This window comes from Homo sapiens, chromosome 21 (assembly GCF_000001405.40).
Source record: "Homo sapiens chromosome 21, GRCh38.p14 Primary Assembly".
NCBI lineage: Eukaryota > Metazoa > Chordata > Mammalia > Primates > Hominidae > Homo > Homo sapiens.
In genome coordinates, this window is record NC_000021.9 from 22193451 (window position 1) to 22481808 (window position 288358).

The 288358-nt window shown below is 34.6% G+C and overlaps 1 long non-coding RNA gene and 2 pseudogenes across 1 annotated transcript; 2 read left to right on the plus strand and 1 right to left on the minus strand.

Moving 5' to 3' along the window:
- On the plus strand, positions 11742 to 11882 carry RNU4-45P (RNA, U4 small nuclear 45, pseudogene; annotated as a pseudogene).
- Positions 16470 to 209646, plus strand: LOC107985508 (uncharacterized). Its single transcript, XR_007067937.1, has 4 exons — positions 16470 to 16794; positions 19285 to 19363; positions 206444 to 206508; positions 209485 to 209646. It is a non-coding gene; the product is annotated as an uncharacterized LOC107985508 (long non-coding RNA).
- Positions 241582 to 245617, minus strand: MAPK6P2 (mitogen-activated protein kinase 6 pseudogene 2; annotated as a pseudogene).

Genomic DNA, 288358 nt, shown 5'->3' on the forward strand with positions numbered 1-288358 from the left:
GAAGAAAATATATTTTTATGCCAGAGTGTTTCTATCCCTAATGTGGTCCCCAGGTTTCATTTACCTTCGACTCCACTTGATTTTACTCTGTACTTTCTTACACTATGCTCTGTGCTCTGGAACCCTGGATTTCATATTCTATATGGGTTATTGTATCCTCTGGCTTCTGGTTAGATACAGCTGTGGGAGTGAAAATTAGGGCATTAGCAGAAGAAGCCATGGAGGGTGGGTATTCGGTGCTGGCTACATTTAAGACAGGCAAGAGGTAGAGTGTCTGGATTTCTCCATGGAAGCCACAGTGCCTTTGGGGAAGTTATCTTTTACTATCATTTTCTCTTCTCAAGTTCAGGCTGAGAAGGACTTTCCCTATATGAGACTGCAGCGCTATCTGAACTGTTAGTATTTCTAGGCTGGAAAGAGCCAAGGAAGCAAAAAAATGCAGAAAGGTATATTAGTCTGTTCTCACACTGCTATAAAGAACTACCTAAGACTGGGTCATTTATAAAGAAAAGAAGTTTAATTGATTCATAGTTCCACAGGCTGTACAGGAGGCATGGCTGGAGAGGCCTCAGGAAACTTACAATCATGGCAGAAGGGTAAAGGAGAAACAAGCATGTCTTCACATGGTGGCAGGAGAGAGAGTGAAGGGCGGAAGTGACATACACTTTTTATGATCAGAATTATAATTCAACATAAGATTTGGGTGGGGACAAAGAGCCAAACAATATCAAAGGGAGATGATTATCTCTCGCCAGTCTCTCTCAGCTCCAGCAAAGAAGCACTTTGACTCCTCAGTTAGAGGGTGCTTTGGAAAAATTATTGAATCTCTTGCACTGTGGGATGCCCTAAAACTCTGGTTCCAGCACCAACGACACACGCAACAGAAAGAGAAAGACCAGAATTTCAATTGCCTTGTAGAGCAAGGTACAATTTTTGAAAAATAAAATAGAAAAAAGTCTGAAAACATTAGTTAAATTATTTTCACTTAACATTTTCACAATATTTATGTTTCTAGAAGATAAGCCTAATGAAAACTTTATTTTGTTTTCATTGTATTTATTAGTTATATTTTATTGTGGTAAGGCCACACATGATATCTATCTTCTTAACAAATTTTGAATTGTACAGTACAGTATGGTTTACTGTAAGCACTATGCTGTAGAGAAGATCTCCAGAATTTTTTCATCTTCCTTAACTGAAACTTTATACCATTTGAAGAGCAACTAGTCATTTCTTTCTCCTCCCATACAGTGTAAATTGCCATTCTATTTTCTGCTTCTATGAATTTGACTATTTACATCATCTCGTAAAAGGTATCATGCATAAAATACATATCTTCATAAAAGGTATCATGCAGTTGCCGAGACCAGCTCGGTTGGGGAGACCCTAACCCAGTGGTGCCAGAGGAATTAAAGACACACACACAGAAATATAGAGGTGTGAAGTGGGAAATCTGGGGTCTCACAGCCTTCAGAGCTGATAGCCCCTAACAGAGATTTACCCACATATTTATTAACAGCAAACCAGTCATTAGCATTGTTTCTATAGATATTAAATTAACTAAAAGTATCCCTTATGGGAAACGAAGGGATGGGCCAAATTAAAGGAATAGGTTGAGCTAGTTAACTGCAGCAGGAGCATGTCCTTAAGGCACAGATTGCTCAACCTATTGTTTGTGGCTTAAGAATGCCTGTAAGTGGTTTTCCACCCTGGGCGGTGCAGGTGTTCTTTGCCCACATTGCGGTAAACCCACAACCTTCCAGCGTGGGCGTTAGGGCCATTATGAACATGCTACAGTGCTGCCGAGATTTTGTTCATGGCCAGTTTTGGGGCCAGTTTATGGCCAGATTTTGGGTGGCTTGCTCCCAACATACATATCTGCATAAAAGATATCATGCAGTATTTGTCCTTCTGTTGCTGGCTTATTTCTCTTACCATAATGTCCCTGATGTACATTCATGTTGTCACAGATCACAGAATTTCTTTCTTTTAAGGCTGAATAGTATTCTATTTGATGTATACACCATAATTTCTTTATGCAATTATCAGTCCATAGGCATTTTAATCTTTTCCACAGCTTGACTATTGTAATTAATGCTGAAATGAATATGGAAATGAAAATATATCTTCAAGATCCTGGTATCAATCTCTTTGAATGTATACCCAGATGTAGGATTGCTGGGTTATAAGGTTATTCTATTATTAATGTTTTAAGAGAATTTCATACTACTTTTTGTAGTATCCATACCGTTTTACATTTCAACGACAAAAAAAAAACATTTAATTGCTCCACAAACCCACCAATATTTATTTATTTAGATAATTATTTTAACAATATGAGATGACGTCTCATTGTGAATTGGATTTTTATTTCCCTAGTTATCAGTGATGTTGATCAATATTCATATAACTGGTGGCCATATGTCTGTCTTATTTGGAGAAATGGTGATTTAAGTCTTTGGCCCATTATTTAATTGGGTTACTTAAGTGGATTTGGTGGTTATTCTTTGCTTTTATTATGTTTTGCTGTTGAATTATAGGGGTCCCTTATATATTTTGGATAATAACCTCTTATCAGATAAATGTTAAGCAATTAGTTTTTCTCATTTTATTGATTGTTTTCTTTGCCATGCAGAAGATTTTTAGTTTGGTGTTATACCACCAGTCTACTTTTACTTTTCTTGCTTATGTTTTTACTCTCATAGCCAGTAAGTCCTTGCTAAGACCAATGCCTGGAAGCTTTTTCCTATGTATTCTTCTAGGAATTTTGCAGTTCAGATCTTAAGTTGACATCTTTAATCCACTTTGACTTGATTTTTAGGTAATATGTAAGATAAATGTCCACTTTCATTTTTTTCCATGTTGATATCTGCTTTTTCATATGTTATATATTGAAAATACTATTATTTTCCTATTGTGCATTTATGGCATCATTTTCAAAAGTCAGTTGACTGTACATGTATGGATTAATTTCTAGCCTCTTCACTCTGTCCCATTGGTCAATATGTTTGTCTGCATGCTAGTATCATACTGTTTTAGTTCCTGCAACTTTGAAGAATGCTTTGAAATAAAAAAAAGTGTTTGCTTTAGTTTTGTTCTTTATCAAGATTGTTTTCTCCACTCAGCATTTTTGTTGTTCCATACTAATTTAAAGTCTCTTTATTCTATTTTTTAAGTAGAGATTTTGAAAGAAACTGCATTAAATCTGTAGGTCACTTTGGGTAGTATGAACATTTTTAAAAATATAATACTTCCAATCTATGAATATGGGATACTTTTTCAATTATTTGTGTATCCTACAATTTCTTTCAGCAGTACATTATAGTTTTCCAATTACACATTTTTTATTCCTTGGTTAAATGTATTTCTAAGTATTTTAATTTTTGATGCTATGGTAAATGGGATTATCTTTTAAAATTTCTTTAAAAACAGTTTGTTGTTAGTGTGTAGAAACAAAATTGATTTTTGTATATTGATTTCTACCCTGTAAATTTACTGAACACATTTATTAAACTGGCAAGTTTTGTTGGTGGAATCTTCAGAATTTTCTACATACAAGATTATGTCATCTGTGAGCAGAGTTAATTTCACTTATTTCTTCTCAAATTGGGATGTGCTTTGTTTCTTTTTCTTGTCTAATAGCACTAGCTTGGACTTTTTGTACTATATTTAATAGAAGTACAAGAGTAGACATTCTTGTTTCTGATTTTAGAGGAAAAGCTTTCAGGGTTTTCATCTTTGAATATAATATTATCCAGAAGCTTTTGAAGGTGGCCTTTATTATTTTGAGGCAATTTCTTTTTATACAACATTTGTTAGAAATTTTTTTTAATCATAAAAGGGCATTAAATTTTGTCATTTTTTTCTTTCTGCATCTTTAAAATGACCATGTGATTTTTAGCATTCATTCTGTTAATGTAATGTATCAAATTAACTAATGTTTATATGTTAACACATATTTGCATCTTGGGGATAAATTCTACTTGGTCATGCTTTATGATTCTTTAAGTGTTCTCTCTCTGGAATTCTGTTGGCTAGTATTTTGACGAATTTTACATCTATACTGATAAGGTTAAGGGAGGAGACCACCCCTCATATTGTCTTATGCTCAATTTCTGCCTCCAAAGAAAAAAGAAGTGAAAACTAAAAGGCAGAAATCAAATCCACAGGCTGTCAGCTCAGTGCCACACCCTGGGCCTGGCAGTTAAAGATCGACCCCTGACATAATCGGTTATGTTATCTATAGATTACAGACGTTGTATGGAAAATCACTGTGAAAATCCCTGTCCTGTTCTGTTCCGTTCTAATTACCAGTGCAGGTGCATGCAGCCCCCAGTCATGTACCCCCTGCTTGCCCAATCGATCACGACCCTCTCACACTGACCCCCTTAGAGTTGTAAGCGCTTAAAAGGGACAGGAATTGCTAATTTGGGGAGCTCGGTTTTTGAAGATGTGAGTCTGCCGATGCTCCCAGCTGAGTAAAGCCCTTTCCTTCTACAATTCGGTGGGTTCTTGTCTGCAGCTCATCCTGCTACGAGGTGTTTTGACCTACGTTTTCTGATAGTGTCTTTTTCTGGCTTTGATATCAGAGTAATATTGGCCTCATAGAATGAGTTTGGAGAAGTTCTTTCCTCTTTAATACTTTGGAAGAGTTTGAGAATGATTGTCATTAATACTTCTCTAAATATTTTATAGAATTCACCATTGAAGTAATCTAGTCCTGAAGTAATTTACCTTTTTTGTTGGGAGGTTTTTGATTAGTAATTCGGTATTCTTAATAGTTAGTATTATCTTCAAATTTTCTATTTCTTCATGATTCATTGTTGGTAGGTTACATCTTTCATGGAATTTATCTATTTCTTCTAGGTTATGCCATTGTTGACATATAATTGTTCTTAGTAGTTTCTTATAATCAGTTTTACATCTGTGGCACTGGTTGCAATGTCTCTTTCATTTACATTTCCATTTACTCAAATCTTCTCTTTTTTTCTTAGTATAGCTAAAGATTTGGCAACTTTGCTTGTCTTTAAAAAGACAACTCAATTTGTTACCTCTTTTTATTGTTTTTCCGTCCTTTTTTTATATTTCTGCTCTAATCTTTGCATTTTTTTTCTTCTACTAATTTGAGCTTAGTTTTCTCTTCCTTTTTTAGTCTCTTGGGATGTAAAGTTAGATAGTTCATTTGAAAACTTGTTTTTTTAAATGTAGGTACTTACCGCTGTAAACTTTTCTCTTAGTGCTGCTTTGATGCATGTTATAAATATTGGTATGTTGTGTTTTCATTATTGTTTCTGCAAGATATTATATTAGATTGTGTTAGATTTTTCTAATGTTGATAAGATATTTTCTAATTTTTAAAAACTTCGTGTTTGAACTATTGGTTACAAGTGTGTTGTATAGTTTTCACAGATTTGTGAATTGTTCAGTTTTCTTCTGCTCTTGATTTCTAATTTTATTCCACTGTGGTCATAAAGACACTTGGCATGATTTCAGTCTTCTCAAATTTGTTAAGGCTTGTTTTGAGACCTAACGTGATCAATACTGGAGAATATTCTGTGTGTGCTTGAAAATAATGTTCATTCTGCTGCTGTTTTGTAAAATGTCTTCATGTTTCTATAAGTTCAATTTTCTATTTAGTATTGTTCAAATACTTGGTTTTCTCATTAACTTTCTATCCAGATATTTTATCCATTTTGAAAACGAAGTAATGAAATCTTTTACTTTTATTGTTTTGCTGTCTACTTCTCACTTCAGTTCTGTCAATGTTTGTAACACATATTTAGGTGTTCTGATATTGGGTAAATATTATTTAAGAATTTTTTATTTTTATGGTGAATTCACTCTTTAATCATTACATAATATTTTTCTTTATTTCTTATGATATTGGTTGACTTAAAGTCTGTTTTGTCTAATATAAATATGGCTGCCTCTGTTCTCTTTAGATTACCATTTGCATGGACTAGTTTTTCCATTCCTTCACTTTTAGCCTATGACTGTCCTTAAATCTAAACTGAGCTCCTTGTACACAGCATATATTTGGTTCTTGTTTTTTGCTTGTTTGTGTGTTTTTAAAATGCATTTAACTATTCTATGCCTTTGAGTTGAGGAGTTTAAAACATTTACATGTGAAGTAAACATTGATAGAAAAGTACTTAATGTTGCTATTAAATTGTTAATTTTTTTCTGTTTGCCTTGTACTTCTGTCCCCTTTCCCTCTCTTGCTATCTTTCTTTGTTTTTAGTTAATTTTCTGCAATAATATAATTTGATTCCTTTCTCGTTTTCTTTTGTGTTTCTTAAGTTTTTTAAATGATTATCATAGGTTTACACAAAATGTTGTATAGTTATAACAGTATATTTAAGCAGATAATAACAACTTTAATGGCATACAAAACCTTTATACTTTTACACTTCCTGCTCTTCATTTTATTGCATTTATGTCACATGTTACATATTCTTATATGTTTTATCCCTTAGCATTTTTTATTTTTATTTTTATACATTAATCATTTAATTTGTATACTAGGATTAAAAGTAATTCACGTACTACCTTTACAGTATAACATTTTGTACTGTCTATATATTTTCCTTTATCAGCTTGTTTATGCTTTCATGTGCTTTTATGTTGATGCTTAGCATCCTTTTGTTTCACCTTGAGTAACTCATTTGTTCCTTTGTGTGGATTATGTTTCCTTATTACTTTATTTTTATTTACTACTTGTTTTGGTATCGACAGATGATAAGAACAACGGCTTCCTCTCCAAGTCCTCCCAGTGTGGCCTCATATGGGAGAAGGCATTCATCATTAGCCTAGCCAGAGATTCATGGGGTCTTTAAGACCTCTCTGTGTATGCATCCTCTCTGGACTTGTGCATGTACATTTCGAACGTGATTTTCTGCTTTCTTTTTTTAGAAATGTATAATTTCTTGCTTCCTCTGTCATCTATCGGCTGTACCATGTGCCTTCTGGAGTAGCAGCATGCACAAACTCATTTTCCTGTTATCAGTACCCCCCAGGCATCTACAGTGTGTCAGAATCCACCTATGCTCTGAGACAGGTGAGACTGAGTTCATTCCCTCAGGCAACCACCTAAAAAGTTTTAAATTTGACAAATGTGTTAGTCATATCTTTCTCTTCCCAGAGATAAGCCAGTCACTGGGAGTCTTCTTGACTGTGTTATGCTGAGCTGGGAGTAGGCCTCTGATGGATGAGTTTGTACTAGCCTAAACTTTTGCCCTGTTCTTAGCGTTCAGGCATCTAGAGTATGCTAGTTCCTACCAGTGTTCCCAGGGAGTTGAGACAGAAGCCAGTCCTTGGTGCGGCCCGCTGAAAAATTGGAATGTTGCATGCCAGGTCCAATGCTTTTCCTCCCCTAGGATAAGCTGTGAAAAGAGGTTTCTTCCCAATCATGTGGCACTGTACTGAGGGACAGGCTGTGAGAGGTAAGTGCACACTTCAAGCTATTGCTGTCTTCAGTGTTCCCCAGTCATGCAGAGTGTACCTGATCTCATCAGCACTCTGAGACTGGAAAAACAGAAGCCAATTCCTGGGTCAACCCCACAAAATTTGGAATGTTGGCTACATCATCCAAACTCTTTCCCTCTCCAGGGAGAAACTGGAATATGGAGGTTTCTGCAAGCTCGATCTGTGCAGAGCGAGAGAAAGGGGCTATGATAAATGAATATATGCTATTAAAAATCACCATCTTTGTTCTCGGCAGCCCCCAACCTGAGATCATCTTCTGTCAGTATCACTTGGTCAGCCTCCAGAAAGTGAGAACGTTGGACATATGCTCCACTCTTTTCCTTTTCTTTTTTTTTTTCTCCAGGGAGAAACTTTGATCTAGGGTTTATCTTCACATGGTGAGGTTGTGCAATGGAGAAACATAACAGTGTGACGGTGCTTCAAATTTTCCTACCAGCTTCTATGCAGCTGGTTTTGTGTGCTAAAGTGCAGGAGCCTCTCAACTGGTTCTTGGATTTCTCATAAGGAATAGTTTTTCCTTATGTTGTGAAATTGATGTGCCGTCTGGGAAAGCATGGCTTTGTATTTTACCTTCTTGCTGACAGCCTTCTGCAAACTTATTTTTAATTCCTGTTTGCTCTTCACAAAAATTTGCTAATTTTTAACATATTTTAATTGACTAAATTTTAATTTAAAAATTTGCTAATTTTTAACATATTTAATTTACTAAAATTTATGTGACTCTTTTATGACTTAATTTATCTTTTTAATAAAAAGGACAAAAGTAAGTAAATAAATAATGATGATAAAATAATTACTCTGTGATTATTATAGTAATGTGTTACCTTACTGAGATTTATCTTCAAATATTAGCTGAAGGGACAAAGAAGTGGATGATTAGTCCAGATGTAGTATAAAGCTGCAGGTTAAAAAGAAAGTGAAAATGGTAGGAAGAGGTAGCAGTGAGGGTAGAACTGAGATGAAGTATCCTGAGTGCAGTGCTTTCGGTAACACATATTTTCTTTGTTTATTTGTTATTATTCCCATACAGTCCAACTAGTTCAGTTGTATTTTTTTTTAAAGATAGATAGCTGTGCTTCAGTATCTGGACCAGATAGAATCTTTAAGTTTCAAATTATTTTAATGGTGATTTATGCATGAAAAGACTAAATGTTCTATACTCCATATATGATAAAATATATACTTAATATAAATACATTTCATAAAAATATGTAACTGAATATCCATGTGACAAAATTTACAAAAGAAAAAACTGTATTCATATTTTAACATGTATTGAAGTGATTATAATTTACTTAGGGGTTTGCGGATTAACAAAGGAGTACACAAGTAAACTTTCTTTACATTACTATATTTTAGTGTAGGTACAAATAAGCACAGTTTATTTTTATTTTTTAGAAAATGCTTATTCTTTTAGAAATGCTCATTATTTATCTGAGAATTTTTAAAAAATGCTCTGGAAGGCGCATAGGTTTCAGAAAGCACTGGCTTCTCATGCTTTAGTTATCCAAGTTTCTAAGGGGAAGTAATTTTTCTGTTGTTAAGTCTTTATACTTATTCATTTTAGTTCACCTTTTGGTTAAAATCTCTTGGATTAAACAAAACAGAAAGAAATGTCTTATCTAATGCCTTTCTCTGAGTTACATTGCAATAATATGCACACAATAAAGTAGTTTACTTACCAAGACATGAAAACTGCTTTTCAGCTAGAAATACAAATGTTCTCCTTGATTGAGTTTTAATGAAGACAGATATATACATCTGCAAATGTATATAGAGAAAGAGAGAACGCAGAGTGCTAGTACATGCATTTATGAGCCAGCAAGATGTGCAGGCTTTCTTTGTCTGATATTATTGTAACCCATGAGTTTGGATGTAAGTGAAGCATTAGTCTTACAGAGCAGCTTTTCCTACCACTCTATTTCTCTTCTTTTCAGCCTAGTGTCAAGCTTTCAAACCAAGCCCTCTTTTTCAGATTATCTGAGCTATCTATATCAGCCTTTTCTCAGCAATGAATATAAATGTTACATTATTTTCTGAAGTGTAATATTTACCACCCATATTCACTTTCTCTTTTTTTTTAGCCAAATATAGCTGTCTTTTGGTCTTTATAGACCTATACATCCATCCCCCTGACCATGAATGAATAGGCTTGGATTCAATTTCTTCAACCTAGCAACTTTGCCTGCTCTTCTGTAAATTTAAATTTGACTCCTGGCTTTGAGATTATTGCACAAGCCTGACAATCAAATAAAACATAGTCCTTCTTCTATAAAGTGCTATTTTCTTACACATGTCCAAACACAAACACCCACAAACCCTTAAACATGCATGTATTCCACCAAATTATATCATATTAGAGTTATCTTTCTTTAGCAAAAAGTCTCTTCCAAAATATGACTACCAAAATTATTAAGTCTTTTATAAGATGAATAAAATCAGACAGTTTAATATTTAGAGCTGATGCCTTTAATCTTTAGCATTTTGTATTTTTTTTCCCTTGACAATCTAATTTCTTCCCCACAGTTCGCCAAGGCTGTAAACTATAAGTGAAGTAGAAAGGTATGACAATCATATTACAAAATATTGAAAAGGTTAAAGTAGTAAAGCACCTTTCCCAGGATATATGAGACATTAAGATTTTGGTATTTTATATTAGTGAAGAGATTACATTGAAAAAGGTAAATGGCACAACAAAAAGTCATTATTTTTAAACAGAAAGTTCATGAGGATTCTATATGATAATCTTTCTTTTGGTCTTGAATCTTAAATAATATTTTTATAGTAATTTTAACTTAATTTAATTTAAGCACAGCTAGAATTTATGTATGCATACATGTTTATAAGTTAAATATATATGTATTTATCTCACACTTTAATGTACTGTCTAGACTCACTGTAATATTGTCAATTGTCAATACAATATTCTTTATATTAAAATAAGATTTTTGATATATTTGGGGGTTACATTCTGTATGATAGAACCCTAACTGGTTTTATTGTTAAGAGTTCAAAGGGCTTTTTAGCTGTGACAGTCCTTCCTGGATATTTGTGTTGAAGTTTGATCTCACTTACATTTCGCCTTAGCCATGTTCTCTTGCCCTAAGATCCAGATTATTACAGCAGAGGTTAGTCAATGCTCTCAAGACTTCCAACCCTGAGGACTTAATGAACGTGGCAATCTAAACACAGGAACTTGTCTAATTGATTATTTCCCAGGATGACAGTGAATGCAATTTAAGAACAAACTTTTATGGCAAGTTGTAACTGAGATTTACATTCATTCACTCAAAAGCATTACTTTAACATCTACTGTCTGCTGGGGCATTGTTCCAGACAAGCAATTCTCAAAGTGTGAACCATGTTACAATACAAGGGTCTTAGAGATTAAAAAAAATCATAATAATATTATGATATCTGCTTTTTTCACTTTCCATATCTCAAGAGAATAAAGTCTTCCAGTGAAGTCTTCCAGGAGCTAAAAGATATATCACAAAAGATTGTATATAAAAACAGTTATGAGAATCTAGCTGCCTTCTAGTAAGTCAGACATTAAAGAGATGCACAAAAATATAATATAAAGCCACTATTTCTCAATAAACATTTTTGTTTGGGAAAGTGTAATCTTTAATCTTTTAAGTGTGATCTTTTAAGTAAGTTAATAAGTGTATAATTTAATTTAAGTAAGTTAATAATCTTTTAAATAAGTAAGTGTAATCTTTTAAGTAAGTTATTTTTGCTATCATGTGTAATTATAGTTAATAACTGGAATAGAATAAGTTTAAATATTGCTAAGTTTGAATTCCTAATACCATAAATTTTGACAGCTATACACAAAAATGACATGTGGATTCATTAATAATATTTAAGGGTATAAAGGGGTCCTGACACCAAAAGATTTGTGAGCTGCTGTTCTAGGTTCTAGAATCTTAATCAGTTTTCTTCTCCTGTTCTCATGAATCCATTATGGAAGTAGTATAGACTATTTTAGAATGATCCTTAGCTATATTACTGTTATTTCCTATTTTAAGCTTTGAGAAAAACTTGTTTTCAACTCTCAAGCAGTTCATGCCAGTTCCTGGAATAAAAAGAACATCTGGGAAAAATCCCAATTAGTGTTGTTTTGTCCTAGTTCTCTTATTTCCAGTTTTTCCTTAGAGATACAAACGAAAGACCCCTAATTATAGATTTTAAAGTTTTCCTTATCCTCTTCCATTTGGCTACTAGGTGATTCTACTGTGTAAAAACTTAGCTCCACCTTTGCACAGTGGAAGTATGCTAGCTGATGAGGTTTATCTGAGGTGCAAGTATTGCTAATTCAAAACTTTTCCCAATACCCGGCCATGATGACTTGAAATATGGTCGACATTGGCAATTTTCGACAGTCTCTGCAGAGAATGAACCATCTTTGTTTAAAAAAACGAAAACAAACAAAAAAACAAAAAAAAACTTAGCTCCATGTAAAGGACTTTACATCTAACTTTGTGTTGAATGTACGGTCACATAATTTTACAAACCTCTTCCGTTTAACTTGCCCAGCTGTGTAATTAACGATGGTACAATATGCAGTTCTAAGACCCTTGCAAGCCAAATTACAAGTCTTCAGACCCTTACAAGTCTAAGACCCTTACACTTCTAAGACCCTTACAAGTCTAATTATTTTGCGTTTTTTGTTTCATATTTACTGCCCCACAAGACAATATATATCCACATTGTAATATACAAATTATATAAATTCCAGGCCGCCCACGGTTTTTTTTTTTTTTTTCTTTTGCCATTGTGTTTTCTGGCTCTACCACTGATTTGTACACATGCCTTTCTCCTCACAAATATTTTCTCATTCGGGCATCAAGAGAAACCATTTTCCACAGGCTTTGGAGAGAGACCTTGGTTGGAAGCCCAGCTCCGCCATGAACTACTTATTTGATCTCTGGCATGTTATCAGCATTTCTAGATCACTAGTTTTTCATCAATGGAATGAAAATAATTACAGTACCTGTCTTATAAATTTGTTATTAGAACAATATGGATTAAAGCATGAAACTATTTTGTAAACATTCTAGCACAATGAAAATTTTCAAGAAATGCTTGTTGTTATGATTTTTTTGTTTATTGTTAAGCCACCAAACCTGATGACTTTCATTTCTGCCCATGAATGTCTCTGTATTCTGAAATCTTTCAGTCTAAAATATGCATTAATATTTTCTTTGCAAACTTGTATGCAAGTTACTTATGAAACAGAGCAGGCTAAGGCCGATTGGTGTTGGAATTTTTTAAATGAATACTATCATTTGTTATATGGATTTTTAAATTTCAGATATTAGTTGTGCTCTTTAAGCTGATAGGAAAATAATATTTTGGTATTTTTTTAAGATGAAAGCTGAAATTTGGAATCAGGATGTTTTTAAGTAAAGATAAAAAGGACATGCAGCCAATCAAATCAAATCAAACTTGAGATTATAATTATGAAATAATTTCATGTGAAAATCCTAATTCCAATTTTGTCATGGACGAAGGTATCTATTGCTAACATGAAATTTGATTAAAATGTAAATTATTGTTTGAGCTAACTAATCCAAACCTAGAAAAAGTACAAAAGCATCAAAATGAAAACAGGTTTGAATGTTTGCTTTATTGATAATTATCCCATTAATCACTACCAAACTTCAATATTTTAAAAATAAAAATCAGCCTCATGTATTTAGTTTTTTGTTTGCTTGTTTGTTTAAAAGTAAGCTCAGCTGGACAAGAAAGTAATTTTAGCAAGAAGAACCTTTGGCTAAGACCTAGTCTACCTGTCCTTGAACTTTAGACATCATATGTTCCAAAGTTATTTCAATCAATTTTAAAATCTATGCAACAGGAAAGTAACAGTATGTTCTATTGTATGGGTTAAGTCTCACAAATAATGCACTTGCATGTATATGAGTTCTTTCACTTATTCAGTTCTTTTCTTAAAATATGATCTCCTCAGAGAAGACTTAATGACCACCTGTCATTAATAGCTGCTTTCACTCTCTTCATCTTACTCTGATTTATTTTTTCCACAACAATTTTAACTCCTGAAAAATTGTATTTCTTAATTTGTTTATTGTTTATTATATATCTCCACTAGATTGTAAGCCAGTGAAAGCAAGGGTTTGTTTCTGTACTCTGCTATACATATTTCCAGCTTCTAAAAGTAGTCCTGGTATATAATAGGTTCCTAATAAATATTTGTCCAATGAATAGATCAATGAGTGTATTTAGAAGTAGAATTTCATTAAACATTTTTAGAAGCATTTAACATGTTTTACATATCTTAAGATATAATTTTATTATTATATTAATTCAACTTTGCAAGAGTGCACAAATAAATGACCGTAATGAATACATGTACATGTTTTTAAAAACTGGGTAGTCTGATTTAATGGATGTGAGCATAAACTTATTTCAGAGTTTATTCATATTTAAGTGTCTTCCTTATAAAATACAATGAAGTTGTGAAAAGTACAGGTCTATCATTTTAAAATATTTAAGAAAAATTTAAAAAGTTGTCTAATTCATCCATTTTTTTGAAATATATGTTTTAAAATCTCAAAATAAGCACCCATTTAACTAAGTAAATATGAGTGCTAGTCATTACTGGTCAGTTACATTTTTTCCACCTTGAAAATTGTACTTGAAGTTTGAAAATAGACTAAATAACTGCAAAACTTTAAGTAAAATATATGCATATTTGCTACAAGTCTACCAAGTGAAATTAACAAATACAACTGCTTTTAAATAATCATCTACCATTTATAATGTCATATTTTCATTTATTTAAATTCTAGGATTTATTTTTCTTGAGTTATAACAACACCCCCATTTATTATTTCACAGTTTCTATCGATCAGAAGACAGGCAGAGTGTAGCTGCTTCTCTGTTCAGGGTATTACAAGGCTAAAACCAAGGATTAAGCCAGATTGCATTCTCATCTGGAGTATAGGAGCCATTTTTAAAGTTGAAAATGTATTGATACCTAAATAATCTTTCTGTACTACTTGTTATTTGATGCTTTTTTAGTACCAAATATTTGATACACCTTACACCTTTAAGGCGTAAGGTGATATTTTAGTGACTTATCTAACCCTCCTGAAATTTATTCAACTTTTTTCTCTATTCTGTGTCCTATAACTTTCCATCACTTGATTTTTCATCCTATTGCCAAATACTACACTCAACTTAAAAAGTCTTGACTGCAAATGTTTCTGTGTTTTTAATTTCTAGAATTATAATAGGTATCTTATTTCTCACAATATATTTAATATTTGAAAAAATGATTTTTGAGTTATAAAGTACTTTTAAAACTTTGAAGTATTTGACATTTTAAAATAGAAAGATGTTTATGATGAGAATCATTAACTTTGGGTTTTAATAATCCTCTAAGCACTATTTACACAAAAAATTCTTTTTTAAAAAAATTCAACAGGATTTTTGGGAAGAGGTGGTGTATGGTTACATAAATAAGTTATCTAGTGGTGATTTCTGAGATTTTGGTGCACCCATCACCCGAGAAATGCACACTGTCTCCAATTAGTAGTCTTTTATCCCTCACCTCCCTCCCACCCTTTCCCCCGAATCCACAAAGTCCAATGTATCATTCTTATGCTTTTGCATCCTCATAGCTCAGCTCCCACTTATGAATGAGAATATACAATCTTTGGTTTTCCATTCCTGAATTACTTCACTTAGAATAATGGTCTCCAATTCCAGCCAGATTGCTGTGAATGCCATTATTTTATTCCTTTTTATAGCTGAGTAGTATTCCGTTATATATAAATATAATTATATATAAATATAATATAAATATATATTATAATATGTAAAATATATATTTACATTATATATATAATTATATATAATATAAAAATAAATTATATACATTTATATATAAATATATACTTATATATACTTATATGTTATATATAATTATATATGTTATATATAAGTGTATATAGTATATACACATATATATTTTTATATATGTATAAGTATATATATACTTACACTATATATACTTATACTATATATAAGTATATACTTATATATATACGTATATATACATAAGTATATATGTATATATATAAGCTTATATATAATTATATATACTTATATATATTTATATTATATATAAATTTTTATAGCTGAGTAGTATTTATATATATAGATATTTATATTTTTATAGCTTAGTAGTATTCCATTATATATATTATATATTATATATATCATTATATATAATATATATGAAATATATATTCCATTATATATAATATATAATATATATTCCATCATATATAATATATATAATATATATTCCATCATATATTATATATAATATATTCCATTGTGTATTATATATAATAGATATACCATTATATAATATATAATATATTTTCCATTATCTATTATATATAATATATATTCCATTATATATATTATATATATAATGGAATACTACTCAGTATAAAAATTTTATTTATATATATAAAATTCCATTTTATATAACACTTGTTGATTGATGGGCATTTGGCTTACTTCCATACTTTTGCAATTATGAATTGTGCTGCTATAAATGTGTGTGCAAGTATCTTTTTTGTATAATGACTTCTTTTCCTGTGGGTAGGTACCCAGGAGGAGGATTGCTGAATCAAATGGTAGTTCTACTTTTAGTTCTTTAAGAAATCTACACAGTTTTTCATAGCGTTTGTACTACTTTACATTCCCACCAGCAGTGTAAAACTGCTCCCTTTTCGCCACATCCCCACCAACATCTATTATTTTTAATTTTTTTTAATTATGGCCATTCTTTCAGGCATAAGGTGATATTGCACTGGTTGGGTTTTTTTCCTTTTTCTTTTTCTTTCTTTTTTTTTTTTTAAGACGGAGTATCGCTCTGTTGCCCGGGCTGGTGTGCAGTGGCGCGATCTCGGCTCACTGCAAGCTCCGCCTCCTGGGTTCCCGCCATTCTTCCGCCTCAGCCTTCCAAGTAGCTGGGACTACCGGCGCCCGCCATCGCGCCCAGCTCATTTTTTTGTATTTTTAGTAGAGAGGGGGTTTCACCGTTTTAGCCAGGATGGTCTCGATATCCTGACCTTGTGATCCGCCCGCCTCGGCCTCTCAAAGTGCTGGGATTACAGGCGTGAGCCACCGCGCCCGACCTATTGGTTTCTTTTTTTGACACGGAGTCTCACTCTGCCACCCAGGGTGGAGTGCAGTGATGCAACGTCTCCCTCTTGGGTTCAAGCAATTCTCCTGCCTCAGGCTCCCAAGTAGCTGGGATTACAGGTATGGGCCGCCACACCCAGACAATTTTTGTATTTTATTAGAGAAGAGGTTTACCATGTTTGCCAGTCTGGTCTCGAACTCCTGACCTCAAAAAATCTACCCGTCTTGGGCTTCCAGAGTGCTGGGGTTACAAGTGTGAGCCACTGCACCCGGCTTGCATTGTGGTTTTGATTTGCATTTCCTTGATCATTAATGATGTTGAGCAGTTTTTCATATGTTTGTTTGCCATTTGTGTATCTTCTTTTGAGAATTGTCTATTCGTGTCCTTTGCCCACTTTATGATGAGATTGTTTTTATCTTGCTGATTCGTTTGAGTGACTTGTACATTCTGGATATTAGTTCTTTATCAGATGTATAGATTGCCAAGATTTTCTCCCAATATGTGGATTGTCTGTTTACTCTGCTGATTGTTTCTTTTGCTGTGCAGAAGCTTTTTATTTTAATGAAGCCTCATCTATTTATTTTTAGTTTTGTTGCATTTGCTTTTGGGTTCTTGGTCATGAGGTCTTTGACTAAGCCAACGTCTAGAAGGATTTTTCCAATGTTATCTTCTAGAATTTTTATGTTTTCAGATCTTAGATTTAAGTCCTTGATCCATCTTGAGTAGATTTTTGCATAAGGTGAGAAATGAGGATCCAGTTTTGTCCTTCTACATGCGGCTTTCCAATTATCCCAGCACCATTTGTTGAATAGGGTGTTGTTTCTCCACTTTATGTCTTTGCCTTGTCGAAGATCAGTTAGCTATAAGTATTTGGGTTTATTTCTGGGTTCTCTATTCTGTTCCGTTGATCTATGTCTATGTGCCTATTTTTATACCAGTACCATGCTGTTTTGGTGACTATGGCCTCCCTGGTGTGAAACCCACTTGATAATGGTGGATTATCTTTTCGATATGCTGTTGGATTCAGTTAGCTAGTATTTTCTTAAAGATTTTTCCATCTGTATTCATCAAGGATATTGGTATTCTTTTTTTTTGTTTTGTCTTTTCCTGGTTTTGGTATTAGGGTAATACCAACTTCATAGAATGATAGCAGAAAGATTTCGTCTTTCTCTGTCTTGTAGAATAGTGTCAACAAGATTAGTACCAATTATTTTTCAAATGTCTAATAGAATTCAGCTGTGAATTCATCTTGTCTGTACTTTTTGTTGGCAATTTTACTGTTTTATATACTTAAGCAGATAGGCCCCATTACGTACATTTTCTCAAGATAAGCAGTAACTAGTTCTCAAGTAAGAGGACTTAATGGCATCTTTTATTACACATCCTAAATTTATATGGAAATTGGGGTAACCATCTATGTTAGCACAATTGAGCAACCAGTTAACAATAATTTATTGTATATTTCATAATATCTAAGAGAGGATTTGAGATGTTTCCCCCCAAAAAGATAAATATTTAAAGTGACAGATATCCCAATTACCCTGATTTGATCATTACACTTTTTATACTTCCACCAAAATATCATATGTATTTTATAAATATATACAACTATTATGTATCCATAAATTAAAAAACAAACTTCTTAATCTCAAATAGAGTAAAATGATAAACTAAGGAACAGAGGCAAAAATAGTATATGTGTCTTCGGGCAAAATATTAGTTTTGAAAATAAACAAATAAAAACACAAATATAGCAGACATTGGATTAGACCTCTAAAGGAGGCAGGATGTTTGAATTGAAGAATTACTCCCTTTACTTTTACTTGTTTCTTTCTCTGCCCTTCTTATTGTGATCTCAGTTGCCACAATTATATCTGCAACCCAGAACTCTGTGAAGGCATATTGGTGAAGGCTCAAAGTCATTAAATTTTGAACAGATGTTTATCATTTGACGCAGCACCAATGTTGACAACACTAGTCACTGTCACAATGACACTGGCTTGTCGAAGGGCACTGGTGGAAATGGAGAAAAATTAATGACATAACATTTGCAGAGAACTTACTATACTTACTGTGTATCTGTCACTGTGTTCAATACTTTGCCAGAATCTCCTAACAACAGCTCTGAGATACAGGTTCTATCAATAATTTATCATCACTGTATAGTTAAAAAAATTTGGGCTTATTCAAGATCATACTGATAATAAGTGGTAGATCCAGGATGTGGGTCCAATTGATATGTGGCCAGAGCCTGTGTACTGTGCAAATTTCTAAGGTGTTATACTTGTCTAGTCTCCCCATCACTGTATGTATGTATGTCTTGAAAATTGATGAAGCCACCATTGCCACTGCTGACACTTCACGTTAGCTGTGCATTCCTCTTAGGAACAGCTCACCTCAATCATGCAAATTTCAATAGATTAAAACCTTAACAACCTCCTAATCTAATAACCTTTGTTATATGTCATTAATAAAACATCTCCTTTGGTTTGACTTTTATTTGCAGTGTTTGTCCTTAAAACTTAGGCATAATGAAAGAATCCAAACTGGCAAGAGGCAGCCATTATGGTCTCTTCAAAATTTCTTCACTCTATTTTCCTTTGTCCTAGAAAACTCTTGAGTTCTCCCTGAAAGGAGACTAAAGAACAATCCTCTGCAGATGTGTCTGAATCCTAAAATGAACTTAAGGTATGTCTAAGAAGGTTCCACAAGAATTCCTAGACTTCTAAGATATTTTTGTATTCCAATATTTAATGTAGTATTTATATTAGATTGTGTATAAGTTGCTACTTGTTGGGAAATTTTGACTTATTGCCTTATTCTCTTCATTTTTAGATTTTTAGTTCATAGAAAAATAAATTGTTTAATTCTCAATGCCAAATATTTGATGAGAATCCAAAGAGGAATTAAAACTATATTTGTTACTGTCATTCTAAAACTTAGCTACATGCTTTAGCTTTTCAGATACAATTGTGACAGATATAGTACACATTGCTCTTTTGAAAAGTTTGAGTAAAATAAAATAATGAAAATGCAAATATTTAAACTTATAAGCTGATTTTTCTGTTTGGTGAACTTGTAGCAGAACTCTGCTTCTGCACATAATATTCTTTTAGAAACCATGTATTATTTCTCAATGTTGATTTATATTATCATATTCTTATAAACTGTACTATGTTTCTGTTGTATGAATGCATTTGTACAACTCTGTGCATATGCCAAGCTTGAATAGGAAGTATTGAAAATAGAGCAAAGAGGATTTTTATTTAATCTGAAGGAAAGATTATATAAAATATATATTTACTTTTGATAAGTAAGATTATATGTTAAATCTCACCTGAGGTATTTTAAATAGCCCAGAGTTTGAGAAATGCCTTACTGATGATTGTCCTTTTTGGGGTCATCAGAATTGACTACATTTCTTTGGGTAAATGTGGGTTGTTTCCCTGAAGGTATGGATTCCCCAGCAGATAGTCTTTTGTGGAATATGAAAATTTATTACCTAAAATCCTGCTGTGGGAAGGAGACCATAGGCTGGAGAGAGGAAAAAAAAAAAAAAGACCTTCTTCCTTCTGCTGGTGTGCAGTTAGTTTGGCCCACATTCTAAGGGATGGACAGAAAGACCTGAGACTCTTAGTGATGGTGGCATGAGGGGTAGGTGAGTTCTCCTTTGCCAAGTGGAGAAATGCTAAAAGCCTGCCAAGAGGTGGCCTGCAAAGGGACTTGTGACGTGTTTCAGACTGTGCAGTACTTGAATATTATTTTTCACGGTAAGTTCTTTCATCTAAGGGAAAGTTTTGAATACCGGCTTATTAAATGAAGTAATTTTAGTATTTGTGAAAGCAATTAGGGATTTTTTTTGTCTATTGTTGGGGTGAAGTATAAATGTATATAAAAGTGCATATTCACTACAGCACTCTTTGGGCATTGCAACCTATCAGTCTCACAAGGGCCAGAGACAGGAAGCAGGGAGAAGAAGAAGAAGGGCTCTGAATTAAAGGATGCCTAAGACTTGTTTTCAGTATGCATAAACTGGAATATTGGTACCTTCCAGAAGTAGTTGGCAGGTAAAACTAAGGGAAACTAATTTCCTTAGGTAAAAATAGGGTGGGTGCAGTAGGACCATGAATACAGAATTTGTAGCATATACATCTAAATTTCAATTTAGCAAAGAATCCCAAGAAGAAAATTACATGCAATCACTTTCTACAGTAATTTTCCTCTAAGTTCCCTGTCCTTAAAAGAAGCTAATATGATGAAGTGGCTGAATAGACCTAGTAGGAAGAGATGCTAAAGAATGGGATTATAGTAATTTATTATTCAATCATCTATAAGATAGTTTTACCTATATGTAACATAAATTAGGTAGCAAAATTACCTGGGGAAAAATAACATCAGTCTAGTGGCCGAGAATGAAGAAATATCTACAGGGAAAACTCATCTCTGGCAAGCAGAAAAGATGAGATTTCATAAAATGAGGTTTAAGGGGAATAGTTCACTTTCATTGGTTTTTTCCATGTAGCAGCTCAAGATATTAGAAAGCAAAAAAACAAGATTACCAAAGGATAAAGAATGGGAAATTAAATAAAAGAACACTATCAAGTTTGAATTAAATTCAACACCTATTTAGGTGAGTTACCAGAGAGCTCAGTTTTAAGAATCAAGCAAATCTTGAATGTATACCTAGTAGATACATCATGATGCGTTTTTTCTTTTAGAACTATTCTTTTATGTTTTTTTCTTTCCATTTCCACGTGATTTGTTTGAGACAGTCAGTGAGGACACCACACCCTTCACCCAACCCCAATACACACATAGTAACAGAAGAGGCGTATTTGCCAGTTTTCCATAATGTCCATGATGGGCCAATGGGAATTTTTTACTTGAGAATGAGAATTTTTAGAAAAGATACATGGAATTTTAGATGGCTATTTTTAAGTGACCTGATCAGTGAATGTGTTTCAAAAAAAGCTTTGATAAGCCCTTATGCTTTATGTTATTAGTTGTATATTTGCAATATATATACAGTCATCTGCCACATAACATTTCAGTCAGCAGTGGACCTTGTATACAATAACGGTTTTATAAGATTATAATACTCTATTTTTACTGTGCATTCTCTATGTTTATATATGTTTAGATACACAAATACTTATCATTGTGTTACAACTGCCTATAGTATTTAGTAGAATCACATGCCATACAAATTTGTAACCTAGGAGAAAAAGAGTATAACACATAGCTTGGATTGTTGTAGACCCTACCATCTAAGTTTGTGTAAGGATACTCTGTGATATTAGCGCAATGATAAAAGTCACCTAATGACGCACTTCTCAGAGTCTATTCTGTTTTTAAGTGACACATCACTGTACATATATTCTTTTTAATGATTATTAATTTCTCAATTTGGACCCATGAAAAACTATTATATTCTTTTAATAACTGCTCACTCTTTCACTAGAGCTTCCTGAAAGCTGGTTCCATTTTCCAAAGTCAGATAACATTATCTAATAGAGGATATGATATAAATGTTGCCAGAAATTTGTCCAGAAGGACAAATTTAAGAATGTTAAATATTTCATGCAGTTCTTGTGAGTAAGTTACTATGGACAATATACTACCATATAGATACTCACAAAAATTATAGGTTAAGATCAAACATGAGATGACAGTCAATTGCATTCAAATGATTACACACACACACAGACACACACACACACACACACATATATATATAATACTGATTCATGAAAATAAATATCTCACTTTATTGTAAGAATGAGAATATAGCCATGTGGCAAAATAGGAATTGAAAAGGAATTTGTCAGTGGAGACCTTTGCTGTAATATGAACATTTAGATAAATTGGCAAAGATTTACAAAATCTTCTACTACTGTCAACTTGCTCATGCTAGATGACTCTTTCCTAGGTAGCATATCTCATCTAAACAAATTCAAACATTTGTAGTTGAGTTAAACAAAATATATTTGAGCACATTTTCTGTTGAAATGTTAATTCATAGAGTAAAACATTAATTTACAATTTGGAAGAATTGCAAGTAGAAAATCATGTTATAAATGTATTGAATCATTATGTTCTCCAATGCCTAGTCCATATGTATTATTTTTCCAAATTTAAAGAGGTCAGATTTTTAAAAAATACAATGTTTTTTGAATCTTCCCATGTTTAGCTCCCCTCTAATTATTTTAAGAGCTAATGTCATTATTAAAGAAGACATTTTGAAGATCCTCTTCCAAGACTCTTCCAGGCATTTACTAATTTTGTGACATATTTTTGTTAGAAAGCATCTGGAAATTGGATCTCAGTGACTTACCAAAAGAAATTAAATATATACATACATATATGTGTGTATATATGTATGCATATATGTATATATACGTATATGTGTATATATATGGTTTTACATTTAAGTACAAGGAATAACATTTAAATACCTTTGCACTGTCTTCTTTAATATAACATTGTATTTCAAAAAAGAAATAAAATATTAGATCCAATTTTTATTATGCTACATAAGAAAACATGGAAAATTAAATAATGGCATCTATATTGTTTTCCTGTTACTGCTGTTAATAAATGATTACAAACTTAATGGCTTAAAACAACAAAAAATTATTATCTTATGGTTCTAGAAGACAGAAATCTGAAATGTATCTTATGGGTTCAAATCAGGGTGTCCTCAGAACTGCATTTTCTCTGGAGACTCTAGAGAAGATTCCATTTTCTTACATTTTTCAGCTTCTAAAAGCTACCTGCATTCTTTGTTCTGTGACTCCTTGTTTTATCTTCAAAGCACATCACTCATAACTCCACTCTTTATCTTTATATCACCTCTCCTCTTTGACACTCTGATAGTTTTGTCTACTTTTGTCAAGAACACTTGTGCCTGTATTGGGCCCATTGGGATAATCCAGGGTAAACTCCCCATTCAAGGTCCTTAATATAATGACAGGCACAGAGTTCCTTTTGCTAAGTAAGATAATGCAGTCTCACGCTGTATGGTTTAAGACCAACCTGGGGGAGGCATTTTTTAGCCTACTATACTGTTTCTAGCCTTAGAAAAAGGCACAATTTTTTAATGGCCAAGAAGTAAAACAGAATTAAAACCATAATCTCAGTGTTAGGATGCTGTCTCTCAATTCCATTTAAATATTCTTGTTCTTAAAGCTATGTAACAGATCAAATTATTTAGAAAATAGTGCTATTAAGTGCAAAGTGAGTTGTTGGAGAGGTCAACAACATGACGGTTGTAGGTACCTTAATAAGAAACAAACAAGACAGAAAAATAGTTTGAACTAATAATCGAACTAATTGCGGAAATTTGAAGAGGGACTTAAAAATAATAAATTAAGCAAGTTTACCAATACTGCTAAAAGAATGAGCTAAAAATACACAAATGATTGGATTGATAACTGGTAGAATAGGGAAAAATAAATTTAAAATGTAAGAAATATTTTAAAATATTGACTCAAAATATCCTTGAAGGATCTCAGGATGGAATATAGACAATTATATAAAAATTTAAAATATTAAAAAGTATTACTAGTAGTGCAGGGAAAGAGGACATGGGAAGATGTTGGTCAAAGGGTACAAAATTACAGTTACACAAGATGAATTTCAAGAAATGTACTTACATACGCCACCCTTAAATATGTGGACCATAATTTTCTACCCCATAATTGTGTCCCAGTCTCTTTCAAGGAGTACTGTAGAAAAGTGGAGCTTCAAGAAAATAACTACACAGTGAAGAAGCCTGACAAACACCATTTCAGCCAGTTGACCAAGGTTAACATCATCAGTGATGTCATCCTGATAGCATGCACCTTATTATGGTGTAATCAGAATGGCATTTTACCTGTGTGGTCTTCCACCCAAGAACTCCTAATCCCAATCTAATATTGAGAAAAATATCAGAGGAACCTTAATTGATGAACAGTCTACAAAATATCTAACCAGTGTTCGTCAAAACTCTCAAGTCACATAAAACAAGGAAAATATGAGAAATTGCCACGGTCTAGAAATGTCTAAGGAAACATGATGACTTAAATGTAATTTGATATCCTTGAAAGAATACTGGGCAGAGAATTACCATTAGGTAAAACTGAGGAAATTTAAGAAAAGCATGTACTTTGGTTCATCACAATGTATCAACAGCATAGTGAATGTATCGTGCTAATATAAAACGTTAATAAGAGGGGAAACCGGAATGGGGTATATGAGACCTCATTGAACTAGCTTTGCAAGAATTTCTACAAATGTGAAACTGTTCTAGAATACAAATTAATTAAGGTAAATCAATTACCCTGGAAAACTCGGTAGTCTTCTCCATCATCACTTTTTCATTGAGAAATATCTTGTCCAGGATATCAGTTATTTAATAATAAATAATTATTTTACTGTGATAAAATGTATGAAACTTAAAATTTGCCGTTTTAATCATGTTTAAGAGTACAGTTTTGTAGCATTACATACACTTACATTGTTGTGCAACTATTATCATTATCCATCTCCAGAACATTTTTATCTTTCCAATTGAAACTCTATTCTCATTAAACAAAAATGTCCCATATCCCCATCTCTGCAAGTTCTTTCTCTACGAATTTGACTACTCTAGGTTGCTTATATAAATGGAATCATAATAATATTTGTCATTTTGTGTCTGACTTATTTTACTAAACACAATTTCTTCAAGATTCATTCATGTTGTGACATAGCAGAATTTTCTTTGTTTTAAAGGCAGAATAATATTTCATTTTATGTGTGTACCAGGTTTTGTTTCCATTTATCTTTCAACTAACATTATGGTTGTTTCTACCTTTTGGCTAGTGTGAATAATGCTGCTATGAATATTTCTGTACAAATATCTCTTTGATTTTCTGCTTTCAATCCTTTTGAGTATATACCCAGAAGAGGAATTGATGGATTATACATAATTCTGTGTTTACATTCTTGAGGAATCATCATAAAATAATAACTTATTATTAACAAGAATTAGACCACCTGAGAAACATACACTATAATATTAAAAGAGGTTAAAAGAAAGATAACATTTTAAAAAACTCTTCACTTAATGTTCTTTTGGCAAAAGAGAATTGTAACTAAATATTATAGAAGAAATTTAAAAGGAAGAATAAAGCACTTTAATAAAGGAAGATTATAAAGTAGACATGCAAGAACACAGAGTAGATAAGGCACAAGAAAGATGAAAATAAAATATGAGTTTATAAATTGAAAGATAGCATCTTATATCAAAAATAATTGATCCATAATTGTAAAAACAGAAACAAATCTTATTACTTTTTATGGAACTTTGAAAATAATGAAAAAATATTTGCACCTCTTCTTAGGTAAAACAAATCTAAGTAATTTATAAGTAGCATGATAACAATATATCAAAATTTCATGGAAAAGTTTTAGTACATAAATGTCTAAAATTAATATAAATTATGTTTTTTAAATTCCGTATGTCCTCATCTTGATAACAAACCCATTGTTCATCCAAGCAATTGAAAAAAAAATCAGATTGGCCTTGGATTTCTCTAGAGTCATTTGCAGTACCAGTAGACTGTAAAGATCTTAGATAGTTTCACGCGAACTTCTGCAAAATATAAAATAAAAAAAAAATTTGCACCTCTGCTACTCTGATGAATACACAGCCAAAATATAGCCTAGGGCACGTGCATTGACCTAATTCCCTCCTGAATAAATATACAGCCAAAAGTCCCTCAAACAAAAAATGAATGCTAAATAATCCTACTTGTATCTCTGTATACTCTTTAAATGGAAATTTAATGGAGACAAAACATCCCCATACAAATTGAAAATTGAGAATACGTGTTTAATTTTTTTCCTGTATGTAATGTATATAATATGTTGCTAAGAAACAGGGAAATGATTTCATTTCTCTTACTACCTATCCGTATTTGGTATAATTTATAAGTAGTTAAAAATAGTTAATGTGAATTAACAGTGGAAATATTATGTCTTGCCAAAATAAGATGAGAGAAAATACAAGGTACCACCTCTATCCACCCATTACACTTAATATTTGACAGTAAGTTTGTTTGCAAGAAGATAGCAAGTCTACTAAATCCTGAAATGTCTTGTGTAGCATGAAAAATGCCATTCACTTTTCTAATATTTTGTCTCAAATTTGAAACAGCAAATATGATAAACATTTTAATCAGAGGTGAGAAATAAACATTTTAATCAGCGGTAAGAAATTTAATAGACTTTGAGCCCAGCCCTATAAATAATAACTGTGAGGTCACTATTAGTACTGACATCACAGGGTTTTGACTCATATGGTATAAGCCTATATATAATATTATTAAATTATACATGGAAAATAATAAACACCATATTAATATTAGCTGTTATTATTATATGAGCCATATTCAATGAATGTTTGTCAGAGTTCTTCAGTGGCAGGCAAAATTCTGAGTACTATATACCAGTGACCAAAGCAAAGAGTCTTCCCGTTGTGAAATTTTTCTCCTAGGGATATGTTGGGGAAAGAGAATACAGGCAATACAATTTTTTATAATCATACTATCGTATTTATTATGTGATAAGTGCTAAGAAAAATAAATTAAAATTGAACAAGATATACCTAGAGCTCAATAAAATACTTTTAATTTCTTCTGATACAATAATTATTAAAATATAGAAAAAGTTATAATAACATAGTACAATAAAATGTAGAGCAAGTTATAAGGGGTTCACAGGACATAGTTGAGAATGGTTCCACTTTTAATTAATCAGAGTAAACCTCACTGAGTAAATAAATACACAAGCTGTGCACAAATAGAGCAATAGAAAGTTGGTGGGTTAATGAACAAGAAAGACCATCTTTATTTTGGAATATTCAATTTTGTAGCGGTATGCAAACCAAACAAAACAACTGCAGGCTGTGTTCTGTTTATCTGCTACTGTGTTTGACCTCTACTTTAAAACAGAAAATAACTCAGAGCGACTGCATTCTAAATTTAGTCTACTAGCTTTCAAAACATTTGTTTTGTCAGTGCTACACACAAGATTTTTCAAGTTAATATAAATGTGGTTGAAATGTATACTAGCTCATCCTTGAGCTATTGCATAGCCTCTTAACTAGTTGCCTCTCGTTGTCTTGTTTCTCTTTCCATCTTTCTTACCCAGATAAACTTTTTTAGATGAAATAAATGAATGCTTTACTCACTTGATCACAAGTAGTCAACTCTGCAGTCTACTAAGTCAAATCTAAACAGGTTAATCTCTACCATCCTGTGTCTTTTTCCCCAACTACACTTTCAAATGGCATATCATTTCTTGCACATCACTTATACTGTTGCATTATTCAGCCTTTCCTCACTTTTGTTACTGTGCCAGGACATTAATCAACTGCATACATTTCCACTGAAATAATATCCCATCTTTCAGTCTTATACAGCCAATTCTTCTGATTTTTACCAACAGAAATAAACTCTTCTGAAGTCCTACGTTTCTTTGTTGGTACTCTTTTTATAATATACTTCGGTTGTAATATAATTCCTCATATTGGTTTACATTCCTTGTGAGTTTGAACATTTTTTTGCAAATGAAACCTACATAGTTTTGTTTTCTACTCAGAACCAATCTCAAATAGATGATACTAAAGAAAAAAAATATGAGAGTATGAGAGTTGCCATTCTTGTATCCATCACCTTGTGCTCCGAATTAAACAGATAAATTAAATAGATGAAATTACTTTTTATGGAGATACTTTATTTTTACATGGACAAATATGCATGAGAAAACTAGCTATGCTTTATGCTGTTAATAAAGGAAAGGGTGAAAATAGAGTAGATATTACTACATAAGTAACTACTGCCTTTTATAGCTGAAAAAATTCATGTAGCCTATTAGAGAGAAAAAAAAGAGAGAGAAAAGAACAAGACAGAGAGAGAGAACAAGCAAAAGGGCAAGCACAAGAACAAGAGCATATCCAATATCAAATTCAACATAAATAAAACTGATAGACTCAATACCAATATAAGAATAATTTACATACTATACATTATATCAAAATATCAGTTATTTAATAGAAATTAACTCGATTGTTCAAGTTTGAATTACCATTTTTACATTTTAATTTTAATAAAGTCCAGTTTATCAAGTTTTTTTTCATGTATTCCATCTTTAGTATTGTTTCTACAAAGTCATCATTATACCCAAGATCATTTAGGTTTTTTCCTGGGTTATCTTCTAGAAGTTTTGTAGTTTTGCATTTTCGTTAGGTCTGTAATCCAGTTTTATGTAACTTTTCTGAGGGGTGTAAGATCTATCTACGTTTATATTTTTGTATGTAGATGTCCAGTTGTTCCAGCACCACTCGTTGAAAAAATTATTGTTGCTTCTTTCTATTGCCTTTGCTCTTTTTTCAAAGACAAGTGGACTATATTTATGTGGACCTATTTCTGAGCTCTCTATTCTGATCTATTGATCTGTTTTTTTTAATTCTTTGCCAATGGCACACTATATTACTGTAGCTTTATAGCAAGACTTGAGATTGAGCAGTGTCAGTCCTCTGACTTTGTTATTCTCCTTCAACATTTTGCTGTTTTGGATCTTTTGCCTCTCCGTATAAACTTTAGAATCTTTAGAAACTTTAATGATATCCATAAAATAACTTGCTAGAATTTTAAATGGGATTTCATTGAGTCCATAGATCAATTGCAAAGAACTGATATGTTGACAATATTATCTTTCTATCCATAAACATGGATAATTTAGTTATTTGATTTTTTTAATCTGAATCTTGTGGTTTTTCTTCATATAGAGTCTGTAAAAATTTTGTTAGATTTATATCTAATATTTCATTTTTGGGGTGCCAATTTTAAATATTATGTTTTTATCTTCTACATGTTTGTTACTGGTAATTATTATATTTTAAAGTTATATTGAGGAGATAATTGATATTAAACCTTTATAAATTAGACATACTCTCAATTTCATATAAATTTTCATGCTTTACATGTTGTTCAGAGTATTTAGCACAAATAATCTACTAAAAATAGAAACAGTAGCAGTAATATTAACAATTAAAGTGAATAAAGTTAAAGTAGAATAAGGAGAAATAAAAAACTTGACCTATAACCAATAACAAGGTTATAGAATTAGTTCTCAAAATTCTTCCCAGAAGGAAAAGCCTAGTTCCAGATGGCTTCATCAAGAAAGGAAAATGTTAAGAACTGAAATGTAATCTCTAATTCTCCCTCAGTGTGGAATACATAAGATTGTACTAGATATAGACTAATGTTCTTGATGAGATTGTTTAGTGAATGCTGTTCAAAGGATGTATCTGTCAAACATCTTGTCTGTGCTGTTGAAATGTTTTTTTACTTATCTATACTTGTTAAAATGCAGCAAAGGAATGAAACTAGTCTGACACTTCAAAGAGTGTTACATGCTTATCGAAGAGTGAAAGTGGAAAGAATGCAGAAATGAAAGTTTCTTTCTGAGTTGAGGTGGTTCCCAGTCAGCACTGATTACTGTAAAAAAGCACATTCCTGTGAAGTGTGATTAAAGATATCACTATTTATGCTTGGGAGTCGCAAAAGCCTCACTATATTCTTTCTTAAAACTAATGTACCGTGCTTCTCAGCATGATTTATAGTTTCTCATGGCTTAGGCTATCAAGCAGAGCTAACTAATTAATTTGTTGATGACACATATGCCAAAGATTTATATTAAACCGAAAAAATTGTTTGAACTAAATTTTTATGGGTAACTTAAATAAAGAAGAAATACCCTACAAATTAAAATGAAGCCAGTATAACTGTTATAATAAAACCTAACAGAGGCACAGTAGTAATTGAAAACTTAAAAACAATTTCCCTGAAGACCATAAATAAAAATATTTTATATAAAACGTTAGCAAATCAAGTAGATATAAGTATGTGTGTGTGTGTGAAAATACAAACAAAAAAGTTAGATTTATTACAGGAATGTGAGGTTGATTTAATATTAGAAATATCGATTAATTTACCACATTATTTCTGCAAAGAGAAACATTTGATCGTCTCAATTGAAATGGAAATAATAATAATATATGAAACTTTTAAGCTACGTTAATAGTAGTTTAATTCATTTGGATTGATTGTTCTGCTGAAGGAAAAACAGAAAGATCAAAACAATATTTTAAAAAATCAAAGTGAGGAATAATCTAGAAAAACTGAGGAAACAACAGAAGGCAGGTGACTCTGAATTGTTTCCACCGTGATGTATTTGGTGATCTGGTGTAGGTATCTGAGAGACTGAACTAAGCTGTAATGGACTAATTTGGAGATGGTAAAACAGGAACTGAAATTCGGTGTCAGCCATACTTGGAAACCCTGGCTAATCATCTCTCTTCTGGGCTAGACCCACATGAGCTAAATCTCTTTAAATAATTTTATTCTTATAAACGTAAATAAAGAGCTCCACATGCAGCGAACTTGAAGAGCTTAATGAATTAAGGTTGAATTCCAGTGATTGCCAGCCATTCAGTCCCTGATGAAACCCACCCAGCTCCAGATGCAGAACACAACAGCACTAGACATAATAGTGTTGACTTTTTCTCAGCACGTCCTCTAGAGCACCTAGAAACAATGGCCCTTGATTCTGGACTGCTAACATCCACAGTGTCTAGTAGGAGAAAAGGAAAATCTGTGGAGTAAGAAAATGACATCTTAGGTATCAAATTACTTACATAAGTAATTATTTTAATACAACATGGTGAGCATAATCTAAGACAAACAGCAAATAAGAAGATAAAACTATGTAAGTCATAATGAGCAGAACAAGTTAAAGACAGAAATATACCCTCAAAATTTTAGTTAAAAAATTATCAGGTGCTGTCTGTATGATACATTATTATAGTTTATCAGCTATTGCTTGGAAAACCTAAACTTTTCTCTTTTTTATCGGTACATTTGTTTTGGAGAGAATTTTATTTTCTCCTACCAAGTCTTGGGATAATCAACCAATTTAAGAAGAGCTCAAATTTTATGAATAAAAGTAAATGATACCCAAATCATTTATAATAACACTGCAGAAAATCAAAGACAGATACATCGTTTTAAAAGTCTGGGTTAGGGTAGGAGGAAAGCTAGATCAGCTCCAATGAGGTAATATTCTGATAACTGAGTTTTCAGTAGAAGCAGAAAAAAAAAGCTCTATGTCAGTTAGTTCCATGTATGGAAAGACAAGACAGTAACTTGTATTCCAAGACAAGTTTAGCCCAAAGCTGCCTCTTTACATATTTAAGTTCAGCCTGAAGGTTTTTCTGTACATTGTGAAATATAACAAGTGGAAGTGTAAACTGACCCTAGCCTGCACCTGTGCCAATCACTGAGTTTTGGCCAGTGAAATGTAGCCAACTGTTTGAACTGTGTTCAAATAAGGCACACACTGAGCTGTAACCAATCCAGTTGTTTCTATATCTCACTTCTGATTTCTGTACTCGCTTCTCTCTCTCTCTTTTTTTTCTTTGTCTAGAAGTCTTCCACCACATGGCTTTGCTGGAGTCTCTCTGAATCTGCTGTGATTCTGGGGGCTGCACAATTCGTAAATCGTTCATTGCTTAATTAAACTTTAAATTTAATTAGGCTGAAGTTTTTCTTTAAACATCTCCATCTAGTAATAAAAAATTTCTTTCAAGAATTAGAACTTATAAAGATTTTTTAGATGAACCACCAAATTATAATCACTACCAAAAGATAAATAATGCAAGAAATGTCAAGCCTGTTACACTAATAAAAGTAAAGTAATTCTAGATAGGACCTTGAATTGCAACAAGTTATGAAGATTGAATAAATACATGAGCAGGTTTGAAAATCAAGTAAATATGTAGGTTAATATAAATGAATATTCATGGTGTCAAACAGAAACGTTTTAGGGGATTTAAAATACAAATATATTGAATTAAAACATCTGACATGACTATAAATTGGAAGGGTAGAAATGGAGTTAAAGTCTTTTAAATTACTTGCTCTTTTGAAAAGGAAGGTCAAGATAAGACAAAAAAACTTTATTAAGTCAGAGGTTCATGTTTTAATTTCTTGAGTGAAGAAGGTTCAAAAAAAATGTAAACATCTTAGTTGATGGAACAAGGAAAGCTTCACTTGAGATTTTTTAAAAAGAAAATGGTGTCTTCCCTCCTTACTTCTATTCAACCTGACACCAGATGACCTAATCAGATCAGGACAGTGAGAATATGAAATACACTACAATAATGAACTGGGAAAACAAAAAAGAAATACACTGCTACTAGTGCTGATACCAAGTTTGCTGCTTAAATTTTCCAATCTTAGTAATCAGACTGTGTTCAATAGTGTACATGTTCTTAGCAGTTTTTTTTTAAATATCTGGATGTTGCAGGCTAGTAGTTATGGGGATAGCTAGGGTGAGGGCTGATGTCTGTGTCCACTGGAGGGTTAAATTTTAGAATTTGGCTTATTTCCATTGGTTTCTGTCTTAAATAGGATGGATATTCTTTTGTGAAGTTTTTTCCTAGGAGATTTTGTTGCTATCTCAGTGTCAAAGATTGTTAAACTATGACCAGCTGCCTGAAATACCCTTACAGGAATTTTACAAGGCTTGAAATAAAGAAAACTGAAGCCAAATTTTCAATAAGTCTTTTACACTTAATTATTGAGACAACTGACATAGTTAAAGAGGACAAAAGAAATATTAAGCACTCAGAAACCTTAATGTTGAAATAATTTATTTTTATAAGACCTACATGTCTGTAGAATAGATAAACTGTGGACAAAACCTTCTCAAGCAAAGTACATTGAAACAGAGAGCATTACTGTTTTGATGAAATATTCCTTATCAGAAAAATGTCACAGTTCCTTGAATAAGGCTGTATTGTTAAAGTGAAAGGAAGTCCTTTCTATTGAAAACACCCACACTCTCTGGTTTAATGGCTACTTGACCACTATACATAATGCAAAAACATCAGTATGGATCTATTAAGAATAGGGCCCTTTATAATTCAGTCATATTAAATAGAGAAATTAGAACTGAAATAATGCTGGAAGGAAGTAAGAAGACATAGGTTGAGTCCTAATTCTCCTGTTTAGGATTTACGTACTTTCAATTCCTTACTCTAAGTTTAGGGATAACAATTCTTCAGTTGCCTTCATGTGTAATAATTATACCAATAAAAACTAATACAGGTCAATTTTTAAAGTTTATTGAATCCCTGCATAAAAAACTCTTGTCACCTGGAATTACAGAACTTTTTTATTTTTTTTTGTTTTTATTCAGTCCAAAGCATATATTAGGGGAACTTAGATAGACAGGGGTCTTTAGCCTCCTTGTGATGAAGAGTGAGAAAAGAGATGTTCCATCCAGGTATGTCCCTAATGGGCTAGCTAGGTTATATGAGGGTTGCAGGAATTTGGCTCAGGGGTCATGGATAATTTCTATGAGCTTCAAGCAACAATCTCAAAAGCTTTATCAGTGCCTGGAAATGTTTAAGACCCCATCTTGGGTTCAAGTCTGCAGGGGGAAATATGCTGCTGTCCAGGTTACAGAGTGGTCAGGGCACTCTGTTTCTTGGTCAGGTTTTACAATAAAACTTAAATGACACAAAATAATATAATTGGTCAAATTGAGAATTTTATTTCAAATTCATTTTCTTTCCTGCAATAACGTAGCAATAGTCTTACCATGGTTGTAACAATAAATTAATATATTTTAATAATGTTAGGCAGCATTATTTTGGCAGCAAAATTGTGATTATCAATGAATAACTCTAATACCTGATGTCATAATATAAATACACATATATGCCATATATAACTACACATATAATATACATTAAACTTATAGTATATATAATTTTATATTTAACATAATGGACATACAGTTAACATTATATACAATTAAATTATTTTATTCAGAGAAAGTTATCTGATGAGCAATATATGATCCATCTATCGATCCATCATCCATCCGTCCATCCATCCATCCATCCATCCATGCATTATTCCAAACTGATGATTAATTTTTAAAAAGTCATTTATTGGGAATTTAGACAGGGGAAAGTAATTAAAGGAAAAAGAAGTTCTGCTTTGGCATTACAGTAATTTATAAATTCTAAAAGAACATTTTTCTTAAAAACATTTAACGTGCTGAACAAAATGCAACACATAATGTATTAAATGTATTGCTAATCTAAGCTTACAAAAATGAATTTTCAAAGACAAAAACAAGGAAAGAACAAAATGAAGGTCATATGCATGAGCTAAAACTGGTCATTACCAGAAGGGGATTGACAATACTAGAGTTTACAGCAGCCTAAAGTATGAGAAACAAGATTGTGTTCCCATAAGTTAGGAGAAACTAAAGACATATTATGAAGGGGCAGTGCAGGGGGCTTAAAGAGATACACTCACAGTAAAATGATAGGAAATATACCTGTCAGAGTCTTAGCTCAAAGTTGAAAACTGTCTTCGGTAAGAATTTGTAATGTTAACTGTACACTTATGGACACTTGGTTTAGATTCACACTGCCTATTGACTGGGGACAATCTCAAACCAATTACTTAAGTTAAATTGATTTCCAGTGGGAAACATCCTGGAAGTACGTGGAAGAAGCAAGTTACAAATTAAGGCCAAACAAATGTAAGTTCAACATTTAAAAATGGTTAAATATAAGAAATAAAGATAAATGAGTAATTTCATAAATTAGGCCTCTCAGAAATTCAGATATGGAATTTATCCAACATAATACAATGTGACTATTATTAAATGACTATTAAAGTTGAAATACAGAATTGAAAATAAGAGCCATAAGCATTATACTGTGAAACATTGTTAGGAAAAAAGAAATGAGCCTGGCTGCCTATTATGATACTTCAAAAAATGTAAGATAGATAGATAATAGTGATAAATAGGTAGAATTATATATATAGAATGATATAGGTATAGAGAGATTACATAGTGATATGAGAAAGAGAGATAAATTAAAATCTCAAATGATAGTTTGAACCACAAAGTAGCCAACAAAGAATTAATACAGAGGGAAAATAAGTAATAACTACAAAAATTAGAATATAATAGTTTATATTAGTAGTAGATTTATATTATATAGCACAAAAAATATAGCACAAAATATAGCACAAAAAAAATGACAGAAAAGAGATTGAAGAAAAATAGGACAAATTAAGAGGCATTGAGGACACAATAAAATTGTCTTCATAACATACACCAAATTGGCAGTCAGAAAATAGAAAACAGGAAAAACAGTGAAGCTTTAATACTGAAAGAAGAAAAGAGACAGGAGAAAAAGGGAAACCTTGTCTTTTCAAAGATTCTGAATGAAGTTTAAAAACAATTAATTAAATGAAATTTGCTCTGAGACACATCGTAATTAAATTTTTGGGGGGAGGGCTTGTGTGAAAAGAGAGAAAAGAAAGATGACTTACCATTTCAAAAATTAAAAAGTATAAAAATGATTCTATATATATTACTTACGGATATCAATAGATAGGTATAGTGCTTTGGCTTCACACTAACCCAGTGAAGGACTAAATGTTATTTTCCCAGTTACCAGTGAGTAAATTTATACCAAAAGAGTTTCTAAAATGTATCCTTAGTTATGTTAATTACTGTCCCAGCTGAGCTTTGAACTCATGCATTGAAATCTGAGAGCAAAAAGCTAGCATTAGAAGGCTTTTCTGTTGGCACTACTCTAGCTCATCCCTCATGAACTTTTCTGTAGGAGGACAGGCAATTTGACAGTCCTAGTGCATTAGGTGGTACAATCTAGTATGATTCTGAATGAAGTAAGCATCACAAGGATGCTAAAGTCCTTCCTCTATGTAACTTCCCCTAATAAATGCTTTGAACTAATACCAACAAACCAACAAAACAAAACACACCTCTGTAATTCCAGATTACAACAGTTCATACTTTTTACATATTTTTATACAGGGATTCAATGAATCCCTTTTAAGGCATGCCAAAGGAAAATGCTTACTAAGATTTACTTATTCTTGTATAAGTAGAGGTTGGGGAAAGGAACATAATAAAATACAGTAAGGTGATAATAGAACATCACAAAGTATTTAATTGCATCACGTACATTAATGATATCACATTATTACTGAATTTATTTTAATTCTAAATGTTTTAAAAATTTGAGACAAAAAATTGCCTCTTGCTCTACAGTAGAGAGATTGTATCTCATTTTTTTTGTACCCCATCTAAAAATTTAAATTGTTATAATCTTTACACTACACATAAAAAATTTTATATCACTGAGTATTACTTAACGTAGCAAGTCTAGTCCTAAATTTTTACACCAAACAAGGCAAAACACCAAATCATTAATGAAAAATAGGAAATATTTAAAGGTTATTTTGTATATTATTTTAAAATAAGTGTATTGTATGCAGTAACCCAACATCAGAAAATTTGAAGAAAATGTGCATAGATTTGGCTAAAATATATGTGAGTAATTTAATAAACCATGCATATTTCAAAAAAGGACATTGATTAAAAGGCAATATAGTGCCAGAAAACAAAAATCTGAAAATTTATATGCCACAGCAGCATTAATAACCATAACATAAATAAGGAAAATATTTAAAAAATTCTAATAAAATTAGACAAAAAATATGATTAAAAATGCCAAATTTTCAATATCTTAAAATGTCTAATAATAGTCGTTATTGTTTATATTTAATAATTCCAAAAATATTATTTTTCAATGATAGTCTTTTACATAGAAAACAGATTACAAAATGGCAACTCTATTATGATACTTAAAAAAAATTATCTTATGTGTGTATTTGTGGCTCTATGTGGCGGCAGAACCAAATATGCATGTACATTACCTGTCTGTCCTTAAGAAAACATTCAGAAGGATAAACCTCAAATACTAGTTATGTCATCTGTGTGTGGTTTCATGTCTATTTACTGCTAGTTAAGAAATGCTTCAGAGAGGGAACAAAAGGCAAACAGATGTATAACTTGCCCAAAGATACAGCATAAGTTATTAGCATGGAGCTGGAATTAAAAGCCAGATTTTCTTGATGTAGTTCCAAAGCCTATTTACCATTATGTTTAGCAATAACAGGAAGTAAAATGACTATAAAACTGGTCTGCAACGTAAGCATATGAAATAATTAATATCACAAAATTCCTAAAATAAGACAGAAACATTTTGCTATTTCAGAATAGTGGCATCAACTTGAAGCATTTTGATACTTCAGAATAGTGGCATCGGCTTACAAAAGATATAGAAAAATAAAATTTACAGAAAGCAAACCAAAAACAAAATTGTCTTGAGATTTATAGTTACCAACTTTTACAATTAGTCTTCATCAGCTATTCACTATATTTGTGATGCAAATTTTCCTATATGCCATATGTGTATTGGCCAGATGAATAGTGATTAAGATTTAGAAAAGAATTTAACAATATTTATGCTAATCTCTCAACAATGTAATTGGAAAAGACTTGTTTAATTATAAAACTTATGGAAGTAAAACATCCATCTGTGCAATCATATTTGTAGTTTTTGAAGTAAATCAGATACTTTTCAACTATAACCACAAAGGGTCAGGTAAGTAAGAAGAAATAATACAAGGCAATTTTTAAAATGAAATGCATAGAAATATTTATATAAAAAATGATCACTTATATCAGGTGCTATATTAACATTTTAAAGATCTAAATTCATATTATACCAATAAAAAAGAAGACATAAAATCAATTTATGTCTCCTATGAAAATACTGTAGTCATTAACATTATAATGGCTTACTTTATCAACACTCTTATTACCAAAATAAGTGCATTGAGTAACCTCTGATTTTTAAAATCAATAAAATAGTTAAATTATTTAGTGGTTATTTATATTTAAAAGTGACTTAGAGAAAAAACAATTATGTCAAGTCCTCACAGGGCAATGTGTAATAGTAGAAATGTGTTTCACTTTATGAAACAGTCATGTTCATAATAGACTATGTGGATATAAACCTCCTGAAAACATTACATCACATTAGGGAATTTACACTATAAATGAGTCTGAATTATTTTCCAAAGTGAAGAATTATTTCATTATGAATATCAAAATATGCACCTCATTGATTAACTCATATTTTATTATTTCAGATTTCTCAATGTCCTGAGACTATTTCTTTGAATGATTGTTGCCTTATTAACATAATTCCCTGATCTTAAACACATAACATAACTTTGTGTGTATTGCCAATTGCACCAGCAGATGTTTATGTTCTAACAATTTATTGTAATGCTATCGTGAAATCTAAAATTTTTTGTGGAATTTTTAAACAATGACAAAATATCATGACCAACTAATTTAAATGGTGATGCTTACTACATAGTTATTATGTCAACACGAACCTGCTGGCATTAGATACTCACTCTCTCCATTGAGGTAAAAATCTCAATAATAGTCCATAATTAAAGAAAAATGTTATTAGTCCTATACAAGTTTGAGCATTTACCATAGGGAGAACTGCAGCAAAGAGGGAAGGAAGGGAGGAAGGAAGGAAGGAAAAGAAGGAAGGAAGAAAGGAAGGAAAAAAGGAAGGAGGGAGGGAGGGAAGGAAAGAAAGAAAAGCTTAAACTCTAATTCTTCAACTTATACTGACTTCAATTAATCCTACTGATATGATCTGAGTTTGTCCCCCTACATTTATGTGTTGGAAACTTAATCCCCAAAGGAACAGTGTTAGAGGATGGGGGCTAATGGGATGAACTTAGGTTATGAGGGTTCTGACCTCCTGCATGGATTCATGCTGCTATGAACAGGGTTGGTGAGAGTGCCTTCTCTCTCTTTTGCTTTTCTGTCATGTGGGGACTCAGTACTTGTCCTCTTTTGTCCTTCGCCTTCTGCCACGTGAGGACACAGTAAGAAGGCCCACAACAGATGCTGGTGTCTTGATCTTGCCAGCCTCCAGAACTGCGAGAGAATAAATCTTAATAAATTACCCAGTATTTAATATTCTGTTATGGCAGCACAAACAGACTAAGGAACCTGGCAAGTGAAGAGAGTTGACAAATTATCTGGTTCAAGCCTCTAATTTTGCAATTGAGGACATTGATATGAAGTATGGAAAGTATCTAAGATCATTCAGCCACCTAGTAGAAAATGTTTTAGAATTGACTTCACTACTGTACTCTCCACTGTAACCTATCAATACAAACTACATTGTCTTCCTCCAAAATGTATACGTTGAAGTCATAACCCCTAATATGACTATATTTGGAGACAGAGTCTTTAAGAAATAAAGTTAAATGAGATTTGAAGCATGGGGCCTAATTAAATGTGACTGATGTCTTTATAAGAAGGGAAAGAGACATCAGGGATTTTGAGCACAGAAAAAAAATGTTATGTGAGGACACAGTGAGAAAACAGCCATCAGCAAGCTAGGGAGAGAAACCTCAGGAGAAACCAAATCTGCTGACATCTGAATCTTGGACTTTGAGTCTCCAAAACTTTGAGAAGTAATTTTTGTTTGTTTGTTTTAAAACACCCAGTCTGTGATATTTTGTTACCATAAACCTAGTGATATATTTGCTCTATTTATTGGATGTAACTTATTTCTTGATTTTGTCTATTTCATCACTCTGGTATTCATCTGACCTGACACCATGCTTCTGTCAGGACACCATCTTTGTGTAAATTCTGTTCTGTGCCTTTCGATACTGAATCTATATTCTGATGCTTTTAGTATATAATTGTAATACAGGTCTTTTGGATTGTGAAACAGGGCTCTACCATCATCCACAGGTAACTACTTTATTTTTGGGAACAGCTCTTGGTTTGTTACTAGGTTTCAGTAGAACCTGAATGCTTCGCAATAGGCCGCCAAGTTACTTTGTGACCTGAACTGTCCATTGTGAACTGGGTGTTATCTCACCCACCAAATGATGAAGTTGGGCATACACAGCAATACTCTACTGGAAAATTGAATGACATATACATGATTAGGCCTATGGAAAATTATCCAGATGGTCTTGGACCAATCTAGTTCTTCCTACATTCTTGCTCTTAGTTCTTAAGAATAAGTATAGAACGTATTGAGAATGCAGTATCCTGAGATAGGAAGGAACTGCCTAAAACATCCTGGGCCTTGTTTTTGTCCCTTCTGGGAGTGAGACATCTTGAGTTATGGAGGAACTGTCCAAGACAGCACAGTCTTTGTTCCTGTCTCACCTGGAAAGAAGGATGTCCTTCTAAGCTTTTCCCAGTGATCCACATGGCCCCTGGAGTTTATAACCTAGGGTGGCTGCCTTTCAGGGCCCTTCAGCTGTGGTACAGGTGGCTCAGTGCAGTAAAGACTCCATCTGTCCCAGGCAGCTTTCTTACTCAAAATGGATCCTAGATTTCTTTCATCCCTTGCTGCCAATCTGTACACAATTAATCTTCCTGTCTCACTGGACTCTAACAGTTTGGTAGCCAGTGCACAGAGAACCTGCTCCACAGGGCCCACACAGACCCTGAAGACACAAGGCAGATGAAAAAGGTGCCCAAATGCCCACAGTCTCCATTCCTGCTAAACTGCCTTTTCTCCCTAGCCTACACCTGTGGCCTCATGGGGAACTCTCTAAAATCAGTTAACAGAGGAAGAGAAGACTCAGGCCTGGTTTATGGATGGTGTTGCATGACATGTGAGCAGTATCTGAAAGTGGACAGCTGCAGCAGCCACAGCCCCTCTCTGGGACATCTTTGCAGAACATTGTTGAAGAGAAATCCTCTCGGTGTAGTAGTACATCAGGTTGTGCAGCTGATTGTGCAGGTTGCTTTAAAGAAGAAATGGCCAGAGATATGACTACATACCAATTCATGGGCTATACAAATTGTTTGCCTGTATAGTCAAGGACTTGGAAGGAAAAGGATCAGAAAACTTGGGACAAAGAAATCTGGGGATGGGGTATATGGACAGATTATTTTTGAATGGGGAAGATATTTGTGTCCCATGTGAATTCTCACCAATTACCTCAAGAGGAAAAATTTAATAATCAAGTGGTAAGAATGATATGTTCTGGAGATCCCACTCAACCTCTTTCCATACCACCCTATTGTCACCCTATGGGCCCATGAACAAAGTAGCCATGATGGCAAGGGTATCAGTTATGCATGGGCTCACTCAGGATCATGCACTTCCCCTCAGGGAAGGCATGGTAATTCTAACAGACACTGTGAGACTTCTACTCACCAATGGCAACCTGTATTGACTCCTCTCCATTCCCAATCTATCAGCAGCCAAAACCAGCACTGAACCCCCAATATGGCATCATTCCCTGGGATTGGCAGCCAGCTGCTTGATGGCAGGTCAAATATACAGAACAGCTTTCAACATGGAAGGGACAGTGTTTTGTTTTTAATGGAGTAGATGCTCTGGATATGGATTTGCCCTCTCTACGTACAACGCTTCTGCCAAAATTACCTTTCATGGACTTACAGAATACCTTATCCACCATCATGGTATTCTGTATCTCATTGCATCCTATCAAGGAACTCACTTCATGGCCAAAGAAGTGTAGAAATGGGCTCATGATCATGAAGTTCACTGGTTTTACCATGCTCCCTACCATCCTTAAGCAGTTGGCTTGATTGGATCGTGATATGGCGTTTTTAAGACTACGTTATTGTGTTCATTAGGTGATAACTGGGGCACTTGCAAGTATGGGATAAAATTCTGCAGAGGATCATATATGCTCTGAATCAGCATCTGATGAAACAGGAAACATGGTGCTGTTTCACTGATAGCCAGGATTCAACAGTCTAGGAATCAAGAGGTGGAAATGAGAGTGGCCCTACTCCCTATTACTCCTGTTAACCCACTAGCAAAATGTTTGCATTCTGTTTCTGTGACTTTATGCTCTGCTAGCCTAGAGGTCTTTATTCCAGAGGAAAAATGCCTCCACCAAGAGACACAACAATGATTCCATTGAAGTGAAGGTTAAATGGCAACAAGGATGCTTTGGGCTCTTCCTGCCTCTGAGTCAACAGAACATGGAGGGTGTTTCGGTGTTGGGTGAAATAATTGATTTAAACTACCAAAGGAAAATTGGACTTCCACTCTACAGTGAAGAAAAGGAAGAGGAAACAGAAGGAAAACACGAGATATCTTAGGATGTCTCTTAGTATTACCATGCTCCGTTTTAAGGTCAGTGAAAAACTGTAACAACCCAATCCATACAGGACTAAAAATGGCCCAGACTCTTCAGGAATTAAGATTTGTGTCATACAGCCAAGTAATGAATCATGACCAGCTGACCTGCTTCCTGAAGAAAAAAGGGAATACAGAAGGAGTAGTAGAAGAAGGTAGTTATAAATAACAGCTATGACACATGACCAGTTATAGAAAAATTGAAATTGTTATATTTCCTCCTTATTTTGTTATGAATATGTTCTCGTGTATATGTATACATATTGAGCAAATATCTTTGTTTTCTTATTATCTTATCATGTAACATAAGATATATTGATTTTATATTAGTATTTAAATATTGTTAATTTTACATCAAAGCATTTAAGCTATGAGATATAAGGAGAAAAATTAATGTTATTCGTGGACCTTAGCTACTCTTCTGTGGAAAGGATTAGTGCATTTTGTGTTATAAACAGGGTGGTTGACTCATGTTAGGTAGAATTCTAACCTTGTTATTGTCTGTATTTGGAGATTAAGTATGGTTTAAGGAAATGTGTGTGGGTGCCAAGTTGATAAGGGGTGAATTTGTGATGGTTAATTTTAAAAAATGTTCAGAAGAGTGGTAAAATTTATTTCTGGTGATGTCTGTTAGGGTGTACCCCAAAGAGAATAACATTTAAATCAGTAGGCTGAGATAAAAATATTTCCCTCCCCAATGTGGGTGAGCATCAACCAATGCTTTGAGGGCCTCACTAGAACAGAAAGAAGGAAGAAGGGCAAATTCAGTCTCTGTTTCAGCTGGGCTGTCCATCTTCTCCTGCCCTCAGATATACGTTCTGCTAATTCTCAGGCCTTTGGACTCGGGCTGAATTTGTCATCAGCTTGCCTGGTTCTCCAGCTTTCAGACAGCAAATCAAGGAACTACTTAGTGTCCATAATCATATAAGCCCTAATTCTCATAGTATATCAATTATTATGATTTGATTTCTCAAATGTCTCTCTCTCTCTCTCTCTATATATATATATATTACATATATATATATATATATACACAGTCAACCTTTCTCTATTATATATATGTATATAAATATCTCTCATATGAGTTGTATATTTAACTTCTCATAATAAATCAATCTCTCTATATAGATGTATATATATACATATTATGTGTTATTAAGAATTATTAGAAAATATATCTATACATATAGATATATAGAGAGAATATCTACATCTATATCATAAACACACACACACACATACATATACACACACACACACACACACACACACACACACACATATCCTGTTGGTTCTGTTTTTCTGGAGAATCCTGTGATATGGTTTGGCTATGTCCTCACCGAAATCTAATCTTGAATGGTAGTTCCCATTATCACCATTTGTCATGGGAGGGCCCAGGTGGACATCATTGAATCATGGGGGTAGTTTCCCCCATCCTGTTCTCATCATAGTGAGTTAGTTCTCCCAAGATCTAATGGTTTTATAACAGACATCCCCCTTCACTGGGTACTCATTCTTCTCCTTCCTGACTCCATGTGAAGAAGGACGTGTTTGCTTCTCCTTCCATCATAATTGTAAGTTTCCTGAGGCCTCCCATATCATGCTGAACTGTGAGTCAATTAAGCCTCTTTCCTTTACAAGTTACCCAGTCTCGGGTGTGTCTTTATTAGCAGCATGAGAATGGACTAATACAGTAAATTGGTATTTGGTAGTGGGGTACTGCTGTAAAGATACCCGAAAATGTGGAAGCAACTTTGGAACTGGGTAAGAGGCAGAGATTGGAACATTTTGGAGGGCTCAGAAGAAGACAGGAAGATGTGGGAAAGTTTGAAACTTCCTAGAGACTTGTTGAATGGCTTTGACCAAAATGCTGAGAGTGATATGACAATGAAGTCTAGGCTGAGGCAGTCTCAGATAGAGATGAGGAGCTTGTTGGGAACTGGAATAAAGGTGACTCTTGCTATGATTTAGCAAAGAGACTGGTGGCATTTTGCCCCTGCCTTAGAGATCTGTGAAATGTTGAACTTGAGGTGATTTAGGGTATCTGGTGGAAGAAATTTCTAAGCAGCAAAGTGTTAAAGATGTGACTTGGGTGCTGTTAAAAGCAGTCAGTTTTTTTTTTTTTTTTTTTTTTTTTTTTGACAGAGTCTCATTCTGTCACCCAGGCTGGAGTGCAGTGGCACGATCTCAGCTTACTGCAAGCTCCGCCTCCCAGGTTCATGCCATTCTCCTGCCTCAGCCTCCCAAGCAGCTGGGACTATAGGTGCCCGCCACCATGCCTGCCTAATTTTTTTTGTATTTTTAGTAGAGACGGGGTTTCACCATGTTAGCCAGATGGTCTCGATCTCCTGACCTCGTGATCTGCCCACCTTAGCCTCCCAAAGTGCTGGGAAAAAGCAGTCAGTTTTATGTGTGCACAAGGATATGGTTTGGAATTGGCACCTATACGTAAAGGAGAAGAAGAGCATAAGAGTTTGGAAAATTTGCAGCCTGACAATGAGATAGAAAAGAAAACCCTATTTCCTGAGGAGAAATTCAAGCCACCTGCAGAAATTTGCATAAGTAACAAGGAGCCAAATGTTAATTGCCAAGACAATGGGGAAAATGTCCCCAGGGTATGTAGGAGGTCTTTAAGGCAGCCCCTCTTATCACAGGCCCTGAGGACTAGGAGTGAAAACTGGTTTCCTTGGCTGGACCCAGGGCCTTGCTGCTTTGTGCAGTCTTGGGACTTGACTCCCTGTGTCCCAGCTGTGGGTAAAAAGGCCACCGTACTGCTCAGGCTGTTGCTTCAGAGGGTGCAAGCCCCAAACCTTAGTGGCTTATACATAGTATTGGGCCTGAAGGTGCATAAAAGTGAAGGATTGAGGTTTGGGACCCTCCACCTAGATTTCAGAAGATGTATGGAAATGTCTGGCTATCTAGGAAGAAGTTTACAGCAGGAGTGGAGCCCTCGTGGATAACGTCTGCTAGGGCAGTGTGGAAGGGAAATGTGGGGTGATAGCCCCCACACAGAGCCCCCACTGGGCCATTGCCTAGTGGAGCTGTGAGAAGAGGGCCACCATCCTGCAGACCCCAAAATGGTAGATCCACTGACAGCTTGTACCATGTGCCAGTAAAAGCTGCAGACACTCAATGCAAGCCTGTGAAAACAGCTGGCAGGGGGTCTATACCCTGCAAAGCCATGAGGCAGAGCTTTCCAAGGCCATGGGAGACAACTCCTGCATCAGCATGACCTGGATGTGAGACATGGAGTCAAAGGAGATCAATTTAGAGCTTTAAGATTTGGCTGCCCCACTGGATTTCAGACTTGCCTGGGGCCTTTAGCCCCTTTGTTTTGGCCATTTTCTCCAATTTGGAATGGGTGTATTTACCAAATACTTGTAACCTCCGTTGTATCTAGGAAGTAACTGACTTGCTTCTGATTTTTACAGGCTCATAGGCAGAAGGCACTTGCCTTGTCTGATGAGACTTTGGACTTGGACTTTTGAGTTAATGCTGCAATGAAGTAAGAGTTTGGGGGACTGTTGGAATGACATGATTCTGTTTTAAAATGTGAGGACATGAGATTTGAGAGAGGCCAGGGGCAGAATGATATGGTTTGGATGTCTCCTCACCCAAATCTCATCTTGAATTATAGTACCCATATTTCCCATGTGTCCTGGGATAGACCAGGTGGAGATAAATGAATCATGAGGGTGGATTCCCCATCTTCTTCTTTTGATAGCGAGCTAGTTGTCGCTAGATCTAATGGTTTTATAAGGGGCTTCCTCCTATGCTGGGCACTCATTTGTCTTCTTCCTGCTGCCATGTGATGTAGGATTTTTTTGCTTTCCCTTTCTCCGTGATTGCAAGTTTCCTGAAGCCTCCCAAGCCAGGCAGAACTGTGAGTCAATGAAACTTCTCTCCTTTACAAATTATCCCATCTTGGGTATGTCTTTATTAGCAGCATAAGAACAAACTTTTACACATTACTAATACATTATCAATTCAAATTCATGACTCTTGCAACATCAACTGTGAAGTTGATTAGAACTTCATAGTTCTAATGAAGGAACTGTGGAAGTCTAAGCAACTCTTTGTTACAGAAAAGTAAAGAAAACATACATGAGACATTAGTTTGTAATTGGGTAAAAATACTAAACACATTAATTTCAAAATTTAATTCTGGATATTTCAATAAGAAAAGTAATTTTATTAAATTTTTTTTGGCATTCCTCTATGTAAATATACAAGAGAAGTCACAATTTCTTCTAGCAAATAAGAGTCATAACCAAAAACTATTGATGTTGCTACATAACTGAGAATCTGAGAATCTTGCCGAAGATAAAGGAACACAAATTAGGTGCATGTTAATAAGCCTTTGATAATAGACAAAGGATTTTGGGGTTTTAGCCTGGATATAGTATGGTGCTAGTTGCAGATGATATAAATGAAGTGAAATAATTAGGCAAGTATTTAGAAATGTTTGGCAGCAATGTGAAGGATTTAATAGATGGCAACAGACTAATGTCCAGAAAAGATAAGTATTTCCTGTAGTTGTCCAGTGTCAAAGTGATTGGGCTAGTACTAATGCGACAGAGGTAGGAATTTTTTTTAAAAAAAAAAAGGCATTGGATTTTTTAGTTACTAAAGAAATGGTATCAAAGAAATTTTGTGACCAATTTGATGCTGGGCATAAGTGAGAAGAAAGAGCAAACAATAATCTTCAGGTTCCTGCCATGAACCACTGGGCAAAGTTACTTACAAAGAAAAGGAGAGCAAGAGAAAAAGTACAAAAATCTTTCATCACAGAAGATAAGAATCTACCTTTTCCAACACGCTTCAAATTTCGTTGTGTGCTGTTGAATTTGTTAGTTGAGGAAAAAAAAATGAAAGGAATGTGTACTAAAATTCAAAACATGGTAAGAGTAAATGACATAAATGTTTATAGAATTAAATTTCAACATATTTTCTGATACAAGCAATATTCTTCATTAGTGAGTTTTATGGTGTTACAGAATAAAAATTATAGAGTATATCTATAATTACCAAGCATGGTATTTAATGCATGCCCAATAAAACAGATTTTACCGTTGTTTCCAAAGTGCCTCGTGAGTTTCATTTAACTGTGAAAATACCTTCCAGTTGTCAATATTCATAAAAATAGTGGCTTATCCAGAGTTGCCCTTTCAATATCAAAATAAAATTAAAACAAATGGTAAAAATGCAGATTATTCGCAAAAAGAGAATGATAATTAAAGCCTCCAGGGGTTTAACCATAATGAATCAGAATGACAAAATGGATTTTGACTTTCTGCTCAGAACTGGCTTAGAAATCTATCTATTAAAATATTGTCAGGAGATTACTCTGTCAGAACTGGATAAGAATAAAAGATGTGAGCACACGAAATTACAGCTTTGCAATTTCAAAGTAATTTAAATCTGATATATTTCTTTTAAATTTTATTCCACAAAGGTTTTTTTCCAAGCTGAAAATTATTCTAAATGATATGGTTTCTTTTAATAGTGACCTTGAAATTATATTACCCGAATCAGTTACATCCATTATTTTTAAAATTTATTGTATGATCGATGTAAATCAGACATTCCCATGCAGATATATCTGGTTTTCTACAGTTAAAAAAATTAGATTACTATTAGTTTAATACGTTATTTCTATCTTCAGCATGCACTTTATCCTTTTCTGCATCTGGTATGCACAATTAGATAATGTATACTGAACAGCATCAACTGTAAAATATTCAAGAAGATGAATTGCTTCATATAAATTAGAGATGGTAAAGCTTGATCAGTTCATTTTAGGTTAATGCATCTTGAGAGTCCCTCTATAATTCTATAAAATATAATACCTGCAATTATACATTAGAAGTAAATCATCCTAAAAAATGAATAGCGTAGAAAGTAGTATGTCACTCCTTCATTACCGTTAAATAATGTGTTTTTATAACTTGCCAATATGGATTTTATAGAGTCATTTCAGCCCAAATGAAGACCTATTCAAACTATATTTAGATTCTTAACTTAGTATTAATTTTTTATGAAAAAACATTTTATTAAATAAAACAATCTCTAAATATTACTTAAAGCTATAAAATGTTTTATACATATGTTGTTATTATTATCAGCTAGTGCTAGGGAAAAACAGAGACCAGATTTTTTTTAAATTATCCATTATTCTTTAGCATTGAAATCAAGATTTTTTTATCTTGTGGTTTATCACAGAATACACTATTCTATTTCGATTAGTGAAAATTTTTATTTTAAATATGTTTATTCATATAGTTTGGTAGCATACCTAAATGACTAAATTTCAAGCAATATTATACCATTAACTGTTAGATTATGTTTTCCTTTTGGAATTTTTCATCTAGTCCCTTAAAATAAGATTTTTATGGGGGAAGGGAGAAACGTTATGTACGTAAAGCTGAAATATTTACAGTACACATTTCAAAAGTCACTTCTGAATTTTGAATGTTTTACTGGTTATAAATACTATCCGTGTTGTCATTTTTGTTGTTATTTATATAAAATTATGAGCAATAATCTAGAATATAATATAATATAGAGTTAGGAAAATATAATCAAACAACTTGATATGCAGACATCTGGAAATCAGTTAGACTCTTCTAAATAAATCTTATGATCTTGTGGTAGAGAAGAAGTAATTTCACCTCCTTAGAATGCTAGTTCTTAGTTTCTGCTCTTCAAATACTGGAGCACAGAATAAAGATGTCTCTGCATGAATCAAGAATTATTTTGTTGTTTTTGTTGCTTGTTGTTTGTCTTTTAATCTAACTTTTTCAAGCAATCATTGTATTTAGCCGACCACTAAATCTAAAGCCTACATTTGTGACTTGTGTTTAGAAAGATGATTTGAATAATGATTTTCTAGAAAATAACAAGGTGAGAAAAATGTTAAGGCTATAGAAACTATTGGAAACATCTTTTCTTTCTTTCTATTCTAAGACTAAATATTTACCATCAAGAAAAAATAAGATGGAAGAAGAAATCTTTGGTATGGTGTAAACCAAAGTATGAATCCATATGAGGAAATCAAGACCAATGTAAATGACTTCCTCTTTCCAGTGTTCATGAATAAAATTTCATCTACCTTCTATACATGATGGTTCTATCTGGCTAGTGTCCAAGGACAAAGACCATCATTTTTACTACTGATGTTTGTATAGTGGCAGGAAGATAAATGAGTAAAGTTATCTGTTTCTTGTGAAATGATGAAGTATTGTGAACAATATGCATGCCCAAATTAACAAAAACATGTTACATAAAAATAAATGAAATGAATGGAAATCCAGACAAGAGCATGGACTCAAGAAAAGGGTAGGGTTATATTTGAAGCAGGAGATTTAAAAATATGGAACTAGACATGATTCTCAAAATTAGTTATAGCGCATTCTTTTGAAATCAAATGTACTGAGGTAAAGGTAATAGAGAATTAAGAGACTTAGATCTAGAAAGAATGTAAATGGGTTTACATAGACTATAAATCAATACATTTTATTTATTTTGTTTAGCCTATGAGTATATGGAGAGTTTTCAAATGTTAACTGGAGTCAATGTCAGTGGTAGTGAAATATAATAAAATAGAGTTAAGTGGTTGCCTGAACCCTCCTGCAGATAATTATTATGAAATATGAATAAAATAATATTTGAAAGTAGTATTGAATGTCTTCAAAACAGACAAAAGAGAGAGGATATTATCTTTTGAAAAACTGCAATCAAATAGTCTGTTTGTGGCTTTCTTACTTCATGGTATTTTCTGACCGTTATGATCAGAGTAGCCAAAAATCAGTCTTACCACTAACAGTTGACAGAGAATATTGTTCATGAATAAAAATACAAAAGAAAATTTAAGGGCAAAGTTCTGAAAATAGGGGATCTTCAGTAGACATGATATATAAAATCTGAATATAAACTGCCGAGATGCGTTACGTACCAGTAAAGTACATACACGGTGGACGTTACAGGGGCCCATAGCAAAAACACATCAGGCAAGGACCAAACACAAAATTGCCACTGACAGTAAGAGGGATGCCAGGTAATGTTTGTAATTCTTTGTTGTTGTTTAAACTAATGCATTCCTCAGTGAGTGCTCAGCTCACGGGATTGAAAGAGGGAGTCTTGCACAATTGATGTGCCAGAGGACAAAACCTGATACAAGAAGAGCAGGTGGAAATTTAAGATGCAGTCTCCAGAAGCAAGAAAATTACAGAGAAAGTGCTCAGTAATAGCTGAGCATGAACTTTATCCAAATCCTTAACAAACACTCAAATTACACATGAAAGAGGGGACAGCCAGGGATTTAGGCTTAAAAAAATTATATTTGCCTCTATAAGCTGTAAGAACCACAACAACAAAAAGTGTTCAGAAGAACAGAATGGAAGACAGACTTGCAGTGAAGTATTATTTATGATGGCTAGTTTTCAGCCAAAAAGTATTAGACAAGCATAGAACAGGAATATATGACCCATATTCAGGAAAACAATGCAGTCAGTGGAAATTACGTCTGAACAGGACCAGATGCTACATTTCACAGAAAAAAAAAAAGACTCCAAAGTAATTATTATAAACATGCTCGAAAAATGAAAGAAAAATATATTCAAGGAAATAAAGACAGTCTTCAGGAGTTACAGATACATTATATGGTTATATGAATAGAGAAAAAGTAAACTATAAAAATTAGAAACACTCTAGTTTAGATGTACACTCTTAAAACTAAAAAAATTATTGAGTCATCTCAGTGGTAATTTAGAGATGGCAGATAAAAGAATCTGTAAACTTTAGGATAGATTAATGAATATTCCTCCATCCAAAAGATAAAGAAAAAAGGACTGATAAAAATGGACACAGTCTTAATAGACCTTTGTGATAATATAGGGAAAGCAAACAAAAAAATTAATTAAGATCTTAAAAGAAAAGGTATGTAAAGTGCAGGTAAAAACCAAACAAATATTTGAAGAAATACTGTCTTAAATTTGTTGAAAAATATTATCTTTTTTTGTAAAACATTATCTTTTAGATTTTAAAAGCTAAACATTTCCAAGTGGGATAAACACAAAAGAGACTAATTCTAGTCCCACATAAAAATGATATTTCTAGTGTATACAGGGGAAAAAGACATATGACCCTTAAGAAGAAAACTAAAAAGCAAATATTATTAGATGACTTTTCAACAGTAACAATAGTGATCAGATGCCATTAGAAGAAAATAGCCAAAATACTGGGAGGAAAAACAAGCTGTAGCCAAGAATTCTGTATCTAATGAAACTGTCCATAAAAAAGGAAATATAGAAATGTTCACATAAGCTAAAATATATTGTATTGGGCTCATTTGGCCTACAAGAAGTGATAGTTCTTCAGGCTGAAGCAAAATGACAGTGACCTCTTGAATCTACAGGAATGAAAAAATGAAGACAAATGAGTAGCAAATATGTGGGTAGATATGAAACTATGCAGACACATAGATTGTCTCTGCTTCTCTTAAATTCTTAAAAGCCATTAACTGTTAAAAGAAAAAATTATAACCATTAGTTGCATGGTTTACAACTTTTATAGAATTAATTTACATGATACAAGAGCATAGAGTATAGGTGGTTTATAAAGGATGATTTATAAATTGCACCCCATTATAAACATGAATTACTAATTTGTTAAATGTAAGACGATTACCTGAAAATAAAGTGAAATCTGTAATTTTAGAGTAATGACTAAACAGTAATGCAAAAAAAGCAAAGAAGAAATCAAAATAGAGTACAAATAAAATATTCAAATAACACAAAATAAGAAAGAGGATAGAAGAAATAAACATAAAAATGAAGAAACAAAAACAGATAAAATAAGTTGAAAGCACTTCACCAAATGACAGACATAAATATTACTATATCACTAACTTTACTGTCAACAGAATATTCTATTAAATATAGAGATTATCAGAAAACCAAAGGAACAAGACTCAATTATATGCTTTCTACAAGATGCACATACACTAAATAATTGTCACAAATGGGATAAAAGTTGAAGAAAGGGAAAATATGTTATTAACAATAAATCATATGAAAGCTGGAATAGTTTTATTAATGTCAGAAAAAATGGACATTAAAGTAAATTAACAGGGAAGAGAACTTAATCACAATAAAAGGGTCAATATATTCGGAATACATAAAAATTATAAATGTGCATATGCCTAATAAGAACATTTTAAAATATGTGAAGAAAATAATGACAAAGGAAGAAATAAACAAATCTGGAAACTTAGATGGAAATTTTAACACCATATCCCAATTGTTGATAAAAGAACTGAACAAAAATCTAGTAAGGTGATCGAACATTTTAATAACCCTGTATGTCTAACAGTGCACTCAATTACAGATTACATTATTTTTTAAATGCACATAAAACGTTCACCACAAAATATTCAACTTCTGAATCATAAGACAGCTCAATAGATTTAACAGTAAAATATTTCAGACTTTATTTCTTTATCATAAATTAAATTACACTAGAAGTTAAAAATATCTAGCAGTCTTGAGTATCTCAAAATTAAACAATTCAATTCGAATCAATCAAAGTGTAAATGAAGGAATTACAAGATGAAGTAGCAAATAGTATACTAAATGATAAGAAAAACTCAATGTATAAACATTTGTAGAAAGGTGCAAAACATTCATAAATGTAAATATATGAATTCAAATGCTTACATTACAGGTTTTATGAAAAGAACAATAAAAAGTTCTAAAACTATCTAAATTGGTCACAAAAAAAGAAAAAATAGGATATTCATTTTTGGTAAAAATCCCAAAATACAAGGTATAAAAGGGAACTCCCTCAAGTACATATAGAATATAAAGTATATTTTTGGAGAGTAAATATTTAGAAAGTGATTTGATTTGGCTGTATCCCCACCCAAATCTCATCTTGAATTGTAGTTCCCATAATCCCCATGTGTCATGGGAGGCATCTGGTAAGAGGTAATTGAATCATGGGGGCAGTTACTCTCATGCTGGCTTCATGATAATGAGTTCTCATGAGATCTTTTTAAGGGGCCTATTCACTCTTTCGCTCAGCACTTCTTGCTGCCCTGTGAACGAGGCCATGTTTGCTTCCCCTTCTGTCATGATTGCAAATTTCCTGAGGCCTCCCCAGGCCTGCGGGATGGAGACAATTAAATTGTTTTCCTTTATAAATTATCTAGTGCCAGGTGTGTCATTATTAGCAGAGTGAAAATGGATTAATACAGAAAGATATCCCATGCTAGAGGACTGGACGACTCAAATTTGTTAAGATGCTCTATTTTCCCAAATACATAAAAAGATTTAATGCAATCTCATTAAAAATTCCAGCAAAAGTTTTGAGACTTGGCAAGATGATTCTGAAATTTTTAGCTAAACTGCACATGACTTAGAATAGTAAGAACGTTTTTAAAATAAAGTCTTATACTATAAACAAGTAGAACTTAATTAGTAATTTCCAAATAGTTAACTTAAAACCTTAAAGTAGTATAATATTGAGTTATCGATAATTTAAATTTTGATAACGACAATAATTTTAATATATTTCTAGTCTCATTTAATACATTTTACTACAGAAAATGGATGTATAAGTAACTTTAGGTTATATTAATATATGTGTTCTTATTTAAAGAAATGCATTAAACATTTTGGTATCAAATAATGAATATTTCTTATTTTTGGTTTGTTTACATGAGTACAATGTACACCATTTGGGCCATCGTTACCCAAAAAGCCCAGAATTCATCACTACACAGTATATCCATGTAACAAACTGCATATATACCTCTTAAATTTATACAAATAAAAGAGAAAAATAATGAAAAAATTATGTTCCTGAAAGTATGAAATGTCTTCATTGTTCAAGAATATGAAAGAAGACATTAAAATATATTTTGCTAGTTAATGGGTACAATAATGGAGTTGGATAGAATAAGTTCTGGTATTCCATGGCACAATAGGAAAGTGTGTTCTAAATCAAACCACAGATTATCTAACAGTACAGCAATTTTCCTAAAGATTGCAACTCCCATCCATCAACAGCACTTAAGGATTGCCTAGCGTTTCTCCATCAGCATTCTCATTTACTGCAGAAAGTTCAGTTATCCAATTGCAAGTAAACCAAATATAATTTAATAGTATAGGAATGTTTCTAGTGGTCTTTGGCTTTTTATGTTAATCAACTAAATTTGAAAGCTTAACTCAGCAATCAACAGGAATAACATTGATATATAAACCAATATTTAACAGTTACATTTTTATTGAAAAGGAAGCCGCGCTGGTTAAATTTGACTTTCACTTTATGCTTAGATTTCACACAATGATGTGCTTTGAGGAAACAAGGGTATATTTGAGATTAGTCCTAAGGCTTTTCAGAAAGATCATCCTTTCTTTGTTCTTTCCCCTAAGGTAAACCATTTCCATTGTCATAGCACTGACAAATAATTATTTTATTGCTGAAAAACTCCGACTCAGAGAAAATGTCACAGGTATTTTTTTTTAAATAGCTGTTGCAGTTTAAGCTTTCAGAAATTGCTATATAAAACCTGTCATTTAGGGGGAAAATAAAATTTTCTGTAAAAACAATTCAAAAAAATGTAATTATTCCTGTGTTCATAAAACTTCATAGTAGTGATGAACAATGAAAAATATTCATTCTTTCTTAAGGTATCAAGTAGTCACAAATTTTATTTTTCATTTAAGAATTGATTAACTTCATTTTTCACTAATGAATTGGGATATATAGTGTGTATGTGTGCCTTGAAGCTGCAAGTTGGCTTTTTTATTCGCTTTTGGCTAAAATTTAAATCTGACCAATTTTGAATTTTAAATTTGACCAATTATCACAAACTGATCAGTTGTCTTGTTTTTGTAAATATCTACATTGGATTATTTCAATATGAAAATATTTAAAGTAGACTGAGGAGTTTCTGTATTATAGATCTTTAGGGTTCTGGAAACCCATCTTGCAATTGAGATTACAGAAACTCTCCATTGTATTAACTTATGTAAATCTGTTATAAACATCTTTTGTTGATGACAATATTATGACTGTCTCTCACATTTACTAAATGGGTGTAATATGAATCTGCACTCATTTGAAGGCATGCATGTGATGCCAAAATCAATGAGAATGTATGTAATTACAACCTTAATTCAATGGAAATTTATCTAATGATCCGTTATGACAAACAGAGCTACATGTAACAAGTTAATAATACCTTGTAATACATAATTTGAAGGAAAATACATTTTTATTATTTAATATTACTTAAATGGACAGAATAGAAATAATAGAAACCACATAGAAAAATAAATGAACTTCTAAAAATTTTATAATACTTTTACATTTTTAAAGTTTTTTATCTAGAAATATTTAACATGAATTCTGATATTTAAAATTGTAAGTCACCTCTCAACTTATTTTATAAAAAACTTTGTGTTTTGTTATACTAAAAATGTGTTTCTTGCAAATTACATTTATAAGTTTAATTTTTGCATGTCAAATAGAACACTATATTTACACACATAGTTGGCTTCTTGTCTAAGACCTTGACTTGATGAAATGATTAAAACAATTGTCTTGCCCAGAACTTGACTATTATTAAAACTGTTTTTATTCAAACAACATACATGAGTTGTTCATTTTTGTAACTTAGGCATTCATTTTGAAATTGATAAACAACCAATTAATATATGCTTTGACAGCTAATTAAAAATTAAAAACTTCACATGTACATAAGTCAGACATTACCTGCACAATTACCGTATATTTTATTTTCCACATGGCAGGAAAGATTCATTTTTAAGTATTTTTTGGAGCATTATAGAGAAGGACTGTATCTTCTTTCAAAAGGATTCTTTGGAGAGATAAATTTGACAAATGTAATAATCTATTGCACATGTGGAAAACATCTTCACCATTGTTTTACTTTTTTAAGTGGACTTAAACCATTAATTAACATTTCTTTGGCTTATTCCTTTTTTAATGTGCATTTTACTGGTAATAAAATATCTAAACCGTGATGTTATTTTGAAGATAAATACGCTGAAGTATGCATAGCTCTATTAAGTAGTTACAAATAACAAGAAGCCCTACAAACATAGGCTTATAAAATTGGGCTCAAATTCTGTTTTGTTCTCTTACTACATTAACTTTCATACTCATGAGAGTTACCTCACAGTTTCAAAATGACTATAGCTCTACATCTTTTGCAAAGGAGGAAAGGAAGAATATAAGAAAAAGAGAGCCTGAATCAGAAAGGGAAATGCTTTCTCCGGAAATCATTTATACTGTTCCTTGACCAGAACCGTGCACATAGCCAGCCCACCATTATCTGTGATGGATTCAACCAGATAAGTAGTTTTAAATTAGTCCATTGTTCTTGCAAAACAAAATTAGAAAAGGGGGGAAAAAGAGAATGAATATATGGCAGGCATTTAGTAAGGTCTTACCACAGTGGTAGTACTTAGTGCTATTAGTGCTTAGGGGACATAGTGAGGCCTAAATGAATACTAGTTGTTACAATCTTGAAAGAGCTCTAGTGCCTGAGTCAGTTTTATAGAGGGGACTTACTTGATATCGAAAATCAGTGCTCCAAGATTTTCACAGAAGACAATGGAAAATTTGCATCTGTTCTCCTTGTGATTGTTTACAAGGATTTTCACTGGGAATGAGTAAAATGTAATCTTCACATACAGGTTGAATAAATAGAACTATGATACAATTTAAAGGGCTTCATAAGGCCCCTGGTTAGAAAAATCTGTCACTTGGCTAACTGTAATTGGGACCCTCAGTTAATCATCCTTTAAGTTGTAAAATTTCCTTTACAACTTAAAATTTCTGCAAATAAAGCGCTTATATTTTAGTGTGAAATAAAAGTGAGTTTCTAGATAAACTCATAAGCAAAGAAAATCAAGAAATACTGCAACTTCACGCACTGTTAGTATGTGCATCTTTCTAGCTTGACAATTCTGCGTGTTTAGTAAGCAAATGCCATACATATTTTTTCTGTTATATGTTTCCTTCAAATAAAATCTGACTGAGAATCTGTGATCACAAAATAAAGCTGCTAATTATGAGCTGGGTCACCTTGGATCTTATCTAGGGAAGGACCACTTTCTGTAGAATCTTATCTATAAAATGTAAATAAATTAAAGGAGAGTATAGATGTATTATATGTGGACATGCATACTAAAAATGTATACTGTTTGAACATATTCAGATACTTTTTAGAACCGAACTATTGTATTTAGAATTTACTTCAATTGAGCCTTCCTCTTTTTAAGTAGACTGGAACATTAAAAAAATGTTTATTCAGGTAAACTAAACACATATACTATAAAAACATATGTGTGTGTGGAGTATGGGGATGTACCTGTTATGCAACCCAATTAATAAGATATAGGGTAGAATGAAAGATCGGTAGAGCTTCATGAGGATGCTAGTTTTGTCCTTCTAAAGAAAACACCAAGTAACAAGTCATACTGTGGATGCATCTATTGATTAACTTGCAGAGGTGGTGCTGAGACACAGGCACATTGATCAAACTTAGCCTAGGACTATGTTAATTATTTTTATTGCTCAATTCAGCATTGTTTGTATGTATCTGTCTCGGCATGTGTGTGAGTGTGTGGGTGGATGGGAACTACAATAAAAAGAATGAATAGCTCTATTATCATTATTTTGGTTAATTAAAAACTGAGACAAGTCAAAATGATTAGCTCTTCCTCCATCCAATTTTTCTGTTAACTTGTTTTACAAAGTTATTTCCCAACCATGAATAAAATACTTGGTGATTGTTTGAATGTTCTTGTCTTCCACAAGCTAATGCTGAATATTGATTTAAACTTTTTTAATGTTCCTATATGCCTGAGATACACATGATTTGAATTTTTATGAATGGAGTAATTATAAAAGAAGCAATCAATTATAACAATAAATCATTCTTTTATATTTGAGGGGAAAAAGCCTAATAAGAATGTTAAAGAATAATTATGTTCTTTTTGTTGATTTTGTTGTGAAACTCCTTATGTCTCCTAGTTTTTGATGGCACATTTTATTGTGTCACTGAAAGCAAGTACCTTAAAAGATATTTAAAATCCTAAAATAATAGATTCTATAATAGACATTGAAAATGTACTTCAACCTTCTCATTTTACATATGAACAAATAAATACAGAGCATTTGGAGACACAGCTGTGAATAAAGTAAATGTCTTCTGTGGTCTTTCTTAATTTATTCTAAGAAAGTTTTTCCAACATAATATATAACCTTCTAAATCTCCTTAAAACATTATGTCATTATTTTAAAGTATATATTGTATAAATAAATGTTTTTAAGAAAATGATATTCTAGAAGAATATACTTATGATATTTTATTGCAGTGTTTATTAACATTTAATATTTAATAATATTCAGAATATATAATGAAGGTAAATTTTTACTTTCCCCAATTTTTTCTCAGATTAAAACTTATTCTCCCATATAGGTTTTTACTTTCCCCAATTAAAAATAATATATTTTATTAAAGTTATTTAATAAAAAGAAGCTTCAAATTATCTGTTGTCTAAACTCCATCACTTCCTCTTTCACATTCATGTTGTACTGCACCAAAATTTAGTGCCTTGAAACAACATTGGTCAAATCCACAATTGTATGGTTTGACAATTTTGGCTGCTGGTCTTAGCTAGACCCATGTATACTAGTGGGAAGCTGCTAGTCAGCCAAAAGACTCACCTTCTGGCTCTTGGATGAAATGACAAGGATTACTGAAACAATGGTCTCTTCTCACCTAGCAAATTATCCTGGATTTCTTCATATGGTGATGGTCAGGCATGTTTTAAGAAGACCAAGAAGTAGAACAGGACTCGATGCAAAAGCATTTCCAAGTATCTGCTTATGCCATGCTTGCTATTGTCTCATTGCTCACATACTATGAGGACAACCCCATATTCAACATGTAAAAGCACAACCCACATAGCAGGGACAGGAGGGCGTGAATAAATGGAAGGTCATTACTGAAACAATCTAGTAAGCATGGCTCTAGCACTAATAATTTACCTGCTTCCCACAAGTAAAGTACATTTACTCTCTCACAAAATACCAAAATTCTCATATAATCTAAGCATCAGGCATAAAGTCCAGATTTTTGTGATTCACTGTGATGCTGGATATCAGTGAGGCACCATATTGAAAAACATGTTATTTTCACTACACAAACACAACTTCTGATGGTGACACAGAATAGAAGAACGACAAAAAATGCTGCCATTTCAAAAGGAGAAAAATGATAACCACATGCATTTCATGATCCATAGCAATTCTGAAACAAAATTGGGCAAATAGGTCATATTTTCCAGTTTCAGGGGAAAGCATGCTCCCTGACGAAGCCATATTCCTTTTCCAGTGAGCGACTTCCCATATTTCCTTCATGTTCCCTGGCTCTACCCTCTGAGATATCCTTTATTTTTTTTCATCCTCCTTAGATATTTCTGGAGAGTTCAAAGGATAATATTTTCTTACAGAAATTTTCTTAACCTATTTTCTTTTCATAAAGATGTGGAATCAGAGAATTTTTGGAGTTTGAACAGTCTCAGTGCCTTTCGATAAAGACTGCCAACTTGTTTCTGGGCATAACTCCATTAAACACTTGGCAAATTATCTGTGAGTCTGATTTCTAAGAGTTGTAACTCGAAAGACACATCAGAAATTCTTTTTGAGTAATTGTCTCTCAATGTATTAACTGATACATTGGGCATTTAGTTTTCAGAGGGGCAAATCTTCAAAATGGTGAATTTTGTCTAATTGAGAGTAACTAAGAAGTACTGATTTTATTCTTTCAGAAGTCTTAACAAAGGATCTCACATTTAAGCCATTGATCTAATATATTCCATTAAGTTGCACTTTGCCTTCAAATCTTTTAAGTACCAGTTGCAGTACTGTACATAAGGGGCTTGAGCAGCTGCAGATTTTGGTATTTGTGGGAGAGTCTTAGAACCAATCCACTACAGGTAACAAGAGAAGATTGTAAGTCATCTAAGGATGTATAATAAATGTAGTGGCTTGAAACAACCACCTTTTGTTTGGATCGTAGTTCTTTCTGTGTGGCAATTTGGGATGGATATGACTGATTTGGTCTTCTCTTGGGTAGGTTCATTTATGTGTCTTCATTCTGTGGCCAGATGCAGTTAGCTAGTTGGGTATGTTTCTGGTGATTGTTAGCAGCCAACTAGGAGCAGGTGCACTACATTTCTGTAACAATTTTACAGGATTCTTCTCATGGAAGCAGTGTCAGGGATCCTAAAAACAGCAAGAGGAAGATAAAACCTTAAAGACCTAGCCCTTTTCTCCAGCCTCAGGTTTTGTTATGACTGCTATCGTACTACTAAACCAAGTCAGTATATTGTCAGCCTCATCAGTGTGGGTATGACCAGCTGAGAATGTGGATCCATGGAGGTATTAACAAACTATGGTACATTACTGCAACCCTATATCAAACTGACTCCCATTTGATAATCCTTTTTATCTCACTGAACAAAATAAAAACTTGTAGTAAAGATGAGAATTTGCATAAATAACCATTATCTTGTCTGTTCAACCTCAGATATTATATCATTTGAAAAATAATTAATGATAGGAAAGTTGAAAACAAAATGGCAGTAGTCAAATTAGTTTCTGTGGCTCCAGCATACAACCCATTCTATTTTCTTCAGTCCACGAATGGCACCACCAACAGTTACTTTGCCTCAAGTATGGGACAATGCAGCTAATACCAAAGTCCTATTCAAAAGCCACACTTACAAAGTTAAAGTAAATTGAGCCTTCTATATTCAGTTCTTGTTTCCTTACGCTCTTGCTCCTGTATCTTAATGAGTGTTCTATTAATTTTGCAGTGACTTTCTTCCTTAATGTTCATAGCTTAATAAACTCTGCCTACTGATTTAAAACCTAATCAATATTCACTAAGTGTTTGCTAATTATTTAAATAAGAGCATGCATAATTTTGGGGAGAACTAAATCTGATGACAATTTGATGGAAATGTAGTTTATTACTGCTTTAGGACTGAGGATTTCATTCTGTGTGTGGCTCATTTGTGGGAAGAATTAATACATGTTTTATTTTAAAATGGCTAGGATTAGTAAAGAAACATCCCTGAAAAGGGGGATAACGACCTAACTTTGTGGATGTGATTTTTTGTTTGCTTATGATTTTTATAGTGAATATAGGCTCTGAAATTAAACAGAGAGATACTACAACTATGGAGTTTTTTTAACTGTTGCAATCTATGAAATGGTATCTCTCTATACTTTCTCAAATAGCCCAATACTTGAGTATTATTCATAGGGATAAGTCTTTCCTAAAATTCTCATAACAATTTAAAGGAAAACTTGAAAATTCTTTAAATATCTGCTTAAAAATCTTCTACTCCATGGATGGGAGCAATAAATCAGAAGACAAAACTCTATAAGGTTAAGTGTTTTACAATAACTCTCTTTTTCAAATTTATTCCAGAAGTATACATTTCTTCACCAGCAAAGCTCTTTTCTAAAGGATTAGATAAAATTATAGTGTTAATTAAAAATAAATTACTTCTACATTAAGAGGGTGATGAATTTAAATGAATAAAATAATAGCCTATCTGGAAAATTGAGATAGTTACATTCCTTTTTTATTCTTTCTCACGACTAGGGCAACTTTCCAAAAGGGGCATGCTTTGGACTTGGGGGCAACTGAGAAGTATACATACAGATAATAAATGAAAAATAAAGCACAAAAGTTAGCTTTTTCATGGAGGATATGCTGTAACTCTGCTGTCAGTCATTTTAAAAATTGTAACAACTGGAAGAGATGTCAACTGATCAAATTTCCAAGAGCTCATACCTTACATAGGGAACATAGTCATATTCACAGTTAATTTTAATAGTTTCAGCATCTTTGACAGCAGTGGAATGCTATCCACTTAGTTCGCAGATATAACACCATAATCCATTAAAATAAATTGCCTGTAAAAGGAGCTAGTGTTCTTAAAGTTATGTAAGTGTTGAGAAGGAAGAAGGAAAAGGAGAAAGAAATTGTTGCAAAAAATGTACCTTATTCATTTCTTTATTGAGATCCTCTTTTGCAAAATATAAATAGATAAAAGAAAAAATAAAAATTTTCCTGTTCACAGAATAAAATAATGCACAGAATTATCTTACATCTGTACTATGAAGTGGGCCATTAGAGACCTTCTAAAGTCTAATACAAGTAATGCAAAAGCACAAAAGGAGATTAACTTTGCAACTTGACAAATAGATGCAAGAATAAGAAAAAAATACTTAGGACAATTAACACAAAATACACATCATTACAGACATTTAGTCAATCATCATCATCATCATGACCTTCCTGCACCTTCCATCTATATTTTTATATCTACTTGGTTCCCTCATTTTGTTTTTGTAACTGATACAGTCATTTTAAAGAAGAAGTTAATTTATTCAATTGAGTCAGTGTTTGACTGAACTCACTGATTGTTTCAGAAAATGTTCTGTAAATACACACTGCCCAAATGCTGCTGCTTTGACTTATTGTCTCAGAGACTCCCATACATATTTAAGTGGTCAAAAGAAGCATGTAGTAAATTTTTTATTTCTGACAGTGGCAGCTGCTGCTGCTGTTGCTGCTTCTTGAGTCTACTTAGTTTGTCAGCCATTTTCTTCTGTTATATTTCTTTTCCAATTCTGTGGTATTCCTTCCTTATGTGTGTTTATCTCATATGTCAGGATTTTGCTTTTATTGTCATTGCTATGTCAATACAGAATTTTGAAAAAATATTTTTATTCAGTATAATTGACATATTTTGACTTTGAAGTTTAGAATAACTAAAATATTAATGAATTTCATTTAATGATTTATTAAATTAATATATTTAATGTGACATGTTTATATAGTTATAGTACATCTTTTTTTTTTTTTTTTTTTTTTTTTTGAGACAGAGTCTCCCTCTGTCCCCCAGGCTGGAGTGCAGTGGCGTGATCTTGGCTCACTGCAACCTCCGCCTCCCAGGTTCAAGTGATTCTCCTGCCTTAGCCTCCCGAGTAGCTGGGACTAAAGGTGCATGCCACCACGCCTGGCTAAGTTTTGTATTTTTAGTAGACACGGGGCTTCACCATGTTGGCCAGGATGGTCTTGATCCTTGATCTCTTGACCTTGTGATCTGCCTGCCTCGGCCTCCCAATGTGCTGGGATTGCAGGCGTGAGCCACCGCATCCAGCCATTATAGTACATCTTATAACAATTTCTGTTCTAGGATAAATTTTATGCATTTAAACTTTATCACAAAAATAATATGGAACTCATCTGACCCTAAAAGGAGTGACATAGGCAACATTACATTACATAGGCAACATAGTCATATTCGCAGTTAATTTTAATAGTTTGAGTATCTTTGAGTGAAGAGATAAGTCATCCTTACTTGTGAGAGCAATGTTGCAAACATCAAACTAGGCTCACACTATTTTTTATGAAAGGAGATTCCATATGGGAATCAATGAAAGAGTTGAAAATAAGATTTAATTTAATTAAAAGAAACAGAAACAATACATTCTCATACAGTCCAAAGAAGGTAAAAATAAGCATTTGTAGTTCATGTTGATAATTGACAAACTTTAAAAGTATATTCTTGACTCTTATTAGTTTTAGGTTCAATCAGGTCCCAGTTAATATTAAAGTTTTACTTAAAGATATATCAACCATATAATGCTGTTATACTTATTGTTGCCATAAATGGCCTCTCTTTTATTCAGAGACCACACTACAATTTTGGAACTGGAGTTCAGACCCAGGGTGCTCCATGTCTCCTCTAATATTCAAAATAATTTTGTAGTGGATTAAATCATTGAATTCACCGCAGATGACAGATAGGTGATAGATAGATGAAAGATAGATAGATAGATAGATGATAGATATTATTTTGTAGTGGATTAAATCTTTGAATTCATGGTAGATGATAGCTAGCTAGCTAGCTAGATAGATAGATAGATAGATATTATTTTGTAGTGGATAAAATCATTGAATTCACAGTAGACGATAGATGATTGATAGGTAGAGAGATAGATAGATAGATGATAGATATTTAAAGCATAATTATATATGCTTTAAAAACTCTAACAAGAATTATATACAAAAAGATAAAACGCAAAGGGCATATAGATATTTAAAGCATAAATATGAAGTGAAAAAAGATTCAAAGCACAAAAGTTAGCTATTTCATGGAAGAAATATCTCTCCTGTCAGTCATTTTAAAAATTGTATATGCTTTAAATATCCATATGCCCTTTGCATTTTATCTTTTTGTATATAATTCTTGTTAGAGTTTTCAGCAAATAAAAATTGCCCAATAAATACTGTTGAACATTTGTTCTTCATTACCTCATACCACCTGCAATGATAGGATTATTCTCATGAATATAATTAAATTATTATTGGCACATTATAAGTAGGCTTTCTTTAATGTAATTTAATTAGTGCAATCCAAATGCAGAGGAAAATTGACAAGCTAGTACAGAATTTAAAATAACAGACTATACAAAAGTATAGAGGTGTATCTGAAGCTGCTTTTGAAAGAGCTTCTTCATCTCTCTCACCAGTGAATTGCTTTAACAGCCCCTTCCTTGGCATATTTTAATCTAATCAACTCAGCAGTGCAGTTCTTGGGAACCAGTATGTCAGTGATGTGTGCCATGTTTACATTTCAGAAACATAAATAAAGATAATAAACATTGTGATTTATTTAAGTAGTCAGCAGGTACTATGACTTGTTATTCTCTCCTAATTAAATAAAATAAATAATGAAATAGAAAATAAAATTGTTTAATCGCAGAAGCAACCAAATCATGGAGGTAGATTCATTCTCTATTTCTGTGTAGAAATTTTTTAAAGGGTATGTTGCATAGGTTATTTTTTGAGAAAACTTTTAACCTTACACACTAGAATATTAATTTCTTATTTGAAGAAGAGAGAATGTATTTGGGATTATGTATTTATTTAACAAATTTTTTAATGCTTGCCATTTTCAGGTCCTTTGTAAGTCCCCATGTATTCAGAAATTAGTAAAATATAAAAGATCTTTGCCATCTTGGTTCTTAAGGGTGGATGGTGATATGGTTTGGCTGTGTTCCCACCCAAATCTCATCTTGAATTGTAGCTCCCATAATTCCCATGTGTTGCAGGAGGGACCTGGTGGGAGATAATTGAATCATGGTGGCGGTTCCCCCATGCTGTTCCAGTTGTAATGAATAAGTCTCATGAAATCTGATGGTTTTATAAGGGTAAACCACTTTTGCTTGCCTCTTATTTTCTCTCTCGTCTGCCGGATATAAGACATGCCTTTTGCCTTCTGCCATGATTGTGAGGCCTCCTCAGCCACGTGGAACTGAGTCCATTAAACCTCTTTTTCTTTATAAATTACCCAGTCTCAAGTATGTCTTTATCAGCAGCATGAAGATGAGAAAGAAAGCAGTGGAGGTCCACTTCTTGCACCAGAAACGGTTTTTATTCTATATATTATCAAATTCTAGCAAGATTTTGTAACTTACTATGCTTATATAATTTATATGTAAATATAAGAGGTACTGTCTTTTATGAAAGAAATAACTAGAAAATAAATTATTTTCAACATAAACTTTTAGGTTTAATTAATTTTAATAAAGAATGAAAGTATGATTATTTGTATAATATATAATTTTATCTTAAAAATAATTTATGTGTACATTTTGATCATTTAAAATTCGAGCCAACAGATATTTATAAAGCATATCCTAACATCAATGCTAAAGACTTATTATATGAAAAATATCATCTAACAAATATATAAAAGATACAATTGGTTAAATTAATAATTTAAATGAAGTTCTTTTGTATTATTCAGTCTCTAGACAGTTTGATTGTATGTAGCAAGCTGCAATAAAATGCTTTAAGAAACAAATTAACATTCTTCAGACAAAGCCCGTACTAAACCTGAACATACCGAATGACTTCTAGATCTGGGAAAAGAAAATAATTACTAAATAAACAAAATTGCATTTAACACTAGGGAGCTGCTTTTTGACAAAACTTGTGATATGAAAGTAGCTATTGTTCTCTTAGTCATCAGATGTTTCAGTTGTTAATATACTTTGATTATGAAACTTAGAGAACATGGACTTTCCATATGACTGTATTCTTCATATATTTTAATAACTTCAGTATATTGCAAAATTTGAAAACTGTATTCTTTATATTTTGTCTAGTGAAGAAGAAAGACCTAAGTTTTATTTACTGGTATATATTCAATCCAATAATATGTCATGTCAGTTAATATCTGGTATGTAAATAATTTACTTTCTTAATAATAATTCTATTTTTTGGGCTGGCTGCATTCCTATAGAGTCAACTTATTAGGTATGAATCACTATTTATATTCAACAGGATTTTTAAATGTGTTAAATAAAATTTAAAATAACTGATGGATATAACCATAAGCATGCCATTTGAAATTTTTTGCCTTTTAATGAGTGCCCAATACTAAATTATTCGCCAGATATTCTTAAGTTTAGATTTGTAAGCTTAATAAGAAATTATTTACCTTTGGGAGCTGTGATTCATAGAAAGATATTTAAGTAACACAATCTTTAGTACTAATACCATTAATTTCTTAAATGTCAGTTAACACCTGCATGATATACCTTTTTTAAAGAAGACAGTGACTGTTGTGAATAATTTTCATGCATCAATCAAATTACATTTCCTGAGTTGCATGTGTCTTATTTGAATAAATAATATAGAGCCCTGGGCCAAACCAGTAGCACAATTATAGTTTACATATAAACCCAAATCTGTATCCTGTTATATAGTACACACCTTTTTCTCTGGTAGTAATTGCTAAAATCTGAAAACTAATCCTTCAGTTTTCTGCCATTCTCTGTGGGTAGTCAGATGGAAATAGCACAATATGGTTCCATCATAGGGCAGTGAATATTGTATATTTGATCTTAAAAATAAAATAGGAAATAAAATTAGAATAATGAGTATTAACAAAAGAAAGCTAAAACTGAAGCTTTGCAAAAACTGATAAATGAAAGTACCTCTGGCAATACCATTCCATAAAATATTAAGATTTCCTGAATTGAAATTTTTCCAAATATCTTGGGTTTAAAAAATACTGAAAAGTTTGGATTTAATGTATACTTATATACTAAATGTCTAAGCATCCAGCCCTCTCCACATACTTAGTTTTCATAGCTGCTAATAGCCAGTTCTATATATTATGTTGTTAGGATTCTATCAAGTTCAATAGGAAATTATTAAAGAAAATAAGAATTCTCCAGGGAAATGCCACTGCCCAATAAATTATAATAAAGAGTACTGCTAGCAAGCCAAAATAATGAGTCTAGAGCATTCTGTTAACAACTCAGAAACTCAAATTTAAATACAAACCAAATACAAGCATCAACACACATCTTTGAAAACCTACTACCATGAAAGATAGAGACTAAAACAAACAAATGGAAAAAAACAACTTGAAGGGAAGGAGATTCTATTAAGACGAAGACACTTTCACAACTGAATTGTTCATATCAAAGAAGCAGGTGAAAAATTATAGTCAATGGAAAATGAAACAAAAACAATAACAGGGCACTAAAACATGGATGGATTGAAAGAACAAAAAGAGATTCTGGATACTATAATTATGGGAGCCTGCCACTCCTTAGGCGTTAATCACAGAAAAATTTACATTTCCATTCATGCAAAAATATTTATACAAATATTCATAGCAGTTCCATTTGAAACAACCAAACACTGGAACAACCCAAATGTCCTTCATGGGTAAGTGGTGACACACACTGTGGCACTTCCTTGCCTTGGAATAAAACTCATCAACAAAAAAGGAGCAATCTATGAATGCATATAACAACTTGGAATTCTCAAGAGAATTATGCTCACCAAAAAAAGCATCACAAAATGTTTCATATCATATGACTCAATTTGTATCGTGTTCTTGAAATAACATAGAGATGGAGACAGATTAGTGGCTGGCAGAGATTAAGGATTGAAGAGGAGGAGCTGGATATGATGGATATGACTATAAAGTGGTAGCACAAAGAAACTCTGTGGTGATGAACAATTTGGTATCTTGATGGCGATGGTGGTTACACAATCCTACACACATGATAAAGTTGCATGAATGTACACAAACACACACATTGCTTATAAAACTAGTAAATTAGGTAAATTAGAATAAACTCTGTGGATTATGCATATGTCAGTGTATTGGTTTTGCTGGTGCACTATAGTTATGCAAGATGTTACTACTAGGAGAATCCAAGTGAAGGATACATGAAACGTCTTTATATATATATATATTTTTTGAAATTTTCAATGAATTGATTATTTCAAAATAATATTTTAGAAATATGGTAGGCTAAATTTTTAAAAATACTATTTTTGGAAATAGTAATAAAGTGTGCTTTCCAGGAAAAGTATAACAGTCATGGACAATGGGAATAATTCAGAACCAGTCCAAGATGTTCAATAACTGAATAACAACTAACTCTAATGGCAGAACAAAAAACAAATAGAGAAAGATTATTCTGAGTTACAACTGGCACAATAGTTTACATTTTCTAATCAAAAATTACTTTTCATTGCTCTCCAAAATGAATTTTGAATATAATACATAGTGCCTACTTATAAATGGCTTACTCTCAGTGGGAGTCAGCAAATGATGGCCTGAGAGCCAAATCTTGACAACCACCTGTTTTGGGAAGTCTGCAAAAATTAAAAAATGCTTTTAAAAAATAATTTTACTGAATAAAGACAAGGTGATGTATATATACACCATGGAATACTATGCAGCCATTAAAAAGAATGAGGTCATGTCCTTTGCAGCAACACAGATGGAACTGGAGGTTATTATCCTTAGCAAATTAATGCAGGAACAGATAACCATATACTGAATGTTCTTGCTTACAAATGGGAGCTAAGCAATGAGAATACATGGTCACAAAGAGGGGTACAACGGAGACTGAGGCCTACATGAAGGTGGAGTGTGGGAGGAGGGGAAGGATTAAAAAAATGTCCATCAGTTACTATGCTTATTACCTGGGTGATGAAATAATCTGTACCACAAACCCCCATGACACACAGTATACCTATATAACAGGCCTGTACATATAACCCTGAACCTAAAGTAAAAGTTAAATAATAATAATTTGAAATCATTACATTATAAATGGTTATATAAATACCTACATAATATCTTCAATTTTTTTATCTGGTTAGCAAGCCTGAAATTTTTACCATCTGGCCCTTTAAGAAAAAAAATCTGCTAACCTCTCATCTAGAGGAATCTGAGAAACAGATCTTCTATAGAGATAAGGTTTAGATGATGCCAGAGAGTAACCTAATTATAAAAATTAAAAGTTATGTCAGGTAGGAAACATCTTCTCCATTCCGGAGAGGGACAGCTTTTTTGACATTGGTAAACAAATTAAATTGAGAAACATTCAGAAAATTCATTGTAATTTGAAAATCAAATGCATACCAGCAATAGAATTTAACAAGCCCAGAATATACCCCGACACAAAAAAACAAAAACAAAAACAAAAAAAAACCCAGAAGCCAAAAACAAACAAACAAACAAAAAACATGGAGTTTGGTAATTACTTTCATAGAATGAAAAGCACAGTGTAGGCCAGGCACGGTGGCTCAGTGATACGCCTGTAATCCCAACGCTCTGGGAGGCCCCGCGGAGTGGATTACTTGAGCCCAGGAGTTTGAGACCAGCCTGGGCCACATGGCGAGACCCCATTTCTAATTAAAAAGAAAACAAAAAGAGGAAAAGTGTAGTGTGTAATAGTTCTGAATAACTTCATTCCACATCCACCCCCACCGAATTGGTTAATATCTATAATTAGTTTGTTTCATGGTGTCAAAGAAATTTTATATTAACCAAGAAATTCAAGAAGGTCCTCAAAAACCTCTTTTTGAGCATGTTTTAACACACCAAAAATTTTCAAAGGAGAATAATGTGTAATAGTTTATTTTATATAAGCAAAAATATTTTAAACATGTACTAATTTATTAAAGATAATGTAAAGTACAGAGAGCTAGCACATTCTTTTTGGTCAAATATGTTTTTTCTTAGCATTAATGATATGTAAAACCAGAACCACAAACAGTAACTAAACACGTTGATATTTTACCAGATGACAGTTTTACTTGTGTTAAAAACAGAATCATAAACAGTAACTAAACACATTGATATTTTACCAGATGACAGTTTTACTTGTGTTAAACATTAAAAATGGAAATAGGCTGGGTGCAGTCCTCATGCCTATAATCCCAGCACTTTAGGAGGATTGAGCCTAGGAGTTTGAGACCATCCTGGGCTGGTTTGATGAGTTTGACTCCATCTGTTCCAAAAATAAAAGTAAAAAAATTGGCCAGGTGTGGTGGTACATGCCTGTGATTTCAGCAACTTGGGAGGCTGAGATGAGGGGATTGCTTGAGTCCAGGAGGTTGAGGCCGCAATGAGCAAAGACTATGCCACTGCACTCCAGCCTGGGTGACAGAGCAAGAATGTCTCAAAGAAGAAAAATAATAAGTAAATACAAATAAAATGAAAAATAAAAAGTGGAAATAAGTATTTGTAACAATAGCATGTGCCAGAAGATTCTGTTTTTCATAGGATCGTTTCACAAATCAAATTTTCCAAAATCAGATGTTAAAACAGATTTTGAGATACAAACTGTTTATTAGGGATCAACAGTTATTAAAGGAAGTGGGTGGAAGCCAGATTGGGCAAAAGAAGTGCAAATGCAACAAAATCCAAACTATTATTGGCTGATCCAGCATCACGGTTTCAAAGAAAATTTGGTATGAAATACAAAATGCATAGTCATTCCAGGTTCTATAAATATTTTTCTGAGTACATTTTTTAAATCTCAAGGAGAGATACAACTTATACCCAAAAAATAACATTTAGTATGAGAAAAATATTTTAAATATTTACTAAATCATTGACAGAATTTAAGATTCTATGAGCTTACTAATAGAATTCTTTTAGAATAATCTTTTCTCCTAGATGAGAGTAAGTAATATGCAAAAAAAATTGGACAGCTAAACAAAGCACACTGTAATTGCAACAAACTCTTCTGATTATAAACCTTCCAATATTTTACTTTTCCAAAATCAAAGGAAAATGAGCCTGCATATTTTACCTAAATGTGTAATAATTACTACTAAAAATTGCACTATATTTAATAAGCCTGAGGAGACCATTCAGTTCAGCATTCTGTGTTAACTTGACATAAAGATCACGTATTCATTAATATTTTGCCACAATAATCTCAAATTTCATACATGCAATTAGTAAGAAGTTTCCATTCAATACCAAGAATTGAGAGTAAAACCAGACTTTCTATAATTTTGTGTTTAATTTGTAGATGAAATATCATACCAACATTTCAGTTAACCTTATGAACATTTTGCTTAAATCCTTCAATATTTTGTTTTGAAACATGAATATACCTTCTCTGCAATTATAAATTATTCAGTTTACAAAGGATCAATCACATTGTTGCTTTCTTTTTTTGAGGTTTTAAGCTATTTTAATCTGGTCCTTCAATTGGTGGTGGTTTTTTTTTTTTCCAAATACACATATTCACATTTCTAAAAGTCAAATGGCTCAACGAGGTTTTTACCAAAAAGTAGATTCCTTTTTTTCACTTTACTCATTTCTCCCTTCCCAGAGACACAGGGTTTCAACTTGTTCAGTACTAACTTTCTTCTAAGCTATTTTGCATTGTAAGGGAGAAAATATAATTTCTTTTTTCCTCTCATATTTTCTTAGTTGAGATATTCTCCTGAAAACTAAAGTAAGACTAACAAGAGAAAAACCAGAAGTTTATTAACAGGTGCTGTGCTCATCATGCAGGAGAGGCCTCAGTTCAAAAATATTTCTCTCTCAAGGCAGTGGCTTGGGGGCCTGGTTTAAGTAGTATTTTTTTTTAAGCCATAAATCCTATGTAATGACAAGACAAAGTAAAGTGCATCTTCAGGCTTCCAAAAGGTGAGAAAATGTTGGAAGGTAAATTTCTGGGAAAAGTGGTCTTTTCCTAGACCTGCTGGTGCTACCGTCTCTGAGCTGATAAGCAAGCATCGTAAAGAGGGAAAAGGCAGAGATGGGTGCAAAAAGACCTTTTTCTTTGTAATTTGCTGTCCTGCCATCAGGAATTTGGAGCAAGGAATAGAGCCTTCTTTATCTCAGCACTCCCTGGTATTTCAGACAGAAATATTTTGGTTTCTTTCAGCATCAAATAATGTGTAAATTTCAAATACATGTCAAAATCTTTTTTAGCTCTAATCTGGGGTGGTAGTTAGCTGGGTCTTGGGCATTATGCCCATCTTGCCAACGCTATTCATCTCTTTCCTGGATAGAATGATTTTTTTTTCTTTTCCTATTCCTCATTTAGTCCTAATTTTGGGTAAAACACTTCTAGTTACTTACTAAGGGAGGTTGCATGAGTGGTAATTTTTTGAGATTGTATTCATTTAATTAAACTCTCGTATTTGATAGACAATTGCTTGGATATTGAATTTTTGCCAAACCTTATTTTGTTTATTTTGGATGCATTGCTCCATTAAACTATAACAAATCACATGTCTGTAGGCTTCACTGTTCTTACCTTTAAAAAGTGTTATCTTTAAAAAGAAAATGCATAAAGAAATTATTACAAATCTATGCTAATTGTAATACAGTGTATAATGAGGTCATTTGTGATAAAAGTAGTATAAAAGAGTGATGAAACATGGCAATAGAGGAGCAAATATTTGAATATTATTGAAATTACATTCCTATTAATCTGACTTGGATTGTTGTAAATCATGATGTTAATGAAAATGGCATACCCCTACAGGTTTAGAAAATCCAGAAAGGGTACAGCATTCATTGAAAGGATATCAAGTAATCTTTTTTGTATATTTCAAAGTGAAGTAACCAGACTGATACATCCCTAGTGATGCTCACCCTCAGAACCTGTGAGCATGTTATCTTGTTATGAAAAATAAAACTTGCAGATGTGATTAAGATTAAGGACCTTCAGGTGAGGAGATTATTCTGGTGATATGATTTGGCTGTGTCCCCACCCAAATCTCAACTTGAATTGTATCTCCCAGAATTCCCACATGTTGTGAGAGGGACCTAGGGGGAGGTAATTGATTCATGGGGGCTGGTCTTTCCTGTGCTATTCTCATGATGATGAATAAGTCTCATGAGATCTGATGGGTTTATCGGGAGTTTCTGCTTTTGATTCTTCCTCATTTTCTCTTGCCACTCCCATGTAAGAAGTGCCTTCTGCCTCCCGCCATGATTCTGAGGCCTCCCCAGCCATGTGGAACTCTAAGTCCAATTAAACCTCTTTTTCCTCCCAGTCTCAGGTATGTCTTTATCAGCAGCGTGAAAATGAACTAATACACCTGGATTAACTAGGCAGCCTAATCTAAACACTTTGACTCCTTAAAAGTGATAATCTTTCCTGAGTGAAGTAGAAGTATGAGAATAAGGAGAGATTTCAAGTGTGAAACTGCCTCACCGTAAATGGCTTTCAAGATAGAGGAAGGAAGATGAAAGATGAGCCAAGAAATGTGGGTAGCCTCAAACAGCTGGAAACAGTCCTCACTGACAGCCAGTAAGAAAAGAAGGATTTAAGTTCAACAACTACAAGGGTCAGAATTTGGCTAATGACCTGTATGAGCAAAAGAACAATACCTACCTCAAATCCTTCAGAAAGGAAATACCTTTATTTTAGTCCTGTGAGACCTGTAAGATAATACATATGTGTAGTTTTTGGTTTTTTGTTTTAGTTTTTGTTTTTTTCTGAGATGGAATCTTGCTCTGTGCACCAGGCTGGAGTGCCCTGGCGCGATCTCGCCTCACTGCAAGCTCCACCTCCCGGGTTCGCACCATTCTCCTGCCTCAGCCTCCCGAGTAGCTGGGACTACAGATGCCCGCCACCGTGCCCGGCTAATTTTTTGTATTTTTAGTAGAGACGGGGTTTCACCGTGTTAGCCAGGATGGTCTTGATCTCCTGACCTCGTGATCCGCCCACCTCGGCCTCCCAAAGTGCTGGGATTACAGGCGTGAGCCACTGCGCCTGGCCCTACATGTGTGTAGTTTTAAGCTAACAAGTGTGTGATGATTTACTAAGGCATCACTACAAACCAATACATGCATTTTGAAAATAAAGATAGAATACCTATATGAATTAACGAACTGGCATGAACAGTGGGAAGGGGTAGTGGTATCACTGCTTCATTTCCAGAGCAAATGACATAGTTTCATAATTTAAATGTGGATTACATTTAAATAGTGATGAGAGAAGTAAAGAATGTACCCCAGAAACAGTTTGAAGTTCCAAGAAAAGTGGATGAGCATTACACTTTCCCAGAATTAAAAAGCCATCAATGTGACTGGACCAGTATATTATAGTAAATGAATAATAAAGTAAATAATCATATGTTGTCAAGTTCTAAAATTCTCTGTACCTGCTCTAATGACTTCTTTTAAGCAGATCTGTCACTATCAGTTTCCATTAAAATCCAAACAAAAAAAGAGAACAGTAATAAAATAAATATATTATATTTGTACTCCTAAAGAAAGAAGCTGAGACATAAAATATAATTTTAAAGAATGTTCTTGAGCCAAAATGAGGACCGTTGCCCAGGAAACATTTCCAGATTACCTTGGAAGTTTCTCTGTTTGGTCTTTGTTACAGGTCAGTTTTTAAGGGCAAAAAGGGGGACAAGAAGTGGGCTACAGCAAAGTTGTCAGGAATTGTTTTACAGAAATAACATTGATTAATGATTGGCTATACATTTTTAAACTATAGACTATGAGTTATGGTGTCCAGCATGTGGTGTCGTTAGGTTAGTTTGTAGTAACTTGTGGCATCGGTCAGTCTAGAGTCCACATAGCAAGCAGCTTCAGTGATGATTGCATTGCTCAAGGGGGATAGGAGTGGGACATGATGGGTGTCTCATTTCAGTGCCTCTCTGGGCCTGACAACTTAAAGGGGGCTCACATTTCTCAGATAACAAGTTTATTTTCTTTATTATTTTCCCTTTTGGTCAAAATATTTCCTCTTGAAAGCAATCATGATCAAAGTCTGAATTTTAAGATGTACCTTGTCGCCAAGAAGCCTTATTCTTGGATAATCCTGTCGCATATTGGGGAAAATGAGAAAATGTCATGGTGAGGAATTTTAAGACTGTGCAAAAGCCAAATTGCTATTAAAGAGTGGCAAAAATGCAACCTTAGTTGTTGATTTACATAGCTGCTATTACTTGTTGAATCATATCTAGTCTTCAAAGTACCATGATTTTGGTTTCCTTAGAAGAAGTAAAATGAAAGATACATAGCATTAATAAGTTTAATAGTAGAAATATTATGCACATAAGGATTGTAATGAAAAAGATAATTTGTTTGGGAACCTATTCCATCTAAGACCCAACTAAAAACTAAATGAAGTAAACTAAATCCAGTTTCTTCTTTGTATACTTGTAGCCAAGTGGCTTCTTTGCTAAACTTTTTCTGGAAGAGTTTCTACTTTTATAGGAAGTATATATATATATATACTTCCTATAAAATATATACTTCCTATATACTTCCTATAAAAGTATATGCTTCTATAATATATATATAACAAGAAGTATTTATCACCAAGCATACATCTCCTTGCCCAGTCAGCATATAGCCTAAAAAATGCAACTCTCTAGTACAACCTTAGCCGGTTAATCAATAGCTTTTTGTTGAGCTGTGATGGAGGTTACAGTTTCATCACAATATTTCCTAAAGTTATAAAAAAAAATTATTACCATGTGTTCATGGAAAGTGACACCCAACCAAGGCAAAAAAGCATTCTCCCAATTAAATGCATGTAACTATCTTCTTGATGGCTAGGCAGATAATGAGCAGATTTCTCCCAAATAGAATAACCATCCCGAATAGATTAGTGGTCACACCTAAAGAAAAGTTTGAGGGAACTAGTCTAGTGTTGTGGTTTTTTCAGAGCTATATGTACATAGAGAAGGGAACTCATCAGTTTGTTGTTTTTTTTTTCATAGCAATAGATATAGACAGAGGAGGAAGAGATATTGCTTTTCATTGTTTCATGCTCTTAGACGTTTATAGGCCCATCAACTAGTATGATGTATCCTAAGAGATTATATGTAGAATAATTTTACCAAAACCAGCAAGAGAGGAGTCCTATCATACGAAAGAGGCCTAAAAACACGAGTATACTCGTCAACACAAATAGGAGACCAAATGTTTCAGGTGGAGTAAACATTAGAATCGTGAGGAACTGGGTATACAGCCCAGGTTTGGTATCTTGGCAGAATGGCAGAATCAGACTACCTCAGGTGTCAGCTACTTGATGCCTTGGTCAGAAAGACTGTGAGTCAGCTTCAGTTAACCTTCTCCAGTGACGGAAGATGTCTACTCTGGTGGAGTTGCTTTTTTTTTTTTTTCTTTTGAGACAGGGTCTCACTGTGTCGCCTAGGCCGGAATGCAGTGGCGCATCTCAGCTCACTGCAGCCTCGACTTCCTAGGATAAGTTGATCCTCCCACCTCAGCCTCCCCAAATAGCTGGGACTACAGGAATGTGCCACCACGCCCAGCTAGTTTTTTGTATTTTTAGTAGAAATGGGGTTTCGCCTTGTTGGCCAGGCTGGTCTTGAATTCCTAGACTCAAACAATCTGCCCACCTAGGCCTCCCAAAGTGCTGGAATTATAGGTGTGAGGCACGCACACGGCTGTGGTTATGTTTTCTTTCTTTTCTTTTCTTTTCTTTTTTTTTTTTTTTTATTGAGACAGAGTCTTGCTCTGTCGTCAGGTTGGAGTGGAGTGGCGAGATCTTGGCTCACTGCATCCTCCACCTCCTGGGTTCAAGTGATTCTCCTGCCTCAGCCTCCCAAGCAGCTAGGACTACAGGCGCCCACCACCACACTTGGCTAATTTTTTGTATTTTTTGTAGACACGGGGTTTCACTCTGTTGGTCAGGCTGGTCTCGAACTCCTGACCTCAAGCAATCCACCCACCTTGGCCTCCTAAAATGCTGAGATTACAGGTGTCAGCCACTGCACCTGGCTGGGGTTACCTTTTCTAATGAGAAACATGAATCCATAAGTCAATGTCCTTAAATCTAGCAGCACAGGAATTGGTCTACAATACCTGATATGGTCCATTCCAATGGTGTTAGAGGGAATCTTTTACTTAGGATTGTCTCCAGTAAATGAAATCTCCAAGTTGTAGGCCATGCTTTTTAGGTCTTCATCTCCCAGAACCTCACTGTGAAATAAATATTTAATTTGGAGTTCTTAGTGAGAAGTTTTGTGAGACCTTGGCAATAATCGAGGATATCACCTTTAAGAAGTATAGGCTCTGTTCGTTTTGCTTAAGATCATCTTGGCAACGTGGGCTTTTTTTTGGTTCCATATGAAATTTAAAGTAGTTTTTTTTTTTTCCAGTTCTGTGAAGAAAGTCATTGGTAGCTTAATGGGAATGGCATTGAATCTATAAATTACTTTGGGCAGTATGGTCATTTTCACGATATTGAATCTTCCTATCCATGAGCATGGAGTATTCTTATTCTTCCATTTGTTTGTGTCCTCTTTTATTTCATTGAGCAGTGGTTTGCAGTTCTTCTTGAAGAGGTCCTTCAAATCCCTTGTAAGTTGGATTCCTAGGTATTTTATTCTCTTTGTAGCAATTGTGAGTGGGAGTTCACTCGTGATTTGGCTCTCTGTTTGTCTGTTAATGGTGTATAGGAATGCTTGTGATTTTTGCACATTGATTTTGTATCCTGAGACTTTGCTGAAGTTGCTGAGCAGCATAAGGAGATTTTGGGCTGAGATGATGGGGTTTTCTAAATATACAATCATGTCATCTGCAAACAGGGACAATTTGATTTCCTCATTTTCTAATTGAATACCCTTTATTTCTTTCTCTTGCCTGATTGCCCTGGCCAGAACTTCCAACGCTATGTTGAATAGGAGTGGTGAGAGAGGGCATCCTTGTCTTGTGCCAGTATTCAAAGGGAATGCTTCCAGTTTTGCCCATTTAGTATGATATTGGCTGTGGGTTTGTCATAAATAGCTCTTATTATTTTGAGATATGTTCCATCAATACCTAGTTTATTGAGAGTTTTTAGCATGAAGGGCTGTTGAATTTTGTCAAAGGCCTTTTCTGCATGACTTCAAACTATACTACAAAGCTATGGTAACAAAAACAACAGGGTACTGGTACCAAAACAGATATATAGACCGATGGGACAGAACAGAGGCCTCAGAAACAATGCCACACATCTACAACCATCTGATCTTTGACAAACCTGACAAAAACAATAAATGGGGAAAGTATTCCGTATTTAATAAATGGTACTGGGAAAACTGGCTAGCCATATGTAGAAAGCTGAAACTGGATCCCTTCCTTATACCTTACATAAAAATTAATTCAAGATGGATTAAAGACTTAAATGTTAGACCTAAAACCATAAAAACCCTAGAAGAAAACCTGGGCAATACCATTCAGGACATAGGCATGGGCAAGGACTTCATGATTAAAACACCAAAAGCAATGGCAACAAAAGCCAAAATAGACAAATGGGATCTAATTAAACTAAAGAGCTTCTGCATGGCAAAAGAAACTACCATCAGAGTGAACAGGCAACCTGCAGAATGGGAGAAATTTTTTGCAATCTACCCATCTGACAAAGGGCTAATATCCAGAATCTACAAAGAACTCAAACAAATTTACAAGAAAGAAACAACCCCATCAACAAGTGGGCAAAGGATATGAACAGACACTTCTCGAAAGAAGACATCTATGCAGCCAACAGACACATGAAAAAATGCTCATCATCACTGGTCATCAGAGAAATGCAAATCAAAACCACAATGAGATACAATCTCATGCCAGTTAGAATGGCAATCTTTAATAAGTTAGGAAGCAACAGGTGCTGGAGAGGATGTGGAGAAATAAGAACGCTTTTACACTGTTGGTGGGAGTGTAAATCGGTTCAACCATTGTGGAAGACAGTGTGGAGACTCCTCAAGGATCTAGAACTAGAATTACCATTTGATACAGCAATCTCATTACTGGGTATATACCCAAACGATTATAAATCGTGCTACTATAAAGACACATGTACACGTGTGTTTATTGCGGCACTTTTCACAGTAGCAAAGACTTGGAACCAACCCAAATGTCCATCAATGATAGACTGGATTAAGAAAATGTGGCACATATACACCATGGAATACTATGCAGACATAAAAAAAGGATGAGTTCATATCCTTTGCAGGGACATGGATGAAACTGGAAACCATCATTCTGAGCAAACTATCACAAGGACAGAAAACCAAACACTGCATGTTCTCACTCATAGGTGGGAATCGAACAATAAGATCACTTGGACACAGGGCGGGGAGCATCACACACTTGGCCCTGTCAGGGGTAGGTGGCTGGGGGAGGGATGGCATTAGGAGAAATACCTAATGTAAATGATGAGTTGATGGGTGCAGCAAACCAACATGACACATGTATACCTATGTGTCAAACCTGCACGTTGTGCACATGTACCCTAGAACTTAAAGTATAAAAAAAAAAGAAGAAAAAGTGTAGGCTCATGAGTTCCTTCATCTAGTTTCATAGGCTTCCTTGCTATTATTTCAAAAGAAAAGAGCTGGTGTTTTCCAAATGAGGCAATCATAGTTTGAGCAGGACTGATGGGAGAGCCTGTGGCCAGGTAGTGTTAAAAACTTCTGTTAGTTTTGCCAGTTGAGGTTTTACTATGCCATTGGTGTGTTCCACCAGTCCAGAGGATGTGGGCTATTGGGGGAGATGACAGTGATTGGTACAAAGAAAGTGTTGGAAAATAGGCAAAATGTTGCAAATGGATCAAATTACTTGACCAGTAAAGCATGTTTCTCAGTCACTATGGAGCTGAGATAAAACTCCTCATGTAGCAATTATCTTTTCTAATAACAATTTACTTACTGCTTAAGCCATAGTTTGTCAGCATAAGAATGCGTCAATACAATGAGAGAACAAACAAATTACCACAAAAACATACCCATAACCCTGAGATGGAGGCAGCTGGGCAAAGAGTAATTGTTGTAACTTAAAGGGTCCTACAGGTAAATGAAAATGTCCACATGACCCATGAAAGGATTTTCCAGGATTGTTTGGGACAAACACTACAGTAAGAAAAAACCTGTGCAACAGTAGTGGGTAGTTTTCAATAATATGGCTTTCCCCCTTGCTATTATTATGTCCGGATTCAAATGCAAAAAGGTAATTGAAATCCTAAAGGAAAGATCAGTTTATCCACACCATGAGCCTAATTCTGGGAAAAATTTGCCTTTTTTATTTTTCCAGTCGTCTATTTTCTTCTGAGGGCTGTTGTTTGTGGTTTCTTAAATAAAACTTTAATGGGTAATAAGTCTGTAAGGACATTTCAAAGCATTTATTGTCTAACATAACCCTCAAGGCTTCATTCTTAGCTACAGCATCAGTGAAATGGTTTCCTTTACTTTCTGGAATATCTAGTTTTGAATGACCAAGAACTTTAATGATGGCTAGATATTTGGGGTTTGGATTACTTCCAAGAGGTCGAAAATTTGTTGACAATTTTGGTGAATTGACCTGAAGAGGTCAGAACCTGTGTTGCTTCCAAAGCATCCCTCAAACCATAAGCTACCGTGAATGCATATCTGCTGTGAGCACAAATGTTAGCCATGTTATTCTTTGCCAACTGACAAACTCAAGTTAGAGCAATCAATTCTACCAACTGAGCCAATTTTATATATGGAAGAGGATTATCCTCTATAACCTCAGTTAGTGATACTATGGCATAACTAGCCCAAAATTTTTCAGATTTCATCTTTCAAATTACAATCATCAGTGAGCCATATTATACTGGCATTATTTATGGGCATCTCTCTTAGGTCCTGTCTATCAGTCAGAAAGAGTGATGCAATCATATGGCATCCTCTCAGTAGGCAAGGGCAAGAGATTTGCTGGGTTAAGATTGTTATAGCAAAATATTAACATTAGGTGAGGACAAAAGAAGAGCTTTATAGGAAGCCAGTCATTTAACAGAGTAATGTTGGGTGTGATGTGAGTTCAGAAGAATTTCCAAACAGCAGAGTACAAATGGTAAAAGGGGATTCCCTAACTATTTCTTCAATAGCCTTAAAGGGCAAAGTGACGGCAGAGATTGCTCTTAAGCATGGTGGTATCCCTGTAGCCACTGCATCAAGTTGCTGGCTGTAGTATCTAGCAGGTCTATTTTGTTCCCCATGTTTCTGTGTTAGGACTCCTAAGGTGTTTCCCTGATCTTCATCAATGAACACAGAAAACTGAAGGCTATAGTCGAGAGGCCCTAAAGCACAGAAAGTTGCAAGACTTGATAAATTGTATGGCTTTCATTCCCTCTGGAGTCCAAACAAGAGAATCAGGCTGGTTCACTATCAAGAGGGTATGTAAAGGCTGAGCTATTAAAAAAATAGGTATCCAATTCCAACAGTGTCCAGCCAATTCCAGAAATCCTTGCTTCTTTTTTGAATGCGTAGGGAAGGCTAGAATTCGTTTAATCCTTCAGCAAGCCTTTGTTACAAATCAAGTGTCTCGTGTATTTTACCTGCATCTAGCAAAATTGGAGTTTCTCTTTAGAAATTTTGTGTCCCTTAAATGACAATTGTTTTCATAGATGCATGCTGTCATTCTTAGAGGTTTGCATATTCAGGGAATAAAGAAGGACACCATCTACACATTAGATGAGCATACATTCCCTCTAGTACAGGGGTCCCCAGTCCCTGGGTCATGAACTGGTAATGGTCGATGGCCTGTTAGCAACTGTGCCAGACAGCAGGAGGTGAGTGGCAGGAGAGTAAGTATTACCATCTGAGCTCTACCTCCTGTCAGATCACTGGCCACATTAGATTTTTACAGAGGCGCAAACCCTATTGTGAACTGTGCATGAGAGGGTTTGAGGTTGTGTGCTGCTTGTGATAATCTAACTAATGCCTAATGATCTGAGGTGGAGCAGTTTCATCCTGAAGCCATCCACAACCCCCACCACGCCCCACCGCCAGTCCATGGAAAACTTGGCTTCTGGGAAATTGATCTCTGGTGCCAAAAATTTTGGGGACCTCTGCCCTAACAAATGTACATTAACCAACTTAGATTTCAAGATTTGAAAAAATACAGGAATTGCTCTCAGTATAACCTTGGGGCATGATGGTCCAGGTATACTGGTAGTCATCTCAAGTAAAAGCAAGTGAGTATTGACTCCATGGGCCTACTGGAATATCAAAGGAAACACTGCATAAATCAACCATGGTATGTATATATATACAACTTTCAGTAAGGACTGCTGCCAAAAGAATATGGGCTTTTGGTACCACCAGATGTCTTGGGATCACAATGTTCTTGACAGTTCTCAAATGTTATACAAAAGTCCAGCCCCTCCTGTTTGGCTTCCTTACAGAAAGGATCAGAGTATTACATTGGCTGGTGCAAGAAATAATTAGACCATTTTAAATATATCTTTTATTATGGGTCTGATTCCTTCAATTGCTCTAGGCCTTAGAGGATATTGTCTGGTAAAGGTTTAATAAGGTTTACTTCTACTTTACTGAGGGTGGATTAATATATTTTACCAAAGTAAGTAGAAGATTGGGATGAAAAGTGGTCTGGCAAAGCTTGCAATAAGCCATCAATGTCATTCATTAGTCCCAGTTCAGAAAAAAAATTGTTTGAACTATATTTTTTATAATTTTAGTGTTTTCATTCTTAGTCTGTAGTTGTTCCATTTGCTCCTTCTATTCCAAATTTAACTATATTTCCCCCTTTTGTGAGAAGGAAATTAGTGTATTATGAAATTCCAAAAAAAATCTCTGCCCAAGAGATGTATGGGAGCCAAGGCAACAGGCCGAAGGGAATGAAGGCCACTAAATGAGCTTACTTAAAATTCTCAGGGTTTGGACTTATATACAGTCATAGGTTCATTAGATACCGCTACCATTTCTTACAGTTTTATTACTCTAAGAAAGGAGACAGTTTAAAGTGGTAGGGCTGAGAACAGAGAGAGTAGCCTCAGTGTCTATGAGGGTACACATCTGTTTTCCATTTGTGGAAATTTCCATTTCTCCTAATACATCTTTGAGACCTTAGTTTTTTCTTCTTTCTGAATAGTTTTAGAAAGTTGATCTCCCACACTTCCTAAGTTATGGGTTTGTATATCTGCAAAGTTAAGATGGTATTATTTAAATAAGGTAACCAAGTCTTCATGTAAGCCATTGAAGAAAGCAGAATTTATAAGAAAATCATTCTGATGACCTTGGAGGCTAGCATCAGGCATTTCAGAATATTGTTTAAATGTTTTTTTTTTTCAAGCTGTTCAAAATAATCCAGCACAGATTCATCTGGCTTTTTAGAGCATTGATTAATTCTCCTCAAAGCTACATTATTTGGAAAGGTCTGGAGAATGGCATCACAAAGAGCCTGGGCTAAGGTGTAGACACCTTCATGGTTGGCTTCAGTCTTTTTTTAAAACATCCTATGAGGTATTGTTCTAAGCTTGCCATTTTCAACCATTCAGTGGCCCTGTCTTTTGATGCCAGCGTGTGAACTAATTGATAAAAGTCAGACTATCTGTGTTCTTATGTCCTGACAATTAAATGAATTTTTTTTTTTTTTTTTTGCAAACACTATGGGATCTTGGAGAAGCTCTGGGAAGTCTTTTATACTATTCTTAAGTTCAGTCTTTGTCCAACGGGTGTGCATAATAGGAGGCTCACATCTTTCTGCAGGTTTTACCTTGAAAGGGGCTGCAAAAATAGGAGTTTCAGAAAGGATGTCAGAGATGTAGAAAATTTCCTCAGGTGGTCAGGGAGATAGAATTGAAGGCAAGTAAGGACAGGAAAGTTTAGATACAAGAAGATATAAAGGTTCAGGCGTGGGTGGAGAAGGAGCAGTGGAGGTGGAAGGGAGAAGAAGGTCTCCTAAGTGAAGTCCTTTTTAATTCAGAAATAGTCTCAGATATCTTTTTCTTTATCTCCTGAATGGAGGCAATTTTTTCAACCTTTTTAGAAGCTTCTACCTGCCATTAGAAGTGAGTCTCTCATTCAATATTTCTGGTTTTAAAACCAGTTTTTCCGGTTGTACATGCAAATAATTTTGTAAGCATTTCAAAAGACCCACATTTCAGCCACTGTAGCTTATCACCAACCTGGGCCATGGGGGTCCATTTTTCTAGATATTTACAAAAGAACACTCTTTAAGTATTTTACATAAAACCAAATGGTGTTTTTAAAGGAGATCATCCCTTTAAAAAGTGCTCATATTTTGAAGCTTGATTTTCCATAATTTAAGAACTTTTGGAAAGCGTCCAAGGCTGAAAACATGCTTTGGGTCAAAGTATGCTGCCTATGAGCATCACTCCCCAGAGCGTCACCTAAACATCATGAATTGCTATATTGGGTGTCTCAGAATTTCTGGCTAATTACAGTGGCAGTGGCAGAGTGCTCAGAGTGCCAGGTGACCAACTCTTATGTGCACTTTCTGGCTGAGCTGAAAGTCCCTCCAGGTTTTCTTTTTTCAGGGAAGCCCTATAAGGCTGCTATACATCACAGCCAAATGTTGAGGCCCCTCTGCAAAGTCTGTAGTCTCCTAGAGCACCCAAATGGGTCGGGGGAGCAATTGCCTCTTCTCTTTTGAATAGAAAATAAGCCTCATAAAATACAGGGGCAGAATTTGGTTACAATAAGAAATAAAGCAGGTCCAGAAAAGCATTACTTCAAAACAATTGTTCAGATAGAGAAAATCCATCAGTGTTCACTGTTTAACCAATAAGCCAAACTTCTGGCCAAAGGCAAAGGTAGAAAAGGCAGCTTTTTTGTTTTTGTTTTGTTCCTGAGACCCAAATATACCAGATGGAAACCTCCATTCTAGAAAGGGAGGGTTGGAATAGACAGATAAAGAAAAGTCTAGACATCATCAAAGAGTAGGGAGGTCAGAATCCAGAAGGACTCATTCCTTACACTGGATAATGCTGTCAGAGGCAGAACACAAGGGGTTCTAGGTGACCAGGCATCAAGTCCAGAAAGAGTGTTGCATGGTGGGATGGATTGCTCTGAACCCTGCTTGCAGTGTCAGAAATGTTGATCTAAATAATGAAATTGAGTGACAAAATAAAATTTTGGAGTTTACTTGAGCCAAAGTGAGGACAGCTGCCTATGAAACACTTCCGGGTTACCTCGTGTATTAGTCTGGTTTCACACTGCTAATAAAGACCTACCCGAGACTGGGTAATTTATAAAGGAAAGTAGTTTAATGGACTCACAGTACCACATAGCTAGGGAGGCCTCGCAATCATGGTGGAAGGCAAAGGAGAAGCAAAGGCACATCTTACATGGTGGCAGTCAAGAGAGCATATGTAGGAGAACCCTCATTTATAAAACCATCAGATCTCATGAGACGTATTCACTACCACGAGAACAGGTATGGGGGAAATCGCCCCCATGATTCAATTGTCTCCACCTGGTTCTGCCCTTGAGCTTTGGGTGGGGACACAGCCAAACCATAACACCTTGTGAAGTGCATTTTTCAGCTTTTGTTACAAGCATGTTTTTAAAGAAAGCAGGGAAAGAAGTGGACTGAAACAAGGTTGTTTGTCAGAAATTATCATTGGTTTACAGAAATAACATTAATTAGTGATTGACTATACATTGTTGAACATAGGGTATGAATTATGGTGTCCAGTATGCAGCATTGTTAGATTAATTTCTAGCAACTTGTGGCATCAGCCTAGAGCCCACATAGCAAGCAGCTTCTGGAGATGAATACTTAACTCAAGGCAAGGGAGCAAAACATGGCTGTTGTCTCATTCCAGTGCCTGTCTGGATCTGATAATTTAAAGGCTCCCATTTCTCAGATAAGTTTCCTTTCTTCCTCATTTTGGAGCTTGTTGCCTTTTAATAACTTAATTCCCAGTAACAATACAGAATGAAACAGCTGAGCACAATGTGAGAAATAATCTACAACAGTTTTTCTTCATGTAGATGAGAAAGAAACCTCAAAGAATACAAAAATTTACTTGCTAAAGATCATGCTGTTAGCTAATATTAGACTTGCAAGAAAGTATCCTTTTCTGATATCAATTTTGATGATTTCTTAAACAGTCTGACTACCTGCTGCATAAAACCTCTTCTTCTACTTTTTTAATTACATATTTATCTTTTCTGCCACTTCTCTAGTTTACCGTCTTTTTTTACTTTTAACAACTAAGCAAAACAATATGTTTAACTTGTCAAAGAAGACTTTGACAACTAAAGATACAATACTGTTTCTTTGACTTCTGATGACTCCTCTAATAAATGTACACATCAGTCTACCTCACCTAATAAGTAAATCATTTTGGGGTATAATTACAGAACAGAAAATGCTGCTTTAAATGTTGACTAGGATGGGAATAACTAATCTTTATAATTAAACTGAAAGCTTTTCAAAGAGTTCAGTTCCTTAGACTAAGGCTTCCCACTGCTAAAAAGTAAATTACTTTGGAGACATTTCAGGGATCTGAAGTCTTTTCTCAGATTCATAGGGACACACAGAGTTCTCCAGTACACGGCCCCAGGGAGAGTTTCACTTCTGAACAGATGCTAATGTTTCATGCAATTTAGCAGTGGATATGGTAATGAAACAATTTTATTTAACTGTAGACTAGAAGGGAGACACAACCTGCATGATTTGATAATGTTCAAATTGAAACTGCCTTAAGGAGATGGAAATTGACACATATCTAGCGTTGTTTAAAATTTACAAAGTACTTAAAATGTCTTTTTGTCAATAAAAATGTTCTTTACTTTTATCTGTATTTGGCGTGAAGTTTTTATCATTCTAACCATATTGTAGGTGGTGTGGCAAAAACAAGAGATATTGTTTTATTGGCCTTCTGTGTCTATTAAATGATTTTTTCTGTGGGAAAATGTCTGATAAGAAAAATACATATTTTAAAATAATAAGATATCATAACTAAAGAACTGGAAAGTATCATATGAAATAACCTTTTCTTTTCTATGAAATTTTCTATAAACTGGCTCAAAAATGTATCTTAATGAATTTGTGGTTTTAAATGACTGATATTCACACTTCTTGTACCAGAAAATCATGTATAAGAAAATGTCCTCCAAAGTTGCATTGTTTTCTTTTCCTAGAACTGGCTAGATAAAAATATCCAGAAAACACTGATGTTGTCTACAGCAATTATCAATTATTAACATATCACGACTAGAAGCCAACTGTAAGAAGACTAAACTGATTTTTAAAAATAATTTTACATTTTCCTTATTTGACACCAAATAATAAACCACTCATATTTATAACCTGGTCTCCATTGGTATATTTTCATGTTCTGTCAATTATTTAAATTTCTATGTGTTTACTAGGGTTTGTGGTGTCAGTTCTTCTTCTTCTGCCATAAGAATAATAAGGGGATCTTAAGCGTCCCTGAATGTTAGAATTTGATTGTGTTATAATGAGGAGAACCAGGAACAAATTGCCATTTTAATGTATCAACTGGGAAAAACACAGATGGGACTCTCTAATAGGCAATTATGAAAAGTTTAAAGAAGGAATAATTGACTTGAGTGGCCAGGGATACAACAAACTAAGAGAGAAGTTACCATCCATAGGACAGAAGAGTCAAAGGGTAAAATAAGTTTTAATCCAGAGGGAAGCCAGGAGCCTGGGCTTTAGAAAAATCACCCAACAATAGCTTTAGGCTTTGGAGAGAAACGGCCACTGGCCACCCTCATCGCCCTATTTCTATTATCCCATATCCTATCAGTATCACCTTTGCAGGTGGCAGAATATGCTACCCCAAAATATGTCATTTGGCATAAAAATTACTTTGAGTTAAAGGCACTTGAAAAATAACAAATGCAAGACAAGAACTCTGATGTGTTATTTTCTTCCTGAAAATAGGAGATGAAACTGTCAAGTGAAAGATACCCTTCTTGTACCCGTAGGAAACACACATTCTCTCTCTCTCTCTCTCTCTCTCTCACATGGTGAGATGTGAGATAAGATGAACCATCTTATCACCAGAAACAGGGAGTTGAGGCCCAGGAAAATCTGTGCAAATAAGTCTTATTAAGCCAACTTTTATCTTTGTAGTCACTTCTCCATAATTAACTGTCCTAGTCCAAGCCCCTCTGTCTTGTCACATTTTCATAATTCACTACTCTGTCTTACTTAGTATATAAGCATTTGATTCTACTGCTTCTTTGTGTCTTCATTTTCCTGTGTGGGATTCCATGTACATACAAGAATATGTATGCTTTTATTTTGCTAATATAACTTACGTCAATTTAATTCTCAGTCGCCAGCCAGAGACTCCAAGAGGATAAGGATAAAATTTTGCCTCCCCTAAACTCCCATCAGCTAAACTTAGTGAAATAAAGGGCAAAAAAATCCCTGTTGATTTCGTTCATAAGTTCAGTCTCCTGGGACATAATCAAGATGCTGAAGCATCGTGGAGACTTTATCTGGTAGAGAAGATAAATATAGTCTACATTGGGAGAATGAAATTTTATCAGTCCCAAGGTTTTCTTCTACTTTCCTTCTTTTCTTTTTTTTTTTTTTTTTTTGAGATGAAGTCTCACTCTTGTGGCCCAGGCTGGAGTACAGTGGCACAATCTTAGCTCACTGCAACTTCCATCTCCTGGGTTGAAGTGATTCTCCTGCCTCAGCCTCCCAAGTACCTGGGATTACAGGCGCCCACCAGCACACCTGGCTACTTTTTGTATTTTTAGTAGAGACGGGGTTTCACCATGTTGGTCAGGCTGGTCTCGAACTCCTGAACTCAGGTGATCCAACTGCCTCAGCTTCCCAAGGTGCGGGGGTTACAGGCATGAGCCACTGCACCCAGCCTTTTTTTCTTTTTTATCTACTCTATTTTCCAAACATATGATTTGGAAATTTGAGATAAATAACTGGTGCAGCTGTTTTTCTCTGGGATCCAGCCTGACCACAGAGAATATGTGATTTTTATTTGCTATGCTGGTCTCTAAGCCTTGTTGACTTATACCAGTACTACCTCTGACAGCTTGGCTAAGTTTCCTTACTTGTAAATTCAAGGGGTCAGTTAGTTTTTACGCTAACATATGTCCTCCTACCTAGTTCTATCATAACAGAGGTAATGTTTTCTCCTTAATATTGACTCCTTATTTCAAATCTCAGCCTCTTCAGGTTTTGAGGAGAAAACAGAGATGATTTGTATTGGAAAGGCCCCAGGGAACTCTCAACGCATGCATGACACTCAATGTTGTACTTCATTGTCATGATTATTTGGCCTTCTCGATAGAGTTATAACATGTTTACTACTCTCCTTGGAGGTATAAAAAATGTTTTGAAATATGATTGAAGTGGAGTTAGTCATAGAGATATGAAAACCAGTACTCTTCCCCTTACAGGAAGAAAGGCTACTACAATGTCAATCCTCAAAAGACTACTGTTGTCTCAAAATGTGGTTGTCTCGTAACCTTCATCAACATAAAAGAGAAAAGAACAGAAATACTGTGAACAAATTTCTAAAATATTTAAGGAAATTTTTGATAAACTTTCAGGAATACCTTAAAAAGCTATGGGATCAGGTAATGTTTACTAGTAAAGCAAATGAAGGTGTATGTATTCATAATTTGCCTTACAGAATAATTTTTCTATCCAATAAGAATGATTATCATCAAGCCCAATATTTTCTTGTTCATCATGGGGAAAATAAACGTTAAGTTATAATCATTTACCATACTTAATATTTAATATTGGGTATATTTCTACATTGTGTCATGTATTGAGGTTTACATGATATACAATACAATGATATACAATGCAATGCACTTTTAAGTGTACAGGCCAATGTATTTTTTTTTTAGACAGAGTCTTGCTCCTTCACCAGGCTGGAGTGTAGTGGCACAATATCAACCCACTGCAACCTCCGTCTCCTGGGTTCAAGCTATTCTCCTGCCTCAGCCTCCTGAGTAGCTGGGATTACAGGTGTGCACCACCATGCCCAGCTAATTTTTGTATTTTTAGTAGAGACGGGGTTTCACCATGTTGGTCAGGCTGGTCTTGAACTTCTGACCTCGTGATCTGTCTGCCTCAGCCTCCCAAAGTGCTGGGATTACAGGCATGAGCCACTACGCCCGGTAGGCCAATTATTTTATCAAATGCATATACCCATGTAGCCATGAACACAATCAGGATATAGAACTTTTCTATTATACCAAATGTATCCTCATTCCTATTTCCAGTAAATATTTTCACACTCTGGCATTCAGGCAACAAGTGAGCTTTTTTTCTGACACTATAGATTAGTCTTGCTTTTTTATGATTTAATATATATCAAACCGTATGAAGTTTTTTCTTATTTCTTTTACTCAGCAAAATGTTTTTGATGCTCATTCATATTGTGGTGTGTATCTGTAGTTTGTATCATATGATTGCTGAGAAGTGTTTCCTTATATATAGATTTGTCACAGTTTTCTTATTTTCCTGCTGATGGACATTATGTTTTTCCAGTTTTTGATTATTTTAATAAACTGTTTGTAAACTTTCATGTACAAATATTTTTGTGGACATACATTTCATTTCTCTTTAATCAAAATTGAGAAGTAGAAATGCAAGGTCATATATTAAGGATGGATTTAACTTTCTAGAAACTGGCAAATAGTTTATTAAAGTGGTTGCACCATTTTTACAACCCCACTAGCAGCGTGTGAGAGTTCCCATGGCATTACAGATACTTAATACTCGCAATGATTATTACTATTGTCATTTTAATGTGTGATTAGTGGCATCTTATTTACCTCTCACTTATTTGACTAACATTTAGAAAAATGTTCTTATATATTTACACAAATCATTTTAAGATGAATGTTTATTTGTTACCAATGAGTTGATGGTATTTGACGATTTACACAAATATATTGCTGTGCGTGAATTAATGTTTCTTTTTGATTATGGTAATTTTCAAAATTAATCCCTATCTTCTCATATTTCTTGATGTTCAACAATCTTTACTACTACTGTTAAATGAGTTACCAGTTGTTTAACATACTATATCTCAGATATTCTTCCACGGGAACACATATTAACTCACTTGATTTTCAGAACAACTGAGTCATAGAGAAGTTTAGAAAGTTGAATAAATGTGTTTGTTTTACTGTTGTATATGTGTCTGTTTATTTACCTATATAGATATATATATACAGTTGTCCTTTGGTATCCATGGAGGAATGGTTCCAGGATGCTGCCAACACTAAACTTAGTGGATCCTCAACTTCCTTATGTAAAATGTTGCATATAATCTATGCACGTACTCCTGTATATTTTAAATTATCCCTAGATCATGTATGATATGTAATCAAATATAAATAATTGTTAATAGAATAAGGACAAAAAAGGTTTGTTTGTGTTCAGCATGGACACTTTGTTTTTCCTCTGAATATTTTGAAGCCACAGATGAAGCACCAATGGATACAGAGGACTGACTGTGCAGATATATGTACCTGCCTATCTCTACTTTAAATGTCAATAAATCTCCCACAATAAGAATGCAATTATTTATAAATCCCACTAAAATTTTATCCTCATTATTACACACCTCTGTTCCATGTGGCTCTCAAAGGGATTGTAAATCTTTCCATTTTGCCACAGGGGAAAGTAAGCATCCCAGTCGTGTCAATCACCATACTTCTTTCCCACATTGACATTTACTGACCGATCTTAGTCTTTCCCCCGGAATTTTATATACAGAGACCAGATGTAAGAAATAGTTCTCTATAGAGTCCAAAACAAAACAAAAACAAAAACCAAGAGAGTGTAAACCTGGAACATTATATGATTTTGTCTCCCATCTCTCTGCTTCATGAAGGAAATCAGTACATGAAAAATAAAGCTAATTTAGAAAAAAAATCAGGTTATTTGTATTGGGGCATGTGATATGGTTTGGCTCTGTGTACCCACCCACATCTCATGACAAATGGTAATCCTCATTGTTGGAGGGGGGTCCTGATGGGAGGTGATTTATTTATGGAGGTAGACGTCCCCTTTGTTTTTCTTATGATAGTGAGTGAGTTTCCACAAGATATGGTTGTTGGAAAGTGTGTAGCACCTCCTTTGGTCTCTCTTCTTCTGGCTCCAGCCATGTAGGATGTGTCTTCTTTCGCTCAGTCTTCCACCATGATTGTAAGTTTCCTGAGGCCACCCCAGCCATGCTTCCTGTACAGCCTGAGGAACCATGAGAAAATTAAACTTCTTTTCTTCATAAATTACCCAGTCTTGGGTATGTCTTTGTAGCAGTGTGAGAATGAACTAATATAGAAAATTGATGCCAGAAAAGTAGGCTATTGCTGTAAAGATACTGGAAAATATGGAAGCAGCTTTGGAACTGGGTAATGGGCAGATGTTGGAAAAGTTTGGAGGGCTCAGAAGAACACAGGAAAATGAGGGAAAATTTGGAAATTCAACTTCCTAGAGACTTGTTAAATTGTTGCGACTGAAATGCTGATAGTGATATGGACAATGAAGTCCAGGCTGAGGTGGTCTCAGATAGAGATGAGGAACTTATTGGGAACTGGAATAATCGTCACTCTTGCTATGCTTTAGCAAAGAGAATGGAGGCATTTTGTCCCTGCCCTAGATCCGTGGAACTTTGAACTTGAGAGAGATTATTTAGAGTATCTGGGGGAAGAAATTTCTAAGCAGAAAGCATTCAAGATGTGACCTGGCTGTTCCTAACAGTGTACAGTCATATGAATTCAGAAAAAGATTTTCTGAAATTGGAACTTATGTTTAAAAGGGAAGCAGACCATAAAAGTTTGGAAAATTTTCAGCCTGACCATGTGGTAGAAAAGAAAAAAACACATTTTGTAGGGAGAAATTCAAGCCAGTTGTGGAAAATTGCATAAGTAAAGAGTAACCAAATGTTAATAGCCAAGAAAATGGGGGAAATACCTCAAAAGAATTTTGGAGACCTTCACAGCAAGCCCTCCCACCAAAGGCCTGGAGGCGTAGGAGGGAAGAATGGTTTTGCAGGCTGGGCCCAGGGCACTTCTTTCCTGTGCAACATCAGGACACTGTTCCCTGTGTCCCAGCCACGCCAGTTCTGGCGATGGCTAAAAGGGACCCAGACATGACTTAGGCTGCTGTTCCAAAGCATGCAAGCTGCAAGCCTTGGCAGTTTCCGCATGGTGTTAAGTCTGTGTGGGAGCAGAGGGCAGGAACTGAGGCTTAGGAACCTCTGCCTAGATTTCAGAGGACATATGGAAATGCCTGGATATCCAGGCAGAGGTTTGCCTCAGGGGCAGAGCCCTCAAGGAGAACCTCTACTAGGGCATTGCAGAAGGGGAAATGTGGGGTTAGGGCCCCTACACAGAGTCCCCACTGGGGCACTACCTAGTGTAGTTGTAAAAAGAGGTCCACCATCCTTCAGACCCCAGAATGGTAGATACACTGACAGCTTGCTCTATGTGCCTGGAAAAGCAAAAGGCACTCAATGCCAGCTTGTGAAAGCAGCTGTGAGGAAGTCTATACCCTCCAAAGCCACAGGGGTGGAGCTGCCCAACACCATGGGAGCCCACCTCTTGCAACAGTGTGACCTGGATGTGAGACATAGAGTCAAAGGAGATTATTTTGGAGCTTTAAGATTTATTGACTGCCCTGCTCGGCTTCCGACTTGCAGCGGAACTGTTGCCCCTTTGTTTTGGCCAATTTCTCCCTTTTGGAATGGGTGCATTTACCAAAAGCCTTTACCCCCATTGTATCTTGGAAGTAACTAGTTTTTATTTTACAGGCTCATAGGCGGAAGATATTTGCCTTATCTTAGATGAGACTTTGAATTTGGACTTTTGAGTTAACGCTAGAATGTGCTAAGACTTTGGGGGCTGTTGGGAAGGCATGATTGTGTTTTGAAATTGTGAGAAGCACATGAGATTTTGGAGTGACCAGGAGCAGAATTATATGGTTTGGGTCTGTGTCCCCATCCAAATCTTGTGTCAAACTGTAATTTTCAACATTGAAGGAGGAGTGTGCTGTGAGGTGATTGGATCATGGGGCAAGTTTCCTCACTGCTGTTCTCATGATAGTGAGTTCTCAGGAGATATGGTTGTTTAAACATGTGTAGACTTCCCAATTTTCTCTCTCTCCTACTGCAGCAATGTGGGACATGCTTCCTTAACCTTCGCCTTCCACCACGATTGTAAGTTTCCTGAGGCCTCCACAGTCCCGGTTTCTGTATAGCCTGTGGAACCATGAGACAATTAAACCTCTTTTCTTTATAAATTATCCAGTCTCAGGTAGTTATTTACAGGAATACAAGAACAGACTAATGTAGTATGTTAGTTTCACATGGCTACCAACAAAGCCCCACAAATTGGGTAATTTCTTTTAGCATAAAAGAAATTTATTTTTCTACAGTTCTGGAGGCTAGAAATGTAACATTAAGATGTCCTCAAAACTATGTATCCTTTGAAATCTACAGAGGTATCCCTCCTTTCCCCTCTCTCACTTCTCACAATTTGCTGGTTATCTTTGGCATTCCTTGGCTTGCAGCTGAGTAATTCCAGCCTCTGTCTATGTAATCGCATGGTCTTCTCCCTGTGTGTATCTGTTCCACATGGCCATCCTCTTATGAGGACGCCAGTGCTATTGGAATAAAGACTCACTATTTCAGCATGAACTCAGCTTAATTCATTACATCTGAAACAACTCAGTTTTCAAATAAGGTCACATTATGAAGTACTTAAAGGTAAGAACTTCAGTATATCTATTTTCTCTGGGGAGTGGGGGCAAAGTTAAACCCATAACATGGGGTTAGGAGAGGATAAGATAGTGATAAATGGGTAAATATTTGAATCTCAAAGTCCAGTTGTTCCTGTTGCCAATCATAATTATGAAATCCCAGATACAAAGGCTAATACATTATATTTTTTGCTTTAGATAGTTTACTCCAAACAAAATAATCCTAACACATCTGTTTTACTTCTGTAGCTGTAGGCATTCCTGTTGCTTACAACCAATGAACTCTGCCTTATTGTCGAGATAATCACATTTTGCTGAATGCAAAATCTGTGATGTAATGATTTTTTTTAAAAGCCTGCTTTAAAGTAGGAGATCTTATTAGTGGATGAGACCTTGACCAATAAGACTAGAATCCTTTGCTTTTTCAAGGTTCTATTAGATTTGAGAATGGATAGAGTGCCGGGAACGTTGACTCTGTACCCCTTTGTCTCTACCTACAAACTCTCTTCTGAATTAGTCAAGGAAAGTTTGTTTCCTGTTGCCTAGTTCAGGGCTTCTCACGGTGCAATCCAAAGACCTCAGTCACCAAATAATCTGAGACAATGTATTAAGTATATAGTCTTTCATGCCTTATCCTCAAACTATAGGATAAGATTCTTTGACAAAACTTACGGAATCCATTTATATAAAGTTGGTATCCACTGCAGCAACTACATGCATGAAACATCATGAGTGAATTGCAATGCTTTATCCTAAGTGGAAGAAGCCCAATCCCAAAGGTCACATATGTGTATGATTAAATTGATGTAATATTCAGGGAAAGGCAAAATTATAGAGACAAAGAACAGATCAGTATTTGCTGGGACTGGGGTTGTGGAAAGGGATTTACTAAAAAGAAGCATGAGGGAATGGGGGTGGGTTTGTAACTTCTGTATCCTGATTGAGCTGGTGTTTACAAGACTGTATGCATTTGAGAAAACAGAGAACTATAAATCTAAAGAGTCAGTTTCACAGCACGTAAAGTATATCTCAATTTAAAAAAGAAAATTCAACTACGTGAATGCTTTTATTTCCCCTTTTACTTTCAGAAATTAATATTGCTGGTAGATTCTTGACTGATAAATAATTTAAATTATTGTAATTTGTTTTAAGCTGTATCTGTTTGCCTTAGAAAGTGTCCTTTTGTATTTAATTATTTGTCTCATTTTATGCCTTCACGATACCTGGTAATAAAATTATGATGCATGTTTTACTCTGTTTAAACTTGCCTCATATCACATTGTCCATAACTTTATATCCAACAATCCAATTTTACAGAATTGCTCTTTCTCTCTCATATATGTATACACATATATGTGTGTGTGTGTATACACATATATATATATACACACATATACACACATACATATTCCCCCTTGTATTCAGCATTGAATTAGGACTATTTACATATCCAATATGCAATTCTGATTCTTTGCATAAGTAAGTTTAATATTTTTCCCACTACAAGATAAAGAATATGGAATTATATTTGTTCTTTGTGGCATATTTAACCCAGGAAGGGGGGAATAATGAATATATCACATGTGTACTTTTTTTACTGCTAAAATATCCTGCAGTTTTCTTTTTCTGACAGTTAAAAAATACAGACAAATCTCATTCTATGCTACTACAATTGCCTATGCCCATTTGACTGCTTTCCTAAATGTGTTTGACAGTGTTGATAATCTGTAGGAGATGTTTCTGTAACTACAACCTCACAGACATTTCTGAAAATAATACCCTGGTACTTAGGAAAGGCTCATATTTAGTTACATAGTCCCAAAACATGCATTTCATTTTGTGAATGTAGAAGGAACCATATGCTTTATTAAACTTAATGATGAATTATAAACCACCCATGGAAACAAGTACCAGTGAGGAGGTAAGAGAAAATGGGAAGTTAATACAAATTAAAGTGTAAGGCCATACATACATAGAACCAGCTGAGCCTTTGTTTTCCATAAAGTTTATATTTAATTTTTTATGGTAGTCTATATTTAAGAAATTCATTTTTTGTGTGTGTTCTATTTTGACTTGGTTTCAAGAAGAGCATTAATAGTTGATGTGCGTGAACCCGGGAGGCGGAGCTTGCAGTGAGCCGAGATTGCACCACTGCACTCCAGCCTGGGCGACAGAGTGAGACTCCGTCTCAAAAAAAAAAAAATAGTTGATGTGATTATTCTAAATATTCTAATTATTCTTATATCATATTTTTCCTGAATTTGTATTACATATTTCATACTAGGTAAAAGCTACTCTTTTTTTAATGAATAATAAATATTTTTAGTATATTGTGGGATTTTTTTCTCTGATGTAAGATTACTGGGAAATTAAGACTTGAAAGATGACCACTCTTTTTGACTGTTAAAAGGAAATAGCTAACTTTGTTCTATTATAGCTATGATTATGATATAGTAATTTTGCAAATTCACTGTATGTATACCTTGTTTTACAAACAGTTAATCATGAAGGCCTCAAATTTACGTAATATTCTCATGGAAGTCAGATCTATTTACTTAATCATGGTAAAATTCATAAAGCCCAAGGAGCAGAGCAAGAAGAAATTACAGAAATTAAAGAGAGTAGAGGAAATCTGCTCTCATTTAAAGAAGACATATTGGATTATTCCATTGTATTGTACTATCTATACTACATTCTCTTCAGTACCCTGCATAATTACAGTACAGAATAGCTCTTGTAAATATCGCCTACAAAAAATTCTATTATTAAGGTAAACTCACATTTGAAAAAATAATCCATTTACAAATGTATGCTATTTTCCTTGTAAATATCTTGTATCACACTATTAAATTATGAATCATGGCTGCATCTAAGCTTAATCCATTGTCTAAAAATTCTAAATATTTCTAATTCAATCATATTAATTATTTGTCATCTTTAGATATGATCAATTAGTAAAGAAAGAGAAAATTGATGGTAAAATGTGTTATTTAAAAAATACTACGATTTAGCAAGAAAGCCAAAAAAAAATGGGATTTTAATGGGTTTAGTAGATCTGTGTAGTCAACACAGAGAAACACTGTGCTTTATGCATCCTTTTAGAAACTGTTCAAGACACTACAACATTTGACGAATGATAGCTGCTAATGTTATTCAATGTAGGATTTTCTGTTGCTGGACCTTGGCTGAAGGTCACATTTGTAAGTGAATTGGCGTAACATGAAAGTAATAGAAGCAAAATATTAGTAGTCATATAAAATATTTTTAACCATAGCAGTGGTGGAATAGGAAACTATTCAAAGGTGGGTGGGGGGAAAGCTAGTTTTTATTTATTTATTTATTTATTTTTGAAACGTGGGTTGCTGTGAGAGGATAGGCTAAACTATTGGGGATGCTTTCTGATATATTAGCTTAATTTTAATACTATGTGTAGACACTTGGCCCTTTGAATTAGATGTGAGGTGGCATGTATCTTACTCTCATGATACCAGCGGACAATAGGAGTTTTCACAAAAGTCTAACATGTTTCCATTCTCAAGAGTGACACAAGCCAGTCTCTGTCTACATCACTAATTCTACGATCCTAAGATCTTTTGCTATCAATAAGGGAGTCCTGGAAATCAGTAACAAGTGTGGAGGCCATGTGAGTACACTGGCACTTCTCTTCCTACAAGTGCACAATTGACCAAGGGCCCGGGCTCATCCCTTGAAAATATGGCGTGAACCCGGGAGGCAGAGCTTGCAGTGAGCCGAGATGGCGCCACCGCACTCCAGCCTGGGCGACAGAGCGAGACTCCGTCTCAAAATAAAAAAAGAAAGAAAGAAAGAAAAGAAAATACATTGCCATGCTTGCACTACGACCAGCCTCCCATGAGTGAGTGCAGTGCAGATCCTGAAGCAGACAATGGTCTGCTTTCCTAGAACACTAGACTACTTTGAAAATGGGCCTTTGCCCAAGGAATCCCTAAATTTGAAGAAGGTTCCCTAAAATGAAAGACACTCTAACACACTTTTTTATTCTCACTTACGTGGGGTCAGAATTGTGTTGTGAGATCTAAGGTCTCCTTTCTATTTCCTCTCACAGCCGTGCTTCCTCTCATAAATTCCTTGAACATTTTATCCTTTCCTGGCATCTGCTTCTCTGAGGATATAGCCTAATGGTGGAGAATTATGTTTTTGTTTCTAAAGAAGATATACAATTTTGATGCAACTTCAATAAAAAGAAAATATTCTGAAAATTCTACTTCTGTGATATTACACAATTGAATTTCTTTTTCTTCACAAACCTATCTTGAGGGGTTATATCATGAAGGGAAAGAAACCCTTTATATCAAGAATATGAGTTCAAGCTTTGCTGGGAGTTACTACGTTAAAATGCATTGGGCCACACACATATAGCTACACATATACACACACACAAGTTTTACCAGTAAGTGAAGTGAAAACTACTAATGAAATATTATGTTATAGATAAATAATATAAATTGGAACTTTATAGTTAAAATGAGAAAGACCTTACAGGTTATATAGACCAACTTTCTCACTTCACATCTGGCAAAATGAAGAACCAGAGAACTGAAGAGATCTACTTGAGTAAACCGGTTGGTAGTTGCAAAAGTAAATATAAATATACTATATATATATATATATATATATAAAATATATATAGCATTTATATATAATATATATAGTATTTATACATATTATATATAGTATTTATATATATATGTATACTTGTATATATAAATATAAGTATATATACGTATATAAGTGTATATAAATATAAGTATATACTATATATAAGTATATAGTATATATAGTGTAAATATATAGCATATATAAACTATATATATATAAAGAGAGAAACGTTTAAATTTTTCTCATTAAAAATGTATAAGGCACCCCAGTAGTTACTCACATGAAAGTTATTACAATTAAACCTCAAAGCATCCCTATAAGAAAGACTTTAATATCATTGCATCCACTTAATTATCTGGGAAATATTTCTCAAAGTTATTTAGGTAACTTGCCTTGGGTCCCACATTACGAAATGCCAGAGTGACGTTAATTCACATTTCATAAGCTAAATCTTAAGTGAAGTTTTTATTTGATGGTCTAGAGTTCTAGGAGCCTCATTTGACATTAAAAAAAGAAGTCTTTAAAATTCTCCTGTAAAATATACAGCCATTTTCTGTCAATTTATTTCACTGGTAGTATCAGTTTTCATTTAAATATATGTACAAATACATTAAAATTTTTCATAAAATAAATATTGCATCCCTTCTTTGCAGAACTTGTTCGTGGTATCCTATATGTCAACAGCATGTTTATTTGGCAGCAAACTGCTTTGGCATGTTTAGGTGGAAGCATGCAGAAAATTATTAGAAAATAAAGTTCTATTTATCTTGTATTCTTGGAAACTCTTTAAATATGCAGATAACATATGAATACTCTAGATATCTCTTTGCCTATATAAAATTTAACTTGTGTTATAACATTTTCATTTTGAAAAGGTGTTCATGTGACCCACGGCATTTCTAGAACTTTATGACATAAAACTTATTGCTTTACAATTGTGTAGGAAGCCGGGCGCAGTGGCTCATGCCTGTAATCTCAGCACTTTGGGAGGCCAAGGCAGGCAGATGACGAGGGCAGGAGATCGAGACCATCCTGGCTAACACTGTGAAACCCCGTCCCTACTAAAAAAAAAACAAAAAATTAGCCGGGCGTGTTGGCGGGCGCCTCTACTCCCAGCTGCTCGGGAGGCTGAGGCAGGAGAATGGCGTGAACCTGGGAGGCGGAGCTTGCAGTGAACCGAGATTGTGCCACGGCACTCCAGCCTGGGCAACAAAGCGAGACTCTGTCTTAAAAAAAAAAAAAAAAAAAAAAAAAAAAAAAAAACTGTAGGCAAGCATGCCTTTACTTAGCAATCACAACTTGCTGTGACTGTAACAGCTTTTCATATATTGAATACTCCACCTTTAAATCAAATCATTTTTATTTTCTTCTTGCTGTATATAATGTTACACAGACAGACATGAGACAGCAACTGTGACCAAAAAGGTCATTAATAATTAAATGGGTTCTTAGTCCAGGATTTAGTATTTCCTAAACCCTGTTGTCTGATGTGTTAGTTGGCTGAACTTAAAATAGTGAACAGGAAAAGTAAAACTCTTTAAAGTGTGAATATCACCGTCAACAAGAGAAGAGATGTTTATTCACATTATTGATCCTCAATTTTAAGACCTGTTTGTCACTCAGTAAGTTTTAGAGAATTAGACCATGTATAGTACTTCAATGGGTCTGCAATGACACTGACATAATGTGTTGTTAAGGGTAGGAACAAAATAGAACTCTTCAGTGGAAAATCCTATGTAGCCTTTTATTTAGTGGAAAGGGATCTGCAAGAAAGCCGTGTGTCTGTGTGTGTGTGTGTGTGTGTGTGTGTGTGTGTGTGCGTGTATGTTTGTTAGACAAAGCTCCCAGAATAGACTTAAAATGAAGCTTGTCTTTTTGTGAGGCCTTTGACAAAGAGTTAAGCACCATTCCAAAAACCTCACTCTGCCTTATTCCTGTCCAATTCTGTATCTTTATAGTCTATTAGTGTTCACATTTTATAATTATTCAGACCCATAGGAACGTGCTACTTTCTTAACCTTTCTACCATATCTTAGAAACCCTAAATAATTCATGGTCTGTTTTTACCTTAAAGTGATTTTCACAGTCATAGACAAGTCAGTTTAAAGTAATGTGACACAGAGTAACAAAATGAACAAAAAAGCATTTTGCTAAGCTCTTTATACACACTGCCATGTTGTTCTTTATGACAAATTTATGAGGTAGGTTCCTTAGCCCCATTTCACAGGCTGAGAACCTGAGACTGTCAACACTAAGCTGATTTTACTGTGATTACATCTTAGTGAGTGACAGATCTAGCAATCATGGAATTGAGAAGGCCCCACCTATGTTATGTTATAACATAACATAACATAACATAACATAACATAGCATAGCATAGCATAGCATAGCATAGCATAGCATAGCATAGCATAGCATAGCATGGCAACATAACATAACACAGGGGGCCTTCTCAATTATGTTATAACATAACATAGGGGAGGCCTTATAATTTTCTTCATTCTTATCTTGATGTGAAATAAGGACAACATCTGCAACAGGAGGTTGTGATCACTGTAAGAAACAGCTTCAGAATTACAAAATCTTTTCTTCTACAAGTTAATCTGTACTTTCACTCATTTGCAAATATTTCAAGGCTTCTTCACTCTTGAATATCAATAAAGCGATGCTCACATTGATATATTCAAGTTTCTCTATTTCATTTCTTCATTAGAAGCTCTTTGGTTCACAAAGTTTATTATCTCTAGGAAATGCTACAGAGGTGCTCTCCTGTTTTTATATATGTTATCACTCACCTCAGTTACATCATCGTGTATTTTCTTTCTGCTTCAAGCTTCTTGAAGTTTCACTGCATGCAAAATCACGTTAAAAGAGAATAATAGCCAATGTTCACGTTACATGTGTCGTCTGTCAATGGTCCCATTCTTTAAATATTGATACATTTCTCAATTCTGTTCAGAATTTGATAAATCTCTTCTCCATAACTTGAACCTGCATTGCTTTGTTCATAATTTCATGACACTAACTCTTCCGTATTTTTAAGGAATTGTTAATGCACACAATAATACCTCACTGGTAAGCAGAAATAATAGGTTGTACCATGGTATGATCAGAATTTGTCTACGTATACCTGCACACATACACACATACACCCTCCATAAATATTCTCATAAATCAATCTTAATTTAATGAGAAGTAACTTGCATTTCAGCATTGTGTGTGTGTGTTTGTGTGTCTGTATTTGTTTTGAGAGAGGGTTTTGCGTTGTCACGTAGGCTGGGGTGCAGTGAGATAATAGCCCACTGCAGCCTTGAACTCCTGGTCTCAATTATCTCACCAAGTAGCTGGGACTGCAGGTGCTCACCACCATGCTCACTAATATTTTTACTTTTATTTTTGTAGAGACATAGTTTCACTACGTCACCCAGGCTGGTCGCAAACTCCTGGCCTCAAGCAAACCTCCCGCCTCAGACCCCACAAAGTGCTGGGACAACAGGCATGAGCCACCACACCTGGCAAATATTTTCAATATCACAGAAGCAGTTTTTATGCTCACAGAGTCTCAACTTTAAACCATAACTCCATTTTAAAAGAGAATATTTGTTTTAAATTTCAGTAGATAAAAGGTACAGTAAGTGATTGCATAAAGAAGAAAGTTATAAAAGGTGAATTCAACTCTTTACAATCTTAAAACCAGAATAGGTCTTACAGCTTTAACAGCAAAATTAAGCATTTTCTCCATCTTTCTCTTTAGGTAAAAAAGTGCATTTTGGTAATGCTGATCTTCAAGAAATAATGTGTTTCTACTTTTCTATGCTATAGAGACTAAGGAAACACAAAAACGTATTAGAATCAAAGTGTCAAGTAGAATTGCGCATGCTTTGGTCTTGAATATAAATTTGTATTTCCTCCCATCATAGACACATTTACAAAGACAAAGGAAGTCTTTGTATAACAGGAAATCTAACTCCTGTACTCTTAAAATTTTATGATTTTTGTCTTCAGATGTTAGAGAAAAATACAAAAAACAATTTTGTTGGATGTGGTTTTGTAGCCTTACTTAGATAGGTAGAACTAAATAACAGATTATTTTTATCTGTAAGTAGCAATATCTAGTTTGACTTTCCTAATCTTTTTTATTTGTTTTTAATTGGCAAATAAAAATTATATATATTTATATTATACACAATGATGTTTTCATATTTGTATGCATTGAGTAATGGCTAAATGAAGCTATTTAACATATGCATTAACTCATCTACCTAATATTTCAATTAAAATATCTCCAAGAAGAGAAAATGCACAAAATAATTAAGCAAAACTTTCTTGCATTTAATGAAATGCAAAAATTAATGAATTGCACTTAATGATGTGTGAAATTAATGAATAAAATGCTAGCCAGAAGTAGCCCATCATCCTGAACCAACAGTAGACCAATCAGTCCCATTTCTTGAGCTAATTTCATTTTCTCAAGCTGTGTTACTGCTACACAAAGCAGTAGATATTGGAGATATCAATAAATCTGCTATTGTGTTTTTATTAAAACTCAAAACCCACAAGAATTTATGCTTTAGGAAATAAAATCTCCAACTCTTAGAAAACAGATTGATATGAACATTTGCTGTCTGAACATCAGAAAGATGGTATGCCATTTAAAATTAGCTCTAAACAGTCTTCCACCCTAGGCTTGCATAATTATCATGAATTTTAATTTTGTTGTTGGTGGTGATCTAACTGCATGAAAATCATCAGAGACTAATACTTGTCATACCCTTTCTCTTGACTTTGTGGCAAAAGTCTACTGACCTTGTCTTAAGAGCAGATGCAACTAAATTAGTGCAATCCTGCCAACTTAGTTTTATGGTATCTCAAACGTGATGGTTCCTCACACTGTACAGTCTACATTGCTCACTGGCACAGCATTGTCATAAGTAAACTTAACTCCAGTGGAATTCAATTACAATCTTCTTCACACATTTATATTTGATATTGCAATACTTAAAATACTGTTATAAAATTTATAACTGTTAGCCACTCTCTGAGAGCTATTGAAGCACCAAACATATTGGACATCTAGAAAATCTGATTTTCCCATTTTTTAATAAATTAACAGATACTATCATATGACCAAAATGAGAAATTATTAGCTAAATACACAATAATGTGTCTCAACTCATAATAAGAACAATTATCAGACTTGTAACTTAGTTCATTTATGAGAGATTCCTCAAAATCAACAGATAATATGTATTTTGGGGTAAATAAGGATTTCGGAATGCTTTTAAAAGAAGGAATCTCTTTACTTCAACAAGAAGCACAACCAAGAATATTTAGCAGACTAAAAAACTGTAAAGCTATTAACACTTCCAAAGAAAGTGGCTAATATGAAGAAAATCATTGGGCAGTTGCAGGGAGTTAACATGGAGAATAAGAAAATACCTTAGTTGATTATTATGTCAAATAGGCATCTCTCACTGAAGTCCTAGCTTCTACACTACCTTAAAACTACACATTTTCAAAATTTCAAAGAAGCTGTGGAAAGTCAGCAACAGTTCCAGAATATAAAAATTAATGGAAAAATATCTAAATACGAGTTACAAAACAAACCTCTAACAATTTCAGGATGGCCATGTGATCATGCCAGATGATCTCAAAGAGAAATCTTCAAACAATTTACAGGAATTTATCCATCACAGCCAGGTTACAGTAATGACCTGTGTAGGTGATGAGGGATAAAAGACTACACATTGGATACAGTATACACTGCTTGGGTGACAGGTGCACCAAAATCTCAGAAATCAGCACTAAAGAACTTATTCATGTAACAAAACACTACGTGTTCCCCAAAGACCTATTAAAATAGAAAATAAATTTTTTTGGCTGGTCGTGGTGGCTCATGCCTGTAATCCCAGCACTTTGGGAGGCCGAGGTGGGAGGATCACCTGAGGTCAGGAGTTCGAGACCAGCCTGACTAACATGGAGAAACCCTGTCTCTACTGAAAATACAAAATTAGCCAAACGTGTTGGCGCAGGCCTGTAATCCCAGCTACTCTGGAGGCTGAGGCAGGAGAATCATCGCTTGTACCCGAGAGGCGGAGGTTGCAATGAGCCAAGATCGCGCCATTGCACTCCAGCCTGGGCAACAATAAATAAATAAATAAATAAATAAATAAAAAGACGAAAATCTAACAAAGTTAGTGAGGAGGTCTCAGAAGCATGCCTCATATGTCACTAGCATAATCCTGATAAAATTATCAAGGCAAAATTTGAACAAGAGCCCAAGGGAGCCTCATGGTTTTGAAGACTTCTGAGTGGACTTCATACCACTGCAGCTTGCAAAGGTTTTAAATATGGTGTGGTTAATATTTACTTATTCATATTTTTTGTAAAATTTAGCTTGGAAAGTGACTACAGGAGAGATGACACATATTTGGAAGTTGTTTCTCTTTTGCAAATTTTACAGTGAAGGCTCAGTGGATTTTCTGATTCAGACCTATAACCACCCTAGTCACAAATATTCATGCCTCATACCTGACCATGATTACAAACGATGCTAAAAACCACAGAATAATATATTCGGTTGGTGCAAAAGTAATTGCTTTTGCCATTACAAAAAAGGCAAAGTCACAATTACTTTTGCACCAGCCTAATACAACAGCCTCACGGGAGCATTCTGCTTAAAATCATTTGGTGACCCACCAAAGATTGTATTCGAATTGAGACACACATTTTTAAAAAATCTGGCTCCAGGAATGAATAAAGCTCATTCTACCTAGAAGATACTCATGGGATAGATGCAAATTGTTGTAATAAAGACAAAGAATTAAGCTGAGATTTGAACAACCCATCATAAAAGCTAATGCAAAACTTGGAATTTAGGCTTAGCTGGAAGATTGTTTGCAAGACCAAAAAGCTCAACATTATCTAGAAGACTCTGATAAGATTCACTGACTATACAACATAACACTCATGCTCTCCAGGATAAAATCCAAAATTACTCAACATTAAACAAACAAGCAAAACAAACAGAAAATATGACCAAGTCTCAAGGAAAAACATAATTAGATACTACCCTTGAGATGATAAAGTTACTGAAATTATCTAGCAAAGACTTTAAAGTTCTTAAAAATTATGAAACTATGATAACTCTGAGGTAAAATCAAACACACTTGATATTAATATTAAGTATGAATCTCCAAGAAATGTAATCTTTAAAAAACAAAATAAGAATTTTGAAACTGACCACTACAATATCTGATCTAAAATTTCACTGGGTGAGCTCAATAGGAGAGTAGATGTGACACAAGCAAGAGTTAGTGAACCTGAAGATAGATCAATAGAAACTGTGAAATATAAAGAACAGAAAAAAGTAACAGAGTTCAGGAACATGTGAGAAAATACCAAAAAGTTGACTGAATATATCATAGGAATTTAGAAAAAGGAGGAGGAAGATTAGAGAAGAAAAAAATTTGAAAGAATAACAGTCTAAATCTTTCCAAATTTGTTGAAAGACATAAATTTACAAATTCAAGTTACTCAGGAAAACACAAAATGTATAAACTCAAACAACATTATACCTAGAGACATCATAATGAAACTAATGAAACCAAAGTTTAAGAAAGTATCTTGAAAACAGCTAGTGAAGGATTTCACAGTATTTACAATGGAACAAATTATAATTACCACAAATTTATTTTCAAAACCATGGAGGCCAGAGAATAATGGAACACCTTTAACATGCAGACAGAAATCAACTGCATATCAAAAATATTTATCCAGTGATACTTCATAGCAGGAATAAAAACAATGTAAAAATAAAGATATTCTGAGATTAATAGAGACAAAAATATATATCAATAGTGGAACTTTCTCTAAAGTAAATGATGCAATTGAATCTGTAGGTTGAAAGAAAGTGATACAAAAAGAACTTATATCATTAAGAATGAGAGAACAGCAATAAAAAATGTCAAATATCTGGGATAGCATAAAGAGCATTTTTTCCTCTAAAGTTCTAAACTTTGTAAGATTTTAAAAGCAAAACTTATTATCCGGTGTGGTTTTCAATGTACATAGGGAAAATACATATGATAATTATGCCATAAAATACAGGATTGAGTATACAGGGATTGAGTTGGATTTATATTATTAGTGTATGTATTTTATCTTTAACGTGAAGTGGTAAAATAGTAATTCTAATAGGCTGTGAAAAATTAGGCATGTATATTATAATTTCTGTTATACTCACAAAAATAAAATACCAAATGGCATAGTCAAAAGTCAATTAAAAATTAGGATTGAAATAAATATACATATATATGTATGTGCGTGTGTCTATATATACATATATGTCTGTGTGTGCATGTGTGGACATGTGTGCACACACATATGTATACAGGAATACCATGGAGATATTGCGGATTTGATTCCAGACCACTGTATTAAAGTGAATATCACAATAAGTCACACAAATATTTTCGTTTCCTAGTACATACAAAAGTTATGTTTACACTATACTGTAGTTGATTAAGTGTGCAATAATATGATGTTTAAAAAACAAAGCACATACCTTAATTTAAAAATACTATTGCTTCAAAATGTCAATAGTCATCTGAGCCTTCAGTGAGTCATAATCTCTTTGCTGGTGGAGGGCCTTGCCTCCATGTAGATGGCTGTTGACTGATCTGCATGGTGGTTACTGAAGGTTGGGATTGGCTATAGCAATTTCTCAAAACAAGAAAACAATGAAAATTTCTGCATTGATTGACTCTTTCTTTAAAGAAAGATTTCTTTATAGCATGCTATGTTGTTTGATAGCATGTTATCCACAGTAGAATTTCTTTCAAAATAAGAGCCATCTATGACAAACCCACAGCAAACATCATGCTGAAGGGGCAAAAGTTGGGAGCATTCCCCTAGAAAACCAGCACAAGACAAGCATGTCCTCTTTCACTGCTCCTATTCAATGTAGTATTGAAAGTCCTGGTCAGAACAATCAGACAAGAGAAAGAAATAAAGGGCATCCAAATAGAAAGAGAGGAAGTCAAGCTATTCCTGTTTGCAGATGACATGATTATATATCTAGAAAACTCCATAATCTTAGCCCAAGTTGATACACAACTTCAGCCAAGTCTCAGGATACAAAATCAGTGTGCTAAAATCACGAGCATTCCTATACACAAACAAGAGTCAAGCTGAGAGCCAAATCAGAAATGCAATCCCATTCACAATTGCCACAAAAAGAATAAAATACCTAGGAATACAGCAAACCAGGGAGGTGAAATATCTCTACAAGGAGAACTACAAAACACTGCTCAAATAAATTAAAGATTACACAAACAAATGAAAACACAGTCCATGCTCATGGATCAGAAGAATCAATATCATTAAAATGGCCATACTTCCCAAAGCAATTTGCAGATCAAATGCTATTTCTATCAAACTATGAATGTCATTCTTCACAGAATTAGGAAAAAAACAAACTATATTGTAATGTATATGGAACTACAAAAGATCCCAAATAGCCAAGGCAATCCTAATCAAAAAGAACAAAGCTGTAGGCATCACACTATCTAACTTCAAACTATACTACGGGGCTACAGTAACAAAAACAGCATCGTACTAGTACAAAAACAGACACCTATACCAACGGAACAAAATAGAGATCACAGAAATAAGACAGCACACCTACAACTATCCGATCTTTGACACAGCTGGCAAAAACAAGCAATGAGGAAAGGACTCCATGTATAAATAATGGTGCTGGGATAACAGGTTAGTCTTATGCAGAAAATAGAAACTGGACCCTTTCCTTACACCATGTACAAAAATCAATGCAAGATGTATTGAAGACTTAAAAGTAAAACCCAAAATTATAAAAACTCTGGAAGACAACCTAGGCAATACAATCTTGGATATAGTAATGGGCAAAGATTTCATGACAGTCTCCAAAAGCAGTTGCAACAAAAGCAAAAATTCCCAATGGAATGTAATTAAACTAAAGAGTTTCTGCACAGCAAAAGAAGCTATCAATAGAGTAAACAGATAACCTAGAGAATGGGAGAAAATTTTAGCAAACTTCATCTAACAAAAGTCTAATAGCCAGCATCTATCAGGAACTTAAACAAATGTATAAGAAAAACAAACAACCCCATTAAAATATGAGCAAAGGACATGAACACTTTTCAAAAGAAAACATACGTGCAGCCAATGATCATATGAAAGAAAGCTCAACATCACTGATCATTAGAGAAGTGAAAATCAAAACGACAATGAGATATCATCTCACACCAGCCAGAACGGCTACTATTAAAGAGTCAAAAAAATAAAGGATGCTGGCAAAATTCATGAGAAAAAGGAGTGCTTATACACTGTTGGTGGGAGTGTAAATCAGTTCAACCATTGTTGAAAGTAGCTTGGTGATTCCTTAAAAGCTAAAAACAGAACTACCATTCAACCCAGAATTCCATTACTGGGTATATACCCAAAATAATATAAATCGTTGGACTATAATTATACATGCATGTGTATGTTCATAACAGCACTATTCATAACAGCAAAGACATGAAATCAACCTAAATGCCCATCAAAGGCAGATTGGGCAAAGCAAATATGGTAGATACACACCATGGAATGCTATGCAGCCATAAAAATGAAAAAGATCATGTCCTTTCCAGAAACATGGATGAAGTTGGAGGCCATTATCCTTAGCAAACTAATGCAGGAACAAAAAACCAAATGCTGCGTGTTCTCACTGATAAGTGGGAGCTAAATGATGAGAACAGCAGACACATAGAGGGGACAACAGACACTGGGGTCTACTGGAAGGTGGAGGGTGAGAGGAGGGAGAGGATCAGGAAAAATAACTAACAGGCACTAGGCTTAATACTTGGGTGACGAAATAATCTGTACGACAAACCCGCATGACAAGGGTTTACTTATATAATAAGCCAGCACATGTAGCCCTGAGCTTAAAAGTTAAAAATATTAGAGACAATCAATTTACACTGTATCAAATTAAACTAAATTAAAATTAAACTTTATCAACAGAGTTTATGTCATATTGTAAGTACTGCGTTGTCAATTCAACAATGTTGTCACAGCATCTTCACTGAGAGAAGGTTCCATCTCAGTAGACCACTTTCTTTGTTCATCCACAAGAAGCAACTACTCATTGTTCGGGCTTTATTATGAGATGGCAGCAATTCAGTCACTTTTTCAGGCTTCATTTCTGATTCTAGTTCTCTTGTTCTTTCCACCACATCTGTAGTTCATTTTTCCACTGAAGTATTAAACTCCTGAAGGCCATCCATGAAGCCTGGAATAAACTTCTTCCAAACTCCTGTTCATGTCGGTATTTTGATCTTCTCCCATGATCACAAGTGTTCTTAACAACATCCAAAATGGTGAATTCTTTACAGAAGGTTTTCAACGTACTTTTCCCAGATCCATCAGAGGAACCACTGCACTACCTAAGGAAGTTTTAGCCTTATGAAATGTATTTCTTAAATAATAGGACTTGAAAGTAAAACTTACTCCTTGAATACGGGCTGCAGAATGGATCTCCTGTTAGCAAGTATGAAATTATTAATCTTCTTGTATATCTCCATCAGAGATCTTGAGTGACCAGATATAGTGAGCAGTGATATTTTGAAAGGAATTATTTTATTTTATTTTGAGCAGTAAGTCTTAACAGTGGGCTTAAAATATTCAGTAAGCCATTGTGTACCCAGATGTACTGTCATCCAGGGTTTGTAGTTCCATTTATAAAACACAGAAAAAGTAGATTTAGCATAATTCTTAAGGGTCTTAAGATTTTTTCAGTGGTAAACGAGCACTGGCTTCAACTTAAAGTCAGAAGCTGCAAAGTCCCCTACAAGAAAGTCAGCCTGTCTTTTGAAGCCAGGCATTGACTTTTTTTTCTAGCTATGATAGTTCTAGATGGCAACTTCTTCCAAGAGAAGGCTGTTTCATCTACACAGAAAAGCTGTTTTTCAGTGTAGCCATATTCACCAGTGACTTTAGCTAGATTTTCTGAATAACTTGCTGCTGCTTCTAAATTAGCACTTGCTGCTTCCCCTTGCTCTTGTATGTTATAGAAATGGTTTCTTTCCCTAAACCCCATGAACCATCCTCTGCTAGCTTCAAACTTTTCTTCTGCAGCTTCCTTACCTCTCTCAGCCTTCACAGACTTGAAAAGGGTTAGGACCTTGCTCTAGATTAGGTTTTAGCTAAAGGGAATGTTGTGGCAGGTTTCAGACCATTAAAACTATCCATATCAGTAATAAGGCTGTTTTGTTTTCTAGAAATTCACATGTTAACTTGAGTAGTACATTTAATTTCCTTCAAGAACTTTTTTTTTGCATTCACAATTAGGCTAACTTGTGCAAGAAAGCTAGCTTTCAGCCTAGCTCCACTTTTGATAAGCATTACTCATTACATTTAATTATTTCCAACTTTTGATTTAAAGTGAGAGATGTGTGCTGCTTCCTTTCCTTGAACAGTTAAAGGTCATTGTATGGTTATTAGTTGACCTAAGTCCAATGTTGTTGTTTGTCAGGGAATAAGGGGTCCAGGGAGAGAAAGAAAGAAGGGGGAATAGTCGATCAGTGGAGCAATCAGAACACACACAACATTTATATATTAAGTTTACTATCTTATAATAGTGTGGCTGGTGGTGCCCCAAAATAATTATATTAGTAACAGCAGAAATTGCTAATCATAGATCACCATGACAAATATAATAATGATGAAAATGTTTGAAATATTGTAAAAATTACCAAAATGTGACACAGAGACATGAAATGAACACGTTGATTGAAATATGGCACCAAAAGACTTGCTCAATGCAAGGTTGCCACAACCTCCAATTGGTAAAAAATTCTGTATCTCCGGAGCACAATAAAGTAAAATACAATAAAATGAGGTATGATGTAATATATTTTAATTATAAAAATACAGAAAAGGGGAACAGAAGAACACATATAAAACAATAAGAACAAAAAATTACAAAGGTGACAAACAGAAAGAAAAAATCAAATGATGCACTTAAATCTAACCATATTAGTAATAGCATTAAGTATTAATGGCCTATAGATTCCAATTAAAATGAAGAAATTGACAGATTTGATCTTAAAAAAGAATGATTCAAATATATTCTGACCATAATAGGTACATTACAACAGAAATAAGCTGAAAGTACAAAATTAATATACGTATACCATCTGCTCAAGTGACAATATAAAATTTATTAAATAAAATGATTTTCAAAATAAAGAGCATTAATAGAAAGGAAAATATATACTTCATGAAAATGAAAGGAACAATTGCTTAAAAAACATAACCATTACAATTGTGGATATGTCTAGACCCAAAATACAGGAACAAAAATTGACATGATAAAAGAGAAAAACAGCCACTTCCACACCATACATAAGAGATTTTAATGTCTCTCTTTCAGCAATTGATTGAAAAATTATATGAAGAGTAACACAAAGGAGCAAACAACATTATCTTTCACTTTTCTATTCCAAAAAAGCAAAATACGTTTTTATCAAGGGCACATTGTGTATTTACTAAGGAAAACATATGCTAAGTTATAACAAAATCTCCATAAATTTAATGGATTGAAATCATACAAAGTGTTCTTTGAAAATAAAGCACATAAACTGTGCTTATATAAGAAAATAGATAAATTCAGTAAACACACTCTCCATGTTAACAAATTAGATTTACAAAATAGAAAATCAGATACAAAGTAAGTAGAAGTCAAGAAAAAATAAATAAGAGCAGAAATCTCTGAAATTAAATAGACAAAAGAGAACACTAGCAAAATCAAAACCAGTATATATGAAAGAAGTTTGCCAAACCTTTAGCTCAAATGATCAAGAAATAAGGAAAGAAAAAACAAATTGCAGGTTTCAGGAATAAAAAAGGGGGTTATAACAGAATCTGTAGACATTAAAAGATGAGCATATGTATTCTACCAAATTCAATAAAAGTATAAAAATAAAAAATTCAAATATATAATTTATCATATTTGACATTAAATCTTAATAATGGAAAATAGATTATAATATTATTAAAAAGGTTTCAAAAACTCCACTACCTGCATGCTCAGATTATTTCAGTGATAAATTCTAATGAATGTTACAGAAAAACATAATAATCAATTTAACACAAACTTTTTCCAAACACAAGAAAATGAGGGAGTACAACTCAATCTTTTTCTTTATGGCTAACATTACCCCAACATTAAGAACTTACAAAGATATTGCAAGAAGGAAAAGGAGGGGAAAGCATAGAGGAGGAGGAGGAGGAAGAAGAGAGAGGTAGAGAAAGATAAAGAGAATTACAAATCAATATATCTCAAAGATGGAATAATTATTCAGAAAATATTATCAAATTGAATTACTGAATCTAACAATATAGGTAGAGTGGATGATACAGCAAGACCAAGTAGTGTTTATTCCAGGACTGAAAAGTTGGTCTAACATTTGAAATAGAAGCAATGAAATTTACCATATTAACAAGAAAAAAGTTAATGAATTTCAACATACACAGATAAAAAAATTGAAAAATATGTTATACTCATTCAGGAAAAAATGCTCAATAAACTAGAATAGAAAGGGAATTTCCTCAACTTATTAAAGGGCATCTATTCTCCTAACATTATACTTCATGGCAGAGACAACTAATTTTCCCTTTGAGATCTTGAATAAAGGCAAGAATTCTCACTTTTACTAACACTTCTGTTTAATTTTAAGATCATACCATTTATAATAGGGCCAATGGCATACAAATCTAACAAAGAGATGTATAAAAACTATAATCTCAATACTGCAAAATATTGGAATTAAATACTACCTCAATAAGCAGACAGTTATACAATGCTTATAATATAGAAAAACTATGATCCAAATACTACAATATTGGAATTAAATACTACCTCAGTAAGTAGAAAGTTATACAATGCTTATGAGATAAAATGTTCTATTTTTCTTAAGATAACAGATCTTCCCAAATTTACCTATAGATTCAATGCTACACCAATCAAACTCTAACAAGCTTTTTGGTGATTATTAACAAACTGATTATAAATTATAAATTAAATATGCCAGGTGCAGTGGCTCATGCCTGTAATCTCAACACTTTGGGAGGCCAAAGCAGGTAGATCACCTGAGGTCAGGAGTTAGAGACTAGTCTGGCCAACATGGCAAAACCCCATCTCTACTGAAAATACAAAATTTAGCTGGGCGTGGTGATGGGCGCCTGTAATCCTAGCTGCTCGGAGGCTGAGGAAGAAGAATAGCTTGAACATGGGAGGCAGAAGTTGCAGTGAGGTGAGATTGTGCCACTGCACTCCAGCTTAGGCAACAAGAGAGAAACTCTGTCTCAAATAAATTAATTGATTAATTAATTGTATTAATAATTATTAATAATTATATTAATAATTATTTTATTATAAAGAGGACCTAGACTAATCAAATCATTTTTTCAAGTTTGGAGAACTTGTTCTAACTATTATCAATATTTACTATAAATTTACAACTAATCAAGTTGGTTTGGCATTGGCTAAATATAAACATGTAGATCAGTAGAACAGAACAAAAATTCCACATCTCTGGTCACATACATGGTCAATTGATTTAAAACAAAGGTTCCAAAGCAATCAAACAGGGAAACATAAAATCAACAAAGGATACTGGATCAGCTGGATATCCATAAGAAAAGATGCCAGCATCATGTTTTAGCTCACACCACAGAGAAACATTGATTCAAAATGGATCATTGACCTAAATAAAAACTAAAACTATAAAATTTTTAGAGGCAGTTGGAGAAAATCTTTCTACCTTGGGGTAGGTTGAGATTTCTTAGAATATAAAATGCACAAACCATAATACAAAACAGAATGGTAAAATGGACTTCATCAAAATTAAAGTTTTACTTTTTTCCTTTTCTTTTTGTTATTTGTGTAAATTTAGGGGGTAAAAGTGCAATTTTGATACATGGACATGTAATATTTCATAGTGATGAAGTTTAGACTTTCATTGTATGCATCAGCTGACTCCTTTATTTAAAAAAAGGCAAGACATTGAGAAAAAATAGTGAGAATTTTCATATCAGACAGGTGTTCTGTATCCAGACTATTTTAAAAATACAATTTACTGATAGATGGATAACAACAACAAAAACTAAATACGACATAATTTTAAAAAAGACAAATGATTTGTAAATATTTCACCAAAGTAGACATGTAAAAAGCAAATAACCACATTAAAATATGTTTAGCATCATGAGTCTTTAGAAAAATGCAAATAAAATCCACAATGTGGTAGCCCTAAAATATCCATTAGAATGGCTAGTATTAAAAAAATAATTTGGGAGGCCGAGGCAGGTGGATCACCTGAGGTCAGGAGTTCGAGACCAGCCTGGCCAATATGGTGACACCCCGTCTCTACTGTAAATACAAAAATTAGCCAGGCATGGTGATGTGCACCTGTAGTCCCAGCTACTCGGGGTGCTGAGGCAAAAGAATCGCTTGAACCCAGGAGGCGGAGGTTGCAGTGAGCTGAGATTGCACCACTGCACTCCAGCCTGGGCAACAGATGGAGACTCCATCTAAAAAATAAATTAATTAATTAGATAAAATAAAATAAACATCCCAAGTGTTGCCAAGTCTGTGCAGCAACCTAAATTCTCATGCACTTCTGGTAGGAATATGAAATGTATACCTACTTCTAAGAAAAAACTTGACACTTTTTAAAATAATAATCATTCACCTATATGAACGTGCCACTCCACTTCTATTATTCATCCTCCAAAAATATTAAAACATATATATTCACACAAAGCCTTGTACACAAAGGTTTATAACAGCTTCATATAATAGTTCCCAAATGGAAACAGCTGAAATGCAACAAGTGAATGGGTAAATTGTGGTATATTCATACAATGAATAATCACTCAGCAATAAAATAGAAGGAACTTTGATATATGAATCAATATGGATAATCCTTACTCTTATCGAAATCCTTACTCTGAGTCAAAAAATCCAGGCAAGAATGCATACACAGTATATCCCATTTATATAAGTTTTTTAAAATGCAAAATACTTGGATGAAAGGTGGTCAGTAACTAAGTTGTTGCCTGAAGATGGGCATAGAGGGAGCCTTGGATTAAGCAAGACAGTAGGACACTTTGGGTGGTAATGAAAATGTCGGTTTTCTTGATTATAATGATGGCTTCAAGCACAGATACAGATATTAAAACCGGTAAATTTTTCAAATATGTGCAGTTTATTTTAATTAAATTATTCATCAATAGAGTTTAAGACACAAACAACTGGATTCCACCAGAAAACTAAATATATTACCTTGTTAAATTGATGCCTAAGTGAAGCATAGTGCCTCATAGCAGAAAGGGTTAAATTTATTTCATTAATCCTCTGTTTTGAAAAAGTGATCACTAGATAAGTTTGTTCAAAAAGAGACAAAAATAATAACAAAAACAACTAGGCTTTGACTGAAAATCCAGTGCCTTAAAAACTGTAGAGAATTTCTACACTGTTTCTTTCTTTTGTCCTTAAAGTTTATACCACAATATACAAGAAGCTAAGAAAGTTGGACAAATGTAACAAGTTACGGTTCAGGGAATGACAGGGAAGATACCAATATCCCCAAATCCATAAAAGTCCTTGATTGAGAAGTTCATGGAAGTTGACAGGGGGTTTAAAACCATGAAGCCTCAAATACAAGGTTGTCCTCACTAGATCAAATGTGTCTCATCTAAGGAGAAAATTATTGTACTTACATCATTAGAGGCATTTATGGAATGTTTAATATTACATGATCCAAGAAACAAACAAGGACATCAGAAAATTTAGGAAGTTTGGTGAATGCCTGCATATGAGGTTTTGTGATCTTCTGGGATTAAGGGTGGAGAATCTTCTCTTAGTTTAATGTGGGCACTTTGACCTGAGTACTGGACTAAAAATTCTGATCACAGTCATTCTCTAAATATTAGTCTGTGTCAAAGAGTTCAAATGTGTGACTTCCAGACTCTTAAATGTTATTTCACCATCTGTGTCCTTTCAAGCGATTCAACAAAGAATTAAGCAACAGAAAGAATGAGAAAACAGGCCACTAACAGAGAGAATGTAACACCACCAATGGCACATTAATACACAGCTTCAACAGCTCAACTCACTACCCCCTATGGCCCGGTTTATTATACAAGGAGAGGATTGAGGAGAGAGACCACCTGAATCTGCATAACTTAGCTATTTGCACTAAGATATTTTTGTCTAGGAAGTCAAGATAACAGAAGAATAAATAATTTCACATTGCTTTAGAAAATCCTTGGAACCAATTTTTCTGAGTAAAAGGTTTTCTCATTTGGGCATGTTGCCTTGTCTGGGCAAAAGTTTACTTACCTAAACAAAGAGTTTCCCTACAAGAAAAATCATTTGCTAATTAAAGCTGGCTTTCATTATGCATTGAGTTTCTCCCTACTTTGTTAAATATAGTATTTTTAAAAGAAAAGCTAAATCATCCAAAGTGATACATATATAGCAATGTGTAAGCTATATATGTTGTCCAAAGAATGTCATTCAAACCTGTTTCCTCCCTTGTACCTTCATTTCCACCAGATAAAAACCCAGCATGCTAAAAGGTTTTTTTTTTTTTTATTAATCTCAGGTAATAGAAGATACATAGAGTCCATTTAATTTTTAAAACACAGACCCAAAAAATGAGAATGTTTACCCAATGTGCTTATTTTACTTTAGTCCGTGATCAAAGGTGAGATTTCTCATTCACTTCACTCCCAGAAACATGATGCTGTCACTTGCATTCAATGAAGAGAATATGGTCTTTCTTCCCCCTTTCTTGCTCACCACTTCCCTTACTCACTGTTTCATACTCTGCCAGAGTTTAAAGACGGTTGTAGGGGTGTCTATTAGCCCATTTTAACATTCCTATAAAGAAATACTTGAGACTGGGTAATTTATAAAGAAAAGAGGTTTAACTGGCTTTACAGGAAGCATTGTGCTGGCATCTGCTAGATTTCTGGATAGACCTCAGGAAACTTACAGTCAAGGTGGAAGACAAATGGGAAGCAGGCATGTCACATGAAGAAAGGAAGAGCAAGTGACAGAGAGTAGGGTTGGAGGAGGTGCTGTACACTTTTAAATGACCAGATTCTGTGTGAACTCAGAGAGCTTACTTATCGCCAAGGGGACAGCCCAAGCCATTCATGAGGGATCTGCGCCCATGATCCGAACATCTCCCACCAGGCCCCACCTCCAACATTGGGCATTACAAGTCAGCATGAGATTTGGGTAGGGACAAGCATTCAAACTACATCACGGTGGGAGGAGAAAAGCATATGGCCAAGTTCTTATTTCTCCTCCACTCTCTCTAGTGAACATTTTCATAGATACTTCAGAGGCTACTCTTGAAGTAGTGCCTCTTCTTCATCTACTTCTTCCTGATATCTCATCAGTGGTTGATCTTAAAATCTCATTCACATAGACTCTGCTTTATAGTCCTGCCATGCTACCCTAGTGGATATTCTGAAGCAAGATTCCTATCAAAATGACCTTGGTCGTAAATAGCTGGATTGAGTTCCAGAACTCACCCCTAGGTTTTATGTTTCTGTTAGTATTTACAGTTGTTAGAAGGAAATACAGTTATTTATCAAGTCAGCAACAACATTTCTCATCCCCAACCCTATTCTTTTTCTTCTCTCTTCTCTATCCACCATCCTGCCAAAGACATTTTGCATAACAAAATCAGTCATGGTTAAGCACATGACTGCATGAAACCTTTTTCCAACTCCCCAAGGGACCTCCTGGAAAGCCCCCTCATCAGGCTTGAGATTAGAATTTACCTTCATCCTTCATTTATTGATTAACAGTTGATTTGGGATTTGCAGGAAAATCAGAGTATGAAAATAATTTTTCCCAGAGATATATCTTCAGGGCCCAAAGTTTAAATCCCCTTCTTGATCTTTTTGTGTCCTGATGCAAGTGAGGATTTTCAAAAGTTTTAGAAAAAACAAAAATACTTAACTGTTTCCTTGGAAATTTACATTTTGGCCTGTTACCCAACTCACTTTTGAATCTGTTATTTATTTCACCTCAGACATCAATAAGACATTTTCCAAATTAACATCCAGTCACAAATATTTCAAAATTTTACATCAGAGATGGGATGATAGGAAGGGGAAAGAACTTAGTGTCATTTGTTAAAAATATTAATAAGTAGAAAATATTTTTGTACTTAATAACATATCTATTGGAATAAAATAGATTTCTGAAAGGAAACAACAATCGTTTATTACTGCATTGTAGAAATATAGAAAGACTTTATATTTTTAAAATAGATTTTTTATTTTTAATTAATTTATAGTAATTACACAGTAGTACATGCTTAATCAGAATGAAAAATTCATGGGTTTTTTTTTTAACAGAAAATAAACTTTAAAGTAAGAAGAGAAAAATTCTGAATAAACAATTCCAGCCTCTTCCTTTGTTTATTCCATTTTCTGCTGGGTTATCACCTCAATTCTCACAAATCCCGCCAACCAAAGCTTGTGGTGTATGCATGTGTCATGAGAGAAATTGCTACAGTATTAATACTGAGTCTTTTTTGAAGTATATTGACCCACATCTAAGTTAGAAAGCTGTATTTTGGTGTCACACTCTGTATTCTTTGGTCCTAATGCTAAAGTTTTAATGCTGTCAGATGTTAGCAGCCAGTTTTTTTCTTTTTTCTTTTTCGTTTTAACCTCATTTTCACTCTCTTAAAGTCAAAATATGCCTAACTAACTACATTTGCTAAGATTGGCATTTTAAAATGCCATCAAATGGTCACAGTGTAAAGGATCTTTCACAGTTGAAGAAAACCCACACACAGGGTAGATTTGTTTTTGACCCATTAGTAAGCTTAGATATCTCACAAAACACAGGATCACTTCAAGGCAGCACGCCTCTAGTTAAGATGCATTTGCAGTGACAGGGAAATGCCAGGTTTCTGATACAGATTTTTTTATATATAATTATTACAGATATTTTATATATATATATATATAATTATATATGTACATATATATAATTTTGTAGACAGACATCTTCAGAGATAATTCTTTTATAAAATGAAATAGCAGTATTTTAGTATTATATTGATATATGTCTATGATTGAAAACCACGTTGAAATATTGAATGATCAGGCACCTGCTAATTTCTCATCAGAACTCTTTGAGAAAGTAGTGGGAATAAGTATAATTTAGATGATGCAACATTGAGTAATCAGTATGAGAACAGCTTGTAAACTGATGACATTGGCTTGAATTTGGCTGATAAAAAATTAGAAAAATAACTATACTTTTCCTATTGTACCATTTTTTCCTCTCAAGCAGAATAATATTTCTTCTGCACCTGGAACCAGACTTCTGAACTCATTTCAAGTGACTGAACCATTATTGAGATATTAAAACAGGTGTTACTAAACCTACCAGTTATTAGGTTTTCTTCATATATCTATAATTTTTAATGTACAAATATTTACTTATTTGTGTGTTATGCCCCTTTACTAGATTATCATTTCTGGAATATTCAAATCTGTATCACATTCACTTTTTCCACAATACTTTGTATTCAATACTTATTTTCAAAACGTCATTTGTGTTGTTAATTACACGTAAATTCCTTGGTTCTCAAGTGACTTATTTTCAGCAGGTGTAGAGAGAGATAATCCTGTATAAACTAGCATTCTGTATGCAGCTTTGGATTCATTGTGCACTTTGAAAAATCAAGATCTTGAGAGCAATGCTTAAATTTACTGGGGAAATTTATTTTTGAGAACAATTGAAATTTGGTTATTTTTTACACACAGATTTCATGACTATAAATAAAAAGATTTTTGACTGTGTAAATAAAGTTGATGTTGACAATTTATTTTTTAATAACAATATGTGAATATGTAATTATCTAAACCCGAAGTTAGCAATTTTATTTTATAAATGGCCAGGAAGTTAATACTTGGCTTTGTGACCATACTCTCTCTTGCATCTATGCAACTCTGTCTGCCATTTTAGCATTAAAGAATCCATGGACAATAGGTAAATGAGTATGTTGATTTTCAGTAAAACTTTACTTCAACAACATGCAGATAGCTTGACTTGATCATGGGCTATAGTTGCTTACTCTTAATCAAACACATGATTATATAAAAAGACAAGTTATATTATTCAGTGAGTTTCTGATACTAATTTTTATAATTTTTATCACATTCTTAAATTGGTGAAAACCCTTTGTTGAAACCAAAGACTGTTTTCTGGTCTGTTTTGAATTCCTCTTTGTTGTCTATTCTAATGTTTTCATACTCGTTTTTATGATTATGTAAGTTTCCACATTGGGATGTGCTTGTCCTTTGCATCTTTTAAAAATTCTTGAACATATGTTTGAGCTTCAATTTCTCAAGTACATCAATTAAATATTGGTAGCATATCTAGGGAGATGTCATCCTCACATTATTCTCTACAGTGTTCTTTCGAATGACTTACTTTGCTGGAAAGTCTATTATCTATGGTCATGTGAGTTTATTTTTCTCTCTAAGTACTACTTTATCTGTTTGAATCCTTTTTCTATGAAGTTGATACAGTTAGTTGACAATGTAAAAGCAAGGAAAGAAGTGAGTGGTAAAGAAGAAAGGACAAAGAAAGAAAAAGTGAAAAGAAATGAGAGAAGGAAGGTCAAAGCAATGTGATTTTGTTTTTTTGGAAGAAAGATTGGCTTCTTAAATGAAAGCAGGTATGAAAATACTCACTATATTTGACATTATTGTTTTGATCAGACGTCACATAAAATCCAAAATATGCCCAAGATTAACACATTAAATAGTCGCCCGCTGTGCTTAATTATGTTATTGTCCCCAGTTATTGACTGCCTTCCCTATAAGGAAATTACACCTTTTTGCTAAATCCTATATGCCCTGCATGGACTCTTGATGGCATAACTTTTCTCCTTCTCTTTGACATCATATTGGACCTTGTGATTTGCTATGGCCAAAGAAAGGTGAGCGCTCCAAAAGAAATGGTAAAATCCTTTTTCTAGCTCTGGCATTGCTTTATCCACTCTATCACAAATAACAGCATGACATAGTTTGGAGCTCTTCCTTCAGTTTAGATTCCTGAATAAAGAAGCTAAATGGAGCACAATTAGCAGTGCAGTTCCAAAGCCAAACTGCAGTTGGAATGTCGCATGGGTGAGAAAGAAATCACTGGTTGTGAGCCAATGAGATTTTGATGTTGTTACTACAGAATAACTTAGTAAGAGTTTAAAAATACAAAAAATATATAAGGACTGGGTGCTAAAGTAATTAAAATCTAATATAAGTGATATTGGCTTCAGGAAAAGGCAGCAGATAGCAAGAAAATTGTTACTAGAAATTGGACATTGAGAATCAACTTGTTCATAAGCACAAGCATCTAATAATCTGTTGTGATAACTTGAACGTCATACATTATACCAATTGAGCTTCTGGATTATTAAAGAAGTTTACGAATACACTGCTGCAAACGTGTCTTAGTGTCTATAGGTTAGATTTACTAAGAACCTAAAAGAAAGAGTTGAGTTTCAAAAAGATTTGGCTGCCGTACAAGCAAAAATAAAAGAGAAAAGAGATATTCTATAAATTTCAAAATTTTTAATGATATGATATAATTTTTTTATCTACAACCAAATAAACTTAAATAGAGAAATGCAAAACAAAGACAAATAACTACCAAGTCTTAAAGGTTAGACATAAAATCAGACACTTTATAGTTAGAAAAAAATGGCTCGAGGGAAATTCCAAGAGTTCGCTAATGGCTGTTAACCTCAAGCTATAAACAATGAAGACTAGAGAATAATGTGCCATATGTTGAAAATAAGTGTAAGTATAATATTTAGTGAATAGAGCCAACTGACATCAAATTGATTAAAAAGATGATTATATTTTTTGAAAAATCACTGCCAAAGGGCAAGCAGTTGAGACCTAAGCAGCTTGCATGGTTGATAGAAGGTGAGCAAAAGAGACCTATGCTATGCCTGAGCAGTAGGGTAAAAAGTAATTGCAGGCATACCCCATTCTATTGCACTTAAATTTATTGTGCTTCATAGAGAATGCATTTTTTTAACAAATTGAGGATTTGTGACAATTATGCATCTTTTGGCACTATTTTCCCAAAAGTATGTGCTCATTTTGTGTCTCTGTGTCAGCAATTTTGTTGTAGCAATAATCTATTTTAAAATTAAGGTATGTACATGTTTGTTTGTAGTGCTATTGTACACATAGACTACTGTATAGCAAAGAGAACCGTTACATAAACTAAGAATCCAACACATTTGTGTGACTGAATTTATTGTGATATTTGCTTTATTGCAGTGGTCTGGAACTGAGCCCACAATATCTTTCAGATATGCCTTTGTGTGATTCTCTTGTTGCTCTTTGCTTTTGCCAATGATAAAGGCATGTTTTGAATGTGGGCTGCTTTTCAAACATGAATTTTATCTTGAAGAAGACACATGGAACATTACAACTTATGTGTCTCAGCCACGATAGATAAAATGTAATGTTTCACATATTTAGTACTGACTGAAAAATACATATTTATTATTATAAGTCCACTGATATAGAGGGGATGCATGTTAGTGAAGCATAACTTTGCAAACTCAAACTACAAAAGCACCAATTGAATAAGAATAATAATATGTAGAAAATAGTTTTCGTGAGCCAGGAATTATTATTGGCATATTTTATGCATTGTTTCATACAATCCTTATAAAATATCTTAAATTATGGAGTCCTCCATCAAGGAAAAATTTAAAATGGGAGGAAATAAGCAGATATGAACAATTAGAAATAAAAATGCTATTGTATTTCTTCAGAGAAATGCAAAAGGTACATAGGTAATAGATCAATTTGTTCAGAATTCTGAAGAAAATTAGATTTAGAAATTTTGAGTACCTATTCTGAATACAAGAGAGACTTAAGGCATCCCATTCATTCTTTGCTGGTACATACTAAGCTTAGAGAGACAACTTCATTTTTAATAACAAAACAGAAACAGAGTGGGGGGACTATAAAAAATGCACAATATGAAGAGAAATTAATACACTAGAGATTCAAAGGAAGAATCTGTATAGTTCATAACTTTCAATAGAAAAAGTATGACCATTCTAACAAACCACTAAGCTAGTATTATTAAATCTAGGTGAGAGATTGATCCCTCGAAAAGAACAAAAAAAACAACAACAAATATTGTGCCATAAGAAATGTGTAGAATCAAATTTTAAATACACATATGTTCTATTTACTATATATGTAAAATAAGGAAATTGACTGAGTTTAGGAAAGCTGCAAGAGATCACACAATGTGAAGTAAGAATTGCTAGAGGAAGACTAATAAATAAAAGAATGACAAAGAAAATAAAGAGAAGTAAAAAATTACATATATACAGTTTTTATTAAATCAACAAATTTTAAAAAATACATGTTAGCCATAGGTTGAAAGAAGTATTTTTAAAATATTCACTGTTTCCTAGGGAGAAAAATGACTTAGGAAATTGCAAAGTAAGAACCAAAAGATTTAGCTGAAAAAATTATATGGTAGGTAGCAAATATGAGGCAGGGGCAGAGTCTGCACCTGCTCACTCATGTGCCCCTCAATACTCTGTGCCTGGCTCACCCTTGTCACATGTGGGATCCAAGCCAGTAGCATGAGCCGAGTGGGCAGAACAGGCTCAGCAGGCCTAAATAAAACTTGGGCAAAGGTGCCATCTGCCACAAAAATTTCCAGCTGGCAAAGAGACACCCCAAGAATCCTGTGACATTACTCCTGCAAAAATGGCCATAATAAAAAAATCAAAAGATAATAGATATTGGTATGAATGTAGTGAGAGGGGCACACTTTTACATGGCTGATGGGAATGTAAATGAGTACAAACACTGTGGAAAACAGTATGGAATATTCCTTAAAGAACTAAAAGTAGAACTACCATTTGATCCAACAGTATCACTACTGAGTATCTACCAAGAGGAAAAGAAGACATTATACAAAAGATACTTGCACGCATATGTTTATAGCAGCACAATTTACAATTGCAAAAATATAGAACCAGCCCAAATGCCCATCAATCAATGAGTGGGGAGATACACACACACACACACACACACACACACACACATATATATATACACATACACATACACACACACACACTATGGAATACTACTCAGCCATAAAAAGGAATAAAATAATGGCATTTGCAGCAACCTAGATGGGATTGGAGACCATTATTCTAAGTGATGTAACTCAGGAATGCAAAACCAAATATCGTATGTTCTCACTCATAAGTGGGAGCTACGTTATGAGGATGCAAAGACATAAAAATGACACAATGGACTGTGGGGACTCGGGAAAAGGATGGGGGTGTTGAGTGATAAGAGACTACACATTGGATACAGTGTACAGTGCTGGAGAGATGGGTGTACCAAAATTTCAGAAATCACTGCTAAAGAACTTAATTATGTAACCAAATACCACCTGTTTCCCAAAAAGCTATTGAAATAAACAAAATAAAAAAGATAAAGTTTAAGCAATATTTATATTGTAAAGAATAAATTTGGTTAAAATATTTGTTTGATTAAAAACTTCTTAGCCAGATATTATTAACTAGACAAACTGAAATAACTGAATTATTTGTCAAATAATATTTTATAAGTATAATTAACTAAACGTTAATTTAGCAGCATAAAAAGTAATTAATACAAAACCATGAACGAATAAATTTTAAAACAAGGGATAATTAAAAGCATATATATGTGTGTGTGTGTGTGTGTGTGTGTGTGTGTGTGTGTGTGTGTGTGTGTGTGTGTGTGTTAAGGAACGGATCTCTAAAAAATCAATTGGAGTCAACATCTGGGTTATATGCCTAAGCAAAGGACAAATAATATAGAATGATACAAGAAATAAGACTATAAATTACCAATGTGTAAAAGAATTTAGATGTTTTATAATAAAATATTTGCTAAAATATTTCCTTGAAAAAGTATAAATTTCAAAAAAGCAATTTTAGGTATATATTATTAGAACTACCTCAATTGGCATTTAAAAGCTAAAGAATAATTACCAAAGTTGAAATGAACACATTTATGAAGGAATGTCTTCTATAAATGCTAGGCCAACATGCTACTTAAAAGAATTTAGTAGCATATTAACATAAGTAGTTTTCAAATTGGTCAAAAACAGTTGGGTTGCTTGTTTTAGTTTCCCCAGAAGCACACATTCGAATATGGGTTTGGCTGCAAATTGTTTGATAGGTAATCTTAAGAAGCACTGGTATGTAAAAGGGAAAGTTAGACAGGGAAAGAAAGGATGACATTGATGTTGTCTAATGATACGGTTACCACTGATGGGGACTTCTAGGAGACAGCATAGAATGTGTTTTCAAATTGTTTCTCTTGTACATGTGAAGTTGGAATATTTATCTGTTAAGTTGTATCATTGGTTTAAGACCATTCTCGAGCATACATACTCTTCACATGCATGTGGACAGAGTTCGCATGTTTTCTGCTGATCTGAGCCTTCTGGCCAAGGAACATCCTTAGGAAGAGTGTGGCCAGTGCTTGTAGCAGAAACCATTGGCCTTTCAGAGAATAGTAAGTGCCAGGAAGGTGTGGAGTGAGCACTAACAACTTCTATAGGCAATAAAATAAGAATGCCATAACATAGAAAACAAGTAGCACGCACATACACACACACAGAGTAAAGCTCTCTCAACTACAGACAAAATTCATTCATGAGTGCTATTATAAAAGCCTTTAGCAAATTAAGAGGAAAACGTGACATAGCAAAATGGAATTTGTCAGCAAGGAATCACTATTATATTTCACATTTTATTAGCTAAATTAAGAAAAGTGAAGCATATGCCTATCTCAATATTTGCCATAAAGTAATAAACTTTAACATGCAGGAATGCCAATGATATGATTACAGTTTTGCCATTAGAAGTAGTCTTAGGAACATGAAAAAGATTTCTACAAACACAAGTAATTCATAGCATCGCAGTGGAGATGACTGGTTAATGACTAGAATAACCCTCTTAATGCCGTGAGTGTCATTAACTCCCCACACTTGAAAAACCCCAAGAAGGACCATAATTTTGAATTTTCTTACAGTGGTTGAATTATGAGAAATAAAATTATGAGAAAGAAAAGATGACTAACCTTTAGGTTCCTGGGGAAACAAATTAATCCATTAATTGAATCAATTATTAATGACACACTCAGCAAACATAGCCATTACAGTCAAAGGTAATCATGGGTCCTTACCTGGGGTCTAGTAGAGCTTACAGTTTTTTTTTTTCTTAACAAAAATATCTGTACATGTTTCATGTACACAATTTAGTGCATATGCCTGTAGCCATAAAATCACCACAATAAGGATAATAAATATACTCATCATTCCTAAAAGTTTCCATGTATTTCTTTGGGGAGGCGGTGTGTGTGCTGATGTGTTTCAAATGTGTATGTGTTTGTGTGTGGTTAGAACACTTAACATGAGCTCTACCTTCTTTGTAAATTTTAAGTATACAATAGTGAATTGTTAACTATAGGCACAATGTTGTTTAGCAGATTTCTAGAACTTACTCATCTTGCATAACTAAAACTTTATATCCATTGTGTAACAATTCCTATCTTTCCTTCCTCCTAGCCCTTGACATCCACTATTCTATTCTCTGCCTCTAGAAGTCTGACTATTTTTAGAACTCATATAAATGAAATCATGCAGTATTTGTACTTCTGTGACTGGCTTATTTCACTTAGTAGATGTCCTCCAGGTCTATGTTTTCCCAAGTTGTAGGATTTTCTTCTTTATTTTAAAAAACTGGATAATATTTCATGGTACATGTACATTATGTTTTCTCTGTCCACTCATCTGTCTATTGAAATTTGGGTCATATCTGTAGCTTGGTTACTGTGAATAATACTGCAACTTTCATTAGTGCAATATCTCTTTGATATCATGATTTCACTTATTTTGGATGTATATCCGGGAGTGAGATTGCTGAATTGTATGGTAGTTCAATCATTGAATTCAATACATTTTAGGGATACCAAATCAACATATAAAAATCAACTGTGTTTCTATACATTAACAATGAACTGTCCAAAAGGAAATTAAGAAAATAATACCACATCTCTTCCACAACAATGTGAATACACTTAACACTACTGTACTGTATACATAAAATCAGTTAAAGTGGTAAATGTTATGTTAACTGCAATTTAAAAAATTAAACTAGAATTCCGGTTCAGAATTTTTTTAAAAAATAAAACAATCCCATATATAAAAGCATCAAAAAAAATACCTAGTAATAAGCCTAACCAAGAAGGTGAAAGACTTGTACACTGAAATCTATAAAACAATGATGAAATAAAGCACACAAACTCATTTTCATGGATTGGATGACTCATTATTATTAAAATGTCCGTACGATCTAAAGTGATCTACTGATTTCATAATATCTTCATCAAAACTCCAGTGGGATTTTTTGCAGAAATAGAAAAAAAATCTAAAATTTATACAGAATAACAAGAGTTTGAATAGCCAAAGTGATCTTGAAAAAGAATACAGCTGGAGGCATCAGCTCTCTGATTTCAAAAATATATTACAAAGCTACAGTAATTAAAACAGTATCTGTTTCCAAGGATGATTAGGAAGGAACATGTGAGAATGATGGAATTACCTCCACCAGATTCTCTTCACTGTGCTTCTTTCGGAATATGAAATTGAATTGATACTATCAGCCATTTAAATTGTGATTTAAGTGTTTTTATTTCATTATAATACGTGATAAACATATCAGTAATTTCAGAGTCTCATGCTTTATTTCATGTATTAGCTTTAATTTGGGTAATTATTAATTTGATCATATAAGTAAAATCATTCTTCCTGCTTTACTATTTCCTGAAATATATACCTTCGAGATTAAAAAAGTGAAAAATTATTCAGATAAATAATTTATTGTGAACAGTTTTGCAACACCATGTATTTTAGTGTTCCTCTCTTCAGCAAGTTGCATTCATACAATGATAATAACAACAACATCATACTAGATTTTTTTCACTACCAATGGAGTATTTAGAATATTTATTTCTAGTGAAAGGGTTGTCCAACAACTACTTTCACAAAAACAAAAGTTTCAGTTGCTTAAATGTTAATTTTCTATTGACACATAATACGTGTATGCCGGTATGGGATATGTATAATATTTGTTACGTGCATAGAATGTGTAATGATCAAGTCAGGGTATTTAAGGTATTCAGCAGCTTGAGTATTTGTCATTTCCTTGTGTTGGGAACATTTCAACTTCTCTATTTTAGCTATTTTGAAATAAACAATACATTATTGTTAACAACAATGTTATTGATCATTAGAACTTATTCTTCTTATCTAACTGTATTTTTGTAGCTATTTACTAAACTCTCTTCATCTCTCCCACATGTATTCTTACACCCTTCTCAGACTCTGGTAACTATTATGCTACTTCATGAAAATAACTTTTTAAGCCCCCACATACGAGTGAAAAGATGTGATATTTGTCTTTCTGTGCCTGGCTTATTTCTCTTAACATAATGACCTCTAGTTTTATCCCCGTTGCTAAACATGACAAGATTTTAGCCTTTTTATGGCTGACTAGTATTCTATTATGTATATATGCCACATCTTCTTTATCCATCCCATCCATTGATGGACACTTAGGTTAATTCCATATCTTTTCTATTGTGAATAGTGCTGCGATAAACATATCAGCGCAGGTATCTCTTTGATATAGTGATAGCCTTTCCTTTGGATAAATACCCAGTAGTGGGAATGCTGGTTCATATGGTAGTTCTGTATTTAGCTTTATGAAAAATCTCCATACTGTTTTAATGCTTAAAATACTAGAACATGGAATAAAGTTATTTTTGCAAGTGCATTTTAAAACAATTAGAGCTACGCACTGAAGAAAAACATTTTCTGCTAAAGTAGTATGTGCCTCACTGAAAAGTATTCTTGTTTAATAGAAGTATTATATCTTATAATAAATCCAAACTATAATAAAATTCAATTAAGCACATGCTATTTTCAATTCAGTAAGGTAGGCAATGTGGGAATTTAGATTCAAATGTGTATGGTTTCTCTTCTGGAATCTAGAATCAATATTGTAAAAGGCTTGTAAAAAAAATGACTATACTTTGAAAAGAATTAAGAAGATGTATAAATGGAATCCTGAGACAAGAGAGAAACAGGGAAAATTAATTCTACAGAGTAATTTAGGAAAGTAGCAGATGTGGGAATCATCAAATGATCTGTACAAAAAAGAATTTGAGGTAAGTAGCACTGTTAGAGTTAGGTCACTGACAGACTGAGAAGTACGTAAGTTCTTAGGAAGCAAGGTTGAAGGCAATTTAACAATAATGAAAAGTGCAGGCCATAAATATGGAATAGCAAGATATCAGGGCTACATCACCAAATATTTACTATACACCTATTATGTACCAAGCTGTTTTCTTAGCACTGAGGATTAAACTATCACTTGGAGACGTTAAAGTCCTTTTTCGTATGAAGCTCATTATCTGTTTGAGGTGAGAGTAGGGGATGACAAAATATTAAATTTAAAAAGTAAAAAATAATGAATAAATAATAATCACTAATTTGAGAGCAAAATAGGGTGTATGATAGAAACTGACTGGGTGGCTACTTTTGATTGGTTTTGCAGGCAAGAGCTCCCTGTGCTTATGTGACACATATGATTCGTTAAGTGTTTACTTTATGCCTTACACCGTGTTCATTATATCAACTAACAACTCTCCATTTCTCAACTTTGCACATAAATTATTGTATATTTTCTGCATACATATGCAAACACACACACACATATACAGATGCATTAACAGAAGATACAATATCATGAAAATTACAAAAAGAAAATTGAAGGCAGAAGATCTAAGTGAATTCTTAAATTCTAAGTTATTCTTAACCTCTAAGTTATTGACTTTCTGACCTGTTATTCATTACATTCATGGTGTGATAATAGCAGCCAACTCACAAGAGATCCATGAGAAAAAAATGAAATCCTATAAGTGGATATACAGTAGTTTGAAAACTACATATTAGAAGTGGCAATGTACAAATATGTTTATCACCATCTTCATATAATTATTTGTATACATGTCTAAATAGCATAATAATGGGAATAATACCAACAGAAAGTCCCAGTAACTTGAACTGATATTATATGTAGCCATACTACTGCAGTCAAAGGTAGATATTGAAATATAGGAAGTGATTCTATAGTAAATTATTAAACGAATGGGAAAATTCTTTCTGCATGGAAGTTTTTTCACATTATAGTTAAAAATAAAGTGATTTATAGTAATAATTAAATTAATATATAGTAATAAATAATAGAATATATACATACTAATGATTAGTTAGTTTTAGTACCTATAGGTAGTCTAACAGAGTATAAAGTTACTTATTATATTACCTTTGAACTGGAAGCTCATGGGGCTCTTTGTTTTGTTTTTCTTTTCTTTTCTTTTTTTTTTTTTTTTGAGGCGGAGTTACTGCTGTTGCCCAGGCTGGAGTGCAACGGCACAATCTTGGCTCACTGAGACCTGCACCTCCTGGGTTCAAGCAATTCTCCTGCCTCAGCCTCCTGAGTAGCTGGGATTACAGAGGCGTGCTACCACAGCCAGAAAAATTTTGTGTTTTTAATAGAGGCAGGGTTTCGCCATGTTGGCCAAGCTGTTCTCAAACTCTTGACCTCACATCATCCACCCACCTTGGCTAGGTAATCCCAAAGTGCTAGTATTACAGGCGTGAGCCACCACGCCCAGTCGGTCTCTTTTTATTTCTGACAGTTTCATGTAGATAAATAAAACATATATTAAGACACAATTAGAGAATAAACAAGAAATTATTATGTTATTAGGGATGTCATTCTGAGAAGAAATTACATTTTCAAAAAAATTATTTGAAGCAAATAGTAAGAGGTTCACATAAATTATATAAACAAAAACATTAAAGGATTAGAGGAAAGAATTGAGTTGTTGTGTGAAATTTAATTTCTGTATGCAAGACCACTTTCAGCTTGAAAGACTTTAGTAGGCCTATTACCTTATAAGCCCTGTGCTTCACTGTTCCACATGGATCTCACAGTGAGAACTTACACTCAGCTGAGAGATCTAGCAGAAAATTGTACTCATTATGCAATAGAAGAAGAGAAAAAATAGGGCAAAAATTATTTCTGAAGTTTAAATGGATGACATGATCATCAGATTCATGAAGAAAGACAGCAGAGTCACATAATATACATGGAATGTATGAGAGAAAAAATAAAATATATTGACCAAAACCAGAAGGTTTAACACAACACCAAGAGGAGTTAAAAACTTAAGAAGAAAAAAAAAATGGAGCAAGAGTTATAATCAATAAAATAATCTATAGATTGCAATTTCTGTCATTATGCTATAAAACCTATTCATAAATGGGACTATTTCTAACCTCATCCATTGCCACTGACATTTCTTCTCTGGACTATCATATTAACTTTCTAATTGTCCTTTATCTATTGCAAACATTTTGTCCCTTCTCCAGATAGTTACAAGATTATAGCCAGTGATTTTGTGAAACATAGTATTATCCAGATCTTATGTAGTTCCCTTGTCAAGAATACCAGTGGCCTCTGAACTCAGTCAGGGTAAAACCAAACTCCTTTCAATGTTCTACAGTGTCCTGCAATTTTCACCCCTGTTAACTCTGACCCCATCTCTTACCGATTTTCCTCAGCTCATATAGGATTCTTTCTTTAGAGTCTTTTCACTGCTATTTTTTAAACAAATATTTTCAAATGTTAAATGAATCATTACTTTACCCTTTTTAGCTCTTAACACACATAACACCTTCTCGATGAGGTCTTTCTGGGTGACTGCATTTTTTTTAAGAGACAGGATTTCCTCTGCTGCTCGGTGGTGCCATCATAGCTCACTGCAACCTGCAACTCCTGGGTTCAACTGTTCTTCCCACCTCAGCCTCCTGAGTAGCTTGGACTATAGGCATGGGCCACCATGCCTGGCTAATTTTATTTTTATTTGTATTTATTTATTTAGAGATGGCGTCTTGTAATATTAATCAGGCTGCCCTGAAACTCCTGGCATCAAGCATCCTACCACCTTTGCCTCCCAAAGTGCTAGGATTACAGCCATGAGCTACTGTGCCAGGCTGGTCATTGCATTTTAATTGAAACCAACCGTGTCACTAAATATCTGCTCCACTTTCTCTCTGGCAATCATTGCTATCTAAACTTTATAAATTGTTTTTTATTTATCTTTTCTTTTCTTTTCTCTGTTATTAGAATGTTAGCTCCAAAATAACAAGAAATTTTGTCTTATTTTTAAAAATTTTTATTGCTACGTTCCCAACAGCCTAACAGTTTATGGGATATAGCAGATGCCTAATAATGAATGAAGACATACTTAATAATTAATTCAAGGATGATGCTTACGTGAGTAAATCAAATTTAGAATAGGATAAATGAAATCTTCCACAATTAGAGATATCTGTATAACATTTCAGAACAAAACAAAAAGTATTATTGTGGAAAGAATAGTTAATATCTTTGGTTTTTCACATACCTGTGATCCTTACAGGGGAAAACCTTCATGTTTTGGCCATATTTCCTCAGGCTAGTTGCCAGCAACAACCCTTATTTAGCAATAAGAAGACCGTTTGCTTCATGTGTTGTCACTAGTATCTTCTTAACAGGAAAGTTAATCAAGTCTGGAAATATGTTCTATGAGTTCCATGATGCCCCTTCATGTAGATTTCCCCTATATATTGCCCTCCAAACACCCCCCATCCTCTTCTTCTGTGCCATCATCATTTCATCTTCTAGCAGGTTGTTTGAGAAGACTGCTATTCTGGTCAAGTGAATGAACTACTAATCAGCATTGACTCTATTCCTTTATTTTCTTGAAGGGAACCAATACATTAATGTTAACTATTACATTTTGACTGATGAGTTCATGGAGATGAATCTGACTTATGGTACGTTTGAAAAATAAGCATTGTATCTTACTTAACATAGTGTATTAGTCAGGGCTCTCTAAGGGGACAGAACTAATAAGATATACGCATATATGAAGGGGAGTTTATTAGGAGAATTGACTCACATAATCACATAGTGAAGTCCCACAATAGGCCATCTGCAAGCTGAGGAGCAAGGAAGCCAATTCAACTCCCAAAACCTCTAAAGTAGGGAATCTGACAGTGCACCTTCAGTCTGTGTCTGAAGGCTCAAGAGCCCCTGGTAAATCACTGGTGTAAGCCCAAGAGTCCAAAAGCTGAAGAACTTGGAGTCTAATGTTCAAATACAGGCAGTATCCAGCATGGGAGGAAAGATGGAAGCCAGAAAACTCAGTAAGTCTGCTTTCCACCTTCTCCTCCCTGCTTTATTCTAGCTGTGCTGGCGGCTGATTAGATGGTACCCACCCAGATTGAGAGTCGATCTGCCTCTCCCAGGCAACACCCTCACAGACACACCCAGGAACAATACTTTGCATCCTTCAATTCAATCAAGTTGACACTAAATATTAACCATCACACATGGCTAATATAATTTTCCAATGACAGAAAATAGTCAATACTTCTAGAAAAATAAAACTAGGCTCCAACATACTTTATTTATAAATTATTTATTTATTTATAACAACCATCAGTTTATATAATCCCAATGAAACTTAGAGAAAATTTTAGTCAGATATTTTAATCATTATTATATATTTATTAAAAGCCATATATAAATGTAAAATCTTTATAAAAGAGGTATGTTTGTGGCAGTAAACATAATTATTATTCTTTTATATGCAAACAATATAAATATGAGTAACATTGCACTATAAATTTTTTTTTAAGGTTTGAAGTGTAAGCAAAACTTTTTCTCTCCAGTATACAGAATAATTCACCTGCTAGCATTATTCTTAATACAGCTGATGGCCCATCTCATTTTATTATTTTTTGAGATTGAAGTATAAATAAGTAAAATCCTCAAATAAATGTATTTTATTATGATTTGAATGCATGAATAACATATATTATCACATCATTTTCTACATTTATTCTTATATTTAACATTATACTATAGGGTACATCCTTTTACTTAGTTTGTAAAATCAAGAGAATTGAAACAACTTTGAAATGTGTTTTTATCAATTAAAAATAATGTGATATCATTGAAATCAGAAGACAAAATTTAGTTAAGTATTTGAGTTTCAGAAAATGGTTTATTTCATTGATACTTGCAATAGATATGTAAATATTTCCGTATCAAAAGTGCATATATTTGAAAATAGAAATAATTTCCAATACATGCATTTTTGATAGGAAAGTACAATATCTAAAATACTTGGTAATAAGAAAGACAAATTATACCAACCACTAGAACTAATCATCAAATATGTTCAAGTGTCCTTTCTCATCCTCTTAAAGATGAATATGGCCATGTCATTGTTTTGGCCAAAAGAATATTAATAAAAATGATAAATGTCCCTTACTTACATATAAATTTGAAAAGCCAGTTTAGAGTTTACCATTTTGTTTTTCTCCCAAACACAAGGATCGACAGCACTCCATATGGTGCCTGCTCCAGTATCCTGGGTCCTGAGGACAAGGCAGAGTTACAGATCTCTCAAGTAACTCACAATGCACATGGAAAACAAACTTCACTGTTTTAAGCCACCGAAACTCAGAGTTTGTATATTACAACAAAATAACTTAGACATTTATTTGGTTAGTACGTGTTAGCATGAGAATGGGACCTAGAAATTTGAACACTAGAGTTTTTGTCTTAACAACCATATTCTATTATTTTCCATATTAAAGATTGCATGCAAATCTATTGATTTATTATTGTATCGTGACACCAGATATCTTTTAAACATGTGTTTAGGATAAGAAATAATAGAAACTTTGAATAAAATTATTTCTTATCCCAAACACATTCTCTATATGGGAGTGAAGAATGTTTCTTGGTTGGGCTGTGAATCAACTCCCCAGTTATGGTTCTCATGGCCCTTGTCTCTTCTCTAGTCTCCTAGATCTTCATACTTCTTTTTAAACCTCCTGGACTCATTTGAGGTAAACATTGCTTGCTTTCTTCATGATTAAATAATAATTCTTTCATAATTAAGCAGTTTTCTCAGTCTGATTCCTGCCTATATGTGACTACTGAATGCTGTTAACTAAAAAATCTCTGAGACATAGTTCAATCAGTTCAGAGGTTCATTTTGACTAGGCTAAGAGAGTGCCCAGGAAAAAGAGACGTAAGCTACAGTAGAATCTGTTGCCTGTACTTTTTCCAAAGAGGGCTTTGAGGACTCAATATTTAAAGAAGACAGAGTGGCAGAAGGGGAAGGAGTAAAGAAAAAAAAAAAAAGAGGATAGGTAGGTTGTGAGATAAGTGGTCACATTGTTGTGAGGCTTTGATTAGTGCTCACTGAATCCACATGTTACATCTAAAAGGAGGGGAAAGAGGAACATTTGATTATGTATTTTTTAAAATATACACTTTACATATTACAAAAATAAACATAAATTACTGAGCCATAAAAAGGAATGAATTAATGGCATTCACAGCAACCTGGAAGGAGTTGGAAACTATTATTCTAAGTGAAGTAATTCAGGAAAGGAAAATCAAACATAGTATGTTCTCACTCATAAGTGGGAGCTAAGCTGTGAGGATGCAAAGGCATAAGAATGATACATTGGGCTTTGGGGACTCAGGGGAAAGGGTGGGTGTGGGGTGAGGGATAAAATACTACAAATTGGGTTCAATGTATACTGCTCCGGTGATGGGTGCACCAAAAATCTCACAAATCATCGCTAAAGAACTTACTCATGTAACCAAATACCACCTGTTCCTCAAAAACCTATGGAAAAAAATTAAAAATAAATAAATAAGCACAGAGAAAACAGTCAAATATGCATTTGTTTCTGAGTGGTTGGGGGGATGGTTTCTAGTCTTGTTTATGTCTTGTACCTGTAAAGATAAGCAGTTAATTTACATTGTCAGAGTGAAATTCAACAGAACTCTGTGTTAGTGCAAAGATTTTGGGGCTCACAAGGAATTTTCTTGCGAGTAATTTGTGAGAGAGATGTGGCCTTCTATCTTGGTAGCTATCTGGTTTTTTTGTTGTTGTTGTTGAGACTGTTGCCCAGGCTGGAGTGCACTGGCATGATCTCGGCTCACTGCAACCTCCGCCTGACGGGTTCAAGCAATTCTCCTGTCTCAGCCTCCCGAGTAGCTGGGACTACGGGCACCCGCCACCATGCCTGGCTAATTTTTGTATTTTTAGTAGAGACGGGCTTCACCATATTGGTCAGGCTGGTCTCGAACTCCTGACCTTAGGTGATCTGCCTGCCTCGGCCTCTCAAAGTGCTGGGATTACAGGCCTGAGCCACCGCACCCAGCCAGCTATCGGTTTAAGAACCAAAGGAAGGCAATCTTTGCAAGACTCAGTTCCCAAGCTTAACAAAGGGCTTCTCAGAGATCTTCACGTTGTGAGAATACAATGAGAAAATAACAGTCTGTAACCCAGAAGAAGACCTTCACAAGAACTTGCCCATAGTGACACCTGATCTTAGACTTGCAGCCTCCAGAATGATGAGAAACACATTTCTGTTGATTGCATGGCACCCAGTCTATATAGAACTTTGTTACAGCAGGCCAAGCAAAGACATTAACCGAGAGTCATTTTAGTCTTGTAAAGTTACATAGAGTCTTTTGAAATTATGCAATTCTCCAAAACTTAAGAAATATCTGCCTACTTTTTAAAAAGTCATCTGGACTCATTTTTTTCTATTCCATTTCACTTTGCTTTATTTGCAATACCCACATCTCTTCTTATTTTCTGGATGTACTTTTATTTGTGCTATATTCTCTTGCTATCTTTGCCCCATACAACCCTTCTCTATCTTACATTAATTCAGAAAATTAGAATCTATCAGGCCTAGGCAGGAGAGCCATGCCATTAGTTTTTTCTCTAAACTACTTAATCCAATTGAAATAATTTCCTCAGGCTCTTATTTTAAATTGAACTTTTACTTTGATTTAAGTTGAGAGCTTTAAAAAAATGGATATGCCAACCACACAATTGTTTTGTGCTTTTTGCAAGGAGACTGAGAATAAATTGGTCTTTGTCATTCAAAGTATATGTCAAGTTTACTTGTTAATGTTTGGAGGTGAGAGTCGGTGACTCTTACACTAATACACCTCACTGAAAACATGTACTACCCTTACTCCTGTCATGCATATCTATCATGCATGCAGACTGGCCATATTTTTTTCTAAATATCTCTCTTCTTTGTAATAGTTTTTTTATTCTTATAATACTTTATCAAACACAGCCAACATGTATCTGCATGTTTTAAATATTTTGAGGCAATTTATCAAATTCTCTTTTGTGTAATAGAATATGATATAACTTCTGCAGAAATTATAATAAATTTCACTTAATCAAGTACTTCTGGCTTTTGTCTTTTTATGCCATAGTTACTTGCATCTTTAATTATTTGCAAAACAACATAAAGGCATTTCTAGTACTGATTCTTGTGGAGTCTTTTAATTTATTCTTTCAGTTTTCAAACAACAACTACACACGTATTTTACATCCATAAAGTTCTTACTATATGGTAAAGGTTAGACTTGGCCCTTGAACTCATGAAGCGTAACCGGGGAGATACACATTAAATAAATGCAAAAGTACTGTTAATATTAGAGCTCTGAAAGAAATGAATGTGATTTTTAAAATAATTTATAATACCATATTATTAAATCGGAGGGTAAGAGTTTCATGTAGAAGTAATTCACGTAGAAAGGGCAAATGAATTACACTTTTTCACTTAGGTGGGGTAAAATAAAGCCCCAGAGATTGTATGTCTGTGAATTAATTAACAGGGTTAAAAGTGTGTCATACATTATAGACGAAACATATTCAGTTTGCATCAAAGGATTCAGTAAAATGAGTTTTACCTCTTTCGATTTTTAAAATTTTCACATTTATTTTGAGAGCATACATTTGCCTTCTTGTCATTCATATAAGTTTTATAACCTGTTTTAATTTAAAATGTTAATATAGTAAATGTTGCTGACATCCTAAAATTATGCTAATTAAATGTATTTCTGAGGAGAAAAAAGTTTCATTAGATGCTTTTATTTTTACTTTATCAATTAAAAATGAAAAAGTTAATTACTTAATGCTTGAATATATCTTCTTATGTATACATAAACTTTAGATAATCAGCTATTTACATCTTAAAATAATTAATATTAGAAGACATCATCCTAATAAACTATTTTAACATTTATAATAAATATTTCTCAAACATTACCACCTGCACATATATAATGTTAACTTGAGTCAACCATACATATTGCTGTGAAACACTGGTAAGTAGAAAGAGATATTTATTTGATGAAATTTTGTGCTTAATACTGTGAAAAGAAACAGTAGAAAAATAAGGCAGAAGGAATACATTGAGTTTTAGAGTTGAAGATACAGAAATATATCTAAATGCACATATATAGTATGATTATATATATAATTCTATATGTAGTCTATATATTTTATGTAATGATAAATTTATAATTATTTATGTTTATGTGTTTCGTTTTGCTTTTTTTTCCCCCGAGACTGGGTCTCACTCTGTCACTCAGGCCGGAGTGCAGTGGTGTGATGATTACAAATCACTGCAGTCTGAATTTCAGGGGCTAAAGTGATCCTGCCATATCAGCCCCTTGAGTTGCTGGGACTACAGGCACATAACACCATGCCAGGCTATTTTTTAAAAAAAATTTTGTAGAGAGTCTCACTATGCTGTCCAGGCTGGCCTTGAACTCCTAGGCTCAAGTGATTCTACCACCTTGAGCTCCCAGAGTATAGGAATTACAGGAGTGAGCCACTGACCCTGGCCCATATATGCATTTTTTAAGATTTCAGCAATTTAGCCTTTGGGAAGAAGAAGGCTTGTAAAGCTTCTTGCAAAATAGCAATTAATTGATAATAAAGCAAAGGCTATGTCTGCTCTTTTTGAAGCTGTTGAAAGCAATTGTAGGATCAAAGACTGTATTTTAAAACCTGAAATTATGTATAATGTAAGAGTAGCTTTTTAAAAATACAAAACAATTTGGAGGCTACAAAAGTTAAAAAGTAACACAAGAACTTGAAACATCATATAATAAATGTAATTACGTAAACATGAAGTTCTTAATTTCTTAGTATTATCCAGATACTTGTCAGGCCTCCAGAATAATATTTTAATTTAATTTCCTAAAATGTAATGCAAATATTTCAAATAATTTAAATTTATATTGAAGTTATCTACAAAAGTGTTGAATTACTACTTTCCTAGTAGTCATTATATGCCTTCCCAAATTTCAAATGTTAAATATCTGCTCCTCAAAAATATATTTCCTGCTTTTTCATTCAAAAATTTCCTTAAAGTTTTTAATTTATATGCACTCTCTTATTCCCTTTCTTTAACCTGTTGTCTGTTTTATATTACATTTCCTAAATTCCATAATCTACTCACCTTAGACTTCTCTAATATGCTTTTTGTCCTTTAAAAATAAGAATCAATTTTGTCATATTTTTCTTATTTTTCCAAACCTATGTGGTGCTCTTCTTGTAAAAAATAGGACAAATTTTGAAGAATCAAGCAAGAAAAACATTAGATGTTGATATGGTTTGGCTTTATGTCCCCACCCAAATCTCACCTTGAAAGGCAATCCTGTAATCCCCACGTGTCAAGGGCAGGACCAGGTGGAGGAAATTGAAACGCAGAGACAGTTTCCCCATGCTGTTCTCATGATAATAAGTCTCATGAGATCTGATGGTTTTATAAGCATCTGACATTTCCTCTGCTTGCATTCATTCTCTCTCTTTGTGCCCTGTGAAGAGGTGCCTTCCACCATGATTGTAAGTTTCCTTAGCCTTCCACAGCCATGCGGAACTGTGAGTCAATTAAACCTCTTTTCTTTATATAAGTTACCAAGTCTCAGGTATTCTCTTATAGCAATGTGAGAACAGACTAATACAATAAACTGGTACCACAGACAGTGGGGTGTTCCTATAAAGATCCCTGAAAATGTGGAAGCAACTTTGGAACTGAGTAACCAGCAGAGGTTGGAACAGTTTGGAAGGCTCAAAAAAGACAGAAAGATATGGGAAAGTTTGGAACTTCCTAGAGACATATTGAATGGCTTTGACCAAAATTCAGACAGTGATATAAATAATGAAGTCCAGGCTGGGGTGGTCTCAGATTGAGATGAAGAACTTTCTGGGAACTGGAATGAAGGTCATTCTTGCTGTGCATTAGGAAAGAGACTGGTGGCATTTTGCCCCTTCCCTAGAGATCTGTGGAACTTTGAACTTGAGACAGGTGATTTAGGGTATCTGGAGGAAGAAATTTCTAAGCAGCATGCAAGATCTGACATGGCTGTTCCTAACAGCATACAGTCATATGGGTTCACAAAGAGATGGTCTAAAATTGGAACTTATGTACAAAAAGGAAGCAGAACATAAAAGTTTGGAAAATTTGCAGCCTGAACATGAGGTAGAAAGGAAAAACCCACTTTCTGGGGAAAAATTCAAGCCAGATGCAAAAATTTGAATAAGTAATGAGGAACCAATTGTTAATCACCAAGACAATGGGGAAAATGTTTCCGGGGCATGTCAGAGACCTTCTCAGCAGCCCCTCCCATCACAGGCCTGGAGGACTAGGAGGAAAAAGTGGTTTCCTGGGCCAGGTCCAGGGCCTTGCTGCTTTGTGCAATCTGATAACTTAGTGCCCTGTGTCCCAGCTATGGCTAGATGGGGCCAACATATAGTTCATTCCATTTTTTCAGAGGGTGCAGCCCCAAGTCTTCACATCTTACATGTGGTGTTGGGCCTCTGGGTACACAGAAGTCAAGAATAGAAGTTTGGGAGCCTCCACCTAGATTTCAGATACTGCCTGGAGGTCCAGGCAGTAGTTTGCGAGGGGTGGAGTCCTCATGGAAAACCCCTGTTAGGGCAGTGTGGAATAAAAATGTGGGGTTAGAGCCCCCACACAGAGTCCCTACTGGGGCACTACCTAGTGGAGCTGTGAGAAGAAGGCCATCATCCTCCAGACCCACAATGTGCCTACATACATCTTGCACTGTGCACATTGAAAAGCTGCAGACACTCAATGCCAGCCTGTGAAAGCAGCTGGGATGGGGGCTGTACCCTGCAAAACCACAGAGGCAAAGCTGTCCAAGGCCATAGGAGTCCACCTCTTGCATCAGCATGACCTGGATGTGAGACATGGAGTCAAAGGAGATCATGTTGGAACTTTAAGGTTTAATGACTGCCCTATTGTATTTCAGACCTCTATGGGGCTGTAGCCCCTTTGTTTTGGCCAATTTCTCTCATTTGGAACAGGTGTATTTGCCTAATGTCTATGCCCCCATTGTATCTAGGAAGTAACTATTAATAACTTGCTTTTGATTTTACAGGCTCATAGGAGGAAAGAAATTACCTTGCCTCAGATAAGACTTTAGACTTGGATGTTGAATTAATACTGGAATGAGTTAAGACTTTGGGGAACTGTTGAAAGGGCACACAGTTGTATTTTGAAATGTGAGGGCATGTGATTTGGGAGGGACCAAGTGCCAAATAATATGGTTTGGCTTTGTGTCCCCACCCAAATATCACCTTGAATTGTAATCCCCATAATCCCCACATGTCAAGGGTGGGACCAGGTGGAGATGATTGAATCATGGGGGCAGTTTCCCCCATGCTGTTTTCATAATAATGACTGAGTCTCATGAGATCTGATGGTTTTTTAAGCATCTGGCATTTCCTCTGCTTGCACTCATTCTCTCTCCTGCCGCACTGTGAAGAGGTGCCTTCTGCCATGATTGTAAGTTTCCTGAGGCCTCCCCAGCCATGTGAAACTGTGAGAAAATTAAACCTATTTTCTTTATAAATTACCCAGTCTGAGTATTTTTTATAACAATGTAAGAATGGACTAATACAGATATCAAGAAAAAGAATTAAGAAAATATGTATATGTAAAAATATATAGCCTTTCTCTCCTACGCTTATGGGCTAGCAAGAGTGGGTTTTAGTAAGCTACGTTTATTTAAAAGCACTCAAATCTAGTCAGGCATGCCAGGCTACTCACACATCCTTAGGAGGCTGAGGTGGGAGGGAAACTTGAGTCCAAATCAGACTAGGTGATATAGGAAAATTCTGTCTCGAAAAAAATTACTCAAATCTGAATTTGAAAGTTAAGTGCTCATACTTTTTTATTAAAGAAAAATTAAATATCTCAGAGGAATTCTCAATTTCCAAATAAAATGATGTCTGTTGTTAACTGTTGTCAATGTTGGGAAAATGTACTAATTGTCTATTATCTTTGAACAACAGGATAGTGACATCTTATACAATGAGGCAAACAAAACTAAATAAAAGTAATACATATTCAAGCTAAGGTTCCTTAACCTTTAAAATAAATATATTTTTAGACTGAATTTTCATCACTTCATTGCAATTCTTTCTTATACATGTTTGTGTTTATTGGTGAATTTTATGAATATGTATTTTTAATTAAATTTTTAAAATAATTATTATAATTTTTTCTATAGTGTAATATAAGTTGTGCCCTCCTCATCCCCCAAAATAAGAATGTTTTCTCTCCTCTCTCTCTCTCCCTCCTGTATTGTGAATATTAGGATAAAATCCTTTTTGTCAGACTCCATAAATCTAGAGCCAGGAGAGCAGGAAAAGGGAATGTTTATGCTTGCAAGTCAGAGAGTAAGACTATCTTAAAAACTTTGTAAAATAACCACACAAGAAATTATCTCTTTAGGACTATAGAAATTTAGATAAGATGCTCTTGAAAGAACACCTGTCCAGTAATGGCATCTCCACCAATGAAATGATGCCAACTCTTACTCTCAGCCCCCAAAATTAAGAAACTCTGTATCCAAGCAGCTTATATGCAGCTCTCCTTTGCTAATAAAAATTTCCCTTTACCCTCTTCTCTCTCCTCTTTAGATTCATAAGTAGATTGCCATAACTGTGCATCACAGATTATAGTTCTCTTTTCTAATTCCTGTTAAATTTTAAATTCAACATAGTTGGAGATGTTTTTTCTCTGATTTTTGTTTTGTTGTTGACTAATCTGATGTCAGAAATGGCCCTGAGCTAGATTACCTTCAGAAGAGCTTGTCAACTCTTGGAACTGGCTAGGGTACAATTGAGCCATTTGTGCTGTCTGTGTTCTATGGATTGCTCTTTTCTGCCCAGTTAACTCCTCTCAGGTTGAGCTTCCTCCCTATGGTAACAGCTCCTTGTTAACTTTATTTGTGATCTGATTTGGTTAAGGCACCTTCATAAAGGATCTTACATACCTTCTGGAACTATAAAAGGCTTTTTGCCTGGCAAATTCTTTCTGGAACAAAGACTTTTTGTCTTTCTAATCTTGGCAAGTACTCTTCTGGCTTCAGTTTTATTCTGAGTTGTGTATTTACACTTGTACCTTTGGCTGTTGATGGACCTTTCTTCTCTGTTTCTGGACATTTTCTGTGATTAATAAGAAAAACAATGGAACCCCAAAATTTCAAAGCATGCAAAAAAAATTTCTCTTCTGGTACCCCAGCCCAGACATTATAGTTCTCTCTCATGAATGTTTTTAAATCAATGGGAGAAGTACACTACAACTGATTTAGACATTCAATGGCTGTCCTGGAGATCTTCTGAGTTTCTGAAATTTATCTTTCTCAGGACTAAAGTGGAAGACAACAGTCATAAAATTAAACAACCTGAGGAGAAGATGTATTAGTTTTTGCACTGCTATAAACAAATACATGAAAGTGGGTAATATATAAAGAAAACGAGTTTAATTGGCTCATCATTCTGCAGGCCGTACAGGAAGCATGGCTGGGGAGGCCTCAGGAAACTTTCATTCATGGCAAGAGGTGAAGGAGAAGCAGGCATGTTTTACATTAGTGGAGCTGAAGGAAGAGAGAGACAGTGGGAGGCGCTACACACTTTTAAAAAATCAGATCTCACAATAACTCACTCACTCTCATGAGAAAATCACCAAAGGAGAAATTTGCCTCCATGATCCAATCACCTTCCACCAGGCTCCAACTCCAACATTGAGGATTACAATTTGACATGAGATTTGGGCAGGGACACAGTCCGAAAGGATATTATTCCACCCTGTCTCCTTCCAAATCTCATGTCCTTCTCACATTTCAAAATACAATCATGCCTTCTCAACAGTTCCCCAAAGTCTTAACTTATTTCAGCATTAACTCAAAAGTCCAGTCTCATCTGAGACAAGGCTAGTCCCTTCTGCCTATGAACTTGGCCAAAACAAAGGGGCTAGGGGTTCATGAAAGTCCAAAACCCAGCAAGGCAATCATTAAATCTTAAAGCTCCAAAATAATCTCCTTTGACTCCATGTCTCAAATCCAGGGCACACTGAAGCCAAGGGTGGGCGCTCAAGGCCTTGTGAAGCTCCACCCCTGTGGCTCTAGAGGGCTAAGCCCCCACAGCTTCCCAGGTGCTAGCATTGAGTACCTGCAGCTTTTCTGGGTGCATGATACAAGCTGTCAGTTTATCTACCATTCTCCAGTCTGGAGGATGTTGGCGCTCTTCTCACAATTCCAGTAGACAATACCCCACTGGGGACTCTTCATGTGGGGGTCTGAACTCCACATTTCTCTTCCACACTTCGCTAGTAGGGGTTCTTCCTTCAGGCTTCTACCTGGACACCTAGGCTTTTCCATACATATTCTGAAATCTAGGTGGAGGCTTCCAAGCTTCAAATCTTGCACTCTGCACACCTGCATGCTTCACTCCCCATGGAAGCCACAGAGGCATATGGATTGCACCCTCTGAAGCAGCAGCCCAAGTATCTGGGCCCCTTTGAGCCACAGCTAGAACTGTAGCAGCCGGGATGCAAGGAGCAGTGTTCTGAGGCTGTGTAGGGCAGTGGGACCTTGGCCCTGGCCCACAAAACCACGCTGTCCTCCTATGCCTCTGGGCCTGTGATGGGAGGGGCTGCCACAAAGCTCCCTGAAATGACTTCAGGTCCTCTGTCCCATGGTCTTGGCTATTAGATACTTTTCTTCCTTTTTGCTATGCAAACTTTTTATAGCCTGCTTTAATTCCTCCTATGAAAATTGATTTTTCTTTTCTACCACATGGCCAGGCTGCAAATTTTCAAACATTTACACTCTGCTTCCCTTTGTAATGTAAATTCCAATTTCAGGTAATTTCTTTGTTCATGCATATGAGCATAGGCTTGTAGAAACAGCCAAGCCATGTTTTGAATGCTTTGCTGCTTAGAAATTTTTTCTGCCACATACCCTAAATTATCTCTGTCAAGTTCAAAGCTCCACAGATCCCTAGAGCATGAGCACAATGCCACCAGGTTCTTTGCTAATGCATAACAAAAGTGACCTTTACTCCAGTTCACAGTAACTTCCTCATAGCCACCCAAGACCTCATCAGCTTGGGGATCTCTGTCCATATCACTGTCAGCATTTTGGTCAAAACCATTTAATAAGTTTCTAAAAAGTTCCAAACTTTCTCTCATCTTTCTGTTTTCTTCTGAGCCTTCCAAGCTGTTCCAACCTCTGCCTGTTACCCAGTTCCAAAGCTGCTTCTACATTTTCAAGTATCTTTATAGCAGTGCCCCACTCCTAGGTACAATTCAATTTTCTGTATTAGTTAGTTCTCACATTGCTATTAAGAAATACCTGAAAGTGGGTGATTTACAAAGAAAAGAGGTTTAATTGCCTATGGTTCTGCAAGCTGTGCAGGATGCATGTCTGGGAAGGTCTCAGGAAACTTACAGTCATGGCAGAAGGATAAGGGGAAGCAGGCACATCTTACATGGCCAGAGCAAGAGGAAGAGAAGAGGGGAGCAGGTGCTACACACTTTTAACCAATCAGATCAGTGAGTAATAAGTCAGTCACTATCATGAAAACAGCATGAAAGGGAAAATTTGACCCCATGATCCAATCACCTCCCACCAGCCCCAACTCCAACATTAGGGATTACAGTGAGATTTGGGTTGGTACACAGCCCCAAAACCTATCAGAAGGCATATGTCAATAGACACCTTGGAACTTCTAAGCATATTTAAAATACTAAAATTGCCTCCTTATAAAACACAATCTCAAAATCAACTGAAAAGAACAAACAGTTAAAGATGAACAGAAAGTTTCTAGAAGCTTGGATTTGTTTTGTCTCTGGAGACTTTCCTTTCTCTTTTTCCCACTAGCTCCTCTTCATCCTTCTTTACCTAAATTAACTTTCCCTCCAGATTCCTCAGCACCCCTCACCCCCAAGCAAATTTAGACTCCTAAAAACCTATCTCTTTAAAATGCAACTCACTGGTAATCTCTTTGGACCCCACCATATCAACCAGCCCTGCTTCAGAATAACTAACTACTGCAAAGGGTAAGGATTTTTCAATAAGCCTTTTAGTGCTTTTGTTTCACAACCCATTCTTTTCAATCTTTGTCTTCTTCAGGATGCCCATTCCTTTTTGCATGTTAATTCTGCCCTCCTTTCATGAATTTGGGTGTGATTTTCTGGAAAAATACCATACTGAATTTTTTTTTATGAAACAAATAATTTTAGAATGTGACAAACCAAATTGTGTTGACTCAAGCTTGAATTCCCCTGACTCCTCAAATTCTCACATTTGCTATTTCATTCCCTCTTTAGAGAAGAAAAATAATGCCATGCTTTTACTACTAAGTCAAACACCTGCCTCTTGACTTAAATATGAAAAGGAAGACAACACTCACATAGAAAAAAGAAGACAGCACTTTGAGTCTTAACCCAAAGCACAGATCCCAACACTATCCACTAGAATACTGTAACCCATAACTGGATTGTCTTACTCTGAATTTTGTCTGCCTAAGTGCTGTTTCTTCTGCAGCCTTGTTAGTAAAGGCAACTGAGAAGATACTCATGGGATCTCCAACACCTGTATGTGTGCCTAATGTAGTGGAAACTCTCTTAAACTCACATTGTAGTGAGGCAAACCTCGAAATTGGATCTCAGCCCAGAAGGCCATGTGAGTTCTTGGTTTTGCATAGAAAAGAATTCAGGAGTGAGCTCACAGAGTAAAGTGAAAGCAAGTTTATTAAGACAGTAAATAAATAAAAGGATGGCTACCCCATAGGCAGAGAAGCAGCATGGGCTGCTTAAGTGACTGCACTCATAGTTATTTCTTGATTATATGCTAAACAAGGGGTGAATTATTCATGAAATTTCCAGGAAAAGGATGGGGAATCCTGGAATTCAGGTTTTCTCCCCTTTTCAGACCGTATAGGGTAGCTTCTCGATTTTTCCATGCCATTTGTAAACTTTCATGGCACAGGTGGGAGTTTCCTTTACCATGCTAATGCATTATAATTAGCAAATAATGAGCAGTGAGGATGATCAGTGATGCTTTCCTCACCCTCTTGGTTTTGGTGGGTTTTGGTTAGCTTCCTGACTGCATCCTGTTTTATCAGCAGGGTCTTTGTGACCTATATGTTGTTAAACAAGTCCTGCCAATTTTCTATCTCAACATCACTCTCAGTATTTTATACCAGTCAACTTACTTTCTATGACCTGCTTCTATTTGTGGCTCCTCATGTCATTTCCTCATGCTGCAATGACCATAACTCTGCAACTCCCTTGCCCTCTCCTTTAAAAGAGATACCACATGGCTGCCCAATCCAACAGACCACCTTTTAACTTCTCAGGAGAATCTGCAAAAGACTCCTATGGAAAATGCTGAGTTGCCCTGTTTTACAGATGTCTCTCATTTAAAGAATGACACTAAAGAGTGATAATTTAAGTGTTATTTTTAAATATGAGTAAGTATTGTGCAGGCTACAATTATCCTCCTTAGAAATTGTGGAGGCAGCTCCTTTGCCTTTAGCACTTCAGCCCAGCAGATGGAATGATTTGCCTTCACTGGAGGCTGTCTTGTTGCTAAGGGAAACTTTTAATGTCTATAAAGACAGTAGGTATGCTTTTGGAGTTGCTTATAATTTTGGAATGTTGTGGAAATGAGGAGATTTTCTCACTCTCAATGGACAAAATGGGCCATATGTAAAAGAATTACCAGATGCAACACAGCTACTTGCTGCTTTAGCCATTATCCAACTCTTTGACCGTTTAAAACTAAATGCTATGGAATCAAGAGGAAATCACCTTGCTGATAGCCTGGCAGAGAGTGCTGCCCTTAAAGTCCTACTTATTAATCAAATCTCTGCCATAATCCACCTAGAAAAATTTCTCAAATATCACCTTAAAATAGTTACTAAAGATGCACAAAATTGGGCAACAGAGACCAAAAAAAAATTTGGAAAAATAATGGCTATTGGTTTAATGACAAAAGAACTCTGGTTTGGGCCAGATAGAAAGCCTGTTCTCTCAGACTCCATGACATTTTTGCTGTTATCTACTGTACATGATTTAAATCACTGTGCTATAGAAAAGATGATTACTTTTATAAAATAATACTGGTGGCGTAACATTCACAAAACTGCCAAAGGTGCTTGTCTGGCCTGCCCCACGTGTCCTAAATTAAACCTTGGAAAGTAAATGCAAACCGTGCCTCACCATTTTAAACTTCCTAATGAGCCATTCATGATTTGGCAGATAAATATTATCCAGCTACCTACCACACATGGGTACAAGAATAATTCAGTCATAATCTGATGTTCTTCCATTGGGTTGAAGCATTCCCTGAAGACAGGCCACATTCCCTGAAGACAGGCTAGAGTCCTATTAAAAAAAAAATCCATACCTGAGGCATGCCCTCAAGCTCCACAGCAAGTGACAAACTTATTTTACTGCACAAGATATAGAACAAGTGTGTGCTAATTGGCTAGCATTGTAGCACTTTTATTATGCTTATCACTCTCAGTTCTTTGGAATTGTTGAATGCATTAATAGTATTTTAAAAACTTAATTGGAAAAGTTTATAGAAACCTTATAGTTACCATGACCAAATGCCCTACCTATAGTGCTTCAAGCTTAAGGGCAACGCTCTTTGAATTCCATAATTTTTCACATTTCCAGTAATTACGGGATGCCCCAGGCATTTGATCCCACCTTGTTTTGACCCCAAATTAATAAAAGGTGAAATGTTTCAATATTGTAAGGGTATAATCAAGGTTATGAATAAAAATTGTACTCTGATAGAACAATATTTTCACAGTGCACTCCTGGGAGATGAAGACCTAAAACACCATAACCGTATGGGCGGAGTGGCTGATGCCTGTAATCCCAGAAAATTGGGAGGCAGAGGCAGGTAGATCATTTGAGGGCCAGGAGTTAGAGACCAGCCTGGCTAACATGGCGGAACCCCATCTCTACTAACAATATAAAAATTTGCCAGGTGTGGTGGTGCATGTCTGTAATCCTAGCTACTTGGGTGGCTGAGGCAGGAGAATCAGTTGAACCCAGGAGAGGGAAGTTGTAGTGAACAGAAATTGCGCCACTGAACCCCAGCCTGGGAGACAGAGTGAGCGTTGTCTTAAAAAACAAACAAACAAATAAACAAACAAAAACATCATAACCTACAACCAGGGTATTCTGTCTATTGAAAAAGACATTTACAAAAGGATTACCTCCAACCTCTCTGGAAAGCCCCATGTCATGTCTTATTCACCAATCATTGTGCAACTAAACTTACAGAAATTGATTCCTGGATACATATGTCTCTTCAAAGAAGACATTGGCTCCTGAGTGGAATTGCATCTCTGTTGACAAATACAAAATAAGTATTTCTAGGATTTAAAGCAGATGACATCTAGTGGTTGGTTTCTCCAAAAATTCCCAGGACTGGGCTGTATACAATACTTTCACTTATAATTTTTACTTTTTCTCCCTCCTTCCCCTGGAAAGACAATAACCTTGTCTGTATTTCCCAATTCATCACTATGGAGGGAGGATAAAGAAGAGTCTTACTAATTGTTGTAAAAACCTTAATCTGTCTCTGATTTTAATGACTTCTTAGTTTTACTTGTAATGAATTTCACTAACATCCCAAATCCAACCACCCATACAAATTGTATCATTGGACCCTCTTATAGGATTAAGCTTTCTCATTTATCTTTAACTTCTGTTTCCTGCCTCACCTTATTAAATAAGCAACCTCCCAGCTGGGTCCCAGGAATGTGCAATGAACCATCCCTCTTAAACCATTCAGCAGCATATCCTAAGGTGCAGAAAAAAATTATTAGGACTGGCTTAAGGAGGAGGGGTAATTAACAACTTGCAATAGCATAACTGACCGTCGTCAGCTTGATTGTGTATCATACAGAAAAATCACAGATGGAAAAATTGTCTGTGTTCCTACTGGCTATATCTACTTTTGTGGTTGAGGCACCTCAGCATGGGCCTCCAAATGTTTTGGCATTTAGACAACAGGAGGTGAACATGGGATTGGATATTTGACCTCTGTATTGTCAACATGTAATAGATCTGAAACTGATCACTGAGTAATCATTGGGCTGCTCCACTCAGGTTACATCACAGAACCAGGTGAAATTTCCCCTCATGACTCCCTAGTGATGACAATCATTTCTATGCTGTTTTCATCTGAAAAATCTTTCCCTGGGGTGGAATTTTGGCTAATGAATGAGTGATTCAAAATCTCTCTATCAACCTTAGTAACCTTGCAGACTCCACTGCAGAGGCTATCACTGCACAGCAGCACTCATTAGTTTCCACTGCCAGAGTAATTTTAGATAACAGAATTGCTCTTGATTATCTGTTAGCTGAAGAAGGTGACGTCTGTGCTATTGCTAATAAATACTACATGCTGCACTTGGATACACTCCTCTGGAGAAGAGACACAGTTACACCAAATAAGAGAACAACCCACATAGCTACAACAAATCTCAGCCAGTCCCACATGCTCATTTGATTTGTTCAGTTAGTTGCCTTTAGGCCTAGGCTTATCAATTGAAATCACCATGCAAATTGGAGTTATCATATTCTTGGTCTTTTGACTTTGTATTTTTCTTTTTAAAATGTCTGCCTGCTGGCCAGAGACAGTGGCTCATGCCTGTAATCCCAGCATTTTGGGAGGCTGAGGCAGGTGGATCACCTGAGGTCAGGAGCTCGAGACCAGCCTGGCCAACATGGTGAAACCCCATCTCTACTAACAAAAGAATACAAAAATTAGCCTGGTGTGGTGGCAGCCTCCTGTAATCCCAGCTACTTGGGAGGCTGAGGCAGGAGAACCGCTTGAACCCAGGAGGTGGAGGTTGCAGTGAGTCGAGATCACTCCATTACACTCTAGCCTGGGCAACAAGAGCAAAACTCTGTCTCAAAAAAAAAAGCGTGCCTGCTGTCTATCAAATTTCCACAGAAATACAACTCCTAACAATGATGAAGACACAGCATCTTGAAATGATAGCCAATACCTATGGAAGAAACAAAATCAAACAGTAATATAATCCAGACAGACTTAACCTTGAGAACTCCTCCTTCTGGCCTCCTTGTTCAAATGCTGCATACAAGTGTCTTAGCACTAACTTCCAACTGTTGATCACCTCCACAAATCACAACCAACTGTCTTAAGCAGATCTATCCTGGCACACTCAAGACTTCACTAGAGGCTGATTGATCAACAGTGCATTTGGAGAAAGACCTTGGTAAAAAAAAAAAAAAAAAAAAAAAGGGCAATATGAAAGTTGCAGATACAAGCATGAAATTATTTTTTATCAGACCCAAACCTATTAGAGCTAGAAGAGCACAAAAAAAAAAAGATTGTCTTAAGAATTTTCTAAAATAAACCCACAAGAAATTATTTTCAGGAAAAAGAGGGATTATTTTCCTAAACAGTGCAGCAATTCACGTAATATGCTCTCAAAGGAGCACCCACCCAATAATGACATCTCCACCAATGAACTTTGACTAACCATGCCTTTCAGTCTCCAAAAATCAATAAACTTTGTTCCTGAGGAGCTTATGTGAACCCCTTTGCCCAAAAAATTTTCCTTTACCTTCCGCTTTTCAGACGCATATGTGGCTTGCTATAGCTGTTCATCTTGGGTTACAATCTTTTCTGATTTCTGAATAAATTCAACATATTGGGAAGTATTTTTGCCCTCATTTTTGGGGGGCTTGATACTGTCATGCTCTCCCCCAAGATCTGCTCATTTTCAACTTTAACTTTGATCAACGATTTAACAAGAAAATAGTGAAAAAACGAAGAATATCAAATGTATGAGCTCAGAGACATTTTACTCAGCATGTATTTATGTTCAAGTTTTAGGTTGAATCTTGTTTTCTGCTGACAATTTGTGATACCCTACAGACAAGATATTACCAGGATTTATTCAACAGAAAATCTTATCTGCATTCTGACCCCCTGAAAGGATACCCAGATACAACAATGATAAGTGCTGTCATGTAGAAAAGTTATGGATGCCTTCATGCATATGGTAAACATTCTTCCATTGTGTGTAGAGCTTTAGTAGGCTGTTTAACCCAAAACACTGCATGGCTCTTCTTCTTGAAACCAAGATTTTCTCCCTAGGGGTGGCTTAGAATATTTGTGCTATAAAAGGTATTAGAAAATTTCTATGTAATGGGAGATTCATGCTCATAGGAAAATGTGGTATCTTTATGCTGAAAATTGAATTTATATTCTCTCAAGTTTAGTAAACTCTGTAAAACGTGATGATGCACATAAGAAACGAAACTACCTAATGTTAAAAATGTCCAATATTATTTTGTTAGATTATTCTTAATTAAAATACTTCTCAGTGAATGGCTGCATTAGCCTTTATCAACTCTATTTACACTTACACACCAAATACAGTCCATATAGTCATGACAGAATGAAGAATGGTAAGAGAGATGTAAGGTAATGAGACAATGAAGACTGGGTGAATCCATAGATTTTACTCACTTTAATACAATTTTCTAAGAACTTTTAGAAAGTGAATATTTAAAAGACAGTGTGAAGTAGTACAAAACTCACTAAATTATTAAATTATCTGTCTCTCAGTATAGATATAGATATACATATTTATCTCTCTATATATGCATAATTCAGCAGTAGATCTCTAAACATATTTAATAGAATTTCAGAAAAAAATTGAAACCAAATTTTGTGAATTAATAAATTACTCAGTAGATTTAACATTTTAGTTAAAGTGTTTCTGTCGTTTTCATTTTGGCGCTACTTTAAAGAGTTTTTAATATGTTTGTATAGTGTCTCATAATTACATTGAAAAATACTAAGATAATTACATTAAATAATTTTTAGGTAACACTGTCAACTTAGACGTTCATCTTGTTTTGGCTAGACTTTTAGACTATTTTTAAATTAGTCTTCCTATCTCTCACATAAGCTCCCTTAATATAGTCATCCCTCTTACTATGGATGAATCACTATTAAAGGCAAATCAGTTTGTGGCATTTTCATTGTACATGCTTCACTGACTCCCCATTACTTTCAAGTTGAAATAGGAAAAATTTAGCATGACATGCTACTGTGGTGTGAATGCTCCCCAAATTTCATATGTTGAAACTTAATTGCCAATGTGACATTATAAAGAGTGCAGTCTTTAGGAGGTAATTAAGTCATGAGGGCAGAGCACTTGTAAATGAGATAAGGTCTTTATAAAGGAGGATTCACACGGCGGCATTTGTTCCTTTTGCTCTACTGCTCTTCTGTCACAGGAGAACACCTTGACAAGGCCATCTCTGAGGGACAAGCCATCACTGAATCTGCTGGTGCCTTCATCTTGGACTTCCCAGCATCCAGAATTGTGCTAAAAAATTCTTTTCTTTATAAATCACTCAGTCTCAGGTATTTTGCTATAGTAGCACAAATGGACTAAGACACATACAAACCCTTTCATGTCCTCACTTCTGTCTTCATAGTCTTTTACTAACATATGCATTCAGTTCCACTAATCATGCTTCTATAATGAAAATTTTCTAAAAGTGCAATGCAATTCAGCATTCTATGATAGGCATAGATTTCTTAGTTCAAGATTTGTGAAAAAAATTATCCATTTATTTCTCAAGACTCAGTTCTAAATGTTTGAAAGAGAATCAAGTTTGAAATTTGTATTAGGCTCCATCCCTAACTATGTTTTTAATGAGATCTTATTTTTTTGAATCATAATGTATCTTACAAAATGTAAAATGCATAAAATTGTACGAAGTAGAAAGTCTTCCTCCATCACCTTCATCTAATCACAAGATTCCCCTCTGGAGGCAGCCGCATGGTTTTAAAAAAGACTTCCTGGCCGGGCGTCGTGGCTCACGCCTGTAACCCCAGCACTTTGGGAGGCCAAGGCAGGTGGATCACATGACGTCAGGAGTTTGAGACCAGCCCGGCCAACATGGTGAAACCTTGTCTCTACTAAAAATACAAAAATTAGCCAGGCGTGGTGGTGGGTGCCTGTAATCCCAGCTACTTGGGAGGCTGAGGAAGGGGAATTGCTTGAACCTGGGAGACGGAGGTTGCGGTGAGCCAAGATCACGCCACTGCATTCCGGCCTGGATGACAGAGTGAGACTCCATCTAAAAAAACAAAACAAACAAACAAAAAAATTCCTTTTCCACATGTCTAGATCCATACACATGTAAGCTACACCTCTTCAAATACTCAACCCTGTGCTTCATTCACAATTATTAAAATTCTGTGCCAGATACTAAGGATACTAATTAAAAAAAAAAACACAGTTTATGTCCTTACAAAAGTAAATTGTAAAAGCAGTTGCAATACGTTGTTCTTACAAGAAATTTACAACGCAGTGGACTATGAATTATGTATCTAACAGATAGATATGCTATTTTTTAGACTAGAGAGTGTTTAAGATATGTCATAATTTAATTATCAGTAGGTAAAAAATAATTTCAGGCTTTTTCTTGAAAAACCCAAAACATAGATACAATGAACATATTTTATGTGGAGTGTGTTTAACTTATGAGTCATAAAGCTCACTCTTTTTATATACATGTGTGCAGTTCTATGAATTGTGATAAAGATGCATCAAGCCATGTAACCACAACCATAATCAAGATAGAGAAAATTTCATCACTCTCTAAAAAATCTTCTTTATGCCCCCTTTTGTTCTGTAGTTAAATGCTTTCCTTGCTTTTAACCATTGGCAACCAGTGATCTATTGTCTCTTCTAATAGTTTTGTCTGTTGAGAACTACATGTAAATGGAATGATATTTTATTAAGCCTCAGAAGTCTTTAAAATAGCATTATACATTTACGATGCATTCATGTTGTTGCATGTTCAAGAGTCTGACTCATTTTTGTTGAGTAATATTCCGTTTGTGTGAGTAGAACCCTTTTAAAAATTTATTCAAAAATGAAGAGCATTTGGGTTACTTTCTGCTTTGGGGATTGTGAATTTTTTATAAACATTCACATAGAAATAATTTGTGTGAATCTAAGTCTTCATTTCTTTTTGGAAAATATCTGAAGCGAGGATGGTAGGACATTTAGTAAGTGCATGTTTTCTTTTGTTTTAATCTGTTAGGTTGCTATAACAAAAGTGCCATAAACTAGATGGCTTATAAACAACAGAGACTTCTTTCTCACAATTCTGGAAGCTGGAAAGTCCTAGATCAAGGTGCCAGCAGACTTGGTGTCTTCTAGCTGTGTGTTCTTATGTAACTGCGCAACAGGTTCACCTTGCCCACTGCCTAGACGGAGTTGATTTGTCAAGACAGGGGAACTGCAATGGAGAAAGTTATTGGTGCAGAGCCGGCAGTGTGAGAGACTGGAGTTTTATTATTGCTCACATCAGTCTCCCCAAGCATTCAGGGATCAGAGATTTCAAGAATAATTTGGTGGGTGTGGGTGAGTGAGTTGGGAGTGCTGACTGTTTGGGTCAGATGAAATCATAAGGAATCAAAGCTGTCTTCCTGCACTGGGTCAGTTCCTGGGCGGGGGGCCCCACGATCAGATGAGCCAGTTTATCCATTGGGATGGTGCCAGCTCATCCATCAAGTGCTGGGGCTGTAAAATATCTCAAGCACTGATCTTTGGTTTTACAATAGTGATGTTATCCTCAGGAGCAATTAGGGGAGTGTCTTGTAACCTCCAACTGCATGGCTTCTAAACCATAATTTCTAATCTTTTGGCTAATTTGTTAGTCCTACAAAAGGCAGTGTAGTCCCCAGGCAAGAAGGGGGATTGTTTTAGAAAAGGGCTATAAACTATGTTCCTCCCAAAGTTAATTTGGCCTTCATCCAGGAATGAACAAGAACAGCTTAGTGGTTAGAAGCAAGATTTCAGATTTCTTTCACCACAGTCATAATTTTGCAATAGTGGTTTCATTTACATGAGGCAAGGAGAATGGGAGAGCTCTCTGGGTAAGCTTTTTAAGGGCACTAATCCCACTCAAGAGGGCTCCACCTCATGAACTAATAATCTTCCAAATGTCCCACTTCCAAATACCATCACCTTGGGGGCTAGGATTTCGATATATGAATTGGGGAAGACACAAACATTCATACCATGGCACCTTATGAAAAGATTAGAGTTTATTTTTTAGAGCAATTTTAGGTTCACAACACAACTGAAGAGAAAGTACAGAGAATTGTCGCATAACCCCATTTGCCCCCTCACACAACTTTCCTCATTGTCAATATCCACTGGTACATTCGTTACAATGAATTAACTGATATTGACATATCATCCTGCAAAGCAGTTTACATTATAGTCCACTCTTGGTGTTGTATACTCTATGCACAAATGTATAAGGACATGTATTTACTATTATTATATTAAAAAGAATAGTGGCACTGCCCTAAAAATCCTCTGTGCTCTGCCTATTCATTCTTTCCTTTTCCCAAACTTCTGGCAACTACTTTAAAGTCTTGATTAGTTTTTTTTCCCTCTTTTTCAGAATGCCATATAGTTGAAATTATGTAACACGTAGCCTTTTTAGGTTAGGATCCTTCACTTAGTAGTATGCACTTGAGATTCTTCCATGTCTTATCATGGGTTAGTAGCTCATATTTTTAATGCAGAATAATGCTCCATCTTCTGTGTATACCAAAATTTATTTATCCATTCACCTACAGAATAACCTTTTGGTTACTTGCACATTTTGGCTATTATCAGTGAAGTTGCTCTAAAACATCCACGTGCAAATTGTGTGTGGATATAAATTTTCAATTCATTTTGATAAATGCCAAGAAATGAGATGGCCAAATCTTATAAGAGTATGTTTAGTTTCACTGCCATTCAAACTGCTTCTAGTATTTTGAATTTCCCAGAATGAGAATTAGTGTTGCTCCACATCATGACCAGCATTTGTTCTTGTCAGTGTTTTGGACTTTGGCCATTTGAATAGGAATGTAGGTGATATCTCATTGCTGTTTTCATTTGCAATAGTCTAATGGCATATGATGCTGAGTCTCTTTTCACATGCTTATTTTCTATTTGTACATCTTTGGTGACGCTTCTGATCAAGTGTTTTGTTTATTTTTCAGTTATGTTGCCCATTTCTTATTATTGAATTTTAAAAGCTATTAGTATATTTTGGATAGCAGTTTTTTTATCAGTGTGTCTTTTGAAAATATTTTCACCCAGTCTATGGGTTGTCCTCTCATTGTCTCGACACTATGTTTTGAAGAGCAGATGTTTTTAATTTCAATGCAGTTTAGCTTAACAATTTCTGTTAGGGATTATTCCTTTGGCATGGTATTTTTAAAGCCGTTACTTTAACCAAAGTCATCTAGATATTCTTCTATACTATCTTCTATTATGTTAGTTTTTATAAGAAGCTGCCAATTGCTTTCAAAGTGGCTATCCTACATGAGAGTTCAAGTTGACCTGCACTCTCACCAGGACTTGAAATTCTCTTTTCTTTTTTTTAAATTAGTTTCAATAGGTATATAGTAATATCATATTAATGATTTCTGTTCTACTATTGACTAATGATGTTAAAGTTTTCTGCTCCTCAGGGTCTCTGCTTTGTAGTTCCTCTAGACAGGAACGCAGGTACACTTTTTTTTTTTTTTGGAACGAAGTCTCACTCTGTCACCCAGGCTGGAGTGCAGTGGTGCGATCTTGGCTCACTGCAAGCTCTGCCTTCTGGGTTCACGCCATTCTCCTGCCTCAGCCTCCCTAGTAGCTGGAACTACAGGTATCCACCATCACGCCCGCCTAATGTTTTGTATTTTTAGTAGAGACAGGGTTTCACCATGTTAGCCAGGATGGTCTCGATCTCCTGACCTCGTGATCCACCCTCCTCGGCCTCCCAAAGTGCTGGGATTACAGGCGTGAGCCACCGCGCCCGGCCACGGGTCCACTTTTGCTTAGGACAGTTGCTCCTGTTGTTTCCATAGTTCCTTCCATGGCTAGGGCTGGCCTCAGGAGGGCACGAGGAGAGAAGAAAGGGAAATCAAGCAAACACCAAACACCAGGAAATGGGTTTCCCTTCACACTCTCTGGCACATGTAGGCCCCTTTTCCATTCTTCTGATGGAAATTGGGATTTTCTCCTGGAATTTACATTGCTCACTTCTGTGATTTGTTTGAAGTTGGAGGCAAACAGGAAGATGCAAACAAGAAACTCATTGCTAAGCGTTGTTATTTAACTTTCAAATTTGATCTCCATTCTACTTGCTATTGTTTGTTTTTCAGTCCCCAAGAAGTGGTATTCAGTGGGAGATGTGGGCTGTAGCCACTTACCCATTTACCCATATGAGTTGTAGTCATGACCCTATTTAAGCCAGCACCAGAAGTCTGGACCTGATGCTTTGAATGGCATCATCTGACTTCTTTATAAAAGGCAGAACTTCAGAGGCCCCTCCAATCACACTATTCATACAAACCTGTTTCATGTATTATCCATGTTCTTTTTGGCTCCTACGTACAATTGTGATCATCTCTTAAGAATAGTGTTACAGGTAGTTGGACAGGCAAGAGTAGGGCAGGAAAGGGCCCTCCCATCAGGAATGTGAGGCAACCATCATGTGATGGTACAGTAGTTATCACATTGCCTCTCTAAAAATGATAATTTGGCAGCTGGCTCCAGGCAGAGACAATCTCCTGATGGTGCACAACTATCACACTGAAGTGTTAATTGAATGCAGGTACCAGGGAGAGGCAACTTCCCAAACAGATAAAAACACTTGAGATTTGTAATTGGCTTCCAATAAAACCTCAGGTACTGGGGGAGTGAGACTGGACATGTGCATTAAGAGACAAAATGGCAGGCTGGGGGCAGTGGCTCACGCCTGTAATCCCAGCACTTTGGGAGGCCGAGACGGGCAGATTACGAGGTCAGGAGATGGAGACCATCTTGGCTAACATGGTGAAACCCCGTCTCTACTAAAAATACAAAAAAAATTAGCCAGTCATAGTAGTCCCAGCTACTCGGGAGGCTGAGGCAGGAGAATGGCGTGAACCTGGGAGGTGGAGCTTGCAGTGAGCCAAGATCACGCCACTGCACTCCAGCCTGGGCCACTGAGCAAGACTCTATCTCAAAAAAAAAAAAAAAAAAATAGACAAAATGGCAGACTATGACCTTCCAGGGGCATTCCACAGGAAAAGGGAAGGAAGCTTCAGATGGGAATGCATACACCTTCCTAAACACAGGACGCATGCTCACTTCTCAAGCATAATGAGGGCACTGCACATATGGGCAGCCCACCCTTAGGGAAGAATCATAGGAAAGGGGTGCAAGACACTGAAAGTGGGCCAGCATCTAAAGTCCTAGGATCAAGGTTAAATGATGCACTAGTCCTTCAAGTCACTCGCTGGGTCTCTTTCAAGTGTGCTTTCCTTTCTTGCCTGCTCTAAAACTTTGTAATAAACTTCGACTCCTGCTCTGAAACTTGCCTTGGTCTCTTTTTCTGCCTTATGCCCCTCAGTCTATTTTTTTCTTCTGAGGAGGTAAGAATTGAGGTTGCTGCAGACCTGTACAGATTTGCCACTGGTAACTTGGATACTTTCTACCTTTAACGATAGTACTAGTGGAGGAGGAGGAGGAGCAAAGCTGATTGGAAGTTGGGGAAATATCTTAGAATCTATTTTTAGTTAAGCCCTAAAGCAGAACCAGAAGCTTTAATGCATTTTGTTGGTGAGAGTTGAAGGAGATGGAATGACACTCCACACAAGGATAGCAGGGAAATGATAACATCTGAGTCATAGAGATTCCCCTCTGGCTGTTTCCACCCTTCTTTCCTATTGGAGAAATATAAATTATATGTAGTATTAAATCAGAATGTCATGTGCATCATGAACAACCTGCTAAGAGATTGCAAAGACTTAAGAAATCTCAGTCTTTTATTTAGCCAAACAGTTACAACCCATTGCATACATGTTCTTAAGATAAACAATAGCTAGTCCTCAAGTAAGAGAACTTGACACCATCATTTGTTACACACAGATCATCCTACGTTCACCTGATAATTGGGGTGTTTATCTGTGTTTACTAATTGGATTTATCCAAAGGAAAATAATTTCATATTTTTATGGCAGAAGGTGATTTTGGAACCCAGAGCACAGAATCTGTTAGGCAAAGTTAGGCACATTGCTTCCCATAGAAACTGGGGCTCTTCATGATTACATTTCAAAGACTTAGCTCCCAAGTGCTAGAGAAAGACATTCCTATGTCTTCAAGCTGGCTAGAGTCTTATCTAGCTTTTAAACAGATTTATATACATTTTAGGGAGACAAGAAAATAATTTACAATTACTTACGTTATAATTACTTAGAATTAAAATTACTTAGAGCAAATGCTCTAAGAAAAGGGCGGTGGAGGGAGTCTCTTCCTTTATTTTTAACAGGGAGAATTAAAGCTCTTTTGAAAACTTGCCTTTGCATCCCCCACAGTCGTTTTGCAACATCCAACTAGGGTAATCCTGCTAAGAAATGAAATATTATCAAGTTACTCCTCTACATTCCACTTGAAAGTAAAGGCCAAACTATTAACAAACATCCTTTCATCATGTGTGTTTTCTGACTCCCCATTTTATTTTATTTTAAGATTTTTTTAATGTTTATTTTTAAGTTTTAAGTTCAGGGGTACATGTGTAGGTTTGTTACGTGGCTAAACTTGTGTCATGGGGATTTGTTGTACAGATTATTTCATCACCCAGGTATGAATCCTAGTTTCCATTAGTTGTTTTTCTTGATTCTCTCCCTCCTCCCAACCTCCACCCTCTGAAAGGCCTCAGTATGTGTTGTTCCCCTCTATGAGTCCATGTGTTCTCATCATTTAGCTCCTACTTATAGTGAGAGCATGCAGTATTTGGATTTCTGTTCCTGTGTTAGTTTGCTAAGGAGAATGGTCTTTAGCTCCATCCGTGTCCCTGCAAAGGACATGATCTCAGTCTTTTTGTATGGGTTCATGGTATTCTGTGGTGTATATGTACCACATTTTCTTTATACCGTCTATCATTTATGGGCATTTAGGTCAATTTCATGTCTTTGCTATTGTGAATAGTGTTGCAATGCACATACATGTGCATGTGTCTTTATGGTAGAATGATTTCTATTTCTTCAGTTATATTGTTTCAAAATATTTACCAATACCCAGGCCAAAAACTAGTGGCATAGTTGACATCTAATATATATTTGCTGGCATAATGTCATGTTGCTTACATTCAATAAATGTTGTTTTTGAAGAAATTAATGAAAAATTTTAAAGACAGGTTGCAAGAACAGAGGAAAAAAGTCCCAAAAGGAAGTTATTGTAAAACTCCAGGCCAGAGACATTGATTGCCTGAATTTCACTAAAATAAAATAATGGGGGAATGTGAATGTATTTGAGAGATTGTGGACGTAATAGAATTAGCTAGACTTGGTGGTTGGCTAGAGATGGGCCAAAAGTAGAGAAAGAAGTCACAGTAAATTTTATCATTTCAGAACGAGCAAAGGGCAAGTATTAATATTTCCCACTAAGATATGAAATTCAGAAAGTTAATTTTGGGCAGTTAATAATGATTTCTATTTTAATTATGAGGTTAAACACTGGCTCTGCCACTTACTGTAAGATATTAAGAATTTTTTTTTATAGCTTCCTAGCCCTTCAATTTCCTCAAATACAAGAAGAACAAAAATGGCATGTACCACAAAGTTTTTGTGATTTTTGAAATAATACACACAAAATACTAAAACAAGTTTCTGCAGTAAACTAAGAAATCACTCACAGTTGCTGTTTTGAGACTTACTATATTACTTTTATCACTCACTATTATCTTTATCCTCCAGAGGAAAGTGAATTTATGGTTATAGTGACACAGACTAAATATAAGTTCATAGGATTAAAAAATATATACAACTCAAGAATGTATATGATAATCGAATCCTTGACAAACATGTATAGTTTTATATGAATCAGGATTCAATAATAGGTACAAAACCCAAAATATTTTAAAATAGAGCTGCAAAGGAAATTGAGAAGAAATTATTACAAAGTAGTAGAATAAATATGAGAGTGGGGCACAATATGACAGAAAATGAGTATTACAATGCTAATTTGAGAGGTTAATGATTACTTTTGCTTGCATGCTCATTGTTTTTCTCTTTACCTTTGTCTGTACTGATACAAATGTCAACTTAATGACACAACTCAGATGATTCCTGCTTAATGAAGTCTATTCTGAGACCTGTAATAAAAAATTATTCTATTTTCGGGGTTTCCATGGCATTTAAATATATATAATCAGTGCTCAGACAAATCTGTTAATAAATTGGCTGATAAGTCATGTTATTCTGTGAGTTTCTTGGATTCAGAGTCTTTATTTATATGTTTACCAGATGTTATATACTGAAATGTGTTCCCCGAAATTTGTATATAGAAGTTTTACACCTAGTACGTCATAATGTTTGGAGACAGTGCCTTTTAAAAGGTGATTAAGTTAAATTGAGGCAGTTACATTGGGCCCTAAATCAACGTGAATGATGTCCTTATACAAGGAAATGTGAGCACACATAGAGACACCAGGGATGTGCAGGGACCTAGAAAAACAATGTAAGGACACAACAGGAAGGAAACCATCTGAAAGCCAAGGACAAAGACATAAGGAAAAACCATACTGCTGACATCTTGGTCTTGGACTTCTAGCCTCCAGAACTGTGAGAAAAATAGGTTTCTATTGTTGCAGCCACCTAGTCTATAATATTTCTTTATTGTAGCCCTAGCAAATACACAAGGGTTTTGGGAAACCTTCATATGTCAGTTTCATGAGGCCATTCAGTCTACACAAATTATCTCCATAACAACTAAAATTTTAAATTTTTAGATAATTTCAATATACAATAACTATATCCTGATTATTCATAAGATTTAAGAAAAACATAATTTTCTCTATTGTGGATGAGTTTTCTGGATCCAATTATTTATGATACTGAATTTCATAGGAAGTTGAAAGCAAAGCAAGTTTTTGTTTTTGTAAAGTAATACAGTTTAAAAATGTTCATTGAAAGATTGACTAAAATATTTTAGATTCTAAATGAAAACACTAAAATAGGTGCATAAGACAAAATAATGTATTTTTAAATTGCATTTTGAGCTGATTTTTATTCATTCTATGTAACTGATTTTAGGGATGTGTTGTTTTTTTTCAGTCCACATGAACATAGTGGTATAATTAACAAAATGGAGTTAACATTTCTAACATCTCCTAAGCTTGCCTAAATTTTAGGCAGGTTTCTTCTAGACTCTAGGCCTAGGATCTCCCTTTTCTTAGAACACTTATGTTAGAAAACTGGCAATTGTAAATTCTTTCACTGCCCCTTTGAGATGCAAATTTTCTGCCCAGTCATGCTTGTTACCAGGGGTTCCTTGCTCCCAGAGCTCCCAAGATGGTGGTGGGCTGCTTCCAAAATGGTGGCAAGCCTCGTGTTCTCTGACCTGGGGTTCTTGGCCTCACGGATTTCAAGGAATGGAATCTTGGGCCATGCGGTGAGTGTTATAGCTCTTATTAGAAGCCGTGGGTCACGGAAGAGAACTGTGGAACCTACTGACTCCTGTTCAGCTCAATTAGGACGAACCCAGGCACTTAGCTGTGCAGGAACAAGGGCAAGCCTTTAGCCCAATCAGGAGTGGCAATGGGTGCCTCGCTGGATCAGAAGCACAGCGGACACCCTTCCAGATCTGGAGGGATGGCAGTCAGCGGTGGGTCTGTGACAGCGGCGGGTCTGTGACAGCGGCAAACACCAGTGGTGGGCAGCAAGTGAAAGCTCAGCTCGAGCTGTAACAAACACGGACCAGAAGAATGCAGTTGCAAGATTTAATAGAGTGAAATAGAGTGAAAACAGAGCTCCCATACAAAGGGAGGGGACTCAAACAGGGTAGCCGTTACTGGCTCGAATGCCTGGGTTTATGTCCTGATCATTGTCTCTCCCTCTGTGCTCTTGGGCCATAGATGATTGGCTATTTCTTTACCTCCTGTTTTTGCCTAATTAGCATTTTAGTGAGCTGTCTTTACTATCTGATTGGTCGGGTATGAGCTAAGTTGCAAGCCCTGTGTATAAAGGTGGAAGCAGTCACCTTCCCAGCTAGGCTTAGGGATTCTTAGTCGGCCTAGGAAATCCAGCTAGTCCTGCCTCTCATGCTGACTAACCTGCCGCTCGATGTCCTCTAGTACTTGTGCACTAGCTCATACCAGCAATTAAAAACTCTCCTGGAGTTGTTTTAATGTAATTGAGTTCAATCTCTGTTCTCTGTTGCAAGAGTCTTGAATAAAGCCATTATTGCCTGTTTAATATGTCTGTTGAAATTTTCATTGATTTAATATAGAAAAACTGGAGTTTATTAGTGTTTATATGTATTTGTTTCTTTATATATATTTCTGAGAATATATTCACTTAAGGTATATGAGAATAGCTGATCTTTCATACCAGGAAATATCAAACCTAAAAGCACATGTCATTATGTAATGTGGATAGAAGTCTTCTTTTGAAACATAATTACCCTCCTCATATATGTTCTATCAGATCATTAACATTGCTTAGATAATAAAATATCACAATATAGAGAGATGTAGAATAAAGTGGGAAGTATTTTTCCAAGCTATTTAGCCAGGATTGTCTCCCCAGAAGAAGCAAGAATAATGCTTTTATTCAAAAGTTAAAAGGAAAATAATCTCAGTGAAATGCAAACTCTTTGACATATAAAAAATGTGGCATATGCACAACTGTAAAATGATCTTTGAAAATTTATTTTTGAAAATAAATCCCAGATGTCATTGATGCCTTTCTTTTTTTTTTTTTTTTTTTTTTTTTTGAGACGGAGTCTGGCTCTGTCGCCCAGGCCGGACTGCGGACTGCAGTGGCGCAATCTCGGCTCACTGCAAGCTCCGCTTCCCGGGTTCATGCCATTCTCCTGCCTCAGCCTCCCGAGTAGCTGGGACTACAGGAACCCGCCACCGCGCCCGGCTAATTTTTTGTATTTTTAGTAGAGACGGGGTTTCACCTTGTTAGCCAGGATGGTCTCGATCTCCTGACCTCATGATCCACCCGCCTCGGCCTCCCAAAGTGCTGGGATTACAGGCGTGAGCCACCGCGCCCGGCCGATGCCTTTCATTTTAACTCACTTTGTTTGCAGTTTTGGAGTAGTCTGTGCTATAATTTTGGACAGACTCTATTGTCTGACATGATAACAATTGTAAAATACTGACGAAGGCAAAAACGTGTTCTCAAACTCTTTTGGTAGAGATTTTAAGGGCTGGAAACTCAAAATGGAGTAGTTTGATGTGTCCTTAATCTCTTCTCAACAGCTAGTGTAGAGTTGCTGACTTTCTCACATCTCTGAGTGAGCAAAGAAAGGAAGTCAAAGGTTAAATCAATCTGTGTTTTAGTAAATAGGATATGGAAAGCTCAAGTCCACAGCCAGGCTTAACCTGACTTCTGCTTGACCACAACTATTAAGTAGAACACTTAGTAAGTGTACAAAGTCAAGACGCTTGCCCTTGGCAAGAGAGGAAGAATGAAGGAAAGATAGTAATGAGTCTGTCCTATCACCTGGGAACATGAGAAGGCTACTTATCCTCCTAAGCTTCCCATTCACTGCCAAACACTGTACAGAAAACAAACAATAGCTTTAGTCTCCTGGCACTGTTACATTACAATCCCAAACCACTTACTCTGTCATTAGTTCTCCATAGTCAAAAACTGTGACCTTATCCATAACCACTAGATGTTTTCCAGTGGCCAATAATTACTTTGTTAGTAAAATAAAAGTTGTTTCTAAGGTTCTGTTAAAAAAAAAATGGGTTCCAAATATTCAATTTGCATTTTCATCCAATATTTATGAGAAAAAAAATACATACTTTGTGGTATACCATATGCTAGTATTATACATGGAAAAGAGGATACAATGATGGTTCTACAAGAAATACCGTCTTGTCAGAGACAGATTCCAATGTAGTGAAGGTCAGAGTAATTATCAAATGCACAATTACAGTAATGAAAGGTACAATAACAGAGAAGTGCCTGGGATATTAAAGTTTGCTAAAATTTATTAAGAACTACAAGCTCTATATCTTAATGTATTACACAAACTCAAGTGTAAAAAAGAAAGAAACCAACAAAGTTTGAAAAAATACATGTAAATGATATATAAAATATGCTACCTCTTATTTCTTAATGATTATGTACTAAAAGGTTTTTACTGAATTTTTTCTAATTTTAATAAGATATTAAATTTATAATTACAAAATAATATAAGTGTGTTCAGAGTACTACAGTTTATTCTCTTCTTCAAGTTATTTGATAATATTAGCAGAATAAGAAAAAATACCACTGCACAAAGGACAAAAACATACAATTGGTACTCTCTGACAGAAAGAAACACATCTATAAACACTTACTGTTTATTGGGTGAAATAATAAATATTATTGATCTACAGTTACATGTCTAAAACATTTCATTGATTTTGTTTTGTATTTTTGTTGCTCACACTATGAATGCGAAAGTAATTACACACACCACAAAAATCTCTTGTATTCATAAACAAAATTATTCCTAATAGAAAAAATAAAACCTACACTGTCACCAAAAGTGTATAAGTGTTGACTACCTGAGGGTGGATGGTGAGAGGAGGGAGAGGATCAGGAAAAATAACTAATGGGTACCAGGCTTAATACCTGAGTGAGGAAATAATCTGTACAACAAATCCCCATGATGCAAGTTTACTTATGTAACAAACCTGCACATTTACTGTTGAACTTAAAAGTTAAAAAAAAGAGAAAACCTAATATTTCTCATTAATACTCTACCAGTACCAATCATCAACCTCTTTCAACAGATTAGAAAAAAGATATTCAGATTTTATTGTCATTTTCAGAAAATGTAAGAGAAATTTAATTTTGTTGGAGAACTGCCAAATGCTTTATTAGCATAATGATTTCAAGGTACAGATTGCTGGAAATAGAGTCTAGAACATAAAGGGTAGGAGATTGGTCAGAATGGTGGGAGAAAATCTAGGGAAAGGGGCAGGCCTTTTGAAAAGTCAGAAGGCTCTGCTTAGCTTCGGTGGAGAATAAACTGAAGGCAGCTCTTCTCTGACCCTGAGGGAGAGGGCAAGGAGTAGGTACAAAGAAGTATAGGGGAATTTATCCTAAACAGGCTTGTTCACTTACGTTGACCAGGAACTGACCTTTGATCATCCGTGTGCATGACCCGTTCCCTGTAAGGGGAACAATAAATGTTAATTACCCACAGACTGTGTTTGCCCCAGGCTTTCGGCATTATGTCTGTACTGAGTGAAAGCAAGCAGCTCCAGCCGTTTGAGACTGCTCACTCTCTGGCCACTAGTGCCAGGCAGTCCCCTAGCTGCTCTAACACTGCATACCTGTGTCTGAGTACTCGTTTCATCCATCACTAGGCCAAGGTCTGCAGGATGGACCCGGCAATAAAGCTTGTGTATTTGACTGAAATGGGAAATGGTCACAAATTTCTTCATCCTTGGTGAACTTGCCTCTTTGCAATGCTATTTTCCTGCTACTCTGCTCACCAAGTGGTTGAAAGTACTTCTTCACCTTGTGTAATCAGGGCTGGTCTTGTGATTTGTGGTGATGGACAGAATGCAGTGGAAGTGCAGTGTAGGAATTCTGATCCTAGTCCTGACCAGGAAAGGAAGTTTCCACTCTCACTTTCTTGACAAATTGCTTTGAGGTTGCTATGTGAAAAATCTTGGTTAATCCTATTGGAGGATTAGAAATCACATAAAGCAGAGCTATTGAATCTAAGTTCCTTCAGAACTACCAGCAAATACGAGACACGTAAGCCCACTTTGGACCATCCAGCAACAGTAGAGTCACGAGAGAACTAGGGTCTCACAAGTGACCTTAGGCAAAACTTGTGGCAGAACTGAACATCTAAGCCCATTCAAAATTGCTGACATACAGGATTATGAACAGCACATAAATCGGTAATTTAAAGTCACAGAGTTTTGTTGTAGTTTGTTATAAAGAAACGGATAACTGGTAAATCTCTAAGATGTCTATTTTCTGAAATAAAATTAAATCTGTTCAGGAGACCTTGATATAGTTCTTTGAATAATACCTAATAATAAAAATAGAAAGTAATATTTATTGGTAAGCAATGTGCTAAATATTTTGCATTTATTGCCTCCAATAATTCTCCAAGTAATAAATAATTTTACCTTTCGTTTTTATTTCCATTGAAAACTAGGATAAGAAATGTTAACTTGAAATTTTATCTGAAGTGTTTTTTCCATATACATGCATTATCTTTTAAAGTAGAGTAAGATAAGGCCCAACAATATATAAACTAATTATCCATACATAATTAAGTCATTTGTACTTTTCATAATTTAAAAAATCATTAAAAATAAATCAAAAGTGAACATTTCATGTAAGTATACATGACACTTTGAATTCCTAAACTATAAAAGTAATAATCATAAAGAATTAACCTATATACAGTTATTTGCTTATCCAAATTGATTAAGATGATGCGTACATAAAATGCCATGTCCTTTATACTTAATAATTTATTCTGTATGTGTACTGTTTGTTTAGTTCTGCTAGAGATATGCTGTTCTCAATAAAGAATGTTTTGAAAAATACTCTAATGTAATTACTAGATTTCTATAATAACTTGTCAACTGTAACAATTTATTTTCCAGTATATGCTTATTTCAGAAGTAATTTCTTGGGAACTTAAGGATAAAGAGAAATAATTAAATGTGAGGAATAACACATACATATAAATAAAACAAATGGAAGAACAGAAACAGAAAATATCTTAATTCAACTTGAGAATAAATTAAATAATATCTTGGGAAAGGGTAAAGATTCTGTGAGATAATAAATACACATTTTTTAAGCTGCTAAATGTCTGAGTAATTTATTATGTAGAAATAAATAATTAATACATTGCAAATTAGCAAAATGCTAGAAATATGTAAGGATTCATTTATGTATACCAAATGTAGATGCTTTTGTAGGTTTACTCCTAATACATTTTACAGGTACTGTATTTAAAGAAAAAATAATGTCTAAAATTTTCATCATTGCAATTCATGGGAAATTGTGTCAGTGTCACTGTTATTGTAATTACTTGTAAATAGGTAATTGTAACTAGATTGTTAAAGGAGTAATAAATATTGTTAAATGGGAGATACATTTTATAGAACATTTTCTTCTTACAGCCAAAAAATGTTGAATGTTATTCTACACTGAGATACATTTGACTGGAGAGGATGTGAATGCCTGGTCCAAGATACATATAACAAAGTATATCTTTAGGAATTTGATATCAGTCTTAAACATAGGATGAAAGACAAAGCTCTTTTATCATCTCCCAAATTCTCATTTTCCTTTTGTATGCCTTTTTCGAAAGCTTTTGATAATGTATTTCAGATTCATTCATATTGTTTTCTCTTTTATTAGTTTCTTAATTATTCATTTTCCAATTGAGGGGCATTGTGTTGTTTCCAGGTTTTGGCAATTACAAATAAAGCCCCCATATGTATTTGCTTCCCATATTTGTGTCAACGTAGGGTTTCATTTCAATTGGGTAAATTCCTAACTTGATAAGAAGCTGCAAGTTTTTAGAGTGGACATAATATTTTGTATTTCATTCATCAGTGTGTATGAATACCACCTCCTCCACTAGTTCTTGATATTTTAGATTATTTTATTTTAAAAATTATTTATTAAATGTCTGTGCAGGGATATCTCATTGTTTTATTTGCATTTTCCTAATGACTAATTTGTTTTCTTGGTATCTATGTCTCTTTTGTGGTCAGGTATGTGCTTAAATCTTTGTCTCATTTTGAAAATTGAGTTATTCAATTCATTATTATAAAGTGCAGTGTGCTTTTTAAATACTGGAGCTCATTTAAAAAATCAGATTTCTTATTTTCATTTTTCTTCTACCAGTTTTTAGTTTCTCTTTTATTTCCTTAGCAGTCTCCTTTGAAGATCAGATTTTCTTAATATTGGTAAAGTCCAATTTTTTTTAATGAATTGGTCTTTTTGTGTCATATCTAACAAAACTTTGCTTAATCTAAGGTAACAAAGATTTTTTTCTACATTTTCATTTAGAAGGTTTGTATATTTAGGTTTTATAATTAATAACCCATTTAGGGTTACTTTTTGTAACTCAAAGATAATGTGAGGTAGGAATTTACACTTTTTTAGTTACACTCACACAAACACATACACATTCAGGTTTGTTTTGCAGTTAGGTTAATGATTTCTCATGAGTCACTTTTCTAACTCAAAAATGGTGTAAGAGAGATTAAAGTTATTTTATTTGCATAAATGTTTATTTGTTTCATACGATTTCTGTTTGTGTGTTTGTTGAATATCAATTGATTATATATAACTATTTCTGGATTATATATTTTGTTCTATTTATCTATATGCCTGTACTTTGTCCAGTAAAAATCTGCCTTGAATAATACAGTTCTATCATAGATATGAATAGGAGGTACTAATGCCCTTCAAGAACACTTTTGCCTTCTTTTAGAAAATTGTTTTGGGCATTTTAATTTCTTTACCTTTCACCAAATATATTAAGGATGCTACTATCTAATATGTATATATATATTCATATCTATATTTACTGCAGTGACATTGACTATACTTCTTCTAATGTGTAGATTATGAAGATAATTAACAACATTGAGCATTACAATCCATGATTATGGTATTTAGCCCTACTTGTGTTTTTTGAATTCTTTTATCAGTGCTTTGCCAATTTTAGCATAAATATATTAAATGTATATAGTAAAAGTTACAACTAATTACCTTATTTTCTCAGTGCTATTGTATATGTTATGTTTACTTTTCTTTTCAGTTTTTAATTGTTGCAATCATGTAGAAATGGAATTAAATTTTGTATAGATAACATATTGAATTTTATAATAGCCTTTTTCCTAGGAAATTGTTAAACATATTTTTTCAGTTCTAGTACATATTTTGAATCTTTCAAATTTATACATATAAAATCAGGTGTCAGTAAGTAGATATTTTTATAACTTTCTTTTAAATCTGTATGACTTTGGGTGGGGATAGGTCTTCTTGTATGTCCTAGGGTCTTCAAAATGTTATTAAATAGAATCGACATTCCTATCTTGTTCCTGATATTATAGGAAAAGCACTTAGTCTTTCATTGTTCAGGATGACATTATCTTAGAATTTTCTTAGATGAACTTAAAAAGCTTAAGGATATATTATTTTATTTCTAGTTTACTGAATATTCTTATTGGAGATGGATATTAAATTTGGTCATTCGCTGCTTCTGCAAATGCAAATGACCAAAAAATTTAAGGTTTTTTTTTTTTTTTTGGATGAGGTGGTTATTCTTGGTTGGTCTCTTCATATGATTAGTTATATTGCTTATTTTTTGTTGTTGAATTTGTTTTGCAACCACCAAGGAAAACACACTTGTCTGTCTGTATTTGCCATTTTACATATTGTTGAATTAAAATTTCAACTATTTCTTTAAAATATTGTATGCCCATTTTTATGAGAGATTTTGGTACATAGCCATCTGTTTTTGTAATGTTATTGTCTTTTTTATATATCAGAGCTATGCTGTCCTTTAGAATAATTTGGGAGTATTCACTTCTCATCAGTTTTCCAGAAAAGTTGTTTGTGTAGGATTTGGTACTATGTCCATATCAATATTTGGTAGAATTTACCGTTTAAACTACTTCAGCCTGGTGTGTGTGTGTGTGTGTGTGTGTGTGTGTGTATGTTTGTGTGTGTATGTATGTTTGTGTGTGTGTGTGTGCATGTATAAATGTATTTAACAAATATTCAATTTTTTAAAAAAAGATATAGAGATCTTCTGTTGTTTCAGTAATATTTGCTAGTTTAAAGCAATTTATCTCTTTCATCTAAATGGTCAACTTTATAGTAAAATGTTCTCTTATTATCTTTTAAAATAAGCAGAATCTGTATTGATGATCCAGTTTCATTGCTAATGTTGGTCATTTGCATCTTCTAACTCATTTTATGCATCAATGTGGTTAGAGGGTAATCAATTTTATTGATGCTCATAAAAAGTGAACTTTTAAAAAATATCTTTTTATTGTCTGTTTTCACTCTCACTGATTTTTTTATGTTATCTCCATTATTTCTTACTTTTTGCTTCTTTTGGATTTATTTTGCTTTGTGTTTTCTAATTTCATAAGGTAGAAGCTTAGGTGATGAATTTGAGTTCTGTCTTCTTTTTTAATAAAACAATTTCATGCAGCAAAATTTTCTTTAAGTACAAACCAATACATTTCAGTATGTCCCTTTTTCTTTTATTCAATTAATAATAAATAGTAAAGTCTATTTTGATTTCCAGTGCAATTCAGTAATAGCATAGTAACATATTTTGGATACTTTTAATTATTTTTAACTTGTTAAGGTTTGTTTTAAGGCCTGGAATATGGTATACTCTTTAAATGTTTTAAATTAATTGATGCATTTTGCTGTTGTTAGTTTGGAGTGTTCTCTAGTTTTCCACTTTGTCATTTTGGTTTATGGTGTTTTTAAGGTATACTACATAGTTTTTGATATTCTACTTATTTTTTAAAATACTAAGAACAGAATATTGAAGTTTCTAACAATAGTTATATATTCGATTACTTGTCTTTTAATTTTGTTTTATATTTTTTGGTCAGTTATTAGGTGCATATACATTTATGATTGTATTTATTCAGTAAAATAATCTCTTTATTATTATGTTATTTTTCTTTATTATCTTTGATATTCTGAAGTATAATTTTTCTGATATCAACATATCTTTTGATTACTATTTGCCTTGCTCATCTTTTAAATTAAACACATAAATGGTCTTATTTTTAAGTACGACTTATCTGTCTTTCAATGGATGTGGTTAGACAATTTAAATTTATTGTAGTTTTCGATATTATTGGATAAAAATCTATGATTTGGCTATCCATTTTCTATTTACTTTATTTAATTTTTGTCCTCTTGTCTGCATACTTTGGATTGAATATTTTTAAGCTTATTATGTTAATTATTGAAGTATTATTTATATGTCCTTTAAAGTTAGGTATTGTCCTAGATTTTATAATATCTATCTGAATGTTCAGTGTTTGACAACATATTCGCATTTCAGTTTTTCAGACTCTTGTGGTATTTTTACATACATATTTGATGTAATAAATGCTAAAGTCTCACATAAGATTGCTACTAATTTTGGCTTTACACTGTTGATATAGTCTACAGCAAACTAAAAAGTTTCAGTAATGTATTTTGTCTTAACTTTTTATTACATATAATAGATAACTTTTAAAGTTATTTTGATCATATATTTTTACTTATCATAATTTGATATTTTCAACATTTTTCATTCAAAATATACTTTAAAATATATGGTCTAAAATTTCATTTATTTGTTGTTTTTTCAATTCTATTTTTTAAGATAGGATTTTTTTTTCTCTATTATTCAAGCTGGAGCTCAGTGGCATGATCTCACGTCACTGCAGTCTCAACTTCCCAAGTTCAAGCAATCCTCCTGCCTCAGCCTTCTGAGTAGCTGGGACTACAGGCGTACCCTACCATGCCAGGCTAGTTTTTGTATTTATTTGTAGAGACAGGGTTTTGTTATGCTTCCCAAGCTAGTCTCCAACTCCAGTTCTCTAGTAATCCACTCACCTTGGCTTCCCAAAGTGCTGAGATTACAGGCACAAGCCACCATGCCTGGCCCCAATGTTACATTTATTAATGTAGTCTAGAAGCAAAACTTTTAATCCTAAAATATTATTTTTCTCTGATACATTGACAGGTATTGTATAATTTGTTGTTTCAAAATTCTGTGATGTCCAATTTAAATGGTTCACAGATGTGTTAAATTAAGCTTTGAAAAATACATTTATTTGGATTTAAAATTATCTTCATGTTATTTTCCATGATTTATTATATTAAATATTTATTAATATTTCCAGGATTATACAAGCTAATTATGTTTAATTAATTAGTGTTTTCATCTTTAAAAGCCTAAAATTAGTATTTTTTGATTTCCAGTAATCAATACGGAAAATGAAAATAAAAATACTAATCCTTCAAATGGATAATTATTAGACTGTATGACTGATTTACATTTCCTCATAAAGGAATAATGGTTTATTTTATTAATTTTTTTTACATTAGCCTAAAGTCTTATTGTTGTCCATTGTAAAAGATTTCACAGATAACATAATAGTTATTGCAGGAAATATTTAGGTTAAATGAGTGAGTGGAAACTTGCAGAAGAAACAGGTCACTCACAGGTGACTCAGTTCTGCATGGCTGAGGAAGCCTCAGGAAACTTACAATTATGGTGGAAGGGGAAAGGGAAACAATGCACCTTCTTCACAAGCCAGCAGGAAGGAGAAGAGAAAGCAGGGAAAATGCCAGATGCTTATAAAACCATCCAATCTTGTGAGACTCACTCATTGTCATGAGAACAGCATTGGGGAAACCACCCCATGATTCAGTTACCTCCACCTGGTCCCAATCTTGACATGTGGGGATTATGAGGAATACAATTCAAGGTGAGATTTGAGTGGGGACACAGAGCCAAGCCATATCACTTATATAGGTGGAATCATGAAGTATTTATCCTACTGTGTTACCTTATTTCACTTAGCATAATGGACGTTATTGATACTATCAAGTATGGCAGAATTTCATTCCTTTTAAAGGCTAAATAGCTTTCCATTGTAAACATATATCACATTTTCTACACCCATTTGCATGTCAATGGGTGTTTGTTTTCATATTTTGACTACTGTGAATACTGCTGCAATAGACATGAGAGTGCAGATGTCTCTTTGAAATCCTGATTTTTTTTTTTATTATACTTTAAGTTCTGGGACACAAGTTCTGGGACACAGGTGCAAAACGTGCAGGTTTGTTGTATAGGTATACATGTGCCATGGTGGTTTGCAGCACCCACCAACCTGTCATCTAGGTTTTAAGCCCCACATGCATTAGATGTTCCTCCTAATGCTATCCTTCCCCTTACTCCCAACCCCCAACAGGCCCCAGTGTGTGATGTTTCCCTCCCTGTGTCCATGTGTTCTCACTGTTCAACTCCCACTTATAAGTGAGAACATGCAGTGTTTGGTTTTCTGTTCCTGGGTTAGTTTGCTGAGAATGATGGTTTCTAGCTTCATCCATGTCCCTGCAAAGGATATGAACTCATTCTCTTTTTATGGCTGCATAGTATTTCATGGTGTATATGTGCCACATTTTCTTTATAGTCTATCATTGATGGGCATTTGGGTTGGTTCCAAGTCTTTGCTATTGTAAATAGTGCTGTAATAGACATATACGTGTGCATGTATATTTATAGTAGAATGATTTATAATCATTTGGTTATATACCCAGTAATGGGATTGTTGGGTCAAATGGTATTTCTGGTTCTAGATCCTTGAGGAATCAGAGATCCTGATTTTAATTCTTTTGGATCTAGGCTCTGAAGTGGGATTGATGAATCAAATGGAAATTTTATTTTAATTTTTTTAGTTACTTTCATACTGTTTTACATAATGGTTGCACCATTTTACATTTCCACCAGTAGCATACAAGTTTCCCTTTCTCCACATCCTTGTCAACATTTGCTATCCTTTAACAAAAAAAAAGCCATTATAACAGGGGTGAAATTTTCATGTCCCTGAAAATTAATAATAATGAGCACATTTTCTTACACCTGTTGGTCATTTGTATGTCTTCTTTGGGTAAAGATTCATCCAGGTCTTTTTCCTTTTTTATATCAAATTGTTTCTTACTTACTATTGAGTTGTAGGATCTTTTTATATATTTTGGATATTAACCCCTTACCAAATGTATGATTTGCAAATATTCCTCCCATTCCATATTTTACCTTTTCACTCTTTTGATGGTTTTCTTGCCTGAGTAGAAAGTGTTTTTAGTTTGTTTTAGTCCCAGTTGTCCTTGAAATCGGAATTACATTATAATTATAATTCTTGAGATAGAAGAATGCATTTTTGCTTCTGTTGCTTGTCCCTTTGGTGTAATATCCAATAAATCATCTAAAACTTTAACAATTACAGGTCTTATCTTTAATTCTTTAATACATTTTGAGTTGATTTTTGTGTATGGTGTAAGATAAGATTACAATTTCATTCTCTTCTATGTGAATATCCAGTATCAACTTTTAAGACACCAACAATTTCTCCATTGTGTATTTTTAGCACCCTTGCTAAAATTATTTGACCAAGTATATGTGGGTTTATTTCTGTGCTATTTTGTTTAATTGGCTTATTTTTCTGATTTCAAGGCCAGTACAATACTGTTTTAATTGTTGTAACTTTATAATATAATTTAATAAGAAAATGTGATGCCTTCAGCTTTGTTCTTCTTTCTTAAGATTGCTTGGGCTATTCTTGGTCTTTTGCAGTTTCACATAAATTTTGGAACTTCTTTCTCTTTCTATATTAAAAAATCAAGATTTTGGTAGAGATTACACTGGGACTTTAGATCACTTTAGGTAGTATGGACATTTTAACAGTAATAAGGCTTTCAACTCATGAACATGAGAAAACTTATTCATCAAAAATGAAGAGATAAGGACTTTCCAAATAAAATAAAAAAGAATTAATCCTCACTAGATATGCCTTACATCTGATTTTGCAGGGTACAGTCTCTACAGTTGCTTTCATGGGCTAGCACTGAGTGCCTTCCAAGCTGTCGATGAATGCAAAGGAGAAATGTGGGGTTGCAGCCCCCACACAGGGTCCCCACTGAAGCACTGACTAGTGGAATTGTGGGAATTGGGCCACAGTCCTCCAGACCCCACCCAGAAAGATGGATTCATCGACAGCTTGGAAGGCACTCAGTGCTAGCCCATGAAAGCAACTGTAGAGACTGTACCCTGCAAAATCAGATGTAAGGCATATCTAGTGAGGATTAATTCTTTTTTATTTTATTTGGAAAGTCCTTATCTCTTCATTTTTGATGAATAAGTTTTCTCATGTTCATGAGTTGAAAGCCTTATTACTGTTAAAATGTCCATACTACCTAAAGTGATCTAAAGTCCCAGTGTAATCTCTACCAAAATCTTGATTTTTTAATATAGAAAGAGAAAGAAGTTCCAAAATTTATATGAAACTGCAAAAGACCAAGAATAGCCCAAGCAATCTTAAGAAAGAAGAACAAAGCTGAAGGCATCACATTTTCTTATTAAATTATATTATAAAGTTACAACAATTAAAACAGTATTGTACTGGCCTTGAAATCAGAAAAATAAGCCAATTAAACAAAATAGCACAGAAATAAACCCACATATACTTGGTCAAATAATTTTTGTCCTAGCTGAGGTTCTCCATGAGGCCTCCAGCCCTGCAGCAGACTTCTGGGTGGACATCCAGGCATTTTCATATATCCTCTTAAAGCCAGGCAGAGGTTCCCAAAGCTCAATTCTTGTCTATTGTGCACCCACAGGACCAACAGCATGTGGAAGCCACCAAATCTTGGGGCTTGCACTCTCTACAGCAATGGCCAGAGCTGTATCTTGGCAACTTTTAGCCATGCTGGAGCCAGAGTGGCTGGGATGCAGGGGCACCATGTCCAAAGATTGCACAGAGCAGCAGGACCCTAAGCCTCTGACAAGCTCTGGAAGCATTTTCCCCATTGTCTGGGCTGTTAACATTCAGCTCCTTGTGACTTATGGAAATTTCTGCAGCTGGCTTGAATTTATTCCCAGAAAATGGGTTTTCCCTTTCTACCTCATGGTCAGGCTGCAAATTTTCCAAATTTTTATGCTCTGCTTCCCTTTTAAACATAAGTTCCAATTTAAAATAATCTTTTTGTGAACACATATAACTGTATGCTTTCAGGAAAAGCCAAATCACCTCTTAAATGCTTTTCTGCTTAGAATTTATTTTACCAGATACCCTAAGCCATATCTCTCAAGTTCAAAGTTCTACAGCTCTCTAGGGTAGGGGCAAAATGCCACCAGTCTCTTTGCTAAAGCATAGCAAGGGTGACCTTTGCTCCAGTTCCCAATAAGTTCCTCACCTCAATCTGAGACTGTGGGGGTTCAGTCAGAATGGTGGGAGAAGTTGTAAAATAGTCACAAACCTTCCAGGAAGGCCGGGGTTTTGCATAGCTTCAGTAAAAGATACTGCTGAAGCAGCCTAATCCTCTTTGAGCTAATAGCAAGGGTAAATAACAAAGGAATTCAAGGGAGTTTATCTAAATAGCTTGTTTACTCATGTGGTCCTAAGACCAACCTTTGATTTCCCACCGGTGCATAATTGCTCTCTACTGGGGCGCGGGAGGAGGGGGGTGTCGGCAATGTCAATTACCCTCTAGTGGTGTTTACTCAAGACTTTTGTCACTTACATACTGAATAAATGTGAGCTTCGCTGGCTGATCAGGGCCACAGCTGCAACTCTTTACAGCACCCTCCCTGGTGTCTGTGAGTGGTCCAGACACTTAGCTGGACTGTCAGGCAAAATATCTGTGTCAGTGTACATTATTCATCTGTCGTTGGGTCAGGATCTGCGGGTCAGTCTCCCACATGAGACTGCCTCAGTCTCGACTTCATTGTCCATATCACTATCAGCATTTTAGTCAAAACCACGTAACAAGTCTCTAGTAAGTTCCAAACTTTTCCTTATTTTGTTGTCTTCTGAGTCCTCCAAACTGTTCCATCATTTGCTGGTTACCCAGTTCCAAAGTGGCTTTCACATTCTCAGGTATCTTATAGCAATATCCCACTACCTTGGTATCAATTCTCTATATTAGTTCATTCTCACACTACTATAAAGAATACCTGAGACTGGGTAATTTAGAAGAAAAAAGGAGATTTAATTGACTCACAGTTCTGCATGGCTGGGGAGGCCTCTGGAAACTTACAGTCATGGCAGAAGGCAAAGGGAAAGCAAGGCATGTCTTAAATGGCAGCACGAGGAAGACAGAGAGCATGCCTGAAGGTGGAAAATCCCCACATTTGTCAAACAACAAGATCTCATAAGAACTCTAGCATGAGAACGACAACTGATACCAGGGAAATAACAAATAATAATAAGAAACTTTTTTGAATAATTATATGCCAACAAATTGGAAAACCTACAATAATTGGATGAGTTCCTAGGAAACATACAACATATCAAGACTGAATCACAAAGAAAATCATAAAGATAGATAAGATAGATCATAAAAGAGTAAGAAAAAATAATCAGCAAGAAAAACCTTTTCAACAAAGGAAATTTCAGGACTATATGGCTTCACTGTGGATTCTACCAAACATTCAAATAACAATTAATACCGATCTTCTTCACTCCTCTAAAAATAAAGAAGAGGAAATACTTCCAAATTCATCTTACAAGGGTTGCATTTTCTTGATACCAAAGCCAGAAAATACACTGCAAGAGATGGGAATTAAAAGACCATCTTCCTGATAAACGTAGTTTCAATATCCTCAATAAAATACAGGCAAATTGAAGTCAACAGCATGTTGAAAGCACCATTCACCATGATCAAGTGGCAAATTTGGTTCAACATATACAAATCAATTATGTTATATATCACATTACAGAATGAAGAATAAAATCACTTGATCATCTCAATAGACAAAGAAAGAAGCATTAGACAAAATTCACCACTATTTCATAATTAAAACACTCAACAAACTAAATATAGGAGGAATTGTATTTTTTAAATTTGTTCTTGTTTATGGCAAGTACAGTAGACTTTATTTTGTAATCTGTTTTCTTTCTTTTTTTCTGTGTACCTACAGGGTTTTTTATCTTCCCTTAATGTCCTGGGAGTTTACTACTTTCTTCTTATTTAGACTTGGTGATTGTTTTAGTGTACAGAATACTACTTAAACTTCATTTTTATCTACTTTCTTCCTTAAATTCCTTACAGCTCAAATTTGGTCATGACTTGGAAGGAGAAAATTATTAGAAAAAGATATGAAACCATGCCATCAAGGGATAGGGCCACTGGCATTATTTTAATCCAATGGTAGTGAGAAACACCATAGCCAACTTTATGAATAACCTTTTAAGATTTCTTTCACATGAGTGAACATTGTCAATATTATTATTCTGCCATCCTTTGTCTTCCTTGTTTTAATTTCCTATGTTTCTAGTAAGAGCCTTAATGCAGAAATTATTGCATTAAATAGTAAGATTAATAGCATAACCAAAATAGTGTACTATGTGTCATTGTTTTTCAAATAAAATTCCTAGATAAAAAAGCAAAGTCACCGAACTCACGATTGTGTGAAAATCTCAGAATGAATTATGAAAAAAATCACCTAATTAATAGAAGACTATTAGGTAAGCAGCATAACAGAATTGACACCGTTTAGTTTGTGGAGTATAACTGGTAATCAATCATTACTTTATTTTTATCAAGTCATAACCCATAAGTAATATCTGGTTTCTTTCTTCATTTTTATCTGTTAATAATTAATACAAATTCCAGCTACATTTACGTTGAAAGTTAGTTAATGTGTGTTAGAATTACATACTTAGTTAATTATTATTACATATATATGACATTCACAATGTAAAAGATGCTGTGTATACTTAGAAATCTCATATAAATATAATCAAATTGCCTCTATGATATATACTCACTATCTAGAGCACACATATCAAATATGACCAAAAAGCCCAGCAGGTTTGGAATATACTTTTGGAAGCCCATGGACTCAAAACCACATTAATTATAATATTATGACATTATTTGCTCTTTCTAGTCTTTTCCTCATGAGCATACAGTGAATATTTTCAAAGGCTTTATAGACATGTGGTATCACAATAGATTACATAAAAAAGCAGATATGATAATCCCCATCTTTTCTTGAATTTGGACATTACATTAATTTGTAAAAATGTAAAACAATATAATCATTTACATTTTATTTTGTTTTGAAAATATAGCTATTTTTATAAAATTGTGCAATTTTTGTTAACATGCAATGAATTTATTTCTGCTATTTTAAATAATAAATAGTTCTTGAATTTCACAGTTTTAATTTATAATATAGTATATATTGATATTTATAACTCAAATTTCAAAAAAAATTTGGAGAAGCCGAAAATTTTTTATATATAAAATCTGTATATCTATAAATCCTGAGAAAATAAAATTGCTGAACTGGAGAATAACATATGCAATTATAAATTAATTTATTCAAAAAATTTTTACCTGCAATGATTATTCTAATATGTCACAGACAAACAAATATGCACAAACTGAGAGACATTTTACTTATTGGAGTTTCTCACGTAGTTGGGTAAGAAAAGTTATAGCTAGATAAGGAGGAACAGTGTTCAAGTCAAGAAAGAGTTGCTACATCTTCTGAAAAAAATTCTATGAATTAGAAAGAGAACATTGTTTTAAGATAATTTTTAACATTAAGGTTTAAGAAATTCATTTAATCTAAAAGTAGAGAATTTAAATGAAAATGAGTTTGAGATATTGTTAAAATCTCTATAAAAATTACATAAACATGGGCTGGGTGCAGTGGCTTACGCCTGTAATCCCAGCACTTTGGGAGGCCAAGGCGGGTGGATCAGCTGACTTCAGGAGTTCAAGACCAGCCTGGCCAACATAGTGAAACCCCATCTCTACTAAAAATACAAGAGATTAGCTGAGTGTGGTGGTGGGTGCCTGTAATCCCAGCTACTCAAGAGGCTGAGGCAGGAGAATCACTTGAACCTGGGAGGCGGAGGTTGCAGTGAGTTATGATCTCACCATTGTACTCCAGCCAGGGCAACAAGAGCAAAACTGTCTCCAACAAAATAAAGAAATAAAAAAAGACATAAACATTTGGCTGAAAGTTTTCTAAAGGTAGACTGAAAATAAAAAGAAAGCTATTAAAATATTATTTTCTGATGGCTAAATATGGTGTCTGTCAGATTTTGACAATTTAACAAAATAGACAAGAGTTCATTTGGAGACAATTTACATAACGGGTCAAATAAACAGTCTGCAGAGCAGCTGACACTTCTTATTAAGGTCATTCAGTTAATTAGTGAAAAACAACCAAGAATTAGATTCTCATAAGGCTCAGTCCATATTTTATTCTATAACAATGCAATGTCTTAACATTCCGTTATCACATTTGGTTTGCCATGAATCTTGCCAATTGTAAATAATATTCTTGAAGAATTTACATATTTAGAATATGTAATTCTGAAATTATGCATTAATTGTAAGAGAAATGACACTGAGGATATAATAAAATGTATAGCAGAGAAACAGATTGAAATTTGGAAGTTATTAGAATATTGGATAAATTAATCGTAAAGGCTGTCAGTAACTCACTTATATAATCATTCAAAGTAATACATACATCTATTTATTAACAAGAAAGTTGAAAAGATATTTAATAATATTAGTGGAGCTTAGGTGGCTTATAACTGTAAGCTATGAATTTCAGGTTTTAGTTCCAGCATGTAAATAGCATGGAAATCACAGTTTTCAAGGGTTATAAGAAAGTCCTTACAACAAATAAAAGCAGAACAAACTAAAATTAAGGATTTTACTAAGACTCTTCAGGGAATAGAGGTCACAGGGCAAACAACCACTCCAAATTGCAGAAAATGGGTAAATCCAGAGAATCACAGCCCAAAATTGCTTCCCAGGAATAGAAATCATAAGCTGTGAACAGGTAGGAACAGTTAAATGGGAATTTTGTTGGGTTATTGGAACTTGAGAGGACAATTGATTAAGATAAATACTGTCCTGAGGGTTGTATTTTTAGACAACCCCAACAGTTTTGTGGAATTTCGACTCCAGAGGCCTCATCAAGTTTTCCTTGTGAAGATTTAATAAAAATTCCTCTGCAGCTCTGGCATGAAGCAGGGAAGAGTAATACTTCTGAGTATTGTCCAGCACCTTCTCTATGGCAAATTTCATCTGCCAGAGGCAGGACTTTACTAGAGCCTTGTCCCAGAAATTAGGCATTTTCATTTTATTCCAGTTCCTTCTAGTTTTGCTGTATGCCTGAAGAAAAGAAAAGCAAAAAGTTATATTAGAAGAAACACTGGTGAATGTCACAAGCCAAGGACACAGGCCCATTAAAGATAGATTTTGTTGAAAAATTTCTCCCACACTTTACCAGCATATCAACAGGGTTACAATATAATAGTACATATGGCAAATTACACCTGAAAAACCTTGAGACAAAAACTTTCTTTGAGGAAACCTACTAAGGAAAGCTGGAAGTGGAGAGTAAAGACAAGAACAAGGACACTGGGGAAATTTGAAGCCACTGGCACCTATAGCTAGTACAGGTACTAACAAAGGTCAAATTTTAATCATATTAATGCAAACCTTTAACTGGACAGCTATTTATTCAGTTCTTATTACCCAGTGAATGAATTCTGGATTTCAACAGCAACAACAATAACAACAAAATAGAAGACACACCAAAAGGCAAAATAAAACAAAATAGTCTGAAGAAGTCAATCATCAAAACATGACTCAGATATAAAACCAATGTTTGCTTTATCAAGTAGAAAGTTTAACATAGTTATGACTAATATCTTAATTATTATTAAAAGAAGAGAACATGAAAACAGGTTGACAATGCAAGAAGAGATAGAGAGACTAAGAAATACTTTAAAGGAAATGCTAGAAATCAAAAACATTTTATGTATCAACAACTACTTTAACTAAGCTAGAGCACCTAGTTGTTTGGTCAAACATTAATCTAGATGCGGCTTTGAAGGTATTTTGTAGATGTGATTAACATCTACAATCAGTTGACTTTTTTATTTAGAAGATTATTCTTGATATTGTTGGGAGAGACTGGGCTTATCTCATCAGTTGAAGGCCTTATGAGCAAAAACTGGATTCCTGGCAGGGGGGAAAAAATCTGTCCTCAAGACTGTACCATGGAAATCCTGCCTGAATTTCTTGCCTGTTTTCTGCCTTGTTAATTTGTCACTCAAAACTGCAATATCAACTCCAGTCTAAATTTCCTGCCTGCTGCCTGCCCTGTAGATAACAGACATTCCAGTCCTCACAATTGCATCAGTCAATTACTTAAAATAAATCACAAGTATCTTTCAAAATAGATAGACTAGATAGGTAGGTAGGTAGGTAGGTAAGTAGGTAGGTCAGTCGATCCCAGATCTTATTAGTCTGTTTTTTGGGAAGATCCTGAAGAGATTTACTTCCAGAACTAAATGTAAAGAGAAATGTTAATAGAAAAAATAGAGCTTCTACGATTTAAACGGTAATTTCAAAATGTAAAAAGTATGCATTTTTAAGGTACCAGAAATAGATGAAAGGGAGAATGGACAAAAAGAAATATTTGAAGCAATAATGGCTGAAAACTTTCCAGAAGTGGTGGCAGACAACACAGCACAGATCCTTGAAGTGCAAAGAATACCATGCCAATTAAACACCAAAATAACAACGATAATAACTAAAAAAAAAAAAAAACTTCAAAACTAGGCATATTATATTTCAATTGTAGCAAATCAAAAACAAAGAGAGATGTTGAACCAAGCCAGTGTATGTTTGTGAGTAAGAGTGAAGCACCTAAGATTTTCTTCTTTTTTTTTTTTTTGGCTTGATAGGAACAAGAATAAGAATTAGAGTAGAGTATTTTGTGAGAAATTCCACCAACTAGAATTATCTATTCAGAGAAATTGTCCTTCAAAAGTGAAGGAGAATAAAGACATACTCAGACAAGTAAAATATTGAGAAAATTTATTCCTAGTATCTATTCCTCAAGAAATGTGAAATATTTCCTTTTGGCAAGAGAAAAATATCACAGGTTAGAGACATATCTACATAATGAAAGGAAACGCATCAAAGAAGGAATAAGGAAAATATATTTTCTTATTCTTAATTTATCTAAAATAATGGATCATTTAAAGTAATACCAGTAACAATATAATGGTTGATTGTAGAATAAATATAAATGAAAAATAATGTCAACAACTTTATAAGACATGGGAAGGAGGAATTAAGATTATAGTGTGATAAGTTATGTGTATTATACATAAAGTGGTATGGTGCTTTTTGAAGGTTGATTGTAATGCAATTGTAAACTATAAGCCAAGTACTTATAACATTTTAGAAAGATGCCTAATTACTGTGCAAAATGAGAAAATAAAATGGGAATATAAAATGCTCAATTAATTATAGAGAAGACAGAAAAGTAGGAGAAATTTATATTAAATTATAATTTTATAATAAATTATAATTTTATATAATTTAAGTAATAAATTATAAATTTAACAAATAGAAAGAATACTGTATATTAATCCAACTGTATCGATCATCACTTTAAATATCAATGGCCTAAACGTACCATTTTAAAGACAGAGATTGTCAGAGTGAATAAAATAAGAAGACTTAACTTTATGTTAGACAAATTAAATTCACTTTAAATATAGAGAATCTTATAGATTTGAAGTAAAGAACTGGAGAAAAATATGTCATGCTGATGTTAATAAAAGAAAACCATACAGACAAAGCCAACTTAATAACAAGAAAACTTATTAAGGATAAAGAGGGACATTGTATAAATAAAACAATGACCAACTCTGCAAGTCAAAAATAATCCTAATTTTCTAAGCATTTAGCAAAGAAGATGAATATGAATGTGGACAAAAAAACTGATAGAACTCCAGGTAGAAACACACGAAATCCACTATTATTGATGTCTTAAATATACTTTCATAATTGATAGTAAGGAAATAAATATCAGTAAATATATAGTTGATCTGAACAACACTATCAACCAATGTAATTTAGTAGGCATTTATGGAACACTAAATCACTGGATAAATTGAAAACTAAGAAGGAATATTAATAGAATAAAATATAATGGATTAGAATAGCATAGGGTAAGACAAATCATTCATAAAGATTTTAAAATAATTTATGTAGGCACTCTTCCATAAAAGAAAGTGGAACTAACCTCTCCACTTCTCAATTTTGACATGAAAATAGCGAGTTCGTTCCAAAAAGTACAATATAAATGAGTCAAGAGTGGGTGCACTTTACATCAGAAAAATCTGGCAAATGCAATCTCAGCTAAGTGATCAAAGTCAATATTAATTCATACTGAGATTCTCCAGTGGGCAACAATACTCACATCTTGATACTGACTTGAACATTAAATCTCGTAAGTTAACAACTTCCTTATTAATAAATTTAATAAAATGATATGGTAGTATCTTTTCTGACAACAATGGTACAAAACTAGAACTCAATAACAGGAGATATCTTAAATATTCATAATTATGTGGGAATTAAACAATATGCTCCTGAAAAATCAATGGGTCAAATAATAAATCAAAAAGAAAATCTAAAAATATCTTCAGACAGAAAAGAGTGAAGACACAACATATGACAACCTAAGAGGCTCAGTAAAAGTTGTTTTAAGAAGAAAGTTAATAGCAATAAATACCTACATTAAAAATGAAGAAAGATCCCAACTAAACTGTCTAACATTATAACTTAAGAAACAGAAAAAAACAAACAAATCCCAAATTTTGCAGATAAAAGAAAATAGTAAAAATAGAAATGTAAATAAGTCAAATTGAGACCAAAAAAACCATAGAAGGAGTCAATATAACTGAGTTTAATAAAATAAACAAGATTAGCCAGCCCTTAGATGGCCTAAAAAAAAGAGAGATAAACGACTTAAATAAATACCAAAAATGAAAGTGAAGAAATTACAAAAGACACATCAGAAATAAAAAAAATCAGAGAACTATTATGAATGATTATAAGCTGATATTTTGTATCATCTAAAGAAAACAGATAAATTTCTAGAAAAATACATTTTACCAGATTTAAGTCAGGAATACATAGAAAGCCTCAACAGACCAATAGCAAATAAATAAATTGAAGAAGTAATTAAAAACCTCCAAAAAAAGAAAATCCCTAGACCAGATGCCTTCACAGCTGAATTCAAAGAAAAATTGATACCCATGCTTTTTTAACACTTCAAAGAAATAGATCTATGGGAATAACTTTCAAACACATTTTATGAGGCCAGCATCACCTTGATAGCCAAGCCAGATAACAATACTGCAAAAAACAAACAAAACAAACAAACAAACAAAAATCTACAGGTCAGTTTGTCTGATAATCACTGATGAAAAAGCCCCAATAAATTATTAGAAAACTTAATCAAAGAGTATGTCAAAAAGATTATATTGTAACCAAGTGGGATTTATCCCTAGCCTGCAAGGTTGGTTTAACATGTGCAAAGCAATCAAAGTGATGCATCATATTAACAAAATCAAAAGTAAAAGCCAGATAATTCATCTCGATTGACATAGAAAAAGCAATTAACAAATTCCAACGTTTTCTTGTGATAAAAACTCTCAAAACTTAGGTATAAAACAGTTCCTCAACATAGTAAAGATCATTTATAAAAAATCAGTAGCTAACACCATAATCAATGAAGAATAACTGAAAGCTTTTTCACTATGAACTGGTACAAAGCAAGTATGACCACTCTAGCCACTTCTGTCTAGTACTGAAAGTACTCTGCTTCTGGAAGTGAGAGCAAGAGCATTCAGGTGAGAAAAGAATAAAAGACATCTAAATCAGTATGGAAGAAGTAAAATGATCTCTATTTGCAGATGACATAATCCTATAAATAAAAAATTACAGGCCGGGCACGGTGGCTCACGCCTGTAATCCTAGCACTTTGGGAGGCCGAGACGGGCGGATCACGAGGTCAGGAGATCGAGACCATCTTGGCTAACACGGTGAAACCCCGTTTCTACTAAAAATACAAAAAATTAGCCGGGCGTGTTGGCGGGCGCCTGTAGTCCCAGCTACTTGGGAGGCTGAGGCAGGAGAATGGCGTGAACCTGGGAGGCGGAGCTTGCAGTGAGCCGAGATCGCGCCACTGCACTCCAACCTGGGAGACACAGAGAGACTCCGTCTCAAAAAAAAAAAAAAAAAAAAAAAAAAAAAAAATTACAAATATTCTACAAAAACACTGCTAAAACTAATAAATGAAGTAAAGTTGCAAAAGAAAACACCAGCATACAAAAATCAGCAGCATTTTTATACTCAAATAACAATCTAACTAAAAAAGGAATGAATAGAATAATTTCATTTACAATAATATAAAAAATACCTAGGAATAAGTTTATCCAATAGGTGAACAATCTGAGGTGAACAATTTGTACAACTGCAAAGTATAAAACATAAATGAAATAAATTGAATAAGGCACAAATAAGTGGAAAGATATTCCATGCTCATGAATTAGAAGCATTAATATGGGTAAAATGTTCACACTACTGAAGGAAATATACATATTCAATGGAATACCTATCAAATTCCAAATGGTATTCTTCACAGAAATAGGAAAAGAAAATCATAAAATTTGTATGGCACCTAAAAATACCTCAAAGTGTCAAAACAATTCTGAAGAATAAAAACAAAGTTAGAGACATTGCACCCCCTAAGTTAAAATTATATTACAAATCTATAGTAATCAAAATAATATGCTATCGGCATAAAACAGACACATAGGCAAGTGGAACAGAGTAAAGAGCCCAGAAATAAATCTAAACATAGATGGTCAACTAATTTTCAACAGGAGCACCAAGATGGCTAAAAGTAGAAAGGATAGCCTCTTTAATAAATAATGCTAAGAAAACTGGATTTCAACATGCAAAAGGCTAAAATTTTACACTTTATCTTAACACCAAACACAATAATCAGCTCAGAATGGTTACAGACTTAAATATAAGATGAGAAACAATAAAGTTAGAAGAGGACGTAGAGAAAAAGCTCCTGGGCGTCGTCCCTGGCAATGATATTGTGAATATCACACAAAAGCTCAGGCCACAAAAGGAACAATAAATACATAGAACTACATCAGACTGACAAGGTTCTACATGGCAAGGAAAACAATCAACAAGATGAAATGGCCTAAGGTTTGGGACAAAATATTTGTGAACCATGTTTCTGATAACGGGTTACTATTCAAAATGTATAAAGAACTCATAAAACTCAATTGGAAAAAAAATTGGTTTAAAAATAGGGAAAAGATCCGAATAGATACTTCTCTGAAAAAGAAATAAAAACGGTCAATAGATATTCATTGGAGAAATGGAGATTGATATAGCTATTATGGAAAATAGTATAGAGGTTTCTAAATAAAGTATAATGGAACTATTGTATTACTCGATAATTCCTCTTCTGGGCATCTATACTCCCCCAAATGATGCCACCACCTTATAAAGATATCGGCACCACCGTGTTGATAGGATTATCTGGATTTTGTAACTAGAAATGTTTACTTAAAACCCCAGAAACATCTTATTAGATAATAAGTTTAGACCACTTTCTTTTTCTTTTTCTTTCTCTTTTTTTTTTTTTTCTTTGAGACAGAGTCTTACACCGTCACCTGGGCTGGAGTGCAATGGCACGATCTCTGCCTACTGCAACCCCGCCTCCCAGGTTCACGCGATTCTCCTGCCTCAGCCTCCCGAGGAGCTGGGATTACAGGTGCACACCACTACACCCAGATAATTTTTTTCTATTTTTAGTAGAGACGGGGTCTCACTATGTTGGCCAGACTGAAGTTTAGACCACTTTCTGCAGAGGAAAAGCAGTAATTATTCTAAGGTTGTTTGTGTGTGTGTGTGTGTGTGTGTGTGTGTGTGTGTGTGTGTGTAATTTTATTATTTTTTAGAATAGATCATTGTAAAATTGGGAAGATATAGTCAAATCAATATGTTTAGACTTTTCTGAGAACCATTCTAGCTACACTAATTGTAACCACAGATGTTGGTTATTGATGGAAGAGAAATCCAGCTGGCCCATGGAGTAGTAAGTCACATAGAGTCATGAAACATAACTGAAGGATGTTTACATCTAATAGGAAAAAAAATTAAGAGAAAAATAATTTGCCATACTTTGATCATTTTAATAGAAATTATTACAAAGAATATTGAATTATAAAAGAAATATACCATAGGTATAAAATTAATTATATTTTAGTGCTAATAATGAGAATTTTCCTAGTTTATTTCATTTCATATTAGTCTAATATTATTTTAATGTCATTTTAAAGGACTTTTCAGTTCTTTAAGTTTTTCCTTATTTTAATGAATTAATATTTTAAATTTTTATAGTGGACCAATGACATCTCAGGCTTGTAATATAATAACTTAGGGAAATATGGTTTTCTGTTATAATCTAAAAATAAACCATGGTCAGTAATCAATTTTCTTGATTCCATTAAATCATAAGTGTATTGAGGTCAAGAGTACAAGGTGGAAATTGTCAGCCTATTAATTCATTAAATATTTAGTTCAGCTTTTAGAAACATATTTAAATATCTATTACACACCTTCCTAGCATTACTTGTCTCACTTTTTTCTTTTTTATGGTTATTTTGAATTACAAATGTTTATGTGTCAAAACTAAACATTTTTTAAAACTATGTAAATACATACATTTGTATTTATACTATATATTGCATTGTCTCCTCCTCTGAAAGACCAATGATATCAGACATTTCAAATAGAAAACCTAAACAGCATAATTAGGTAGAATAATCCCCTTTATGTGATTTCTTCTACAGAATCGCTCATGCATAATCAGGAAATGTTACTTTCTGAAGTAAATGTTGGTTCCAGTGTACAGCTCCACTGCATTTTCATTGGCAACCTCTCTCTGCATGATTCTAAAAGATGGATCGCTTAAATATGACGTTATAGAGGGTTCATTTTCTTCTACTTCCAACTACGATGATTACATGTAGAGTTATTCTATTCTCACTTTTAAAGAAAACTCAATAAATAAAAAAAATTAAAGCTTTTAGCTCTGGAGAGAAAGCAATCTATCCTCCAATGTGAAATAATAGGAAATAAGTCATTTTTATCATTTATGTAACATTCCTGTTAATATTAATATCCCGCCTTTAATTGGTTCCTCTGGACATTCAATCAACTCAACATATTCAATTTTACTGAGAACACAACTGTGAATATACTCAAAAGTTTCAAAAAGTATAACTGTTAAAAGTGCAGACAGGAAATTATGGTCATTAAATCTCACACAGCTTCAGCTACTTTTGAAAGTATTTTGACATTCTGCAAATATATTAAAAAACCATTGACATAAAAATTGTATGTTAAGTTAAACTGTATTATTATTATTGTTTAGAAAAATATTCATCTTTGACAGGGAATAGTTTCAAAAGAAACCTGCTGATATGATTTAGGATACTTGTAAGTATATGTGTGCAGTATCATTTACCTGGTTTTTTGGGAAAATATTTATCCAAAAATTTTATCTTGAATTCTTTAAAAATATCATGACCTTTTAAAATTCAGAACAAAATATTTTATTGTCACCTTTATTGTTTGACCAAATGTATTGCACATTCAGAATAGCATTTTCTGTGAAACATTCTCCATTAGAATAAATACCAGAAATTCAATTAATAAGTACGTCAACACAGTTATACTAATATAATCAGATAGCATAATAAACCACCTTTACAACATTCTCTACAATATTCTACAATATTCTCTAGCTCCATTATATAAGTTTTTTTAAAATATATGTTTTCGCCTCATATATTGACAACTTAGATTACCCTAGGTGATAGTTAATATTGTCAGCTTGATTGGATTGAAGGACGCAAAGTATTATTCCTGGTGTGTCTGTGATAATGTTGCCAAAGGAGATTAACATTTGAGTCAGTGCACTGGGAGAGGCAGACCCAGCCTCAGTCTAGGTGGGCGCCATCTAGTCAGCTGCCAGCAAGGCTAGGGTAAAAGCAGACAGACGAACGTGGAAAAACTAGACTGGCTGAGTATTCCGGCCTTCATCTTTCTCCCATGCTGGGTGCTTCCTGCTCTCAAACATTGGACTCCAAGTTCTTCACCTTTGGAATCTTGGACTTACACCAGTGGTTTACCAAGGGCTCTCAGGCCTTTGGCCACAGACTGAAGGCTGCACTGTTAACATCCCTACTCTTGAGGTTTGGGGACTCAGACTGGCTTCCTTGCTCCTCAGCTTGCAGATGGCCTATGGTGGGACTTCACCTTGTGATCGTGAGAGTCAACACTCCTTAATAAATTCCCTTTCATATATAAATCTATCCTATTAATCCTGTCCCTCTAGAGAACCCTAACTAATACAGATGTTGGTAGCGGTAGAGTGGGGTACTGCTATAAGGATACCCCAAAATGTGGAAGCGACTTTGGAACTAGGTAACAGACAGAGGTTGGAACAGTTTGGAGGGCTCAGAAGAATACAGAAAAATATGGGAAAGTTTGGAACTTCCTAGAGACTTATTGAATGGTTTTGACCAAAATGCTAATAGTGATATTGACAAGAAAGTTCAGGCTAAGGTGGTCTCAGAAGGAGATGAGAAACTTCTTGGGAACTAGAGCAAAGATCATTCTTGTTATTCTTTAGAAAAAGAGACTGGCAGCATTTTGCCCCAGCTCTGGAGATCTGTGGAACTTTGGACTGGAGAGAGATGGTTTGGAATTGACACTTATGTTTTCTGATGCTACAATAAAATAATGTTTTGTCTACTTATATTCTAGCCTACTAATACAACATGAGTATTGCATGGTCAGAAAATAGCCAGATGTGGTGGCATGTGCAGGTAATCCCATCATGTCAGCCTCTGGATTATCTGGAATTATATAGGCACATACCCACACAACTGGCTATTTTAAAACTTCTAATTTATTTATTTATTTATTTTGTAGAGACACGGTCTCACTATGTTGCCCAAGCTGACCTTGTTCATATTTCTTCTTCCAGAATATTTCATATCCTGTAGTAAGCAGTCCTCCCAGTTTTTGTTTAAATGAAATGAAGTTATGTATTTCCTACATTTAAAAAGAAAAGTATCTTCATTGAGAACAGAATTCTTACAGAATGGGAGAAAGCATTTGCAAAATATATATATTATATGAGACCTGTACCTAGAATACATTTTAAAATTTTTGCACCTCAATGAGAAGTCATAAAACCTCATCAAATCAAGGAAATCTAAATATAAACCCTAGCCAGCAATTGAATGGGAACTTTATCATATGAAATACATAGAGGTCAAGTAATCATGTAAAAAAACTCCAATTTTTGGAATTAAAAAGAAAACTCAAAGTCTAAAAAATAGCAAAGCTAAAAAAATAGCAATGTGTCATCATTACACACCCCATAGAATGGTAAAAGTGTAAAACGATGCTCTTTACTAACTGCCGGTGAGGACATGGAACCATTATAACATTCATACATTTTGTGTATGATTGCATAAACACTTTGGATAGCAATTTTACAGTTACATAGAAATTTAAGCATCCACTTACCAAATCACCTGGCCATTACATTCCTATATATTTACTCAAGAGAAAGAAATACATATGTTCATTCAAAGCTTTGGTTCATTGCTGTGTTATATGTAAAAGCTAAAACCTGGAAGCATCCAAAAATTTTTTTACCAGTGCAATGTAATACTACTCAGCAAAGAAACAGAATGGACGAATAAAAACGACGACGATAAATCTCAAAATAATTATGTTTGTTTTTATTTTAAAAAATTACAAGGAAAGCATATCCAGTACAATTTCATTATATAAAATTCTAGAAAATACAATCTAATTTATAATGACAGAAAGCAGACCAGTGCTTGCCTTCTCATTGCAATGTATGTGTTTACTACCAACATGTGTCAAAACTCATCAATCTGTTTTTTAAAAAATGTGCATATTATTGCAAAAATAAAATAAATTACAAATGCAAGGCAATAAAATATCTCAGTAGTCTTTGTTAAAAGCAAGACGCTTTAAAAAATGTAAGTAGAAACAAGTAGGATTGCCAAATAATTTTGATTAAAAAAAGTCAAAAAGCCCATATGATTTTTTGTACTTATTAACTAATTATTAAGATTGTGTCATAATGGCTAAAGCATAGACATATGGGTAACAGAAATGTAACATATACCAGAAAGTAACATACTCATAATTAATGAATTGATTGTCAACAAAGGTCAAGACAATTCAATAAAAAAGAATTGATTTATTTTAAAAAAGTTATAAAATAATCTTATAGCCATAAGTAAAAAAATCATCTCAATGTACACCTTACAATTGAATACAATATTAACTGGAATGTATCATAGATACAGCTATACATACAATGAAAACTATAAAACATCTGGATGAAAACATGGGAGAAAATATTTTTCAACTTCAATTTGGCAACTTTTTAAAATATAGGACATAAAATTCACAAAACAGAAAAGAAAATCAATAATTTGTACTTCACAAAAGTAAAAAACTTAAGAACATTGCTAAAAATAAAAGACAAACAACAGAAAAAATGTTTCGATAACATATACCGGAAAATTATTTTATATATATATATAATAATTTTATATTATATATTATATTATACATATATAATTATATATATTTTGTATATATAATTATATATTATATTATATATATAATTATATATATAATATATATATATAATTATATATATATAATATATATATATAATTATATATATATATTATATACATATAATCAGGCCAGGTGCAGTGGCTCACTTCTGTCATCCCAGCACTTTGGGAAGCAGGGGTGGGCTGATCACGAGGTCAAGAGTACCAGACCAGCCTAACCAACATTGTGAAACCCTGTCTCTACTAAAAATACAAAAAATCAGCAGGGAGTGGTGGCACGTGCCTGTAATCCCAGCAAAAGGCTGAGGCAGGAGAATTGCTTGAATCCGGGAGGTGGAGGTTGCAGTGAGCCGAGATCATACCACTGCACTCCAGCCTGGGTGACAGATGGAGACTCCGTCTCAAAAAAATAAAAAAAACACCGCATGTTCTCACTCATAAGTGGGAGTTGAACAATGAGAACACATGGACACAGAGAGGGGAACAACACAACACACACCAGGGCCTGTTGGGAGGTGGGGGTTGGGGAGGAAGGGCAGGGAGAGCATAAGGACAAATACCTAATGCATATGGAGCTTAAAACCTAGATGACAGGTTGATGGGTGCAGCAAACCACCATGACACGTGTACACCTACGTAACAAACCAGCATATTCTGCACATGTACCCCAGAACTTAAAGCAAAATTAAAAAATGAAAAAATAAAAAATAAAAAAATTGTCTCTATTTTCAGTAACATCATAGTCTAAGTAGAAAATTACTAGGAATCAGTTAAAATGGGCATAGTATTTGCATGATACATCACTAGTATATAAAAATCAGTTGCTTTCCCATACATCAGAAATCAACTATTGGAATTTGAAATTAAAGGGAAAAATCAGTGTCATTTTCAAAATCACACACCAAAATGAAGTGATTATGTACACATATAACACAAATGTATAGAACCTACATGCAGAAAAGTGTAAAACACTAAAGAAAAAAAAGAATATGTAAATAAATGGAAAGATATTCTGTATTTGTAGATTGAGCGACTTACCTATTGACAAGATGTCAGTTCTTCCCAATCTAATCTGTATTGACTGCAATATCAGTCAAAATACCAGTAAGCAATTTTGTGAGTATTGAAAAATTGATTCTTAATGTATATAAGAAGGCAAAGACCTGTAATATCTAACACAATGCTAAGGAAGAAAACCAAACCTGGAGGACTCACCATATCAAATTTCAATAGCATCATATTGACCAAAGAATAGGCACATAGAGTAATGGACTACATCAAGGAGAATACAAATAGACTCTCATATAGTCAACAGATCTTTGACAAAAGAGTAAAGGCAATTTAGTGAAAAAGAATGATCTTTTAAACAAATTGAAACAATTGAACATTTAAATGCTAAAAATGAACTTAGATATAAACATTACACCTTTTACAAAAATTAACTCAAAATGACTCATAGGCCTAAATGTAAATGTAAATGTAAAATATAAAATTATAGAATTTCATGAGTAAACATAAAATATATATGACCTTTAGTTTGAAAATGAGCTTTAATTACAACACCAATGGCATGATCTGTCAAATAACAATTATTGTTTGACTTTTTTAAATGTAAAAATTCTGCACTGCAAAAGACTTTTATGAGAATAAAGAAAATGAATGAACAGACTGACAGAAAATATTTACAAGTGCAGATTTGAAAACATACTTGTATATAAAGTATTTTTAAAATTGAACTCAACAATAAGAAAAAATAATATTTAAAATGGGCAAAAGTCTGAACAAACACACCAAAATATATGGATTTAAAATAATTAAATGAGAAGATGCTCAGGACCATTTGTTAACAGAAAAATGTAAATTAAAGCTACAATGAAATACCACCATATATCTATTAGAATCAGAATCACTAAAACCCAAAGGCTAACGATACCAAATGCTGACAATAATACATGAAACAGGAACTCTGATTCATCTGGAGGAAATGCAAAATGATACACTTATACGGGAACACAGCATTTTCTTACAACTCAACAATTAGGCTCCTTGACATTTACCCAACTGAGTTGATTGAATACTTAGGTTGACAGAAAACCTAGACACAGGATTTTTGGCAACTTATTTGTATTTGCCAAAAATGGGAAGCAACCAAGGTATCCATTGATATGTGAATGGATAACAAATCATAGTACATCCATATAATGGAATTTGATTTAGTGATAAAGAGAGATATGCTTCAAATCATAAAAGACATTACAAAACATAACTCCATATTGCTAAGTGAGAGATGCCAGTCTAAAAAAGCTGCACAGTGCCAAATTCAATTACACGAATTTCAGGAAAAGACAAAACTATCGAGTCAGTAAACACATCAGTGGTTCTGTCACAATCAGGAGGAAGATGAATAGTTGAAGCATAGGAGATTTCCTAGAGCAGAAAAACTATTCAATATGACATTGTAATGATGAATTCATGACCACAAGCATTTGTCAAAACCTATAGAACTTTGCAGTTTAACTTTAATGAATACACATTTTTAAAAATTTATTTAAATGCTGGGAATTTTAAGATGGAATGAAGAATGTGACAATAATCTAAATGTATTACAAATGAATGAAATAACCTCACTAAAGGGGTGGAACAATAAAGTGATGACTTAAGCAACTTTGGAAATGCATGAACTCTGTAATACTAAAGGGACCCAGAAGAGTTGAATAGTGCTGTTTTCCATTGAAGTATTGGTTAACTATTCTGAAACCACAAATACATATATACTAAAACTGAAAAATTATGTAAATAGATGGTGAATGATAGAGACAAATTTCATCATTGTTGAAATGGGAAGTCACAGAAAACATGTTATAGAGGCTAAAATGAATTATATGTTAATGGGTTAGAGTTGAAGACATCAGCATAAACTCTTTTTAGCTTAATATTGATACAGATCGTTCCACATAAAAACATTTATAGATATGTATATACAGCACTCCCATAGAAATGAGCACAACCAGCATACAGATCTTCACTTCTAATACCATTGACTAATAAAACGAATGAGGAATCATTGGAACAATTGCTGAATCTAGGGCTGGGGTAGAAAATATACAAGACAAGATATCAAGTTTTTGTAGTGTCAGAAAGTGACAAAAAATTAAAAAAAAAAAAAAAAACCCTCACAGTGATGGAGTATGTCAAAGGGCCCCAGGAATAAAAAAAAAAAACTCCCATTGACAAAATATGGAACAATTATAACAGGAAATATGTAAAATTGTACTTAGTTATAACCCAAATTATAGAATAATTTTCCATGAGTCCATACTAAAATAAGTAAATGATGGAATAAATAAATAAATGGAAGAGAATAGACCAATCATTTGAGTAGACGAATTCCAAATAATAAATGTAGATACTCTGCTCTTATCGAAGTGGAACATGATTCTTCACTTTTTAAGTGTGGGCAGTATATAATGCCTTCTATGTAGGGAAGGAGGAACAGAGTAACTTAACATTGGAGAAACCTGCCAAACACTATCTCTACCAGGAGATTGAGGTCAACATGAAAAGTGATACATAATATTTATGGTGCATATGCTTGATATGATGTGATAAGAATGGCACTTTACACCTCCCAAAAAAGACATTACTTCAGTCTAATCATGAGAAAAAAAATTAACTAAGTGCCAATTGAAGGCTGTTCTGCAAAATACCTGACCAGTACTCCTTGCAACTTTAAATATCATACAAAACAAGGAAAGTCTCAGAAACTGTCACAGCTGAGAGGAAGCTAAGAAGACCTAATAGCTAAATGTAGTATCATATTCTGGATGGAATCCTGAAACAACAAAAACAAACGGACATTATGAAAAAACAGGAAAACCCCAGTAAAATATATTCTGTAATCAAAATATATGAATCTCGGTTCATTTTTACAAATATACTACTGTAATATAATAAATTAATAGGGGTAACTAAGGGTAGATTATACAGAAACTTCCTGTACTGTCTTCTCAATAATTCTGTAGATCCAAAATTGTTCTAAAATAAAATGTAGTTTTAAGAAATAATTTCACTATTTTTATTAGGAGTAAAATGATATGAATTAGTAAGCAAATAGATTAGATTATTGTTGTCAGTAACTTTCCTCATTTGATCATTTAATACCAAGCAAATATTGTTTCTTCCCAGCTTCCTTTAACCTTGGATTGTGGATTTATTTTCTTTGTTTCTATTGCTTATTAAACAGTCTTGACCTCTCTTCACTGAATCTAATATATCCACCAAATGCTGTTATTCAGTTCTTAATCTTAGCCATCAATTTCTGTAAGAGTAAGAGAATACACTAAGTGAAAATAGATTTAATAGGGATAGACAATGATTCACAGTGTTCCAGAGAGGCCATTAAGATAACAAATAATGCATGTCTCTTTGAATATATAAAAATGAAATTACTAAAAAAAAAATCTACATTAGTTTTGGCTTTGAATATAATTTAAACCACACTGTTTGTTTTACTTTCTCTATAGGCTTTATATTTATAACACAACAATTTATTTTAATCAATTTTGTTGCACATTTATTCCAAACAATAAATACAACAATTGGTAATTTCATATGATTATTAATGAAAACATCATTAACCTTTAATACAGAAGGGTAAGGCATTTTTTAGTATGCATATAAAAATTTTTGAAAAATAATTCTATAGCTAAATAAATCAATAAGAAGATTGGGAGAGTGGATATAATAAAAGTTGATAAGAGATACAAGTCATTTATGGTGTTTATTGTATTATATGTCAATATTGAAAGAAACTCAAACTTCTTTTTAAGTTTACTTCTTTTTTTCTTTTTTTTTTAATTGAACAATGAGAGCACATGGACACAGGAAGGGGAATATCACACACTGGGGCCTGTTGTGGGGTGGGGGGAAGGGGGAGGGATAGCATTAGGAGATATACCTAATGCTAAATGACGAGTTAATGAGTGCAGCACACCGACATGGCACATGTATACATGTGTAACAAACCTGCACATTGTGCACATGTACCCTAAAACTTAAAGTATAATAATAATAAAATTTTAAAAAAAAGAAAAAAAATTAAGTTTACTTCTTTTGGAGCCTACTACAGGTATGGTCATGAATGTATATATAATTTCACTAATCCCTTGAAAGAAACTACAAAATTTAAAATAGAACTAAAATGATCAACTGTAAATAGATGAAAGCAAGTAGAAACAAACAGGACAAAGGTGGCAGCATAGGAACGTTTGTAAACAGTATAGTCTTAATCAGGAGGACACGGATTAGGTATTAGTGGACTATGTGGTAATGAACACTCCCACGTGCCCACATACACACGCGTACACACACTTGCAGAACTGAGGCAGGAAAATAGGGTCTGGAGGCAGGGAACATAAGGCTGATTTACACTTCAGCTATGACAGGAAATATCCTCTCCATAGGGCAGACACCGAGTAAATGACTGTAACTTTACTTTGTCCTCTCCATTTACAGCGGGCATACTCGAAGCAACCAATGAAATCCTTTAGGGGGTATTTTAAACTCCTAAAAATTCCTTAATAGGGCCTTTGAGCTCCTATGCTTGGGCCCTCTCCCACACTGTGGAGTGTACTTTCACTTTCAATAAATTCCTTTGTCCCTTCCTTGCTTTGTGCGTTTTGTCCAATTCTTTGTTCAAGACACCAAGAACCTCGACACGAACCACCTTTAACATAGTTTGGTGAACCAGCCTGGAGGCAGAGGTAAGCCCAAAGTTTGGGATTTATTCTTCTCCTTTCTTCTTTTTCTTTCTGCTCCATACAAGGGAATCTTTCTCCCTTTTCCTTTCCAACCCAGGACCCTTAGTAGTCAGATCCTAAACATGGAAGCAAATGCAGGTTTCTGGCTGTGGCCAGTAAACCTAAGGGGGTTCCATGTGGAGAAGCCTGACCACCACCGCCCAGTTCGCTTAAGAAACCTGGGTTTTTTTTCCACGTCTTTTTTCTTTTTCTTTTTTTTCCTCTTTCTTTTTCAGTCTTTCAGCAGCAGCTTCCTAGTAGCTCCTTGGAAATTGAGGGCAATTGCCTGGGGTCACTCCTCAGTACTGCTTGAAGGCCTAGGAAATGAATGGGAATAATTGCCCTGCCCCAAAGGGGAAAGGACTTGTATTTTTTAATCTTTTCTGTACATGGTCCCTGATCCCTACATGGGATGCAGCTCCGAGCAAACTTGCACATGTTTCAGGGGACTTAAACCTTCTTTTCTTATGCTAAATTCTTCCCTTATTGTATTCAACTGGCTAAGGAACAAAAAGGCCCACCCAGCATCCAGTTCTCATTACAGTTCATGGCCACTCTTATAAAGCTCATTGTATCCTCCAGAGGGGAGAACCTGCATGTGGTGCCCACCTGAGGTCAGAGACGTTTGGCACTCTAAGACTGGACCCCACAGGAGGATGCTCTGTGGATCCTGGGGACCCTAACCACTCCACTCCTAACACTCTTGGCAGAGGATCTGAGGTCTAGTATTAAACCCCCTTAGAATTTTCTCTCACAGTTGCAGTGCTGCTTGGCCCCAACAGTGTTTGGAATCTGGAGTTTACTTTCTAATGGGAAAGTGGAATGGTGTTGCATGTGTCCAGGCTTTTGTGCTGTGTTTCTAACCAGGGCGCTTGGTTAATGTGTGACATCCTCCTTTGGTAGGGTTTGGTCCCAGTGCTCTTTGAAGTCTGGGGAGATTTGACCTTTAAAAATCAAACTGTCAGCCAGGCGTGGTGGCTCACGCCTGTAATCCCAGCACTTTTGGAGGCCGAGGTGAGAGGATCACCTAAGGTCGGGAGTTCGAGACCAGCCTGACCAACATGGAGAAACCCTGTCTCTACTAAAAAAAAAAAAAAAAAAAAAAAAAAAAAAAAAGTACAAAATTAGCCAGGCGTGGTGGCATATGCTTGTAATCCAAGCTACTCGGGAGGCTGAGGCAGAAGAATAGCTTGAACCTGGGAGGCAGAGGTTATGGTGAGCTGAGATTGCGCCATTGCACTCCAGCCCGGGCAACAAGAGTGAAATTCCGTCTCAAAAAAAAAAAAAAAATCAAACTGTCATGAAGACTGCTTTACCCAAAATCTTGGTTCACAGCCTTCATTAGATTATCTGTTGGGGCAAAGTAATACGGGCAAGCTTGTATTGCTATCTCATGACTAAGGTGCCAAGCTATTGTATTTTCATTTGTGTGTGTGTGTATACACATCTATATGTGTTTATTTGTATGTACGCTTATTGTTATATGTCATGTCTACCAAAATTGGCTTATAAGTAAAAGAGCACTCATAAATTAAGTAAATAAGTCTAAGCAATTTACAAGTTTAGATGACTTAAAGTATCACTTTACTAAACAATCTAGCTTTACAATTATTGGTGGAATAAAAATAGAAATGCCTTCAGAATTGTCAGCATACATTTTGTCTGAATTTTATGTTTGTCTTTGCTAGATATTTTTAAATATCAGTGTTAATTCAAGGGAGGAGCTGCTTGGGGTAAGCCTGCCTCCCATTCTGTTCAAAATGACTGAGATAAATTCATATCTGATTGCTTCCTTTGGAAAAGCTAATCAGAAACTAGAAAGAATGCAACCATTTTTCTCCCACCTGTGATCTGAAAGCCCACAAGCCCCCTCCTCACCTCGAGCTGTCCCACCTTTCCAGACCAAACCAATGTTCATTTTACCTATGTTGATGGATGTCTCATGTCTTCCTTGTAAAAAGTAAAAAATTAAGTACAGTGAATAGAATAATTGTTTAGGTAATGTTTTTGTGTAAATTAAAATCTTAAAGTTGTTTTTGATGCTCATTTAATATCTGAGTCATTTCCAATAAAGAAAATGTTGTAATATAGAAAAATATGTTTCCAAAAATTGTGGAATTGTCCTTATCTATAAATGTCCATATCTGATAGCTCAGGATTTCTTGCTTTTTAGAGTTTCAGTATAGTTTTAGTTTACTAAGGATAAAATTCTAGTTAACATGTAATTCTGTATAGGAAATGTGCCAGAAAGGGTTGTATTATTAGTGGAAAAAGAATAATTTTATCTAATTCCAAAATTATCTAAAAGTAAGTTCAAATTACAGATTTGAAAAGGTTATTTATGAAACAGTGTAGTAAGAAACCATTAAGTAGGGGAGAAAGATATGGAAAAACTTTAAATAATAAAATATTATTTAAAACCCGATAAAGAATTGGAAACATTTGTCTATCATTTTCATAGTTAAAGCTCTTAGTCTTGAATAAAGTTAAAAGTATTGTAAAAATGCATTGGCAGTTTGGCAGTTTTTAAAAAATATAGTTAAGCATGGAGCTGGATTTAGCATAAAGTCAAATTTCACATACATTGCATTGCTTCACACTATGTTTACAGTTTTGCGTGGATAGTGCTAGAGTACTTATTGGTCATGTGCCTAAAGTGAATTTCTGAATTTCACAGAATGTATAATGATATTGGTGAACTTAAGGATATTGAATTGTGTGTCAGGAATAAAATATTCATTATGTGGGTTTTTGGGGGCCCTAAGTGACGCTGTAACCACCAGGGTAAATAGAGTAGGAAAATTTAGATTTGGTTTCCTCCTTAATTGTTTTTGCTTCTAGTTTTCATTCATTTGCTGTTTATTCTCCTCTGGCTTTGATTGACTATCCATATATATAAATCATGATGCTTTTTATTTTCTAATGGAAGGCTTTTATTTGGTTTTGTGAATAGTTATTTTGTTTCCAATGCATTTCTAGCAAGTCATATTCATTCCACTTATCTGGAATTCCTAAGCTACCTTTGTCAGGTCACAGGATTAATGGAGCACACCAGCTTTTTATTCTTATAAACTAACTTTTTGAATTTTAGGCTTCCTGGTATTTTAAGTATGCTGACTATACTCTCATAAATAGAATTTGAGTCATATTTCTTTCTCTCTGCCTAGTTTCTCCAAAATTGTAAACTATTTATAAATATTCTTAATTCATGGCAATGTGTTTGTTTACATACAGTCAAGCATGATCCCTAAGGCTGCTCAGGGAGAGAGAACCTAGAAACCTGGCATGCTGGCAAAAGGGTAAGAATTTCTTGCCAGTCAGTCTCTGGCCTCTTTCTTTCTGTGCAAACTGGTTACATTAAAGATAAAAATCACTGTTTGTCTCCTCTGTAAAGTTTTGACTTAATTTGTTTAATAATAATAAGAGCTTAAATCAAATGTTTCATCAGAAATGTGAAAAACATAATGCCTTTTATTTTGTTCATGTGACTTGAGTAATCGTTGGCAAATAAAGACAGTTTTAAAGATTATTGGTAAAATACAATGTCTTCAAAATGTAAACATGTGGTGTAAGTTATGTTCAAACATTAGGTTTGCTAAAAGCTTTAAGATCATAAACTGCTTCTTTGGTTTTTGAAAATTGTTTAACTTGCCTGCATTCCAGCTGGGTAAGGCCTGGGGACATGTGGAGCTGGCCACTCCCTAGCTATGCTGGAAGCAGTCAAACCTTATTAGAACATAACTTACCAGATTTTTACATTAAAGTTAAAATTGCTAAGACTCACTATTATAATATGCAATTGAGACTGCTAGAAACAGTTTTAAATGTAAGGTGTGCAAAAACAGTAGAATGTGATTTTTTATGTTGTTGTTTAAAGGTTATAAAAGGTTTTTGATTCTTTAAAATTTTGGACTCATCATTTTGGCAAAAGAAATAATTTATGGTAATCTAGAATTCCAAAATCAAACTTAAGCCTCAAAATTATCTTTCCTAATGCCTGAGTTTCTGGATGGATCAGAGGGCCCCTGAAAACATCCAGAAAGGAGGTAAACAGGATTATTTGACATGTTTAGGTACGTAGGATTGCCAAAATGATGTTCAATCTTCTTTAGGCTATGTTTTTGTGAATATATTCCAAAATTGTATGGGATTTCTAAAATTCTAATGTCTAAGTGTATGCTACCAATCACAATTATAGTTATTATGTTATTGTAAACCACAGAAAAAAATAAATTTCCTTGTATAAAACTACTAACTCAAGTAGAACAAAATTAATTAAATACCAAGAAAATACTTTGTCAGATTTTCATGTTAAACCAGTTGAAACTGAAATTGTTTAAAATAGTTTATAACCAATGCTTGGTCCCATATTCCTGGGAAGACAATTAATTCAATGCATGCTTTCTGGTTGTATAAAAGCTTTCCCACACAGGAGGACTGATGTTATAACAGTAGATTATTATGCTACAGTATATTTTCACCAGGTAAAGAAAGCTTTTTATGGTTTGAATCTTCTGGAAACATCAGAGTAAAACCATACTTGCCATCCACACTACAACAAAACTTTGGGACCTTGAACTTTGGGTTCATAACCTCATGACTGAGAAGGGTCCCTCTATGCTATTGGAGCTATGCACCCACTGGAACCCTTAAGGTCAAACTAAGCAGGGAAATTTCTCCCAAGAAGAGAATAGGACCCTTGATGTGAACAGCTTCCTAAGTTCACAGATTAAGACTTCTACTATCATGAACTCATATCTTTGAATATTTTTTCTTGCTTATGCCTTCTAAGAACAATAGAAGTGGAAAAAGGGTCTGTTATGTGCACTTATGGGGCACACTTTTATTTGTTAATGAGTTTGCAGCCTGCCTTATACATGGGTAACCTTATACTTTGATAGATAAAAGGTGAAGGCCCACTGTTGGTAAGAAACTTTAATGGTACATGTGTTGCCTCATAATCAGTCAAAAGCAAAACACTGGTTGACTCCTTTTAACCCACATCATGGGTTAAAGAGAACATTGCCAGAAGGCCTTCACTCTTCTAAAAGGGCATCATTTGTTAGGTCCTTTTTCCATGGTTTAAAGTAAACTATGCAATGACTAGAAATTTAATCCCTCATGACAGGCTCTATGGCAGATTCTACTGTAAAGGCTACAGTTACAGAATAGACTCTAAATTTTCTTGTGAAAGTTATGACAAAATTCGCTAAACAGAGAAGTATCTGTGCAGCTGCTGGCACTTGTGGCCTATAGAGAAATACATCAAATGAAGATTATAGAAATTCAGTGGTAGAGGAGTGATGAAGAAATTGCTTAGTCAAGTGAGTACATTCTTTATCTAGCTCATTATTTGATCCATTTGATTTTAGGAGGTTTGTTTTATGGGGATCCTGAGGAAGGAGCATATTCCAAACTCTTGATATTATTCTCCCAATAGTCATAATAATAGTCTCCAGGGTGCACTGTATTCTCTCAAAGGTTTCAAATGCTTGCATGCAGCCATCTCTAGAATGTGATATGGTCTCTCCTCAACTGGAATAACAGGAGCTGAAAGAAATGTGCAACCATGAGGACACCATAACCTATAAATAATGTGCTGATACCAGAAACCCAAAATGATGGTAACTGAGAGTGGTTCTAAGGCCCTAAGTTTTGGTACACTCTCATCTAAGTGAGAACCTGACCAAAAAGGGGGAATTTTTTTTTTTTTTTATTTTCTGAGGTGGAGTCTTGCTCTGGTGCCCAGGCTGAAGTGCAGTGGCATGATCTTGGATCACTGCAACCTCTGTCTCCCGGGTTCAGGTTTAAGCAATTCTCCTACCTCAGCCTCCTGAGTAGCTGGGACTATAGGTGCGTGCCACCATACCCATCTAATTTTTTGTATTTTTAGTAGAGACGGGTTTTCACCATGTTAGCCAGGATGGTCTCAATCTCCTGACCTTGTGATCTGCCTGCTTTGGCTTCCCAAAGTGCTGGGATTACAGGTGTGAGCCACCGTGCCCAGCCAGGCAGAATATTTTAAACAAAATTCTGGGAGGCCGTTGTTTTGGACTAAGTTCATGTACTAGGTCTCAACAAACCAAGCCAAACCAAACCAAACCAAAATGGAGTTGCTTGTGCTAGGACTTTAAGGAAACACATAGATTCTAGAACAAATCAGGTTTTGTTCTGAATCCTGCAAATCTCTATAATACAGATTTCTGACAGCATAGGTATCCACCCCCTAAAGTCCCCATTAAATCTTTTAACCAAATTCATTTCCTCTGGCCTAGAGACCATCAAGCTTCAGATGATCATGCAACAAAAGTCCCAGCTAGTTCCAGGTGAAGACAACACACCTGGCCTTCAAAAAGCTACTCTGCCTCCACTAGAGAGAACAGGGCGAGAGTTCCATGATCCCCAGTAGGTAAGGACTACACCCCAAGCCAGCATGAAGCAGTTACAGAAAAAGACGACCATTGATCCCTCTGCTTCCTATAAAGATTTATGGATTTATGGGGATCACATCTGTTGGCGGGAGGGTGGGAAAAGGGGCAGGAAAATAGGGTCTGGAGGCAAGGAACATATAAGGCTGATTTACACTTCAGCTATGAGAGGAAATATCCTCTCCATAGGACATACACAGAGTAAATAACTTTGTAACTTTACTTCATCCTCTCCATTTACATAGGGCATACCAGAAATAACCAGTGGAATCCTCTAGGGGGTATTTAAACTCCCAAAAATTCTGTAACGTGGCCTTGGAGCTCCTATGCTCAGGTCCGCTCACACACTGTGGAGTGTACTTTCATTTTCAATAAATTCCTTTGTCCCTTCCTTGCTTTGTTTGTGTGTTTTGTCCAATTCTTTGTTCAAGATGCCAAGAACCTGGACACCCTCCTCCTTTAACAGAATGATTTGATTTATTTTACTTCACATTTTGTTTATTTGTTTATTTGTACTTCACATTTTGTGCTCATTTTTCCTACTGCAGAGGTTTTTAAAAATACTGAAGATATAATTGTCCTTATTTATCTCTGCATTTGTTAATCCACACATTTGTTTGAACAAATGGTATCTTCAAATTTGCCATGTACCAGCTATCATTCTAGCCACACATGATCCCTACCTTCATGGAAATTTCTACCAATAAGTGTTCTAGAAAACCTTGACATTATTACTGAGTCTTACTGGCTTTGGGATACAACAAAATACACTTCCTAGTTTGAGTGACAGTCAGAAATGGTTCCTAATATCCTAGGTGAAATCTATCCATCAGTTAACTGCTTTTAAACAGATCACACTGCCCCTTTATCAGATGTAGCAGCTGCCTCAAATAAAGCCTGTCTATTTTACATTCACATATCCATGGTTCATGTACATTCAATAGTCACTTGGAGATAAGGCAATAGATCATGTATTTTACCAGTTAGGTGTGAATCAGTAGTGCATTAATTGTAAGTATATAACTGGTAAACATACATATCAAAGGACAAGGATATTTGGATAACGAAGGGTGAGAAGTGAGATTTATTATGAATGGAGCAAACGTAAAATTTTATAATTAACGCAAATGTCTGGTATTTCCAGACATTAAAAACACATAACTATAGCAAGGTAGTTTATATCTCAATGTCACTATTTATTTATTTTCTCTGTGGGAGTATCTATAAGAGAAATATTTATTATTTCCTACTTTAAGCTAAAGAAGTGGCTAAACCTAGGTGTTTGAGTACTTGGGCATAGATTGAGGAGATACTATTAACATTTTTTTGTTACATAACTGAAAATTAAACATCCTAAATATTTGGAAAACCCCTCCACAACTTCATTTTACTTATGAACTCAATTGAGGACTATTGTGATAAACATTTCTTATACTTACCAAAGTTTTTGGTGTTCATATTTGTCAAGGAACTGTGCTAAAGGAGAGTAATTGACCATTGTAGAGTAAAGCCTAGGAAACTCTAAAATTCTCTACATTTTTTTTCTTTTTTTACATCCATAGGAAAGAAATAACATGATTGAGGTTGAATTTATCACTACCAGAGAAATGGAACTTGAGCCTTATTACATTTGGATTAGAAAAACATTGGAATATCAGTTGAATACTCAGACTGTAAAGACCATGAATATCACCTTTAGAAAAGTGTATCTGATTTTGGTTAGTTCTGCATTTTATAGCTGCTCTTATATGGGTACACTTAGCCTTCATCTGTGGACTCAATGTGCACTCAGTCAAAATAGCATATGTGGCTTAAATACTGAGTGTAACCTAATCATTTATTCCATAAATGTCTATAGTGCATTAATTTTGTGCTAGGTCTTTTCAAATCAAAAGCATTTGGGATAACATGAACAGCAAACTCACTCTTCTATGTATTACTATTTGGTTAACAGAGTCAGTCACTGTGAAAAGTAAACAATTAGATAAACAAGATAACAATTGCTCTGATAAGTGAAATTAAGTAATAGTAGAGAAAGTTGATAATTATCCTTCCTTGGATAGTCAGTGAAGGCCAGATGGAAAAGGCAGCATTTAAACAGATGTTAGAAAGAACTGGGTATTTAAGACAAATAACTTCTCAGGTAGGAGAAATAAGATGAAGGCTCTAAAGTCATTTAAAATTTAAGTTCAATACAGGACTAGAAAGAAAGCCAATGTGCTTGGATGGCTTAACGAGCTGTGATTTAGTGAATCATAAACAGGAAACTCGGAGATGATTTCAGAGATGAAGTCTTGGGTCAAGATTTGGTAGGCCTTGTGAAGGGAAAATATCTTGGGCCCCCAAAATCACTAAGGAAAACTCAAGGTGGAAACTGCTTAAGAAAAATCCTGTCTCCTATTCTATTCAAAGCTCTCCCTCTGCTCACTGAGATAGATGCATATATGATTGCCTCCTTTGGAAAGGCTAATCAGAAACTCAAAACAATGCAACCCTTTGTGTCTTACCTATCTGTGACCTGGAAGCTCCTTCCCGCTTTGAGTCTTCCTGCCTTTGCTTCAAGTTGTCCCACCTTTCCAGACCAAACCAATGTACTTTTTACATATATTGATTGATGTCTCATGTCTCCCTAAAATGTATAAAATCAAGCTGTGCCATGACCATCTTGGGCACATGTCAGGATTTCCTGAGGCTGTGTCACGGACCCTTCCCTCACCTTGTCAAAATAAACTTTCTAAATTAACTGAGATCTGTCTCAGATTTTCTGGTTTCACAGGCTCTTAGATAAAAATAAAGGTTTGGATTTATTTTTATGAGTGCATTTGAACTCGTTGTAATGAATAGTTTTGACGTGGTAGAAAAAATAATACTATAACATTACTTTTAATTGTTCTCTAACTTCTGGTTTTATTCTTTTTTTTCTTTTTTTTTTTTATGACAGAGTCTCACTCTGTGTCACAGGCTGAAGTGCAGTGGCACAATCTTGGCTCACTGCAACCTCCACCTCCCGGGTTCAAGTGATTCTCCTGCTTCAGCCTCCGGAGTAGCTGGGACTACAGGTATGCGCCACCATGCCCAGAAAACTTTTATGTTTTTAGTAGAGACGGGGTTTCACCATGTTGGCCAGTCTGGTCTCAAACTCCTGACCTCAGGTGATCTGCCCGCCTCGGCCTCCCAAAGTGCTGGGATTACAGGTGTGAACCACTGCGCCCGGCCTTGTTCTCTAACTTCCATGTAAACAACATGAAAGCAGGAAGATGGTTAGCAGGCTGCTGCAGAGCCTAGATGGTTGTTAATAGCAGCTTGTTGAAGGACAAGTATAAAGGTAAATGACAAGTGACCATGTTCAGCATGTATTTTTGGTAGACAGATGGAGGTATTGCTGATATATTACATGGAGGAAATAAGAGAAAAAAATGAGTAAGTGCAATTTCTCACTCAGTGGTTTAACAACTGAAGAAAGGACTTCTAGATTCTGAAATAAAATATTATGGAAGATGCAAAAGTTTATTGAAAGAAATAGTGTTACCATAGCCATGCATGTTAGGTCGCAGTATGGAGTATGGTTGAAATTCTGAGTGGAGGGTGTGTGAATCTGGTGTTCGGTGAGGTCAGGTGATAAGAATTTGAGCCACATGGCATATCATGACACACAAAATCATTTCTTCTGATGCTACTTCTATACATTCCAGTAAATAGAGGAAACATAAAGATTGAGGACTAAACCTTTAGGAAATTTGCAGTCAAGATTTTTTAACACAGGAGAAGATAATGAAGATGATTTAGAATATATGGCTACATGGCCAGGCGTGGTGGCTCACGCCTATAATCCTAGCACTTTGGGAGGCCGAGGTGGGCGGATCACGATATCACAAGATGGAGGTCATCTTGGCTAACACGGTGAAACCCGGTCTCTATTAAAAATATAAAAAATTAGCCAGGAGTGGTGGCACGTGCCTGTCCCAGCTACTCGGGAGGCTGAGGCAGGAGAATTGCTTGAACCTGGAAGGTGGAGGTTGCAGTGAGCCAAGATCGCGCCACTGCACTCCAACCTGGGGAACAGAGAGAGACTCCGTCTCCAAAAAAATAAATAAATAAAAAATAAAGATATTTGGCTACATAAGGAGAAATAAAAACAACAGGCTGCTAAGGTGTTCTGGTATTCAAAAAAGAAAACCATTGAAGTAAAAGGTGTGCTCAATGCCACTGTTAGATCAGGTAAGTGGAGCACAGAGAAGTGACCATTGCAATATGAAAGTATTTGGTGACAATGACCAGGACATTTATTGGAATGGTGAGGAGGAAAGACTGATTTATTTTGGCTTGATAAAATAAAAAGATGGGAAAGGGAGGAAATATAAGCCCTTGATTATAGACACCCTGAGGTGAGTAAGTTTCAGTGTGAAAGGAAGGAGAAATAGAAGCTAGAAAGTGCATATTTCCAAGATGGTGAAAAAGTGGAGAAAGAAATTGGTGATGGAAGCCAGCCTTGGAGAAGCAACTAGTAGATAATATCACATGTGAAGAGTTTGAACTTTAGTGGCAGGTGCATTTCATTCACAATAGCAAAATATAAGCAGAGTGTGGGTGCCGATTAAGGACTTTGGATAGATGCAGCCATAAGGAGAGGAGGGGGAATTCTACCTAGGCATGTTCTGCAGATTGAAACTATGTCACAGCTTCAATGGCCGCCCCCCTTTTCAATACTCCTGGATGAAAATGGGTTTTGGAATGTAGCCGGTTTTCAGTTCCAGATGTTTCTCATAACCCCAAATTATCTTCACTTGCCAATTTCCTCTGTCAAATTAATATAGGTTGGGTATTATTCTAACGGTTCACTTTCTTTTTAAACCATGTAATTCAAGGACATGAAGACTCTAAAAATGAACAGTTTTTTTTACTTAAGTTTATTGCTAAAAGTATGATTTCAACGGATAAAATGAGAAGAGAGCAGCCATAATAGATGGTAGTGATCATTTTCTTATTTAAAAAATCCTCTTTTGAGCATAGTAAGGAGCTGTGTACATTCTGAAGTATACTTGCTGAAAAATTATTACAGAAGCATAATAAAATTTGTGATTTTGAACTTCACTCCTTTCCTTTCACAATGTCAAAATGATTCATATTTCTCTAGAAATGTTCAGGAGGAGAATATTCACCTGTGTAAATTATATTCCTATGGGGAAGGGATTACTGCTCTTACCGAAGAGTTTATGGCAGGGTTTACTCTTTTCCATTGACAGTATGGGATGAGAGAATGGGACTTAGCTTTGTGTCCATTTGCATTCCAGTCACCGAAATAATAATAGCTATATGGCACCTAGAGTAGAAAGGATGATTTACAGTAAGGGCATTCTCTCAAAACTTAATAGTTTCCACTATAAAAACTAAAGACAGTTCTTCCTAGTTTCACTGTTTCAGAGCACTGTTATTAGTTGACTCAAAAGTTTAAATAGCTTTTGTTGTAAAATAAACAATTGGTATATGACATTCTATGAGAGGGATGGTCTGAGAATGGTTTATTGTGACAATGCAATCACTTTCAGGTATTAAATTTCAGGATGAAAACTATAAATCATTCGCTTTCCCAGAGTGAAGTTTGACTTATTCCTGTGGCCAACATGGCTTATGGACACCAAGGACAAATAAGTCAGAATAACTTGATGGAAAAGACCTTCAGCGATAACTACATAGTTTTCATCTCTTGTATGAACAAAGTGTTAAATTTTCTCTACTATCAATTCTTTAGTGATATATTGGCTATGATTTTTTTCTGTTCCATGATATATATTATTTTATCATATAATATACATTGATATATGAATTGATTAAGGTCAGGGATTTATACCAAGATAATAATTTGTTCTAAAAACTATATGTTCAGTTTTTATCATTAAAAACATTTTAAATAATAACTAATTCTCATTTGTAGTCAATAAGTGGCACATGCATAATCATATGGCAAAGATATATTTTTGTTTGGTGCTGTAGGTACAAATTACAGTTTGATCTTTCATACTTTATGAAAACAATGGTATAAATAGATATATGGTTCATATTGCAGTTGAATATAATATTTATTCAATAACATTTATTAATGATATTTCAGGAAGTATTTCTCATATTTTAATGTATACATGAACCACATGGTATCCTCTTAAAAAAGCAAATTTTGGTTCAGTTTTTAGAAGATGGAGCTAAGATTTTTTCATTTCAAACTGCTTTGTGATCCGCTGATCTCAGTTTCAGTAGCAAATTTAAAAATATGTATGCTTCTGGATTTTAATAGATAACTGAAATAAAACAAAATATTTTTCAGTACTAAGAGTGGTTAAATTTCAACATGATCTTTGCTTAAATGAAAGAGACTATTAGAAGTACATTTTCTAGTACTCTTTTTTATTTCTTTTCATTTTAAATATATTTCCAAATTACAATACTTTAATTTAATGACTCATGCTGACTTCAAAATTAACACCACAGCTAAAATATATGAGCTCCTTTTACAGCAGCGTTTTTCCTCTGGGAAATAGTAACTTCTCTTGCCATTGTTTTCATTATTTTCACTTCTTTTCTTCTGTACAAGGATCTGACAATACATCCTCAACTTTACTTGCTTGAAAACAGAAGCAGTGGCAAAGATTAGTGGTGAAAACCAGGAGACTTAAAAAACACATTTAATCTCTTTCATTCCCTTCCTTCCTTCCTTCCTTCCTTCCTTCCTTCCTTCCTTCCTTCCTTCCTTCCTCTCTCTCTTTTTTATTTTTTGGAAAATACTCAACTATCATCATTCACTGCCATTCAAAACATTTTTCAATCATGTATTGTCACCTAAAAGATTTATTCAAAACCTAACGGTGAATGGATAAAGATGCTCAATTTGGGGGCTCTCAATAGACAATTCAGGAATGCCGATGATTTTGCTATGTCAGTTTGGTGCTATGAAGGGAGGTAAAATATATTGCTTAAAATTGTATATATATACACATTACATTATATATACAAAAATTACATGTATATATATATACACATTACATGTATATATTTTATAATTTTATTAATATATATAGTTTTAATTACAATTCTTACATATAATATAAACATAAATTTTATGTGATCCTTTTTTCTTGAATTAAAGGTTATATAATAAAAGCTACCACCTGCAGTTCTCACAGCAGTAGAATTCCAAATCAGCCGCTGCAAAATCAGCAACAGCAGCTGTAACCTGGTTTTTAGAGAAGTTGAAATCAATTTTCACAGGTAACTTAAAGTTTATACAAATGCAGATTGTGTTCGCCAGGGTTTAACATTTGTATAATAGTCATAAAGATAATAGTACGATAAAGAGTTATTCTTACTGAATTTCAATACACAGTCTCTTCTTTTCTGTTATGGTCTTCAAAGGTATTATTTAAGCTTAATTACATTTATGAAAACAAATTAATAAAAATGTCAAAGTTGGGATTTAAAGAGGTATACACTTACTAAAATAAGGTATGTTTCTTAAACAAAATGTATTCTATTTTAATCATTAATTTAAGACTTTCAGTTCTTCATGAATCAGTGACCCATCAATAGTGTATCTTTTACTGTAAGTTAATTTCAATCCTAGATTTGTATACAATTAAAGTAACATATTTATCTTAATCTTTTAAGTTTTTATATATCATCCAGAAAAATGAGATATCTATAATAGTCTTTCAGTTCTGTAAACTTTTCTCTTTTTTCTTTCTTTAATTTTTTTTTTACTTTTTATTTTTGGTAACAATGGTTTTACATATTTATGTGGTAGATGTACCATTTTGATACAAGCATAAAATGTGTAATAATAAAATCTAGGTAATTGGGATATTCATTACATAAAATATTTATAATTTATGTGTGTTGGGAACATTCCAAATCTCTTCTTCTAGTTATTTTTAAATTTACAATAAATTATTATTAACTGTAGTCACCCTATTGTGCTACTGAACACTAGACCTTATTCTATTAACCATCCCCTCTTTATAACCCCCCGCAAACCCACTACCCTTCCCAACCTCTGGTAACTGTCATTCTACTCTCTGTCTTTATGAGATCAGTTTTCTTTAGTTCCCATATATAAGTGAAAACATGCAACATTTATCTTTCTGTGCCTGGCTTATTTCACTGAACATAGTATCCTCCAGTTCCATCCATGTTGTTATAATTATCATGATTTCATTCTTTTGTGTGACTGAATAATAATCCATTGTGTATATATACCACATTTTCTGTATTCATTCATTTGTTGTTTGACACAGTTTGATTTCATATCTTGGCTATGGCAAATAGTGCTGCAATAAACATGGGTGTGCCAACATCTCTCTCCAATAGATGTATTTCCTTTATTTTGAATAAATACCCAGTAGTGAGATTGCTGGATTATATTGTAGTTCTATTTTTAGTTTTTTAAGGAACCTCCTTACTGCTTTCCATAGTGACTATACTAATTTACATCCCACCGATAGTGTATGAGTGTTCCTCCTTCTCCACCTCCTTACCACCATTTATTTTCTGTCTTTTTGTATTTTTGTTATCCCATTTGTCCATTTTGGTTTTCATTGCCTGTGCTTTTGAGGTCTTATTCAACAAATTTTGCCCAGACTAATGTACTCAAATATTTTCCCTATGTTTTCTTCTAGTAGTTTCAGGTCTTACATTTAAGTCTTTAATACATTTAGATTTGTTTTTGCATATGGTAAGAGAGAGGGTACTAATTTCATTCTTCTGCATATGGTTATCTAGTTTTTCAAGCATCAATTATTGAAAAGACTGTCCTTGCTGCAGTGTATGTTTTTGGTACTTTGTCAAAAATGAATTGACTGTAAATGTGTGGATTGATTTGTAGGTTATCTATTATGTTCTATGTGTCTGTTTTTATGGCAGTACCATGCTGATTTTAATACTATAGCTTTGTAGTATAATTTGAAGTCAGATACTGTGCTTCTTCCAGCTTTGTTCTCTTTGTTCAGAATTGTTGTAGGTATTCCAGGTCGTTTGTGGTTCCATATACATTTTAGAATTTTTTTTTATTTCTGTGAAGAATTTCATTAGTACTTTGACACATACTGTATTGAATCTGTAGATAATGTTAGGCAGTATAGACATCTTAATAATATTGATTTTTCTAATTCATGATTATGAAATATCTTTCCATTTTTGTGTCTTCAATTTACTCCCTTGATGTTTTATAGCATTTTTATCAACAAAAATTGTGTATGTTTATAATATACAGCATGATGTTTTGAAATATGTATATATTGTAGAATGGGTAAATCGAGCTAACTAACATATGTATTCCCTCATATGTATATATATTTGTGTGTGTGTGTATGGCGAGAACACATAAAATCTATTTTCAAGTTATTTACATGTGGGTGGATTATCGTTGTACATTGGCTTATAACTTAATTTGTTGTTAAGTGACAAAAGTGGATGGATAGTATGCTTCCTTTTATGTGGAAGAGGGAACTTGGGGAGCTTAGGGAGTGCACACGCTGGAGGGACTTTTTATTTTAGCAATGCTTCTTGCAGTACATTTATAACTCACGTATAGAAAACTTTCACAATTTTTCATAAGCATTTTGCAATTATGATTAAGTGGATTTTTCAAAGCAATACAAATAGAAGGCCAAGGAAGGTGGCTTATGTCTATAATCCCAGCACTTTGGGAGGCCAAGATGGGCTGATCACCTGAAGTCAGGGGTTCAAGACCAGCCTGGCCAACGTGGTGAAATTCTGTCTCTACTAAAAATACAAAAATTAGCCAGACACGGTAGCACACATATGTAATCCAAGCTACTCTGGAGGCTGAGGCAGGAGAATTATTTGAACCTGAGAGTGCCGTGAACCAAGATAGATTGCGCCACTGCACTCCAGCCTGGTGGCAGAGCAAGACTCTGCCTCAAAAAATATATGTATAAAATAAAATAAAAATAGAAGTCACATTTTTTTCTTTTGACAATGTCATAGCAAAACATATGTAAGGAAACTAATATAGCAACACATATGTAAGGAAACTAATATATATGTAAGGAAACTAATATAGGAAAACATATGTAAGGAAACATATATAAGGAAACTACTAATATATACTATATTAGTAGTCATTCAATCTACCATAACTAATACAAATAACTGAAAACCTACAAACATGAGCAAATCTCTTCATGAATTCATAGCCCAAACAAGTTTATTGTCTCTCTTCCATCTCAGTTTAAGTCCATGAATTACCAAAACTTTTTTCTCCTGGTCTTTGATTTTAGTAATTTAATTTAGTTGTAATTATAATTATTTAAGAAAAGGTATCAAAGTGAATTACAAATTATGAAATTATATTTGACTTATAAACTACAATTTGCAAAGAGTGTATAATTTTGATTAGTAGCTGGTTGTAGAACTAATTGGTCTGGAGCTCTTTGAAATAAATCACTCTAGCTTCTCCATTGTGTGCCTTTAGTGCTCACGTATAAGTACTTTTTACGTATCCATTGAATCAATGAGTGGATAAATCAATAAATTATTTCCCATCAATAAATTGAAGCTTGCTATATGTTTATTTTGCCTAACAGTGACCTTTTAATCTTAGATAAATATTTATTATGTTATTAAATTTAATTTTCAACTTAGTTTCAACTTTGCAATAATTTTCATGGTTTTTAAAATACTATTTTAGGAAGTATAAAATTTTCATTTTTCTTACATGCAAATGTGCTCTTTTAAGCTTAAGATTAAAAAATTAAAATCACTGGACAGCTAAGATTCTGGCTAATTGAGTAAATCTACTCTACACTAATTTGTAAAACCTGTTTTTGATATTAGCAACTGTTTTTAAAATATTTAATGTTTAATTATTATAGGTACATGTGATGTTTTGATATAGGCATACAATGATATAGGCATACATCAGGGTAATTGGGGTATCCCTCACCTAAAGCCTTTATCATTTCTTTGCTTTTGTTTCAGTTTACTTATCACTTTGAGTTTAATCACTAAACAATTTTGTCAATAATATTTAATTAGGCATAATAATCTATGATGGTGATATGGTTTTGCTGTGTCCCCACCCAAATCTCATCTTGAATTGTAGCTCCCATAATTCTCATGTGTCATGAGAGAGACCTGGTGGGAAGTAATTGAATCGTGGAGGTGGTTTTTGTGTGTGTGTGCTGTTCTCGTGATAGTGAATAAGTGGTTTTATAAAGGGGAGTTCCCCTGCACACACTCTCTTCCTTGCCACCATGTAAGATGTCCCTTGGCTCTTCCTTCATCTTCCACTACGATTGTGAGGCCTTCCCAGGCATGTGGAACTGAGTCCATTAAATCTCTTTCCTTTATAAATTACCTAGTCTTGGGTATGTCTTTATTAGCAGCATGAGAACAGATTAACAGATGAATATTTTTAATAAATAAAATATAATTTGAAAGTCAGATAGTTTCCATAATCTTTGTCAAAAAATTTACACTGTGGTATCTCATGAGTTGACCTTTACTTATAAGAATATAGGTGCATTACAAGTAGTTTAGAAATTCAGATGGACTTTAACCATTAAATTTGTTTTTATGACAAGTCATGAAATTTGACATTAACCAAAAACATGGTAGAATATTGTAAGTGAACAATTACTTGTTTCCTATGCCATGAGAGGTTAGTCCCTTTTCTGAATATAAAGACAATACACCTAGTGTTTACAAAGCAAAAAGTTTTAAGACTCTTGTATATTTGTTTTAAAGATTATCTGCTATTCACTAGTATTCACCTAACATCTCTCTTTACTTCATTTGCTACAGGCATTTATTGCATTCCATTTAGTAGTTTGTTGTCCCAGCATTGAAGATGTTATGCTGTTACCAGACCAGGAATTAGAAATCTGTTAACCATAAAAAAATCAGGATAATTTGATTTGACAGATTCAGGAAGTTCAGAATGGCTATTGTACAAGGTGGTAAATAAGTTGCCAACTGAGAAAAAGTATAAGAAGCAGCAGTGTAATGTTCTGATTCTTCTATTTAAAATGCTGGGTTTAAAGTTAATTTTACTTTCATTTATAAATTTTGAAGATATATTTATTTATTTTAATTTTTATGGGTACATTGTAGGTGTATATATTTATGGAGTATGTGACATGTTTTGGTACAGACATGGAATGCATAATGATTATATCATAGAGAATGTGGTATCCATCCTCTCAAGCGTTTATTCTTTGTGTTACAAACAATCTAATTACGCTCTTTTAGTTATTTTAAAATTTATGATTGAAGTATTATTGACTATAGTCACCCTATTGTGCTATCAAATAATACGTCTTATTTATTCTAACTATCATTTTTTGTACTCATTACCCATCTCTACCATTCCCTCACACACCCCTTCTCCCCAAAAACTACCCTTCCTAGCCTCTGGTAACCGTTTTTCTACTTTCTATCAAATGAATTGATTTTTATATATCACAAATAAGTGAGAACATGTGATATTTATCTTTCTGTGCCTGGTTTATAAAAAAGTATTTAAACATATATAGAAAAGCCCTTTAAAAATCAGTAATTCCTGAAATTTTGCTCAAAGTCAATTTAATTTTCTTACATGGGATATTTTCTAATTCATATCTTCACTATGACTTAAAGTTCATTTTCAAGCTAATATATATTTTTACAGCTGTTTACCAGAGAGAAACCCAAATTTTCTATACCCCTAAATTAGTTAGTTTGTGCACTCTTATCTCCTTAAAGTGATCATATAATGGGGGAATAAAAGTGAAACCATTTGGAAGTATCTTTATAGTGCCCAAAGGAGAAATTGAAATAACAAATGATTATTAGAGTGTTCATTTCATGGAGGTATGAACATTTGAAAAGATTAAGTATGAGTACTTAAGTGTGTGTTAAGTGTTTCTGCGAATTAATGATAGCGCAGTTGAAAGCTGAAACTAAAAATTTTTCTTTTTTTTCTGCAAAATTATGTGATTCACAACTACAAAAAAGCTTTTAGTTTAAACAACATATTCTGAAATTATTTTATATATATTAGGTTTGTAATTTCAATACATCATTTCAGTTTAATAATTTTTCTTGCTAATTCTGTGAGAAACATTAACTCCTTATATAAAAAATGAAACCAAAATATATACCAAATAGGAATTGAACTTCTCCTTTTTATAAACCTGTAATTAAATTTCAGAAAAAGTTAACTTTTTATATGCAATTTGAGTCCATAAAAATGGTTGTACAGGATAATTGCATAGCTTCATGTTCTCAACCATACTAAACAGAAGAAAACATACAGGGCATGTTACACGGGTGTAAATTAAATCTATTTTTATGTTTTGAAGCCCAGCAATTTTCTTAATGCTATTTGACCAAAGCCTAATGTGTAAACCGTACTAATATTTTAGAGGGCGAAAAAATCAGCTTCAGGTGCTAGTCTAGAATTTATGCCGGTAATAGAAATTATTTTCTGCATTATTGAGCAGTAATTACCTTGCTTCACATATTGCCACAATATTTTAAAGTTTTACTTTCATATGAAATGCCTTCTAGCTACCATGAGAGCTAGAAGTATGCAGAATTGCCTAGTATATTGCATTTGTTAAGAAAACAGAAGCCTATCACTACATTAATCTAGAATTAGATGATTCTACATAGATAATTTCTGTGCTGGAGATATGAAGGTACAGATATATTTGCATATCTATGGAATTGTGAGGAAAGCATGCCATATGGTTTTGATTCCTCATCTAAAAATGTGAATAATCAGTGAAATTACATTTTAACATGGCTGATTATTGTTAGTGCCTGCGTGGTACTTAAATTTTCAACTTAATTTTAAAAATATATCACATTTAATTCACTGAAAATAAAATATATTAAGTAATATTATTAAATATTTTGTGCTTTTTACTAGAATGCATCTTGATTATCTATAAACATTGCTTGATAGAAACTGAGATATATGTATTATTTTATATACATAAACAGACATATTTGTCCCTCTTCCCCCGTCTCTCTTTTCCTCTGTCACTTTTTTTCTCTATATGTATATGTAAGATATTTTTACAAATTGAACATGAGTGGAAGAAATGAAAAAAATCAAGAATTGCTTTTAATTGACTTACTTGAGTAATTGTGTAGACGACTTAGAGATATTAAAATTTAGGAGAAAAATAGTTTAGAAGAGACTCGTGTTCATTTTATGTTAAAACATTGAGGTATCATTATAACATCCCTTCCTCATTTTTAAAATTAGGTTATTTGTTTTTTGTTGTTGTTGAGTTAAAGGAGTTCTTTATATATTCTAGATTTTAGCCCCTTTATAAATACACGGTTTGCAAATATTTTATACCATTCTGTAGGCTGCCTCTCACTCTGTTCATTGTGTCCTTAGATGCATAGACGTTTACAATTTGGATATTGTCTAGTTTTACTTCTGTTGCCTATGTTTTTGGTGTCATATTAAATAAATCATTGCCAAATCAAATGCCATAAGACCTTTCCCTATATTTTCTTCCAAGGGTTTTATAGTTTTAGGTTTTATGCTTAGGACTTTGATTAAATTTTAGTTATTTTTTTAAAACAGTGTAAAGTAAGAGTCCAGCTTTTTTTTTTTTTTTTTTTGCATGTGGATATCAGTATTCCTAACAATTGTTGAGAAGAATTTTATTTCCCCATTGAATAGGCTTGGCACTGCTATCAAAAATCATTTGAACATATATACAAAGGTTTTTTATTTGCCTTATAAGTGCAATTTTACAATCTAAAATGTACATTCCAAAGGTATATTTATATTTACAGAATTTAATGTAATATAATATTTACATAAATTTAATGTTTTTTTATGTTCAACATGTACACAGCAGATAAGTGAAATTCACTACAAGATTTTTTGTTTTTTTTTTTAAGTATTTTTAGTATATCCAACATAGATTCTGTGCAGAGAGGCAGTTGTGTTTCTTCCTTTTTACTTTTTGTTTTGTTAAATTGCACTGACTATGACTTCCAATAAAATGTTACCAGATTAGGTCAGAGCAGACATCTTTGCTATGTGCTCAACTTACAGGAAAAGTTTGAAATTTTAAACCTAAGTATGGTTATGGATATATGTTTTCACCTTTTATTCAGATTGATAATGGTCTTTCTATTCTTGGTTTGCTGAGTTTTTAATTTTTTAATTATAAATGGATTCCGTTACTGACTTTTTGTTGTACTTCTCCTATTGAGATAATTATATTATTTTTATCCAAGTTTTCCTTAATGTGCTCAGTTATACTGTCTTTTTGATTATTAAACCAATTATGAACCAACGTAATAAAATGGACATGGTCTTGGTGTATTACCTTCTGTATATTACAGAAACAGAGTTGGTAATGTTTTGCCAAAGACTGTTGCATCAATGTTCATGGAAGATATTGGTATATAATTTGTTTTTCTTGTAACATTTTGTTTTGTTTCTAGAGTCATGCTTGCCTCAATAAAATTACTTAGTAATTATACCTTTTTTCTCATTTTTCTGAAAACGTTCAGGAGGATTGATTACTTTTTTCTTAAAGGTTGGGTAGCATTCAACAGTAAGTTTATCATACCTGGATTTTTCTTACTGGAAAGGTTTTGATCATAAAATCAAATTTATGTAATAGACAATGTCCCATTTAAATTTTTATGTTCTGTTATGTTATTGTTGGTTAGTTGTGCTTTTTAATGAATTCATCTATTCCTGAAAGATGTTGAATTTATTGGCACAATATCATGTGCATGTGTGTGTTTTATTCTTGGTTATTTAAAATGTATGTTATTTTGGGACAATTAAGCATTCACTTCTGATTTTGGAAATTTACTTTTTCTCCTTCTTTTAAATCTGAATAATATTACTCAGGTATATTAATTTTAATTTTCTTTTTAAAAACTAAGTTTTTAACAATTTTTCTTGTTTGTTTTACAGTTTATTTTCAAATTATATATTTAATATTTATTATCTTTTAACTTTAAGCACAATTTGATTGTATATTTCTAGTTTCTAAAGGTGAAACTTACATTATTGATTTTAAATCTTAGTATTTTATAGCATAGCTATTTATATGTAATTTTATATGTGTATACATGACTCTGAAATGTAGTAAGAGCAGTCATAGCATATAACTATTTCATTCTCAAAACAAATCTAAAGTTGCCACTTTCCACATGCCAATTTAAGGTAAAATCTAACATTTTAAATGGATAATTATTTAATGAACTTATTCTGTAAACTAACCTTACCAGAAAACATTTATCCTGAGTACTATGGTCTGTATGTTTTTTCCCCCAAAATTCATGTGTTGAAACCTAACCTTCATGGTAATGACACTAGAAACTGGGGCTTTTGGGAGCTGATTAGGTCCTGAGGGTTAAGCTCTCATGGGTGGGTTTAGTACCCTTACAAAAGAAGATCCTGAGAGATATCTTGTCCTTCCACCATGTGAGAATACAGGGAAGAAAGCACGTGAGATGAAGCAGGGTATAGGCCCTCACCAGATGCCAAATCTACTGGCATTGTGATCTTGAACCTCCCAGACCCCCTAAACGTGAAAAATAAATTCCTGTTGGTTATAAGTTGCCCAACTTATGGTAATTTGTTCTAGCAGCCTAAATGGAATAAGACATTGAGTTTAAGTAAAGAAAAAATTGAATATATATATATATGTATATTTTATATACACACAACATATGATCTCTGTTGCATATTTATCTTTCTTTTCGTTTTTATACTATATAACCCTTTGTAAATGTAAAAACCATTCTCAGTTCTTAGGCTATACAAAACCAGGCTGCAGACTGAATGTACTTTACAGACTCTAGTTTGCCAACCCCTATAAAAATTAACAGTCATTTTAATCCACATTTCTAGATACCTCAATTTAGCTCAAAAAAGAAAGGCCAGTCGCTTCCTTATCATAAATACATATACATATGTTTTGTATGTATACATATACGTATATTTATGAAAGGAAGCAACTGACCTTTCTTTTACATATATGAAAATACATACATATACATGTAAATACATACATATATGTATGCATTTATATGTGTATATATACGCATTATGTGCATATATAGTATATATAACCTTGTTATAACAATGTAATATAAATATTATATGTGTATTATATATTTATTAAAACAAATGTATGTATTTATGTGTGTATATATATAAAGTGTATAGCCTCCTTATTATATGTATATATTTATTTATTTATAATAATGAGGCTACTGGCCTTTCTTTGTTGAGCTAACCTGAGGAAACTAAAAATATGGATTAAAATTACTGTTAATTTTTATAGGGGTTGGCAAACTATAGTCCATAAAGTACATTCAGTCTGTAACGTGATTTTGTATAGCCTAAGAAATGAGCATGGTTTTTACATTTACAAAGGGTTATAAAGTGTAAAAACAAAAAGAAATATAAATGTGCAACAGAGAATGTAAGTCCTGTAAATCTTAAAATATTTATTCCTTAGTTGTTTGCAAAAAGAGCTTGCCAACTCGTCTCATAGGAAATAATAAAAATAATATATTATTATTTTCACATAAAAATTAGAAAAAAGCCTGAAGATTTAATGGGGCACAATTTTGATTTTATAGTAGGCATAATATTGAGATTTACTTTAATATTTTATTTTATTTAATGTCCAGGATACATGTGCAGGACGTGCTGATTAGATTTTTGCCAGTGAAGAGTGACAGTAAGTTATTCAGAACTTTTGGTGCTCTATATAATAGTATGCGTAGGCTGGGCACGGTGGCTCATGCCTGTAATCCGGCACTTTGGGAGGCCGAAGCGGGCGGATCACCTGAGGTCAGGAGTTCGAGAGCAGCCTGGCCAACACAGTGAAATCCTGTCTCTACTAAAAATACAAAAATTAGCCAGGCATGATGGTGGCGTGCCCGTAATCCCAGCTACTCGGAAGGCTGAGGCTAGAGAATGGCTAGAACCCAGGAGGTGGGGGTTGCAGTGAGTGGAAATCGCACCATTGCACTCCAGCCTGGGTGACAAGAACGAAACTCCGTCTCAAAAAAAAAAAGTATGAATAGTAGTATGTCACACACACACATACACACACAGAGACAGATAGAGAGAGACAGAGACAGAGAGAGAGAGAAGCAATGGGATCTTGTGTTATATAAAGAAAGCTTAAAAAGGAATTTGGCATCAGGGCTTTTTCTCTTGGAATGCTGCCCCCAAACCATAAGCAAGGTCCCAGTAGTCTGCTAGAGCAGAGAGAAGAAACATACAGCCCATTGGCCAAATCTGGCTTGCTACCTGTCTTAGTTTCTTTGTGAGTTTCGGCTTCAATAACAAACTACCAAAGAGAAAGTGGCTTAAAGAACAAATATTTCTCACAGCTCTGGAAGCTGGAGAGTCCAAGATCAAAGTGCTGGCAGATTCTGTATGTGGTGAAACCCACTTCCTGATGCATAGATGATTGTCCTACTCTGTCCTCACATAGCAGAAGGATAAGGAAGCTCTCTGTAGTATCTTCTTGTAAAACAAACTCATGAGCGCTGCACCCACAGGACCTAATCACCTCCTAAAGTTTCCACCTCCTGATACCGCTACATTGTGAGTTAAGTACCATAGCAACATATAAATGTTGAGGAAACACGTTAAGTCTAGAACTTCCTGTTTTTATAAATTTTTGTTGAAACATAGCTGCAATCAATTTGTTTGTACATTTTCTATGGCTGCTTTCACATTACAATGATTTTGTGGACCCTATGGCCCCCAAAACTTACAATATTTACCATCTGGCTCTTTATGGGGAAAAAAATGCTGAACCTTGTATTAGACAATGAAAGTCACATGGAAGAAAACCAAGGCACACCTGCTAACCGGCAGCACCAACTGCTAAAGATGTGAATAAAACCACCTTGAACCTTTCATCCCAGCCAAACTCCTAGCTGAATTTAGCCACATACCTACCGGTGTATTAGGGTTCTTTTAGAGGGACAGAACATCATATATATAAAATCTGTATATGATATACACATATATATATAATTTGTATATAATACACACACACACACACACACACACACACACACATATATATATATATAAATGGGAGTTTGTAAGTATTAACTTACACGATCACAAGGTCCCACAATAGGCTGTGTGCAAACTGAGGAGCAAGGAGAGCCAGCACGAGTTCCAAACCTGAAGAAGTTGGAGTCCAGTGTTCAAGGGCAGGAAATATCCACCACGGGAGAAAGATGTAGGCTGGGAGGCTAGGCCCATCTCTCCTTTTCACATTTTTCTGCCTGCTTTATATTATCTGGCAGCTGATTAAATTGTGCCCACCAGATTAACGGTGGATCTGCCTTCTACAGCCCACTGACTCAGATGTTAATCTCTTTCGGCAATACCCTCAAAGACACACCCAGGATCAATACTTTGTGTCCTTCAATCCAATCAAGTTGACACTCAGTATTAACCTTCACACCTGGGACCACATAAAACCACCAGAGAATCACTCAGCCAACACACAGAATCATGAGAAGTAATAAAGTACTGTTGCTCTAAGTCACTAAGGTATTGAGTTGATTTTCACACAATGGATGACTAAAATTGGTACTGAAGTTAGGATGCTGCTGTAGGAATAAAATGTGTGGCACTGGCTTTGGGATTATGTGGCAGGTGGAGATTGAAAGGTCACTGACAAGACTGTAGGTAGAGGCTGGCAGTGGACTGAGAAAATTGTTATTCAGGGTTAGATAAAAAGCAGCACCTGTGTGGTATTGGCAGAAATTTGGAAAAAAATTTTCCTTCAGTAACTTGGAAAAATTGAATATTTATTAAATTGCTTGTGAATCTCACTGAGGACTGTCCTGGCAGAATGAACAAAGTGTCGGCTGGCACCCTCTCAGTTGCAAATAGGACCTTTTGGGTTGAAAAATAAAATTGTTTCTTCTCCCCAGCCTTTCAATGAGGGTGGGGGTGGGAGGAAAGATGTCCAAAGAAAGAATTGGGTCTTTGTGTAATGATTTAATTAACTTTGAGACTCTAAGACCTGTTTTTAAGACCTTATAAAGAATTTTGGTATTGCCTCATATACCTGCTCAGCTAAGTTAAAGGACTTCTAGGAATTTTAAATTTTCTATACTAAGTAGCCTGGCTCATGTCCCAAGGTCATTGATGGTTCAACAACTAGTTCTGAGTGATGCGTACAGGCATCCTTATTTGTAGCATTCACATGGTGTAAATACTCCCAACTCACTAAGAGATCACAAAACACCTTAACATTGAACAATTGTCCCTTACCAGCAGTGGCAGCTGGGTCCTGAATTTCACCGTGAATTAGACCCATGATTCTTAGTGAGTCCCAGAAATCATTATTTTTTGTGTGTATGGTGTATAAAATGTCTAATACTCTCAATTTCATTCTTTAGAAATTGCACTGTTCTGTGGAAATAGAGGCATGATTGGAGAATGACAAAAAAGGGATATTAGAGAAGCCTGTGATCCTTGAGAAATCAGAAGCCTCAGCAGAATAGCTTTATAGAAAAGACAAACTTTTGAGAAAAGGAAAATTATTCCCATGAGAAAAAGTGGATCTCTGAGAGCAAAAGCAGCAGAGACATGCCTAGAGGAAGTTCTCATGCAATAAAATGCCTGATTAGTTCTTAGTTTTGTCTTTCCAGATTCGGCATACTAGGGAGAGAAAGAACATGGAAGGCACTGTACAAGAGTGGACACCGACACAAGTGTTACAGACTGAATGTCCATGTCCCCTCTGAGGCCCTATGTTGAAATCTTCACCATTAAAGTGATGGTACAAGGAGCTGGGTCCTTTGGGAGGTGATTAGGTCATAAGAGTGTAGCCCTTGTGAATGGGATGAGTGCCTGTATAAGAAACATGAGCGCTCATGCACTCTCTCTCTTTCTCTGTCTCTGTCTCTGTGTTCTCGGCCATATGAGGATACAATGAGAAGATATCCCTCTGTAAGTCGGCGAATGGGCCCTCATCAGACATTGGATCTGTGTGCACCTTGATCAAGAATTTCCCAGCTTCCAAAACTGCAAGAAATAAATGTTTGTTGTTTAAGCCACCCAGTTTGTGGAAAGTTGTTAAAGTAACCCAAACTAATTAAGATGAGGACGATCAAAAAGTTCAAAGGATTTGAGAAATAAAGCACTGGGGCAGATTGTAACTGTAACTGTGGTCGGCTAATTGGCCCTTATGTTTTTTTTTTTTTTTTTTAAGGTGTTAGGTCTTCTATTAATTCATTTATGTAGGAGAAAGAAATCATAATTTAAAAATTGGTAATTTAGGATTTAAGATTATAAAAATAGGTAACATTTTCAATTTGTGTTTTAATAGCCTTGGTTAGAATTTAAAATAAAGAGGCATGGAAAATATAAATTATTCTACTAAAACAATAAAATCAAACAAAAATGCTTTAGAAAATACAATTTCATGGCAAGGCGCTATGTTCGGGTATCCATAGGAAAAGGGAAAACAATACTTGTTATGGAACTTAAAATTCAGATGGATAAATATGGAAATATGTTTCAGGCAAGGAGTGATTAAATAAAGGTAAAATTTTGTCTCAGTTGCTGTCAGATTGGAATCATTAATTGGTCAATAAGGCTGTGATTATATGGACAATGGTTTAATTTTATCTTTTACTGAATGGTTATTGAAAGAGATTTTAGTGATTTTACTGACAACTATTTCCTAAAATAATCAGCGAAAAATACTTTTGACTTTTCTGGCTTTTTTTAAAACATACTTTAAACCAATTCTGAACTGCATGGTTTTTCAAATTCAGAACATATCCCACTGATAGGCATTCATGACCAAGTCATGGCTGATAGGCATAGGACAGTTTAATTAAAACTGTTGTCTATCAGACTCAAACAGTAGCTATCAGCATGGGCATATATAAATATACATGCCACATATACTATAGTATATGTACAATGCACAATATGTTCAATCACTCATGAGCAGCAGTCCTCAACTTGTTTGGCGCCAGGGACCAGTTTCATAGAAGATAATTTTTCCATGGATAGGGAGTGTGGAGGAGGGGATGGTTTCAGGATGAAACTGTCCCACCTCAGATCATCAGGCATTACCGGCATTAGATACTCATAAGGAGTGCGCAACCTAGATCCTTCGCATGTGCAGTTCACAGTAGGGTTTGTGCTCCTATGAGTATCTAATGCCAGGGCTACAGGAGGCGGAGCTCAGGCAGAAATGCGCAACGGCCACTCACCTCCTGCTGTGCGGCTAGGTTACTAACAAGCCAAAAACCAGTAATGGTTCATGGCCCAAGTGTTGGGGACCCCTAGTCATGAGATCATCAAAATTGTAGTATATGGAATTTCTCAGCATGGCTATATTAGCAAGGAAGGAATCCCGTGATTACAATAGTTGGCATTTGTAAATGGGTAGCAAATAATGTTAACTATCACAATTAATTTTAAGTATTCTAATTGCTATTATTTTTAAATTTGGAACGGAATACAGCCTGACCAAACAAATTAATTAAGATTGCCACCACAAAATATGTTTCATGTTTGTGTTAAAATATGTCATTAAAACAACTAGGATTTTCATGCTTATTGAGCTGATAAATGCCATCACTGGCTCATTTTTTCCCTATGGCGTATTTTTATTGCTGCTATCCTGACACTGATAATAACTTGCATTATTATAATCACAAGCTTTTTTCCCTCATCTCTATTGTGCCAAACTTTCTATTCTTTACAAGGCAACCACCAAGAAAATGCTGAAGAATAGTCTAGTTATAATGGCAACTTGAGTCTTGCTTTACAGAATTTTTACTCTACAGAAATCGATAAAGGTAACAGAGCTTTTGGGTTCTAATACAGTTTCAAATCTCTGAATACTATTATTTTGACCTCAAAAATAACTCTTGGAACACTACTGAAAAAAAAAGGCTGCTTAGAATGATGATGTTTGTGACAAGAAAATAGATACAAGCTTGAAACATGTTACTGAGCTGCCTATCACAAAGGCATACACTTGTAAAGGTGTAATCCAGCTTATGAAACTGCCAAGATTAAACTTTTCAAAATAAGTCTGTTGTTATATTTTATCATCTGTAATGGATATAATAATTTGGTGAGCTTGTTAAAACTAATCTTTCTAAAAATAACCTACAAGTTTAAGACAGGGATATAGATATTGATTATATCTCAAAATTTATTAAATGACAATTTTGTCAATGTATGCTTGTCTGATATTATTCTAGTGCTGGATACAATTACATAAAGCCTTATCTATGTTTCAAAAATTTTATTGAATAATACATGAATGTCAGTTAATGTGAAACTTACCACAATAATTGATGTAGTTATTATTAATCTTACTTTTACAGATAAAGAAACTAGAGCCCAAACAATAAGTGATTTGCTAATAACAAAATTTATTAAGTGGTAGAACTGGAATTTAAAATTGTCTCTTGAAGTATACAGTATTTTATTGCCTTTTTGATCTAAAATATTATCCAAGCTATATTTATTTAGTGATGTTTAAGCAGTACTTTCTTAGGCTCTCCCAATAAGCTAAAAAACAAAACATAATTTTTTTTCCTCCTACAACTGATGTTGGATTGGGAACTAATAACTGGCAAATAAAAAAATAAACAAGATGCTATATTAGATTAAAAGTTTTCTATAAATGAGAATATGAGGAACATTTTTCACATAGTGGATTTTGAGCTGATTCTTGAATGATAGGATAGAAATTAATAGACGTTGAGTTACAGAAGACAACATATATGCAATTGGATTCCCAATAAGAAACAAAATAAAGGGCCAAGTGTGGTGGCTCACGCCTGTAAACCCAGCACTTGGGGAGGCCTCGGCGGGCAGATCACGAGGTCAGGAGATCGAGACCAGCCTGGTCAACATGGCGAAACCCTGTCTCTACTAAAATATAAAAAATTAGCCAAACGTGATGGTACGCGCCTGTAGTCCCAGCTACTCAGGAGGCTGAGGCAGGGGAATCGCTTGAACCTGGGAGGCAGAGGTTGCAGAGAGCTGAGGTCCTGCAACTGCACTCCAGCCTGGCGACAGAGCGAGACTCCGTCCCAAAAAAAAAAAAAAAAAAGAAAGAAACAAAATAAAGGATGTGATGAAAGTAATATATTAAGTGATAATAGCTTAATAGCTTAAGTTTTGAAAAATTCATGAAAAATACCAACCTATAAAATTAAGAAATCCAATGATCTCCATTAAATATTTAAAAAAATGAACTTATAGATTATTTTCATAGCAAACACATAAAATATACAATCTTAGAGAAATATTATATGTGTATATTATATATATTTATATATAAATATGTAAAACATATATTTATATATATATGTAAAACATATATATATAAATATGTAAAACATATATATATAAATATGTAAAACATATATTTATATATAAATATGTAAAACATATTTATATATTTTATAAATGTATGTGTTCACATTATATTTATATAAATTATATATAGGTATATTTATCTATACCTATATATAATTTATGTATACATAAATCAGTATGACGATGTAAATAATAAGACTACCATGGGACTTAAATTGTATATTTAATCAAAATATAGAACATAATAGGTTATTTGCAAGGATGAGGATAATGGAGATAAAGTGTCCCAAGTTTAGTGTAGGGCTTAGAAATATAATAAAAATACCAATTACTATACAGCTCCATCAACCCTAGCACATTTAGGAATGATGGACTTTCTCACAAATTAATATTATAATACCACATACAACGATATTTAACATTCTAAATTTTCATTTTCCAATTAACATAACTTCACAGATTTAAAGCAAAGCTACATGGAGAAACAGATGGAACATCAGCAGATCAATATTCTTTTTAAAAATACGGCCGGGCATGGTGGCTCACGCTTGTAATCCCAGCACTTTGGGAGGCCTACGTGGGCGGTCACCTGAGGTCGGGAGTTTGAGACCAGCCTGACCAACCTGGAGAAACCCTGTCTCTACTAAAAATACAAAATTAGCCAGGTGTGGTGGCACATTCCTGTAATCCCAGGTACTCGGGAGGGCGAGGCAGGAGAATTGCTTGAACCCGGGAGGCGGAGGTTGCGGTGAGCCAAGGTCATGCCATTGCACTCCAGCCTGGGCAACAAGGGCAAGACTCCGTCTCAAAAAAAAAAAAAGAAAGGTTTTAAGTTATTGAACGAAGGTCCATATGAAGAAGTTAGGAAAATTTGTAAAAGAAAGAAAGTAATAAGATAAACACAAAAATTAATGAAATAGTATACTAGAAATAATGAAATAGTATACTAGAAAAAATAAAATCAAATTTTTGTTTTTAAAAAGATGACAGTGATACATGCCAAGAAAAAATAATAAAGACAAAGATCCCAAATATCATAACTTTGGTTTAATACTAAATGGAAGCTCCCAGACAATGTAGTAATGCAAAAGGAAGAAATAATATAAAAAGAAAGCTCAGATTTTTCAAGAGGACATAGAAAGTAAAAATGTAGAACATTCAAAAGGATTTATCAGTAAATTTAGAGTCATAAAACTGAGTTTAGAAACCTTTCAGGATACAAGATCACTATAAAAAAATTCTACTAAGTTTCTATAAACAACTTGGCAATGTAAATAGATATATATTTTAATTTCAGGAAAATATATAAAACACCTAGAAAAATATTCAACAAAATGTGAAAGGCACATGTAACAAAATTATAAAGCTGAGGAAAATTATAAAATAAAAAAAATTTAGTTAACAAGAAAGACCTCATGTATACAGATGGAGAGACTTAGAATTAGAATGATTTGCATTGTCCCCAAATTAATCTAAGAGGTCAATCATTCTTAACCAAAACTCTAACAAGTAGATTGTAAAATGTATATGTGAAGAAAAGAAGTGAGAATGACCAAAATAATTTTGAAGAAGAGAAAACAAAATATTTGCTCCTCCAAATATCAGGAATTATTATAAATCTGAAGTAATTAACATTGCATAAATTAAGGTGTGATAATGAAATAAATCATTAACTAGACAAGAAGATGGACTACTTTTTAAAAATTGGTACTGAGTTATTCACTATTCATATATAGAAAAAATGAAATGACACCTTTTTTCTGTCTGCACAAAATTCTATTCTAAGTGAATTGTATGTTCAAGTTCAAATCTAAGTTGTATATCTTAATTGTGTATCATAATCAATAAAAATATATTTTTGCCCTGTGGATAGTTTTTTAACCAAAAGGCATGAAAGCGCTTATCAAAAATGTAGTGATTAGTGAACTAAACTATTAATATTAAAAACATCATCAAAAAACCAAGAAGATACTAAAAATAAAAACCATTTTTTGGAATATACATTAGCAACTTAATTAAAATATTATCAATACAATATACAGATATACAACTGTATATGTAAAATAAATGAAAATCAACAAGAGATCTCATCCACTACATTTAAAAAGAAAATATTTTAAAGTCCAATACAAAAAGGGCCTCACCATCATTACTTATCAGGAAATTAAACTTTAAAAAATGCTATGCACCTACAATTACGAATAAAATTACAAAGATTTAAAAAATAAATAATTTATGAGAATGTGGATCAATAGATCTTTGATGAAACAGTAAATTAAATTACTATAACTACTTTTTAAAAATCTCTAAAAAGTTTAGGAATATCTACTGAAATTGAACAAATATATATTCATAAAAGTATGCTCATCTGCACCATGAAATACGTATAAGGAAGTTCTGTGTAACTTAATTATTATGACTAAAACCTGGAAACAACACAAATATCTGTGGATGACACAATGTGAAAGTAAATTAGATCTATATTAGGTATCAATTTAAAAATTAATGTAAAAACTCAATGGACCAAGTTCCCATTAAAATAATTTATCTTTTAAAAAGTAAATTGGGATAAATCACCCAATGGAATAATATTTAGCAATAAATAATAATGAAGTGCTACAAACTGTTTACAAAGATAAATCTCACCAGTATAATTTAATCAAAGAATTCAGGCATGAAGAAGCACAAGTTTTATGCTTTCTTTGAGGTAACATTTACCAGCATGCAAAAGCAAACTGTAAACCAGTTTTCATGAACACCTGTTCAGTATTGCCTTAATATTTTTTGGTGGGAGTGAGAAATACTGAATTCACTTTCTCTTTATTGACCTATAGTTTCACATATGTTTATGAATACTAAAAGCAAAATGATAATTGAAAATAATCATGTACTGTTTAACTGAGGACAAACACAGTTTTGAATTCTTTTTAACTTCGTGATTTATAGGTTTATTAATCCATTAATTGTTCTCTAATTAATTAAATATTTATCAAACACCTAATAGTATGTTTAAGGTAAATTTGTTCCAAAAAGCCCTTAACAGGCAACCAGTCTAATAGGCTAGAGAGAAAAGCCAATGTTTACAAAATAATGCATACTTTAATTAAATAATTCATTCTTTCATACCAAAAATATTTTTTGAATTACTACAAAATGCATCACATGTATGTAGTTGGAAAGCAATGGATTTTATAAAGTGGGGGCAAACAGAGAAAATACTAAATGCAGTGAGAATATAGGAAGAGGAATCAATTAGAAGTTCAAGGATGCCTACGGCTTTCATGGGGCCTCAAGCTAATTTGATTGAGAGGGGGCTATTTAAGATAAAATGCCAAGTTGCCTCTATACATAAATAGTTATTTCAAGTAGGGAAAAGAAAAATTAAAAAATTTTAAATGTTGACGCATACTGCATATATTATGAAATTTTTAAAAGTGATACACTCTTTATATGAATCAACTTACCAGATACTACTCTGTAGTATTGTTTTCCTTTCATCTAGCTGTTTTCTTTGAATAACTCATGTGACATTTCTCTACAGAGAAAAGTGAAAGATATTTTTGTCTTTTAATTATTACAATCAACATTTGTTTTGGTTTGTTTTTATTTTATTCTATTTACTTATTTTTTTAAGTTTTTTTGCCTTTTTTTTTTTTTTTTTTTTTGAGATGGAGTCTCATTCTGTCAATGGGCTGGAGTGTAGTGGCGTGATCTTGGCTCACTGCAATCTCTGCCTCCAAGTTCGAGTGGTTCCCCTGTGTCAGCCTCCCTAGTAGCTGCGCACCACCATGCCTGGCTAATTTTTTGTATTTTAGTAGGGATGGGGTTTCACCATGTTGGCCAGGATGGTCTTGATCTCCTGACCTCGTGATCTGCCCGCCTCGGCCTCCCAAAGTGCTGGGATTATAGGCATGAGCCAACACACTTGGCCTATTTTTTCAAGTTTTATTTTGGATTCAGAGGGTACATGTGTAGGTTTGTTACATGGGTATATTGTGTGTTGCTGGCATTTGGGGAAGGAATGATCCTGTCACCCAGGTAGTGGGCATGGTGCCCAATAGGTAATTTTCAACCCTCATCTCTCTCTCTCCCCAGTTAGTAGTGCCCAGAGTCTACTGTTCCCATCTTTCTGTTCATGTATTCATTGTTTAGCTCCTGCCTATAAGGGAGAACATGTGGTATTTGCTTGTCTGTTCTTGCATTAATTTACTTAAGCAAATACCACATGTTCTTGCTTATAAGCAGGAGCTAAACACTGAGTGGAAGATGGCCTCCAGCTGCATCCATGTTGCTGCAAAGGACATGATTTCATTCTTTTTTATGGCTGTGTAGTATTCCATGGTGTATATGTACAGCATTTTTATTATCATTTTATTTTATTTTATTTTTTGAGATAGAGTTATGCTCTTGTTGCCCAGGATGGAGTACAGCGGCGCTATCTTGGCTCACTGCAACCTCCGCCTCCCAGGTTCAAGTGATTCTCCTTCCTCAGCCTCTCAAGTAGCTGGGAATACAGGCATGCACCAACACACCCCCGGCTAATTTTTTTGTATTTTTAGTAGAGATAGTGTTTCACCATGTTGGTTAGGCTGGTCTCAAACTCTTGACCTCAGATGATCCACCGGTCTCAGCCTCCCAAAGTGCTGGGATTACAAGCATGAGCCACTGTACCCGGCCTCACATTTCATTATCTAATCCACCACTGATGGGCACCTAAGTTAATTCCATATCCTTGCTATTGTGAATAGCCCTGTGATGAAAGAGAAGTGCAAGTGTCTTTTTGGTAGAACAATTTATTTTCCTTTGGGTAGGGTAGCCAGGAATTGCTGGGCCTAATGGTAGTCCCATTTTATTGCTTTTTTTTAAGAAATCTTCAAACTGCTTTCCACAGTGGCTGAACTAATTTGTATTTCCACTAACAGTGTATGTGTTCCTTTTATTCCACATCTTTGATAATAATTATGATGTTATTTAACCTTTATAATTGCCTTATGTTAAATATTATTCTAATATCATTTATATTTTTGTATCTGCAAAAAAAGTATGACATGAAAGGTTAATTAACCTGCCCCTAACAATCCGTAAGTGGTAGAGTCCGAATTTTAATTCAGGCATTTGCTTCAGTATCTGCACTCTTAAACACTGCACTGAACTCTCATCACTACAAGGTACTGTATTAAAGTTATAAGAACATAAATCATGATCCCACCGGAGCTTATTGTTCACCATCTTATCGGCTGCTAAATCCCACAGGGGTTTCTTTGGAGATTTGTCTTCTGCTGAATGGAGCTGCCTCTCCAGTGGGTCCAATCGCATCTGTAGCCCTCAGCCTGATGTAGGGTTATAAAAGGCTGGCCCAGGACCTCAACAGGGATAACCTCCAAGTAAGGTTTATGCTCCATAGTAGCCCCTCTGTCGATACAGCCAAGGCTAGGTTTTACCTGAGACCAGATCCCTGCTCAGCTGTCTCCCACTTCCCAATTTTTCTTCACATTCTCTCTTATATTCTGAGGAGCGCACCTCCAACAAATCGTATGCACTTGAATCCTTCACTTAGACTCTGCTTTTATGGAACCTGATCTAAAACACTTTTCATTCTTATTGCACATCTTTAAAATGCAAAAACTGCCTAGAAAGTTGACATTTGTAAAAATAAATGAAGTCAACTGCAGATATTTTCATATGTATACATTTCTGTATTTAATAATTTCTATATTTCCTTCTTACAATCAGCAAATAGATTGTGAAAAACAGAAAATAAAGTCTCTTTTCTGATCATGTGGGGTTTTCTTCTACTACCTATTGTTTATTGAATCTTCTTAACCATTTTATATCTACTCCTTTAATCATCAGAACCTAATATTTTAATAATCCTTAGAATTAATTATTAAATATCATTATTATAATTTAGACAAGAGAGTTGGAAGAAATATATTAATTAACTTATTATCTGTGTGACAGTGGGCAAGTGGTGGATAGGGAAGTCCAAGATTATGTTAGCTGGGCATGGTGGTGTGCACCTTTATTCCCAGCTACTCAGGAGGGAGAGGTGGGAGGATCGCTTGAGCCTAGAAGGAGGAGGTTGCAGTGAGCCAAGATCACACCACTGCACTCCAGCTTGGATGACACAGCGAGATCCTATCTTTAAAAAGAAGAAAGTCAAAGATCATGTTTTAAATGTAATATATTGGCCCTGATCAACAAATTAATCACTTTGCTTTGTTCCTCCTTGGAAAGAAAATCTATAAAGAAGGTATCAATTAGACAAGTTCCTTAAAGGATATTAAACCACTCCATCAAATTACAAATTCTCAGGAATAATCAGTTCCTCATAGAACTAGCTAATCAACTTTATTGACTATTGAACTGAATTGACCAATTTAAATAGTTGATTTGGCTTCACATAAGTATATCTTTGAAGAGCAATAATAAAGCCCAGGTTTAATGGGAGAGGTGTCAAACTATATTAGGGCCAGATTTGGAAACTGACATATACACAGAGGTACATATACACATGATTTTCAAATTGACATTTTTGCCTTATTCTCCTGCTTAATATTTCAATATTAATAATTAAAAAATGCATATTTAATGTAAGACTTTTACATTTTTGCATGCCTACAAGGTTGTTTTATAAAAATAACTGGCTGAATGAAAAACCTTATGTCTGAGACCATTGATTTGGGCAATGGATAAGAAGACCTTGAGGACTTAGTGACAGGTAGTAAGTCTGACTTAGCAAAGAAAAGTAAAATATAAGGACTTCTAAAAACATAAAAAGCTTTATTAAATACTGTTGCCTAAAGAAAAACAATGGGCTTTTGAAGAATTAAAGTTGGTTTTATTCAGAAGTCCTACTGAGGACTATAGACTGAGGCCTGCAGCCTGGAAATGTTACCGGAAAGGGGTCTCAATTCATACCCCAAGAGAGGGTTTGTGGATCTTACAAAAGGAAGAATTCAGGGCGAATCCATAGAGTAAAGTGACAGATAGTTTATTAAGAAAGTAGAGGAATAAAATAATGGCTACTCCATAGACAGAGCAGCCCCGAGAGCTGCTGGTTGCCCATTTTTATGGTTATTTCTTGATTATATGCCAAGCAAGGGGTGGATTATTCATGCCTTCTTTTTTCAGACCATATAGGGTAACTTCCTGATGTGGCCATGGCATTTGTAAACTGTCATGGCGCTGGTGGGAGTGTAATAGTGAGGGCCACCAGAGGACACTCTCATCGCCATCTTGGTTTTGGTGGGTTTAGGCCAGCTTCTTTACTGCAACCTGTTGTCTTAGCAGGATCTTTATGACCTGTATCTGGTGCGGACCTCCTATCTTATTCTGTGACTTAGAATGCCTTAATCATTTGAGAATGCAGCTCAGTAGGTCTCAGTCTCATTTTACCCAGCCCCTATTCAAGATGGAGTTGCTTTGGTTCAAATGCCTCTGACAGAACCAGCCCATTAGAGAGGTTCTTTTGGACTGCTCCTAGGCTGTAGGCCTCAGGAATAATTCTCAGGAAGACTTCCAGATAAAACTAGCTTTTTTTCTTTGCTTTGTTTTTGTGGGCCATGTTTTATTTGTCCTTTTTCCTCAAACAGGATAACAAAAGATACAGACTATTCAATACAATGAAATAGACAAAACAAATTCTAAGAGACTGTGATACCACATGCTACATTTAATCTTATTTTATTCATGTTTGCCTTGGGATGGGGAATAGACCATTCAGTAAAAACATACAGTAAAATCAAAATGTCGTATCATATACAACTTTTAAACTACAATAATGATGGACTTTAATTATTTCCACACACACAATTTTAACATTAGCTTTTTAAATAAACACAAGACTTCTAGGAGTAATTTATAATAAAGTAATTCCTAATTTTTCTTTATAGATAAATTCCTATATACAGTGATTTCTTCATAGACAAATTCCTATATACAGTGATCGTTTACTTAAAATAAACACGTAAGTAAATTAAGTACATGGACATGCTTAAGATGAGCTAACATTATATATTCAGTTAGGTAGGCAACAAGCTGTAGTGCCAGATGGAGTAAGTGTATTTGCAAATAAATTTTAAAAACTAAGTTACTTTTTATAATTAAATACAGAAAATATACTGATTTGCTAAAATAAATAAGATGTGATATATTAACACTTCACTATAAAGAATGCATACCAGAATATTCATAAACAGTAAATGAGTCTTATTAAGAATAGTTTACTAAAATAAATGCTGGCTAAATAGATGTGCATATTGTGAAGCACTATGAGTGGTATATGTTTTGCCACATACTTCTGTTATCTTGAGCTAGATAACACATGTGTACTCAATTCAGCAGTCATTTTCAGTTGTTACTGGTATCATATGTTTTAAGAAATGTGTACAGTGTGAAAAACTTAAAAAATATTCATGAATAAAAAATGTTTTAGAAAAAATAGATATTTTCAGGCAATTATGTAGAGTCTCACTGCGTAAATTTCAAGGTAAGATTTGTTTCCTATAAAACGGATCATTGTTCTACGAGAGGATGTTTTTTACTTGTCTTAGTGCATTTCTTTTGCCTCCTCTAGCATTGCATTATTTTGCTCTTTGCTTATTTTTGTGTGCAAACGACATGCCAGTTAAAATGAAAACTACCTCATATGTAGAAAATAAGGTCTGGATTTTAAAAACCAAGAGCTAATCCTTACTAAATTACACCATCTGATTCAAGTAAAAAATGACTTAAACACTAGTGATAAAATAAAGGCAAAACACATTTCATGAAGAATGCAAAGATAAATGTTTGCTGAGTGCTTTAGTTCACATGTTTTAAAATGCTGCTGCAGGTTTTATGAGGAATTTGAGGGGAAGATTCCATAGCAGAAGGTGGTAATGTGGCCTGTATTGACTTAAGTAGTGACCCAACTGGACTGCGAAGCTGCAGGACGCCCACGGACTCGAGGTGCTTGCTAAAGAGGAACTCCAAACTGTTGTTCAGAAATCCTTCATTTCCTCTCTCCCCAAGCTTCCCATCCTCTACTAGCTCAGTTTCTAGTATTTCAGTATCTTCTTTCCTGTTAAATAACTTGTCTAAGTAACTAGTGTAAATGTCGTCCTCCTCAACTCCTTCACACTTCCTTACCTCACAACAAAACTAATTTGTGATAAAATAGTTCTCCCCACCACTCACAAACTGGCTGTCCCAAGAAGATTGGTACAAGACTTCTAACTGAGCCAAATTTGCCATTCCTTTTTTCTGTTTTTCTTGGCTTACTGTCTTTGTTATCAAATTTTTCATTTCTAGTTGGGACCTTGACCTATTCGAGTTATTTCATTTCTCAACAACATCAGTAGGCTCATGTTGTGAACTAGGTTGAGTAGTTTCTGCAATAAAGGAATCAAAATCAAACCCCTGATTTTTTTCCCTTTGTTTTTCAACCAGTTGCTGTGAGGCTTCCTCAAGCGCTATCTGGGCTTTAACCAATCCATTCCTTTCACATTTTCACTTGCCTTTCTTATCAGATTTTTCTCTGCTTTATTCTTTCCGATTGGAAATATCTATAATAACCTTGGGTTCATAGTAATGGTTAACTTCACTCGCTCTCCAAACTAAGTTATCTAAATATGATGATGACCTGGCTTTGTAGTTACAAATATGACTACACTTCAAATCCCTATTTGTTTTTATGATGATCTGGGTACTGCCAAAAAGGCTCAGTAGAGCAATTGGATCCTCCAGATACTTTATGCTTTTCCGAATGTCCATCCAAATATTTTCAGGGATCAACTCGTACTTCTTCATCAGTGATATCAGACAGAGCTCTCAGGTCAAGCAGAACTTCATCAATACCAAAGTTGTTATGTATAGGCCAATCATGCACTGAAAACTAACAATCATACCTTTCCCAGTTATAAATGTGACTGTGAGTTTCATCCATAAGCAAAATATCATAAACTTCATCTTCAATATGAAAAAGATGACTTGAAATTGGCTCATCCGTTGGAAAATAATATATGCTCATGTAATGATGGGAGAGCGCTTCTTCTGCTGTTAACCCATCTGTAGGGATAAATGTCAAAATTTGTTCCAGGAGATCCAGTGCTTCTCAGCTAATTCCCTGAAGCAGCTGAGTTAAAGGTTTCTGTGGTTCAGTCATTTCATTTCTAATGTAAACTGGAATTACACTGAGAAGCTCCTGATGATCTTCCTCATGTATAACAGGACTAGATTCTAAAATCAGCTGCATCTGTTCGAGTTCACGTGCACCTGCAAAAAGGGTTTTACCAGTCAGCATTTCAGCAAAGATGTGGCCTGCAGTCCACATGTCAATGGCTTTACTATAACTATTAGAAGAATGTAAAAGATGTGGAGATCTGTACCATTTAGTTACCAGTCCTTCAGAGAGATGATCCTTATGGGAATAATGAGGATCCATGATTTGTGCAAGACAAAAGTCCCCTATCTTCAGCATCATGTCTTCAGTATTAATGAAAAGATTAGTTGGTTTGAGATATCTGGGCAATACACTTGCAGAGTGAATACTTAAGCCACGTTAGCAGCTGATACATGAAAAGTCTGGCATGCTTTTCCAGTAAAGGGCCCTCCTCCATCATATTAGCCAAGTCTGTCTCCATGTAATTCTGAAAAATGTAAATACTGTTAAGTTTGGTAAGAGAGTTCACATTGTTTGTTAATTGGCTTCCACTGGTACTAGGAATTTCAAACACTTTCACAATGTCACGATGTCAAATCTTCTAATAATTTTGATTTCATGTAGAGCATTTTTGACACTCTGGGGATCAGTAAGGAGAATTTTCTTGATGGATTCTCTTTTATCACAGTCATCGTCTACAGCAGAAAAAAAAAGTTTTCCTTTTGAATTGTTGAACTTGTGTAAACAAGGAAGAAAACTGACATCAAAAGGAAAGATCTTTTATACAGGCAGAAGAAAAATAATTATGCTTCCACAGCAAGATGATTTCTTGATGTTCATTGCATTTTCCAAACAGGCTTGTTCAGTTCCCCTTAGATATAAAGCTCAAAAAGCTCTACTCATATTGAGAATTTAAGAGATTGCAGTACTCATAGTTCAAGAAAGGGGCAGCAGCTCTGCAGACATTTAAATAAAACACTCAAGAAGCTCAAATGGAATGAAATTATGTACTATGCACCCAGATTTACTGTGATAAATGATTTAACATTTAACAAAAATATGAATAAATATGCACACAACGCAACAGGCTTCTGTGAACATTCTCCTCACAGTGCAGACACATTCAGTGTTGGACTGGCCCTGAGCAGCATTGTTCTAAGGTGCTGGTAAGCACTGTTTCCATTTTGTTTCTTTTCTTCCTTTGTTGCTATATATTTCACCAGAAAGCCCTGGCGGCTGTTGGTTAACAGATGTCTTTTGTTAGTGATCAGGTGGCTCCGGCTCACCACAATCACAACCAAAGCTACTGTCCGTCTTACTCTGATCCAACGGGACTTCCACTCATCGAGAGGGTGTGGGCCCATGGACAGCCCCCAGCGTGGGCTCACGTCTCCAGCTGTACTGGCAGCAGCAGCTGCTTTGCCACAGTTGCTGCCATGCCAAACTCTATTTCTCTAAAAGTTTGACGTTTTCTTCAGTTGGCAATATTTATTTGAAAAGGAAGTGAAAGTGAAGTATTAAAATACAGTGAGAGATGTAATTCTCAAATGCCTCCCATGAACCAGCAGTATCAGCGTTACCCGGGAACTCAGTAATTTAAATGTTTGTGCCCCATTCCAGACCTTTAAAACATGAATCTGAGGACAAGGCCCTGAAATTTGCTATAACGAGCCTTTCAAATGATTCCGATTTGCTTAAAGGTTTGAAAATCACGGACATACGGAGTAAAATGGAGATGTTTATGAATAGGGCTCATGTAACTTAGCAAATTTTGCCGGTTAGAAAGGCTCTTTGCTGTTTATCTAGTTGTTTCATTGTTTTAATTAATTAATTTATTTATTTTTTGAGACAGAGTCTTGCTCTGTTGCCCAGGCTGTAGTGCAGTAGCACGATCTTGGCTCACTGCAACTTCCACCTCCCGGGTTCAAGCGATTCTCCTCCCTCAGCCTCCCAAGTAGCCGGGAGTACAGGCATGTGCCACCAGACCCGGGTAATTTTTGTATTTTTAGTAGAAACAGGGTTTCATCATTTTAGCCAGGCTTGTTTCAAACTCTTGATCTCAGCTGATCCTCCCCCATCAGTCTTCCAATGTGCTGGGATTGCAGGCGTGAGCCACCGCGACCAGCCCACATCATACTTAAAATGTATGATAACAATAGCACAAAGAATGGATGGGAGAAAATGAAAATACAATGTTTTCAGGTCCTTATTCTGAAATTAATGGAATATAAAATTATCAGAAGGTAGATACTGAATAACTATAGATGTATATTTTAAATTAGCCTGCCAACGCGCCCAGCTAATTTTTAATTTTTTTTAATTTTTAGTAGAGATGGGGTTTCCCCATGTTGGCTAGGCTTGTCTTGAGCTCCTAACCTCAGGTAATCCCCCTGCCTTGTCCTCCCAAAGTGCTGAGATTACAGGTGTGAGCCACTGCGCCCAGCCTGTTTATTTTAATTTAAGGATTATCTTAATATACAGGTCATGAAGGTTTAGAGATACTTGATTTTGCTAAGCAATTCAAAAAGAAATGATGCAGAAATCAAAAGGACACTATTAATTTCCTAAAATAGATTAATATTTAAATAAAGTCTTTGCTATGAAAACAGAAAACACTCCAGGTATTTAAATTACAGTGAAATTTAAGCCAGAAGCAGTGGTGTATGCCTGTAGTCCCAGCCACTCAGGAGGCTGAAGCAAGAGGGTTGTTTGAGCTCAGGAACTAGAAACCAGCCTAGACAAAACAGCAAGACCCTGTTTTAAAAAAACAAAAAAACAAAAAAAAAAAAAAAAAAAAAAAAAAAAACTGTGGGACAGAGTCCAAGGTGTGAGGATTAATAGAGCCCAGGAGTTTGAGAACAGCCTGGTCAACATAAAGACATACCAATTCTACAAAAAAAAAAAAAAAAATCAGTTATAATTAACAAATTAGCTGGGTGTGGTGCCATGTACCTATAGGCCCAGCTACTCAGGAGGCTGAGGCAGGAGGATTGCTTGAGCCCTGGAGATTGAGGCTGCACTGAGCTGTGGTTGCACCACTGCACTCCAGCCTGGTTGACAGAATAATTTAAAAATGGGATATATACAGGAAACTTGTTTTCTTTAAAAGTATTGGAAAAGGATAAGGAACAGCTATCAGGAGGAATCATGGGAGGAAATCTGGAAGTGTAGAAATCAGGGAAGTTATTTCCAGTGGTCCAGCTGCCTGCATCATTAAGAAGAGCTGTACTCTAGGGAATTAGCCACTCAAACAGCATTTCTTCAATGTGTTCAGCACTTGCCATATCTGCAGGGGTAGGAAATGAATGATGTCTGCTTTCCTTCCAATTTCCAAACCTTTTATATGCTCCTCTGATTCTATCATCTATATTGGAATCCTACTGGCAAGGGAGTCCAGGAAATGTAGTTCCTAGATGTCCAGTGCTTGACACACAGCAAGACATTAAAAGGGCAATAGCTGTTTTAATACAAAAAGAAAACATTCCACACAACCAGTCTACCTCTCTGGATGATCAGCTTTGAAACACACCTTTCTATCTACATTAAAGTATAGAAACAATCATAATAAAATCATGTATATGTTCCAAGTATAATTGCATAAGTGAACAAAAGATCATTCTTTTCCTTAAAAGGAAAGACACGAAAACCCATCAATTATTGGAGTCATATCTGGGTGCTCTAGAGAATGTTCTGGTTTGCCAACATACACCCGTTACCCCATAGGAGTCTCATTTCTTTATGATATTCAGGATCAATCACCACCATGGCCATATGGAACCACAGATAGCCAGATGAACAGGAAGATATCAGAACAGGTAGGACAAAATATCAGCTTCTAGTTCAATCAAACCTTTGTTGTGTTCTCTTTTGGAAGCACTCCTATCTTGCAGACAACAAGACCTCTAAATAAAAAGAGGACAAAGATGGAAAAATAAAAAGTAAGAATAACTGAGAGTGCAAATAAAAGTAGTAGTGAGAGAGTATTCTGTTTGCATCTCTTGTTTCTCATATCTATGTTCCGGCTTCAGTAAAACTACCAAAATACCAAGTCTGTGGCATATTCCTCATAGATTGGTAACCTAAATATGTAAGCTCTTATAACCTAGTTGTGACATGACTTAGATTTATTATTCTGTTACAACTCTTTCTATATATAGCAAAACCATTAGTTGTGGTAGGTGTTGCTCATTGCCTTTTTTGCTATAAAATGATTAACTTGTCAAAAGCAGTATTGTTTGAAGTAGCACAACAATTAGTAAGATATTCACTCAATCTACATTTGGGCAAAAGCATTGGAAGCAAGGAAAGTAACTAATATTAACATTAATTTTATTTTCTAACACAAAAAATAAAATATTGAAAAAGGTTCAATATTATCAACCTGCCACCATGTAGCCAGTTTGTTCTTTCATGGAGAGGGAGCATACTAGTGGTTCCGCTTTGGCTCCTACCCTTGGCAGATTGGGCACTCAGAAATAGTGACAGGTGTCATGAGAGGTCATGAATTAATGAACAAGCATGGTATGGCTGAGAATAGAAGCTGACAATCATATAGAGAACTGGATAATTGGTTCTCTTGATTATCAAAACCCTCCCCTACAGTGGGTGAACTTTGATGAGCTTCCAAATAGAACACAAATCATGCTCAAAATATCCATCTTACTATCAGCATAAAACCATCACAAGTATTCATGTCAACAATCCATGACCATGCACTAAACTATTCCTTATTATCTAAAAATCAGTATATATCTTACTTGTGCTCATATTTTATGCAAAGAAAATTGAGCAACAAGCTTCACTTTTGACATGCCAAACATTGGGAGGATGTCCTTCCAGTTTTTTCACATAACCACATAGGTATGCCATTGTAATGCAGCATCATACCTCTTCAACTGATGCCACAACCTTCTAAAATCTACGAATAAGATTTTGTTTATTTTTTTGATTTTTCCTCAGACACATTTTATGAACTCTCCATGAGCCCATAAGAGGGGACTGATGGACAAATATGAATATACCATAAGTAGGTACCCAGAAGTTGAAGTCGTTTTCAAGAGTTGTAAATGGCCTGAGATTTTAACCAACTTGCAAGCTAACAAATTTGGGTGCCAGAGTCTCATGGATATTGGTGACTAACATCCATTGGTCAGAGATGAAGAGAAGTTAATTACTCATGGAAATTACAGTTGCCAGAGTGTCAACATATTTTACTAATTGCCCAAGCCCAGATGTTCCCAGGACAATGACAAGAGGATCAGATGACACCATCACCCACAATGAGTTCCATTGCAAGAAAGGAACCCTCAGCTCTGGGAACCCTGATATTTTATACTGGGCCTTAAACATGGCTTTCCTTTGTTCTTGAAAAATATATATTTATTATACGAGACAATAAACATACCTGTCCTTTGCTGTGGAGAGAGTAATTGAAGTACATATACATGACAAATAAATTGTATCTAGAATATATATTTTTATTTATTTGTTTATTTTTGTTTTGTTTTGTTTGAGACAGAGTCTCGCTCTATTGCCCAGGCTGGAGGGCAGTGGCACGATCTTGGCTCACTGCAAGCTCTGCCTCCCGGGTTCACGCCATTCTCCTGCCTCAGCCTCCTGAGTAGCTGGGACTACAGACAGCCACCACCACGCCCAGCTAAATTTCTTTTTGTGTTTTTAGTAGAAACGGGGTTTCACCGTGTTAGCCAGGATGGTCTTGATCTCCTGACCTCATGATCTGCTCACCTCAGCCTCCCAAAGTGCTGGGATTACAGGTGTGAGCCACCACACCTGGCCCAGAATATATATTTTTAAAAGCCCTTCTAACTCAATAGTATGTAGACTAATAACTCAAAACATAGGCAAATATTTTGAACAAACATTTCACTAAATATACAGAAACGTAACCACATAAAAGCATGTTTACTACTTTTAATAATCAGAAAATTACAAAGTACATCACAGTGAGTTTCTACTATGTACAATAGAACATATAATATTCAAAAGACTGAGAGTATTTATTTTTAACAAGGATATGGAACATATTTTTCTCACACATTGCTGGTGATCTTATAAAAACATACAATCACTTTGGGAAAACATCTGTGAGTTTCTTACAAAGACAAATATTGTTTTTAACATACAAATCACCAGTTTCATTCTCATATATGTATATCTTATGTATTCACTTCCCTCTGTTACAAGAATGTAAGCACTGTAACAAATATTCAAATTCCAAATCATTGTTTTCTAATACTGACTGAACAATAGAATTATTTGTATATATTAAAAAATATTTATGCCCCCGTTGACATACACAGAGAGAGTGTGTAAGAGAGAGAGAGAGAGAAAGAGCAAGAAAGACCCCAATGCCTAGGCTGCACTCCAAACAAATTCAAGTAGAATCTCTAGAAACAGGGTCTGGGTCTGGGTATCACTGTACCATATGAAAAAATTCCATAGGACATCAAAGCTATGCCAGCCATTATCACAAAAGACAATATTCCTACTTGCTTTAACTACTTGAAGGAACAATTAAGTAGCTACACAAACATTTGTGACATATTTTACAAATAAATTTGGAAATCACTGATATTAAATGTCACGATGACCAGTGTCATAAATTATTTCTACCAATAAAATATCAGGAATATCACAAATTTAAAAACTAGTATACTATATTTGGGTTGCCATATAAGAAGCCTAAAGCAGTTAGAATAGTACTTGGCATATAGGCAGCTTTCAAGCTTTCAATGTGTTAGTAACTATATATATATACACATATATATATACACACACATATATATATACACACATATATATATACATATATATATATATGTATATATATTTTGAGATGGAGTCTCATTCTTTTGTCTAGGCTGGAGTGCAACGGCACGATCTCGGCTCACTGCAACATCCACCTCCCGGGTTCAAGCGATTCTCCTGCCTCAGCCTCCTGAGTAGCTGCCATTACAGGCGCCCACCACCACACCGAGCTAATTTTTGTATTTTTAGTAGAGAGGGGGTTTCACCATGTTGGCTAGGCTGGTCTTGAACTCCTGACCTCAGGTGATCCGCCCACCTTGGCCTCCCAAAGTGCTGGGATTATAGGCGTGAGCCACCACATCTGGCCAACAATAATAATATTAATAACTATTCTTGGTATTATTATTATTAATAGTGATATTCCCATTACTTTTATCTTTCTCTCAAAATCGAGATAAAATGTGATATAATGGACATGCAATCACAAGTTTTATTTTATTTTTAATTATAATTCCCCCAGCATATACATTTCACAAAACTAAAATTAATTTTGCCTCAATATCTTTATTTTTTAAATAAAATGGTGATGTAGCCTTACAGATCAATGAGACTCTGTAGTCTGTTAAAATAATTAAATAGGAGCTAACGGACAGAAAAAGATTCTAATTATTTAATGTGCATTAAAAATATCAGGTTAACAAAGCTTTTGCGTAATCTTATGCAATACAAATGTTAGTTTTAATCTTTTTGCATGGCTGTATCTTGTATCTGCAGCATCTCTATTTCACAATCATTTCCAGCTGTATGACAGAGGCTGGAATTAAATCTTCTACAAGTGATTTTCAGGAGTAAGGATCCATGAGTATAGCTACTTTCTGAAATTCGTGCGTGTATGCGAGAGAGAGAGGGCCACAAATTAGTTATAATATCACTCTGGTCAATTATACCCAGCAATTGTAGAAGAAAAGATATTAGATTTTTAATTTAAAAGCTATAGACAAAATAACTCTCCACTTCTTATTAGAATCACGGACCCGATGATGTTCTTCTCAATATTATGTTTCTCTCTCTCTCTCTCTTTTTTTGTATATTAAGCTGTTTATTCATGTGCTTAGAACAATAGGAAGACAAATTAGTTGTAATGGGTAAATTATTTTTCAGATCATACATGTTACCAACTTCCATTTGCCTCCATTGAAGTTTAGATTTTAAGCAGCAATTAAATTTCCAAGTTGATTTTTGCATATAAGCAGCAATTAAATTTCCAGGTTGATTTTGGCAATCTAAGTTAAAATGATCCTTGGCAATATGTAAGCGAGAAAGTATTCTTTGCTTCTTACAGAATCCGTATCAGGTGATGGTTACACAAGCCTCCACATTTTCAAAAGTGTGTATTATTACTTACTGTTGTCCCTTCCTTTTTTTTTAATTAAAGATGTCCCATATTTCCCAAAATTATAAAATTCTGGTAATTTTATTTGTTGGATAGTTCTCACAGTGATCATCTCCTCTACAATATCACTGCTCCACGGAGATCCAAGTCCTCATCATTCATTGGCTGGTGTCTTCTGGTAGATGGCTTATTCTTTTCTCATCAATTTATCTCACTGATCAATTGACGAAAGATCCTTACCAAATGTATAACTCCTGATGTTTATATTTTTTAATCTTTATCATCACTTGCAAAGATTTTCTTCTCAGTATGTATCTCAAAAACATTCTTGCCTTATAATAATTGTTATTTGTGTGGCCTCTGCCATAATTAACAACCTTTGTCCTGTGTATCACAGACAACATACAGAATGTCATGAAGAAGTCTTGGAAATCGGATTATTTGAGACCTTTCACTAATACCTTCAATATTACATATTCTGTGTCTATAGGAAATTTCTACTCAGAAGAAAGGAAAACTCCTATTTTTACACAATATTCAAGGGTGAAGAATCCACACTGCTTGCTTCTAGCTATCACTCTAAAGCCAAGTTTCACCACCTGATATAAACAGCTATCTATTTCTTAGGTCAAAATATTTTTCCACGACTCCTACACATGCTTCTTTATAAGATCAGGACTAAATCCAGCACATAATTCTAGGCTATGTTATGGATGTTTACGTGGAAGAGATGAAAACCCACTGTAAAACTTAACTCAGAAGTGTAATATATTCAAAATCAAAGATTTAGAAAGCTGTGGCTATGTAATAAGTAAGAGGTAATAAGGTTAGGATTACAATAATAGGAAGTAAAAGCATTTGCATTATGGATATATGTTTAAGTTTTAGCCAAATAATTTGAAAACACTGGCTATAGAGTGAGAGCATACAAAAACACTCCGTGCTGACTGAGGATTTTGCCTGAACTACACAAAAAGTAGGGGAACACTGGGGGAACGATCTTTATTTTTCTTTTAGAAAAGTGAAAAATCCAGAATTAAGTATTGGTTATTTTATTGTACAGATGCTAATTAGTATTCCAAGAGCCTATTTTAGATAGCTGGTTGAAATGTGAGCATCAGCATCTAGAGGGAGGGATGATATGTGGAATATATATTTAGCTACTAAATTAACCCCCAAATCTCTGTGTCTTTACAGAATATTTAGTTCTTAAACTATAGTTCAGTAAATATTGCATGGCTCATTAAATGGCACTGTGACAAGTCTCCTGTCATTTTGTGATTCCATCATCTTAAGCACAATACCTCTATATAGCCATCACAGAAAGCAATAGAGAACATAGAATACCAAATAGGAGTAGTTATGCCTAGTACTGAAGGGTTCCATATACTTCTTCCTCCATAATATTGACCAGAACTCAGTCACCTGGTGCTAAACCAAATGCACAGGAAACTTGAGAAATGTTTTAGCCTATCTGTTCATGAAGAAAAAAATGTGACCAGTAATTTCTTGGCAATCTGTGACAGTCTGTGGAATTAATGAGCAAGCTAAGAAGGATCTCTTTATAAGTTTTTTTTATTATACATTAAGTTTTGGGGTACATTTGCAGAATGTGCAGTTTTGTTACATAGGTATACATGTGACATGGTGGTTTTCTGCACCCATCAACCTGTCACTTATATTAGGTATTTCTCCTAATGCTGTCCATCTCCAAGCCCCCCAACTCCCAACAGGCCCTGGTGTGTGATGTTCACCTGCCTGTGTCCATGTGTTCTCATTGTTCAACTCCCACTTATGAGTGAGAACATGTGGTGTTTGGTTTTCTGTTCTTGTGTTAGTTTACTGAAAATGATGGTTTCCAGCTTCATCCATGTCCCTGCAAAGGACATGAGCTCATCCTTTTTTATGGCTGCAGAGTATTCCATGGTGTATATGTGCCACATTTTCTTTATCCAGTCTATCATTGATGGACATTTGGGTTGGTTCCAAGTCTTTGCTATTGTGAATAGTCCTGCAATAAACATATGCATGCAAGTGTCTTTACAGTAGAATGATTTATAATCCTTTGGGTATATACCCAGTAATGGGATTGCTGGGTCAAATGGTATTTCTAGTTCTAGATCCTTGAGGAATCGCCACACTGTATTCCACAGTGGTTGAACTAATTTACCCTCCCACTAACAGTGTAAAGGGTTCCTATTTCTCCAATTCCTCTCCAGCATCTGTTGTTTCCTGACATTTTAATGATCGCTATTCTAACTGGCATGAGATGGTATTTCATTGTGGTTTTGATTTGCATTTCTCTAATGAGAAGTGATGATGAGCTTTTTTTCATATGTTTGTTGGCTGCATAAGTGTCTTCTTTTGAGAAGTGTCTATTCATATCCTTCTCCCACTTTTTGATGTGGTTGTTTGTTTTTTACTTGTAAATTTGTTTAAGTTCCTTGTAGATTCTGGATATTAGCCCTTTGTCAGATGGATAGATTGCAAAAATTTGTCTCATTCTGCAGGTTGCCTGTTCTCTCTGATGGTGGTTTCTTTTGGTGTACAGAAGCTCTTTAGTTTAATTAGATCCCATTTGTCAATTTTGGCTTTTGTTGCCATGGCTTTTGGTGTTTTATTCATGAAGTCTTGGCCCATGCCTATGTCCTGAATGGTATTGTCTAGGTTTTCTTCTAGGGTTTTTATGGTTTTAGGTCTTACATGTAAGTCTTTAATCCATCTTGAGTTAATTTTTGTATAAGGTGTAAGGAAGGGGTCCAGTTTCAGTTTTCTGCATATGGCTAGCCAGTTTTGTGTTTAGAAATAATTATTACATTTTAACTCTACAGGGAGGAGTTTCTTTACACAGGTGAGATTCTGGGCGGGGGTGTCTTCTGCCATAGAACATAAAATGAAACAAGACTTGGCCATGACATAGGAGGACATAGAAAGGGAATTTGGGAAAGGTATCTGTGTCCTCATGAAGGGATATTTGGACAGAAATATCTTGTGCCACAAGAGGTCTTCAGACAAGGACATTTTCTTATAAATGGTTGTGTTACCTTAACTGAGAGAATCAAATTTGTCAAATGTTGCTTGCAGGCTGAGTAAGATAATTTCTGAGAAATTACGATTGGATTCAACATTTAGAAGTAAACTGCTGCTTGAGAGGACTATAGGGACAGAATCCTGGGCAGAAAAGATAAAAGAAATATTACAGTTGTAAAAATGAGCATAGAAATAAGTGAATAGTTACAAGACATATAGGGTCACAGGAGGCATTTTTTTCTTTTTTTTGTTTTTTTTTTTCATGTAAGCTTGTACATTCAGGACTAATTCAAGAAAGATGGAACAGTTAATTATGAAAAGGTAAATGGGAAAAAATGCATATGTAATGAGATTAGATTATCAAATGTACTCAATCCAGTGCACAAGAAGACCTGGCCTTGGGCAGGACAACAGGTAGTACCTTAGTACATCATTCAATTAGGGACTTAGTGACTCTGGTAGCTTTGTGTATTTGATTTTGGTTACTTTGTGACCAGAATAAACCTCTAGAACAAAATATTAGGGGACTGGAGGACATGTACTGGAAAGTCATGGGTGTAGGCTGAAGTGCAGGAAGCTTGGATGTCAGTGAAGGTGTCATTATTGGCAGTGTCAAGTTCTAGGGTATCACCATGGTGAATTCAAGGATTTAAGGATGCATGTGTATGACAGTATCAAATATAACTTTATTTACTTCTAGTTTATTTTAGGGTAAATTTCTCTGCCAAAGACTCCTGAGTATATCATACAAATAGGCTGAAGTGATAAACTGAACCCTAAAGCGTAAAAATCACCCTAGCTATTGCAAACTCTTGCTTAATAACTTCAAATAAATTATTCTTGCTTTTCTGATTGATGATAAAACTAGAGAGTTAAAATTTAGCTAAATTAAAGCTAAAATTTAACTTATTATGTTTGACATAGTAATTATTTCTGTCAATTTGTCTTTGGTAATTACTACATTATAATTAAATGTAAAAATTAATTCATTATTTCTGTTCTGAATGCATGAACATTTACCAATCTCAAAGGCAAAGGAGGGCGTTAAAAACTTTCTAAGTTGAAAATTTTAAGCTGAATAGAATTAAGGAACAATGGCATATATGTATGCCATTCTAAAACAAAATTTAATATAAAACAAAATTTTCTTCTTTTGGTGAATATTAACTTGACCCTAAAGGTCATATTTTATTAAAGTACTAAGCTTTATTTTTTATTTTGTTTCAATTTTGAAAATTCAGATATACAGGGGTTAGTTTATAACAAAAACAATATTTAATTTTCATATTTTAAACACATTTAATGAAGTGCATGTCAATGTTAATAGTAATTTATGAACTAATATATATAATTATTAAAATAAAAAATCCAATTTTAAAATATGATTTATAATTTTTTAACTGTACTTCAAAATATCACAGAATGGAGCGACAGGCAAAGGAAAGAGGGGGAAGAGAAAGAGACAGAGGAAGAAACAGATTAAGAAAAAAAATCTAAGGATCAATATTCTAGTTCCAAGAAAAATAATGTAACTGTACAATATGCATTTAAAGTTGAAGGCACAAAAGCTTGATTCACAGCTTTCCTACTATTCTTCTTTTTGGAGCCATTCCAAATGTCATTATTAAAGTGGCTATTTACATATAGTGTCATAACATGGTAAGCTAAAGGCTAAAGTTGATAGTAGAAAGAACTTCATTAAAAAGGCTATATTTTAAAAATAAGAAAGTCTTTTTACAAGTAATGTTAAATGGGAAATTAAGGCAATGACCCAAATAATTAAAGTAAAACAAATCCTAAGCATCTGAGGGAAAAATGGAAGTTTGAGGTTTAAATCATCACAAATTACTGTCTACATTCATCAAATTAATGGGGCAATTACTCAGCATGCACTTTAAATAGGTTACGTATCTTCAAATTGAAGTCATTTCTATATGGAAAGACTGATTTACTGACTTTGCTTTTTTCTTTTTCTCAAAGTGTCAGTGATTGATTTCTTTTAATAAAATGAACTAATTCTAATATTGACAGGAGACAAATTGTATAGTTGGTCTACACTGTCTAGCTGTGTTTATTTTATCTTGAAACCCATATATTTTGAGGTTCGAATGCTCAACTTGTAGCAAATGTAAAAATCACATAATAATATTTGATTCATTTAAGTTTTATTTTTTCTTTTTCTTTTTTTGTTTCTTTGAGACAGAGTTTCACTCTTGTCGCACAGGCTGGAGTGCAATGGCACGATCTCTGCTCACTGCAACATCCGCCTCCTAGGTTCAAGAGATTCTCCTGCCTCAGCCTCCAGAGCAGCTGGGATTACAGGCGAGAGCTACCACACCCAGCTAATTTTTGTATTTTTGGTAGAGACAGGGTTTCACCATGTTGACCAGACTGGTCTGGAACTCCTGACCTCAGGTGATCCACCTGCATCAGCCTCCCAAAGTGCTGGGATTAAAGGCGTGAGCCACCGCTCCCAGCTTAAGTTTTCTTAAATATGAAAATTAGAACCTTATGACCTTTAAAACTCTGCATACCTATTATTTCCTGAAATTCTTTGAAAACCTTTTAAAATGCGGTCAGAGCCCACAATCTTATGTTTTTCATAAACATCAAAGGACATTGAGAATGGATGAACAGCAGCAACATGTACATCTCTCTGCTTCAATAGTTTATCTTTCTTTCTTTTCCTTCCTTCCTTTTCTCTTCCTTCCTTTTTTCTTCCCTTTCCCTTTTCCCCTTCCTCCCTTCCTTCCTTCGTTCCTTCCTTCCTTCGTTCCTTCCTTCCTTCGTTCCTTCCTTCCTCCCTTCCTTCCTTCGTTCCTTCCTTCCTTCGTTCCTTCCTTCCTCCCTTCCTTCCTTCGTTCCTTCCTTCCTTCGTTCCTTCCTTCCTTCGTTCCTTCCTTCCTTCGTTCCTTCCTTCCTCCCTTCCTTCCTTCGTTCCTTCCTTCCTTCGTTCCTTCCTTCCTCCCTTCCTTCCTTCGTTCCTTCCTTCCTTCGTTCCTTCCTTCCTTCGTTCCTTCCTTCCTTCCTTCTTTTTTTCCTCCCTCTCTCCCTCCTATGTTTTCCTTCTTCTTCTTTTTTCTTCTCTCACCCTTTTTTATTATTTCTTTGCCAAGGGAGAACAATGGAAAGTAGGAAATAGTATTGAAAATAAGAAAAAATTGCTTAAAACAGTATAAATTCAGTTACACCACTATTTTTCAAAAATAAAATTCAAATTTTAAATAATATGAAAATGTTATGTGTTCTTACCATGAAAATGATAATCATAGGAGGTAATATATGTTAAATAGTTTGTTTTAGCCATTCCACAAAGTGTACATGTGGAATCAATGCATTATGTTGTGCACCATAAATATCTACAATTTTCACTTGTCAATTAAAAAAAAGGATAGAAGTTTCAAAGCCAAAATTTAAAACAAATTAAAAGAAGAATTCTACAAAGGCAAAACTATTGTAGAAGAAGGAAAGAAATCGAACTTATTTCTCTACTCAGTTGATAAATGCCGTTAGAATTGGATCCAGTTTTGCGGTACTGGAAATAAAGCTTCTAAGAGTATGTGTGTCTGTGTCTTTTGATGGGCACATGCATCGCATTGACATCTGTTGTGTGTTCACTGATGCAAAATTGTGGGTCACAGGTCATGAGACTGTTCACTGAAAAAGCTTTTTCTGACAAAAGTTTTTATGGTTGTTTATACGAATTTAAAATTTTACCATGAATGTATGAGAGTTCAGTTATTCCATACCTACATTAAGTTTTTCCATATTTATATCTAAAGTTAGAATATTCTTTCTTTTGAATGTTAACCAATTGTGTACTTGCGTGGAGGTATATCACGTTGGTTGCTAAAAAATAATTTTATTGAAAAGAAGTTTATGTGTTTATTGGACCTTGAAATTGTATTTAGTTTCATGTGTGTGAATTCCCTCCTTTCCTATTTTCATTTTGATCTTTGTCTTTTTTATGAACGTTAGATTTTTTTACAGATTTTTACACAGCATTAGATATGAGTGTTACAAAACAAAGCATGATTTTTTTCAAAAAGACTTAAGAGTACTTATGAATTCCTTTATTCACTCTCTTAGGTAGGTCTTCCTTTAGCAAACAAAAGTTCTTAATTTTAATGTAATCAAATGTATATCTTTTATATCTGATACTATTTACCTTCTATTTAAAAAAACTTTACCTCATGTTACTCATGCTTAAAAAGATATTGTTTTATTTTTATTTTTACAAGCTTTATTGTCTTACATTACCAGTCTGGATTCACCAAGCTTTTTTGCATAGCATTTAGCACCGCAGCTACCTCTATTTACTGAAATTCTTGGTGTTTCATCTAGCATATTAGTAGGTTACAGGTAGGCATATATTTGAAGGGCAAAAAGCTGTCACACTTTCAGATTATGTTTCATCAGAGCATTTTCCTCTCTGTAATTTTATCTTCTATTTTTAGCTGCTGTGGCTAAATATAAATCAAGTCTTAATTTCATCAGCCCATTTTTTTCTTTCTTGTACCTAAAATTTCTACCTTTTCTGGATTTTTCTATATCATGTAGACATACTTGGATGTTCTTTATAATGAAATATGCATTCATGCAAAACATCCCTCTTCTTTCACACTCCTCTCCAGCTATTTATCGATTTCCCCTTTCTTTCACCCAAAACTCTTTAAAATAATTGTGCGTATTCTCTCCGGTTAATCACTTACCTTCTTTTCACAACCCATTCCATTCCAGACCATTTCACTCTAACTGCTCTTATCAAGATCACTAAATACCCTCATATTGCTGAATTTGCATGGTTGCTTGTCTGTCAATATCTTTATTAGTTTCTCAGCATCATTTGATGTAGTTTTCCATTTCTGCTGCACCAAAATATTCTTCTTTTAGATTATATGTCACACTGACATTATGTATATTTTTAAGCCATTTCTTTATCCACTCAGTGGATCATTGCTTTTAACGAGTAAAAAGTAAACGGAGGGAACCATCCTAAGAGGCTGTTACAGTAAACCGTAAGAGTTAGTTTTGGACACAGGCGCTAGGGAAGGATAAAGAAACACACACACCACACACACACACACACAAACACATACATAAATCAGGACAGATTTTTTTGTTAGAATTAATAGAACTATAAGGTATTATGAGCTAGTGAATGAAAGGGAATAATATTTCAAACTGGCTTAATTTTTAGCTGTGACAATTGACTGAATGTGGGTGCAAGTAACTAAAATGGATATTTGGGAAAGGAGAAGATTTAGACAAATTTTGAAATTTCTCACTTAAGTACATCAAGTAGGGAATAGGATGTATAACTTTTGTGGCATTTGAGATATAATTTTGAGAGTCCTTGGAAGATAATGTGAATCAGAACAAAGAACCTATGGGAATAATATAGAAAGTAAAGAAAGAGAAACCAGAGCTGAACCCTTGCTTCTTCCAATGCTTATAAATAAAGTCACAATGTGGAAATGACAGAGGGCATTGAAAAGGATGGCAAGAAAATGAATAATTTTGATATTCCTGTAAACAAATAGAATACTTAAAAACATATGAGCTGTCTTCCATATCAAACAATATTAGGAAGTAGAATAATATTGTATCATAACTGAGGTCACCGGAATTTGTCAACATAGAAATTATTGATGATCAAAAAATAATTTTATGACAAGAAGAAGATGAAAATTCAAAGTGGAGTGTTTTGAGAAGAGAATAGTAGATTACAAAGATGAGAGTAATTAAAACAATTACTTAAAGAAGCTTGAGGATAAGCCAGGAAAATGTGTTCCATTAATTATCTGGCACTTTGAAAAATTAAGACACAATGAAAGACAGTTTGGGAATAATACAAATCTAAGGAAAAATTCAATTTATGTTTGAAGTAGAATATCAAAAATAGACTGAAGAATGGAGACTTTTAAGGTACATCTCCAAGTACAAGGAAAGGGAGAAACATTTTGTAGGTCTTTGTTTCTTTGTGTGGACCAGAGATTGACTTAAAGATGGAAAGACATTCTTTGGCTCTGTTTATCTCTGACATGTATTATGTAACCCTTTAGAATAGCTATTGGCCGTTAGATAAAGTAGGCTGTAGAATGAATTTACTCATAACTCTCTCCTAATTCACCTCAGAGGATTTTGGACCTAACATCAAAACTGATTCACAAAAGTCTGGAGTTAAATAGAAACAATGACTCTGACAAGGAAATATTTCCATAAATATGAGTACATTTTCTTTGATACTCCATGATTTTGACTGCCCCAATCCAAATCCCAGAAAGAAGCCATACTCCTAGAAAATAATAAAGCCGGTCGTCAATCCTCTAGGGTTTTAGGAAGAGGAGGAGGAGAAGGAAGGGGAAGGAAACTTACCCAACCAATATATGAGTTAATGTTTCAGGATAATTTTGGTTTATATTTAAAGGTTCATCTCTTTATTTCTTTTCTATCTTATCACTCTACACCAAAAATGGGTCACCATCTATGATACTCTGCCTTGACGAAGTATTCTGTCTGAGGTGAATCTTTCAAGAAGGTTAAATTTTGAATGCATGTAGTATGCACTGACATTTTCATGAGCCTCTTTAGCTATCAGATACATTTAAGATTTTTCTTTTCAATAGTATACCTGAATCTGTATTTTAGGTGTGGGCTTGGGATAGTTGAAGGCCAACCTATATTCTGAGGTTAATATTGCCTGCATAACAAAAGTCTTTTCCATGCAAAAGCATAGCCCAGCCATGTTCTGTACTGACTTTAGGAGCTAAACACCAAGACAATTAAAATATAATGTCATGCATGCTTCCTTGTCTTTTCACAAATGTCTTTCTTGCATTTGGAAGGGCTGGGTAAAGGTAGGATTCAGATTTGAGGAATCTAATGTTATATATGTCTACATGTTTAATGTATCTGCGTTGATTATTGGCACGAGTAATATTTTCTCTATTTCATTATTACAAACTTTAACAAAATCTCATATTGCATGGCTAGGTTTTTATATTTTAAAATGATATAATAAGAGGTTTTTAATTTTTTAACAATAAGAAAAATCCCCTTTTTATTCAGGGGAAGAAAATAAATGCTCCCTCTGGCTTAGGAATGAGCTAATTATTTGTCATCATTCTAAACAAATAGATACGATAATTTAAATGGTGTTTCAAACGTCTGCAAAGATTATCAGCATTCAAACTAAAACCAAGGCATTTTAATATTCTCATCAGAGCCGATCAGTTAACCAAAGTGGGTCATTAGAAAATAACTAGCTAGGCATTTCATTAATGCACAAATAACCCAGAATAATATTCATAGTTTTCACATTTGCCTAATGTGCATGTAGAACACAGTGTTCAAACATGACTTTTTTTTACTATGTTACTATCTTAATTTCAGATTGTATTTTAATGTATTTATATAAAAACACTGGGGCAAGGAAATGTAAGAAACAGAAAACAAATTAGAGCTGTTCCTTTGATTGTGTAACATCAGGGTCACTAGCTCTAGCTGTATATCAGGTCTTTTCTACTTTGACTTTGGAGCAGATCTCTCATTCCTTTGAATACACTGTTCTTTTGGCAGCAATGTCTTCACACTCTCGATTTTCTTCCTGCCTCTCTAACAGCTTTTTCTCTGTATCCTTTCTGCCTTCACACCTCCATAAACTTGGGAAGTGAAAACCACTCCTGATGTCTCTTTTTTCTCCAATTATATTAGTCATGGTGTTCCAGTGAAACTAAACGAATACTAATTGCCTGCATAACAAAAGTCTTTTATAAATATAGAGAGTGTGTGTGTGTGTATATATATATATATATATATAGAGAGAGAGAGAGAGAGAGAGAGAGTGTATATAGAGAGTGTATATATATATAATATGTATAATTTTTCTATATCTGGATTTTTTCTAACATATATATGTATATATATTAGAGTACCATTAGTTTCAGCTGTGTCTTGTAACCTCTTCAGAGTCTATTGGGTTCAATGTCCCCAGAGAGTAAATTTATAGTCTACTGGCAAAGGGAGAAGAACCCATTTATCAGATTGAATGTATGATAGTTGGTATCATGGATCTAATCTTTGTTTAGACAAATTTCATATGGTTTCTCCTGTGTAGCTTCATAGGCACCACACAATTTTAGAGATATTTGGGTCATCTATAATAATTCCCAAGACATTCTGAGAATCTCAGCCTTATTTTTGGTTTCTGATTTCCCACTATGTCTGTTTATGTCTTGTTTCTTTTGTCCCTCTGCTTTCCTGTTTCCAAAGCCTGGTTTGTCTTCTCTGCTCTCATTGTCTTCATCATTTTGATCTATTTATTGTTTGAAACCACTATTTTCATGTAAGCATACTTTTTAAAAAACAGTACATATATATGTATATATATACACACATATATACAACAGTACATATATCTATATATATAGAGAGAGAAACAGATTATAGATATAGGTATGGATATATACAAAGAGATTTATTATGAGGGATCAGCTCACACAGATAGATGGATGAAAAGTCCCACAAACTTCCATCTGTAAGCCAGAGGTCCAAGACAACCAGTGGTGTAGGCCCAATCCAAGTCTAAAGATATGAGAATTAGGGAAGTCAGTGGAGTAAGTCCAAGTCTGAGCCTCAAGGCTTGAGAACTAGAAGCTCCAATCTTTGCTAGCAGAACAAGATAGATTTCTCAGCTCAAACACAGAGAGAGAACTCTCTTTTCCCCCGTCTTTTGGTTCTATTCTGGCCTTCAAAGGATTGAATGGCGCTCACTCACACAGGTAAGCATTGTTTTCTTTACTCATTCTACCAATGTAAATGCTTATCTTTTCTGGAAACAGCTTCACAAAAACACTCAGAAATAATGATTTACCAGCTCTCTGAGTATCCCTTAGCCCAGACAAGTTGGCACATTAAATTAACCATCATACCAATAAAAACAAATTTTTGTAGATTTCATTTCATAATCATCTAAAATTTCACCCACTTTTCTCTATTTCACAAGTTAATCCAAATAACCAAAATCATTTGTCTGGATTATGATAATTGCAGTTATTACTGGTTTCCCTAAATGAACCATGCTTCTCCTAGCCCCACATTATGAATATTTATTGAGTAAAAATGTATTCTAATCATTCTTGTGCTTTTTATACTAAGAGGGCTTCCAACCACTTTAAATAAATAATTTCCAAAATAATCTATTACTTGGCTATGGTTTTATATAATGATGTTCCCATGTAACTTCCCAACATGTTTTCTCGTGAGAAAATATGGATTGCAATCCCTAGCCAGGCTTTACATACTATTTTAAAAATTCTTTCCATAGTTTTATTTTGGCTAAATCTAATTTGTCATTTAAGTAGTTGCTTAAATGTGACTTTATAAATAAATCATTTAATGACCACTAAGATTGATTGAGTAGCCAGAGTAGATGGTCTCATAGTGTGATGGTTAATATTGAATAACAACTTGATTGGATTGAAGGATGCAAAGTATTGTTCCTGGGTGTGTCTCTGAGGGCGTTGCCAAAGGAGATTAACTTTTGAGACAATGGACTGGGAGAGGCAGACCCACCCTCAATCTGGGTGGGCACCATCTAATCAGCTGCCAGAGTGGCTAGAATAAAGCAGGTGTGGAATAAAGAATGTGGAAGGACTAGCCTGGCTAAGTCTTCCAGCCTTCATCTTTCTCCCATGCTGGATGCTTTCTGCCCTCCAACATGACACTCCAAGTTCTTCAGCTTTTAGACTCTTGGACTTTACACCAGTGGTTTGCCAGGTGCTCTCGGGCCTTTGGCCACAGACTGAAGGCTGCACTGTCGGCTTCCCTACTCTTGAGGTTTTGGGACTCATACTGGCTTCCTTGCTCTTCAGCTTGCAGATGGCCTATTGTGGGATTTCTTCTTGTGGTTGTGTGAGTCATTACTCTTTAATAAACTCTTTTTCAATAGATACATCAATCTTATTAGTTCTATCCCTCTAGAGAACCTCGATTAATACACATAGCATGCTGCACTTTACATTTTATAAAACATGTAACGCACTCCATAACCTATTTGACTGTCACCACACTAGAGTGTAAGCCCTAGGACAGAAGGAATGATATATTTTGTACACGAGTGCATTTCAAACATCTTATTAATGCATACTACATACAAGAGGACTACATGATGAATTAGTATACTTTATCTTGTAATTCACTTGATTTTGGAAGATGGGCAAAATTCAATTGATGTTAATCCTCCCATTAAATTAATAACTGTCCTTTTTGGTAAGATATATTATTTATCCCATAAAAATCTTCATTTGTTGCATGCTTTGAAGACCTTAGAACAAAGTAATTTATCATAGTTTAAAAAAATTGGTAGAACACTATAGGAGTAAGTAGAGGGGCATTAATTAGACTTTCTGGAATGAATACATCAGTTTAGGGCTGTTTCATTAAAAGTATACTTACATGAAAATAGTGGTTTCAAACAATAAATAGATCAAAATGATGAAGACAATGAGAGCAGAGAAGACAAACCAGGCTTTGGAAACAGGAAAGCAGAGGGATAAAAGAAACAAGACATAAACAGACATAGTGGGAAATCAGAAACCAAAAATAAGGCTGAGATTCTCAGAATGTCTTGGGAATTATTACAGATGACCCAAATATCTCTAAAATTGTGCGGTGCCTATGAAGCTGCACAGGAGAAATCATATGAAATCTGTCTAAACAAAGATTAGATCCATGATACCAACTATCATACATTCAATCTGATAAATGGGTTCTTCTCCCTTTGCCAGTAGACTATAAATTTACTTTCTGGGGACATTGAACCCGATAGACTCTGAAGAGGTTGCAAGACACAGCTGAAACTAATTGCACTCTAATCATGGGAATAATTGTAAAGTCTATCTTCAGAACAGAGGTGGAAATTTCTAGACACTTTCTGAAACAACCTGTGAGAGCAATGGTAGCCAGGCTTAAAATTCCACAGAGACAAAAGGATTCCTCTCCAGTAAAACTTGTCAGTTTATGAAAAGAAATGTGCAGATACTTTCTTGGTTGATATCTTTAATGTAAGGGTCTGGAAAGATCATTTTCCAATAAAATAAAAATCAAGAAGCTCCTCCAATATACACAGAGCTTTCATTCAGCTTAAAGACCATCCTACTCTTAAATATGAAGAGAAAACCAAGACTCTGTAAACAGTAGCAGAAAACATCTAACATGAACCACTGATATCAAAGCATAAAGACACAAAAGAAATCTCAGGAAAAAGGAAAAGGAAGCAGGAAAAAGGGAAATGTAAGTAAGTAAACAATATTTATATCCTAGAAGAAAGAATAACAGAGTATCCATACAAAACACCAAAAGACTCTACAAAGAAACAGTAAGAAAGATTTCAACAGGACTTTCAACAAGTAATAGAAAAAGTTGCTAAACTAGTTGAAAGTACTGAAAGAAAAGTGACATTTCTGGCGGAAAGTTAAAATATATTTTATTGCAAATACATGGAAAACCAAGCAAACAGAAAAAAATCGATTATTTATTCTAGGGAAAACATAAATTTTACAAGTAAGAGAATGAAGTCACGATATAATAAATTTGCATCTATAAGTGATAATTATCTAGTCTATAATGTTAACATCTAATGCTGAAGTAGCACAAAATTATGATACAATTATTTTTCAAAAGTTAAGACAATGTGCACACCCATGTGAAGACAGATATAAGAGAGGTAATTGTATTTTTCCTTGTTTTCACATAAAAATATTCTCAAGGAGACAAGCCAAATATATATATATATAATTATATTTAAAAATATAATTATATATATTATTTATTTATTTACTTTTGTGATGGAGTCTCACTCTGTCACCAGGTTGGAGTGCAGTGGCGATCTTGGCTCACTGCAACTTCCACCTCCTAGGTTCAAGCGATTTTCCTGCCTCAGCCTCCTGGGTAGCTAGGACTACAGGTGTGCACCACCACACCCAGCTAATTTTTGTATTTTTATTAGAGACGGGGTTTCACCCTGTCATCCGGGATGGTCTCGATCTCCTGACCTTGTGATCGGCCCACCTCAGCCTCCCAAAGTGCTGGGATTACAGGCGTGAGCCACCGCACCCGGCCTTACATATTTTTTTAAATGGAGACAAACACAAGAAGAAAGTAGCTAAAGCTTATAAAGCTTCTGCCTCTGCAAGATGGAAATTAGAGAAGTGAGAAATGTGGGAGAGTGCTGTTGTTTTTCAGCATCTGTTGGGTAGAACTCTAGTTGTTTAACTATGAATATCTGTATCTCCAATACAAGTGCTTGCAAACAAACAAAAATTACATATGGCCCGGTATTCTATAAAGCTTTGTGTACAGAAGCATATCATAATATGTTTTATTCTAACTCTGAGAAAACACATGATAGGAAATTTAATTCTGCTTGAATAGTATGGATTGGCTCTTTTGTGTTATTTCTTTTTCTGAAATTATTTTTTAAAAAGTAACAGAAGTATACATTTTTCCTAGATACTATTTTTTTTTTTTTTTTTTTTTGAGATGGAGTCTCGCTCTGTTGCCCAGGCTGGAGTGCAGTAGCGCGATCTCGGCTCACTGCCAGCTCCGCCCCCCGGGTTCACGCCATTCTCCTGCCTCAGCCTCCGGAGTAGGGGGGACTACAGGCGCCCGCCACCACGCCCGGCTAATTTTTAGTATTTTTAGTAGAGACGGGGGTTTCACAGTGTTAGCCAGGATGGTCTTGATCTCCTGACCTTGTGATCCACCCGCCTCGGCCTCGCAAAGTGCTGGGATTACAGGCGTGAGCCACCGCGCCCGGCCACTAGATTACTATTATATAAACTGGTAACCTAGTAAGAATATATACTTCTGTTACTGGTTTTTACAATAGTAACCTAATAAGAATATATTTTACTATTGTAAAAACTGTTTTTTACCATAGTAACCTAGTACAAATACATTTTTACAGATACATACACTTAAAAATTGCGATGCCATGAATTGAAATAAAATTAAAATAAGGTATATTTCTGTTAATGCAAATGCTACTAAATGTAATTGTATTTAACTCTAATGGTAGTGTGGTACTATGGAATCATGCTTTTTTAAGTATAAACCAAGACGTTTTAAACAGTTAACTTATTTTTTATTTTTCTGTAAACTCTCTTGATGCATCAATATGCATTAAGAAAGTTTTACTCACTATATTTGTGAATATAATACATTAGCTTTTATTATAATTTTTGTAACAGTTGTTAGTAATTACTACTCTTCCTTTAGACATCTTCCATTTACAAACTTGTCTTATATTTAATGACTGAAGTATTGTACGGTAAAATATTATTATACACATCAATATAATCAATGTGACCATTCTTAATATGAGAATCTTTCCATTTATTAGTGAGTCAGTATAATGATGCTTTTGAATAATCAAATGAATATAATGAAAAACATCATTAGTGTATACACTGAGTGGCAAGAAATTTACAGAAGTGTTCTGTATTTGCTAACCAGTTCTGTAGAAGCAGACATACATATGTATGTGTATGTGTATATATATATATAAAAAATAAATTTATGGAGTTTGGTGCAATTTTTTTAAATGCGTATTTTGCATAGTGGTCAAGTCATGACTTTTTGGGTAATCATCACCCAAATAATGTACATTATACCCATTAAGTAATTTCTCTTCATCCACCTTCTCACCCTTCTGGGTCTCCATTATCTATTATTCCACTTTCTCTGACTATGTATACACAGATTTTAGTACCCATTAATGACTGAGAACATGTGATTACTTTCTGTGTCTGGCATGTTTCACTTTAGATAATGACCTCGAGTTTTATCCATGTTACTCCAAAAATGTTTGTTTATTTATTTATTTATTATATTTTGGGGGACAGGGTTTCACTCTATCTCCTGAGCTGGAGCGCAGTGACATGACCATAGATCACTGCAACGTCAGACTCCTGGGCTCAAGTGATCCTCCTGCCTCAGCCTTGGGAGTAGCTTGGACTACAGGTGTGAGGTACCATCATACCTGGCTAATATTTTAAATTTTTTGTAGTGACAGGGTTTCACTATATTGCCCAGGCTGATCTTGAACTTCTGGCCTCAAGTGATCCTCCTGCCTTGGCCTACCAAAGTGCTGTGATTATAGGCATGAGCCGCTGCTCCCGGCCATTTTTTTCTTTTTTATGGCTGAATAGTAATCCAATGTGTAAGTATACCACATTTTCTTTATAAAATCATCAATTAATGGACACTTATTTTGACTCCTATTGTGAAAAGGAATAGGAACAATTGTGAATAATGCTGTGATAAGCATTCAAGTGCAGGTAATTTTTGACATATTCATTTTTTTCCTTTGGGTAGATACTCAGTAGTAGGATTGCTGGATTGAATTTTAGTTCTATTTTTAGTTCCTTGAGAAATGTCCTTATCATTTCCCATACAGGTTGTACTAGTTTACTTTCCCATCAAAAGTGTATAAGCATTCCTTCTCTCCACATTTTTGCCAACATCTGCTATTTTTTTCTCTTTAATAATAGTCATTCTCACTGGGATAAAATGGTATCTCATTGTAGTTTTAATTTGCATCTCTTTGATGATTAGTGATGTTGAACGTTTTTTCATATATCAATTGGCTATTTATATGTCTTCTTTTTAAAAAGTACCTATTAAGTTTCTTTGACCACTTTTTAACGCAGTGGTCCCCAAATTTTTTGGTACTAGGGACCATTTTCATGGAAGACAATTTTTCCATGGACAGGGAATTTTGGGGGGATGGTGTTAGGATTAAACGTTTCCACCTCAGATCATCAGGCATTAATTAAATTCTCATAAACAATGCGCAACCTAGATCTTTCATGTGTGCAATTCATAATTAGGTTCGTGCTCCAATGAGAATCTAATGTTGCCACTGATCTGACAGGAGGCAGAGCTCAGGTGGTGATGCTCACTCTCCACCGCCCACCTCCTGCTGTGCCACCCAGTTCCTAAGACTGGTACCGGTTCACAGCCCAGTGAACCACCAGGCCAAAGATTGGTACTGCTTCATAGCCCAGGGTTTGGGGACCCCTGTATTAATGGGATTATTATTATTTTTTATTGTTTTTGTTGAGCTGAGTTCCTTATACATTCTGGATATGAGTCTACCGTTGGATAAATAACTTGAAAATATTTTCTTCCATTCTACCAGTTACCCATCAACTTTGTGGATCATTTATTTTGCTATACAGGAGCTTTTTAGTTTAATTAAGCCCCATTTGGTGTTTTTTGTTTTTGTTGCTTGTGTTTCTGAGGTTCTAGTAATAAATTCTTTGTCCAGATCATTGTCCAAGAGGGTTTTCTCTCGATGTTATTCTAGTATTTTTATAGTTTTAATTCTTACATTTAAACCTTTAATCCATCTGTAGTTGATTTTTATGTATGGTTAGAGATAGGAGTTCAGTTTCATTTTTATGCAATAGTAATGCGGTTTTCACAGCCTCATTTATTGAAAAGGATATCCTTCCCCAAATGTAAGTTCTTGTCAGTTCTGTCAAAGATCAATTGACTGTAAATATGTGGCTTTATTGTTGAGTTTTCTATTCCTGTTCCATTTATCTGTGTGTCTATTTTTATACCAGTACCATGCTGTTTTGTTTACTATAGCCCTGTGATGTAATTTGAAGTAGGATGCCTCCAGCTTTATTCTTTCTCCTTAGGATTGCTTTGACTGTTTGGCTCTTTTTTGGTTCCACATAAAATTTTGGATTGTTTTATTCTATTTTTGTGAAAAATGAAGTTAGCATTTTAATAAGAATTGCATTGAATCCAGATTTCTTTGGGCCATTTAGTCATTTTCACGATATTGATTTTTCCAACACATGAGCATGGTATGCTTTTCTTTGTTTGTGGCATCCACAATTTCTTTCATCAGTGTTCTGAAGTTTTCATTGTAGCAATCTTTTATCTCCTTGGTTAAATATATTCCTAGGTATTTTATTTTTAAAGCTAAGTAGAATATTTAAGCAAGGAGATAAAGATCTATTTTATCTTCTTGGAGATTAAAAGAGATTTTTGTTTGTTTGTCTGAGTCAATGTCTCACTCTGTCACCCATGCTGGAGTGCAGTGGCATGGTCTTGGCTCACTGCAACCTCCGCCTCCTGAGTTCAAGTGATTCTCCTGCCTCAGCTTCCCGAGTAGCTGGGACTACAGGCACGTGCTACTGTGCCTGGCTAATTTTTTGTATTTTTAGTAGAGACAGGGTTTCACCATGTTGGCCAGGCTGGTCTTGAACTCCTAACCTCAGGTGATTTGCCTGCTTTGGTCTCCCAAAGTGCTGGGATTAGAGGCATGAACCGCCACACCCGGCCAAGAGGTTGTTTTTAATCTCTTGGATTACTTTCTTGATTTTGTTCTCAGCTAGATAGTTATTGGTGTATTGAAATGCTACTGATTTTTGTGAATTAATTTTAATTTCTACAACTTTATTAAATTCATTTAACAAATCTAAGAGCTCTTTCTGGTGAAATCTTTAGGTTTGTCTAAATATAAGGTTATATCATCAGCAAGGTAGGATAATTTGACTTCCTCTTTTCTAATTTGGATGCCTTTAATCCTGCCTGATGGCTCTGGCTAGGACTTCCAGTATTATGTTAAATAACAGTGGTGAAACTGGGCATCATTGTCTTGTTCTAGTTCTTAGAGAAAATTAAATTTTCCATCCAATATAATGCTGGTTGTGGGTTCCCCAGTGGGAACAAGAACCAAAGAACAACACTCATCCTCTCCCATACTAGGGGATCATTCCTGGTTCCCAGCTGGCCTCAGGCATGCAGGCTACCTGTTTTCCTTACCCTTCCTAGATTTTGGTGTATCCTTTCATTTTTCTGTTGGTCTTTCATGTCACCTCTTGTAAAATGTATTCAAAACATGATTGCCTGCACATTATTTTTGGTTCTTCTAAGTAGATCAGGTGTACTTGAAATGCTTCTAGTCAGCCATTAAAGAAAAAAACTGCAACTTTTTAAAGTTACCAATTTACATATTATACTGTTTTTAAGATTACTTATTCACTCAAATGCAGCTAAGTGTATTGCTATTATTTTGTGTCTATTAATGTTTTTATTATTTTTCAATTTAATGTTCAAAAGATATTTATTTTTCTTTTGCTCATAAGAATTGTGTATTATATATTTTACAACAGGCATTTAGTTAGATTAAGCTATTGACCACATGCATATATCAATCCCCAAAAAGTGATAAAGTTATCGTAGAGGAATTCTAATAGGAATAGAGTATCAATGACAATAAATCAATTAAAGAGTTAGAATAGCAATTGTATATACTATGACATTAAGAAAAACATCAAGTATAGCTAGAGGACCAGGAAATTCAGTATCTGATTATTTATGATATTCAGAGAGATAACAAAGAAAACAATATAAACGCTATTATTAAAGAATGGGGCTGGGCCCAGTGGCTCATGCCTGTAATCCCAGCACTTTGGGAGGCCCAGGCAGGCAGATCACGAGGTCAGGAGTTTGAGACCAGTCTGGCCAACATGGTGAAACCCCATCTCTACTAAAAAAAAAAACAAAAATTAGCAAGGTGTGGTGGTGCACGCCTGTAATCCAAGCTACTTGGGAGGCTGAGACAGGAGAGTTGCTTGAACTCGGGAGGCAGAGGTTGCAGTGAGCTGAGGTCGCGCCATTGCACTCCAGCTCTGGGCGACAGTGGAAGGGGAGGGGAAGAATGGTATGGAGTATAATGAAGAGTGTTAGAATTAGAAATAATTGATATATAGATAGATAGGAAGACAAGTATAGATATTCAGATGCAAACTTGTTTTTAGAAATCAACAGACAAAAATCTGAGAGGAAAAAATCTTGCACAAAACAATTTATAAATGGTGTGAAAAAATAAAAAGAGATTGATTGGTTTAATGAAGTCTGGAAAACTGAGTCTATATCTTGGAATATATTTGATTACAAAAGCCATATGATAATAAAATAAATAATCAGTAGGGTAAGAACTGACCAGATGCAAAAGACATTTATTAAGAAAAGCAAACTACGGCCCTTCTTTATATTTTAAGGATGCATTAAAATAAGTATGTATACACAAAAGACTAAAGGATCCAGATAGAATTAGCATACTGGCTGCAGGTAAGTACTGGAAGGCAGAATCCAGTCAAAGTAAGAGAAAGAACAATGTCTTCATAAGGTTTCTATAAGTATATAAATACAGGCCAGAGTTTTTGAGATCTGTGATTTTCCTGACTTAGTACTTCTCAATATGAAGTTGGGCAAGTTATTTTTATAATAAACCATATCATTATATCATTTGGTCACTTCAACTGTCTTATAATCTATCTACATCAGTGTATGGTGACAATCATGAACTGGAAAATAATCAGGATCCCTTTTCCATTGTTTCTCTATATGATTGTTCTGATACTGAAATTCCTCATTCGTTGTGTTGTTTGGATTATTATTTCTGCTGTTGCCCTCCTCTGGAATCCTGAGCTCATTGGTGAGTGCCACTGAACCCATGTACCAAAAAACAAACAAACAGAAAGGAAAGCTTTTGGTTGAGTAAAACAAATTCCTAAAGTAATCAATATTTCCAACACGAAAAATGAAGGAAGGAAAAAAAAGACCTGCATCAAGTTATGAATTGGATTATAAAATTTAAAACTCCACAAAGATAGAAAGATACTAACTGCACCAACAGAAAATAAAAGTAGAAGTAAACCAAAGCAGACTAAGGCTACATAGATGTGCTTAGTTGATCAACATTTACCAAGTTACTTACTTCAAAAATGTGCACATTTTGGCCCGTATATTGCCCTTCAATAAGTTATAATAATAATAGAAACTCATAAGACAGTTCAAATTAAATATGCCATCAATGCATCTCGGCAGCAGCACTACACAACTGCCTGAGTACAAATTAATTTTTACCTAGAATTCCACACCCAGCTAAATAATTAATAAAATAGGATATTAAAATAGAAGTATTTTTATTCTAAGCATTTGGAGATTTTCATTTGGATCTACTTTCTTTGCAGAGAGTTAATTAAGAATGTACCCTGGATAAATAAGGACAGAGAAAGAGAAGGACTATGTGGTGTGTGGAAAATTTTGGATAAACTCACGAATGTCCTAAAGGAAAGTTCGGGATGAGAACTATGCAGAAGTGGGAGTAGTCAATATCAGAGTAGAGGGACTGTGGGTTCTGGGATAACGCATTGTCGAGATGTTAGGAACAAATGGTGTGTGTGTGTTTAGGGATGGATATTAATAAACCTCCTGGTAAAATGGATTACTTAAAAACAATTTTTTTTGTATTTTTAGTAGAGACTGGTTTGGCCAGGCTGCTCTGAAACTCCTGATCTTGTGATCCGCCTGTCTCGGCCTCCCAAAAAATCAGCTGGGAGTAGTGACGGGCACCTGTAATCCCAGCTACTCAGCAGACTGAGGCAGGATAATCGCTTGAACCCGGGAGGCGGAAATTGCAGTGAGCCAAGATGGAGCCACTGCACTCCAGCCCAGGTGACAGAGTGAGACTCCATCTAAAGAAACAAACAAACAAACAAAAGAGGATACCACAATAAAAATTGATAGTAGAAAAAAGTGATTAGAGAGTCAAGAGAAAATAGAATTCATGTAAGAACTATAGTTGGATTTAGAATAAACAGTTTATTTTGTCTTAGATTTCTGGATGTCATAAACTCACTTTTTCCTTCATCTAACCTCTCATACAACTAAATACCCTGGAAATAATTTTTAAAACAAGAATACCATAGAAGGACTTCAAGAATTGAAAAGTAGAAGACGACTAGTTAGCAAGCTCAGAACTTGAAGAATGATACTGTGGTCAAACAATAAAATTGCTTTTGTTCATTTGTTTTATCTCCCATTTTATCTCCATATATATCAAATCAAGCACCACAGAGGCCTCCTACCAGGAACTACCAATAAGAATAGATAAAATCAAACCAACAAACAAGCAGACATAACAAAACCTAGACAAGTCTAGACTCTTCGGCCAAAGTATTGGAAACAAAAATGTCCAGTGGAGATCTAGCAGGGAGAAGCAACTCAAGACCCACAACCTATGGTAACTATGAGCTTGATGATCCACAGAGACTGGTGTCAGTCTCACTGGCAAGGCTGACCTAATCCCATGTGCCACAGCCACCAGCAGAGATGACTGATTTGTTTTAGAGGTGACATCAGCATGGTCAAGTTGAACCAATGCTTTACTCATCCCACACTAACCAACCATGATGGGCCCCATCAGTCTTCAGCTAGAGAGTCAGTGAAGTCTGAGCAATGGCAGGCTTTGTCTATCTTCAGTGCGGTGTCACCAAAGGCAAGATAGGGTGACTTTTCTTCTATCCATCACACAGGAAATGTGGTGTGATGCCTACCATGTGAGTCAGTGACCCTAGATAGAGAGAACCATGACCTGCTCCATGAGAGGCAGAAATAGGCAGAACCCTTGGCCTGCATCTGCATTACTATCAAGCCTAGTTACTCTTGGCCCACCACTCTGTGGCAGAAGGCAGCATAAGTCCAGCACCTTCCACCTCTCTAACTTACAGCAACAGGTAAACTAAGTCAAGTGTTTCATGATGCTCCACTTAATTACAGAGTTATCTAGATGCAGCTGTTCCTGACCATTCATTTAGCAACAGAAGAAGACCAAGGCCAAACATTTTCCTCCTCCCAACACCTGGATCAGGAAACAGCTAAAGTGGTGCTTCTTCTCCCTAAAGAGAATGGTGGAGATAAAATAGGAAGCTAGGAGCATCCAACAGTTGGAGAATAGACCAACAGACACACTCTGTTCTGCAGGCCCAACATCTACCTCCCACCCCCGCCCCCAATGTAGCAATACCTGGTGGCCTAGGGAAGAACCTTGCTACCAAGGTAGTTGGAACCAGAATAGATTCAGCAAGTGTTGCAGCAAAGCCTTCAGTACAAAGCAGATAAGAATATGATGTCAGGAGCTCAGAATAGTAAATTGGAACCATAGCCTACAGAGTATTCTAGAAAGTACACACTAAACCTAATTAAAGTGATTGCCTATTAGGAGAGATATACATAAGACTCATATTCTCCTAATGTACTTTATAAAATGTCCAGGATACAACCAAAAACCAGTGATCATACAATGAACCGTTAAATCACAACTTCATGGATTTAATGGTTCATAAATTTGCTTCAACAAGCGATTATAAATTTTTATTGAAACTAAAGAAAAAATAGATATTCTCCTCAAATAAATTAAAGTTATATAAGAATGAACTAAGCAAAAATTATAGACTTGAAAGTTGCAAGTAACAAAACAAACATACAAGACTCTTGGATAAGATCCATAGTAGATTGGAGATGAGAGAGAACAGACTCAGTGACGTTGAGGGCAGATACAAAATTTACTCAGTCTGAACAACAGAGAGGATATAGCCTGAAAAAGCAAAAAGCACAGAGGCTCAAAGACCTCTGGGACTATAACAATAAATCTAACATTTTATTGTTAATATTATTAGAATCCTAGAATGATGGTAGAAAAAAGCAGGGCTATAAAGTTATTGGAAGAAATAAGAACTAAAATTTCACCAAATATAGCAAAAGACATAAATCTATAAATTTATGAAACTGAGAGAAAATCCCAAATAGAACAAGTCCACAGAAATTTATGCCACACCATGTCATTATTAAACTTCTAGAAAGGAAAGACAAAGATAAAATCTTGGAAACAGCAAGAGAATAATGATCTCTTTTCTATAAGAATACATAACTTGAATGACAATGGATTTTATACCAGAAAACATGAAGATCAGAAGGAAGGAAAACAAGAAACCAGACTGGCAGAGTGAGAGGTGGGAGAAACCAAGAATTTGTCAGAAGAGGATATATCTTTAAATAATGACAAATAAACCTCTCTACAAAGAAAAAATAAATAAGGGAAGGGATTGTATCTTCATAAAGGAAAGAAGAGGAAAATAATAAGTAAAAATAGAAGCAGATATCAGAATTCTTTCCTCTATGACTTTCTTAAATTATATTTTATATTTAAAGCAAACATTATGACATATAATGTGTTACCAGCTATACGTAGTGTAAATACTTAAGAAAATTATATTTAAAAATTAGGAAAACTAAAGGGATCTAAATCAGAGTTTACTACTTCTACTGAAGTATTAAAACATGTATAATGTAGTCTGTGTTTTTACACATATATATTGTGATATCTAGAGAAACCACTAAAAAATTATATAAGCAATATGATTGAAAACACTATAAATTAAGACAGAACAGTAAACATATCTAGGCAATCTAAAGGAAGCCAAGAAAAAAAAAACTCTCAAAACTCTACAATAAAAAAACAACCAACCTGATTAAATAATGTGCCAGAAGCCTTGCCAGACACCTCACCAAAGAGGATATAGAAATGGCACATAAGCATATAGACAGATGCTGCACATCACATGTCATTAGAGAAAAGCAAATTAAAATAACAATGAAATACCACTACAAATGCATTAAAATTACCAAAATTCAGAACACTGTCAACACCAAATACTGACAAGGATGTGCAGCAATAGGAATGCTCATTTATTGCTGGGGGTGGGGGTGCGGCAAAATGGTACAGCCACTTTTGAAGATAATTATACGGTTTGGCCTTGTCCCCAGCCAAATCTCATCTTGGACTGTAATTTCCATAATCCCCACATGTTGTGAGACGGACCCAGTGGGAGGCAATTGAATCATGGGGGTGGTTACCCCCATGCTGCCGTTCTCGTGATAATGAGTGAGTTCTTCACGAGATCTGATGGTTTTATAGGGGCTTTTCCCACTTTTGCTCGGCACTTTTCTTTGCTGCCGTCATGTGAAGAAGGAAATGTTTGCTTCCCCTTCCACCATAAGTTTCCTGAGGCTTCCCCAGCCATGCCGAACTGTGAGTCAATTAAACCTTTTCCTTTTATAAATTACCCAGTCTCGGGTATGTTTTTATTAGCAGTGTGAGAACAGACTAATACATTTGGCAGTTTCTGACAAAAGTAAACGTGCGTTTGTCATATGAATCCGTAACCATTGAGTTGAAAGCAACCAAAGTGCCCTTCAATACATGAATGAATAAATAAACTGTGGTATATTCAGACTGGAATATTATTCAGCATTAAAATGAAATGAGCTATGACGTCATGAAAAGACACAGGGAAAACTTAAATGCGTATTACTAAGTTAAAGAAGCCAGTGTGGGCCGGGCGCGGTGGCTCACGCCTGTAATCCCAGCACTTTGGGAGACCGAGGTGGGCAGATCTCGAGGTCAGGAGATCGAGACCATCCTGGCTAACACGGTGAAACCCCGTCTCTACTAAAAATACAAAAAATTAGCCGGGCGTGGTGGCGGGCACCTGTAGTCCCAGCTACTCGGGAGGCCGAGGCAGGAGAATGGCGTGAACCTGGGAGGTGGAGCTTGCAGTGAACCGAGATTGTGCCAACGCACTCCAGCCTGGGCAACAGAGGGAGATTCCGTCTCAAAAAAAAAAGAAGCCAGTGTGTGAAAAGGTTACATACTCTACTATTTCAACTTTAGGACATTCTGGAAAAGGCAAAGCTATGAAGGCAGTAAAAAGATCAGTGATTGCCAAGGGTGGGGAGGGAGAAAGGTATGAACAGGTGGAGCACAAAGGATTTGGGGGCAGTTAAAAAAAAAAAAACAAACTACGTGTGCTGCTATATAGGTAGATACATGTCACTATATTTTGTCCCAATCCATAGAATGTATACCAAGAGTGAACCCTAATATCAACCATGATTTTGAGTGATTATGGTGTGTCAATATAAGTTCCTCAATTGTGACAAATGTACCATGCTGATGGAAGATGTTGATAATGTGGGAGCCATGCATATGTGGAGTCAGTGTATATATATGGGACATTTCTGCACCTTCATCCCAATTTTTCTGTGAACTTCAAACTGCTCCAAAAAAAGTTATCAAAACAAAGAAGAAATGTACTAAGAAACAGAAGAAACACAGAGAAGACAAATAATAAAATATCTCAGATCTCTCAAAACTAAGATGTAAAGAACAAAGTACTTGACAGTTTTTAAAAATGAGAACATGAAAAAATACATAAAAAGTTGTTTTTCACTGAGGAAGATAGCAAGTGAGCATAGGAAAATATGTTTCACATCGATAGCTATTAAATCAACAGAAATAAAAAACAGATGTCAATACTCACTTTTCACAATGGCCTAAAAATTGCGATGACATCAAAAACTGATGAGGATGTGATGTAATTGTATCACTCATTCATTTCTGGTGAAATTGGAAAATAGTAAAGATACTCTAGAAAATTATGTAGCAGTTTCTTTTAAAACTAAAAATACATCTGTCCACATGACCTAGCAATAGCAGTCATGGACATTTATTACCAAAAAATAAAATTATGTTCACATAAAAGCTGAATACAAATATTTATAGCAGCCAGAATTTGTAATAGCCAGAATTTGGGAATAATACGTGTATCTCTTAATGGGTAAATGAAACAAACTCTGATGCATTCGTGTCGTGCAATAGTACTCAGCACTAAAAATAAACAAATCATTAATAAATTTTACACGTATATCAACAAAGCTCTGCTGTGTGGGAAAAAAAAGCCAGTATTAAAATGTCACATGCTGTGTGATTCTATTTATATAACATTCATTTAAAAAAAAAAGTTGCTAGTGGTTGGGGTGGGGGCAGGAGGTAAGGATGACTGGCTATGAAAGGGTAGCATGAGGGTATCTGGAGATGATGGAAAACTTCTGTACGTTAATTTTGGTGGTATTTTCCACCATTTTCTTCTTTCCAGCACAGTTCATGGCACAAATGAGATAGGCATCCAAAATATATTTGTTGAAATGACAGTTCTATGTACTAGTTCTTTATCTGTTTCAACTAGTCTAATACATATTCAGTGGCTAGTATATAAAGTAAACACCTATTGCAACATCATGGCATATTTTGCACACCAAGATATAAACACCAAGCTATTTACTTACATAGAGAAAGGTTCCTTGCTGCTCTGCTTATACAGAAGAAAAAAAGAAAACCATAATGATATTCAAGGAATTATCTAATGTGCTGTACATACTTTGCAATACAAATTGAGTACATTGTTTTCCCTAAAAATGCAACCTCAAGCAGAAACCTTAACAGAGCATTTACATTATTGAATCCTTGTTATTAACAAATAAAACATGTATTCATTCACTGAAGCTGTAAGATACCACCTCTAATTTATTATTTAACTCATTTAAGTAAAAAGTGTACTATATATACATACATACACACATATGTACAGTCTCAGTAACACTAATTGGAATTCCAAATGTATCTATCTGTCCATAAATATAAATATGAAAATAAATATATTAAGTATTAACTGAATGTACCCAGTTATATCATTAAAGATTATTTAATGGGAAAAAATTAGAGCCAGTAATTTTTGAGAAAGAGGCTGTATCTCAAAAACCCTGCAGAAAAAACATGAAGTTAACCTAAATGTCCAGGCATGCTATGCAATTTAACATTATGACACTTCAAAAATGACGGATAGAAGCTTATATAGTATAAAGGGGCTGCAATGGTTAATTTTTTTTTGTCAGCCTGGTTGAGCTATGATGCTCTGATATTGGATCAAGCATCATTCTGGATGATTCTATGAAGTTGTTTTTTTGATAAGACTATCATTTACATCAGTGCACTTTGAGTAAAGCAGATTGCCCTTCATAATGTGAGTGGGCTTTATCTAATTGAAAATCTTAATAGAACAAAGACTGACCTTTTCCAAGTGAGGATAAATTCAGCCAGCTGACTGCTTTTGAACACAACTGCAACTCTTTCCTAAGTCTCTGCCCTGCTTAATTTTGGCCTTAACCAAGCTTTCACAATTACATGAGCCAATTCTTTGAAATAAATATGCCTCTGTATACACATTCTTTGGTTCTGTTTCTCTAGAGCACCTTTTGACTAACTAATCCAGGGACTTAAGAGTAAACTGGTTACATGTGTAGACAAGGCTGTTAGAAAACTATAGCCAAGTTGTGTTCCAACAGAGAGATCAACATTCTAAATCACCTTAGCACCTGCTAACATCATAGCTGACATCATTTTCAGGTTTCTCATTATCATATCGGAGTGTCGGTGGAATTTGACTAAATATATTGTGTTTAAAAAATATTGAATTCATGCAAACTATGTGGGTAAATATATAGAAGTATTTGAAATTCAAACATAAAATTATAAAGACAATCAAACTAATGAGCATTGCTAATTACTAAATTTGGTTTTATTGCAAATATGAGTTGAGGCCCCTTTGATTAACTAATAGTAACAATTCATAATTAATAAGCATGGTAATATCTATTGAGTGTTAGTTATGTATCAGAACATAAGTTATGCATTTAATGTTCATTTAAAAAAATAATGAAAAGCACTCTCTGAGGTAGATACTATTGGTAATATACATATGAGGTAACAGTAAGTGACTGGACTGGAAAGTAAGTCCAGGTCTGTTTCACTACAGAGACCCAGAGCCAGAAACCTCAACCCCTTGGCTAATAGTCTACACAAAGTTGTTCACAGTCAGTGGCTCTATAATAGTCATTCAGCCTCACCAGTTTGTTTAAATCTTCAGTTCACATTAATACATTTGGAAATGTCAGACTACAATTTTCATTTTCAATTATGCTAAAATATTTACATGCCAAATTGACTATCACTTATGTCCCTCAAACCTTGCCACATTGTAGCATATGATACCAGAGCCCTGTATTTTCAAGACTTTCAAAATTCAGCTCATTCTTATGAAAAATGATGCACTTACTGTACTCTTCTGTATATAAACATAATGATCTGAGTACAGAATAGATAGATAATAGGTAGATATATTTTTATGTAAATTTGATCTTTTATTTTGGGTGAGACATAATCTAGCATTGTTTTACTAAACAAATTTTACTAATGATTGACTTGAAAGACAATATTGCAAGAGGCTAAGACACATAGTCTTTGGAGTCAGAATGTTTAGGAAAGTTTCTTAGCCCCTCAACTTTCTATAGCTGTGTGAACAAGTTCAAGTCACTTAACTCTTGGGGTCTCAGTTTCTCTGTGTGTAAAAGTAGGATGGTAAAAGTGTCTACCTCAAAATGTTTGTGTGTAGTTCACATGTGTTTATATTTATAAAGCTTTTAGAACAGTGTCTGGAGAATCATAAACTCGGTTTAAACATTTGGTTTAAACACTCTCATTTTAAATAATAGTCATATTATTTAAATATATAATTAAATGCCATTCTATATTCTGTAGTTTAAATTTTTAAGCAATATTTTGTCCAATATGATATCTGGCTATTTCGTCCAAGTTATAAACTATGTACCTCTTGGCCACATTCAGTTTTCTGTGCTTGCTTAGTCAGCCTTTTAAGCCAACCTCAATTGCAGGCAGAGACTCAGCCATCTATTATGTTAGCTGTGTTATTCAGCATCAGTTGTCAATGGATTTCTGATGTAGATAGAAGTTTTTGTGTAACTGAGATATCACTTTGACAGATGAGGTCACAATAGTTTTAACTGATGTTGTTTCAAACCTCAGGAACACTTGCTTACATGGTACAGCTGAAGCATTTCAAAAGCAACGCAGGATACCTAGTAGCCTAAATTACTCTACACAGACACACATTTTTTTAAAAATGTTTCAAGGTTTTTAACAAGCTTTACAAATTGACAAAAGCAAAATCTTTTTAATTAAATATAATGTTTTTAATGAATAGTTTGAAAGGGCTAGACAGCCTCAGTACAATAAAATGCTGTCTTTGAAGTAATTTCCATTCATTTGAACTTGAATTGAAAGGTATTAAATCCAGCCTCTTTGTAGACTGCAAATTAAATTAAATTAAAAGCATCTTAATGTTTTAAATAGAGTTCATGCTTACATGTTTAAATGCTTAGAAATAAAATAGAGGTGAGGCAGAGTAAAATAGATGAACAGAGAACCCTCCAGCAACCTTCCCCTGCACAAGAACACTAAATTGAATAACCACCCACACAAGAAAACACCTCCACAGGAACCAAAAATCAAGTGAGCAATCATAACACCTAGTTTTAACTTAGTATCAAGAAAAGAGGCACGGAGGAGGGAAGGGAAGAGAGCCTTAAATTGCCCTGTTCCCATCTTTTAACAGCAGCAGTGGTCATGTGTGGTGTGGAGAGAGAATCTGTGTGTTTTGGGAAGGGAGAGTGCAGTAATTGTAGGACTTGGCATTGGAATTCAGTGCTGCTCTGTCACAGTGGAAAGCAACATGGGGCAGAAATTTGCTGGCACCCATAGAGGGAGCATTTAGGCTAGCCCTAGCACGAGAAGAATTATCACTCCCAGTGGCTGGAATTGATTGCTGGTTAATCTCACCACTGCAGGCTAAAGGGCTGTGGAGCTCTAAATAAACTTGAAAGGCAGTCTGGGCCATAATCACAGCAAAATATTTCAAGGCAACTCCTGATGCTGGGCTGGCCTTGGAGCAAGTGGGCTTGGATTGCACATGAACTAGTGAGGCACCAGCTGGAGCAGGCAAGGCACTGCTTGCCTGACACCTCCCACAGCCCCAGGCAGCACAGCTTGCAGCTCTGGGAAAGACTCTTCCTTCCATTTGAGAAGAGGAGAGGGGGAAAGTAAAGAGCACTTTGCCTAACAACTTGGATACCTGCTCAGACAAAGTAAATTAGGGCATCAGGCAGAGTCCTGAAGCCCTCATTTCAGGCCCTAGCTCTTGGATGCCATTTCTAGACAACCCTGGGCAACAGGGGAAATGACTGCCTTGAGGGGAAGGACACAGTCTTGGAAGGATTTATTGTCTACTGACTAAAGAGCACTTGAACCTTCTATAAATATCAGTGGTTTCCAGGTAGTACTCACGGCAGGCCTTGGGTGAGACCCAATGCTGTGCTGATTTCATATGTGATCCAGGGCATTCCTAGACATAGTGGCCATGGAGAGTTACTCCGTATGTTTGAGGAAAGGAGAGGAAAGAGTAAAGGGGACTTTGTCTTTCAGCTCACGTACGAGCTCAGCCACAGTGATGTAGAATATCAAGTGGGCTCCTGGGTTCCCTGATCCCAAGCCTTGGCTCCTGGATGGCATTTATGGACCAGACCTTGGCCAGATTGGCACCAAACTGTCCTTAAAGGAGGCCTTGGAGTATTCAGTACAAGCTGACTACTGAGCCCTTGGTCCTTGAGTGAACACTGGCACCAGCCAGACAGTAGTTTGTATTCCCTGCTTGCTCATGGGTTTCCTTCCTTTAGAAGAATAGCTAATTCATGCTGGGCTTAATACCTAGATGATGGGTTGATAGGTGCAGCAAACTACCATGACACACATTTACCTATGTAACAAAACTGCACATCCTGCACATGTACCCTGAAACTTAAAATACATTTTTAAGTGATAAAACTATGGCCAAAAAAATCCAAAACATTGAAATAATATCAAGTAATTTTCTGACCACAATGAAATGAGACAAAATCAATAACAAGAGAAATATTAGAAACTGTATGAACACATGAAAATTAAACATTATGCTTCTATATGGCCAGTGGATCAATTAAGTAATTTAGAAGAAAATTTTAAAAAATTACAATAAATGAAAATAGGAACAAGCATACCAGAACCACTGAAATACAGCAAAATCAGTACTGAGAGGAAAGTTTACAGTTTTAAGCACCTACATCAGAAAAAATAGATAAACATAAAGAAGACATCTTAATGATCCATCTTAAATAACTAGAAAAGAAATAGCAAACCATACCCAACATTAGCAGGAGAAAAGAAATATGATTAGGGCCAAAATAAATAAAGTTAAAATAAAAAAATACAAAGGTTAATGAAAGAAAATTAAAAAACAAAGAAATTGACAAATCTTTAGTCATACCAACTAAGAAAAATAAGAGAGGAGACCCAAATAAATAAAATCAAAGATGAAAAAAGAAACATTAAAACTGATACTGAAGAAATTCAAAGGATCATTAGAGACAACAATGAGCAGATATATTCCAGTATATTGGAAAATCTAGAAGCAATGGATCAATTTCTAGACAGAAACAATCTACCAGGATTTAACCATGAATGAATCCAAAACCAGAATACACTAATAACAAGTAATGAGTTTGAAACTGTCGTAAAAAGTCTATCAGCAAAGAAAAACCCAGAACCTGATGGATTCACTGCTGAATATTACAAAATATTTAAAAAAGAACCAATACCAATCTTACTTAAAAGATTCTGAAAAATAGAGGGAATACTTCAAAATTCGTTCTATGAGAACTGATACCAAAACCAGAAAAAGACATATCAAAAAAAAAAAGAAAAATATGGCCAACATCCTTGATGAACATTGATGCAAAAAATCCTCAACAAAACACTAGCACACCAAATTCAACTACATGTTAAAAAGATCCTTCATTAAGACAAAGTTGAATTTATCCCACGAATGCAAGGATGGTTCAACATACACAAATCAATCAATGTGATACATCATATCAACAGAATGAAAGATAAAATCCATATGATCTTTACAACTGATGGTTAAAAAGCATTTGATCAAAGTTGACATCCCTTAGCAATAAAAACCCAAAAAAAACTGGGTGTAGAAGGAATATACCTAAATATAATAAAAGCCATGTATGACAGAAACACAACTACTATCATAATGAATGGGAAAAAATGAAAACCTTTCACCTATAATCTGGATGTCCCAAGGATATCCACTTTCACTGCCGTTATTCAACATAGTACTGGAGGTCATATCTAAAGCAATCAGACAAGAGAAATAAATAAAGGGTAACCGAACTGGAAAGGAAGATGTCAAATTACCATTGTAGATGATATGGTCTTATATTTGGAAAAATCTAAAGACAACCAAAACACTAATGGATCTGATTTTAAAAATTCAGTAAAGTTACAATATACAAAATCAAAATATAAAAATCAGTATCACTTTTATATGCCAACAGCAAACAATCTGTAAGAGAAATCAAGAAACTAATCTCATTCATCTACAATCACTTTAGAGCTTTAGGTAAAGAAAGATCAGGGTTTTTAAGGAACAACGGTTAGTATGATGTGAGCATAATATAAGTAAAAAAGAGAGTATGAATTTAGAAAGTTAGGCACAATGATTGAGATTAACAATAAAGAAAATAACGTTGTCAATGAACGTAAATACATATATTAGTAATGTAGAAAGAACACATCAGTTAGACTTAGCAGTTAATTTGGTACGGTGAAAGAATCAGGGGTATTTATATAATTAGTATGTCTTTTGCTTGACAAATGATGTTTTCATTCCCTGATATAGAGAGTTTGTGTGCGTGTGTGTGGGGGCAGGGGGCAGGATTTATAGCAAAAGAGTGATGAAATGCCTGAAACACATTTTTAAAGCATTAAAAATGATAAAATATATTTCAATTTACTCACTTCTTTACCATTTTCAGCCCTCTTTACTCTTTGGTGAAGATCTAAATATCCTTCCAGTGTAATTCTCCTTTTGTGTGAAGAAATTCCTTTAAAATAATTCTCATAGCACAATTCTGAACATAATAAATTTTTGTGGATTGAATTGTGCCCATTGAAAATTAAATGCTGAAGTACTAACCTCCAATGGGATGGTACTGGAAGATGAGGCCTTTGGGATGTATACACAGGCCTACCTCATTTTATCATGCACTGCTTTATTGCACTTCATGGATTTTCTGTCTTTTGCAAATTGAAGGTTTGTGACAATCCTGCATCAAGCATGTCTATTGTTGCCATTTTTCCAATAGCATGTGCTCATTTACATTATGTCTCTGTGCCACATTTTGGTAATTCCACTACTTTTCTAAACTTTTAAATTATTATTACATCTATTATGGTGGTCTGTGATAAGTGAATTTTGATGTTACCATTTTGTTTTGGGTTACTACAAACTGCTCCCTTATAAGATTATGAACCTAATACATAAATGTTAAGTGTATTTTGATTGTATAACCAGTCAACAATTCACCATATCTCTTTCTCTCCTGGGCCTCCCTATCTCTTGTGACATAAAAATATTGAAATTAGGACAAATAATAACTCTACAATGGCTTTGAAGGATTCAAGTAAAAGAAAGAGTTGCACAACTCTCACTTTAAAATCAAAATCTTCATCAGTGATTAAGCTTGGCGAAGAAGGCATGCCCCAAGACAAGATAGGTCAACAGCTAGAACTTTTGTATCAAAATATTGGTCAGGTTGTGAATGCAAAGGAAAATTTTTTGAAAATTAAAAGTGTTGGCTGGGCACGATGGCTCATGCTTGTAATCCCAGCACTTTGGGAGGCCAAGGCGGGCAGATCACGAGGTCAGGAGTTTCAGACCAGCCTGGCCAACATGGTGAAACCCCTTCTCTACTGAAAATACAAAAATGAGTTGGGCATGGTGGCACGTGTCTGTAGTCCCAGCTACTCTGTAGGCTGAGGCAGGAGAATCGCTTGAATCCGGGAGGAGGAGGGTGCAGTGAGCCGAGATTGTGCCACTGCGCTCCAGCCTGGCCACAGAGCAAGACTCTGTCTCAAAAAAAAAAAAAAAGAAAAAGAAAGAAAATTAAAAGTGTTACTTTTTTGATTGCATGGATAAGAGAGTGACAAGCCTTTTATGCTGGATCAAAAGACAAACTTGTAAGCCAAATCCTAATCTAGAGCAAGGCCCTAACTCTCTTTAATTCTATAAAGGCTGACAGAGGTAAGAACATCACAGAAGAAAAGCTTGAAGGTGGCAGAGGTCAGTTCATGAGGTTTAAGGAAAGAAGCCATCTCTGTAATATAAAACTGCAACGTGAAGCAGCAAATGCTGATGTGGAAGCGGCTGCAAATTATTTAGAAGAATTAGTTAAGATACTTGATTAAAGGGGCTACACT